Here is a 245,873-nt window from a genome sequence, read left to right as displayed (position 1 = left end):
AATTCATCTTTGTACTCATCTTCATTTATGTTGTACTTTTTTATTGTACTTGTCTTCGTTGTGATTGTAGTCATTGCTCTATGCTTATACTTTTACTCATATTAAACGTTTGCTTATTGAAATGTCTCCATCCTTCAGAAGTCACGACGGAAAACTCATACTCAAACTGAAAAGCCAAGGTTATAGTAAGAGTAAAAATCTCAAAATATGACCTGTCCCAAAAACAGCTGAAAATACCTGAAAACCGCATAAAATAGTGTGCCAATACGCCATAACAAAGAATGTTGCAAAAACACCATAATATGGCATATCGGGAAAAAAAGACTAAAAATACCATAGTATAGTATGGCAAAAAATGTCCAAAAAAACCAGCAGAAAAACACATAAAATAAGATTAGATTATTGCATGTTGAAAAAAATCATCTAAAAAGTTAACATTACGAAGTGAAAAAAAGTCAAACTATACGCCAAGGTATACCGTGATGTTTTTTCATCATTTTTGATGACATGCAATACTATGACATTATTTCACAACACGCTATACCATCAGGTTTGTTCAGGAAATGCTATACTATGACTATTTCATCAATTTTTATGGCGTTTTGATGTTTTTTTTTGAAAATGATTTTTCAATACGCGTTCTACTATTCCATTTTTTCATTAAATTTGACAACATTTTGTCATGATTTCAGATTATATACTATTGTTACGGTTGGGACCGAGGACCCGAAAGCAGATGGACAAAAAGGATTTAAGAAAAAATAGATTTCTTACAAAGTGGAATGTGCAGAAAAAAGATGGATGGACAGCTGGTTGAAGGTGAGGAGTGATCCAGGTCTCGTGATGTTTTTCGGCTGGTGGAGTGGACAGAGTGACAGGCTGAATCCTGGCAGAGATAAAGAAAAACAAAAAGGCTTTAGCAAAAAGGCAGATGAGCAAAACTGTAGAAACAAGTTACTGAGTTGAATTCGGACTAACCTTGTTGGGCAACAATCCGGCAGCGAATGGCTGTAGAAGCAAGATTAGTGCCTTAGCGAGGTCTGTTGAGTGTAAAGCCAGGGTTTCCTGTACTACGAAGGTGGCTTTCTTTTGACCTGGCTGGATCACCATGGTAACTTATGGGTCAAACCTAACCTGGTCGGGAGCAGGTTACGTTCCGAGTTTCAGCTTGAAATCAGCTGAAAAGCTTCTTTCACAAAACTCCACACTCGTAGGCAAATATATGCAAAGAAGTTCACAATATCAACTTCAAAGATTATGATATATCAGTTTTTTCGTCACAGGTTTTTTCAGCTGTCAGTCCTTAAATCTACACTTACTGATTTTTTGGCCACATACTTACTATTGGCCCTGGATAAGGGGACACAAATCAAGGAAATCATGGAAAAGTGATGCTGTGGCAACATGGCTACTGACAAGTTCACAATATCATTTAGGCTTTAATTAGTCCACAATAGTGCAAGTGGCAAAACTCATACTCAGAACCATTATCACTGCCACTCCATTATGGTCCTGGTCTACGTCATTGCTACCATCACTGCAGCTGACCTCATCAAAGCTGGACGACCCGTGCTGACCTCATCAACACTGCGTGACCCCCCGTGACCTCATCAAAGCTGGACGCCCCGTGGAGCCCTGAGGGCCGACAACAGGCCCTAAGAAAACACCCCATCCATTAGGGTGCCAAAAGCACTGTAAATGTGGAGTGTCAGCGCCAGCCATCTTCACTGTCATGCCCAATTCTCCAACCCCCCACCCAAGCTACTCTCCGGACAATGGAGCTGCTGAACCTCCAACCCGCCCAGCCACAATGTCCGCCCACGTTGGCTGGCAGCAGTGACAGAGGGGGGTGCTGGATGGGGAGGCCTGCTGCAGGATGGGACTCTTATTGAGCGTTTGAGCGATGAGCCAGGTCATCACATCTACCCAACTCATCCATCATGCCCCACAAACGGACACAAATAAAGAGGACACATTCCTGCCTCCGCTCCCACTACCACATTCAAGCCCTCTCCAGCCTTTTCTCTCCTTCCCTCTCTCTATGTGAGCCAAAGTCTGGAGAAAAAAAGAGGACCAGAGTTCAGGCTCTCCCTCGCTCTTGGAGGCCATGGGAGCGCCAGAAGAAAGTGCCAGGTGGTTTTCTGACTCATGTCTCTATGTATAAATCTCTGTTTGGGCCAAAATGATGGGCAGCCAGAAGGACTGTATGGAGTGGGGGTTATGTGAGTGAGTTGGGAGACAATGGATGAGTAAAATGTTAAAGGTGAAATAAAGACAGAGTGGAGTACTTGTCAATCCACATTGTAGTCCTTTATTTCTTAGTTGTTCCTCCCACAGTATTGAATTGAAATGCATAACAGTTACATTGTAGAAAGCATTAAAACAAAGTACCTCAACTTGCCGATTACTTTTTAAAATTGATTATAAACAAAACGTCATAAAACAAACAAACGAAAAAATCTGGTCCCTCAAAACGGGAGAATAAATGAAAGTAATCTGTTATTTATCATAAGTTTGGCACAAGGGATTAACATGAACCGAACGTCACACAAGCTTGCAGACAACCGTAGAAAATGTCAGATACAGATCTTACCAGACCAATCATGCGTTTATGAAGAAATTATACCTGGCCTTTTTTTATTTATTCATTCTTTATAATGTTTTTCTTTTTTTTTTTTTTTTTTACAATTGAATCATTAAATTGTCATAGAAAAAAAAAACCCTAAGTAATATCTATTCATCAACCGGTTTCATTAGAAGAATAAGGAGTGAATTGTATGTTTAATACTATCCGGCACTCAAATGTAATCTACAAACCCCATTGAACTGTGGGATAGGCCCAGCGAGGAATCTTCCCTTCACCTGGGCTAAGAGCAGTGCTATTCAGTAAACAAACTACAGTTTGCCAAGAAATAAATACAATTCTCAACATACAACAGCAAATAACAACAACAACACCAACAAAATAAAAAGAAAACAAAATCATGATTGTCTAAAAATGAAAGACACACGAGCATGGAGTAGCTAACAACTAGTATTCAGGCTATTTAGTGGTATTGTTGGCCGACTAGGATGGATTCAAGGGTTTGGAAAAAGACATATGCCCTTTACAGAACAACAGTTAACTTCAGCACTGGCTACTTATCTCAGTAAAAAAACAAAACAAACAAAAAAAAGTGTTTTCTTCTCTTCCACTAAAAAGACAATCTATTTATATCCTTTCACAGATAGCGCAGCCGGGCAGGATGGAGTGCAGTGGAGAACAGTTGGTAGACACTTGTGTACAGTGCTATGATTGTGCAGACACACGCAGCTATGGAAACGCAGATGGTAAACTGGCCTGATTTCAGTTTAACAATTACTTTGTTTAAAATTTGTTCTTCAGTGACTTCAGTGATATTAACGCACGGCTAACACTGTCCTTACATGGAGCGGTTTTCATTAGAACTGAGGCTGCTAACCCCACCCTTCATTTTTATCATCAAGTACATGTATTTATGAGAAACACCTGCGGATCTCTGGGGGTTACAGGGAATTCTTGTGATACATTTTGAAGATAATTTTGTCAGAGGCTCTTATGCTTTTTGCACAGTGAAACATACCAGGCTGAAACTGGCCGTCTTAGAGACACAACCAAACTCACCCTCTCAGCGTACATATATGTTCTCCTTGCTTTCTATGTGCTGGTGAGTAAATCAGCACATCCATCTTCCATGTCCACAAGCTGCCTTTGCTGTGCAAAACATAGAAATTCAGCAGAATAAATACAGCTATTATTACTTATTATTATTTTCACCACAATCATCATCATTGCTATCATCCTGGTTGGTGTTAATGTAAAGAAATCACTTTTAAGGTCTCAGAGGGACATTTTGATCTCTATCTGTTGGAAGGTTTTGGGGGCTGGGGCGGGGCTGGGCTCTGCATGGACAGTGACCCTGCTTTGTGTGTTAGGCGCTCCACTCAGCAGTCAGATGGGCCGTGGTTCTGCTCAGCAGTCACTCTGTGAACGATCGGGGGCCCCTGCACATAGCCCCTGCAGTGGGCTCCCAGTGCCATAGGTCAGATTTGGGGGTTGAAAGGTGAAATGGTAAAGCGCAAAGGGGTTTTATCATACGTGGCTGAGGGACTGGATGGCACTAGATTCAGCAGCAGCCCGTGCCAGGCTGTGCCACATGGTGGCCGGGGTGTGGGAGGCTGGGTGGAGAGAGTCCTTCTCAGCCAGGGACAGCATCATGGCATACGCCTGATGGAGACAGAGATGGATTACATTTAACTAACATGCTTTAAAGCTCATTTTTACATGATTGTGTTGATAAATGTGCATGCATGTGAACTCTCAATGTTTCTTGTTTTTGTTTTTTTCATACAGTGCCTTCATTGATTTTAACATCAGCAGACAAAGACATGCATGTACACATTAATGTATACACAAATACACAGACAAAATTAAATGAAACTAAACTAAACTAAATTAAACTCAACTCAACTAGACTCACATAAATTAAAATAAATTATTATCATTAATATTACTAACATAAGATAAGATGAATGAAATTAAATGAATCAAAAATTATAGATTGAGTGTTACGGTGTCAATGTTTCTTTTACCTGAGACTTAGATTTCCTAAAGAGTGGCTGTTTGACTGAATCAGTCAAAGGGGGGGGAGCCAAACGATCCATCGTCCTCATCTCCGTCTCCTTCACTCAGCTCGCTCTCCTCAAGCTTGCGCATGTCCGAAAAATGACGAATGTGATCCAAGGCTGAGTAGCCACTCTGCTCCTCCTCTTCCTTATACCTGGAGGTCAAGCAGGAAATTACAATACTTAACTTTTGACCGCACATCATCATTCACACAATGTAAAAATCTGTTTCAGTTGTATCGAAGTCACCTCCTCGGAGAGGTTTTGCAGTTGAGGTTTAAGTCGTTCGGTCCACTGAAGTCCATTTCGTCTTGTATGATGCCATCGCTGAGGCTGCTAGGAAGCGCCTCTTCTTCATGTTTCCCAGGGGTGTTGCTGCGCTCCTCCCCTTCTTCTTCATCAGCACCAAGCTCCTCCGCTTCCTCGTCTTCCAGGTCACGTGATCCACGGCTGGCCATCAGTGGCTTCTCCTCTTCAAACGGACCGCCATTTAACCTGCAGACCAGGGATGTCAATTCAATATAGCTTGATAAAACAGTAGACTTTTTTTTTTTTAGATTTTTTTTTGGCATTTTAGCCTTTATTAGATAGGACAGATCAGCGTGAAAAGGGGAGAGAGAGCGGGGACGACATGCAGCAAAAGGCACTGAGTGGGAGTTGAACCCCAGGCTGCTGCAGCATGCCTTTGTTCATGGGGCACCTGCGTTATCCACTCAGCCACCAATACCCTGTACAAAGCCTAATGAAGAGTAGTGACATCTACCTCATTAGCAGTACATATTGTAAACACACTTTTATGTTTACAAAAATAATCAAGATATTAAAAAAGAACTCATCTGGTGCTTGTTAAATGAGTAATTACAAACTACATAGAAAACAAAAGCTGTAGTATATTTACAGTCTTTTGCCTTTAGTTTTAATATCCTGCACGTTCCCGTGAGAATCCTTTCTCCATATACACAAAAACAATGGATCATATGGGACGCTGAGCCAAGAGAGGAGGATCTGAGGCAGAGCATGGCAGCTGGGATCGACAGAGCAGGAATCCCGTTTGTCATCGTGGCTCCGGAGCCCCTTTGGGTGCAGCAGCACTGGGTTGATCGTTGCAGCACTTAACTGGAGTGCTTCGCCTCTCTCCTTGTTTATTTTCTCTCCTATCTCGTATTCATCTAATAGGCAAAATATTTAGCTGACAGCCCCATTTGGTGGGAGAGTTATGAGAGTGTTGCCAACCGGCCCATTCTTCTATCCCTGCGGGGGGAGAGAGAGTGAGCTATCCAAACTGCCTGAGTCTTAATCTGTCCCTCTGTCTCAGCGCCACAGGAAACCACCATTTGGTAAATCATCTGGAACCACATTTAGACTGATTCACTAATTACACTCTGGGACGTCTTTCGTCAGCTCCCAAAAATGCCATTTCTTGTACAAAGAAGACGAGAACTGAGAGCTGGATGTGGATAAGTAGATAGATAGGAAACAAAACACATCAAGCACATCACTACATAATAATAGGATGCCTGTAATCAGGATACCTGCACCGGATTTGAAAGGGACACATTTGCAAGGACTTCAGAAAAAGAGAAAAGAGGGAATTATTGCAGATTAGATTTTTAGAACATACAGTATCTACATCGTCTATTCTCCTCTATCAGCAGCTGATAATACTACACTTTTGACAGAGCTCCCGCTGGGATGGAGACTTTGAGGCTAACAACGTGGTATTTGTGCCATGTTGAGCTCACAGGGCTGAGAGGAGGGACTCGCTCCAAAAAGAGCGAGTTAGAGCACTGTGATTAAGAAAACAGATTCGCTAATTACGCTTTCAAACGTGGTAATTTGCTGGGGATAAAGTATCTATCAGAAGTAGTCAGGAGCACAGCACTTTGAAAGGAAACACGGGGCGACCCTTTGACCCCACCCCCTCTACCCTCTTCCTGTAGGCAGACATGTTGGTTCCAGATGTGGTGGGCTAACTGCTGCACTCCCCCTCCTGCTCCTCTCCCCGTCCCTCTGACGCTCCACCGCCCCGGTCCTGCTCTCACAGGCCTTCTGCACAATCATACACCAGTCTGCGAGATCTCTATCCGCACCCGCAATCTGCCCTGTGATCACACAAACCGAGGCACGTGAAAACAAACTCAGAGACCTGAGCAGACCTCTCAACTGCTATCCGACCCGATCGCAGCTCCAAGAATTTATTTTGCATAATGCTCAGACGCAGTTGCATGCGTACAGATATGTGTTCGTACGTGTGGCCGAAAGGCAACCGATATAAGGAGCTCCTGCACGTTTCCAAAATCTGCAGCTATCTTAAATGTCATCAAAGATGATTGCTCTGTACTCCGGACCTCTGAGCATGATGTCAGAATTAATGAAGGCTGGCTGGGTGGTATGAAAAGACGAAAATAGGCTGATAGCAGCCGACTGATTATTTGTACCTTTTTATGTCCAGAGAGTTCTTTTTAAGTCCAAAAAGCCTAATGTAGTCACAGGCCCTGGCCTCATGTCCCTGCTGCTGAGATGTGTGGGTGGGAAGCCCGGATGATATCGGTCTATAAACATCTTGTTGAGCTCATTCACATAAAAACCATACTTACCCTTCCTCAGAGGGGTCCGGGGATGTCTGGTTCTGGCCTGTGTTGCTGATGAAATTTCTTATTTCATTGAAATAAGAGTCCTCCTTGTCATCCAATATAGCACTGCCACTGTCCAGTTCAGACTGTGGGGACGACATTGCAGTGCCTGCGGGAAGAAAAAAAACAGTCCAGTTCTGATTCTGATATTTCAGTATGATGAATATTCTGAATACATAGTGCGTTGAACCATGATGTCCCAAAACATTTCTGAATGATCACTAAGTGTCCACCTATAAAATACATTTAAAATGCACATTTTATTTTTTGGGGGTGATTTTTTTAATTGAATTGACAGCTGTAGAGAGACAGGAATGTTGCCTGTATGGGGCATGCACAGTCCTGAGTTCGAGGCTGCTCCAAAATGCACATTTTCATTATTCAAAATTGAAGTTAAATGATGTCGACTGATTGTACTGATTGTATTTTTGACACTCCTGTTGCTTGTTCCCCCAAAGTTCCCAGAAGTAACTTTAAATATGTGTCACAGTGTGACATATTCTGTATCTGCTGGTTCCAATGCTTCAATGAAATTACAGCGAGTGAAATATTCAAATCCCTTTTTCCCGACCATTTAATTGTGGATCCATTACATCATTGGGAAAATTGGGTTGTGCATGATGTTCTACACATGGAATCTTCTGTGACATGTTTGGCATCTTTGGAACCCTTGAGATTTTCACTAAAATGTGCAATAACATTATGTGTTTTCAGACAAAATGTATTGTGATAAGTGTGTCTGATGTTTACAAATGTTTATTATTTTATCTATGATGAAACAACTGTTCTGCCAATTTTCAGTATATTATCTTTGTGTTGTATGATACCTTATTGCAAAGGGAACAATGGGCAGATTATGAATTTTGTATTTGAGGGAGTGAACACCATGTCTGATTAACAAGATTAAGAAACCTCCTCTGAGGACTGTTGCTTTCAGCTGCTGGCAGGGTGTCGCTGCTTGCTCTGCTGATTCAGTCAGTCAGAGTGATGCAACCGATCAAACCCAGAAGCCCTGATGCTGATGAAAGCAGCCCATTCAAAAAATATTTTGTGCTGTTGCAGAGGTCGATGACAGATTGATCTCATTTTTCAGCTTCTAAAACAGATTCCAATCATGAGTAAATTATGTGTTAGAAGATTCAGCAGCAGCTTTTATAAACACAATGCATTGCTCTATCACAAATCAGCAGTCTCATTTTCTCTAATGAAATATGAAAAGAGCTCAAAACAGTTAAGAAAACTGATAATTTTATTAACTAATAATTAATTCATCGATGAAAAAAAAGGCTTCTCACCTGACAGGTTGCCATTCTCATGCTTCTTGAGGTGACGGTCGAGGTTGGTCTGCTGACCAAAGCAACGATCACACAAGTGGCACTTGAAGGGCTTTTCCTTGTTGTGGATGTTGCGAATGTGACGTTGCAGGTTGGAGGAGATGCTGAATGAGCGGTCACAGTATTTACACCTGCAGGGAAAGTGGAGGCCTTTCACTTAGAACAATTATGGAATGACAAAAACAGCAAAATGCACAAGCTGCTAGTCATAAGTGCAACCGTAGTGCATAATGAATCAGGAAACCCGCGGTTTGTTCTGTGGGAAACATAATGGGATACATAATGGGGGACACACATACACACACGCATACAGACCATACAGACAGTCCCAGCAGTCCCACAGTCCCAGACATGATGGAGGAGCTTGTTTAAGGTGAAACAGCTCTGCCTCTTATCTCCAGCCAGCGCAATAAAATTGCATTCTTCCCTCACAAAATAAGCACGCAACAGATTTGGTTCTAGCCTTGCAAAATTAGAGCCTCTTGCCAAGTTTCTTCATGCAAAATTATACGAGAAGATTACATCTTTTCTTCTGGTGGAATTAGCTCGCTCGATTGGCTGTCCCTTAGGAACCCCCCGGTTATCTCCACAAAAAAATTACAATAAACAGCGGTGATCTTTAATGGCATGCCAGCGTGTGGAGTGCAGGCTATCAGGCTGGGGCAGTAGAGGCCTGCGTCTGTCTTTCTCTCTCCCCTGTGGTCAGCAGGCCTCCTCCAAGGTTTGGGCCAACATTCCTCTACCTTAGTAACTACAAAGCTGAGCAGCGCTAGCCAGGGCTTACTCATTATCCAAATGTAGTAAATATGCAACATTCATTTTTACATGTGTCCTCAACTGCTGCTGCATTGTAACGTCTACCTCAGCAGCACCTGGAGAGGAAGGGAGGGCGGGCAGGGAGACTTGTATAGCCGACGATTCCCATTAAACAAAATGCTGAGGAACTTTGTGCATCTTTTAGTCAACTAGACCATGATTCAAGAGAAAAAGACCTTAATCTTTGTGATAACCTTTTTTAGCTGGAAAGAAAGCCTCATTTGGTGCGGCAAGTAACCATCGGGCTTGCAGATCACTTTGAGTCTGGCCTCATACGCACAAGAGAAATGACCACAGCTGCCGGGCCTGGACATTTGCCCGCGCTCCTCATCACCCCAATTTTTCACCAAACTTCCTCCCTTGCTCTCAGCTCTGTTCTTTTACCAGCCCAGCTTTAACTCTCCCCACCCTCCCGCTTCCTGTCACCCTGGCGACGGACGCCATTTTTCATCAGGCAAATTATTTAGCAGCAGGATAATTATTCCAGGCTTTTACAGCAGAGGAAAACACACATAAACTTGGTTCTAACTGAAGACAAGAATTCCCTGGGAAAACATCCATGCGCTGTCAAACAATGAGCTGCATCTCTGTCTGCTTGAGAATTCACTGTGTGAAAGTATGTTTGCTGCTCTCACTCATATTTGTGAGAAGAAAAAGGGAGTTACTCACGGGGGAGTTAATGTGCTATTGTGAAAGTCTGATTCTTAACTAGACAAATTTTTTTTTATACTTTGTATGGTGTGTTTTTTTTGGGATGTAAGGAGGATAGATGGAGGGATGCTGGCAGAAGGTGAGAGAAGGAGGATGATATTCAGCTGACATGTTGCTGTTGGACCGTCTCCTCTCTTATACACACCCACAGAAAGACAGCTCCAAGAGACAATGTGAGTCTTTTGATTTGGAGAAATAGTCATACCTATATGGTTGCTCTCCTGTATGAGTCCTGAGGTGGCGGGTCAGGTTGGCAGAGCGTGGAAATATTTTCCCACAATATCTATAAAGAAATAAACACATATTTCAGTTTTTTAAGTGTACCTACATTACTTTAGTAATGTAAAAATCAGCATTATTCTAATATTAAAAATCACAGAATAAGGAACTCTTACTGTGACTTTACTGTAGCAAAAGACTCCAAACCATAGAGGAATGTTGATATATGACCCACATGAGAGTTAAAAATTAAAATAATAAAAAAGACATGCCAGACCAGTTGCTGTAGTTACCTGCACGTGTAGCGCTCCTTGCCCTTGCGCAGCAGCGTCTCTGGAAGTGCAGAGGGTGGGGCTCTGAAGTCAAACATGGAGGGGACGGAGCGCAGCAGGTCACTGGACTCTGGCTTCAAGGAGCCAAACGTCTCCAGCTTCTCTGCCATGTTTTCAATGGCCGACATCTGAGGACACAGAGGAGAGGAAGGACAGATAAGTGTTGTGCTTAAACCATACTACATGCTCATTTAGCATTGCAAGTTCAATATGCAAAGCAAAGAAACTGATGTGTGAGTTGAATCAGTTGTAAAAGCTGCGGCACTTATCATGATCATGTTACAGAAAACATCTATCTCAACAAGCTGTGAGATTTAATGTGTTTTTTATTTTAATTAATTAATTAATTTATTTATCTACATAAAATTGGGATTCTGAGACACAGTGACAGACTCAATGGATATTTTTACAGCCTGAATACTGTAGAGTACCATGCAATTATGCTGTAAGATGTTGTTGAATACTTTTTTTTTGTTTTCTTATTGCAGGATGCAATGAAATGCAAACTGCTAAAAATAATTCAAAGCCAATACACTGGTAGAAGCACAAGTCCTAAACACTGAAAGAATTACAGCAAACATACATTTCTAAATTTGCTGTGGATGTCTTAACATTAAGCCCAAATCCCAAATGTGAGATAGATTTGATTTTTCTCTACTTTTAAAAGCTTCTTACTGAATATATAACTAATACTTTCTACACAGATTTGTCCATATCAATTTGATTGACGAGCCTTGTTTACAGGCAATGTACTGGGTGAAATGAAGTGAAACAGGTATTGGGCGAATTCTTATTATGACGTTCATCAATGATTCATGAATTGCAAGGTCAGATCCCTGGTGTGTGTGTATGACAAGTACATTTGATACTGATTCATACCTTTAAACAAAAAACAGTATTCTCCTGTTCATAGTCAGTGGAGAGCAGGTGTGAAACTTTGAAAGTTAAATTTTCTTAACTCTCTAACAAATACACATTTACTACATGTACAGTACATACAAAGAGACACACAGACACACACACACACACGCAGACACACATAGGATTAAGGACTGCAGCCAATCTACTAATGAAGCTGAAAATTTACTTTCATCAGGTACTCTCCGAGGAGATATGTGCACTTGTCAGTTGGTCTGTGTGTGTGTGTATGAACAAGAAACTATGTGCTGCATGGTGGCCATAGTTGATTAATTGCCATCAATGTGTGTGAAAGAGAAAATATATGTATGTGTGTGAGAGATGTATTTGTAATGCATTTCTTTGTGTGTGTGCAGAGCGTGTGTGCTCAAAGGCATGTGCGTAGTATGTGAGTGGGATTGTGCGTGCTTAGTGTGTACCTGTGTGTTGTCAGACACATGTCTGTGTGTGTGTGTGTGTGTGTGTGTGTGTGTGTGTGTGTGTGTGTGTGTGTGTGTGTGTGTGTGTGTGTGGCAGAGGAGTGATTCATGTCCACTGCTGGGCTGTAAACTATTCTGTGCACAATGCGGGCAGACAGCACATTCGTCAATATGAAAGATGTTGACATTACTGATCAAGGGCCAGACACGGGTAATAATGATATCGCTGTGCTGAGAGGGGCGGGTTGGGGGAGGAGCGGGGGGCTGGAGGGGGAGTGAAGGGAGAACCAGAGGGAGGGGCGGGGGTGAGGGGGTCCCAGTAGGCCGCAGGGCCTGTCAGCCCATCTCACACACACAAGCAGGAGTTTTTTTCCCCTTTTTAAAGGGGGCCACACAAATTTGCATTATTTTGCGTGTATTGAATTTTCAGCCTGTTTCTTATTCTTATTTCAATAAGGCAACAAATCAATGGTGATTCGGGTCCTCCACCAGAGCCCTGCTCCGACTCTGACATTTCATCTCCTGCTTTCACCCCCTGTCACTCTCAGGCTTCACGCCAAGATGGAGCAGACCGAAGGGAGAGAAACAGAGGAAGAGAATCGGAGAAGAGGCATGATGAAGGACTAGACGATAGGGGAGAAGAGTGGGGAGGAGGAAAGAAAAAAAGGGAAGGAAGAAAGAAGAAAAAGAAAGAAAGAAGGCAGGCAAGCAAGACAGAAAGAGCGAACAGAGCCCAGAGAGAGAAGGGCTGATGGATGATGGTGGAGCCTGGTGTTGGGAGCGGCTGATTAGGAGTGACGGCCGAGTGTAAAGTTCCTGCCGCAGCCGTCGACGTTCCCACTGAGGGAGGATGTGGAGTGTCAGGTCCGTTTGATTATGAATATGCCAATGCTGCATGCCATGAATCAAAGGCAAGGGAGAGAAGTGAGCGAGAGAGAGAGCGAGAAAAAGAAAGGAAAGGAGGGCGATGGATTGAAAGACAGGCAAAGGGGTTGTGGGGAAGAGGGAGGTAAAACGCTTTCATATTTCTTTTGAATGTGCGCTGTGTATTTCATCCGGCTCTTTTCAGGCACTGAAGTGAATGCTCAGTTTGTCTGCTTTGCTCAACGAGAATTCATAACTCAAGGGAACATTAGAGCCCCTAAAGCTGTCGGCAGTATCAAGCCTGATAAGACACTTTTTAAAGCTCAAACTGCTCCATCCCAGCTCCATCTACTGGTGAATTTTGATTACCAACTCCACCCACTCATGCTGCTGCACTATATTAGGAGTTTAATCTCACACCTTCAGTCAAACTTTATCCATGGATCCTTTGAATTAAAGGCATAGTTCTTGTTTTAATATGGCATTTGGCTGTATGCAGCTAATTGAAATTGTCATTGGATACTGGGCACTTGTCACTGGAATAGTGCTTTAGAAAATCCAACAGTTACTGCTTTTTCTGCCAATAAATCCTAAACACTAGACTTTTAATTTATTTAATAATTGAGCTTTGTACATAATATGAAATTAATCATAGTTGTTTAAATATTTCTATTATTTTCCAGTTCAGAACTGATTTTGAAACCATCATTGCATTGCCCAGGTTGGTGGAAAAAAAACAAAATAATCTTTTTAGTCTTTAGTGCTTTGTCGAACTAGTCCAATACATTGTTTGCAGTTGAGCTGTGAATGATTCACATAGCCAATCCGATGGATTAGATGTATTAATGATTGAAACTAGTAACCATCAGTCTACTGCAGATTACACTTCAAAAACTCTCCGCCACTGAGCTGTGTTTATGGATGGTGAGCCAGGTTCATTAGGCCACTGTTTGACAATGTTGTGTGTGTGAAATGCTTGACTTAAAGGACAAGGGGATAAACGGCACCACATTTTGCTCTAAAGTGATTTTTCAAAGGTTTTATAACCCCCCCTACTCTTTTGTATAAGACGCCCCCCTCCAACCCACATACACACACCTCCCAAAACCCCCTCGTCCGTCCCCCCCCAGGCGGTATGTGTGTGTCTGTGAACTTGCTTGTTGCTGTAGCGTCGCTCTGGGACCAGCAGTTGATTGGCTATCTTCAGATGTCAGTGATGCTGTGAGGGCCTTAATTAGCGAGATGCATTCTCAATTGTTGATCTTTATCAGGAACCAGATGTTTGGAGGGAAGAACTAACCCCCCTGTCCCCCCCCCCGTGTCCCAAAGAGACTGTTACCCCTTCGCTGATGGTAAACCCCCCCCTAAACACCGCTCACCATCCCCACTCGCCCCCCCCTTTTATGCCCATTTGCAAGAGCCCTGCTTCATTCTCCAAATAAGCAAACATATTCAGAGCTGCTGGATGGACAGGGTGTAGCTCTGCTGGAAATCCCCACTTAAACCCTTTCATGTGATTTAGAAAGGGGATATATCGAGATGTAAAGATGTAAGCATAAAAAAGCAAGGCTCAAAGATTGAAGGTGAATTACAAAATAAACTAATGCACAATCTAAACTTTCAGATGACATTTCTTTTTATCAAAAAGTGATGCTTGCTAAAGCAGAGTTTGCATTGACAGTAACGTGTTTTAATGTAGCGGCCTGGCTTAGTCTGTGTAACTGGAGGAGCCGACATAAGTCGGACTTTACAGAGTGGCTTAAACTCATGACAGAGACTGTTGCCTTTGAAAGCATAATAGCCATGGTTAATAATGCCCCAAGCAAGACTAGCCCAATATGGCAGATTTTTCTGGCTCACATTAGAGGAGCAGCACCTTAAAGGTGGTAGAGGGTACAAGAGACGAGACGTTTATGTATGTATTTGTATACTGTATTGTGTATGCGTAAGTATATATATATATACTATATGTATGTCTAAGAGCGTTTGGGGTGCCAGGGTGGATTCTGTGTCGCTGCCTTTTAAGTTGGATGTTTTTTTCCTTTAATTTTGGTTCAGTTTGTCTAATTTGCTTTGCTTTTTTTAAACTTATTTTTGACAGTGGAGCCCCTAATATGTATATAATTTGTATTTTTGTATAAAGTCTAAATAGTCAGTTTGTGTAAATTAATGTTAAACTGAATTAAAACTGAAGGACAAAAAGAACAAAAGGGAGCTCTGTGGCCAGGAAAATACACAAATCCAGTCAGTGCGTGATGGTGATTGGCTAAAGCCATGCGAATGCTGTGTGATGTCACTGTACGCTAATATGCAGCCCATGCATTAATCAGGGGATGGGGTCTGTTTGGTAGAGGTACAGACACATGGCAGTACTGTAGGTTGAAAAGGAACTTACCCAAGTTCTCTGATCTGGCAAACGAAACTGAAGGGCGGGACAGAAGGAAAAGAGAAAGCAGTCAGAACCAGGAAGTGGCGCATGAATCAACAGCTTTTGATTGGACACATATGGGTACAGAGGGAATGATGGGTCCCAAAGTGATTAACTTTGAATGAGCTGCCTATCTGCAGAGTTACAGCGCTGGAATTATAGGAGGCTCTAATAGTTCCCAACACTTCCTGGTGTTCAATAAGCTCATTATAGCAGGCTACAAATACAATGCCAGTATGTAATCTAAGCCAGTATTGCTTTGCAGTAAAATTTCCTGCCAGGAAATAAAAAGCTGAATCACTAAAGGTTGGAAAAAAAAAGTTCCAGTCCCCTCAGCTTTGCAACCTCTTTTTTGGATATATGGCTCAAGAGCGAGTCAGGTGACTGAAAACAAACCCCCTCAAAAGTATACAAAAGGGCCCCTTGCCTGGTCTGGGTTAGACCTACCCGGGTCTGGTGTTTCTGGGAATGATTTGTGTGTCCAGACATCATAAAGTCATAAAGATGGCCTAAGCACTCTGTTAGTGTTTCTACTGATAGGACACCTCATTAAGGCGTGTGGGACGGCCATGTGGCTGCTGCAGGCTGGGCCCATGCAGCAGTCTGGACAGGGGACATAAATCAGACAAATGAAACAGCCTGTAAAAGCCAGACCTGAAACGGCCAGAAAAGAGGAAAAAAAAATCATATGCCTGAGAAAGTGGTGTTTTCACTTTCCGACCGACCGTTCTCACCCGCGGGGGAAGATTGAACAAATGAACGTCAATGCAACACGTCATAGACACACATACACATACAGCCGCGCGCACACACATATAGAGTCTCACACTGGAAATACTGGCACAGAGAACCCAGGGGCAGAAATCGTTGCTTTAATAGCATATCATTTTTTATATTGTAATCAAAGACATGTTATGGGAAGACGTGTCAGAGTGTGCCCTTTCTCTCTCCCACATCTGTTTCAGATAGCCAACAATGGGACTTTAACAGGCGGTAGTTTGGATAAGGCTGGAGCCACACACTAATCCATATTAATCCCGTTTGGTCAGTCTGGGACAATCTTTCTATATTAGTGCTCCTTATAGAAAGAGTCATAATAATATCTTAACTGTTTTAGCACCATGCTGCTGTCACATCTGTAGATATGGCAACCTAACATTGAACTTGTACTAGCGATGTTGCCATGGTTGCATGACAAAAGTCATCACATCCCAACTATCGGGAATTTAAATGGGCACGCCTGATGTAGAGCTACCCAGCATAATAAGGCCATAGCTGTTTATTTAATCAATCTAAGCTCAATAAAGCCATCAAAGACCAACTTTACAAAACCAAATGAGCAGAATAACAGCATAAATAAAAGTGGATATGTGAAAATGTAATGTTTGACTTGTGAGAATGTGCGATATACTCCAAACAAGATATGTGACATCCTGTTATATTCCTTCTAAATACCCCAAGTTGTCCCAGTTCCCATTGACGCTACAGTCAGAACCTACCTGTGGGTGGAAGAGGAAGCCTGGAGCTGGCCGCATGTACTTGTCTTTCAGAGTCTCAAACGGATCGCTCATTCTCCTCTTCTCAACCCTGCTAATAGTAGATTTCTCTTAATGCATGTATAGCAGCAAATATTGGTACACTTATATTCATTATTATTACGAAAGAAATTACAATAAGCAATTACATGACAGTAAATGACAGCAGTAGTAGTACTAGTATGAAAACTTCTTCAGACAGCAATTTTGGTATGTTCTGATATTGAATTGCAGTAAAGATTTGAGTTAGCTACAGGGAGTAACAATACCTGTAGATGGGGTCCATGAAGAAAGGAGTGGGCCTGGCATGCTGTAAAGAGGTGTCAGCTTTTGGGATCTCCACTACTGCTTTCTCTTCCTCGTGGTTATTCTTTGTCTCCTCCTCTCTGGGATTGCCTCCACGGCCCCTGGTCCCCAGGCTCAGGTCCAGTGGCTGATCCTGACCAATAGAGTGGGAGGCCCCTGGTTTAGAGGGGGCAAACGTGGCAGACTTCTCCTCCTTTCGCTTAGTAGTGAGGTCAAACGGTGACTCGGATGAGGATTTTCCCTGCGCCTTCTTGCAGTCATCTGCTGGAGACTGTGGCTCACCCTTCAAGCCTGGAGGTCTGAGGTCCCTGTCTGGAAAAGGGTAAACTGGAGGAGAGAAAGCTGGGAAGAAAGGCAGTGGGAACATGGAGGGATAGGGCAGAGACCCGACCTTCTTGTCTTGCAGGCTAGCTAGCCCTGTGGAGCCAAAGTACTTCTCAGCAATGGAGGCAATGGCCTTAATAGAGTCATTCACAGCCCCTGTTACGGCTGTGTGCTCGTCCAGCGAGGATGGGATGAGGGAAGGGCCCGGAAAGTCTTTAGCAGCACTGCTGCCAGTCAGGCTGGGGCTCTGGGGGCCTCCTTCACTGGCCTTCCTCTTGGGGCCTTTGCCATTTTCTCGAGCAGCCCCCCTTTCCCTCTCACTGTCCATGTCGCTCTCCAGCTCAGAGCCCGATGTGCTCTCCAGATCACTCCCGCTGGGCGTGCTGACGTCATCCAGGTCGCTGCTCTCGGACTGGTCACTCTGCTTGTTCCGCTGCTTTGTGGAGGACGAGGAGCTCTGGGTGTGCAGCTCTGAACCTGGCATCTGGTTGCCAGGTGCGCTGCCATCTTTACGCAGAGCCTTGAGGAGCTCTCGGGACTCCTGAAGTCCGGGGCTCGGAGGCAGCAGTGGACTCTTACTCAGCTCTGCACCAGGCCCAGCGAGAGGTGCATGGGCTGGTTGTCTGACAGGAGAGGTGGCTGGAATGAGCGGTGGCCGGTGGTAGAGTCCAGAGGAGAAGAGGCCAGGGAAGCTGAAGGGGAAAGCTGGGGCAGCAGGAAAGGTCAGCCCGCCATGGTGACGACTGGCCCCAAAGTAGTCAGCCAGCCCAGCACTGCTGTGGCCCATCGCCAGAGCTGATTTGTCCAAGCCAGGGGCACCAGGGAGTGGCATACCCTGGGCAAACAACCCCCCTGCTGTGAAATGGTTTTTACCCTCACAGAAGCGCCGGTGCTTGTTGAGGGACGATGTGGTGCTGAACATCTGCCCACAGTCCTTGCACTTGATCTGTGTGCGACAGTCAGCGTGCATGCGTTTGTGACGGCACAGGTTAGAGAACTGGGTGTAGGACTTGTGGCATACCTCGCCTACAGGGACACAGAGACAGATACAGAGTGTATCAGTACCGAGCCCCCCCCTCCGCACAAACACACACAAAACAACATCACATGATATGACATCTCTAGTTAACAAGCTTCAGGCTGGCTGAGGCTGAAGCAGAGGAAGTGCAGTATAAATGATATGCTCGTGTTCCCATCAATACTCTGACGGCAGTTTTCCAGCAAAATAAGGAGGAGAGGTGTGTCCAGATCCTGGCATTGTAAAGGGAATCTATTTGGTTGATGGTGTGAGTCAGATGCTGCCACTCATCACCTGCACATCAAACCAAATTCCCAGGCATCTCCTGCCCCATTGTCCTCTTAGGGACGCTCCCAGGGAGTCCATAAACAATCACACACACACACGGACATGCAGGCACATTCACAAAATATTCACATAACACAGACATACAGATACACACACACATTCTCAGCCGCATGCAGTACAATGGCTCTATTTTAAGTTTGTGAAGGAAGCGGAGTTGAATGAATCCTATCCTGCAGTCCAGTTCCCAGGGACAGGTCTCACGTCCTCTACTGCCCCTCTTCCCTCTTCCCCCTCCGGGCCTCTCCCGTCCGTCACCCACTCAGCCCCCTCACCTTATCCCCATAGCTGGGTCCCTGTCGTCCTGGGCTAAGTGACCTTCCCACAGTCCCCCACTTTGTGCCTGTCTGTTGCTCTGTCTGACCCTGGATGACATACAGTGGCGCTGAGACAAAACCGCAGCATCAGACATTATCTGTCGCCATTATTATTCTGTCAACATTATCTACCACCAATGGATGATTTGTTCAAATTCACAAAAGGGGGATAGTTGCAATGTACTTATTGTTTTCCCATGCTCTCTTCCATTGCTATTAAATAAAAGTCAAGAATACAGTTTATGAAAGAGGGAGGATGTTCCTCATTGCTGGCCTCCCCCTAAACTTTTTGATATTTTGCAGATCAGCTACAATACAGCTGACGCCTCAATAAGACTTTGATCATCCTACAATACCAGAGAGCATTTAGGAGCAGCTCTGGATGATTGATTTTGCGCACATTGTTATGAGATCTTCAAAACGAGGATAAGGAAGTGGTTAGGCTCACACTGTGATTAAACTTCTGCATACTTTGGATGCCTTCCAGCCACAAGGTGCACAAGAGGCAATTTAAGGAGATGGAGAGGAAGAGCGGGAAAAAAAGTATTGTGGAAACAGATTTGAATAAACACCCCTGAGCAGTGCCAAATGGGACTGTTCGAGCCAAGAGTGAACGTAATCTTATTGTAAAAAAAAAAAAAAAAAAAAAAAAAAGAGAGGCTTTTTTAATGAACAGAACCAGAAAAATGAATTGAAATGAAGTGTATTTTTGGGTTGGTGTACACAATCAGGGTAGAGAGGTAGTTGAAAATATTTTGAAAACATCTGGGGGAAACAAAAGGAAGAGTGTCTGGTTCCTTTGATTTTGGACATGCCGTTTCCTGTCTGGAAGCTGTGCATGTGTCTTGCAATACAGATTAAGACATTTGGAAACTGTATCTGGATCAGTTGCTTGAAATTATTTTGCTTGAGCTTATGCTGCGGACATTTAGTTAAACACTTTGTGTAAAATAAAACGTGTCATCAACACAATGGATTAATAATTTCTAATAGTTATTAAATCTGTCTCCTCAGTGTCTGTATGGGGTAGCTGCTTCTGTTGCTCTCTCTTTTACAAGTATAGCCACATGGCCTGAGCAAACTACAAGAAAAAGGCCCGCACCATAAATCATGTCGTTGTGACATTTACAGACTAACAACACACACACATGACACAGTGAGTGTGAGATCCGATTCACTCCACGCGTGTATTCGTCAGCTCTTAATAAACTGAAACAAAATATTATAAACACATTCCTGAGGAGGAGAGCAGTGGCTAAGTAGTGGCTAGCTGAGTGTCGAAATTAATAACCCTGCAGGCCTGAGTGCTTCACTTTCATAGAGCAGCTCTGAGAGACACACACATCCTTGACACATTCACATGCACAAACATACAAACAGAATCACGCATGCCTACAGTAACACTGTCCAAAACACGTACATGCCCTTCAAGAGAACTCGCACAAACAAACACTCAGGACACACACATGGTCTCTCCCAGGCGGACGTCATGTTCGAGGTTGCTCGGTCTTTTTTTTTTTTTTTAACACAGCCATTAGTTGTTTTTAAACCTGCATATTTTCTGCTGATTACAGCAAATGGACTCCTATTCGGAGGGAGCACAGAGAAGAAGGCTGTACATGTGGTTGCTATTTGTGAGGAATGGTGCATGTGGTGGAGGGAGAGAGGAGGAGAGAGGGGAGTCAGAGGTCTGCAGTGAAGACTACATCTCCACTTTAGACCTATCTATATATCTATAGATAGATTGACAGATAGACAGATATCCAGATGCATTGATGTGTGTTTGAGCTTGTATATGTGTGTGTGCTTATTTGGTGTTAGGGGTCAGGGAAAGAGAGACGGGACAAAGGGTGAAGGTCATAATGCTTTAGGGGAAGGAGATCAGATCTGCAGTGTGAGGTGGGGAAAATGTGAAAGGTCAAAATGTGTTTTGGTCTTGCAGGAGTTAGTGTTTACTGAGAAGCAGGGACAAAAAGTGTGTGTGTGTGTGTGAGAGAGAGAGAGAGAATGAGAGAGAAGAGAGATTGTGCAGTCAGTCAGTTAGCTGCAAAATATGTTGCTCATAAATGTTGCTATGTAACTGAAACAGTATATATATATATATAATGTGTCTCCAATATATCTCTGTAGTGTATTTAATAATTTAAGAATCTGTTATTTTGCTTTGGCAACAATGTGACAAACATTCATGCCAATAAAGTTGATTTGAATTTGAGAGGAGAGAGAGAGAGAGAGAGAGAGAGAGAGAGAGAGAGAGAGAGAGAGAGCACATCAGCTGTAGCAGGTGAGGCTGGGTCACTGTGAGAGGCAACGCTCAGGTTAGACCAAAGGGGACTGACTCAAATTACATGCTAGTTTAAATGCTGTTATCACCATATCAGCACTGTGTTAGAGTGCTGATGCAGATAAATCTGCGTGACTCTTGTCTTAACAAAAATAGCACTGCCACTCTAAACAACTACATAATCCCAGGTGTATCTCCTGTAGAACATTACATGATTAACTCTTGAGTAGAAGCTGAGGAAGGATAAATATGTATTTTTGCAATAACATCACAGTTTTTCTATTAAAGGCAAGTCACAAGCATATTGTTATTATTATTATTATTATTATAACGTACTGAGGAGACTTACATAGGTAGGGTCTTAGTGACTTACACATGAAGGGCTTGACACTGCTGTGGATGTGCTTATGCTGCTTGAGGCCTGAAGACGTTGCAAACGTCTTGCCGCAGTCGGAGCAGGCATGGGCCCGTGCCCCGACGTGCTGTGAGCGGATGTGCCTCTGCAGGTTACTGGGGTCTGTGAACACCTGCTGGGGGAAGAAACCACACAGACACACGGGGGAGTTACTATCTGCTTCTACTAACAGGAGAGTTATTAAAAAAAAAGCAGATACTTGGACAAACTCTGCTCTTTATTTCAATATCCCCTCCAAAAGTCATCACTTTACCTTTGAGCAGTTTTCACATTCATAGTGCTTGCCACTGTCATGCGACATCTGATGTCGGATCAGATTTGATTTCCAGTTGAAGGCCTTGGGACACTGGTCACATTTGTATTCCCTCTCCTCAGAGTGGGACAGAGTGTGGGCCTCCAGACTGCAGGAAACACAACACAAAAATGAGGATTTAGAAGTTTGCTTTGTGTCAGATGGCAGGCTGACAGCTCCACATGTGTTCTACATGTGTACTGATGAAGATGCAAATCAGACAAAACTTTCTCGAAATGAATTATGTGTTTGAGTGCGTCAACTATTCATTTACCTCTGGACATCAGGGAAGACCTGGTCACATTCTTTACACTCGTGTAGACCATGGGACATGTGGAGGGGTCGCAAGTCTTGAGGTTCCTGGGCCTGCAGGTCACTTTCACCTCCTAGATACATCGGCAAAATAAAATTAAGCAGATGTATGATGTAAAAAATATAAAGTTATGGTATTTGTGTGTACTGATCATTTTTATATCAGGAGTATTTTTAAAATTCAAAGAGCCTACGGGCACTGCAAGATAACTTAAAATGGAAATCATGTGCAGTCTTGAGGTATGTTTTTGGTATTTAAGAGCCACCTCTTCTATTACATAGGTCGTATGGGGAAAATACAATGATTTTCATTGCTGCAGGCCCTAGTCAATTTCTGAGTCTGGGGTCTGGAAATGAAACTAAATCTCTTGTTATTACATATAACGTCATGCAATATCATGGTCTAATGTAGGGTGAATATATTCTTCACCGCATTAAGTGGTATCATTTTGGCCATTATCATTTTCAGTGGTCTCAGGTGAAAATAATGTTCTAAATAAATCAACTGATGCCAGTTTGTAGACTCTTCTTTCCACAGTGTCTTTGTTGCATGATGTCCTTTTCAGAGGCTCCGGTGGGAAACAGAGCCCTTACATCATTAGTGTCATATTCTCTCAGTTAAGCTACACATCCTTCTTATCACTCTTCAGTGCCCCCTGTTTACAATGGCATGAAAATAGCCATTTAAAAATAAAGGTCAAACCTGGGTTGAGGAAGGAGGAGGGAGGCATCCCACACGGCTGCTTCTGGTGGTCCAGCAGCTGGTTGCGGGACTCAAAATGCTGGTCGCAGTCCTCACAGCGGTACTGCCTCTCCTCTGCAGAGTGGGGGAAAGAAACATAGAAACATGCATTTAAGTGAGGCTTACGTGTTGTTTTTAAGTGAAAAATGACAGAAATGTGTTTTTTTTGTGTGGTGCGGACCATGAATGTCAGGAGCCATGGTGTCACATGAATACTCTTCAGCCTTCATGAAAAGTAGCAGCTCTTCACCGGGAAAAATCTCACTGGTGACTTTGTAGAAGATCTGCAACACACACAGAGGTATAAAGATTAAACTTGTTTTTTTAAATATCACAGTAAAATTTTCAAAGGTCAAACAACACTGTACAGATCAACATAATTTTGCTGTGCTGAAATTGCCTGTCATTGTTGCTCTGTAAAGACATTGCAGCTGTTTTTGTTTTGACTGCCTTTTTTCCTCACATTGCCCATAACTGCATTGCAATGTGGGCTAAGCTACCCAATTTTAAAACCAGCAGAAGTCAATGGGAGTAGCTCTAAAATCGCCTGCACTATGTGTACATGCTTGTCATATTTGTACCACCACCGCCACCACACACAGAGGAGACATAAACATGAAAACACACACTCATTAGCTTGTAATTAACCATCATTGTCAACATTGTCATGAAAACAAAATTAAAGCATAAACAACTATACTGTAGAACAAATACTCTGTCTCATATATACTGTATACAACCACATAAACTGGATTCTCGAGTAATGCTTGTAGTCGACCAGAAGGGGCAGATAAAAGTGTTGAGAGCAAGCTCCTAAATGTATAGTGATAAACTGTATGAACAAGCAAGCTGTTACAAAATGCATTCTGTTAATTGAGTATGTGGGTGATGGATGAAACATCCAAACAGTGATATCAATTAGAACTGGTACAATCCACCTATATCTGCTTATTTTTAACACTTCAGCATTTCTATAGAAAAAGCCACAAAAAAAAGAAAAAGACACATATTTCACTGCAGTTACAATACACACAGATTGATTGTGAAACAGCAAGTAATCGGAGGGGGTCAGTCGTTTTAAAGAATCAGCTGAGAGACCCTGGGACTATGGTGCTTCCCATGGACACACAATAGCCTTTCTCTGTGAAACAATCAGACATTGCGTTATTTTTGGCACGCTTTGGAGGTTTAACATATTACCTTCCTCCGCTGCGTCGACATGACAATGATGATGAGGGGATTTATTAGAAATGCAAAAGGAAAGCGGGGGGGGCTTCTGGGAAGGCATGGGTCACAGGTACACTGCTTATGGACTGAATTCCTGGCGAGCACTACTTGCAGACTAGAGCCACATTGGCTTCGCAGAGAGTTATAATAAATATCTTGGTCACAATCAAGATCATGATGTATTCTTGTTGACTATAATTTGTGTCATTGTTCTAACTTCTGGCAAGATATACTGTAATAGTGAATATTACGGTACATTTTTCTGTGACTCACTGAGGCACAGGAAGTTCTTAGACTGAGAGTCACTAGAGTAAAAGGAGCTCAAGTAAGTAAAAAAAGCAGCGTCTGACCAAAGCTCTTGCATGCCAATAACTGAGGAGTGATTGGTGCATTGTAACCAAATTGTGTGGTAGCATGAAAGTACAATTTAAATTCAGGCATTAAAAAGTCTGACTCCCATTACTGGGCTCAACCAGAGTCATTACAGTTATCAAGACCAGGAGAGACACATTACAAATTAACCACCAAATTTAATGCAAAAAAAAAAAAAAAAAAAATTCTTGTTTTCATTTTTGCAGCATTCAGTTTTAAATCTTCTCATTTGCGTTCATTTAAACGCTCCACGGAGAACAAGTCTGCCAATTTTTTTTTTTGCAGTTTTGAAGCTGCAACACCATTGTTTCTAAGAAATAATAAAGGGAACTGAACTGTGAGGCTCTCGACAGGCGCTTTAATCCCTGGCATAGACTATACACTAACCTCAGTCTACACCATAAACATACACATTCATGGATTGGACTTCATACATGCACATATAGACAAGCGGACACACTTCTTCCTGTGCCCGTCACAGGCCACAAAAATATTGTGATTTAGAAACAATCAAGCAGCAGTTCAAATAGACATGTGAGTCTGCAGGGATTCTGCTCAGAGAGACTGATACTGAGAGCAAGGAGGGAGGCTCTTTGGAAAGCTACCAGAGCGCCGAACGAGGCCTTGGAACATAAAAATTAATGGACACTGTCAAAACCACTTTGTCCATAAATACAAGAGTGCCAGTTCATGGTTAAGTGCATCTAGAAGTATATAATTTGAGTATGTTTTACAAATAAGAGGAAATAATTAAGAAACACGTGGTGTGGATGACAGACAGGTGAGTTTTTCAAACCAGAAGAAAACATCCAAAAGTGTTAGTGACCTCTGACCTCCCTCTTTTAGGGACAAATAAACATTTCTGTTGCTCCGTTTCTCTGTGCTTGCTTCGCAACATGATGTGTTTTGGGGTAAGTGCACACACAAGCAGGCACAGGAGGGCGATTCCGAATATGAGGGGAATTCCCCCAACAGCTCCACCCCTTCCCTGAGGGCCGCCTCAGATAAACAGTGAACACACACAAACAAAAAAAAAGGCAGCAACAGAACAGAGGACTCTGTGTTTAACTCAAGGGGGGTCATCCTCAGCATGTCATGGACACACTAACACGCACACAGCAGTTGACCGGTGGCTTAAAATAACAGGTTATTCTGTAGATAAGATAGCCAGGGTGTCAAATTCACACTGAGAAGCAAGCAGCCTTAGCATGAAGGCCATTTCTTACTCGTGCTGCAAACAAAAATAACACATAAGAAATGATTGTAGAAAACATTCAAACCATTTCTTGTTTGGGAATACTCACAACTCTGCACATTTTCACATAAATAACAAAAAACTATCTCACTCACAAACTGAATTTTATTGTCTAGGACACCCTGATCAATTATGTTCTATCTGTCTACATCATTTCTCCATAGGTGTGTGAATTTATTGAGCCACTACTTATCTTTATCTCTCTCACTCTCCCTGTCAAAGGTTACAACCACGAGAGGATCAAAGGCTACAATCGGACTACCTCGTTACCTTGACACTATTAGTCATTAGCTGAGTAAACACAGTCACATTTTCCCTGGTCACACCCTGTTGGCCGGCTCCTCGCTCACACAGAGCTCATTCGACAGGTATGCCATTCACTGACACCACTGTGAAACTCTAACTCTGGGTGCTGCTCTCTAAAAACTTAATATCTCAAGTGACTTTAATATCTAAAAGCTATGGAAAATAGGAAGATGCCCCTGACCCACAACCAAGATTTATACTGCAATGATTAAAAACAGATTAAACAGCATCTTTATAAAGCTCCCAACGTTCTTTATTTCTATCCAAATAAATCACAAAGTATCAATAAATTTAATAAGTATGCCCACTACATTGTTTACCTGCTTGCTCAACAGCAGCACTTGCGCACGTGTGTTGCATCCTCTCTGAAGCTATCAGGGTCATGCAGCACGTACAATGCATCTGGCAGTCACCATCACTTGGCTTCTAAACAAAACCATCTTGTGACTTAGATAGCAATAAAGGGTACGAGCTCACAATGTGCAGCTGTTTCCAGCAAATTGGATGAACATGTAAGGAAGCCAATGTGGCTATATTCATGTTAGATTGAGTGAGCTGTGGGAAAGTGACCTTATGAGGAAGCAGAGACTTGCTGGTATCTCATGAGCGTCACATTGTCAATGTCATGTGGAATTTCCGTGTCTCCAAAATGACTTTTTAGGTGTTTTAGTCCTCCAAGATCTCGGTCAGGGGCATCTTATGTAAATGATCAGTGTTGGATTTACAAGGGATAGTTTTTGCATGTGCAATATTACATTTTTTTAATGCAAGTCAAATCTCTTTTTACAACCAATTCATGTGTGTTTTTCATAAGTGAATAAGCTCCAAGCTGTTATCTCAGTGAATTACAATCACTTCATGATTTCACTTCCATTGTATTTACATAGTCAATGACTGTCAGTGTCTCACTAATATGCCCCTCATGCTCCCCTTCATCCCACTCAATGCTGAGTGAGAATCAATAGAGCGGATGAGATTAACGCTCATATCCCTCTGCACTGTCTTATGAAAGGCTCTTCGGGGCCTCGTTGGATGATGTTAATTACACTTTTAATCCATTTTCCTTTCAGTTGAATCGGTAGAATGAGGAGCTCGGTGGAGGGTTTTTCAGCACTAATTTACCTAATTATCTTAATGACAAAACATACTGATCATGGAAGGATCTCTGCGAGGAGTGCTCGGGCTGCGTTGTTCAGTTCAGTGCATCGGCAAACAAACGAGGACATCAGGGGAGCTTGAGCGTCAAGGCTAAAGTTGTACACAAACAGCAGGTCAAAGGCCAAAGTTATAAGATTGCAAGTTAGCCAAGTTTCTTTAACATTAATTATTTTCTCTGAGTACTGAGGGAAAGTTTAGTGGAAGTTTTTATTCAAAACTAAAATTAAAAACAAACGTTACACTACTTTTACATTATAATCAATTGGATATATTGAGAGAGCTGTTTTTATTTATAAAGGACTGAATTCAAACCTCCGAGTTATAGCACACTGACTTAATTACTGATTTCAGTGACTCACAAACTGCAACAACTGCCATCTCCTCCCTCTAGTCCACTTTCTTTCCACTCTGCAGTGTCAAATATATACAGCAATAAAAAAGAAAGGTCACATGAATAAAGGCTGTCCTTGTCAATTTTGTTAAAATACTAAATGCGCAGCTAATCATAGTATTAGAGAAAAAAATAACATCATCTGTAATTTTAGTTTTAAATTCACATCTGGACCTCTACAGTGATGTTATGTTTTAGAGATATTTAAGTCACTCTCCAAATACCTGTTTGTTAAATTTCCCATCGGAACAAGAAAATCTTTTACATTAAATGTAAGATATATGAAAAATTAAAACTATAGAGAACATTCAGTTGTAATGACTGTAGAGAACAGATTTTGCACGCTAATACTACAAATACTGTCTAGATTATTTTGTTAATATTTGCATATCAAATTTGCTGTGAGAGGGAAAGAGAAGAAAAGGAGAATAGGGATTCAGAACAGTTTTCTTCCACTAAGACAAAACAGGTTTTTTCCTCACTCACTCCCTTACCCTCCTGAGATTGGTCATAAAGTTTTATGATAAACAGAACCGGTTCAGAAATAAGAGGAGGGAGGCCAGTTTTACTCTCATGATGGCAGGGCTAAATTGGTGCTTGAAAAGAACCAGGACCAAATAACGACTACCACACCTGGAAATTGCTGTCGTTGTTTGACATTGTCTTAAAATAAATCATGGAACAAGTCATCTCAGCTGATGGCACGGAGTTGTTTGAATTTGGTTCTGAGGGGAGATTTGACAGAACAAATGATATGTAAGCCCTGGGTAGCTCGGTCTGTGGAAATCTGGTGATGGTACATGTTGTGCAGCGGGTGTGTAATATGTGGTTTCAGGCTGGGTTTAGACTCAGCACTTCTCTGTGGCAGTAAAAACCTGTTGGAATCAGGTACTGTGTGTTTTAACATTTCCAGCTCGGAATGAGGAGCATGGGGAGTCATCTGAACCGCAATGAACAATTCACAGTCCTGCAGAGCGTGTGCACACAAACACACACACTAAAGTTCACACACGCATACATGTAGGCAGTTACAGGTGTGTGCGCACACACTCAAGACACAATAAAACACTTCACGCACTCACAAGTCAATGCACATAAAAGCCATTGTGAGTGTGCGCGCACATGCATGCACACACTATCAAAAACTGACAGCAGCTTTACAAGACCACCCTCTTCAGTCTATTCATTTTAAGCGTTCAGACAGGCATTGTGAGACACTACAGTGTGTTTTCAAAAACACCAATGTTGGCCGGAAGGCTTAAAGACGGCACATTGTGCTGTGTTGTGACAGTGTGCAATACTTAACAATCACCTCATCATAGCCATGTCCGTGACCTGTCGGAGCCTTACACAGGCACCGGAGCAGAACCACAGTGTTGACAGCGAGTCACACCTCGCGGAGAGGGCAGCTCAGGAAAGTTCTCTCTGCTTGTTTGTCTCTTTTAAAAGAGAGTGGGTAAGTACTTCTGGAAAGCTTCTCTTCTTCTCTTTTCCTCATTTCCTATTCTGTTCATGAAAAGCCTCCCTTAGTCTCTCAACCTCTTCCTTCTTTACTGGGGAAGGGTGAAGATGACACTGACAAGTAAGAAGAGCAGATCTGTTCCTCAGAAGCTCTGTGTTTTTCACTTTAAATATTTCCAAATGATTTCAGGGCCAATTGTACTAAATGCAGCTTTTATATGTATGAAACTGTTTATTTAATTACTCTACTACTTTGCTGTCATGTACTTTTTGCTGAAAATTCAACGGGTGACACTCAGCAAGTAACCTCGGTGGACCACCTGTGAGAAGTGATGACAAACGTGCAGGCTACATTATGTTTTTTATTCGGGTCAAGCTATGGTATGCTCAATACACATGTCAAATAAAGTTAAGCCTCTTGTCTTCCTGCTTTGCTGCGTGTTTCTGTGCAGAAGAGGTCTCTGGCCGTGGGATTACTGAGGTGAACAGGCCCCCATGTGTGCAGCACGCACCTCTCTGTGCAGCCAGGTGAGCAGCAAAAGGACTGTGACATTCCTGGCATATCTAAGAGTTTATATCGCAAGCGTGACTGGGAAGTGTGCGGAACTATCATCTCAGTGCGCAGCCTCTGATCCTGCCCTGTGGTCCTCGCACGGCAGAAGCCAGAGCACAATTACAGAAAGAAAACACACACAGATAGCGAGGAGTCTCTGCGGTGCAGCGTGGGGGAGAGCTGCGTGTGTGAGTGTGTGTGTGAGAACAGAAGGCAGGGTGGGCCAGCCGCTCATGGGACTATCTGACTTGGATCACAATAACACCTTTTAACACAACAGCACGCAGACAGGACAGCCATTGGAAAATACAGGGAAGCCTTCTGGCATCAGAGCTATGTTTGGGGAAGAGAGCAGTTTCAAAGATCTGAATGACTCTCAGTTGCACTTGATTCATCCAGCCAGACTGCAAGATTCAGACACATCACCATGTGGGAGTTCGAAATCAAGTCATCCACATGTTTCTCTTTCACTTTTTTTCCCCTTTTCTTCAGATCATATTCATCTTTTATTTTGTTGAGGTTGTTCAGTCAGGCAGGCTGCGAGTGTCTCCACGTACCTGATCATCTATCTGGCACGCTGTCAGGTTATGCTGCTTGGCTGCAGGGGCAAACTGGATGTACTTCAGCCAGCTCCCGATATCTGGCTTGCTGGCATCCACGCAGAATTTTACATGGCCTGACCCGTCCAAGATCTGCAGAGAGAGAGAGGGAGAGAGAGAGGGGGAGAGATCAGACTTTGATCAGTATCAGTCCAGGTTACTGTGTCCAAACACTGACTAACCACATACCTCCCACAGAGAAATAAGACTCAAATGTTAGGAGCTGGTCTGTGGTGCAAAATATATACACACACACACACACACACACACACACACACACACACACAAAAAAAAGTTCTGGTAGAGTATGAGCAAAGTCTATCTTAATCATCTAAAACTCCTTTGTAATTTAAAAAAGCTTGTTTCCATATATTATTTTTATTTATCATTATCATTATTGTTCCAACAGTAATCTATAAGTAAATTCTCGTAACATTGTTTTATTGTTAATTTTAAAAAGCTTATGTCCATATATTATTTTTATTTATCATCATCATTATTATTTCAACAGTAATCTGAAAGAAAGTTATCATAATATTGTTTTATTGCTACAAAATAGGCTAACAATTAATTATATAAAACAAAATTATGCTTTTTTCTAACATATCTGTGGCATTTTTTTTGTTGTTTACCCTTGAGAAAGCTCTCAAGGAATTATGTCACTTCCTTTGCAGTAATAAAAAAGTCAATTATATTAACATGTTTTTCAACAATAAATCAGTCCAAGTACAAGACTATAAACCCCACAATATATAGGGTATAATAAATCAATTAACGAATAAGATTAAAACAAACAGACAAAAAAGAAAAACAAAAAACAAGACTGTAAAAAATATTCAATGTAACGAATTCTGACTGCTCAGTCTGATAATATTTTTGTCAATACAAATTAACTTTTAAATATGCTGCTATCTTATTTTGGATTTAAATTTACTTTGGCTGGCGTTTGAATTCGTTTCTGAAAATGCAGTTTCATCGAATTAATATGCAAAAGTTTGAGAGTTTTTTTTTTTATAAATAGGAATTTAAAATATTAATTATACCATAGAAAATAACAACAATAGTAATACTGCTTGTAATCAACGAATGAAATCAGCTGTTTTACTCTCCTACACAACATCAACTCTCTCCAAGCATCTAAAAACCAAAATAACAATAAATACAATGAAGTGGATTATTATGCAAATCTTAAGATCACTGCACTTCTATCGTTTGCGAAACATTTATGCAGTATTTTTCCAAATGGAATGTAAATGATATAATGTTGTTTTAATGTGTTAATATTTATTACACAGCAGCTGTAAACTGGGAAACAAATCAATTGCAGGAAACCGCGAATGATAAGAGTTACGGAGACGCAGCCGATTGTTGGGATGCAAAACGGAATTACCATCAGGGTCACAAATCTGTCTCTCTGCCTTTGTATAACCTGCCACTGAATAAATATTTAGTTTGCATAAAACCCTTTGTCTGGACTAACGCTGGATCTACCCATTCATCATGCGAAACTATTCCTCGGGAATTTTTTATTTATCTGTTAAACTAAGTTGAGAACGATATCAATGTTTTTTGCGCTTTGTAAAAGTCGTTTCATTAAAACAAATTATAGTTTTTATCCATAAAGTCTTTTTTTCCTCTTACCGTTAAAACCCTTTCGCACCGGCGTGCGATAGTTAAAAACCTCTTGGGAGAAAAATAGCGCTGATGAAACTGACGAAAACTCCGGTTAAAAAAAAAACGACCAGAAACTCGAGTGTTAAATAAACAATAAAACTATAAATTGTCTCTGCTGTTTGTTCTCCTCCTTGTTGGCATAGTGGGGGAAAAAACACCAGTGTTCTCTGTTGTGTTTTCGGTAGCGGTGTCTCCTCAGGTCTCCAAGCCGCAGGACGAGTCGACTCCTCTCCGGCGCGCCTGTCCCTCAGACACCGCGCGCTCGGTTAAAGTAAATCCTCTCTCACTATATTGTCTCTCAGACACCGCTGACTTGGTAAATCTCCCCTCACTGTCCTACAGACACAGCGGGGTCGGAACTAAATCACCTCCGGTCCATCAACTTGCTCCCAACTTTTCACTGTGTGCGCTTCGCTTGGCTCGTCCGCTCCTCTCTTGTCACCCCTCCTGTCCTGACGCACCCAGGTGTCCTCTAGTAGCCATTCAACTTTTCATTTTTCTCTTCCTCTCCCCCCTCCTCAGCCAGTCGGGATGTGTCGTCTGTATGATAGCAGAGAGATTCAAGGAAGGGGGGCTGGTTTTTCAAGCATCGCCCCCTACTTTGCGCGTCCCGGACAGTTTGTGTGATGTTTCTCTTCTGTGCATTGTCTCATGAGGAAGGATCCAGCGCGTCCATCCCCGCAGCCCACAGAGAGGCGACTCAGAAACACGGGACTGTCTTCGCCTCTGTCCCCCGGTCGGAAGCGACTCCTCTCCGCAGTAAATTTTAAAGTGACAGGGGCCCGGGGTTGGAGAGGGTGAGCGGGGTCAGGGAGAGGTCGGGATGGGGCTTCTGAAGGGATGAACTACACACACAGGCAGCACACTTTAATGAACCAACAGAAGCATCAAAGCGCGTATTATTATCCACGTGTTCCCAAACTTTTTTCACAACAGGCGCGCCAGTTCATGAACCATTTTACGACATTATTAGCCTGAACAGAAAATACTTTTTATTTATTTATTTATTTTTTACCTCATTTTTTAAATTTACATTTGGGCAGCAGTTATGTTAGAGCAACAAAAATGAGAAAAAATATAAAATAATAAATCTGCCAATAAAAAAATAAAATAAAACAGCCATCTTAGTCGGTAAGTGTGCTTGCGTTTCGGGAGCAATGTAACCGCTACATTTAAGTGCTCCTTTTGGGGGACTTTCAGGAAGCTCCATAAGGACCATTGTAAGTCCTTGTGCCACAATTTGGGAAACACTGACCTAATCACCTGCTTTTTGTGACTTGAAAAAAAATGCTGTAAGTTGTTGCACTTGTACGTTTTCCTCCCCAAATACGCACATACGCAATAACCTATGTATGAAAGATTTTTAAAAATGAGAATAAATAATTTTATATCAAAGGAAGAGGTGATTAAACACAACAAGAGCTCAACATGAATCAACCTTACCATTTAAAAAGAAATGTTCAGGCTATATATATATATAGTCTTAGTTATTAACTTTTCTCACTGCTCCAGCGTCTGTGCACCTGCTTCAAAACACATGAAAAGCAGAAAGTAAATGTTTTATTATTTCTTTAGGTTTAATCTAGATGTAGAAGCTGAGTCCGATACTGCGATTAAACGGACAAGGGTATAGAATAATAAAGAAACGTCCTCGTTGTCAGTGAGCGCAGTTTATTAGGCAGCTCATAAAGCTGGAGAGGACAGGGCTTTGGCTGATGAGAGCAGATGATGATGGATAACGCCTCGCACTGTGACATTGACCTTCCATCCCAGATAATGCCTATTGTTTTACGAAATTGCGGAGCAAATGTGCAGGAAGGACAGGAAAAATCATGTGTAAATAAGGCAGGACCCCGCCACCGATTCCCATCGTCTTGCGCTCCTTGAGAACCGAGGAGAGACCCCGGTCCGCCCGGTCATTGATTTCCTGCCTCTCCTCGACTTGTCCATTGTTGGAACCCTTTTTAATTTAGCCATAAATTGGGAAAGCTCAAGTCGAATGAGCTGTTCTATTTTCTTCCTGTCAGGATGAGGGATTTGTTTTATGATGCATTGTGTATTAAATACAAGTAATCTGGGAAAGTGATTGCTCCACGGCCTCTCCGGGTCCGATCGAGGATCCTGATAGAGAGTAGGGGTCTGAACTCCTTTTCTGAAAGGGAGGAAATGTCTGAAAAAAGGAGGATAAACACGCGGGGTTTGTGGTATCACCGGGGGTAAACAGGGGTAATAATGACAGGACCCCTTGAGCCTGGCAACATGAAGAAATGCTGTACTTCCTCCCCCTGTCAGGAGATGGCGTGCTCAACTGGACTGAACTTTTGAAACATTTCTGAAAATATAGTTGAACATTTATGACAGTATGGCAGTTACACGTAATTAAGGCTTTGCAGTTGTTGTAAAGTAGGTTTTTCCATACCTTGACTATTTTTTTTTCATCGGTAAATACCGCATAAAATAATCACTCAAAAAAACAAAAGGAAAACAAAAACAAAAACAACTGTGAAATGTAATTTGGAAACTTTAATTGCTATTAATGACACTGGTCAGACATCGTATTGTCGTTTTTAAATGTTTTTTTCATCATTATCATCATCATTATTATTATTATTATTTTAATTATTATTAATATTATTATTATTATTATCATTATCACCACCAGTTGCGCTATTCTTCGCTGAAAATGTCATCTAGATGCGCTCCTTTTTCCCCCTTTTTCCTTTTTTTAAGTTTTGGGGGTCAAACATTAGGGTTGATACAGTTGACTGCCACATTAAATAAATAAATAAAACACTAAACTGAACTAACTAAAATGAAATAAAATGAAATAAATCCTACTCTCTTTTTCCGATCATGTGTTGGCCCTTATTTCTGAATTTTAATGCAAGTTAAAAGCACCAATATCTCAGTTTGTAACAGATCTGCTCTGTAAGTCAGCTTTCTGACTTATTATAAGACGGGGGGTCATTTCTTTCTCGTCCGTGTGAATTGCGGCACAAAACATCCACATTAAGGCGTCAAATTGCTAGATGGCACATGAAAGATTCAGCTGTATGGGCTTGAATATATAATCACCTGAACGAGCAGCTATAAAGCTCCTAAATCTACACCGAAAAGACCGATTGGGGTGAATTTTAAACGCTTGTTCATTGTGTTAATAAACCACGAGAATGATTTGCAAAGGCGCAGCTCTAATTTATATTTATTCCACCGATCCGCCATAAGCGCTGTTCTGATGTGCCGAGATGAAATAGATCTGTTTTATCTGAATTATGCCATGCCTTTGTCATAATAGTTTTGACATCGCTACTAAATAGCGGTGTGGAAAAGCTGTTTATCAACAAATTACAAACCAAACACATACAGGCTTCAGGGTATGTTAGTTCCGACTATATCATGCCACACAGCATTTCATACTTATTTAAAGGGACTCTTAAAAACATACAGCATCCGCGTAATGTTTAGTGCCGAGGCTTTAAAGTGCTGTGAAATCCTTGAAAGGAGGTTAAATTGCTTAAATGGGGCCTGTGCTTATTTTGCTTGCGGCTTTCTTGTTTGTTTTAAGGAGTTCAGTCACGCAAAAAGCAATTCATACATGAATGTGGAGAATTTTTATGATCAAATAGCTTCATATTTGATCTGAGGTTCAGCTTCATGGTTTTAACACGGGCCTGTTCTTTTTTTCACGCTTTGGATAACTTTGCAGTAATATTCTCGGGTATTAGAAAAAAGTGTTTTCTGCTCCATCTATGTGAAGTCAGATGGGACAGTCTGGAGAAGAGGGGGATTCCCGTGTGGGTTGCAAACTGACTCCAGCCAGCCAGCGAGCTGCAGAGCCTGCCGCTGCAGCCGAGGGGCCACATGGAAACACTGTGTAGGCCTGTGTGGTGCATTCCAGCACATCCTCCAGGAGAGCGGAAAGAAAAAAAACGAGAGAGAGAGAGAGCAAGCGAGAGGAGAGAAAGAAAATATCGCAGCCAAATCCACATGAAATAGTTCTACCATTCACGGCGAGACCTCCCATTGACACCCAGCGAAAAGCTGCATTAAGCCTCCATCATGACTCTGTATACACGAGGCCCCCCTGCGCATTTTATTTTACTTAAATGCGGGGCGATTCAATCAAGTGGTAAAAACTCATTTAAAGCTCAAACGGACGGTTTGCACAACACTCGGCAACTTTTTCTTTAATTAACGCGTCCATCAGCCGAGATTAGTGCACAATGCATGTGAAGCTCTAAGTCCCTGAAGCACAGAACCTGGTGTCCATATAGCCCAATCGTGTCCAAACTCCAGGCAGGGGGCAAACTGTGGCCCTAAAACCAATTTTATATTGCCCTCTGCTTGTCTTTCAAAATATGCTTTTTGATCAACACAATATTGGTTAGTTAAACAACATCCACAGGGGTCTGTACTAATTCCTAAATTGCTCTATATATGAACAGCATACATAAAGTATCAAAAATATTGAAATGTGTTTTGTTCGCAGACAACACCAATGTCATGACAAGATAATCATTCGGTTTGTAGATGTGCATCAAGTATGTAAGTGAAACTAATATGTTTTCATAATCAGACAATAAAGACGCAGACAAATAGTTACATAACACCAGATATTCCCCAATGTAGCAGACATGGCCACAGCAAGGACGCATAAAGTCTAAGCAAAAGGAGTCGTGGAAATTTGAATACTATTGCACTTAAAGGTGATACATTTGCATTTTTGTCATTTGTATGGGATTTTTTTAAATAACGCATTTAATGTCAGAAGCAGGTATTTTCACATTATCTAATCTGGCCCCCTCATTCAAAAAAGTTTTGACACTCCTGATAAAGCCCAATTACCATTAAAACAGAGCCGAGGAAATGAAAGGGGAAAATGTAAATAAAAAAAATTTCCTTGGGTCTGGAGGTAGGCCCGTTGTGAGCAGCGTGTTAATCTCCACCTCAGTAATTTGGTTCTGCGGGAGAAGACAGAAGCCCTGCTGCTGTGCCCTGCACTTCATAAATCACTGCTTTATGTGGACAAGGTCAGCACCCCCCTCCCCCTCCTCCCCTTCCACTGGCCCCTCCGCCATGTTTACCCGGCCGCCCGGGGGCTCTCAGGACCAGACTAGCTCACTTCTAATTACTTTGGATTATTTTCATTTGCCGGGGGTTAGCCAGGCATTCCGACAGAGAGAGAAAGAGAGAGGGATGATTTCTTGACAAATTCTGTGGCCAGTGAGGGAATAGGCCCGGCGTGTTTGCTGAATTAGCACCCGGTCATTTTGTTTTGGCACTGTCTGTTCTGGGCTCTGACAGCTCCTCACAGTGACAGGTCGGCCACAGCACCGAATGCATGTCTATACTGACAAATCCTTTATTAAAAACCTAAAAAGTGTGAAATAATCCCATTTGTTTCATCAGCTTTATAGAGATAAGTGTCAATATTTAAACAGGGCAGGGCAACACAGGACATGATGCTTCATTGAGAGGATTTATAAGGAGACATGAATGATCTCATCTCATTTAACAGTTGCGACAAGGACATGTGAGAGAGATGTCTTGCAAACTGCTTTTTTTTCTCCATCATTTAAAATGCATTTGCTACCCTAAGCTGCAGTCTAATTAAGAGAGAGAGAAACAAACTTAAGTGATTTACATTACATTAAAACAATAAAATACCAGAATGCCCACAAAATATATTACTAACCAGAATCTGGACTGTGATCTGTGTTGCAGAAGAAGAGCTGGATTAAAAGGTGCATGTGAAAACATAGGAGTAGATTTTGGGGGAGATGCAGGGGACACTAAAGTAGAAGAGGCCAAATATGCCATAAACTGATGCAGAAACTGCACAAATTGGTGCTTAAACATTCACCAGAATGCATGAAAATTATGTGTTTGACGCTAAAAAATTTCTGGCATTTCCTCCTGTTTCATATGTGTCCCCCCCCCAATGCTGAAACACAAGCTATGCCCTTGTATGCAGGGCCGATAAATGCACTAAAACTCCACCACATAAATGTGAGCGTGAATGATCTATATTTTTTCTTGTATTAAAATCGACACTGACAGCAGGAAGGGCACAATGTGACCGAGCGCTGCAGCGAGACGTGCTCACTGGATCATAGGGGCAGCCCAAGCCACCACTAAAAATGATCCGAGCATCAGGAGGAGGAGGTAAATGTAAAACTGGGAGGTGGATATTATGCAACATTTAAAAGTTAATTTGAATGTAATTGTTTTTAAACAACCTTTAAAGTGGCTGCAGCGGGGTGGGGGACATTGAGATGGTGGAAGAGGGAGAGAGGGGTGAGGCATGGGGGGTGGCAACGATCTACAGAAAGTAGTACAGGCAGTGGTAATCACAGACACTTCCTCCACAGAGCCTCAGCATACAGGGCCACACTGTATGTGGGCTACGGGGTGCGATAAAGCTGCACAAGAGTCAAAGGTCACGTTTTTCAAGCATAAATTCAGTGGGCACACAGCTCCTTTACGCAAGGGACAGGCTGGAAACTTAAACAACCCACTCCACCCCAATCCAGCCGGAGAAAGGGGGGAGGTAATTAGAGCATGTTGCCGGTCGCCGCAGGGTGAACAAATCGGCTCTAAAACGCTCATAGATATCATCTTTAAAGGAGCTTTTTATGTACAAGAGGTAGAGCGGTGTGGAACTGAGCACAGGCACTTCAGATGTTCAAGTGTCACACATCCATTACATTTATTGAGCTCTCTTCTCACGTTTAAAGTCAGCACGCTGCTGCGACACTAAGACAATCTGCTTTTCATATACCGTGTCCAATTGGAAGGCTAATATTTTAATGCTGGAGGATATCGGACAGACGTAACACTTGTTCAGTGTGACAGGAGAGGATGCTGCCATGACAGTTAAATATTGTGCAGCCATAAGAGAAAGAAAGAACAAGCTACTAGTGGTGGGAATCACCAGAGGACCCATGATACGATATTATCACAACACTTAGGTCTCGATACAATATTGCTGAGATATAAAGTGTTTTGCGTATAACGCTGAATAATGTGATAAAATATATTGCAATTTATTACCTTCTCCCAACTGCAAATTAAGGAAAAACTTTGTCAACTTCTAATGAGATAGAGTTTTACTACAGCAAAATATATATAGTGGAGTAAAAAAAACAATCAATTTCTATCATTCTAGTAGGCTAACAATTTTTTTTGTATTTGCAATATGAATAAGTTGGTACCAGTGTTTTGATATAGTAGTATCACACAAAATATTATGACACTATGCTGTATTGATTTTTCTCCCATCCCCAAAGGCTACTTTTATCATATTAATGAATGATGAAAGCATATCAGAGTTGCATAAATGCTGACTGGAGACAATAAATCAATAATAGGTTATAGGGCTGGGCAACATATCAATATTGTGATGTGAGACTAGATATCATCTTAGAGTCTGGATGTCATAATTTAACAAGCTGTTTCTTTGTTTTAAAGGCTGAATTACAGTAAAGTGATGTAATTTTCTGAAATTACCAAACTGTACTGTTTTGCAAAAGAACCTACGGTTAATAATATAATACAACTGAAATATAAATATTGAGGTATTTGGCCAAAAATATTGTGATACCTGTTTTTTTTCTTTATTACCCAGCCTTAGGTTATCTTTACAATAAACTTAAGCAAAAAAGCAAGTTAGTGAATTTCCCCAAGTGTAGGATTAATCAAGTTTATCTTTTCTTATTCATTAGACAGAGCACTGACTTTAGAGAAAAAGACCATTTTCCCTTCGGCCACACAGGTGCAGAAACAGACACCCAACAGTTTATGGCTCACAGATACACAGCTCCTTTTGTGTGTGTACTTTTAGTGAGTGTTTCCCGTTTTTCTGAAACAAAGAAAAAGGCTTACATTCTTGTACTGAGGAGAAAAACATGACAAGTGGGACTGATGGGTATTTCTTATACAAAATTTACAAGTGGTCAAACTGCAATGTGAGAAAGTGAGAAAATGTACTTGAGTAAGTGCAAAGCGTAAGCAGATTGTAGAAGCTTGTTCAGTCTGTCCGTCATGCACACACACAAAAACCCCTAAAACACACACACACACACACACACACACACACACACACACACACACACACACACACACACACACACAAGAATTTGTTACCCAGAGCAGGTCAGCTCAGTGTTTGTGGGCATGATTAAAGTCAGAATTAACTCAGAAAACAACAAATCAGTTGCAACAACCCTAAAATGAAGGAAAGCTGAGCGGCTCACACATAACACAGGGACACAGAGTGGCTCCCATTAAAGGCTTCACTGGCTTTCAGTAGCATCAAAGAGGCCCCTGAGTTAGGCTGGGATTATATTTAACCCGGGAGCTTGTTGCACTGCTGAGTGCAGGGCACATGCTGGTGCTGCTGCCAGTACACCATGCTTCTGGCATTTAGACCAACGCTCTCATTAAAATGTGGCTTGGGCACTACTTCCTACAGGAACACACACATGGTGTAATGCACGGACACACACGAAAACACATAAACACTCAACAACAAAACAGAAAAACAAAAAATGACATGTCGACAAAATGAATTCACGGTCATAGTTTAAAGCAGTTTAACTATAATATACATAGGAGCTGCGTTAAACTCCTACTTGTATGTTAAACTCTATCAAATATTTATCCCTCTTTAATTCATACTTCACGTGTTAAGCAGGCGATGTGGGCGAAAACATTGTCACTAAATGTAGAAAAAGCAGTCTTTCTTATCAATTGAGGTTTTGTAGAAGTGTTTTTTTATACAGTAAGCTAAACAGACATTTATGTCTGTGTTTATTTGTTTTCCCCTCATATTCACACATTCAGTACATGGTTCACCCTGGAAATAACCTTAAAAAAAAGGTTTATTTTCTGTGATATTGTTATCTACTGTGAATTTGGACTGTGTGATGCTTCGTACTGATGCCCCAGTGTTTTTACCAGTTAATGTCTCCCAGTTCTAGTCATCTACACCATCTTTTTTAAAGAAAATATTTAGGCCAACATGAAAAAAAACATTTTGTTCCTGTGTGTTTAGGCTGATATAACTCAATAAAAGAGGCACTTACAGTGATTCTGACTGTTTTGAGGAAAAAAAGGAGCTTCATCTTTCAAATCAGCCCATACGAGTGCTTAAAAGGGAACAAGGACTGCAGTCAGTTTACTTTGGGTGAGCCTTGGATAGGCATTTTAGGTAAATTTAGTGAATTTTACATGGCTTCATTAGGTTAAGGATATATACTGTATAATGATAAATATTGAATAACAATGCAAAATCCTGCAAAAAGTTATCAATAATTTTGTATGCGATTTCACATATACAGTATTTGCCATAGGAAAAGAACTGTGTTCTACAGTATGCATTATATCAAACCAAAATCCTCATATATGTTAAACTAGTAGTTTGATGGTTATTATTCATTTTTAATGACCTCCTACACAAAAATGAATCTGGCTAGTGGAAATTTCAAGATGATTTAATGACAATGATAACGTGGTGCATGCAGGCTTGTAAATACAAGAGCAGACACAATCACCCCAACAAAAGTTCTCCATGAATGTGTGTGTGTCTGCAGAAGGCCCTATCCTGAGATAATGCAATCTCACTTGGCACATTTCTGCAGTCAGACTTGATATGAACCATCAGACATGCGCGTCAATACTCCCGAGGTTTATTCAATTCCAAACCAATCATTCTGGTGTCATACACTTTTGGGTTAATATTCTAACTGTGAGGCCCAGGGCGAGGTGAAGATAAATCAGCTTTTATGATGGGTTGTTATGGTTTTTACGGCACTGGGGTTGTGAGGAACTGATTTGGGGATCAATCACCTGCAGGTGTCTGCTGGGAGCTGGGGTGCTGCGAGGATCGATTGAGGATCTAGAGCTGCGGTGATGGAATAGAGGTGTTTGTGTGTTTGTGTGTATTGAGATTGGGTGCAGTCGTAGAAGTGTGTGTATGAGTTTGTGTGATAGAGAGACAAAGTGATGAAGGTGTGTGTGCTTCGGAGACAGAAAGGAGATATATCTGGGGCTGCAGCAGTGATGAAGGGCCGCTGGACTATGACCAGACCATCTTATCGGAGTCCCTCCCCTCCTCCTGCTCCCTCTCTCTCAATCCACTTCTTTATCTAGATGGCACTTTGGAAAATCTCATTGTCACACAACATTTAACAAAGACAAAAGTCTCAGGCGGGCAGCTGGAGATGACTGGCCTGACAGAGCACGGAGCCAGTGTGCAGAGTATCCCTCACACAACCTCTCTCACTCACATCTTGCGTGTTTTCCAGTGGGAGAGGCCGGCAGTGTGGGTGCATAACATCGCCAAGACACACAAACAAGCGTGTGCATCTATGCGCACAGATGGCACGAGCGCACATCAACGCGCGAACACATTAGTCGCACTGAAGTTTGTCAGTTTCTTTCTGTGTGTTTATGCACATTTAACATCTCCCCTGAGTGTCGGACGGCTGCTTCCTCTGTGCTGTCAGCGGAGCCCAGCTAAAACAAAAGAGGCGGAGAGCGAGGCCTACGGGTTCTCAATCAGAGGAAGTTGGTGCTGATTACGCTGCCCCTAAAGAAGCATTCCGATCCTGTTAACCCGCAAGCTGGCTGCCAACTCCAAACCATGTGGCAAAGCACTGAGAAGAGTAAACCTCACACAGCCCCACCCTGAGTGTCCTCTCCCTGCCCAGGACAAGCATCTGCCCTGTCTTCCTTTACTCTACTTTCTTTTCCTTCCTTGTCTCGTCTCCTCTTTCCTCTCTCTTCTTTATTTATCCCTTTTGTTTTTCTCTCCTGCTGCTGTTGCTTCTTCACTCCTGGAGCCCTTCTCCTCTCTAGGGTTGGGTATTGTTTGGGTTTTTTGCAATACTAGTACTAAACCTATAATATTAAAATGGTACCTAAACTGGTACTTTTTAAAAATTAAAGTTCAGAACAGTTAATGACACTCAAAAGTTGATATTTTTTTCATTGCAAAGGCAAATATAAACTTCAAATTGTTACAGTATAGTTAACAATTTAAAGTATACTTAAAAATACAGTATCAATAGGGATACATACAAAGCATTTAAAAAAACAACCCAACTACAATAATTTAACACTTAATAACAGTTGCGGGACTACTAACAGCAAAATAATTTTTATTTGGGTTCTGTAATTGCCTCACTTAGGAGTGGCTACGACGGTCACTACAATGAGAACAGGTCGTCCTCCTTAACTGTGCACCTTAAGGGAGTCTGAGAGGCCAACTTAGCTCGCTAACTTTGGAGCAAACCCCCTTCATTTTAATCAGCAGGTGACAAACAAGAAAGACACGGGAGCTTAGCTTGAGACTTTTGTAGTTGTAGCATTTATTCACTGACAAACAGCCTAAACTGTTCCCATATTGCACTGCCACTTAACGTCTCTGCTCTGCTCGCCGCAGCCTCATTGTCACCGTACACACACGCTTGCGCTTTATCTCTCACTCATGCTCACTCTCTGTCTTGTTATTCAACACAATGTGGCACAGAATAGAGGCACCAAAATCTGCATTATGATTTGGTCCAGTGGGCACTGGTTGTATGGCACTGAGGTTTGGTACCCAACCCTATTCCTCAAGTTTCCTCTAACCTCTCATCCACCTTCTGTTTAGGCTTTACTCCTTCTTGTCCCCTCTTCTCCTCTCCTCCATCCGACAGCAGGCTCTCGTTGGAGGAGAGAACATTCCACCTTCTTCACACCCTTACCTCTCTATCCCTGATGAATGCCTTCACTCCACTTGTTTATAAGATAGAGCGGGTTATTCATAATCAAGCCTAAGAGAGTATGTACACACTGTGGACATCCTGATAGAAGGCAACGTATTAAATTTCTGTTTGTTTGACAGGAGCGCTGTCTCTCTCCTTCTCCTTGACAGGAAGACCCCCATCCATCCAGGCAGGGGGCGCGACCCCAGCAGCACTCCCCTCTTTTTCTCTCTCTCAAGTGCTAACACATATTAAGTAAATGAAGAGTCTCTTCAGGCCGGCAGGAGACAAACGAGCTTCTTAAACATCGGAGGAGTGGCGGTTTGATCTGGTGTCGGCGGGTGTTTACGACGTAACTGCAGCAGAGTTGTGTTTGTGATGTTACCCATCTAAGTGTGTTTATACTGTGGTGGAGATGACCCCGGTCTCTTAGCCAGGTGCTGAAGCTCTACGTCTTCCCTCTGTTTGAGAGGGAGAGTATGGCTCTGGTTTGTGTGTGTGTGTTCATTCCCTGCATGCCTCCGTGTGGCAGTGCTTGTAGGCCAAATGCTGTCCAGGCAGGCAGACAGCCAGCATGTCCACATCCAACCAGGAACAGGTTAGAGTGTCTGCTCTCATTTTCCTCCAAGGTTTTCCTCCTGTCTTTCTTTTTCATTCTCTTTTTCTTAGTGATTATTGTCATTCTGGCTGCAGAAAAAAACCCAACACTTCGAGTGGGAAGTGTAAGAAAACAGGAGAAAGGAGGGGAAGCATGACGGAGCTGTTGTGGGCTGGCGGCGGCGGTAGGGGGCTATAAGGCCCCTAGGGTGGGTATAGGGTTTTGGTGAGGGCTCGGGGGTTGGTGGTGAGGTGTGCTAGGCGAGAGGGCCCTGGTGTAATCTCAGTGCTGAATAGACGGAGTTCTTAATAGAATCCCGTCGTCCGGCTGCCACCGAGAGAAACAAGAGCTGTAATGGATGGGCTCAGCTCTGGCTCCCACTTTCCCCCCCGTGACCCCTGCGTTGGTCAGAAGTAAGAGCTAAAGAAGCATTGTAGCCTCGGGCCTGATTGAATGGGGAGGGAGGGAGGTGGCGGTGTTGGCAGTGGGGTGTGTGGAGGGGGTGAGGGGGTAGTAGGCAGCCGCACTGATAGACCAATTTCCCACTACTGCGAGCAGCAGGGCTTGATTGATGAGGGCTGGTGCTGGTGAGAGGAGGCCCATCACATGCGATCACATAAATACTTATTCAGCTCGAATTGGGCCTGACAAGCCTTACGACAGCTTTGTGCTGTCACAGATATCATTGGAAGGAAAACGCTCCATTAATCATGCGTAATTAACTTTTCCAAACGGAGGTTCTGCTTGGAACCAGTGCTAACCCACTCAGTACCCAGATAAAAAATTCCAGCATCTTAACTGGGATTGGAGAGGGCCTTATTAAAAGCTTGAGCCAGTTTCCCCTGAGCCGCTCCGTTTGTACAGGAAACGGCTTCATTAGTAGCGGTTTAGGGCTCTAATGGGCTCAATACAAAGCCTCCTCTCTCTAACCCAGTCGTGTTCAGTGGCCTTACAGTGCAATATCCTGCGAGCGCGCACGGCCATAATGTTCTCTGTTTGAAGTCGGAGCAGAACCCATCTGAACGCCTGCCACTAGTTAACTACCTTGACCCTCCCATAAAGCAGTGTGTGGAGGAGTGAGCAGTGGAGAGCCCCACAAGCTACGTGGTTTCATTCTCTCTCTCTCTCTCCTGGCCAAAGGTAGCCTCCCCATGGGAGTAAACTGGACCAGAGCCCCTTTGTTTTAAAGCAGCAGACCAAATGATCTGCCTCACATTAGAAATAACACAACACACTTACACACCAATGCATGCACAGACCTACTACCATATCTCATCTTATCAGCATTCCACCTTCAGCGCTCCAATGCTGCCCACCTGCATAGGTCCTGGTGGATACAATGTAAGCAGTTGAAATGGAAGAAAACAGAAAGAAATGAAGGCAAAACAACTGTAAGGTGGAACTTAAATATTATCTTAAAGATTACAACAACAAAAGAACTACAAGACTGCCTGGCAGTTGTAAGCCTATGAGTCCAGTTGCTCTTACAGTTTAATTATGATATCACAGCAAAGTTGTCATTTTGGAAATAAATTGTCATCAATGCCTTTTGACATTTTTGTGAAATGTTGCCATAATCACCATATGAATTCACAAGTTATGGACAAAAAGGTTGCTTGCGAGGTCACAGTAATTTTGACCTTTGACTACCAAATTCTAATGAGTTCATTCTTGAGTCCAAGTGAATGTTTGTGCCAAATTTAAATAATCCCTTCAAGGCCTTATTGAGATATTGTTTTCATGAGAATGAGATAGGCGCAAGGTCACAATGAGCACGGATCACCAAACTCTAATCAGTCCATTGTTGAATCCAAGTGGCCGATTTTGCCAAATCTGAAGAAATTCCCTCAAAGTGTTATTGAGATATCGTGATAACAAGAATGATAGATCACAGCGACCTTGATCTTGGAGCTATCTTGGACCTATGACAACCAAAATTTAATCACTTCATCACTGAATCCAAGTGGACTTTTGTGCCAACTTTGAAGAAATTCCCTCAAGGCATGAGATTTTGCGTTCACCAGAATGTGAAGGGCAGACGAACAACCTGGAAACATAATACTTCCAGCTACAGCTATCGCAGACATGGAGGCCTAAATACATGTTCTACTACTCAGAAAAAAACACAAAGCCTAGACACAGGCAAGTAAGACATTTCATTTCAAAATCCCGCCAAGTGCAAATGTCTGTGTAGCAAATACAATGCATAACTTTTCTACACTTGATTTAACAATGCTGAATACAGGTGAAAAGACATCTCTTAAAGTCTTTTTTTTAAAAATGCAGTTCCAGAGGTGCAGTACTCAAGATGCAGGTATTGTGGGTGGTTCTTGTGGGCATTGCATATTTCTCTGACTCACTTCACACTCATGGCATGCTTCAGCATATGCATGAAATTATATTGTATTTCTGAAGGGAGCAGGCTCCACAGCAACATTTCCATTTTGCCATACAAGGATTGCAATTGACACAGTGGATTACAAAACACGCACACATTCCCAGGTTCAGTCATCCCTCTTTTTCGGTTGGTCATCTACGGTCATTTCCTCTAAACATCATCCTCACTGCAATGGGGACTTGACTCATTTCCTGCCAGCTAATTAGCTCTGTCTGGCCCTCAGAGAAAAAGAAGACAACACACTTAAACATGATGGTCATACTCCGCATATAGACACCGAGACACGTCTGAGTTGAGCCTTCTACAAGCAATAAACACACGCAGAATGTAACTTCGTCATACTACACAAAGACAGCCTTTTTAGCAACACTGCTGTGTTAGCTGAGGTGGGCGAGATCAAATCTTCATGGCAAAATGACAGCTCTGTTTTATTTGAGTAGTTACTGTGCTGCAGCCTGGCTTAGCAACACACAGTACATAAAAATAGTAAGACACAGTGAGGAGCTCAGAGAACACAGTTTGTATGGTAACTTGAACAAGCAGCGTGCAGCGTGCAGCTGATTGAAATCTTTGTCAGACATGGTGAGAGCTGCCGCTATTACTGGCCGCTCTGGTTACCCCTCCACAGAACAATTAAAGCTGAAGTCCTTAAGGTGCCACTTGAGAGTGTCGAGCCAAAGAGTAAAATAACCAGTGATTGATTCATTTATCATTATGTACTTTACACTGATGAGAGATTCGTTTTTTCAGCTGACTCCCGCTTTGGGCTTATCAAATGCCATTTTTGTGATGCTTGACTGCATGGGTAGTTTTTCTATAACATGTTGATTTGTTTTATGTTTTTAATCCCTACTGTAAAAACTCAATTAAAATATGAACTGTGCTTGGCCGGCTGAATTCAGCTAAAGAGAATATAGTTATGCAGGACAGATTTAAATGAATTATACTGATCCAATTAAATAACATTTAATCATGCTGAATAGCTTGTTTGTAATCACGTGACACTCAACATTTCGAAGGAGGGTAAGACGTAATCACTTTATATACTGCATTAATGGGAAATCGAGGAATGTGACTACATTAAAGGGCTGGATGAACCTGCAGGCAGCAGGTATTGTTAAATGGCCGTTTTGTCTAGTGTCATTACAAATTTTGTAATTTTTAACTATAATAACATTTCATGAGAAGCCAATGAAAACATATTTTTTTGAGTGCAGTTGAGTCCACGACTGAAACAACTGCCCTTTTGCTTTTGCCCAGGTGAGTAAATGTGCTTGAGTATAACATTTTTTTTTTAATTTATTTATTTTTTTTTAAATTTAAACTCCATAACATTACATGGAAGCACCCCTGTCAGGCCAACATTGCTAGCGATCATTCACAAACTTTAGGTGCAATTTTCTTCCTACGGGAGGTGTGCTAAAACACTACTAAACACCTAGATCATGGCTAAAAACATGGAGAAGTTGTCACAGCACAATGTAAATAAAGACAGAGATTTTTGTACAGCATCTGCTGCTGTATGTCCGTGAGTGTTTTTTTAACTTTTCCCCTTTAGGTCAATTGAAGAAGCCGAAAACAGTGCAAATCATTTGTGCAGTGCTGGTAATCTTTGCTTTTAGTTCCCTGCCCTCCATCTGTAAAGCGCACCAATGTATTTTGTTATATGCAAAGAAGCTATTGAATTGAATAGCAGAAGTCAAATTTTATTAGTGTTTCATTTTGAGATGCCCCCTCTCATTCAGAACCCCATCAAGGTTTTTATTCCGTTTCTCACAGTAACTATGTAAAGGAATAGGTATATACTTTGTCCTAACCAGCATCTGGTTTCCTAGAGCAACACCCCTCAATTACATCTCTTTTAGGATGAGCAGCCAGCAGAGTGATGGCCCACACCAAGTGTTGCGTCATGATCAGATGAAGAGCTTCAAGAAGACACGCCTAAATAACAGCAAAATTAATTCTGGAGTCCTTGGGGAGAAACACACTTGAGTTGGTTCAAGTATGTGAAACCACATTCAATTATATGTTAGTCTAGTTATGGGACAATCCAACAGCGATGGAGACAGGTGGTTAAAGTGAGACCACACGCAGAGGAGGAGAGAAGAGGAAGAGTGGAGGAGTGCGAGAAAAAAGAGGAGTGGGTGAGGGGTCAAGTACATTCAGTCAGCTTAGTTTGACTTATATGGAGAGGGGAGACAACAATAAGTGCTTGTGTGTCAGGGCCTCGAAGGGAGCACAGCTCTTCGGCTCCCTCAATGGCCTGTTTCCCTCTCCAGGGGCCTGAGCTCACTTACTAATATCAGTGAGGTTTCTCCCAAAACTACATTTTATTGATGCTCTTCATGATTTGTCTGCTACAAGAACAATTTATAAGCTGGTCAAAAGATTCAAATAGCCAAATAACACTGTCTATTTCTCATTTTAAACATCTGCACTTGGCTTTGGTTCTTGTAAGCCTTACTTGGCGCAGTTGTGGGAAAGTGACTGTTGTGAAAGCCCTTAAAAATACGCTTTCTGCTTTAAGCTCAGCTCAGTTGCTCAGGATAGATTAGCTGACAGCCCTGGCCATTTTTTTCATGGACAGAATATTGAAGTTTGTTTGTAAGAGAACAGCCCACTGACAAAGCTCAGGTAAAAACCTTACTGCAGCAGTGTTGAAACTGGTGTAAAATTTTATGTGTGTGGCTCAAAATCAGAGCTTTTGCTCAAAGGGATTCATAGATTTTACAGCATATATCACACCCTCTATCCTTAGATGCTCCACTGGCATAAAAAACGGTTAGGATTAAACAAAAAAAGAAAGAAAAAAAGGGAAAAAAAGGCAAGATCTTTTCACTTGTCTATATGAGGGATAGTTCAGATTTTTTGAAGTGGGCTTGTATGTGATACTTATTCATAGTCAGTGTATTACATAAAGAGGATGTCTGGTGGCACACCCCCAGTTTGGAGAAGCTGCAGAAGTGCTGACACAAAGCTAAGCAAAAAATTGTCTAGCCACTTAAAAATATTCCAACCTAAAATAAATATGCAACAGTTTAACTGTATGCTTTATTAAGAGTATTTTCACAGCCTTAACTTTCCATCCAAAGAGCTGTGCTCCCTTTATGCCCTTATCAAAGCTGCCAGACTTTATTGACAGAAAACTGTAATTTTGGTTCAATGAACACAGGAGCTACCGGATCGGTTAGTTAGTGTTTTTGTGTGACTTTGGTAAATTCAAATAAACCCTTTAAACACAAAAGTCACACAATAACACAAACAGAATGAGCGGTAGACAAGCAACTCCTGCGTTCAGTGATACTGAAACACAGTTTTTCTCAATGGAGTCTGGCTTTGAAGATACAGGTATAATGGCTTCAGTCCTCCTTTGGAAGTCTCTGTCTAGCAGGAAGGTAAGTAAGTTAAAATATTCTGAATATAGCATATACTTAAACAGATACTGATATTTTTAGGTGAGACTTTTCTACGTGGCTAAAATACTTTTTGTTGCTGACCCCTCCACAGCAATTCATTGCTTAGCTTCATGTGGGACTCTGTCTTGTTTCTCCAAACTGGGGGTGTGCTGACTGGCATCTACTGACTATGGATAAGTATCTCATGCAAACCCACTTCAAAAGATCCAAACTATCCCTTTAAGTACAAGAAGAATGAAAAATCATGTAGGCATATCAACATAACCAGTCCAGTACTGACATTTATTACATTTTGCAGCCAGAATGTTTTTAACCACAACCTCTCAATCTCTAAATGCTGCGGATGTCCTTTGAATTACCTAAATTTGCTTCTATATTCCAACCCTTAAATCTTTAGACTGGGTTGAAGCCATATCATGGGGACGGACACGGAAATGGTATTCATGAGGCCTGCTGAATGTGGATAATGTGTATCATCACCACCAATTTTGGTACAACAGAAGGTCTGTCTCTTACATACCTCTTAAGCCAAGCAGAGCACCCTCCAGAGGTCTGACTGATGCTTGCTAAACCTCAGGAGCGTGTTGAATGCTAGAAAGAGGAGAAAAGAGGAAAGGGAGGGAAAAGAGACGGCCTTCTTGGTAAAAAAAAGGCCTCAGTGTTAATCAGAGATTTCCCAGAAGAGCCGGAGTCATCGCCTCAGGGCAGAGAGAGCGAGAGAACGGAGGGTAGGCATAGAGGTGAGGAAACGAGAGAAGGCTTGAATGAGAGATAGACGGGTGAGACGGAGAGGAGAGGAAGGAGGCGAGGAAGGCAGGCTGCATTCCTGTGGCCACAGCTGCGGGAGCTGCAATCACTAAAATGTAGCGCTGTCTCAATGCCGGCGATTTCTGGACACGTTACAAACGAAATAAAACAGCACGACATGTCTGTTTTTTGAATCAAAGAAGAGACTAGCAATCAACATGCTGGGGTTTACACTACCTCCCTCCCTTCTTCGCTCTCTTCCTCCCTCCATCCTTCGCTCTGGTTGACTGTCATTCCCACCATGGCAGGGATGACCCCTTCTCTGTCTCTATATTTGCCCCTCTTTGTTCACCACTGGCCAGTTGGGGCAGGCATCTGAGACTCAGACCATCGATCATTGGCCTGACAGCGGGCCCCAGGCGGGGACGGCCCTGTTATTTGGACTCTGTGATGACTTCCTCAAAAAGGGGCCCCTCCTTCCCTCATAGGCCTGGCATGGCTGAGGTTTGGTTTGGAGCCTCCATACCTTCCCTGCATGTCCATAGAAAACGCATTGGATTCACTGGCCGCATGTTTGGGTCACGCTAGGGTGAGCAAGACAGATAGAGTGTGGAGTGGGAGTAAAAAAGGTCGAGGGAGCGCAAGTTGTGGTCCTGGAAGCTTCTCGGTAGCTTCTCGAGTCCCAAGGAGCACCACGATGAAGACTTTGGCAGCGATAATAATAGAAGTAGAGGTTAACAGAGTACATTTGAAATAAGAAAACAAAAAGCAACAGCTGGAGTGCTTAATTTATCGGCCTGATCTGTCCAAGTTCTGTCTAGCAAGACATAGCAGCAGTACATTATAAATACTTCAAGCTATCATTTGGACCCGTGTGTTTATTTTATCTTGGTCTGCGCCCCTGCGTCTTCCCACATGACAGTGTCCAATATCCTTGGAAGAGATGAGCCTAAAAATACCCTAAAAGTTCTTGCCCTCCAGTTCACTGTCATTGTTTCCTGCTTTTACTCTGGCAGTTCATATCTGCCCCTCATCCTGTCCCCTCTTTCTGTCTTCAGCTCATCACCTCCTCCCCTCTTTTCGCCCTATCTCATGCACAAGACTGAGACGCGCAGTTGCGCTATTGTCTTGCTGCTCACATCGTGTTATCATTACAGCTGGCTATAATTGGAAACAGGAGTCTTTTTTATTAGGATGCATGGTGACAGGGGTATCTGTCTCTTCTGATATTCCCACACTGGCTAATTTCCTCCCTCATCTGCATTCAACAGAGCGGAGACAAGACAGCGTGACAGTGGATAAGGACTCCGATAGTTTTACGTAGACATGCTCCTCTGATGTACACGCACGAAAGATGACACTTGCACATAAATAATGTTAACTCAGAAAAGTGCATGAAAAGAGGGAGAATTATGTAAGATTGTCTTTGAAAACCTGCAGTCGTACAAGGTTAAGTGGTTGTTTGTGAGCTAAAAAAAAGGCTCACATCACAGGATCAAATGTGACCCATGACATGCACTGTGGTTTATCTCTTTTTTCTCTTTGTACAATAATCAGCAAGACCTAAAATCAAGTTTTAAATAATATTTTAAAGTAGATAATAATAGAGTCGGGAAGTCTTGGTTTAATAATGACGGTGATTTGCGTCTTAATTGTAAAATATATAAAGATTATTTTAGCATGAACAGATACTTCCTAAAATCAGATATTTCAACAAACTGGCATGCTTTCAGTGCAGTAACTGCTTGCTGTTACCCCGAGGACACTAAAAATACATTGCAAAGATGTTTTTGAGAATACAGTCATGTCTGGAGTGTCTGTAAGAGTGCTTGGCTCTGCGTGAGGAGCCTGTCTAACAAAGGGTGCACACACTTCATTAGCACTGTCCGTGAGAAGGAAGGAATCTTACACATGGAATCACTCCTGATCTCTCTCGTCTCAGGCTACTGCTGTGCAGCGCCTGGACTCGCTGGCTTCCTTCCTTCAAAATCCTCCTGGCCCCTGCCTAAACACAATGCTCAATTTGTTCACATCCAGCGGCAAAGAAAAGGGAGACACACAAAGCATAGGAGATAAGGTTACAAACTGTCCTTGCACCCACAGGTGTGGAACTCTCAAAGCCTTCAAAACATCACCTAGTTCCCCGCCCCATGCCACCACCACAACCACTGCCACCTCCTCTTCCTTTGCTTTCTGGGAAAAAAGAAAGAATGGGCTTAAAGGATGAACAGATGATGATGATGAGGAGGAGATTGAGGGATGAGTGAGAGCTAATAATGGAGAAAGTTTGAGCGGTTGGTGCGATTAGAGGGAATTTAGTCATTTCTCCACACACACATACACACACACACACAGAGCACTCACTCAGCTGCTATCTCACATTGCATCACGCTGCTCTGCACCTTCACACTAGCGTTCGCCTTTGCTCTCTCAATCTCTCTGCCTTGCTCTGTTTCAATGGCATCAAATGGTTGGAGTTGACAAAAGGAGAGAGGGAGTGTTGCCAGCTGCCCCAGTGAGGTCATTCCCACACAGGCTCTTGCTTTCACACCACTTCTATGAACATGGCCTTGACCCCATCCCCTTCATGACAATTACTTTATTCTACTAATTTACACAAAGTAACTCCACTTGTCTTTCTACAATTGCCCACTAGACACGTCCAAAGACATGCATTTCATCAGCATTTATCCTGTGAAGCACCATGGGGTTTTGTGCCATCGAAATCTATTTTGGGGCACGGCAAGCATCTTCTGTTCTCACCAGAACTGACAGTCTGATGATAAAACCAGTATACTGAATTCTTAAACAATTTATGTCATCACAGAAACTTCGTCTTTGTGGTGTCTGTGGTATTGCAATTTTAAAGTTTAAAAAATATTTTCATATGAGAAAATTGTGGTGGAGAAGTGTTTTATCTGGCTATAGAGCTATTCCCTATGTAGTTCCACAGGGATCAGTCATTGGGTTCTTAATTTTACCTATTCATGTATTATTGCTTGACTTTGGCAAAAGCTTCTTTTTTTTGCTGATGCTGAGTACCTAACATGATTCTGGGATTTTAGTAGGGGAGATAAACACTAACTAGTTTTCATTCATTTTCTTTGTATGTTCCTTGTTTTTGTGTTATGTTTTTGTAATTCCAAATAAAAACGATACATCTAAAACAACGAAACGAGTTATTTCATCTTTCTTATATCTGACAGTTACTTGTAAATCTGTATTATTCTCATCTTCCTTCATTTAGTTGGATTTCAACAAAGCAGCTGTTCTTTATAATAGATTAACAGCAGAGCTCACAGTGGACATTGTAATCAGTGAACAATTTTCTCTAACACTATGATGCTCCTTCCCCTTCTTCCATCCATCAATCCATCCATCCATCCATCCATCCATACTCCCTCAACAACATGAAGAGGGCTTTAATATGATGAGTCCTTGGAGTCTCAGCTGGACTCTGTCATTCGCTGTCTCTCTCTCCATTACTCTTAGCTATTGGTCCCCTGGGCTGTCACAGTGACTGCAGAGAGACTCAAATTGGCCAGTTGGGATGATTTTTTCCTCCTTGTGAATAACTTGCTGTCAGTGGCGTGTGGAAAGTGGGCTGTTGTTTCTGTTTTTTTTCCTCTGCTTTTGTCATGTTAGCCTTTTACATGTACATTTTGCACTCAAATTGCACGCGCAAGGTAAGTGTGTTGGAATTATCAAAAACTGCATAAGCTCTCTTTATCTCTCTCTGATACACATGCGCAAACTCATAATTTGGCGGACACTCATACCTGCTTTCCCCTGACTCAGTCACTAAGTCCATATCTTGACTTGGTGGTGTGAACTGTAGGTGAATCACTGTTAAATATTGTCTTAGGATTTTCTCCTTTTCTTTCCTCATCTTTTTGTGTCTCTTTCACTGAAAGCCTCTTTATCACTCTGCCATGAAGGCCTTTTCTTCCCTCCCTCATATCCGAGGGACAAGAAGAAAAAAGAGCGCACAGTGCCTTTCAACAGACAGAACAATGACACTTCATCGAGATCTTTGGCCTGTGTACATTCCACAAAACTTGCACAATAACTTATCAGAGGTGAAAGGAGGAAGGGCAAAGAGAAAGATAGCTCATATGAAAGAAAGGATAAAAGGCAGAAATGTGGGGAGATAGGGGCAGGGAGGTGAAGAGGTGATCTCTGTGTATAAGAGATCTCCTGAGTTTGCTTCCTCAAACCCTATCAGTCTCTGAGGTCATGGTGAGGTTGCCTGAATGGTGGGTGGGATGCACAGGCTTGGCCTATGTGTCGCGTTAACATCACATACTTTTACACATATGAAAGCATGCGTGTGCTCATTTTTACAAAAATGAGAAGCCATTGCGCGTAGACAAATGTGTGAGAGCCACCTCAAGTCTTTCTCGCCATCTTGTTCAACTAAAGCAAAGAGCTATAAATTTACAAAACCTACATGCAACTTAATCTGAAAGTAGAGCTTGTCAGCAAACTTGATATTACAATTTAAAGCTGCTTCTTTTGGGTTGCAGTTCAAAAGAGATTAGGTATGCACCATTTAGTCATGCAGCTCTTGAGCCGGAATCAGTGGTGAGGGAGATCATTCCAAAGGAAACAGGATCTCATCTGAGCTGATCCAGATCTGAGACCAGCTCGTAAAACTGTCCCCCCTAATGGATCACCTCATTGGAACATATACACTTCCACAGCACGTTCATGTACAATCGTCCACGCAAAGATGTAGACCCCTACTCACACAGATGTAAATGTTAATACGTGTTAACTCAGGTACATGCACATAACCAAAGGCCAACACACTCCCTCTTTCGTCCTAACCAACGCGCACACTTTAAGACTCTTTCATCAACACAGCTGTCCTTTCTAGGAGACAACTTGAGATTTAAGCTCATGAATCCATAATACACAAATTCATGTAAATTGTTTGCTGAACCGTGTCATATTTGCATGTGTGTTTCAGGGCAAACAGAGCAGTGTGCTCTGCTCCTAAGATGTGGACTGGCTCTCTCAGGAGAGCACACACACACATTCACACCCCCCCGCACACACCAATAACATTCCCTCTTGCCCCCTCCGGCCAAGCCCAGAGCTTGACCTCTCCGTGTCACTCAATCCACCAGGCAATATTTGCTTTCGTCATCATAAATATTAAATATGTGCAGGGGCAAATATTTGGTTTTGGCGACCTCGAAGTGGTAAATGAATTAATGTATTCACACAAGGAGAGCAGGGTGTTCTCGCACACACACACACGTCCTTTCAGCTTCTCCAGCTCTTTACCGTAAAGGCCTGTCAGTGGTCACGCAGGGGAAGACTAACAACTCCGGAGGAATGGCATGAAAAAAAAAGAGGCAGGCGGGTGGCAAACTTTTGCTGAGGTGATACAATGTGACAGCTTACATTGCGTGCAAACATTAAATTAATTTAAGAAATAAAATAAGGTTAAACAGAACCCCATGTTTCCATGGGACCATTTGAGTTTTTTTTGTGCAATAATGTTGCGCAAAAATAAGGAGAGATTGCCCAGGAAGAAACGTCATCCATAGTGCATGTTTAACAATTGAACTTTCCCAAATATTACAAGGAACTGTGATTTTTCTTCCTTACTCTACCCTCAGCTGCATTTACTTTGCCATGTTTGCTAAACTCCATCAATTGCTTCTTGTGATGAACATCAATTTTGCAGGCAGTTTTGAAAGTATGACATTTCTGCTTGAATTGTGCATTTATATATCCAGTAAACAAAACAATACGGATGTTGATAGACATGGAGCAGGGACAGGTGATTTTTGTCAACTGTCATGACCTGTGGTGCGCTTTCATCACATCTCCATGTTGTTATGTATTCCTGGGCTGTTTTTAGGATTCTTGTGGCCTTAAATGCCTGATTTAACAGCAGCTATAAAGCAGCTTTAAAAAATATGTAATAAATGTTACAATGTTTATGGGCATTTTTTTAGGCAATCGAACTGACAAGGGCAAGTGAAAATGACAAAAAAAGAACCGTCCCTGTCAGCTGCTCTGCTCCGGCTCTCCGCCCAGTTGGCATAAGCTAGAACAGCAGCAGCAGCTGCTAAGCCGTTGAATTGTCCCAACAATCATACACCTTTAACCAAGACGTCTCGACTGTGGTTAAGCCCATTAATGACCGCTGGGCAACATTAGCTGTGTGATGCTAACAGTTAGCCCTGACACTGTGGGTATGACTCTTACAAAAGCATAGAGCTCCAGTCCTTAAGCAGCAGAAGTCTCAAAATAAACAGAGAGACCAAGAGGAAAGGAGGGCGCTTGAAAGAATTATATGCTGCACTCTACGAGGAAATGAGATACCCGCATAAATAATAATTATTCAAATTTGCTGTAAAGTTGCTGTGACTGACCAAGAGAAATTGCAAGATCGCACAGAATTCACAGGGATTGCTGAATTTGCATTAATTGTTGTGATCCCAACATAACAACTTCTTACAGAGGGACTGGTATATTGTTCATATGACATGCCTTGTCTTTAGGAGACAACTAAAGCTCATCAGAAAACTAACACCACATGCACTATAAAAATGTTAATTTGTTTGCTGTTCTAAATACAATTGGTTAAAAATGACTATTTGAGAGTACATTTCTTAAAAATATAACAATGTTGCAAATATCAGATTATCACAATGGTCAATGGTACTCTGATGTGGATTTTGTGCTTCAGATGATAGGGTGGGGGCCTGGCGTCATGGGTAAACTGAGAAGAGCTGGCAGAAAGGCAATCCATTGCTGACCCTGGCCTCTGTGTATAATTGTGCCCTCTGACCCAGTGAACATCCTAAATCACCAATCCAAACAGTCAGATCCCCCCAGTAAATACCCAGGGAGCAGCCCTGCACAGCACACCGCTCTGCTCCTGCCCCGGTTCTCAGGCCTGCACGGTCCCTCTGAAACCTCAACACACACACACACACACACACACACACACACACACACACACACACACACACACACACACACACACACACACACACACACACACACACACACACACTCACGGCCTCAGGCTTACAAACTGCTCTTAAGTAGCTGCCCTGTTCAGAACACATTTGATGCTATTATTTAGAAATGCTTGAGTGCTGAATTGCAAAGTGATGCCCCAGTCTGTTTATATATTTTTGTCTGTCCATTGTTTTCATGTTACAGATGTCAGAGCGAAACTGAAAGCACTCATGGAGGAATCTAAGATATATTTATTCTGGTTACAATTAAATCTCTGTAAGAATGAAACTGGCAAGATTTAAGAGGCCTTTATGATCTTTGTTCCTCTGTAACTCTCTTTCTCTTTGAATTGGATATCCACTGTAACTGGTCAAGTTCAGTGACTGGATCAGTAGAAAGTACTAGACCACCACTCTCCCCGAGTGTCTGCTCTGCTATGGCTGAATATGAGAAGGCATGCTAATCAGGGTTGGGCAATTGGACTAATATATTGGCTATCTTCTACTGGTGGAGTACATTGCTGGTAGCTGTTGGTTTTTTCTTCTCATTTTGTTTTGCTAATTTAATTGTCTGCCTCTGAAGAACAGGTGGGAGCCACTGCTGAATGGGCAACTCGCACATCCCCAATAAAAAGGGAGGACACAGGTTTGGCTATGTAAGACTACTCAGCCACAGCCTCTCGTTCAGCAAGCTAACCCAGTAGCACAGAGAGGCCAGCAGCAGCTGAGAGAGACAGCAGGGGACAACGGCATACTTTCAAATCTAACTTGGTGAATCAAAGGTTCAGTTTATAGGATTTAATGACACATAGTCATGAAGTTGCAGATCTGTGACTCCAAGAACAACATGACAGACTCCCTGAAAGAGGATTCACTCCCTATGTAGATATACATGGCTCTTCCTAAGGTACCAAAAACACAAAGATTCTTATTTTGAGGTGATTATAAACAAATTTAAACTTATGAATATTATATACCATTTCTGCCAATGGTTGCCCCTAAATCCTACACACTGGACCTTTAAGGATTTGTTTTGACCAAACTAGAGCTTGTGATTGTTGGAACAAGTGGAACAACTAATCAAGATGGTTTTAGTGAGTTTGTTTGTTTACAGAGAAACACTTGAAATCAGTTCAGGCAGCGCACACGCCTACGTACACACACACACACACACACACACACACACACACACACACACACACACACACACACACACACACACACACACCCCTGTGCAAGTACATCAGCAATAGCTGTTTGTTGGGCTGACGGTGGCCAATTGGAAAACTTTAACCTATTGCCAAGCTCCGATCCCAGTTGTCTCTGATAACAAACAGAAGACACTTTGGGACACTCAGTGCCCCTGTTTCTCTACCAAAGAAGACAGGATAGCAACACTCAGAGGATGAGGGGATTTTAAGGAGGGTGGGAGGCTCAAAGATTGTCGTTGGAGGGGTCTGAAGTAATGGACCTCCTGGAGTGCCTGACAAAGACACTCAACAAGAGAGAGATGCACTGCATCAAACCAGGAGGACAAGAGGGGTTCAAAAAGCGTTCTCCCCTGGGGCCTTTCAGCCTGGCATCTCTGCACCCTAGCCCAGCAGGGAAACAAGCTTCTTCACACAAACACAGTGGGAGGATGAGAGGATGGGACAGGGGAGCGCTACAATAGAGGGAAGCTCTGAAGGACAGTGTGAGAATGAGAAAACATGAGACACTGAATACTTCAGTCATTGTGGCAAGGGAGCGTCCATTGTCACAAACTGATAATGGTCAGGGCAGCTGCTGTACTTGAGTTCGCCGATTGTGATGCACCTTTAACAATAGCGTGTTCATCAAATTTTATGTGTTTATTTTATGTTCTTTTTCTTCATCTCTGAATCAGCATCAAACTATGAGCAGTTTTTACTGTGGACTTTTTCATCTGCTGAAAGATCATCATCACTGCAGCCACTGATGAGCACTGCTCATGTAGCTGCCATTCATTAAAATTCAGTATTGATGGAGACGCCAATCCCGGTGGTGCCAAGCCAAGCTGCGCTCTGCCAAGCCAAAAACTGCCCGCGTTGTAACCCTTCCTGGCACGCCAGAGGAGAGTATAATGTGAGTCAGGTCCAACCTCTCTTTTGGGTGCCAAGAAGAACTCCATGTAACCCAAAACACTGACAGGGAGCCAGTCCGAATGTGAATGTCCTCAAAGAAAACCAATAAAACAAGACTGTCATTGTGGCATCCCAGAGACCAGACAGCTCAGGAAGGACTTTTAAAATCCACTTTGTAGTGAATACATCTATCCTTGACTGAATTAGATGGTTTACAGTACATGCAAAGATAATCCAAAAATACCCTCGACGGGCAACCGGGTAGAAACCCAACACATTTGGTCTGTCTGTATATTTATCTTGTTTATCTGTAGTGTAAATGTCTTTCCTGTCATTTTGTCTATTTATGTGTCTGCTTGTCTGACCAGCTGCCTTTCTCTCTCTGTACCTGTCTGTCAGCATGCAGCGCTGGAAGAAAAAACTGTAAAATCATTTAATCAAAAGCCATACTGAGGTCCTTCAGTGTTCCTCTAATAAACGAGAAAGTAACTCTCACTGGTGGCTGTTTGTGTCTGTTGATCTGGACATGTTGTCATTGAGTTTACTGCAAAGTGGAAAAGTCTCTATATAAAACCAAACACACACACATATCTCAGTCTCATGTGGGCAATGGGCCTCATCTGGATCAGCTAGTTTTATAACATTTACTCATCTACGAGAAAGGGAGGGCAGAGGAGGTAAAGAGACACACAGTGAGATAGAGAGAGAAAGAAATGAGTAGTTAAGTGTGAGTGTTTCTGCTTTAGCCTTTTAAATAACAGCGCTCAGAGGAAACATAATCTGCTTTTTGTTTTAATAGAAACATTTAATTAAGCAAAATGATCCTAACAGGTTACAGCTGTGTTTCCCACTCTCGCTTTTGCCTTTATTGCGTGTGGGAAATCCATTTCCACTTTATTCGGGCTGTCTCAGATTTATAGATTTTACAATTGTCTCCTCATACACTCAGCACTTCCTATGACTTCTGTCTTCTGCCAGTAGTCTGGCTGACAGCTGCAATGTTAAAACTCTGACTTGTAACTTTGAATCAACTGGTTAGATTTATTGTAGGCTGAAAAATGAGAAAAATATATGGTAGGCTCTGAAAAATGCTAAGAAAAATATGTTTTCAAAATAATCATGATAAGCCAAACTGGGAGTAAATTGCCTTTGGAAATATTGTATAGAAAATGTTTCATTAAGATCTTGCCTCTCCTGCTTGACAATTTATATAAACAACAACTGCTATTACTTCAAGAGAATATTAAAAAATACGGCATCGCATTTTTTAAAAGCATTTTGGATGAACTGAACCACCAAACATGGCCCGTATTTACAGTGCACCACAAACACTGTAAAGCAGAATTTAATATGCTTGCTACGTCTGCGCGTATTCAGCCACGATTTAACACCAAGCCAGGCAGTATGTTCTCCATCACAATGCACTTGTGTGCTTCTAACTGTCCCTACACACACACACACAGACACACACAGACACACACAGACACACACAGACACACACACACACACACACAGACACACAGACACACACACACACACACACACACACACACACACACACACACACACACACACAGAGTGCCCAGCCTCATGGCTGTAATTGAGAGTTAATGACGCAGTTGGATCTGTTCTTTACTTCATATTAAACAGAGCCTGCTGCTGCTGCCCGGCTGTAAAAGCAGCCCGCCTCCCCTCCTCTTCCTCCATCTTCTTCCTCCTCAGCCCCCTTTATAACCTGGCCTGCAGCCGTCCACACTCCTCCTTGTTCCCCAATAGATGTATTTAAGTGTTTGATTTAACAAGATTGTTGTTGGTCTCCAGCTTCAGAGCTACTGTGCATGCATCCGCTCGTCCGCCCACATCTTCCATCAAAAACACCCATCTACTGTAACCACACACACCCTGCTGACACATCTCTGAACAAAGACCCCAATGTACAGCGGACGACAGGAGCTCTGGCAGGACCCACGCCACAGCTACCTGATAACACATCAACCCCTCTTTTAAGGTTTTTCCTCTCCCCTCTGTACAAGACACTGGCGAAAGAGAAGCAGCAGAAGCACGCCACCCCTCCCAAATCTCCAGCGAAGGGGGGATCCTGCGACTGGCTGGCGCCAAAAACGGTGTGCTGCCCACAGTGAGCAGGTCGCTCTGGGCCCTTCCTCTATCGCTGACCAGAGCAGAGAGAGAGAGAAGGAGAGAAGGGGGAGAGGGAGCAATTGCGGAGATGTTAGAAAGAGAGAAGGAGAGGGAGAGAGAGCCAGGCAGAGAAAACAAACAGGACAGAGGCTGTAGTGTGTGTCAGGTCAGCGGGGAGTTTCAGAATGTTCTCCACCGCTGTTCTCCAGAGCGAAAACTCCTGGAGGGTTATCTGCTGCTGGGCGCTGTCATTTATCATCAGTCAGGAGGAGCCGGGCCACCTCTCTGACCAACACGGTCGACACATAAAGACCCAGACACACACACACACGCACACGCACAGGAACAGATGTATGAGGAGAACACACATACAGATGTGCAAGGACAATGCAAACACAACCGCCCCTGTGCACAACCAAAAACAACACATGCATACTCGCATACATCCAAAAACACACATGGCTGACAGTAGCATAAAAAACACACAGATGTGAGGGTATAAAGTACATGTGGTGGATCTATGAATGTCATTAAAAGAGACACAGAGAGAAGTCATAAAACCCACGTGGAATGAAATATAGGCTTGTGAGCGCACGCAAACAAAGTTGTGATCGTCAGGACCTCCCCGTGTTGGCCCAACAGCCCAGCAGTGTCTTAACGGGTTCCCCTGTTCCCTGAAGTACGCTGTATCCATAAAACTATAAGTTGTGTTTTTGGATGTTTGGTATGTGTGTCTGTGTGTGTGTAAACCTAAACCAGTGCCTGCACCCCACTGCCAATGCAGTGCATGCTGTTTCAGCCAATTAACCTTGGAGATTTAGAAATGTGCAGATTTTCAGACACAACTCACACACAAATTACTGCATAAGACAGCATGCTGAGGAGCATTTATTTGCACTTTTTGTATATTTGTATATATTAGAGTCTATCTTAGTAAGACACAGACTAACTCAGCAACTAAAACCAACAACTGTCACTGGAATTCAAAAGACACCCCTGAAGAAAAAGCCTCCTCTTCAAGCTGTCTTTTTCACCCTTTGCTTAAAAAAAATGTCAATGGGTGCTTTCTCCTTCCTCCCTTGTTGTTTTTTCAGGGAGGCAGAGGGCTGTGGAGTATTGCTCTTGTCAGCCACCGTGAAGGCATCCCCGAGGTGTCGGTAGGGCCGCTGATTTGTGTGCTCCACTGTCCTAATAGCCTCTGTCTCTTGTTCTCTCTTTATCTGTCTCCTTCACTCTCTCTATCCCTTCTCTCAGCAGGCTGCTCTTGCATAACCATTTATTTTACAGATTTTTTTTTCTCTTAAGCGCCTGAAGGGTTTAATTTTGTACATAGACAACCCCTATAAACTTCTATTCTGAGGACTTTTTATTGACTTTTGAGCCAGGCTACCCTCCGGCATTTCAATTAACCATTTATAAGAGACGAAACTACAATTAAATTAAAAGTTTCTATAAAGAGGCTGTCACATCATTTCCATTCTTTTTTAGAAGATGGCAGAGTTTATCTAAATGAGATGGTGTGGATATGTGAAACAGCTGGAGCGGGGTGCCTCATTTAAGGAAGGGAGGGGAGGACGGAGAAAAAGATCCGACAGAAAGAGGCATGGAGAGAGGAGAAGAAGTGGGGGAAAAAAATAGACGTAATTAAAAAGTGAATGGAAATGAAAGATTGAGGGAGAGAGATAGCTGCTGCAGGGCAGGGCAGGAGGGGTGAGAGGGCCGGCCGCAGGGCCAGGCAGCACTGACCTTGCTACTTAGGCCCTAATTACATGTTGTGAAACTTTAGTCGGCTCACAGTCATCTGGCTGCACTGGGCCTCCCGGAGCACAGACAGACAGAGAAATTACAACACCATTACACACACTTTAAAAGAGACAGAAAGCGAGAGAGAAAGAGGGTGAGAGGGAGAAGGAAAAGTGTGGGGAGGGGGGAACTGAAAGAGAGAGTGAGGGAGAGAGAGAAGGAAGAGAGGCTGATGTCACTTGGCGTTTTTTTGAGAGAGAGTAACAAAGCGCGAGGGCTCTCCTTTGTACGCTGCTGCTGAGTGGAGCACTGGTATTTTTACAGGCCTAAAGATCTGTGCACTCATAACAATGTGGGTACACAGCACTCAGCAGGGGTGCCTCTGTGAAATATGCCCCTCTGCACCCTCCCCTCTTTCTCTTAATATCCTCCATCCACAATCTGGTAAAGTCCCCCCCTTAACACACACACACACACACACACACACACACACACACACACACACACACACACACACACACACACACACACACACACACACACACACACTCTGAGCTTCTGTAGCCATGAGGCTGCATTAAACAAGGCCTACAACCCTGAATGTTTAAAACACACACTCGCCCCACACACACACAGTACATGCACGTGCAGCTCTTTTACACACGACACTTCATAGTTCTTGACTCACTCTGCGGGTTTGGAGATTGTATGTGATCGTGTGTGTGTGTGTGTGTGTGTGTGTGTTGGACTGGTGGTTGGAAAGGTGACATCTGGGAGTCACATTTGCCCAAACTGCCCCCCGCCTCCTCGATCCTCCTCACCCGCACACTTACTGCCCAGTTCGGTGTGCGCGCCCTGCGACCTACAGTCCGGTGGAACGTGAGCTGTGCCAACACCTTCTAAATCTCTCTCGCCTCCATCTCATCATCTGTGCCTCTGTTCACCTCCTATACTCCATCTTTTACTCCTGACGTCTTTTGTCCTTTGCATCTCTCTCTCTTTTACCGTGTCAGGGGGGATATGGCCCCCGAGCAATGCATTATGGGAAATCTCGATGGGCCCTGGGGTGCAGAGGTGGGAATTCCAGCACGCAGCAGAAAACCGTGGGGGGTGTAACCAGAGAAGGAAAGTGTTTTACTCCACAGATTTTCAGTTTTATTGGTTCAGTGTGCAGTGGGCCAGTCTCACACATACACATTCAAAAGGCACACACACGTGCACACACACACTCACATTTCAGATTAACTAACTGTAACAAACAAATGAAATGTTTCAATGATGTGGACTTGCCTAGAAATGTATTTTTTGTGTTTATCAGTGCCTAGCACGACTGCCCTTTCCTTCTTTCGTTCCCATCTTCATCAACACTAGCGCACCTGAGTGTGTGTGGTATCCATGTTAACAGATGTTTTCATAAATGCTGTGATTGTGTTGATGGTTTTTATGACGCATTATATGCCGCAACATGTGGTTTGTAGGTACTGCGGCTGCTGAGGTACCAGCGCACTAACCTGATCTTTCACATTCACATTAGATTTTTTTCATTCACGCAAATCCAATGCAGTGACATAGAGATGAAATGGTATGAAAACTTCATATCACGATTTTAGTGACCAGATCTATCATTGATACAAACAGTGAAATCACTTTACCAAGTTTTCTATAAAAAACACTAATAAAATTTGTGGTACTGGATACTGGACAGTATTTACTGTGAGTATTTCAAAGTGCGGTAATCAAACACAGTTTTAATGATAATTACAATATAAAACAGTAACACTACTGTTGGGAATTTGATTGTGATTTATCGTGAGCCAGTAACTGTTTCATCCCTGGTGTACACAGATACACTCATAAGCTATTAAATACTGTGTTAAAATTGGCAAAGGACGCTTCAGATAAAAGAATTGAGATTAACCCATATTATTCCACTATATGTGCACATCCATAACCGATATTGGAGAAATTCTCATACATGGGTCATGATTTCCAACTTTTATCTGAGCAGTTCAGCAGCTAAAACCTTTTTCAGAACTAAATATAAATTAATTAGTTTAATGTTTAATCTTTGTGTGAACAAATTAGCATGGAAACAATATCAACGAAGAGATAATCAATCATTTTTAGCTGATATTTTACAGCAGCCACTGTTTTAACAAATGCATCCTAAAGCACTGTGAGATCAAGATGCTGTACAGCACAAAGACAATATAAAGCACTGTTTCCTCGAATGAATGAGCAACAGAGTAACTTTGTGTGTTCATGAGTGTGCATTGATTAGTGCTTTACTGCCTGCACTCATTTCCTGATATTAATTGGTGGGGTGAGGTCTTATCTCTGGCTGATCGCCTGTCTGAAGGCAAAGTGAAGCGGAGACACGAGCGACAGGGTGAGAGACAGAGGAGTCGGTGGAGTGGGCAGGATTGCTATCTGTAATCTGTGATCAATCTTGACCAAAGTGGCTGGTATGAGAGGGAAGTGGGGTCAACCCCTGTGCCCCCACCCCATCCGCCCCCTCCACTCCACCTCCTTCCTTGTCTCAGCACCCCCCCTTCATCCCAGGGGTGGTTTGGTCAGCCCTGAGGGGAGAACATGCTGCAGAGCAGGCAGACAATTTTCAGGCTGACTGCTTTTACTTTCGGCCCGACCAGGGCCTCATGAAAACAAACTGACAAAACAAAGGACAGCAAATTAATGACCCGTGCCCCCCCCTCCAACCCCAACCCTCAACGATTGACTCCTGGCTTGGCACGTCCCTACCCTTCCTCCCCTCCTCTCCTCCCTCCTTCTCCTGACTTTTGATCCCCTCCAAATCACACATGCACAGACACACATATCTGGACATTGACACACACATACACACACTACCACCATCACCCTCTCCCTTAACTCCATGACCCGTGGCATCTGGTTTAGATTGTCACAGGAAGAGAGAGACAGAGACATACAGAGGAAAGGGGTGAGTGTGAGTGAGAGAGAGAAGGCCTCTCTGTCTGTGTCTGGACCTTCATTATCATGTGTTAATATTAATGCAATTTGAAAAAGAAACAGACATGGAGACACACTGAGTGAAGAGGGGCTTGTCTGTGCTGAGTGAAACAGCATGCTCACGGTCCAAACATGCTTCCAACCCGCAAGTCTCGTGCAAGGCTGCACTCCCTGAGGCAGGCGCTCTTCATACATTGTCATTTCACCACAAGGTCTCAAGCTGTCATTAATACACAGGATATGATTTCGCATGGGTCTGGCATTACAGTTGCATTTGTTTTACAATGCAATTAAATATATTCTTTGCAAGCCACAATCAGAGTGTTTTGTGTGACTTGTTGCAACTGTTCTGTGTGCTTTTATTGAATCTGAAATGTTTGCATGCTACTTTTTACACCAAGCAACTTATATTTATGGTTGCACAGCACATTTTACACTTGGCTTCTAATGCTTTGTTCACATGGAATCAGGGAGACAGTGGATGCTAAACAGGATATCATGGCAGTGGACAAGTAAAGCAAGGTGAGACCGGCAGAGAATACAAGCAATGGTTGATGACACTGCTCTTCAAAGTTAAAATATTTTAACTTTTGCTGTCCTAAGCAACAGAATTCACATCTGAATGATACATAGCTCCTTCACACAAGGTGAAAACACAGGCAATCTTGACATACTACATAAAATAATATGCTAAAAAATTGCTTCATTTATTGTTTTTTATTCTGCTCCTCATAAACAATACCACATCATCATTACTTCATATCATCATGCATGCTTCATTGTTACTGTCCTCCCATGCCATCCAGGTGTTTCTGCTGTGTACGGTCTGCCTGATTCCTTGTAAATGCAGCATAATGGGTCCTAAGGTAAGAGTTGCAAAAAGTGTCAAAAGCACTACAAGTTTAGACTAAAACAGAATTTGGTCTATTTCTGTGGGGGGGCAGTAGCTAAGTGGCTTGTGAACTGGAGGGTTGTTGGGTCGTGGGTCCTTGAATGGACCAAACACTGAGTGTGGACTGGTAGCTGGAGAGGTGCCAGTTCTTGCACTTAGTCAATGCCAATCCTGGCATCAACATACTGTTAATGCAGTAAATAATGCAAGATACACACACGAAAACACATGTGCTCACTAAGTATGAGCAGAATAATCAGTAAAACAGTGTAGTATACACGCAGATCTGATTAACTTGCAGATTAAGGCAGATTCCAGGGCTGTCTTTGACATGTGCTGAGCACTTTGTGGGAGCAGCTTCAGGCCATTCTCTGGGCTCACCAGAGCAAAGCCAGTGTCAGAGTGCCAAGGTCAAACTGTCTGTTCTTACCTCTCATCCCTACCTCCCTTCTGTCAACAGAAAACAAATCTATAATGAAAGCGCCAAGAGCAAAATATCATGAGCACTACTGACTAAAAGTTGCTGCAATATATTGCGTATTTTGCACGTACCTGCACGTTCTTAAGAATTTGCAGAGCTACTTAGGAAAACTTCCACATGGGTCAATCCACAATTGCACATAATTTGAATGCTGGCCCTTTCTGTGTGGAGTTTGGACGTGCTCCCTGTGTTCACAGGGGTTTTCCTCTGGGTGCTCTACTTTCCTACCACAGTCCAAAGATGTGTCACTCACTTAATATTTAAAATCTTGCATTGTAATGAAGGTGATAATGGTTCAGAGGATATGGCTATTGATAAATCCATCAAATATTTTTGATTGATTGACTTTTCCCAATAAAATGTTGTTAAACCAGCAGCAGCACGTTACTATAGCAATTGACACTTACTGACAGAAAAACAACAACAAAAAAAAACAAACCCCAAAGGTGTCTAATATATAATGACATTAAAATAAGAAAAATTGAAGAGGCTGTGATCGGCAAAAAATGTGGCATTTTTACTTAATAAAAGACATAAAGCGATTATAAAAACGGCAAACTTAGTAGTTAATTACTTTCATTTATTTATTTATTTATTTAGTTTTAAGAGAAATGCATACAGGGTGTCCACAGGTATGAGACACTTTAATCTAATGCTTTTTAAGACCCTTTTTTTATGAAGTGCAGTTATCAAGTAAAAAGACAGCATGGGGTTCAGTGGAAAGTTTAAAGATTTATAACTTTCACATACAAGAGCTTGATTCATTTTGAAAAAATAAATCAAACAGTGGATCACTGAAATTAGCCCTGGAGAAAATGTTCAAGTTTTCTAATAAAAAGGATTTTAAAGCTTTTTAAGTACCTGCAGACACCTTGTGTTTATCCGCTTAGACAATAATCAGTGTCTTACTACATATTTAAAATCAACCCCTTTATTAATAGTCTGTCCAAATTTTTATGACAAATTCTAAGTAAGTATCTATGTAAAATGACCTTATGGTTGCATAGTCTTGTGAACTAACTGTGCACATATACATAGCCTAAGTGTTTGGGGTGGAAGAAAAAACTCAATACAGTATAGTATCTCAGTATTTTGTATGTATGTTGCGTTGTATCGATACGTAGACACAAATATGAATTTTTGAAATATAAATGATTCAACATTTGAAGTGAGATGAAAGGAAAAATCACAACACTCAGCATGTGGAAAAACACTTAATGATGATATCTTATCAGGGGCCCCGGGTGATTCCCACTGCTACTTAGTGTAGATACTTAAGTTTCACTGAAGTGCAGAGTGAACGTGTGTAAATCACATAATTCAGTTCACGTCCAGTAATAGTAAATGTTTACTGCACTATCTTCTTGATCAGATTAGTGTTAATTTGTGTGTTAACCTTGGTGTGGACTAAAAACAATACGCTAGACTTAGTGATGTTGACAGGTCTGATTCAGTGAGAGCAAGTGACAAAGAGAGAGCACACACACACACACACACACACACACACACACACACACACACACACACACACACACACACACACACACACACACACACACACAAACGGACACACACATACACATTCCTGTGGGATTAGTCAAAAGACTATGAGTATTTCATCAAGTGTTTCCCATTCAAACAGGCTTGAGAGCAGATCCTTGGAAAAGCTCAGGTCACCGCCCTGGCTTTTGGTTATGGCTTAATATTTAAACTGGGAGCTAGATGGATTGAAAGTGAGCACTATCAGTCATCGCTGTATTAATGAGGCCTGGTAAGCCAGACAGCGTGTGGATATCGGTATCCACACACAGGCTAACACAAATACACTCGCTCACTCAGCCTCCTCTCGTGTCTGTCTTTCTGTCTGTCTGACCCCTATGACGTAAGTGGTCACTGTGGCCAGATTTATAGCTAATCAGTCTGTATCGGCAGCAGTCTGCCATGGACCGGGCCAACTTTAGAACATTACACATCACCACACAGGGAGGGAGTGATGTCACTATGAAGAGAGAGAGAAGAAAGAAGGCATCATGGGGGAGGCAAGGAGGAAAGGCAGGACAGAAATGAGTGAGGCAACGATGGAATACAGATAAAAAGCAAAAAGGGGTGTGTGTGATTGAGTGGTGGAAGGACAGAAAAAAGGAGGAATAGAAGGAGGTGGGGAAAAGGTATAGGTGATAGGGCTGGGAACACACTCTGCCCCCCTCTTTCTTTGCCATTAGACCTCTCGCTCATTAGTCAGTCCTTGTCGCTACGGCATTGACATCTGCCGCCATTCCGTATAGAGCTATTGATCTCTCACAGTACTCACATACGCAATTCAAATCACAACAAATATATTCCTTTAGCACTACTTATCTTACTCAGTGTTTGTGTGCGTTTACATGTGCGCAGGAGTGAGACAGGCAGAGAGGGGGGCAGATGTATTTGTTCATGCTCTCATTTGTGCAGCAGTGTCTGTGCACGTGCGTACTTGCATTTGAATGTGGGACTGAGTTAAGAGTCTCCTCTCAGTGTTGGTGTATCTTTATGTCCGAACTGTAATGTTTCTGTTAAAGGTATTGACAGGTGCTGATACATCTGTCAATACTATTGGCCATTAGTCTGAGAATGAGGTCAAAGCTTTTGTCAAGGCGAGGTCACTGACCTCACAGTTCATTTAATGAAAACATGACCACGAGGGGACCACGGCAAACTCCATCAATACATGGGCATTAAATTTCAAACAAGTGAAGCATTTGTCACAAGTTTTACTTTTACTCTTATTTTAATATATTTTATAATATATTTTATTTCAGTTTTAACGTGCAGTTGAATACTATTTCATTCAGCAACAGGTGCAAAGACTACATTCTAATATAAAACAGGTGGACTGGAAGTGTGCAGAGGGTGACCACTTATTCATCATTTTTAACTTGAAACAACTGTGATCAAGCTTCTAATTCATCATCTCGTCAATTCTACTCTGATTGGTGACCCTGTTGTTGGTAAAGGGATACTTTGCCATTTTTTAACCAGCATTGTATCATAATAATGTGGTGAGCTCTTTCATAGTTAAAATGCTCTTCAAATGCCGGATGCGTGGAACATGTTGTCTGATTATGTCCCCCTCCAAAGGGAGCGCTTATTGGTCCAGTGGGGTGCAGTGCATCCCAACAGTTGTAGGTTTTCCACCTCTTGATAAAAGGCAAATGCTACAGCCATTTTTTTCTGTTTTCAGTGGACATATTGCTCCAGTTTCAAAAGTATTTGCATCTCTTTGCATAGACAACCCAGTTTTACAAAAAAAACACCTATTCAGCAATGAAATACTTCTTTACAAATTACAGTAACCCACGATTTGTTCCTCTTTAGTCATTATTTCCAGATTTTTTTTATCATTTCAGTTGTCTAGAGTGACTTCTGATGAAATCTCCTCAAGCAGGGCTAACCTTATATCTTAATCAATACCACGTAATTTCTAGGAAAGCCCTCCTGCACATGAAGTTACCGCAGAATCACAGTCGCAATCAAGATCTAGACTGATGTCTTGCGATGACCCTGTCCCCTGTTTTCATTTCAGCTACCACTCTGTAACACCACCGCAGCGGGCCGGTCTGCACCGTCTGACCAAACCACAAGCGCACGGTCACAGATGGATTCCTCCAAGGCCCCTACAGAACAGCCACCAACCGCCAGCCAGCCATCAAAATCCATCACCACATAACCACAAGCTAACCGCTGAAAGTGAAAGTGAAACTTGAAAGGAGGAAAGGAAGGAAGGACGAGATAGAGGACTAAGAATAAGAAGTGGCGAAACGATTGCAACGGAACAAAAGTAGATGAGAGAAACAAAGAGGCTTATAAAAATGGAAATATGGCAAGAGACAAGTGCAGCATTAAAATGTGTCTTTTTTTAAAAAAATCATCTCTTTCTCTCCATCTCTATCTTTGTAATGCACTCTCTCCATTCAGTTTGACACAGCCACAGCCACACTGCCATGGTAAAAAAGACAGAAAAGACAGAGCGAAAGAACAGCACCATCCTCGCCATCCAAACAGCCAAACACCCAGGCAATATGCTAATGAGCTTCCTAATGACTGTCGCCACTTAGGAGCTGCTAATTAAAACCCATTTGATTCAAAGACACTTATCAGGCTCTAAGAGAAAAAAAAAACAGCTAAAATTTCCCAGGAAGGCAAGTAGAGTTATGGCCACCTTTGGTATTTGTCAAAGCCCCCACCCGTCCACCCCCTTTTTCTGCCCTCCTGTCTGTCTCTGTCTCTCTGTCCCCCGGCTCGATTGCCTCTAATGGACGTGCTTTATCTAGGCTGACCTAACCATTGTCACAGGGAGCAGAATTTGTGAGCTTTTAGAGTGGGTACACTCATCGATGTGCTGGGGGTGGGGGGCAGCAGTGACTGGGAGTAAGCGGTGGGTGCATAAGGAGGGGGCTGCTTGGCAAGTGTCCATCCATGCACTCTCCAGGCCACTTCGTTAGCCACCACACACACATCTCCCTGTCCCCTCCTCTGTTCTCAGCTATGCAAATAGGATGCCAGTTAAATGCTGAATGAGGAGTGAGATATGAGCTATCCACTCATCTGTGGAATGGACAGAGTTGCAAATGCAACGCTTTGGGGTCTTTTCAATTGCTCAAAGAGGCAATTTCTGATTGGAAAACCATGTTTGTGTCAAAATCTTGGACCTTAAATTCTCTTAACTGTTTCATAATTTTAATTACTCACATATTCAGGAACAAAGAGGCAAGGGAGTGGGCTTCAATTGACCAAAAGAAAAAAAAATCTGGGAGAAAGTTAGAGATAGAAAGAGGCAGTGAGAGTTTGCCCCCTCAGCCCGGAGGAGAAACCGGATAGGTCCACTTTAAAAATCGCTTAACACACTCGACACAAAAGACAGCTGAGAAACTTGAGCCGTGTTTGATTTGAGTGTCAGGGTGGGAGGCACTAATCTGTGGACATGGCGGGCACAGGTGGTGAAACAATCAAACAGCCTAGCACTTATATCACACACACACATACACAAACACAGACACACACTGGCTCAAACACACACACACACACACACACAAAAAACACTTAGGTATGAAAACAAAAATGGCAACAAGCAGAACTGTTTTACACAGCCATACGTTCATGCCCATAAATACATACAGTGAAATATACAGATGGGAAAACACATACACACACTCACTGCAAAGAACACACAGAAGCACACACGTGCATGTCTGCGGCAGGCTGAATTGCTATGGAGCGTGGTGTTGTTTTACTGGGGCAGATAAAGACAAGGTGGATCAGATTCCCAGCTCCTGTTTCCCTCTCCTGCCTTTCACCTTCCTTTTTATGTGTCAGTGGCACACGCCCTGCCTTGGTGATGGAGCGCTGACTGAAAAAAAGCACAGAGTAATGTAACTAAAGGGGAAAAGGGGTATCGTGGTGTCTTAAACAGCCATGTCACATGTTTTAACACATCATGACTGGCCTCTCGCTATCAGCTTTCTTGTTTATCTGATATCTACCAGGGGTATATGAAATTAGTCCATTTGAGTATCAGGATACTATTTTTTGTGATTAATAGTTGACATGCACTGATTTGTGTTTTTTTGTTTTCATTTTGTTTAAACCTGCAACTGCAAGATAGCAGTGCTGTAATTTTTCCTCAGCCATTTGATTGTTCCACCCCAAAGTAACAGCATACTGCTGGTACAATCACAAAGAACACAAACAAACAGGCAGAGCCATAAAGGGCGCCAAACTAGCTCTTAAAATTAGGTTTAATTTTTTTTTTTTTATTTAAAAAATCACAATATATTTACCTTTCATACAGAATCACTATCAGTATTGGGCAGTAACACCACTGCTCGACAGGTGAATCAAAACACTAAAATTTCAATGATAATATTACATTCACCGCCAAAACAAAAAATTCGTTAAAACTTGAATTTTGTTGTCACCCCTCTACTGATGTTAAATCCAACAATTAATCACATCCCAAGTTTCATTTTCGTAATCGCCACGCATGCATGTCCCAAAATGGCAACCTAGCTTGGAGGAGGGAAACACTCACATTCAGCAGTTGGAAATATTCCCATTACTTTTTTTTTTATTGGGAGGAAAAGATCACAAGAACGTTGTTGTTTCATCGTATTTAAAATCTTTCCATTGTGAAAAACACAACCTCAAAGCTCCTGAAACACCTAATAATGACAACGTTAAGTTTATGGAAATACACCTCACTGTAGGTAAGCCTTCCTCAGCTGCGGAAAATGGCTGTAGCCCTGCACTGGCTAAACAACCAAAACTGGATTTAAATCACAAACAGCAGGCTACAGAAACAAAGACATGATGAAGCTTTTGACTGGATATGCAGTGGATGAAATGCTGCTTATCTCCACAACTGACTCTTTGTCTTTCAGACTGATCCTTGGGAAAATACCGATCACAGGCAGTAGGAGAGTACAGGTGAAAAAAAAATTGCATGCTATTTAGCCATAGATGCTCTAACTGGTGATTACTGCACCCTGACATTCACACAGAGGTGCACATGTGTAGCCTTAATTTTGAGGACAAAGGACGCAATTACCAATTTTGTGGGTTGTAACGGAAATGCAAAATATAACAAGTAACAAATTATTGTTTGCAGGGAGTAATTAGTAAAGTCATAATTTATTCATCCACAGTGTAAAAAGTAATGAATGAAAAAATACATTTTTGGGGCAATGAGTCCATCATTGACTGCAGTAGTTTGCAATATACTAAATTGAAACCCCTGCATTATGATACACACTAGATTCTTACTAACACACAGCCCAATTATCCACTAAAGCAGAAATGAATTGAAACTTCTTCATAATAATAAAGTCACTTTAAACATAGATCTCCAAACCTGAAACATACACTAAACTAATAAACTAATGTGATAATGTAGTATCAGCATTGGGCAATCTGAATAAAGTATGACCCACAAATGTAAAAAAATTAATGGAACAACATGTGCTTACGGGCAAAAAAATATTTGCTGAAGTATAATATCAGATTTTTGGATTTGGACACTAAAAATAAAACTATCAGGGACATCGTCCTAATGCCACAGCTCCTTGTTTAATGCACATCTCAATTGTCTCTCTGAGCATACTCATACACATACATACACATACACACACACACACACACACACACACACACACACACACACACACACACACACACACGTCTATGTCCACAGATACTTATCCCTATATCAACATAATATGACATTTATTGGCATCACCCTCACCTCTGAGCAGACACAGAGAACAAGCACAAGCAAATGCACAGCCAGCTTATGAATCTCAGCCAGGCTGTAATACAGTCCACGCCTTCGCTATTCACACAACACGAAACCTATCATACACTGTCAGGTGGAGTAACTTGAACGCCAGGTATTATTTGCTAATCTTATTTACACCCTGAAAGTGAGCACTGGAGTGTAAATCTTTAGTTGCATCTGGGCAGGCCTCCACTTCACACACTAAAATGTCGCTGCTAACTTCGCTCAATGAAAGAGAGCCAACGATTTGCATTTTCTGTTTGCTTTTATTAAGTGAGATGAGCTTGTTGTATTGGAAATGTTGGCTGTTCTGCAATGACCACACAAATTTCAATACATGATGCTTAATTTAGGAAAAAATTGATTGACTTAAAATTTTTGATTGATTACAGTTTTATTGTTATTTCTCACAGCACGCCATTGAGAGAGATTGGGTGTTACACAAGAAGAGAAGCGGGTCTTCCCCAGAGGACCTCCCCCCAACTCATACATTTACACACACTACACTCACACTCACACTCACACTCACACTCACACTCACACACACACACACACACACACACACACACACACACACACACAGACACAGACACACACAGACGCACACTCACACGTTTTGCCCTGAGGCAGGTTTCTGTAATGGGATCCTTACTGTTATTTCTGCTGAATAAAATAAATCCCACTAATTAACATGTTAACATGATTGATGGGCCTTGATTCTGCAGGGAGCAGGGAACGTCTGTCTGCACTCAAGCTGCCCTGCTGCTGCCGGCACAAAGACTGACACACAAAGAAAGATTCAGGGAAAGAGACATCCAGAGGAGGAAATGGAAATATGAAACATTTGAGATTTTCACAGGAATCTAAAAAAGTAGACCTGAGTCCATATGAGTTAGTGACTGAATATCATTTCTGACTAAAGACCTGTTCACTCCTGTTTTACAAACTTTATGAATACTGAAGAAGACATCATGCATGACGCGAAAAAATCAAATTGCCATTTCCTGCAACAACAGAAGTTGTCAAAGCTGTTATTGGAGAAGCATGAGAAAAGGCATTAACTAAGAGCAAAGTGAACTGATACGGGCATAAGATTGCCTCCTGTTCACATGTTTGACAACCTAACAAGGAAGTAAGGTGCAACATTGTTCAGGAAAGGGGACGTGACGCGGGGAGCAATCAGAATCTAATCTGTCTTGCAAGAGAACTCAAAGACCAAGGATACATACAAATGACCTGATAAAAACCCTCAAACAGACATTCAACATTCAAAGTCACCTTAAGAGAAAGGCGGTAATGGAAATGCTTGAATGTTAAATAACTGTGGGTCACACCACACACCAGGCAGCATGGGAAAGCTGTAAAAATGCAAGAGGGTTCTTTGTAATAGCTATTGTTTTCTGATCATATTACAAAAATGATGATGTGAGATTCTGATCCTGATTCAATGTTTGTTTTGGAATCTTCATCATCCAATCACCAAGTCGATTTATTACCTCTGCATATAATTAGGCTCCTGGTAGAAAACCCTCCTGAACAGTAAACACTGAAGGAATCCTGACTGGGAGTTCACACTTGGCACATGGGAGAAGTTTGAGCTGGTTGCAAGCTGCATTCCTCACCACGAGATTCCACAAAATCCTACACACTGTTACACCTTTAAATATGACTTCAAACTCATACCATCTGGGCATCTTTGCCAAACACATCTTTGACCTATTAGGCTCTATATCCATTGTCAGTTTCTTGGCCTCACTGAGTAGGTGAGTAAAGCACTGTATTGACAGTTGAATACAGTACAATGTACCTGTCTGTCTGCCTCTGTTTCCCGCCAGCCTCCTTTTCTTTGAGCAGTTTCTGGGTACATTGTGAAGTGGAGGGGCTGTCAGGGGGCTACACCCGCTGTGCCCGCCCATTCTTTATGAATGAATTAATCAATAGTGACACTGCACTACATGCTTTTTCCTTCCTCATTATTTTAATTAGCCGTTTATATGGATGCCCCCCCTCCTCTTTTGCATTTCATTAATACATTAACATGCACTTGACAAAAAGAGCAAGGACGTAGACACAGTGGCGGTCGCTTGGCTGGTCACTTTGTAGTCTCCCGCTTGCCCACTTCGCCTGCCCCACCGACAATCTTCCTCCCTCTGTCCTCCCCTAAGCTCTGCAGAGCAACTTCTAGGAAAGTCATCAGTAATTACTGTTGTAATATGCTAATGAGCATGGGTTGAGGTTTGCACGATATGACACTGTACTTTGAGAGTATTTTAAACAACAGATGCTCGTGTGCAAAACTGTCAAACAAAATGAATACAGTCTCCTATTTCCCCTTTTCCCTACCGCGCTGAGTAACCTAATAATTCTCAGACAAAGAGGAAAAATAACACCATTTTCACACATACAGTGGGTCAGTATCATTAACGTCCATTAAGACTCCTTCACACATTTCCTGTCTGCTGCAGTATGGGAAAAATGTAAAAAGTAAACAAATTTCCATCCTTTCCAGTGGTTGCAGGGGGAAAGGGGGCACTGCGGGTGTTTGTGGGCAACTGAATGTGTGTGTTGTGAGCGTGCGGCAGCTGTACGTATGAATGACAGGGTATGCATGTGTAGAGCGGCAAGCGCGGACGTGTGAGGGGTTTATGTTTGAGTGCGGGTATGTGTGGGTGTGTGCTGAGGCGTGTGCAGTCGCTCCAGTGATGAGGTGAGAATGATGAAGCCCATTCCTCAAATAGGGCACCATGTGCAGCTCATATGTTGGGTCTTTGTTAAAGAGTTGCTCATCAGAGCCCCTAAACTAAACACACACATGCACACACACTCTGCAAACTTACCCCCCTCTCAGCAGACACACACGTACACAAGCCCCCACTTTGGCCTGCTAACGCCTGCAGGCATAGAGTGATTGACAGTATCCAGATTGCCAGATTGTTCTCAGGAGCGTGGAGAAATGACATCACACTCATTACAACTTCTAAATATAAACAGTCACTGCTTGACTGACAAGTCTGTATACATGCATGTGTGCCAGTGTGTGTGTTTGTGGTTCTCTTGCAACCTGGTTAGTGTGCGAACTTGTGTGTTTGTGTGTGTGTGTGGGTGTTTGTGTGTGTGTGTAGGTATGTGTTCAGTGCCAATGGGCATGTCACACTGGGTTAAGGTTAACTTTAAGATTGTTTTCAATAATTGTTCTTTAGCTGCTGGGGATTGCTTTAATTAATCCTGTAACATGTTTATTTTCTGTTACTCTCTTCTATTAATAATTCTCTCTGCTCCTGTTATTTTCTTGTAACTTTTAACAGGTCATTGTGTCTTTAAAAAAAACACATATGCTTAGCAGCCTGTCCTCGGAAGTTGTGCACGTAAAACATAACACAAAGCTGCTTAGCTAATCATAAAGTATCGCAATTACACTGCAATTCAAATCAACAAGTGGGTGTTGACAAAGGTCTGAAATGGGAGGGGCAGCAGGGAGAAGTGGGTGGGGTCATTTGGTGACGCTGCTAAGAGAGGTTTAACTGAAGAGTGGACTGGTGGTTTAGGAACGAGGGTAGGAAGGGCTTAATGATTGCAATAACTCCAGCTGCTATTTAAGTAACTTTTTACAACCATATCAAAAAGAAAGAGACATGGATACTAATGATTGAAAAAGAGCACTTGCAAAAGTAAGAGCAGACAACTGCGTGCACAGAAAAGCAGGAGGACACACACACAAACACGCATACCATGTGTTTGTGGGGCCGCTGCTGAGATGAAGGCTCCTCTAGCTTGTCTGGCCAGCACATTGTAATTTACAAGCGCTCAATGTCACGTTGAGATCTCAATTAAGCAGCTCGGCTACACACTCGGGGCCCTCAGGGCTGGGCTGAGCTGGGCCCACATTTCTGCTTCTCTGGCCGAGGCACACTGCAGTGTGTGCTCCTCCAGCCCTCCACCCGCCCGCTCCCTCACCCAGCCGCCAGCAGACAACGCCAACAGTAAATATTTGAGGTTAGAGACAAAGAGGGGAGAAGGGATTCATTTAGCTCATTTTGAAAACATGACATTGTGATTAAAAGTCAGGCGGTCTGGAAAGCGAGACGATTTCATTCTTTGCTTCTTTATAGATAAATCTCCACGAAGCTCCAGATGTACTTGCGAGCATTAAACACAAGTATGCAAGCATTATTAAAGTTTTGTTTCATAAGCGGAATTGACAAAATGACATTGTGGCATAATTATTAAATTAAAAGCTGGAGGTAAAATAACTACAAAGATTGGATCTATAACATGTAGAGAGGGAGGATGAAAAACAGAGACAGATGTATGCAAAAACAGTGAGAGTTAACAGAAAAGCGAGACAAAAAGACACATCCACACATGCACAGAAACAGAGCTACTGACTGAAGGAACTAGAGAGACACCATGTGCTGGAATAAAGCAACAAAACCCCATAAGCTGCCACTACTGTTCTGTGATCAGATCCATATGGACCTTGGCCTTGGCCCTCCACCACCTGCCTCAAACATTCCCAGCACCTAACAAGCCAGCCAGCCTCCAACTGGTCCCAGACACATTTTTACAAGCGGCCATATTGATGGCTATTGAGCTAGGGTGCTATTTAGCTCACCAGAAATCTTAAATTATACACTAGCCATGGGCACCCCCACGCAGGGACAGAGGCCACATCAGAGCCTCCACTTCCAGGCCTGGCTAAACCTGGCTCTGACTCAAACTCCCAAACATGACACACTGGGTAAAACAATGCCAGCGCTGAATGCAAATTTTATTTGAAAATAAATGAGGAAGCAATTTTCGTCAATTTTTAGAGCTGAAGATATTTAAATCTATCAGAGAATGTGGTCTTTCACCACATTTAGCATCCGTGTGAATGAAAAATGTGCTTTTTATTTGGTTGTAACTGTTAAATAAAGCAAACTGATATCAAATCAAATCAAGACAAATATACTAAATCTCCTCTTTGACTGTTTAAGAGTTAATATAAATTGAGGTATTTTTCTAAGTGGGCAACAACTGGGAACAAAAACAGCAAGTGAAAATATTATAAAATATTACTAAAACCTCAAAAAATGACTCTGATGAAGCCCACATGACGGAAGGAAATCAAAACATCATGCTGGATAAAATGTGTCTACTGTATGCTGCTGCCGTACTACAGAGGGCCGACGTGAAGGCCTCCAGGAGCTCAGGGCCACAGTGAACGCACATGGACGTTGAGCTGGGCCAAAGCTTCTGATTGGCATTATCCTAACGAGCTGCAATTACAGCCCTGAAATGCACTCTTACTGCAGTGGCTTTAACGAGCAAGCCATCACGCAGCCCACAATTATCATCACCAGAACTATTAAACGCGACGGCTACAGCCTTGTTAAATGCTCTCATATGTGGAGGCCGCACATTCTTCTCAGGACACTGGCTGACAGACGGACACAAACACAGGCACACAAACAGGGGCAAGAGACAGACAGTGAGCCTGGCAAACACATGCACACCAGTAAACTGCTATTGTACAGAGCTTCTTATGTCCACCTCATTCTTCCTCTCTGTTTTTCAAAAAGGCTTCCTCTGTATGCTGCTCGACATAGAGCGGAGATCAGGATCCCTACTGTGAGTGACCACAGCAGCTCCGCGGTCTGCTGAAGTTTAACAGCTTAGCTGCTGCGGCACTACTCCAGCGGCAGGCTGCTCCCTGGTGGGCATATCTCAGTTGGGGCTTACCCACTCTGGGCTCACGGTTACATTCTGTGATCTCAAAGGATGACAGGAAGGAGGGAGGAAGAAAGATGTAAAGGGGGGCACTTCAAAAATAACATGACTGTGCTGGAGTGGCTGAATTTGGTGGAACATACCTGAGATGCAGGATTAGATTTCTGACCAGCCAAACTAAAATGAAAGAGACACAGTAACGACTGTCCCGTATATTTGCGTTTCTAACGGAATACTTCACGCCCCAAAAAATGACGATTTGTAACTCAACCTGTGTCATTTTGAATTTCTGAGAGAAACTCTGTTTTTCTTGCACGCTTCAGTGACTAATAAAGATTCCAAAACTGGCGAATATTCTTGATTAAAGGGATGTAAAGGGGGACGACCTTTAACAAAAGCAAAATAATCTCTCACACAACTCCTGCATTATGATCCAGGTCTCATTAACCAGTTGTATGATCAGTACCTCTCCATGGAACCATTTCCTTTTATTCAATACCACAAGTTGAGTGGCCCTGGTGCACTAATCATCCTTGTGTAAGACTTTTTTTTTTTTAAATAGCCTTAATCACTGGCCAACATTCTGGTCTTTAAGAGGCTGTACCTGGCTGAGTTTTAAAGCTAAAATGATGATACTGGTATCATATGAAACCAAAGATTTGAGGAATACAGTGGTACTCAGCGGCTCATCATTAAGGGGGCTGAATGACGCTCCAAAGCTAGGATACATTTTGGTGATGAAAAAACTCTTTGGTCATTTCACAGGAGTCCCTTAACCTGTAACCTCAAGATTTCTGATTAAAAATGTGTTCTATGGGTACTCATGAGTCTCCCCTTTACAGACGAGCCCAATTTATAGTAGTCCCATGCATGTGTTTGCTGTCATTTGATTCCTAATCAAGACAATCTGGTAAGAATTGCTTTACCTTGTCAATATGGACTACAAAAAATGTTTTAAAATGCAAAACAATTAAATAGAAAACATGATTAATCGTGATTGACTACTGAAATTCTGTGATTAATGACAATTTAAAAAAAACAACCGTTTGACAGCCCTAGTAAAACAGTGACTTACTTACATACTACTTAACAGAAACAAAATCTTTGATATAGTTTTGCTGTTGTTCCACACAGCTCCCATTTACTTAATTTCATCAATCATTTTTGGATTCTTTATTCACTGTGGAGGCCAGCAAGAAAAACAAATTTTTCTAACAAATTCATTCATAAGTCTTTCTGCAACTTCTATCCTAAAAAAGCTGACAGACAGTGGGAAGGAGATTGCAAAAGAGACTGCATTACACACACAGCAGTCACAAACTAAACAGGCCTTATATGAATGTGTCTCATATGAATATTCAAAAATGATTTGGCTACTTTTACCAAAACATAGTGAAACATCGCCAAGCAATGACAACAGATTCATTCTGAACGAGAGGGGAATAAACAGTATTTTTCATCGTTCGTTCAGATGTAACTTTGTTTCTGAAGAGAAGGAGAGAAAAAAAAGGAAAACGAAATATGGGAAAGGTGGGACCTTTGCTTCAGCTGGGATACAAGCAAATGAAAGAGTTCTCTTCACTCACTGGGGCACTCAAAAAAAAAAAAAGGGTTGTTAATGAGGAGTGTAAGAGAGTTCGCTATGACAACATGCAACACAACATTAAGTCATTTGTTCTGTTATTGGCACAAGTGCATATAAAAGGGCTGCCAGTGTCAAATGACTTTGGATTGGATGAGTGTGTGAAATAGTGTCAGAAACAGAAACACAGAGAGATAAATAAAAAAAATATGAGCATCAGGCCTTGAAATGTAGGATGAAAAAGAAGGTCACAGGAGGAGGTAGAGTTGTGTTTGGGGTTAGCCTCTGCTCACAGTCAGGGCAGTGTGCCTGTCAGGTCATGCCTGGATTTGGTTGGGCAGCTGGAGTGTGTACTTGGCAGAGCACAGCAGAGTGGCGCAGATCAGAGATGCAGTGATGCTCCTAGGGGATGTGGTGGAGGTTTGGCAGGGTCGGGGACAAGCAGGCCCAGACCGAGGCCAGACTGAGGCCAGAGGGAAGGACCAGGGCCAAGAGCCAACTCAGAGAGTGGAGCCTCTGTGTAGGATACCGGCTCTGTAGGCCAACAGCTCTTAGCTCCTGGCTGCCAAGTCCATATCATAGCAAGCTACTTAGACCTCCCTTACAGCAATTTGATTTAGTAAAGAATTTTATGTAGCTTGTTACTCCGCATAGGTGAGGTGTTGCAGGGCAGAAGTATAAAGAAAATGCTTTGACATTTTTGTTAAAAAAACAAACAAACTAGAAAATAAATCAGAATGAGCTACAGTTTGGGCCTTTTCCAGCAGCTCTTTGCATTAACTCCACAGCAATCACTACTCTAGCCCATAGGAGATGAGAAGTATGACTGTGAGCAGGGCAGGTGAGTTAGAGAGGAATACAAACGTGCACACACATACACACACATTTTGTGTGAGTTTGGTGCTTTTTTGTCCTTGTATATAATGTGTGTGTGTGTGTGTGAGTGTGAGCATGTGTGTGTGTACACTTGGCTGCCAAGTGTGTGATTCTTGGTCACTGTGTATTTTGTCAGGATTGTGATTAATGACTCACCATCATGATAACATTGGAGGGTGAGATGCATTCATTCACACAAAGGCCCTCCTCGGGCCCTCTCTCTCTCTCTCTCTCTGCCACCTCATCTACTGAGAGGGCCAACAACTGGCCCTCACACCGGCCCTTTGTGCCTGTTAACCTCCACATTTATTTACCCTCCCACTTGTCCCTCTTGCATTTTCTCTAGATCCTTATTTCTAAACACTTGATTTCTCCTTTTTTCCCCCTCTCACTTCTTAGATTCTATTCTGCTCTGTCAACTCTACTCTGTTCTATTGTATTACGCACATTATAATACGCAAGCCTTGAAGGTGAAACTAAAGAGGTAACAACCCTGTTGGCCAATATCTATAGCAAGATCTGTAAGGTGTGTGTGTCTGTGTATGTTTGCGTTTCTTCCTTGCACAAATACCCAGAAAGGCACATGCTCTGTATTCACCTCTATCCTCATTTTTTTACCACTCACACACACACACAGTCACACACACTCACACACATGCACACACACAGGGCGGACTTTCTGGCTGCTGATTAATGACAGTCATTTGTCAGGCAGAGGTGGATAAAACAGTGAATATTATCTTTGTGCTAAGGGCCAGAGCACATCGCACTCTCCCCCTCGTGTCTTTCATAAGTGGTTGAACACAGCGGCACGCCGGGACACGCAGACAGCCAGGCAGCCAGCAGATCTATTCTCATTACTTCTCTATTAGGACATCAGCTTCCACTGATCAGGCCCTACATCTTTATACCGACATCAGAGAGAGAAGGAGCGGTGGATGAAGGGTAGAGAGGAGAGGAAGAATGACAGAGAAGGGAGAGCGAGAAGAACTTTATAAAGGAGGGGGAAACTGGACATTTCTGAATTTGATTAATATAAGTTTAAATTGTCCTATTTGGAGAGTCATAGTCTACTACTCCCATGGTAAATGGCATTTATCTGCCCTTATGCTGTCCTTCAGGGAAGAGATTACCAGATTTGCTTTGCTTTGACCTCCTGAATCAGAGGCAGTAATGAGAAAAGGACGAAATGTAAACAGTCCAAGTTTTCCTGGTAATTTTTTAAATTTATTTTCTGAGAAGTAAACGTGCTGTCTGAAAAAATATGCAGAAAAAATATGATGGAGATTTTTCACTGAAATGATAAGATGCCATTTCTGCAATCCTCAATCCCTGAGAGTCTAGAAATATTGTTAGTATCTGGCTCTCATACTGTAAACTTTTTTGGGGGATGAAAAAAACACAATGAGACACCAACACTAATAAATGCATTCAGTAGAAATGCATTGCTGATAAGGAGAAAATGTTTGTCAACCATATCTGTATGGTTCAGCACGATACTGAGAGCTACGGACAGGCAATTGTTCCAACTTTTTGAGACATGTTCAACGCAAATCAAAACAAACTCATTTCAATGACAGCATTATCAGAACTCCTTTGTGGCTGAGATTACGATGATACACACTGCACTTTCTATCGGAGGTCCCTGCCTTGGTCTTTCCTGTGTGAATGTTTGAACAGGACAAACACAACGCTGAGTAAGTCAGCACCCTATCACTGACAGAAAGGCATGGAAGAATCTGGACACAAATATTTAATGTTCCCCATCTTAAGTGGCTCGGCAGCAAAAACCTCAAGGTGAGAGAGTGTGACTTGTTATTTCATTGGAAAATAACAAGGTGAAGTGACTACAGCAAAGTCAGAGTAAAGACAGAAAGGGAGATTAGCATGTTTGTATGACATGCACAGAAAGGTATCATTGTAATGGTGATATGTTGAGAAAATAAGTTTTCAAGAGTGAGTTATTAGCCAGATATTAAGTATCTTATCCAGTGATTTCCCAGCAAGGATGCATCATAATTTAAATGTATTTTATTACCAGAAATGTTCAGTACCAAAAGTTAGTAAGATAGATGTCTCAAATGTTTTCTCAAAGCATAACAGGCAGGTTAAGGTTGGTCAACCAGCTTCAAAGTGCAAAGTTCAATCTCATGCTTTGACCTCTGACTCTCCTTTAACCCTTTGTGCCCTCAACTGACTCTTCATCAGGGTGAAACACATCCACCTGGAACCAAAACTGCCCATAATAAAACATGGACTTAGGTGTGATTCCTTGCTTGTCCTCAGACTTAAACAAAAAGAAACAAGGGTTGAAAAAAAAACACCACTTTTTCTCTCGTTCCAGTCCTTTCTCTCTTCTAACTGTCCCCATTTCTTTCTCTGTGTCTCCCAACTATGCAGCCAATAAATAGCGCAGCATGCTTAGTTATTTCCTCATTGGGACAGACAGAGAATGAGAGGTGGGGCTGAGTGCCACTGCCCCTATATGCACCTGACTGCCGTAAATCACCGCCACAGCGGTCCCATCTTCATGCTGGAGATTTAATGAACTACCGCGGGCTTTTTATGCCTCTTAAGGCTCGCTGAGTGACCACTTTGTAGTTGTTCAGAAGAGAGGCGACGCTGCCTCTGCCCACTAAATCTTCCCTGTGCCACCGAGGATAAAATCTCCCTTTATTCATGGGCTATTTACCAGATCCAGATTTATTATGGGGGGTACTCTAACAAAAGGGGGGTGAGAGACAAAACTCCTACTCCCCTCCTCCCCCCAAGGCAGGCTGTGATAGAGACCTGGGAGCCCAACGACTCATCCTCGTTGGGCTTGTTTGGTGGTGAGGGGTGGGGGTGCCTGTTTTTTGTTTTTTTTATAGGGTAAAAGTGCAGTAGGGAACTCGGTGTGCCTTTTCTTAATGAGTGCACAAATGAGGGCCTCAGGTATGTAGCAGGCACGCATACACACATATTTATGCATGCAGATGTATCTGGGCACTCAAACAGGATTATATAAGTTTAAAAATGCATACACAACATACATCCCATCTGTCCCCTTACTGACCTACGGGTACCATGTTGCCATGGTAACGACTCTTTAAGCCTCTCGCTGTGTTGGCTAGCTGAAGGGTCATGGGTGACAGGTCAAAGAGAAACTTATAGATACATGACCTTAGTGCTGGCTTTGTCAAAAGACCTTAACAAACTCCCTTGAATGTCTTCACTCCAAAAACTCACTGCCTTAAGTATTCACGTGCAAATGCACACGTGCACACCGTCAAGAGCGTTTAACTCTAAACCGTACGCTGACGAAGATGTGTCTACACATTTGCTCCCTCAAGGCTGAGCATGAAAACACCTTTCTGCATTTCATCCCTGTGGCATTAATAAGGCTAACGGCTAATGCTAGCAGCTCACCTGTCTTTGTTCTGCAGTCTCACTGCTGCCTGCTGCCACTTGTTCCGTGCAGTTCATGGACTTTGCTGACCCAGCATTGACCCTGTTGCATTGTGTCTCCTTGTCCCTCTTGAATAGACCCTACACCCTCCTCCTCCTCCCCTGGAAGGGAGGTGCCCTCCACTGCTCCCAACTCCTCCTTGGGTCTTTTTGTGTTTCTCTGCTATTTCAGCCCTGTGCCAGGCTGCTATCTGCCTCAGGTGCATCACTGCCTTCAGCCTACTGACTCCTGAACTATCCTTATCATAATCATGCCGCTTGATCTCTATCATTTTGAGCCTCTGTCATTTTCTTCCTCTGAACTCATTAAGCTCAATTTCTTCCCCCTTCCAATAAAACTCGAATACAAACAGTTTGAAAGTGACGGGCAATCTGTTTTTTTGATCTAGTCCTCAGGCCCAAAAGGGGAAAAAAGACAACTGTGAACAGCACTGAGACCTATTACAACAAACACACAAATCACTGTATACTTCCTCACGGCTCATCCAAGAATAACCACACAACTCAAGTGTTTCTGAGCAAAACAAGTCCTTACGGACTTCAGCAGACTTTTCCAGGCTTCTCTGCCACTTTCTCATTAGTAGCATGAAAGACGCCTGCCGGAAACACCACTGGTGCATGGACACAGCTGTGAGCTTTTGAGTTCTAGCAAAAGTTTTGCTCAATAATAATTCATAAAAAGGAGCGAGCAGATTAATTACTGAATTTGATCTCGCTGGAGAAACTCTCTGAGAATTTAAAGTTAGCAGAGATAAGGGGGACATCAAACAGCCACATGTGTTTGCTTATTTTTAAAAAGCTGGGACTTGTTATCAGGGCTGGGCAGGACTTTAGGCTCCACACATCTTGTTGTTGTGGAGCCTTTCTAGTCTTGAGTGTGCTGAGGAGATGGGGGGGTAGTGGTTAATGGCAGTAGTGGTGTGTGTATGTGTGTATGATGGGGCTTGAACCCTGCTGTTACCCTCCCACCCTCCCCTGCACAGGCAGGGGCCGGTGTCTGGATGGGTGCCAGAAGTTCTGAACTAATATTCACAATAATGTTCCTGCTCCGAGGGGCCAGCGACAGAAAACACTGTGGAGTCGTGCCAGCTTTAACTCCCCTCCTGTTCTCCTCTTTCCACTGCCCCACCGCACCTCCCTCAGCTTTGGGAGTCTCTCTTTCTGTAGTTCTAGCCTTCTTGTTTTCTCTCTCTCTTAACCATTTTTAAAGCTTATGGCAGAGTGAAGTATGTTCACTGATGTACTGTATTTGTGTGTTTGCTGTGTCCCAACATTGTTATTACGGCATCATGCAAAGTCTACTGTACGTATGCACACAGCTGCTGCTCCATCTGTGTTTCTCTGTGGTCTGTTGCCAGTGTGAACATTTTTCTGTGATTAATAACTGAAATGGCAACCATTGTCAAGTGATCATATTTTTTAATTGCATCAAGAATACTTCACTATATACGTCAGTGAATATTGTTGCCATTAAGGATGGGCATGACTACTTGAGTTACTTTGGACATCAGTATTTCTTCAACATATAGAGTAATCTCCTGCATGTGAACATGACTTTTATATATTTTTTAATTTATGATTTGAAATGGATAAAACCTTATTTCATTGTAGCACTGCATGCAGTATATTGCTTCACTCAGTGCTTCCTTGCCTTGCTGTTGATTTCTCTCTGTGTTTATCATGAGACCACTGCTGCAAGACTTCAGCTCAGTGTCACACACAGTGAAGGGGCTAACTGTTGGCATTACACGACTAAATACTACCTTATAGTCATTACCGGGACAGAGTCAAGCCATTTGGATGTTGGTTTGAGTTTGTTGGCACCGTAATCGTGTCGGATGTAAGCTACTGCTGCTGTCTTAGCTCATACTAAACAAGGCAAGCATTGATCTGACTGAAAGAATAGCGGTCGCTCAGCGCTGTGTCTAATGGCAGTGACAGTAAGTTTGCTTATTTGTCTTGTGTTAGCTTTGAATTTATGGTTTAATAGGTCATTTAAAACCTGTCTGCTAAATTAATTTAAAATTGAACCTGTTTTTTCATTGTTGGCCAATTGCTAGTTCTGAGGTAAGAATTCATTTTATTTGAGTACTTGAGTACTATATACTAATTAAATGTGAAAACTCAAATATAGAAGTACCCTAAAATGCCTATCCCTTGTTGCCATAATAAATTATATTTTAAATTCTGTTGATTCATGGCAAAAGACATACAGTGCTTTGAATTACATATTAATTATCATTGTATAAAAATATATTGCAGTGTAGAATTACTACACACAACAAAAATAAAAAGTGACAAAATGATCACAACACTCATACAGCTGCTGTAAAGAGACAGGACATGGCAATCAGTGTTTTGTGTATCATAACAGTTTGTGTTTACCATACGGTGTCATCAGAGAGAATACATAAACCAGCATTTTAAGCACATGATTTGGCACCGTGTGGAGATCTGTCATGTTGCAAGTATCTCAGTGCTGAATGCCAGATCGCTGTAATCAGTGACCAATAGCTGCATTTGTGATGAAGCTACCCTCAGCGTTCTTTTTCCAAGACGCCTTCCCATTATTTCTCCTCCCTCTACAGTATGTATGACATCAAGTCAAATCCCAAGGTGCACTTTAGCCATATCTCACAGTTCCTAAATTCTCATCTAACACAATGGAGGTTCATGTACTTATGTGACCCAACCAGTGATCCCTGAATGGTAATTCTGTCTCAGACTCGTATTGAATATGGCCTTTGGCTCACTTCACAGCACACCAGTGGAGAACCAGTGTTTTATTGCACTCTCTATATTTGTACGTTGGTGTATGTGGAGCAGGGAGACAGAGATGTACTGTATCTCCTCTGAGCCATCTCCTCTCACTCCTCTTTATGGACCCTAATCACACCAGAGGCATTTATCTTAGCATTGTGTGTGTGTCTGTATGCATGCAGAATGTTTGCGTGTGCAGGATGGGTTGTCTATGTCCATATATGTCTGTATGTGCGGGTCCATGAGTCTGAATGTGCATGTGTATGTTTGTATGTGTATGTCAGAGGCATGCTGCACCTAACCTCCCTCAACCACCCTACTGATTGTTCCACTGATGACAGAATGCATCACACCCCCCCGCACCCCAAAAAAACTGATGATGCTGTCGCCCTGAAATCCCTTTTGTAGCCTTACCATCGCGAATCACCATAAATAACCATGACATCATCCCATTCTTATCTATGGGACGTCCCATGCTGATCGATAGCAAGGCTCCTACAGTGTAAATAGCTTCTAATGCCCCATCTTCCCCTTCAAATAGGTCTACATTATTTATGATGGCTGTTAGGTTACCAGTCCAGGACACAATTTATTTCACCCCACCCCTGCTCCCATTATACCACTGCTTTTGACTCTTGACGGGGAGACTGGGGCATGGGGTGGGAGATTGAGGGGGGGGGGATTCATTGGAAAAAAAGGAGAAAAAAAAAAAATTCCTACCTGTGTTTTCAGAAAGCATCTTAAAAATCCACATCCACCTTAAACTCCAAGTGAGGTCCAATAGGCTCATCACTGGGATAGGTTGTGAGAAGAGGAGGGAGGAGGAAAAATGAGGAGGAGCGAAAGTGGACCTGAGTGCTGCCTGGTCCCACCCTGTGGTAACGATGGGGCATCTGTTACTCAGATGACAGTGAGAGTGGCAGGCCTATTTGCGCGGCCGCCGGCGCGTTGTGACGGATTGGACAGACAGAGCGGTTGGAGGCTGCGTGGAAATGACAGGCTGCATTTCCATTTGGGTGAAAAATCTGGCTAACGTGGCTAACGTGGGTGGGTGGGGGGGGTGGGTGGGGAGAAAAGGGGGACACATGGGCTGGCCGGGGCCCAGACTGTCTGCTGTTCTCTTGTTGGTTGATCAGTCTAAATTTCCTTGTCAGACATACACATGAAAGCATGACCAAAAGATTTGGCAAAAAATACTTCCACACCTGATACTTGTGTTGAAAAGAATTTTCATTTGCAGTACTTCGTGACAGCAGTATTCCCAGAAAATGTACTAGCACTTATGAAAATTGATGTAAAGATTTAGTTGCATAGGTGCAAAATATATAACTGCCCCACACATAGCCCCACACATGGGAGTAATATGATGTCTATAGTGCATGTGCAATGATATGTGTGTAAGTGAGTTGGTCTGCTTATACTTGCGGAGCTGTGCCAGCTCCATGCTGTTGGATTGAGACAGACATGGCAGAGAGGATTATGGGAATAAAGTATATCAACAAAGACAGTTTGTAACTGCTTCTCATAGACACTAGAATAATACAGCATTTCATATTCATCATTTAACACAAACACAAGACCATACACTAAGCAAGCAGCCTTCCCGTGAAAACTTTTATGGCCAAAAGGTTGGGGTGCGAAGACTTATTTCACAAGGGGTGGAAAGACAGATTTTTTGCTGAGGTGGACAGCTCACTAGTCAGAGAAGAGGGGCAGCGAAGTATTATTCTCCGAGCAAAACCCGTGGGTTTGTGTGTGAGAGCGGCCTGAGGAATGTTCATCCTCACGCCTCATTGGTGTTCTCATTGCTGCGCGCAGATCGAGCAGTGGAGATGGGACACCCTAGATTTACGGGACGTGTCAGAAGCTTCACATCCTCGGGCCCCCTGGGGCCAATCTCCTGTCTTGATCTGGCCTGCAAGGAAAACAGCCGTCCCTCACAGGCTGACAGTGAGGTGGAGCCATCCAAACACACGGGGAGGACGGAGACTGGTGGAAATGAGGAATGTAAAGGAGGGAGGGAGTGATGGAGGGAGGCCACCTTTGGCGAGGCCCGCCGCAGCTCTGGCAGTCCGATTCTTCACACATCACTACACAGTGATGAAATCGCCAAGTTGGGCTCCTGCAGAACTGAAGGCTGATGACTTTATCTTAGCGGAGCAACGTCAATGGGATGTTTCCATGGTGACGTGTACAAACAAACAGTGGCAGATATGATCAAGAACTGCTGTTTAACAGGTGTTCGCATTCAGTAGCTCTTAGCTGTAGTTTAGTCATAGCCTTATTAAACTTACTTAATAAGCAAGAAAAAAAGACTGTGTGCGTGTGTGTATACACTCTTTCTCTTTCCCCCACAATCTCTCTCAGCATCGCTCATAAACCTCAGAATCCTCAAAGAGAGGAGAAGCTCTGTCTGCCTAAAGCCCACAAAGGCCTTTTTGTCCCCTGCAGGAACTGGTAGCTGTTCAGGAAGTGAAGCCCGGTGCCAGCAGGATGATTTATGGCTCTGTGTCCTGGGTGGTGGTTGGACCTGGTCCCACTGTCACTCAGGGCCAGAGAGAAGCACTGCATGGCCCAATCGGAGGCTGCCCAGAACTCTAAAGACATTACAATGCATGTCATAAAGTGGCTCGGAGGAAAGGGAAGCAGCCATAAAACAGCTTGGAGTAAGAGAACAATTGGAGGAGAGAATACGGATGACACGAACCCTGCTCTCAGAGACTATGGCCTGGCCTTTCTTGGCATCCTCTCCTCTTTTGGGTTGATGACAAAGCATAATTCGACTGAGAAATTGATTTTGCAATTTTTTCTCATCTGTGCAGAAGACGCTAACTCGTTAGGACTTCACAGGGCTTGCCAGGACTGGAGACAACAATTAGTTTGTTGGAGATGTCAGAAATGGCCACTGAGTTTTGCAGGAAGAAATCCTTTGTGACGGATTGGTGCTGACAGCGCAGGCCGACGAGGAGGGAGCGACAGACTCCCAGAGCGCCCTGTGCAGCAAAGGAACCTTTGGGCTGCATTAACCCTTATCTGTGAGCACCGGCGAACAAAGTTCCCTCACAGACTACCTGCTGTAGCCTGGAAAATCCTATTACAGACTGCAGGGGGACACTTGGGAACACTCCACCGGGAAATCTGTCTCCCTCGGCACGTACCAGAGACAGGACATCGAGTTCTCTCTCCAGCTCCTCGGCTCATTCTGCCTCTCTTTCATTCACTCTGACTGATTTAGTCTCTCTCTCTTGTACTCTTCTCTCTCCTTTATCCGTCTTTGTCTCTCTTCTGCCTCATCTATCACTCTTGTTTTCACCCTGTCTAGTTGTCTCATTTTGCCTATCCTATCTTCTCACAGACTACCCTCTCAGTTGCTATGCATAAGCAGGTTTTAAGTCCCTTTTTCATCCCAAGTCACCCCTCCACTCTCTCCCAGGAGGAGAAACACTATCTATTCCCCACCATCTTCGCATGAGTGACCTGCATTTATCTGTGGATTTAAGGGTGACCGCCATTTGTAGAGCTCAATTCCCTGCTCCCTGCTAAAGTTTAAAAAACTATAATGCAAAACACATGAGCGTACAGTATGCAGGATGTCTAATCCAATATATCCCATAAGCATTCCCTTTTTATTGCTCAATTTACATCTTCAAACAATGAACAATGCTGGGTATGAAAAAGATACCCTGCAAAAGCTGCTGTAACGTAATAAGAATAACATTCCTGGAGTCACTGTGAGTGTAAACAAGAAATGTAACTCTGCAGAACACAAATGAAGTCTGATTTGCAGCACATGTAGTCTGAAGTGCCGCATCGAGAGTTCACTTTAGAGAGAACACTTGCAGAAGTGTGGTGATTATTTTGTTTCGTAGCATCCTACACCATTACTATAATAATCTCTCCCATGAATTCTCCAAAAAACATTTTTACGTTTGAAATTATTTTGGTCTTTCCTCTATAATTGTTGGAGCAGGTACAGTAATTCTTAACTTGCTTCAGAAGACAGTATCCACCTACTGAGTTCTCATTATTTAAAAGGAGTACATGTTTATTCTGAACATAATTAAACATCCCTTATTGTAATTATGCAATGACAGAAATTGATGGACTGTGTCATTATTATGCAACCTGAAAGCAATTACAAAACAATTATTGACCAGGAAGTGATCCTGGGCTATTACCATGGTAATTAACCCCATTAAATACAAGAGCCACACTAATTTATAATGTGACCTTCAAACACTGTACAAACTATTAACAAATATGCTTTTAGTTAATTGGCCCTCAGTGCAACAGTCGGCCAAAAAAACTGCTTTTTTGAGTGCAGAGTGATGCCACCGTGACGAGCTGGTCTCAGGTGTGCGGCCATTAGAGCAGTGATGTGTAACTCGCAATAGGGAAAGACATTCAGATCTAAAGCAAATAAAGTAAAAATATTACACTCCAATTAAAGGCCTTGTATTTAAAATTTCACCTGATGTGCAAAAGTACAGCAGTATTACATATTTTAAGTTTGAACACAAAAAGTGAGTATTATGCTGACTGGCCACATAAAGCGCATTATATTATCATATATTTTGTTATTTTATTATAATTGCTGGTACATTACAGCAAAAGGAGGGTTTACAGGTTGTAGATTTTTAACGTGGAGCTATATTTAGCCACTTCTGTGGGGCAGCTATATCTATAACAAAGTATCATATTTTATAAACCTAACATGTTTTTATATGTGAAATTATAAAAGCATCCTGTAACTATGGCTGTCAGATAAATATAGAATATAGAATAAAAATATCAGTTAAGGTGAGGTGAGGGACTGCACTTTCTTTCTTTCAACCGTGGTAAAGAAAAAGATTTTAAAAAAAGGCAAAATATCGCTGTGGTTTGGCAGTTACCCACCAATGCCAACGCCAACCACCAATACTGCCATAAGTAGGATATTGAGGCTACAGAGTGGTGACTGCAACTGCATCAGAGTCAAAGTAGCTTTTTTTTAATGGATTATTAAATTAGCTCAAAAAAAGGGAAAAATTGGGGTGATGACCTCAAACCATGGTGGTGTCATATGGCCATGGTATTGTGGTGATGTGGTTATTGTCACAGCCCTATGTAAAGGTTAAATCCAACATTAGTCGGGATCAGTTGAATGAGCTGTGTGTTACTTTACATGAGGTACTCTCGCCACGAAATTGAACTTGTACTGCTGCTGTTTGTAATAATATTGCTGATACTGGCAGCACAAAGGAGCTAGGTTTACTACCTTTCCATTGACTACTACATCTGCAACGCAGTGATTTAATGGCTGAAGTAACCATCAGCCAGTGTAGACGTGAAATACTTATTTATCTCATCATTTAATAATGCCTATCAGTAAACTGGATGCCATCAACCCCACATGCAACACCCTTCCCAAGCAACCTGATGTGGTCCTACCATCTGTCAATCATTCACTCCTCTGCAATCTTGAGCTCTTTGCACTCAATCCCAGGCCACATCTAAGGGGAACAGACAGGGCCAGCTCACAAATATTGACTTTCCAATAACATAAGAGTGCACAGCAGCCTATCATATGGCTCGAATTAAAGCATTATGACATAATAGAGCAAAGTCGGGGTTAAGACCTCATTACTGCCACCCGGGGCCTCTGCTTTCTCTCTCTCTAAACCTGGCAGCTCTCAGTTCTGGTTTTGGACCTGCTCCACTCTAATTGGAGCGGCAATATGGAGTAATTGGAAGAGGGGTACGGTGTTACTGTGCTGAATGTGGCCCGGCCTGCGTTTTTTAGCGCTTAACCCAGTAATAAGCTCTCAAAACCAGACCACACCGTCACATTACCCTTTGAACTGCAGCGCCGAGACAGAGGGGAAATTTTAACATGTGAGTGAATACACACACACACACACACGCGCACACACACACACGCACGCACGCACGCACACCACAAGGCAGCACGGTCCATATGGGATACATGGATACATAAGTATATTGAGACTGTGACTGTGTGTAGGTTATAATAGCCGTGAGAGAGTGCGGGAGAGTCTGGCAGAGGCTAAGAGGACAGAGGGCCTTGGCTTGTGCCTGTTTGCGCAGCTCTGACCACAGACACAGAGAAAGTGGTTTCGTAGAGGAGTATTAGCTCTTGATTATTTGCGTTAACCGGTACTTAGATTTACTGCCTGGGTAATGCGATCTGACTGGTAGTTAAGCACTAGCAGCAACTCGGGGCAGAAAAGCCAGGACAGAGTTGCTGTTCCCTCTCCGTTTCCCCGGACTGGACCAATAAAAAGCCTGCAAGCTCTGCCCCTGAGTCGCTGTTTCTCCTTCTCTCGAACCCTCCCCATTGGGAAGACATTTGGAAACAATCAGTAGTGTGTTTTAAGGGAAGGCCCTTCCCCTATCAATCCCCCTAGATAAGGTATCTATGAGCCTGGCTCTGTGGCCCCGCACACGGAATTCATCACCTCTGTTTCCTGTACGCTGTTTAGGGGTCCCCTCATTTTCACTCCTATCTGCGCAGAGTGCAGGGGGCACATTGTGTGTGTGTGTGTGTGTGTGTGTGTGAACCTAGGGGGTTTAGCGTGTTGGTGTATGCATACACATTCCAAACACGCTGATTTGTGTGTGTGTAAATGAATAACAGCTCTTTTTTTTAGTCCTGAGGGGCTCTGCAGACAGCTGACGAGGTGCGTTTGATTCGAGTACTCCTATCCTAGGTGGAGTCAGTGCAGTACTCTTGCACACTCCCCTTACTCCTTTCCTACTGTTAACTTAGTATTTTCACTACATTTACTGCCTACATTTACTAATTGTAAATTGAAGAGGCTGTTTTACAATTTTACTGAAAGGTATGGCTTTGAGGCTCTTTGGTAGGCAACATAAAAATTCAAATTTTTGTATTACAATTAATTCAATCTGGTAAATTTTGCTACATGCCACCCTCTCTTCTGTCATTTCTCCTTTTACAGGGTTCCAAGACAGTGGGATTTCAGACTTTTTAAGACTTTTTGTTTAAGTCATTTGGAATTACATTTAAGATCAATTTTACAGACGCCAAAACTAACGGAAAAAAAGCAGGAAACAACATCAGATATTAGATAAGGGCGATTGTTCTGAAAATATTTATTATAAAATAAAACATGACTTTTTGGTGGTATTAATGTGAAAGGCATTTTTTTTTAATCATTTTGAGATTTTACAATGCAACATCAAAGAAACAATAATCCAGAAAAATCACCCTTCCCATGTCTTATCATTTTGAAGGATCTATTTAAGAGGTTTTAACTTATTTTAAATTGATGGATTCAAGGCCTGTAAAGACTTTAAGGATCTGCGGGAACTATTTTTTACTTCCCCTCTGTAAATTATCTAATAACACAGAAATGTCCTAGAAATAATGGCAACTCTAAAACTTCTATTTGTCGTCAAGTTATGAAGTGTACATCTTTCTCTGCAGAGTGCTATAACAGCTGAGGATAAATGATGTAAATGTGTGTTACAAGGCAGTGGCATTTATATCCCGCCGATGAGTCAATGCACCTGCATATAAATTCGATTATATCTGTGTCTGTCTAGACGTTTGTCATTGTGTTATTGAGTTTGCCCTGCATGTGTTTCCGATCAGATCAGCCTCCTTTTTTTTCAGCTCAGTGTGTTATGTGTGTGTTTTGACTCCTGCTGTGAGCTATCAGCTAGTTAGATTTTTGTCGGCATCCCGACAGGTCGGATATAATGGGGGGAGAAACACGCCCCCCTCTGAGTTTTTCAAACAGGTGAACTCCTCATCCCTCCCTTTCTCGACCTCCTTCCTCAATCAAACAAGTCCTTCCATTCACTTCGGATCTAATAAGACCCATGACCTTTGCCCTGCTTGGATGGACCCCTGACGGGAGCCTCCTTCACCTGGTATTGTGCTGCTGGCTACACCTTCCTACTGGCATAGCCCCCACTCATGCCTGCCTTTGTCCTTCTGCAATTCGCTCTGACTTTGTTCAGTTAGTTAACCTAGCTTCCCCTCCCTGCTGGGAACTCAGACAGAGAGAGGGAGGAGGAGGGGGTGAGGGGGGGCAGCACTAAGGAGTGAGGAGAAATTAGAAATTTGTATCCTTTCTTTCCCCGTCATCACAGAAGAGTAGCCTCAGGACAAAGTGGAGGATTTGACTTACCCTGCACTTTTATAGGGATCTCCTCTCACATTTTACGTGACACTGTCTCTATGAATGTGTCTCATCTTCTCTCTCACATGAGAATAGAACATCAGTAACCCCCCCACACACACACACACAAGCCTCATCCAGCACCAACAAACAACAGATTAACCCAAAGAAAGGGATTACCAATCAACTGAGAAGCAGGGAGACGGACTCCCAGCTTGTTTTGTCTTTGGGATTTCTGAATGGACATCACTCCCGTCCAAGACAATCAAGCTCCAGTTACACTGAATGGGGAGCTCATCTCCCTTGCAGACACCAGGAGACACAAAAGCAGACAGACACACGTGGCTGAAGGCATTATGGGGCCGCACACTCTGCACCATGTCAAGAATTCAGAGGCCATGGGTGTTTTGGCAACTTGGCAGGTTAAGACACTTGATATTTACTTGCCATGACTGTGGCTGATTCAATTCAGTCAATTCTTCAAATGATTAAATAAAAAACTATAAACAACTAAAATGTTGCATATGACGGTTATTTTTGGGAAGAGCTTACTGGCTTCAGCTTTTGAAAGACTTAAGCTTGACTTATGCCTGACTCGTCCCCAACAGTTGTGAGTGTCCATGCGGCCAAAGTGACATCACACCATCAGATACGACCCTTTGCGCTGGTCCCTTGTGGAGGGTTTCTTTGCCTGTCCATGCACGTCTGGCATTTTCAAACTACGCAGATGCAGATGGGCACAGATCCATGCTGTAGAGGTGAGTTCTCGATACACTACAGTTTGGGAGCATATTGGTTTTCTACGAGAAAAAATAAACTGAGCCTTTACTGTGATGGTTGTTGTGACATACATTGTTTCAGACACCTGGGGTGACTCTGTTAATCATAGTAAGTTAAAGCAGGGAAGATATGGTAGAGACAGTTTGAAGCTTTTTATACAACCCAAATGAGTGACAAAGATGTCGATATAAGGTCATTCTGGAAAACCCCAAATTACATTCAATGCCAGCAATTGCTTTGACAGCAAATGGTACCGTATTCACTTTCTACAATATATGCCAATTGCAACTACAGTATGGACTAAGGTTATGAAAAGATCATGGTGCAAATAACTATGATCACGATGTAATTAGTTAAATCATCAGAGATTTCTCTAATGTGAACACAATTCTTGGGTTGAGACTGTCCTCTTAAAAACAAACTTATATGTCCTTTTTTACAAGCCGAAACTACAACCCATATTTTTGATTATTGTTAGGTGGCGACCTCTAGTGTACATAGTAAATATTATGAAGCAAAGGAGGAAGTCAGGTGACGTAGCATAAAGAGTGGGAGGGAGGTGAGTTAAATAAGTAAAACAAACGTAGGACTTTCACCCAGGAGACTGGCGTTTGTGTTCCATGTAAAACCAAAAGTCAAGTTATTTTAACAACCTAAGGTAGTATGTTGTAGTATGCCTTAGCATATCACGTGACTTTACCTTAGTAAGAAGTGTACTAATTTTAAGCCAAACCTTTAATTAAATGTTAATTTTGTTGCCTAAATATGTAATTTTGGTGCAACTGCAGCCATTTCACCACATTAACCACTTGGTTAGGGCTGTACAATTAATCAAATTTCAATGACCATTTTAGCTTCCCTTGATTTTCAAAACAAGATCATCTAGATTAAACTCCCGTTTTGTCGTTATCGTTACATAATCGTGATTTCAATATCAATCAAAAATAATCGCGATAATTATTTTTCCCCATAATCAAGCAGCCCTACACTTAGTATGACTTAAACTAGTTCTGTTTTTGTTGTGACTGTCCGCAGTTCAGCTTCTAAGCATGCCAATGATATGGCACCCCTGAATACTCACTGCTAAAGACTTCAGTAGAAACCTGGATCTAATAATATGAGTGAAAACCCAACAACTATAACTCCAATCTACACCCTCATATCTCTTAGTCCAAGTTAATATTATATACTATGCCTTGGTCTTGGCCTGAATCCAGCAAAACCTTGTGCCTATGACCACATTTGCTTTGCGCTCACATCGCCAACAGTTATCTTACTCCAACTATGTGTCCCAACTAATAGTCTTACACAGCTCAGCAGTGTAGCTGCAGTTAACGAAGGTATAATTAAAGAATATGCGCTTCCGCTCCGGCGCAACTCAACAGTCTCTTAGTCCAGAACATTCTGTCTACATGGTGAGACATTTCCCTCCTCGCACTATCCGGTTGCAAACAACAGGTTTTAATGGTCTTTATTGTCTTCGTTACAATTCATCAAGTGCAAATGAGACCCAAGTGTATGCTGTGAATGGCTCCTTCATAATTACACACAGTGTCTCAGCAGCCAGTCCGTGCTCTTCTCATGAGAGAGAACAGGTCCCACAATGATGTCAGCGCAGTCGTTGTGTTCATGCAGCACAATGCATTGACAACACCATTCACATCGCCTTTGCAGACGCAGGACTTTTTCACTTTGAATTTCTAAAAAACGATATGTGTGTGTACGTGTGTGTGAAAATGCGAAGATGTGTGTCCATTGAGGGGTGCGTGAGTGACAGAGAGGTTCATCCCTTGCGCCGGCCTTTCTAAGCACTGCTGTGGGCAGGGCCATCTCCGCTGACAGTGGATGGGATGTGGCAGGGGCTCAGGGATTAAGAGGCTTTTGGGAGGACCGAGAGTGGCTCTTTCTCCCTGTGACAGAGAGAGGTGACAGGCCGTCAGCGCACAGGGGACAGGCGGACAGCCAGCCAGAGACATCTGCATTCATTCAGGACAGCGGCTTATCCATGGACAAAAAACACGCCCTCTTGAAACGCCCTCCATCCACGCTCTCCATCCACGCTCTCACACTCTGTCTTGCGCACACATAAACACTAAACCCTGATTCCAGGATCTCTCCTGGAGTTCACACTGTATGTACATGTAAAAGGCAAAATAGCAAATAAAGTTACTATAGTTGATCTACAGTTGAAAGACTGCCTGAAAAGTCTTGTTTTTTCTGCTCTTTGTAAATATGACAAATCACCCACTGCTAACCATTGGCTACTGGCTGAAGTTTTATGTAAAATTTATGTAAAAATTAAAGTTTCCAATCTCACACTTGTGTTATATGTGTTATATGTCTTTTTCTCGACAAATCATTCACAATGCATGGTTTTTAGCCTGCAACAGTTAAAATGATGGGTCTACTCCTGGCCTGACAGCTGCCTCTCCTCCTTCCATCCTTCCATCGTCTCATGACCATGAGGTTGAGAAGACAGGCAGACCCAGGAAAGGCCCTGCCCAGCCACCTAATCCTCTACTCCCATTCACCATCACTGCTAATCTCCTTCACCACCTCCCCACCACCACCACTACCACCAACTATCGCCTCCACCTTCACCTCCGCCTCTCACTCAAGAGGTGCACAAAGGCCCTAAAGCGCCCCTGTCCCGCCCCACTCTCCATCCCAACCCCTTTCGCACCCCTAACCTGCTCCGCCCATCACTCCTACAGCAGGAGGCACCCAATATTCTAAGCCCAGGACGCATAATCCCGTGGGGCTGTGAGTTTGGGTGAGCCCAAAGGCTCATTGAGTGCTGGATAACTCTCTCCCGCACTCTAACTCTCTGTCTTATTGTTGCCGCTGCTGAGAAGAGGACAGACACAAATGGAGTTTGAATTTCAATGTGCCTAACGACTCAGAGAGAGAGACAGCAGAATATGGACTGGTGGGCATCCAGGCGTTAAGAGTATTTTCAAGGAAGCCCTGGAGAAATACATGCAAATACTGTGGCCAAGTGCAGGCCCCTTCATCCCCATTCTGTTACATGAGAGATTTTTATTTCTATTTTCATTATGTAAGGGATATTATTCAGAACATTCTGGGATAACAAACTCAGTACCTAACCATCTGTAATTTGATTTTTTTCAGCTGTTGCACATGTTAAAGCCAAGACCAAAATAATAAGATGTAATAGAAAATATGATAATGATAATTGTAAAGAAATTAGTCATCAGCTATATCCTGTTGGATTTTTACCAAGGTTGAGGTTGGGGTGGGGGGAAAAAAATCAATATTTTTGCATGGCAATACCGTATTAATACACAGACACGTGTATCAGTGTCAGTTTTTTTGTAATATAAATGATTAACATTACAAATACAAATTCAACTTTTGGTAGCCTGCTATAATAATATCATTAACTGCTTTTTCAGTTCACTGGACATAATTTGGCAATAAAAGTGATTGAAGTGAAATGAACAGAAAATGTTATCTTATAAGACATGTTGAGAAGGTTTTGCCCTACGGACATTATTTGCAATAGAACAAGTTTTATAATAAGTGATAATAAGTAATTAAATCATAATATATATCGCAATACATGTTTTCCCAATACTAAGAATACCGTAACACATTTAAAATCGCAATAATATTAATTTGTGACTTAAATATTGTAATAATATAATTTTGTGGGGCCTCTGGTGATTTCCCCAGTTGAGGAGTCACTTCACTTTCCAATTAGATATTCAAAGCTATTTGGATTTATTTTAAACTTGTAAACCTTTTATATTATGTGTTTTTTAATTTAAATACAAATTTAATAAAATAAGTTTAGATTTGAATTTTTTGAAAAAAGTGGTTGAACTGTTGTAGGAAATTAAAGAAATTGTTTTTATTGACACTAATAATATTCAGCTTAGATGATTAAGTTCATAAATGAACTTTAATTCAAACACATTTCAGTCTTATAAAACAATAAACTTTCTAAAAGCAATCACTTATAGATTCATCTCAGCTCACAAACACACAAACATATGCATACACACTTACACACACACACCAGTGAACATCTGACTACTGGCTCAGTCAGCACTCCAGCTCTGCATACGATAGTGTAGGTGAGCGTCTCAGCCTGACAGACCCCTCACTGCTGCCTCTCTGCCTCTTATTTACTGAAGCTATCTTTCCCATAAGTCACCATTCCTGTATTCATAAAGCATCATGAACGCCATAACTCACTCTTCCCCTTTATGAATAAAGCCCCCAAATTTATGGTGATGGCTCTGAGGAACGGTGGCCTCCCTAGTGACAAACTTCCCCCAGTCTGTCACCACTGGCCTGGGCCGCTCAGGGCCCTCCATCAAACGCTCCAGATGGGAGCGCCACTTTAGCGTTCCCCGGTCGGTGACATCACCTCGCCGCGCCGCACGGAATTGATGATGAAAGCAAACATATCTATCTTCACTCACATTTACCAAATCAATTTTATTTTTACAGACCCTCCGCAGGCTTATTGGCATATTGACGGTTTGCAGGCGGGAGGGAGGGGGGAGCAATGGGCGAGGGATGGTTAACGGGTGGGCGTGGGGGAGACGAGGGGGGGGGGGGTCAGGAGGGCTTAATGGCGTTTACCATATTTAATGCAGAGGGATGTCATCACTGAATATCCATTCTGAATAATGTGGCATTTCATCATAAATTCTTTACAACTTATTTACTTAATGGAAAGAGTTATGGCTCGCTGTCAGGGTGGTAATTAAACATTGTGATACAGTGCTGCCTCGCCAGGATCCCATCTTTCCCCTCCATACTCCCACCCGCCTGCCCCCAGACACACTCACACACATGCACACTCACATCCCAGCTCCTCAGCTTTTTAAATACATATTATTATTCAAGCTCCCCATAAATTACCGCCGGATTAAAATTCATGAAACCTCTTTTTCCTTTATTTCCTTCCCTGGGAAAAAGAATAACCCAGAGAGCTTGTTCAACCGGCTGTAAATCTCATTCGAGAGGGACAGAGACTTTTTATTAAGATTGTGCGTTATGAAAATGGGCAAAAGTGAAGAGTTTTTCCTCACTTCCAATTTAAGAGACATTTATATATTGCGCCTCACCCGGCAGTTGATAATGAGGAAGAAGTTGTTTCTTGGAGCAATGTAGTCCAGAGTGAAAAAAAGAAATTTATTTTGGTTTGGTCCGAGCCAAAACCACTGAGTCAGAGCTGATGGGCTGGAGTAATGCTCTATGATGCAAACCCAAAGAGCACCAGTCCAAATCCAAAACTATTTATATGAGCCGAATGTTGATACTTTACCAACACGTTCTCAGTCAGCTCTAAAGTGAAGCACTGAAACGGAAGAATTAGGGAGTCTCTAGCAAAAGGAGGAATGCTGGATTGAATCATCCATTTATTTAAACATGTGACTTTTCACTTTATGAACTGCATGGTCAGCGATTCTTAATGAGCTTGGTTCTGTCCGACAAAGGGACAAAAGCCTGAATATGAAGGACTAAATCCTCACATCCAAATTAGAGAGGATCTATTTCGAGAGACTTAATGAGGCTGATACTCTGCCAGCCCCTTCCTTCTACTCTATAAAACCAGACCAGCATGACACTGACGGAGACCGCATCTAACCTTTGACCTTGTCCTGTGACCCTACCTTCGATTTTTTGTGCCGGCTGACCAATATGTGATTTGCCAATGGCCGCACTGGGTCCCTAACCAGGATGAAAAAGGGATTTATGGCTTTTCATTTTAATTGAGTTAAGAGCACAACCTCGACTCCCTTTCTTTCAGTGGCACTGAGCTAACATTACATCACTGGGCAGCAAAAGGCAACAACAGCCTTGTGGTCACTGGGCTAAATGTGAGTATGACGACATGGGAGGAAATAAAAAGAGGACTGATGTGAATGCTACAGTGTGTATTGGCCAAGGAAACCCTCCCCCATGTTAGAAAGTGTGCTACTGCTGTTGCAGAAAAACCCTATCTGTGATTTTCGTGTTTATACTTTAACCAAAGCTTAAGCTGCTCTGTTATAAGTAGAGCAAATTAGTTTAAACCATCTTAATCTATCCCAAAAATCAATGGAAAATACAGAGGCCGGTGCAAAAATGCCCATTTTCTGAATTTTTGATGTTCTAACAGCAGTAGAGCACTTGGTAAAACATTAATTTCTATCAACCCTCTTTGAGTATGAGGTTACCAACTCTGCAAAGCAATCATTTTGCATCACAACAACAGTATGCACACATTCATTCATTATTTTCCTACCTCCCAGCCTTGAGTGGGGTCTCGCAGACAAGGCATATGTTCTCCTTCGTATGGTCCAAAGCGCTCCCCAACGTTTACCCTCCTGCGGCTCCAGATGCCAAGGCCGCCGCCTGGAACTGCTGACTCTCGCAGTTCAAAGTCCAGGGGAATGGGCAAATCTTCTTGGGGCAAAAAGATGCTGTGATGTTGGAATGACAAGTGGTCCTGTGGTGAAGCCTCTTCATCAGAGAGTGGAGGGGACGCTGGGTCCTCTGCCAGGGCTGAAGACGGTGTAGGATCACCATCAGAGCCACAGACATCGTCCAAGATGTCAGAGGGATAGAGGGCAAACTCATCGTCCCCGTCACCTGTGAAAGACACAGAGAGAGTCTCTATGTGAGGGCCATGATCAGTGATATCTTTAGAATTGTTGGATTGTTGCAAAATAATGCTGTTAACAGGTTTCCTTTTAGTTAATACGTTTCTGCAACACAAAAAAACTCCAAAGAAGCCTCTAGTCTTTATCTTATTTCACCTACAGAAGACAAATACTTAAAACATACGAAGTGTAAATGTTTAAATGTGTGAATTAAGTTCATCGGTTCATATAAGCAGCAAAGGACAGAAGGTCCTCCAGGTTTGAAACAACAAGTGGGGGTGTCTTTATGTTTTCTTTGAGTGCAGAAATACAGGTTAGGAGAGCATGAAGGGAGCACACTTGGTTCTAATGTCAATGTTTTTCTTTTATCACTGGGTATGTCCCTGGGCTAGGAAACACACAATAGACACATGTGATTTCATATCAAAAAACAAAATAAGTCAAAAACAGGTTTCTCTCATAAAAAGAAAAACTACAGAAGTACCATGGCATGTTTGCCATTTGTTTGAGCTGATGCCAAGGTGGGTAAGCAGGGTCTGCTCAGCATTGTACTGCTCTGATGGTTTTATATTTCCTTTTCCTGAACTCTTTCTCCACAGTGGAGTGAAAACAGAAGGAAGCAAACTGGGGTTAATTGTGAATAGAGTGAAACAGGACATAGAAGTACAACCCTTGAACCCACACTGGGCTTCTTCTGAGTGGCACACGTGGCTGGTGGAGCTTAATGGTGGGAGAGGGATTGAATCATTCAGAGCACTGACAGTGTGCAGGTGGAGCAAAGTGACACTGTTCCAAGGTCACCAGAATAGATGCAAACAAGTAACCCATCGCCCGAAAAGACACTAGCATTCTACATTTTTGCAAACCACTGACATTTTACATTTGTATGTTAATGTGTAACATGACTGTTGAAACTTTAATGGGCAACAATGTTGTGGGTAAGGTGTGGTTAGGTTTAGGTACAACAAACCACTTGGTTTTGGTTAGGGAAAGATCATGCTTTCTCTTAAAATACCCAGTTTGGGGGGGGCACCATCATAGCGGGAAAAGTAGCAGTGTCGCTGCAAAAAAAAAAAGAAAAACAACCACTCTTTATGCCCTCAAAAGCCACTGGAAACACAGCAATGAGTCTCTAAAAACACCCAAGTTTGATGCTTAAAAAGCAAATGGAAACAAAGCAATGACTCACTAAATCACAACTATCTTTGTTGTTTGTTGGTTTTGTATAACAGTCTGCCACTCAGTTTGGCAGGCGTCTTTTGTAGGTGACTTACCATCCAGCATTCGCTCCGATTCCTGATTACAAAATCAGCTTTTATTTTATGTCACCTTAAAAATGTATATGATACAAATCTAACAAGTTTGTGGATTGCAGAAATGTACAATGCCAATATTTTCTTCTGCAACTGGGTTGAAACACAAAAACCAGAAAACATATCAGTTTACACGCAGACAGACGGACAGGCAGATAGACAAGTTGACATACAGACGATCTGACATGTCACCACACAAACAAACACACAAATTAAGAGCTATTGAAGAAGCCATTTAGGAAGACAAACCGCCAGTCAGGTGTCACACAGAGAGACAGAGAGACACGTCAAAGCCGGAAATGATTCACAGGAAGCTGCTGCTTCCCCAGCGTGCATCAGTGATGGGCAACACCTAACGCAGGCTGACAGGCCACGGGGAGAGGGGGCTCTGCTAATGAGGCTCCACAACCCATCCCTGGGCTGAGCAACATTCCTGGAGGGCTGCCTGTGTGACACTGTACTGCTGCGCTGTCAGCCATGGAACCTTTGATCCACACAGATACACACACACACTTCTTGTTCACTGGCCATGAAGTAACCGTGCTTCTGATTGACTGAACGGGTCACTGTGATTGGCCACAGGCGGTCATAAACTAACCTGAGAGATTAACTCAAGGCCTGGACAAAGTCATGGAACTTTTTCATGTGCTGTCACCTTTAAAAGTGCAACAAACTCCTAACAAATTACTTGAAGAACAAAATAAGCCAAGTGCATAAATATCCTTAAAATATGTGCAACTTCCACTTTGGCAAGGTCAAAACACAATGTGCGGTGAAAAGGAACACAAAAGTGTCAACTACCGCATAAGTAGCACATGAGCTGTTTTCCTCTGCCAGTTAAGAATCATAATTCCTGTCAAAATGTGTGCTTGCCGTGGAAAAAAGTCTCATGCATGAACACACTGTGCTGAATCAGCTGTCTATTACAGAGATCTGGTTGTGTTATGCAGTATGTTAGTGTATTTGTCGAACCAGATCTACAACTTGAGTATTTCTCATAGCCACTCCCTGCAGCAATACCTGATCACAGTGTATGTGCAACTATTGTGTTTGACACACACACTGTGTGGGCCCAGCGTGTTTAAGGGGAAAGTCTTTAAAAGGCTCTGCTGAGCTGGGCCGGGCATGAAACCCAATGTGTCTCTGGGAGTCAACGTAATGATTTTCAGCACAGAGTAACGCGGTTATAGTCCTGGATGTGAAACTTGCCATATGGTGGAGGGACAAGAGCTTTTAAAGGTAACTGTATCCCTCCATTGCTGTTTCTCCTCTGACATTTCCCCCCCTCACACTGGTCTCGAAGTTTATATTTGATTTAGACCAGAAATTCCTCCGGTCTAGTGGACTCAGCGAGAGCATTTCAGCTCATAAACATATATGTTTCTGTAAGGTAAACGTTAGCCGAAAGCAAATATGCTATGTTCAGAGTTTTAAAAATTGTGGTTTCATGTGCAGATGATTGATAAGTCAAAGACCGTAGCTGTGCTTAGACATGTGGGGCTGTAGAGACACTGAGCACAGATGATCTGATTGATATGTATGTATGTGTGTACATGTGCATTTCTGTGTGTCTGAGCCTACTTAAAGCAAATAGTCCTGTTTGTTTGTTCAGTAATGGACATTACTTCATCTTTGCAAGCTGACGCCCTTCATCAAAGAGGGAGCGTTAAAAGAATTCTGGGTAGAGAAGGGGAACTCCAGCTAGAAGCAGCACCATGACTTCAACTGCGTTATCAGCAGAGATGGCCCATCATGATAGCACAAGAAATCAAGTGTCAAAATAAAAAGAGCAACACTTTGATGTATCTGAAAAACAACACAGAAGATTTAATGCAAAATAATGAGCAAAACAATGTTATCTCCTCATCAAAATGACTCATGAACAACAAATGGCACCTTGCATGTGCACACACACGTGTGTACACACACACACACACACACACACACACAAACTTGTATCTCATGTATTTAAATGCTCGCGCTTGACGCCAAATTCATTAATTTTTATTAAGAGGGAAAACATTTGTTCCTGGGCCTGCTATCTGCATGGGTGGAATGATTTTCACCTCTGCCATGAGGTGTTGGGCGGACTCATACATCACACGATTACCCCGAGCAGCAAGCAGAGCCGCCATCATCAGGGAGTGAATTAAAGATGATAGAAAGAGCTATTAATCACTGTGACAAAGCCCCTAATGGAGGTGTGACCCAGCCACTGCTGACGGGACGCCGAGGGGACGCACCCACGGGACAAATGGATACATATGTTTACAGAGAGAAATAACCTACCTGTGGACATAGTCAACCCCCCCCCCCTTTTTCCGCACCACTGTCTTTTGTGCTCCTGCTTCATTGCTGTCTTTTTAACAACTCGGTGTCCTTTGCTATTTTTACCTAATTTACTCCATGTCACCTTTTATGTTTAAATCAAGTAAACTCTAATGTGTGCTGCTTGTTTTAAGTCATTTTTCATTTTTAGGTGTAATGATCTCTCAAATCTATTATATCACATAAGAGGCACTAATGTCAGAAGTTTTGCTATTTTTTAATGATATATATGATGAATCATAAACTGTGTGTATAATAGGAATTTAAACAAGAATTTATTACAAAAATATTAATTGAAAGCTAAAAAAGCAAGCTATTTTTCATCAACAAGTTTGGTAATCCATAATGAAGTTTTTTTTAATGTCCTACTTACTCCACTGCAGTGGTGGAGGAAATATTCAAGTCCTTTCCAAGTAAAAGTACTATTACAGCACTGTAAAAACACTCAGATTCAAGTACAAGTCCTGTATTGAACATGTTCAAGTATGTAACAATAAAAAATATTAATAATTAATTAATACACCTAAACGTACTCAACTTAGAAAAAAATCAACCAGTTTAATAAATCACAATATTTTAAAAAACGAAAAATAACTATTATTAAGATAGTTGCCATTTAATGCTCTAATCTACTGACTAATTGTTTGAGCTGAACTTGCATAATTTCAAATAGTTTGTGTGCAAAAATCTTAATTTGTCAAGTAACTAGTAACCTAAGTTTTCAAATAATAGTAGTAATAAAAGTAGAATATTTCCATTTGAAGTGTAGTGGGGTGGAAGTAGAGAGTGGCATACGATTAAAATACTCGAGTAAAAGCAACTCAAATTTGTACTGTAGTACTTAAGATAATGCAGTTACATGCCACCACTGCTTCAACGCATCTCTGCCTACAGCGTACAATATTAGACAGGCTAGAACACCATACTGTGTGAGGTGGGAACATTATTCATTTACTTAGCCCCAGACCCAATTCACGGATCACTTCATGTGGCCAGACAGAGCGGTCACACAGCTGACTGATGGGGTCTTTGATCATGAAATATGGAAATGAACTCCTCACCTTATGAGGACCGGCCCTCATGCTTATCTGTAGACATCATTTGTTGCCTGTGATAACAGACAAATGGGACGGGGGGCTTACTCTTGTACTGCAGGTCAAACATAATCACACATGATCCCCTCCATTAGTCATCACATCCAAATTCTTTAACTTAACTCTTCATGATTCCTCTGCTTTCTGTTGATGTCTCTACACCAGAACAATTATGAATACGTGTTTGTGCTGTTGTGCCAAAAGTAAAACACAAGAACCAGAACCACAGTATAAGTCTAACTTTTTATCGTGGTTATTTCTTTGCTGCTAAACCAATTTAGAAACTGGTTGGTGGGATTCAAAATACGTGGGAGGGGTTGAGGGGGCTATAGCATGACTGCTGTTATTGCATATTGATTCATTTGCCTGAAAAATGAGGATACCCTGATGGAGATGTCGACATCTGGGAGAGACAACTCATTGTGACTGGATTCAAAAGAAAATAAGAAATAATTATCTTAATTTGGTTAATTTTTACGCTCTCACAATTACTGCCAAACAGAAAATGGCTGCTGTTGATTTGCTAAGCGCAGTTAATTACAGTGCATCAGTTTGTGCCTAGATTCCCTCAGCAGGGTGTATAGGAGAGCGTTTGGAGCCCCATGCCCTCGGGAGAGGCAATAAGCTTCCTAATTAACTCTGTCTTTGTGCTTAATGGAGGCCTTAGCGCTGCTTTTGGGGAGTCTTTTGGTTGGCGAGTCCATTGGGGTGACTGTGGTACTGAGTGATACAAACCACAAACACTTATAGCCTTAGGTAGCAGTATACGTGCAGTCCTGGCCCATTGTCCATAATTTATCTCTGTGTTTGTTTCTTCAACCAAAAACAAATTGCAAAAAATGAATTATCTAAAAAAAAACCAGGACATTTGTCAAAGTTTCTGCTTTCCCATTTTGTCTTTCTTAAATGGTAAAAAATATAAAAACAATATGTTTCAATCTACCGTCATGCTAGTATTTGCATGTTGTTAACTGAACCCTGGAAAATCTTTAACTTTATCCCTTGATGTAATTGGGGAGTGCTAAGAAATTGCACCAAATACTCATAATATGAGAGACAAAAACAGGTATTGCTGCAAGTATATATGCAGCAATATGCTGACAAACAGGTACTTGAATTGTACAAACTGGTTAAGCACACACAGAGACAGACACACACACCAGAGTAACAAGAGCAAAGCTCTTTACACAGTCTTAATTAATGAGAGCATTGTCTATGTTTCTTCACCCCTGTGTTAGTCAACTGCTCCCCCTTCCAAATGGAAAACACTCCATTAAGGGCCCTGGGCCGAGTTACCAATTAACATCGCACAACAAACTGAAACTTAGAGCTGGTCCCTCTGTGCACACACACAGACACCTAATTAATTAGCATTAGTTGTGATTAATAATGAGGGTCCTTTAATGGTAAATCTGCAGCTCCGATGGCAGGCTGACACAACAAAGGCGTCTGTGTGCGCGGCAGGATTTATCTGGGGAGCTGCTCGGGGATTTTAACATGTTTCTCACAGGCCTGACAAATGGCCTATTAATTATCTAATGTTGTCTGACAACAGCCGCTTGATAAAGATGTATGTTTGGATAGGGTGAGGAGGGGAAGATACAGTGGAGGAAAAGAGAGAGATGTGTGCGTGAGAGTGTGTGTGGGTGGGGGTGGATTTGCATATAGGAAGAAAAAATAAAGTATCTGAGTGTGAGGGGAGTCTTGTGGAAACTCAGACGCAGGCAAACACAGTATGTTCTCAAAAAACTCTTCCTTTGTATTGAGACAAATGGCTGTGCTTCTACTTCTGTGGTTGTTTGGGATAATCAATATGAAGGATTAACAAAGCACATTTATTTTTAATGAAATGCAAATGAATGAAGTCCTGATGAACACAGAGATGGATGTGCAACACACACACACACACATAAACACACACACACACACTTTATGTCCTAAAACTGCAATCAATATCATCAGCGAGGAAGCCTCCACATCAACCGGACCACTTCATATCATTAACTCTCTAACAACATGGAGCATATGGGCATCTCACTCCCTCTCCCTGATTCAATCTCAGTCGTGACTCTAATTTGTTGAGTTTATCTTCCGCCTGTATGTTGACAGGTGTTCCTAAGTGGGATGCCAGTTGCCAAACGATTTTTATGATTGTTTTAGCCCCGCATTTGGCCTAATGAGATAGGATCCCAGTCGGACGCTAACTCAAGCCTGTCAAATGTAAAGCAAACAGAATAACAACCCAGCGCTCACATTGTTTCCACAAGCCATACATCAGCCAGGGCGTAGAGGGAGGGCCCTCTGAATCACACCCTGACCCCGGGATAGAGATGATGAGAGGAAGGAGTGGGAGAAAAGGAAGGAGGAGTAAAAGAGGAGAGTGGGCGTGAAATCTAGGTTATAAGGGTGCTGTAATGCCATAAGAAACTAAAATAAGGGGAAAGAAGTACTCCTGAACAACTCTGTGTGGCCTCCCTGAGCATGGAGTTTGTGCCTCTTCATATTAAGTCTGTGCTTCAAGCAGAAAAAAATTAAAATTATTCTGAATGTTAGAGTGACTGAGGTATGAGTGTGTATCATCTGCAAACACACACATTTTTAAAAGTACTGATCAGTCTGTTTTTTCCTCTGAAGTGACATGTAGAGAGAATGTGTTGACAAAGGTAATTAATCTCATCATCTCCTCTGTCTTTGCCTGTTTCAATCCCAAATCAGCACCCCTTCAACATGTCACATATCCTAAGCTTTTGATTTGTTTGTTCTGGTCTCCTGCGCCATTCCTTTCACCTGTCTCCCTGTTCGTCCATAGTAATTCTTCTATCCTTTTAGACAACAAAAAACGATATCTCCCTCTTAAGAACAAAGAAAACCACAAGTCTACACCAAGTACCACTGAAAGGTGACACAAGAATCTTGGACATAAACATGTCAACGATCTGAAAAAAACACTATGTGGAAAGCCACATATGTTACCTAATCCAAAAGTAAAACCAAATGTTAATCTCAAACTTATACTAGTAACAATACATGTCAATGCAAACATGCTTAGATGCATTCTCTCTCCCCCTCTCTTCTCTCCCTCCTTTACTTTCATGTCATGGCTAACTGCCATTGGGCCCTAATATAATTATGGCTCACAGTTGTGCACATTTGAGAAATTGATTCCTTTGATGAAATGTGAGTGAGGCAGGTCTGAGCAGAGCAGAGAGAGACGTATATCCAGAGTGGTTGCTGCCAGCCCCCCCAGCCCTGTGGAAGGCCCCCTGGGTACCAAACCGCCAGCTCAACCAGGCCCAGGCTGTCCCAGTCGTTAAAAGAAATGATAGCACATGTGCTTTGTTTAAGTTTGATGTCTTCATAATGCATTACACAATTAGATTGATTTGACAATTTCCATTATACTTGATAAAATATTTATGTAGGCCTGAGGATGGTAGTTCTTATCAAAGGGGGCGGATCTACAGTGCAGATGGGAGCTCTGTTCTGCAGCAGGAGGGCTATCAGTCAGTTAAAACTGGGCAAAATTGTAGGCAAATACAACCAGACTACTTGAAGTTTTGTATTTATAGCATAAAAAATGTTAGTTTCGAAGTCATGCAAGCGAGCTTGAGCACATTCATGTGTTTGACATGGATAATCAGGCACACCTGATTGAGATCAGATGCATGAAGCTGCACTGTTTATCAGTGAATCAATAACCTTGTCCCCATATGTTTGCACTGTGCGCTATACAAACACTGAGCGCTACAGAAAAGAAAAGCCTGGTGGGCACTGAGTGCGTTATGCCATTGGCCCCTCTCCCAACAGAACATTTTCCACCGAAGACAATTTTTGGCTACATAAATTTCCGGCTATACGGCACATTAGCTTTAGATTTGCCTCAGTTGAAACCTGGAAAGCCAGTGTCAACTGTGTATTGGCATCAGACTGAAACACATACTGCTGTTTGTTGTTAGCCCTGTAGCTTAATTTGTCCAGTCAGGAGGTCGGATCACTATCGGATACAATATCTACCTCATATGACCTACATAACTCATGTGTGTCCAATGTACTCGCAACATATCATCCTGCATTAAAGTCCAGCAAACTTTTTTTACGCACTTTTCTCTCCCAACTTTCTGGATCAGTTTTGTACATTAAAAAGGTAAGGCAGAAATGCCGGTACAGTAAATAAATCGATTTAAGCAATAAATTCAAACCGCTCATGCTCAGAGGTGAGTCTCCTTCTCCCTTCTTTTCTCCCTAATTCTCTTTTCTTTTGTACCTCGGATGCCTCCCTCTTGCTCCCTTTTCTCACCTGTCTCCCTCCTCTCTCCCCCGTTCCCTTCACACCCTTTCTACGAACCTCTCACTGTGCGCAGCCACCCCACATCCATCACAGCCCAGAAATTTAAGGAGCCAAATTGGCCTCATCTGTCTCAATGTTGGATGCAGATGGAGTTTCTTCTGCTGAGGGAGGTGCAGTTAGTCACCCCTGCTGCCCCCACCCCTTCAATCTACTGCCTTAAAGCCAAGCCAGCCTGCACTGCTCTCAACACTATAGAGCCACGTTATGAGGCCGGCTGCTGGGATAAAGAGGGCAGAGCGGTGAAGTGACCACTACAATGACCACACACACTCTCTGCTTCATTCACTTTTCTCTCAATCACATTTTTCTTTCTTTTTTTTATTTTTATTTTCCATCTAGCCTTCATTCGTGCTCACTCTATTCCGTTCACTCACTCCCGCACTCGTGCTTACTCATAATGCCAGCACACACACGTACCAACAAAAACACAAGCGGCTATGCGGTGGCCGTAGCGAACGCAGCCTGCAGTATAGTCTCAAGCAGCCTGGTCAGACCTGGCTCGTTAATAAAGGCCCTAAATGAGGCAGCATGCATAAAACATGAAGCGCCGCGTGCTGCCGTAATGAACTGCTGCTCCATAATTGCATCTCAGAGCCGTAAAATGAAGACAAAATATTTGAAGAGGGATTCTGTCACCTCTCTGCAGACGCAACACTAATCACAGGCGTTCTGCGGGGCCCTTGGGGTCTCCCCTTGACAGAGAGCAGGGGCTAAACGCCCAGGGCGGCGACATTGGCAACACCCTCCAAGTAATGGGACATAATTGAATAATTGCTGATTAGAAAATAGGGGAAGAGGAAATAGTATAACAGTGTCCAGTGTGTTATCTGAAATGATCCCATTGGGAAGGAGAATATGATAATATGGCACAGAGAGGGATAACAAAATATATATCTACTATACCCACCACCTACTGGGAAATTATTTCATTAATTTGGGGGTCATTTTATGTGCTTGAAATTATTGTTATGGGATAATAGATGAGATGGTGCAAAAGCTGGAATAGTTAAGTGTTGTTTGTACCTGTTTGGGGACCAGATGGGTGAATATATTAGGAGAATTCAGCCAAACAATCTGGTCACAGGAAACTAAACTGAAGTGACCCAACAAAGCAATCAAAGTGTCCAAAATTACATATTGATTTATTGAGAAATAGTAACATAAAAAAAATCCCCCACAAACCAAACACCATAGTCTAAACACACACACATACACACACACATACACACACACACACACACACACACACACACACACACACAGAGAAGCTGACAAGCTCAGAGACAGGCAGGCCTCCAGATGAGAGATTGGAGTCCCACCCAGGGGTGTCACCCAGACAGTTAGAGAGTTGCTGTAGTGACAGGGTGGCTGCAGTGACATAATGAAGGTGCCGTGGTTGTCACAGGGGGTCAGTGGTGATCACACTGCCCAGCTGGGGGGGTTAGGGACACGTATAATGAATCCCACAAATGACAAATGGCTCTCAACTCAGGACTGAGGCATCTGACAAACTCAAACTCATCACTTGGACACCTTAAACACACACACACACACACACACACACACACACACACACACACACACACACACACACACACACAGAGGCAACAACGGACACAACACTTACACAGATACCCTGCGAAGCAACAGAGAACTGTACACATCCTGTCAACATATGGAATCTCTGCATGTGACAGTTTAAACAGTGAGTATATAATCATGATGCTACTAAAGCTGCAAAGCTCATTCATCTCCATTAACAAGCATCACTTGTGAAGAACCTTTAGACATTTTAAAAAGCCTCGGCTCCCATTTATTTGCTCAGCTTTATTTAATCAATCCTTTCTCTCACCTCTGGCTGCTACTTGAAACTGTTAAAAAGGGACCCTAATTTTGCTGTTGTGGCACTACGGTGGCAGGTCAGAGGTTATCAATACGGGCATTGTTTAACATGCACAATGGGACAAGAACATTCAGAAAATCCCCTTTTTGCACTATTCGGAAGCATGAGTATATACAGACCACAGAAAAAAAAAAAAAAAGTCTGATACAGATTTGACACAGCAGGCCAGACACTCTAAGAAACTGAATTCAATCAGAAACGAGGTCTGTGTTTGGTAAAGAAAGAAAAACTAACTATTGGAAAAGAGGGGTATTTTTAATGTGACAAGTTGACCACCTACTACCAACCTGACATCCTCCATTTAATATTTTTGGATATGAATAGACTTTGTCTGAGGGTTGCTTTTCCACTCTCAGGGTGTGCTTGCCTAGAGCACTACCACAGCAGCAGGCCAATTCCACCTTAACTTTGTTACAGAACTTGTTACATACAATAATGTCCGCTGCTCCAGACGCTTTCCAAACCACAGTGCGACATGTGGAATAGACCCGGGCATGGAAAGGTCCTGGAGAGGATGTTTGTTTAATGATTGTTGGAAGACTAACATTCAGCCCAGCGCCCCGAGCAACAAAATCCCCCTCGGAGCACTGAAGCTGTTTATGTTATTTGTTATGGATGTCAATTTCCCTCTATTTAGGAGGTGATTTAACTGGGCAATACAGTAGGATTGTGCTATTGTATGGGGATTGTTGTCTCTCCGTGTAATACATCACACAGCTCCGTATGGGAATCCGGACATAAACAGAGTGAGTCATTGTCAAGACAAAGGAGCATCCAGCTTGACTGCAGAAAAACCTGCAGCTTAAGAGTCTTATACCCTTTTTTCCACCAAAATGAGCACATGAATGTTTTTAATTCCAAAATTTTGTAATAATTTAAATGTTATATGTGATAAGATATGAAATCCATGTCCTGAAATTTCTGAGAGATGGTAAAAATATTGTATTTAGACTGGGTCACTTTATGCATTAACCTGCCTGGATGACAAATGTGCATTACAAAACTCTTCCTTGCATTATGTTTCTCATTTTTTTCACAATTCACATCCATATTTAGAACAGGATACACTTCAAAACTGGCAGGCTATTATATTCTTACCTGCATTTTATGCCTGTAAGAGAATGTGAGTGTGTGTTATTGTGTGTGTGTGCGTGTGTGAGTGGTGGAGACTAGAAGGAGGATATAAATGGAGAGTGACAGCTGCCAAATGACAGTGAGATTGAGGTGGGAATGCAGCAGGACAATGTGGGATGGAGAGGAGCATGACAGTAACAGCAACTCAGATTAGACTGAGATCACACACACACACACACAATCCAAAACACATCACCAATCCAAATCCTTGCTCAGGGGGGTGGATGGGAAATGAGGTCCTGTAACAAGTGCTCAGTGTGTCATTCAGACAGATGAGAGGGATCACAGAAATCCCCTGTTTCTTCTTCCTAATTCAAACAAACAGGGACTCTAAGCAGAGCCACATGGCCTCCCTTAATGACTGACATTTTGTTTAAGAACCATCCATAATGACCTGGTTTGAATTTAAATACTTGGTGTTTATTTCACAATGAGCTGCCAATATTCACCAATGAAAAATTCCAAAGTGCTTGAGTGACTTGAGACTGTTGACTTCATGCTTTTTCTCTCTCTTTGGTTTTCCTGTTTTGGATGTATTTGGAGTGGCATGACTGTGGAATTAATGACAGACTGCCTGAACATGAACATGTTAAAGTAAAACAGATTATCAGGAGATCTCTTACACTAATGCATTTGATATGGCATTATTTCTGCGAGTGGGTTATAATCTTTGGTATGATGGACTTTAATTTTACCAAAATATAGTTCTCATATTTCTCAAACTGCATTTCTTTATATTTGATAGCTCTATTAACTGAGCAAATTTGATTCATTATAGCCTGTTATAGTTTTACTATGGCCTATCAACTATGTGTAACATGTCATTAGATCTGTGTAAAGCAATGCTGACTTAATGCCAGAACAATGATGTATAAAAATGCATAAAGTTTTAACACAAATGAATGCATTATAAAAACACGAAAAAAACCCCACCAAATCTTAAAGAGGCAATATGCAAATGGATAAGTGCAATGTAGGCCTTTCAATAAAAAAATAAATAAAAATAAAAGAAATATATCGACGAGGGAAATAAAGCAATTACAAATCACAACAGCACAAACACTAAACTTCTTTTGAACGACTTGATACATTGACAATGCAATAAAAAAGGGCCAGGATGGAAAGCATCCCCCAAAGACATTACAAGTGTTGCAGCCAATTAATAATCACCTCATTTGAACCTGCTGCATGCACTTGTGCAGCCAAAAATCAATCAAGGTCTACTTTTTTCCTCCTTCATATTGATAGACCGCGTTGAGTGAAAGAATGCTAACTCTAAACTAACAATGCCGCAGCCATGTACATAGATGGAAATCAATTGTAATTAAAACAGAACAAGTGTTCCGCTTTATACACTCAAAGAGTGCATTGGTCATTAAATACATTTTCATCAGTTATCAGTTAAAGGTTTTAAACAAAGTCCATGGCTTCTGCCTCCTTTGGGATAGCGCTCAATGCTTCCATGCTTGCGTCGCAAATTTACCCGTGCTTGCTTTGCAATCAAAAGGCAGCTAAATTAAGTATCAAACAATTTAATGTTATGTGTCACTCTCCAAAACGATCTGTATTAGAAGCACTTAATTAAACTTTCAAATTCAAATGTACTAATCAGTTTGCGGCAGAGTGGGCGCTTGTTTTTCCCACATGAAACGCCACGGCTGGCCAGCCCGGCCCGTTGCCTGCTCATTAACATGAAGGTGCGATTTGCATTTCCTGATGGACTGTTCCAGTTTTTAATATCCCTCTTTCTGCTCTTACATCAATCATGGAAGAGGGAGGCCACCATAGGCCACTATTAACCCTCCAAATCTGCCACAAAACAAATATTACAAGAGTTCACTAATTTGGAGATCAAAAAGCCACTTGTCCATTATATAATTGAAATGAAGGTGGAGTGTTGCACTTCTGAAGAGCTCTATAATTACCAGCTGTTAATTGCACACTTGTGGTGTCTCACTTTTAATTAAAAAGAGCGGCTCGTTGCTGAACGATAAGCAACGGTGGAGAGGCAGTGGTTTAATCAACAAAGCGAGAGGAATTTGTTTCTGCTGTGGCCAGCAGCGGGTTGGAGAAATCTTCAAATAACCCAGGGAGATTAAAACGTGTCCATTAGGACCAGTCAGGTTTTATTTGGGGTGGCAGGAGCGAGGTGCATTTGAAGTCGTCCCGCTGCAGAGTCCTCGGCGAAGCGCGGCTGGGGGTGTGGGTCTAATCAGCCCGCTGCTGGCCCTGAGCGCTCAAGTGGAGGAATTGGACCCTGCTGGTGGTGAGAGAGAAGGGAGGAAAGGAGGAAGAGGAGGATGGAGGGAGGGAGCAGGGAAAAGCACCTCCATCACTCTCCTTTTCTTCTTCTCTCACTTTCTCTTTTCCTGCCTGTGCCTGTTACTTGACTTTGTTTTGTGACCGGTGTGACGATGAGCCAAAAGAAGTCTTTAAGCTATGTCTTGCTTCTCGACTTGGCTGTTTGCTTCACACATTAGTCACCGAACGACAGCCTGGAAAACTGTACAAGTATGAGATATCTCTGCAGGATGTGTCAGCGCCCTTAGACAATACACAAACAACCTCAGGTCCCTTTTGGACATACCGGAGAAAGCCCTTCCACCTATTTCATGACCTATTGAACCATGGCAGCACAGTATAAACCAAGGAGAAAAAAAAACAAACTTCTGTACTTGATAGTCCCAACATGTGGCTATAACTCACACAATGTTTATATGAAAGAGACAGTTACCTTGGTCAGCAACTCTGGGCTGCTGCCAGGCCTCTGAAGGCTCTCGCTGCATTAGTCGCATACAGCACACAACTACCAGAGAGCGATAACCTCATCCACCCTTTCTCTGACCCCTCCGCTCCCTCACTGATAAAACTGTCTGCCAGGAAGTGTCCTTCACTACGCTTCCTCCCTCTCATGCTCAATCAACACCTGTCACCACAATCATTAGTACCGTTATGTGAACGTACAGCTTTAAGAGGCACTCACTGCATATCCAACTCACACAAATCCCTCATTGCTTCTAGAATAAAGATTAAATTAATTCATACATTAAATTCCAGCCAGGTGTGGATTAAATGCATATAACGTAGATCCAAGAAGTAATAACAGAATCACTAGGGGCTTCCCAGACCCCCTGAGTGTCGCAACTCTTTTAGATAAAGGGCTCTGGGTTTATCTAAGGAAACAGTCGCTGGGGCGAGGATGGTCTGGCCTCACTGACAGATTAGTCCAGCCCAGGCCCACTTCCTGCCTGCTGAGGACACTAATTAGAAGGAAGGACTGACACCACAATAAGAGCTGACAGTTGAGTGCACTTAGTACAGCTTCACACAATCCACCGCTGTATTAGTACAGCAGCCACGCCAAGACATAAATTTCATCACATTAGCCGGTGCTTATCTGATGAGACAAAGTTAACCTGGATGTTGTTTGGACAGAAAAGAACAAGGGCAGTTCCGAGAAAACTGTGAGGGTGCTGATTTATCAGTGGAAGTATGCGGAGTGTTTTATTTGAAATTTTATCAACCTCACCCCTCCACCCTCTCGTTCTCTCTCTCTCTCTCTCTGTCTCTCTCTCTCTCTCCGGCCCCCACCCTCACTCCACCACCCTCTCTAGACACACCAAAGGAGACAAAAGTCATTGTGAGCCCAGTTCCCAGTTCCCAGTGTTAATGACATCCTGTTTACAAACACGTTGAACAGTGTCGCAGGGGTCATGGTCACTCACACTCCGTCTGTCTGAGTCTCGTATCTTATCCTTCTATTCAAATGACCTTTGACTTAATGAAGCATTCACTGTGGCTACTGCAGGGGAAAAATGTACACTCAAGGAGGATGTTGTGCACTTGGCAACACTCTGCTTAAACAACTGGAACCAGAAGCGTGTACGTGCATAAAACGCAGTGTACGAATAAGTGTGAAAAACGCTTGCACACACACCTGAGCCAACCGCAGACATTGCTATTATTATAATCCCAAACTCACCAAATGAAGGAAAAATGTGCTATTACCCAAAGGGCAAATTTACAGTATACTAACACGTACGTGTATGTAATAGGCTGAGCTGTTTTACAACACCAGCATGAGCTGAGCTATTGTTTTATTTTGAGAGGTGCTGGCTGTTATTAGATTGTTTTACACTAGCTGGGAGAATTTTATTCCAGAGGAGCTCTGTGTGGTGTGGACTGAGTTTGACTGAGTCAGACAGAGAGAGGGAAAGAGAGGGAGAGACGGACAGGGAGATGTGTGTATGCACATGTGTGGCACTCTTGTGTAACGGCACTAGGAACGTGTGTTGTGGCTGCTGAGCTTCTGTTGGTGTTTATTCATCAAGAAGCTAATGTCTCCCCCACTGTGGGCCAGCAGGGGTCCTCAGGTACAGGTGGTCGCTCTGCATGCTGACCCAAAGCTACAACAGTGACGTTTACGCTACAATATTCAACATTAGCCTTAAAAACGTGACAAGAATTAAAGCAACTTGTCAAAATTCATCAAGACAACATGTCAACACTGTAATTTTCTTGAAAATTACCTCACGTGATGGAGCAATGTTGCATTTGTGCCTCTTTTTACACACAAACTGTAATGTAACAAGTAAAGTTTGCACAAGAGTGCCTGCTTGTACACACTTGCATATGCTTCTACATTTCTCCATCTCCGCATCTGTGCGTGAGGTGAAACATGCTGAATGTGAAAGTGGTAAAGCGGGCATTTTCTGGGGCTCTCTGTGGCTGTGCCAGCAGGCGGAGCGGTACGTCAGCACGGGTCGAGCGCCACAATGTGCCTGTCAGTCCATGGGATGTCCCAAAGGAGAAGGGCAAGAGGCAGCCCCCACCAACCTTGCCCATCCATCATCGTGACACCGCAAGCTGCAGTCATGGGAAACCCACCGCTGGCCAGTCGCTCTGGACCAGAGCTGGGAGGGAAAGGGGGGGGGGGGGGCGAGACTCGCCATCCATTAAAAACACATTGTTTTGTTTATTATAACTAGTTAATGATGTTGAAGTGAGCTTTGCTTTGTTTTTCAAACACTTCCAGAGGGGATTTGGAGGCAGACAGGCCCCGTTGCTGGGTTCAAGCGAAACAACTCATAAGGACTTGGGTGTTTTATAATGGATGTCTATAGATTTTATGAGAGTGGAGTTGGCCATGTTAGTAGTGAGATCCTTGGTTCTTGTAAAATGAATAGTTTTTAGGGCTTTTCTCCATATGCTGAGCTCAGACTCCGAAAACCTTTTTCCTTCAGCTTGCCATCCCTTCTTCCTTTCCTCCAAACCACTCCACTATATTTTCGGCCCGCAGTTCATGAATCCAACAGAAGTCTTGTTTTTGACTCTAATGCCAACATCAACAACGGACATAACTGTTTTACAAGGGTGGCCAGCAACTGTGTACCCCCTTGTTAATCTTTCAAACCAGTCAAACAGTAAGAGATAAAATAAAATACATGTTTAAAAAGAAAAGAAAAAGAAAAATGTGGCATCTTTTGTCAGTGGGGTCTGGCACTCCTGATCCATGGACGATGTATTTTTACAAAGCAAAAAAAAAAGGGAGGGAAAAGTTAGAAGAGTGTTTCTGTGAAAGTAAGGAATGAAAAGTAGCGTGCGTTAGCAGCATCAGCGGTTTGTGGAGCCAGAGGCCCCCCTGTCTCCCTGTCTGGTGGAGATATGAGAGAAGGCCCACTCCCTGTCCGGCCGCAGCAGGAGCTTGTGCTGCCCGCTGACATGCCTACTTTAATTGTTAGTATTAAATCACTTGCACTTTAACTCAAGATGCTATCTGCCAGGCGTTAAGATCTTTTACAGTAGCGAGTGTGCGCTGCTTATATGTGAAACACCCTAGAATGACACACAGATATTCACTGTGTGCCAGAGAGTGAGGTGTGAGCATGTACGCAGACATGAAGTCAGATTAAACAAACGCACACGTGCAGACACAATGGAGTCCTGTATTGGACTGATTGTCGGCGGAGTGGACAGACAGGCAATCGGACTGCACCCCGCCCTGACAGCAGGCCACCCGTCAGTCACCAAGCACACCGCACCACCAGCTACACCATCAGCTGTTTGCTTTAGGAAGGCGGCTCAAAGCCAATTAAAATACACTTAGAGCCGTGTCCGACTTGTGTTTGGAAAGATAATATATGTCCAGGAGTCCAGTCAACATGGTGTGAGCAAGCAGGCGAGAGGGAAGCCCTCTGCATCACTGTCTCAGAATGCACCACGTACAGACAAGATACTTATCTTTGACTCCTTTCTACAGCACAAAAACAGGCTTGATTCCAATTTTTTCTGTCCTTCTGAAAGAATAATATTGTCTTTGATTTCATAGTTCACCAGAAAAATCTGCCTGTGCATTAGGCAATGTATAGATATCACTTTTAACTACCGAAACAAGATCGCTGGCGCACAGTAGATGTTATTTCTTCGGAAATCAGTTTAAAAAAAGTGTCTGATAACGTGACTGAAAACATTCATTTTTGAAAATTAGTAGCCTAATACACAAATGTGAAACACATGGGCTCATTATATCTGAAAATACACACAGAGATGGACGGTACACAGGCAGTGAGAGAGTAACACACACACACACACACACACACACACACACACACACATATATATGAAGAGAGAGGGCAGAGGGGTGCTGATATGAGTGGTGGTGAGTGGTGAGCAGAGACGGGAGCTCCATGTCTGTTCAGTGTGTTTTAAGAGTGTTTAAATGAGTGAAAAGTCAGTTATGGCTTCCAGATGGGGGCCGGTTTGATCCGGATCATTCTGACAGGCCTGGACTTTGATGTGCTGCTGCCTATTACTGACATTACAGGGAGACAAGCATATTTCTCCCTAATCACTTCCAACTCATACAGCCTGCACTGGCTGGACACACCAGAACCGTGTGTATGTGTCTGTGCTTTTGTTATTTGTTGTGCTATATAAAAAGGCTGCATGGCCAAATGACATCCACATATGTTTATGTGTGTGTGTGCGCGCGTGCAGATCTGGTCTTGTGAAAAATAAGTGGTAAAATTGGCAGTATTGATGTACAAATTCATACCAGAGCCTGTGGTGACTCAGCATGTCTGCGTTTGCACTCAGGTTGTATTTTAACCTGATTTTGAATGTCCTCCTGACATTTCATCATAAACCCTCAGTTTTAATGAAAAGCAAAGGAGAGGACACGAGAGGAGAATATAATGGCTTCATTTATGCTGAGGGGAGAACTCCCTTGGAAACATCCATCTTGTCAGGCAGGTTAAATATAGTCCAGACAGACAGACAGAAGGGAATAATTCCTCCACTTCCCTCTCCACCCACACTCCCCAGTAAGCCCAGTGGAAGTCATTTCTCAGTGACCACAGAGGAGGAGGACCAAAGGGGAAAAGGAGCGCCACTCTGCTCCTCACTAATCACTCTGTGACCCTGAGACCACCCCTCCACTACCCCCTTGCAAGCCTCCTCCTCACCTCCTGAATTTTTTGGGGGGGACTGTGAAGAGGGATGAAGAGTGGAGGAGTGAATCAGGCCGAAGTTCCCCTCTTTATCTCCCAAAGGCAGGGGAATGCCAAGGGGCCGCCGCTTTGGAATCCGCTGTTTTGTCTGTCTCTTGGGGAGAGCTGGGCTGAGTCCACTTGGAGGAGCACAGGGAGGTATTCAGAGCAAAGTCTGAAGGGCCCTTGAGCAGACAATGGTGCAGCGTGGGGACAAAGTGAGTCCTTGATGAGGGATCTGTGGAGAGGTGCAGGTGTCTGAGGTGAAGAACAGTCTCTCAGGCCTGACCCACTTATCTCCAGCAGCTCCTCTGCTCTTCTCTTTCACCGTTACCATCCCTGATCACATTCGCTCCAACAAGAGCTTCTTCACATTCTTAAACTGTACATGTAAAACGAGCATACACCTCGCTTTGCTATGCTTAGAAATGCCACAAATGCCTCTCTATCCTACACATGGATTTGGGCAAAGAGACGGAAAAGGCCTTTGACCCAAGGGCTTCACTCTGCATGTCTGGTAATTGCACTCCATCATACTTTGCGCCGGAAAAAGCAAACATCTAAATAAACCCTGTCAAACCATGTTGTCCATGTGCCGGCAGATAAGATGAGGAAAACAAGCCATGTTCCATAAACACAAACACAGGGGATCACAAATCAGTGGTCACAGTCACCACAACCATAAATTAGCCTCGGAACCATTTTTAGCATTCAAGTCCAACGGGGAGAGGACAGTGAAAGGAGACGACAACCCGCTCTTTAAAATCTCATCACTGCTGTCAATGTGGGCTCCGCACCATGAAACAACACTGGGATAACATCTACATGAGCCTGAGAGAGAAAACAACAAAGATGTGACCGCTAAAATGCCGTATGGCCAAGGATGGCAGGGCTGGCTCACCCGGCAGAGACTTGAGTGAAGCAGGAGAGAGGGGAAAAGCCTCAGCCCCCTAGTGGAAATGTTTCAACTACTTCTCTGCCTGTCACATCTAAGGAAGGGAGATTTCCACATATTTTAAAGACTTTTCTTATCAAGAGTATTTCAAAAGTGTTCAGGGGGGGAATTAGTCTTTGTTCCTTGACAGAATGTAGGCTGATTTGCAGCAATGGACTTGTTATTTTAGGTTTGCTCATCAAAAAGTTCAAAAAGGAAAATAAATAACTGTGTTTTGTTTACAATCTCTAAATTCTAACTGTCCTGACATAGTGCAGAATATATCATGCAGGATAATAAATGAATCCCTCAGACATTCATTCTACAATGCTTTCCCTTTATATTACATGGGTAAGAGCCTCTGGGAAGACATTACCTTTGTACAGGAGCTTTTGCAACATGAAATGACAAATCGACAATAGCATCGGCTCTCAGGAGCCGGCTGTGTGTATTATGCTGCTCTAACTCTCCTGGTTGGAACATGCAGGGGCCTCTGAAATTTCACAACCAGATTTATCTTATTTTCCCCAACTTATTTTCATATCTATTTCCTTTTCTTTGTGAATTAGGGTGGTAAATAAAGCCACCGGGTCTTGTGCATAGTGAAATCAGCTGGAATTGCCACATTAAAGAATGCAGGCGAGGTGTAGCCGGAGCCATCCTCCTGGATTTGGGCAAATTCAGCTGATGCAAAACAAGGAATTAATTTGAGGGGAGCGGCTTGCGTGCTGAGCTTGGCGCTGTGACAAAGATGAATGGCATCATTCCAAGCGAATGGTAATTTCACTTTTTGTGACAGTGCTTTAGAGCAAAAGCGACTCGGGACGCACAAAGCATTTGCAATCCCATTGAGGGCCCTTGGTACCTGCCTATCAGACACTGCACATTGTTTACCAATCATCTGATATTGATTGGTTTCAGACTAAAGTTTGAAGATGAATTAGAGTGGGAGAAGGTTAAGTCCTAACCTTGAAAGATTTAGTGTCTATTCAGCCCGCGTGTAGGACTCTCCTCAGCTCACTCAGAGAATAGAGAACTTTTAAATTCAATAGGGGGTGGGAGACACAAAACGTGTCACATTCACCAAGTGAATCCACTGGAAGAAACGCAGAAGAACACCCAAAAAGCATAATCTTTCTCCCCAGTTGATAGAAATGGTAATTGCATGTGTGGGATAATACTTTGAAGCCAAGGCCTCGGTCGGACAGACCGCCTATTTAGGTTAAAAAAGGGGCAACAAAACAGCTCCTTCTTAACGCTTTTGTTCACTTCTCCACTCTTTTAAATGTTTACTGAAAAAGAACCTTCAAATCCACTCTCCATCTCCTGCACAATGTGGCACCTATCACTCTTGGGTGCATGGACACATTGTATTGTGTGAATCATTGATATGTAGCGATCATTCCCATGAATCATTTTCTATTTAACATTCAAATTCTCAGGAATCCGATTTTCATCCTCTTGAGAAGGACAAAAACATTTTGTGAGATAAAGGACATTATCTGAATACTGTTACTTTGTTACACAACATAAATACAAGGGAATATCGGCAACATAGTCGGCACTATAGTCAAATTTGAACCACTCTTTAAATGTAAACCCCTGCTACTTAGTTATCCTTCCACCACTGTAGAAGGTTCTCTGAAGCTCTACAAGCCACAAACAGATGACAGAGCACCACAGGACACCCGGAGCTTCCATTTTAACATGCTGCAGAAGTGATGTTCCCACAATTTGACATTCATATTTTGACATTTTGACAGAGCCAAGAGCACGCTGGTACCCGCACTGGGTCCCTTCAGCTTGTTGGGATGTACCATCTCCCAGCGTGGGGTTGGAGCTCTAAATGGACCACTGGGCCACCCCTCACAGCTGGGCCACACCACTTAACACCCTCCTCCCATCCCCTTCCAGCCGACAAGCCCTCTGGTCTACTCCGAGGCTCTCCAGCCCACTCGACCTCCCAACTCAGCACAGAAGAGGCGCAGGCAGCGTTAACCCCACAAGATGCCCAGGTCAGAGATCGCATTAAGAGAGTGTATGCGTGGCTCGTGGTCTGACGTGAAGAAGAGCGAGCAAACACCATCCATGTGCTCATAAAGTGAATCATTCTGTCATGTTTTAAACATTCCTTTACCAATACAGACAGCAATAAAATGATATAAGCCTGTGCAGGCCAAACAAACATTAAAATAGCCCCATATAGAAAAGTAGATAGACTACAGACACTGAACACAATTTTCAACTTCATTCAAGGACACTTCTTCCTACTGAAAAGCCAGGAGCCCAGCTGTGGGACATAGGCCCTGTGTCAGTGAAGCAGCGCTATAGCAGACAGGAAGGGGACAGAGCTTACGGGTTAGAGGGGGCCACTGAGGATACAGGTGTGTCCGTCATGACACCAAGACAGACGAGCAGAGCTGCGGAGGGCAAACAGAACAGGACAGCAGGGCTCAGGGTCTGATGGCTTCTGTAAATCATCCAGAAACTAATATATGGACCCCGTGGGGGAAACCCACACGTGCCATGCCACAGCAGTGGCAGAGATCAAGGCAGATGTTCCAAAGCTCAACAAGTGTAGCATGGTGGTAACATTTACAGGGGTACATTGAGCAGAATCAGCAAAAAAACCAAATGGACTGTAAGGCAGAGAGCTTTGAAGAAACTAAACAAAGAGCATTGCTCAATTAATTATGCTATAAAGCATGACTTGAATACATACAATAATTTTATTTTTTTCTTTGTTAAGAATAAAAAAAACAACTTTTTCTTATAGTGGCCTTTGACTTTTATTCCAGGTTCAAATACAGCAGCTGTACCCATATGTCACATCATGCAATGACAAGAAATTGTACATTGTTATACTCATGATGCTGACCAAGGAACCTGCATTTTTTTTCTTATAGAGGCTAAGATAATGTAAGCACACACACATACACACAGAGAGGCCTCAGGGCTTAGCTAACCCTCCCAGCCTGGCTGGCCCTCAGCCCTGAATGCGTGCAGCACTTAAACTTTCCCCTTTTCAAACAGTGGAGCACAAAGAGAGGACCACATCAGTGGCCTGCTGATCATCCCCACAGACGGCTGAGCGCGGACAACAGGCAGGTCCCTAGGCACGTCCTCTTATAATGTCCCCATGTCCCCCCATCATGCTAGCAATGGTCTCTGGCCCGTATGCCGCGCATTCAGCGCTCCCTCTCATGTGAGACTAGATAAATGACAATTCTTTCGAGACAGGCAGTTAGAAGGGGTGCGAGCTGCTGGGGCGAGGGGTGGGTAGTGGGAGGACTGGTGCTGCAGCTGTCCCACTGGCCACGTCCACCCCCTGAATCCCCTAACCACCCACCACCACCACCACCAACCCCCAGCAGCAGGTTTCTCCCTACAGAGTAAAAAAAAAAAAAACACGCTTCATTACGTCCTCTCTCCCCAGAGCAGCCAGGGGCCTTTCAGTGCAGATAAGCCTCTTAGACATGAAGTAGCGCTCAGAGCAGCGTTTGAGTGACAGCAGGAAGGTTTAGCCATTCAGTGGACAATGCTCACATTCTCTAGCTTTAATCTAGGAGGCGGACAATGATCTGTTTTTTAAGGCCTCATCTCCTCTGCTTTTCCCACAGCAGTAGGTGACTGGCACAAGGAAGAGAAAAAGAGACAGAGCAGGCCGAGGGCCGGCCGGGAGAGCACGCTGCTATCTCCCAAGGCCTCATGTTTCCTTGACAGTCCAGACTGAGGTGGGACAAGAGGGAGCGAGCTTGGAGGGGGGGTGGCAGGAGAAAAGTCGACGGAAGGCAAAGCGCATCAATCACACACGCACACACACATGCATGGGTACAAACAATTACTCGGTGATGGTTGAGTGAGTCTGTGTGACAGACAGGCAGGTGAGAGGCCTGGTGGTGACGTGGCTTAGTGTAGAGCTTTGTCATTCTTATCTGCTCTGACCACTGACATCCATCCCTCCTCTGCCATTGTGCGCGTTTCTATGATGTATTTATACAAACGCTAATGCACGGGCGACCGGGGAAAAAGAGGCAAGACAGTGTGAAAAGATATCCAAACAAAATCATTTGTTTTGAATTCATGATACAATGTAACCTCTGCGACCCTCTAGACATGAATGTGCTTTGATGACACAAGGCATTATATAATCAATGTCAACCTTTAGAGATCTGAGATGATCTGATTCTAAATTATACGTGAAAACCAGGATGATTAAATGACACATATGAGGGTTTCCCCTCACATCTATTCATTTGTGGTGGCCCACCATGACCAAAACATCTGCCGCCAAAAAAATGATTTTATATTTTTGAAGCTGGACTGTTCATTAGGAGCGCTATTGTTATATATACCCTTGGGTAATGCATTACACCTCACTCTTGGAGCGTAAAGTGGATTCTGGGCACAGACAGAGCAGCAGAACGCCGGATGCGGTGAAAGTGAAATTAATCATTAAAAGCACTGGGTCTAAAGGTTTGCATTCACTCCCCTCTGCAGCAGCTTCCCCTCTCATCCATAAATCTGATCTGATCAGCTCTGACTAGATTGACAGAGAAATTATCCACAACGCAACTCAAACCTCCCAAACTGCTGTTTTTGTTTGTTTGTTTAATTTTTAACTTCATGGACTGCTGGAAGGGCAAAAAAGAACTTATGACAAGTTCCACTAGCACTGACGTCTTCCAAAAATGTCTCAATTTAGAGAGGGGAAAAATGTTTTTTTTTTTTAATTAATAAATAAAAGACATACAGAAACAATAAAAATTATTTGATTAATTAGGTATTATGCATGTCAGCTGCCATGGCCGTTCAAGAAAGATCTGTGCATTTCATGTGACAATTTGTGTACATGTTAAGATAATTTAGAGAATTTAGAGATACAATAGGCATCGGGCACTAACATTATTATCCAGGTGTGTACATAACTTGATTTTTTAACCTTTTATCTAAGAGAAAAGAGGATCTATCAAAAAAATAAAGTGAAGGTAGAGTGCATTTTCAGGGCCAACATGAACAAATAACACAAGCAGGGACTACACGGTGTCAATTTGCCAAAGAGCTAAAGTGGATTATTTTAGAATCACCTCACACTTCAGGCTGGTTTGTTTTGCTCCATAGCGAGTATAAACATCCACACCTCATCTACAATAAACAGACACCGCGTACTACTGAGAGCGAGAGAGGAGCTGAGCTGAAACCATTCAAGTAAACGTGTGTGCGTGCGTGTGTGTGTGTGTGTGTGTGTGTGTGTGTGTGTGTGTGTGTGTATGTGTGTCTGTGTGTGTGTGTGTGTGAGTGAGTGAACAGGAAGCCAACATACGGAAACATGTCCTTCAAGAAACATGCCCCGTAAAAACCCCTTCAGTGTTTGACTGAAGTGTCAATCACTGGGCTACTTATTACTCTAATTGGATTATTACTACAGTTTAGCCCTCTGTATGCCTCTCTGTTTCTAAACATGGCAGTGCCAGTAACTCTAGCTGGTAACTGTGTGAAGAAAGAAAATAAAAAGGAGGGAGAAAAATGAGTCTCGGTAAGAGTGTATGAGCTGCTGAAATAGCTCTTGGAAGTATTTTTTTAATGCACATAAACTTTGCTGTATAAATTTTGTAAGTGTTGTGGTCACTTTTTATATTATTTGTCTAAAACTGCAAATCGTGAGTGCCTCATGTGCTTTATATATGCATTTATCAAAGTACAGCGAGCTTAATAATTTAAATAATGAAAAACAAAAAACTTGACTATCTACGTAATAGGAGTATTTAGCTGACAAAAGAAAAAAGTGCTAGCTGCTGTGTGCTGAAAAGGAGAGTGGCAGCGAGCACATGAAACAGCCAAGAGATGTGGATGAACTTTGGCCTTCTTTAACCACCTCCATATTTGCCTGTAAAACCCTCAAATCTGACATCCTAACATGTTCTGTCTCTCCGTCTTCCTCTTTCATACACATGTTTCTGCTGCTGAATTAAATCTTACTGCCGAATGCATAAAACAGCCCAGTATGGATTTGACACCCGTACATATTTCACCTCACACAGTAGGATTTAAAGTTGATGTTAAAGGACGTCGGGTTAAGGATCTCAAGTCTGAATTCAGCTGAGAACATCACTTAAAATTTGAAACACAACTGTCTTCCATGCAGGCTTATTACTCAGAAACTCAAACCTACATGGACACAAATCTTCAACACCCATCCGCCATGTCTTCAGCACCTCGCCCTTAACTTGCCTCCCCTCTCTTACAAGTTCACTCCCATTAATCTCACACACCTCATCACAGTCCCCGGCACCTTGACTCCAAAGATCTCATATCCTCCACACACCTTTACCTCCTTTCTGGGCTTAGACGCAGCTCTGAAATCCCACAACTAATAACTCCCTTGCATGTTCTGTACCACTTTGTTAAAAATTCCACCTGCTGCTAAAAACGGTACTTCTCGTAATGTGAAATTCAAATTTTTGTCCTTTTTAAGACACAGAAGGCCAGTAAATGCCAACTGTGTTTTTGTTTTTTCGTGTGTGTGTGTGTATGTGTGTGTGTGTCTTATTCTCTTTTAATTTGATATGTGCTGAAACTCCTGGTGTGTGATTGTGCTTTTTAAACATGACTTGACTTTACAAAGACATGTAAAAAAACACATTACAAGCACACATATACAAGACACAACCATCCAGAAATCGGCACATCATCCAGTAGACATTTAGGATAAGCTTCTGCTTCATGCCTAAGTTCAAATATAGACAGAAAAGAAGGGAAAGAAAGACACAGTCAAGCAGTGAGATAGACATATCAGAAGACAGACGGACACAGAGACAGATTGGGCAATTAGACAAACATACAGAGACAGATCGTTCCATTACACAGAGACTGACGTGGCAGCGATTGAGACAATGGGCCCCTTCACTATACTACTGAGTGTTTATGTCCCATGTCAGTCTGCATCACCAATGTCCCCCTGACTGCTCCCAGCTGACGCCCCGACCCCCACACACACACACACACACACACACACACACACACACACACACACACACACACACACACACACACACCCCTCTCTGACCTCCAAGGCTGAACTTCAACATGCACATGCACACACACTCCTGCTTTGCTTTCTGTCACATGTCAGCATATCATGTCGCAGGCAGGCATGCAGTCTCAACACTGTATGTGTGTGTGTGTGTTTGAGTGGGAGAAAAAGAGAGAGTGTGTGTGAATTGGGAGAAGAGGATGAATGAATGAATGGGCTTCTGTTGGACTGCTCCTAATGACTTTATTTAAAGATGTTGTGTTTAACGTCAGGAAACACTAGTCATGTATGCCGCCCAGCAGCTCGGTTCAACCCCTCAAAGCCTCCACCTAACCACAATTTCCCATCTCCTGACTGGGCTTTACTGATCTGGTTTGCAGATCAAGCACAGATAAAGAGACACTTCACACTCTTTATCACTCATTCTCCTCTCTAATTTCATCCCAAAATCACACCAGTCTTCTTCAGTATCTTGCTTCATTCTGCACCCCTTGTCTCCCCTCTTCCTCTCATTATTTCCCTCCCCCTGCTTTCTGATACCAGTGCATAAAACACACCAAAAGTTTTCACTGGAGCTGGGTAATGAGGCAGACCTTTGACCTCGCCTTGATGACTTCCATACCTGTGCATGTGCAAGAATACGTGTGATTGTGTGTATATGTGTGTCTGTGTGTGTGTGTCTGCAGCTGGCAGCTGACAGCGACATGACTAATGAGGGCTTGGGACAGAAATAATAGGTGGGAATTATAACACAAAAAGGGTACAAGCGCAAAGGAAAAGGAAGAACAAATGACAGAGCAATGGGAAGGAGGGAAAGAGGATAAAGGAAAAAAACAAAGGAGGAAAGAAAGGCTAAGGTTTAGAGAAGGGTTTAAATAATTAGAAAACTATAGCCCAGGCAACAAAGGGGCCACAGATAGGAAGTTTGCAGAAACACATCAACAAATAGAGAAAAAGTTGCACTGAGGAGCAGGGTTTCACGCCACTGTCACCGCTCTGTATGAAAGGGTGAGCACAGGTTATGGTGGGTTCACTATTGACTCATTAAAAAGTTACTGTAGTTCAGCTATATTTACTGTAACCTGATAGGAAATACCGCAACATGTCTCTGTTGTACAGAAGCTTGAACTTCACTTAATATTTTTGCAATTCAAAATGACATGGAAAAAAACATTTCATTGTCATATGTTCATTTCCCAAAAAAAAGGAGTAGAGCTCCAAAGATTAATCAATTAATTTTCAGATATTACAATCTGTTTGTGTAAATTAAAAAAAAAAAAGTCAACTTTCTCTGATTCCAGCTTCTGGTTTCTTTACTCCTCTGTGAAAGTAAACTGAATATTTTAGGGTTCTGGACAAAATAAGAAATCTGAGGAAGTCATCTTGACACTGAACAACATCTTTCACCTTTTAATCATATCTAACAACCAAAATTTTGGAGGTCCAGGAATCGAAATCTTTTCTATTAAGGGGGCCTTGACACAAAAAAAAGATTGAAAACAACTCGTCTAAATGACACATCTTCTCAGTAGAAAAAAAAAAATCACAGAGAAGTTTCAAAAGGCTCAGAAAGAAAGTCGATCTAAGACACTTGATCCTACAGCGGAAACCAGACTTTGTAGAGCAGCACGACCTGGACAGCACATTTGGGCGTCTGGCAACACCAGCCTACAACTGTCACACTCAGGGTCAAAGGTCATCATGTGTAGACAGAGCAGAACTTCCTAATTATACATGATAAATGTAATCACATGCAGGAAGCTATTCTCGACAAAATTTGCAGGCTTAACCTTGTCAGATGTGCCAAGCCGGCGAGAAAATGGGAGGCAAAAAGGTGTCTGAATGTCATATCTGAAACATTAGTGCATTTGTTACAGCATGTAGAAAAAAATACAGGCAAGAATTAATAATAATTCCACAATCACCATATATAGTTTTTTGTATGGAGCTTTGTGAGCTTAATAAGTCAGGACCGCCATTAATAAGGACCAGAGAAACCAGTGAAAACTTTTCCATCAGGCTATGTGTTATGATAATGATACTATCTGGCCGAGACAGATCTCCTCAGTGAACTCTGCACTCCTGCTGGATCAGATCAGTGCCCATAATGGCTGACTGCAGCCAGAGGGTCTCGACTGACTGACACAAAACACGGCGCCAACACAGCAGCGAGACAGATGGACAAATAGACAGATAGACATTCAGACAAACATCCTGTCTCGAACCACAAATAGATACAACAATTTTGTCAGGTCTGGTCATTTTCATTTCGCTGACCTTCGCCCCTCACCTCCTACACATGTAAGGAGACAAATTACTACTGCAGTTGGGTTTGACCAACAACTCCAGTGCAGGAGAACATGCAGTGTGAAGGCTGAGACAGCGGACATAAATCATACCTGTATTTGATCTGTGGGGCTCAGGGCTGGGACGTTGTGACAGCTAGCATGCACCCTATGTCTCTGAACCCTTAAGGGGCTGAAAAGGGTCACTTGTTTTGCAGGGCCAGTCGTATTTTCAGTGGTGTATAAATCTGGGGACAACTGTGGTGAGTTTTGGCTTTAATGTGAGTTGGAACAATTACAAAATAAACTAAGTTTGAATGAATGCTACGAGAGGCATTCAAATTGAAACAGTGCTCTTATCAACAAAGTCTTATTGATTTTCTTGTTATAGTGTGTTATAGGGTGTTTCATGTAGAAGGTATACAATGCATATGTAAGTGGCTGTGCAGATGTACCACTTTACCATAAGCATGCACTGCACACACATACAACAATGCTTATTCCACAAAAACATTACCAAAATTATACAGCATCACTCTCTGGTGTCCCACGGGAGATTACTATGTTACATCAGGAAGTGCCCTTCAAAGTTTCACCATTGTAATTGTACGGTTTGGATCCAGATTTTGTTTTCTGCCTTTCAGAGGCAGTTTGAAAACCCCAGAGGTGGCTAGTCTCCGGGCTACGCGAAATCACAATTGCATTAACACCCAAAGAGCATTTCATCAGAGCCAGCAGGGCCCCGTGGTCCAGGACACCTGTAATAGAGTTTCCCCCTCTCGGAGACGCAAAAACATTTCAACACCTGTCGTATGAAAGGTTTACCTGCTTCTGCCTGCATGAGACTATGCTGCTGCAGCTGATCAAATCAGGCCATAACAAATTGCATTTGTTGAGAGAAGGATCAAATGCTAGCGCCCACAAAAAACATATTAGCAGCAGGATCTACACACAGAATACCCTTGGCATAGCGGTAGTATTGAATTAACAAAGTAACATAAAAAAAGAGAGGAGGATGTAGAGAAATCCAAACTGACTCCTTTCCTCTGCTTTTCCTCGCTGCTCTGCTCCTCTGCGCACTGAGGAATTACCACGAACGTATGCAAGTGAGGGAATAGATGGAGGGAAAACACTTACATGCAAAATGATGTATTGGATTACTGTGAATGGAGCTACAGTGATGCTGCATGCCAATCCCAACATTGAGGAACATGGTAGGTTAGGACGAACAGATATAATTAATCTTCTAAACTACCCCGCCCTTGGATAACAGACGACTTTTGAAGCCTTTCTCTAGTTCATCTAAAAATGATCTGAACAAATCATCACTTATGTCCATTTTTCCTCACTATGGAATACATGAAAACTATCAAATTCAAACATTTGGTAATGGGAAAGGGAGATATTTTTCCTGTTTGTTATTAAAATAAACAGAGACAGAGATGTCTGGGATGAACTGGTGTGTGAAACTCAGGGGAGAGAGAGAAAGTATGGGAGAGAGAGAAAGAGAGAGACTAAGGGGCCTGACTGTCTGACAGACAGGCAGGCAGATGGACAGAAACTTGGCATTAGGGAATATGATTCTGCCAGAGAGTGATCCATAAAGACTGGAGGAGGTCGAAGGGCACACTCTCTATAATGACTCATCATCACTCACTGGTGTCCACGCTGGGATGGCCTCTGTGTGTGTGTGTGTGTGTGTGTGTGTGTGTGTGTGTGTGTGTGTGTGTTGTGTGTTTCTGGGAGAGAAGGCCAGTGGATCTGCTGAGAGATAGTGCAGGATAAACGACCAGTCCTGCTATTCTAGGCCTCTAGGGAGAAAAGAGAGATCTCACTGTTGTTTTATCAGAGCTCTGGCCAAATACTGTCACCCACAACATCAATTAATCGCCTCATCAACTTTTTTTTTTTTTTTTTAAAAGAGAAAACATGGGTGAGACGGTGAAAGTGACATTCCCTGGGTTATGAAATATGATAAATGTTGTAAAGCGCAAGGAATTCCTTCTGTTACAGGGAGACTGTGTTTGACTTTTGGGGCTGGGTAAACACCACTGGACGGACTTCACCATGGCAGCTGTTCCCGTGGTAACGTGGTGGGCAGTGGAGGCGGGGCCACAGGGGAGTTGTGGCATTTTCATGAACTGATTTTTTTTAATTCACAGCCAGTCATTACTTTTACTACAGCGCAGCCCAAACTGACCACTAAAAGGGCAGCGCAGACTGCCAACACCTTGTATATGGAATTCATAAAACAATGGCTCACACTAAATTCCCCTGCTGCATTCTCAATCAAGCTGCAATGGCGATGACTGCGTCTGTGTGCATTTATGTGCGTGCACGTGCAACGGGCCATATTTTTTAGTTGTGCAGCATCGGATGAATATCTCCATTTCTTGGCAGTTGACAGCCTGTTTGTCATCCACTCCACAACCAAGAACTGACCTTCAGCAGCATAACTACCTTTATCCTGCCATACCTCTCCTTTCCCCTCCCTTCATCCCTACATCTCCATTGCCTCTCACACCCTCTGTCTTTCTCAACCCTCTACTTCTCCCTCACTTTTTTCACCCCCCCCCCCCCCCACAGCCTTTGTCATTGATCGCTGATGCGATTGGCTGCCTCCATGCTCAGTAATGACCTGCCCTGGTAACCAGCCGGCTGTTCTGCTCGGCCCCTCGTAGATTGAACTGTCAGATGGCAGCGATTAATGGCAGGGCAGAGAGACACAGACTCACACCTGCAATGTCCCACCCTGTACTGCTCTGCCAATGCGCTGTCCCATCCCAGCACAGCAAGTACATGTCCATGTATGTATGTGTGTGGGTGCTGTGTCCAAATTTCTTTTAAGAATGAATAAATATTCATGTGTAGGTGCATGTGTTTATGGGTGCATATAAATCTTTGCTTTCATACTTGTATTACTGCCCCTGAGGGTATGCATGTATTCTGCCCCTCTGCAGTGGCTGACGGGAAGATATGGAGAGAGAGGGGCTCACGAGACAGAGAGGACACGAAAATAGTCAACCGATACGAATGTGGAATCTTACACAAAATACCTCTAAAAGTTTCTAGAACAGAAAACACAATTTACTTTAAGGACCTTGAAAAGTAGAAAAAGTTGTCAATTCTGCCAAATCAGAAAATAAGTGAACTAACCACAGTTTGCTCCACTACTTAAATGACAGCATGTAATCATTATTTGTCTGCGGTGCTATACTTTGTTGCCCCCTGCTCTTCTTTATTACTATATTAGTTATGATTGCACCAGTAATCATTCACTTATTCTACTGTTCGCACTTGAGGCACTCGGCGCAAGAGAATCAGAATAAAATGCGTAAAATGCTAACATATGTTATTTCCTCGAACAGAGATGAGTGGGGTGTTTGGTCTGGTCTCGCTCCGTCTGTCTGTTGAGCCGAGCGCTGCAGGCCCACGCGGCTGTCCCGTGTTGTACTTGGCTGGCCGTCTGCTAACTGTCAGCGCGGTATCTCCTTACACTGATGAATGGGTAGTTTCCAGACCTTTCTCAAAGCTTTCATTCCCTTGTTCCAACGCTTCATCCAGAGGAATGGCCGAGAAAACAAGGGCTCCTCTGCCTGCCCACCAGCTTCCCTCAAGGGGAGCTCCAACCCTGAGACGGGCATGGAGGCTAAATTTAAAATGCTCCCTTCAAGGGAGGGGGGGTGAGATGGAGCGAGGGAGAGAGATAAAGAATGAAAGAGATGTAGACAAAACACAGTAGAGAAACACAAGAAACATGGTGGGAGAGTATGAGAAAGAAAGAGAGACAGACGATGGAGGGAGCATAATCTTCTGAACAGTGAACATGTAAATATCAGGCCAGCAGAGGTTTGGCGTGGTGTGTGAAACGGAGATAAAATCGATTAGCTTGTCCGCTGACCCAGTGAGCAGCGGGGCCCCTCGCTGCCCCAGTCCTGCCACAGCCCTGACAGAGACGTCCAGGCCCAGAGGCCCCTAGGGGTCCTCTCTGGACACTGAGGTGAACAAAGTGGTGCCCTCCTGTCAAACTAAAGCCCTCAAGCACCAGCAAAACAACAAACCATGCTGCAATGCTTCACTGCTCTCTGATTCCACAGGAGACAGAAAAGATGTGGTGTTGGCTGCTGAAAGAGGACACTGTGTGTTAGAGCTGCTGCTCAAAACACACAACTAAGGTACATTCTTAAAGGAAAATATCATCAGTTAGGCCCATTTCACACAGCGCGCATTAGGAGCGCTTGAGCAGCGCCGAGCATGTTGCTTTTTATTTCGGCGCCCATGTTATCAAGTTAGAGCGTGCACACTGTCCGTTTGAGCAGCACTTGTCAGGCGCATCTCAGCTGCCTGCCATAGACAGTGAAAATGGTGCTTTGATGAATATATTGACTCTATACCACTTTTTACTGCAGTTTAAAAGTCTCTCTCTGTCACAGGGATGAGGAAACAGCCTACAAAGACAGCTGTTTTACTCCAACCTCCCTGCTTCCCTTTAAAAACAAAAGCCCTCAGACAGTGTCTCTGTGGACAGAATCCCATCAGTTACTGATACAATGCATTTTATTTTGAAATATTTACAGGACCGTGATGACGGCTACGCAGGATCTTGGACGACTTCATAAATGAGTGAACTTTGTACTTATGAATATGAAAGTACAGTACTAATATCTGCAGGCAGCGACATTGCAACAATGCTTCATGTGTGAACACCACAAGCATGAAACACACTGCAGTTCGACAAGGCTGAAGTCGCGCACTTCTAATGTGTACTGTGTGAAACGGGCCTTAAATTACGAATTTCAGCCAACTGAAATCATCTCCGTTTTATCAGCATAAAAGCTATTTTAGTTGTTTGACTGTTTTTGTGTTATAAACCTTAGTTCTCTCACCATAAAATACTAATTAAATAACAGCTTGAGTTGAAGGGGGGGCACCACCTAAATTAAGAATTCCAGTATGTTATTTCCAAGTCCAGAGAAATATCAATATTGTGAACCTCTCTCTCTCTCAAAGCCAGAAACCAGAGAAGTAAATCTCAAACTTGTGTTGTCATTGAGTGTAAAGTCTGAACGAGAGCCTGATTTTGGATCCACAGGTTGTGTATCTTTTTACACTTAAATGAGCTTTATTCTATTGCAGAGTTCCCAGTTCTGAAACCAAATGTACCCATATACTCAGCATTCCTCAGGCTGCTCTCAATAGGTGCGTTTCTAGCTACCTGTCTATATGCACATTTTCAATTTGCACATTAAAAAATCTAAGTGTAAATGCCAACAATTCAGAAAAACAACGGAGAACTGAAAAAAGGTCTTTACACTTGGGGTAGATGAAAAAGTTTATATTGTTATAAGGTAAATGCAAACACATGCAAGGGAAACAGATTTAGGGATAAATGATGATGTACAGTCATGGCGTAGGCCACTGTAAGCTCTCTATATGTTGACACTATATGCTTTAAACATGCTTATGCACACAGAACTGTAACCAGAACTCTCTCAAAAGCACATAACTATAATTCTAGTTGTCAAAACTTTTTATTTCCATTCTTCAGTGTGTTCTCTGTTGTTACACATATATCCATTGTTTTAGGTTTGACTTGCGCTCTTTTAATTACGCCATGTCGTCGCGCTCTCTAGCTCTCTGACTGAAAAATGAACACTACATACTGCTTATCTCAATGAACAAACTCCCAATATTTGCATAACACTAGTGAATGGAAATGCACAGAAATTCTATTATTATTGGTGTCAATTTTCTATAAATCTTGTTAAAAATTCGTGCTACATTTGGATGTTATCTATTAAATCTTTCCCAAATTATTGTCCGTGCAGCAGCTTGGGACTTTATAACTGATTATATCACAGATTTGAGTTTTAGCACTCAAGTTTAAGGATTTAGAAGAGAGTTGTTTATGTTTACTAAAATTATTGGACTATATATAACATGCATGAATTTTGAAAAATGATGTAATTCCCCTTTAATAGTACAAGCTGTTAGCTGTTGGTGGTAGCTATTAAGGTGTGACAAAGGGCTTCACGTGGCAGTAAAATTTGATTCCCAACTTAAAAGCACATAAATCAGTGTTTACCCACTGTGATTTCTTTTTTTTTTTTTGCTGAAAATTCTCATAGAAACCGACAGTCTCCTCTGATCTGAGGAGGAAAATGTGCTCAGTCTGGCATGGGAAAGGATTTCTGAAAACCACCTACGCCATTTCCTGTCATTCAACAAAAAGTTAAAATATTGATATAATAATTCCAGCAATGGTCAGATATTTCTTCTAAAGAACTAGCATGACATACTCCCACCTGTTGACAGGCCCCGAAAGCTCTCCCTATCGTTTTATCGCCTTGTTTTCCCTCACATGATTTCCTCAGTCAGATCACTGGGTGAGGAGCACCTCTTTGATTCCTGGCTCATTGTAGTGTATCTGACCCTGGAGGTCGAAGAGTGGAAAGAAGTGGATGTGTCACCACTAAGCTCTTCTCCGTGTTAGAATAATATTTCTATGGTGCATTTAGGATGCTAACGCTAATCAAAACAGGACATCCTGAGGAGGGCCGTGCTCTCTCTTCCCTGGCCCCGCTCACCGACCGCTTTATGTTTTTGTGTTTGTGGAGGAGCGACAATCCCAGGAAGCCGCGAGAAGGGTTCATCAAAGCTCCGAGCGGGGGGCCCTGACTGCAGGATCGCTGGAATGCGGCGTGGAAAGGAATCTCTACTGTCCTATTGTTCCCTTGTTTCCTCGGTCTCATCACACGCCGGCACGTCCAGTTCACTTACAGGTAAAAAGCGCTAATCAGCCCTGCATTCCTTTCCACGGCCGCATTCTTTCCTCTACGACGACCCTGGCTGACCAACAACATTTGTGTGCACGCAGAAGGTGCACCGCTTATGCAGACACACACAGAGGGGAAGTCATCAAGACAGATCTCTGAGGACAAGGACGTGGTGTTTCCTTTTCTCAGACAAGGGATTGGAGGTGGAACAGTGTTGAACATTGATGAGGCATGCCTCACTACCAGTAGAAAGATAATCATGTCCCAAAAACTTGATCTGGGTAACTTAGAGATCCATCCAGAAAAAATAGCAACACTGAAAAACAACAGAATGAGAAAATTTTGCTCACCTACCATTAAACACTTTTCTCATTTGAGTGTCCTCTATGTAAAAACAGGAGCGCTGTGATAACTACCACCCATTTTTCTTAAAATCTTAAAGTTTATCAGCTTGCTGTCCCTACCTACTTTACCTTTAATAATGAATTAACAGCTTGTCATGACTTTTCCTCTTTGTGTCTCCCACTGTAACCACTTGCAGCGCTGCAACACAGGCGAGACAGCTGCTATCAGATTCAATCAGGTGAATGTGGTGCAGCGCAAACTTCATCAGGAAGGCCACAGCTTTGATCATGTCTCCTACCCTCATCTCTCCCGTCCTGCGGGGGTGAGAGGTCACTGCTTAATGAGCTTCAGCATGGAGAGTGGGGGGCTTGTTGTGGCAGAGATGAAAGGTGTACAGGAATCACACACACATAGCGCACAAACACATAAACGTACACACCTGACTTCTCCGCAGTGTCCTATCCTCTCTATTCAGCCACAGACGGGCACGACCTGACGCCCTGTTTGGCCCCTGTTAATCAAGAATGACTTTCCTCCTCTCCCTCCCTCACTCCTTCCATCCCTAAGGCCAGCCTGCTCCACCCAGGGAGATCCCCGAGCAGTGCTGGAACACGCTGTTATCGCCACATTCACAAAGCGATTGTTGGGTAATTCCTGTTTATAGCTATGTGCTCTCTCCAGTGTGTAAGAGTGAGAAGAAAAAAACACTGGTCTCTCTGTCAACACACTCTGACAGTGATTAACAAAAATGTCCACAAGCAAACACTTAAGCATACCTGCCAGTGCAAAGATACTGAACTTTGGTGATATTCAAAATAAGTTAACAGGATATATGAACAATATCAGTATCAGTTTAAATGTATGCTATACTGAGAGTATTTTCATCGCTTTACCTTTCCTTAAGATGGCCCGTTTTGATGAGAAAGCCATTAAGGCTTCAGTTCCTCATCTATACTCTAATTAAAGCCACTAAACTCCTTTGACAAAAACAGTAATTTAGCTCACTGAACACAGGAGGTGCCAGTCTGCCGCTGCTTCTGTCAGTCAGTTAGTTTGTGTTATTGCACAACCTTGGTGACTCCGAAAAAACTCTTTTAAATGCCAAAGTCACACATAACACAAACAAAGTAACTGATGGAGGCAGCGGTAGACCAGCAGCTCCTGTGTTCAGGGATGCTAAATCACAGTTTTTCCTCAGTGGAGTCTGGCTTTGAATAGAGAGTTATAATGGCATAATTTTGTCATTGAAAATCACTGTCTGACAAAGAGGAAAAGCAGTGAAAATATTCTAAATATAGCATACAATTGAAATGATGATGACATTTTTTTTAAGGTGGGATGTTTTTTACATGGGGCTAAAATGCATTTTGTTGCTGGCCCCCACAGCAGTACATTACTTAGATTTCGTGTCAAACTGCAGCCTGCTTCTCCAAACTGGGTGGGTGCAGACTGCCATTTACCACATGTAATACACTGACTATGGATAAGTACCTTATACCACATAAAAAAATCTGAACTATCCTTTAAAGGGTCATAAAAAATCAGGACGTGGGATGAAATTGATACATATACGTATATTTACTGTGCCTGCTTATTCTTATTTGGGATTGCTGGGGGAGATATTAAAAAGAAAGAGTAAAATGATCACACTGCAGCCCGTAAAATACACACAAACATAAAATCATGTCTGCAGTCTTGATTTAAGTGTGGCGTACAAAGATTGGCAGCTAGAATAAAGTCATATCAAGCCTCTTGTTTGGTCTTTCTCCTCATAAAAGCACTCAACAATGTAGTAAAGTGACTTCAGGTAGTTAGCTGATGTGAGACATGAGGCCAGAGTGTCGGGCCCTGTTCCTACCACCTGCTTCAGGTAATTGATTGGAGTATAAAATGATTGAGTTTCTTTAATTAGCTAACAGACATCTCTATCTCAAAGCACGCCAAGGAGTGCTAACTTCACACCGCCTCATTAATAGCCCGGGCAAGGCGCACCATCAGCAATCTGTTTACATTATAACTCCTCAGACATCATAACGACACAAATCAGTTTGATGTCTGAGTAAACTTTTCAACTCAGCAAAATGCCATTTATCTCAGACCAATTTGTGATGAGAAAATGGCGGCGAGTCGCACATTTGACGACTTTGCTTTACACTCCACAGACCGCCTTTGTTTTGTGCATCACACTAAAACTTGCACATACACACTCAGCTCTTCCAAATAAGCACATACACACATGCTCGCCTCCCCTCAAAACACACACACAAGCACAATCTATAAAAATATGCTTAGCTTGGGACTGCTCTGTTGATAATGACCTCAGCCTTGGCACCGTACTGGGCCAGACCAGACTGCCGACAGACTGGAGGCTTTTGTGTGGACTCCCTATCTCTAACTCCATGACCTTTAGGGGGGGAGAAGAAAGCAGAAATGCCTTTTTTTATTTAGAAGGGGTAAGGCGTGCTCATTGTTCTGTGTTGGTACGGTTTCCCTGTGGTAAACACACAGCGGTTCCCAGGCTTGACATGTTGCTGCACAACACCCTCTCACCCTCCCTCCCTCCATGCATCCCTTGGTGTTCCCACACTGCCCTGTCTGGGTCGCTGCACCGTACCACCCCCCAACAACAACAACACACCACCATCAACAAACACTAGTGCCTCACCCATACGACACACTTTTTTCACCTGCTACCAGGGCAGCATTCATAAAAAAATGCTTGTCTGTGAGCTTTAATGCATTATAAAATTCCCCACATACATGATGGACTGAGACAGAGGAGTGCAGCTGGAAAAGAGGGAGTAGAGACGGGACAGAAGCCCTTGGGGCAAGGCCACTGTGTCAGGGCCCTGAGAGGGGACCCGTGACGAGGCCTGGAAGCTCCCTAGTTGCTCAGGACAGGGGCCATCCTTCAAGTGGGTGACAACAGTGCATAAACAAACCACTAACCTCATCAGCTCTCTGTTTACAGCCCTGCGACCGAGTCCTGGACGACTCATTAACATCAGAGACCTTCCAAAAAGAGCCATGTTCTGAGAGGGGTGGGGGAGGCTTCTCCCATCGTAAGAGAGGAGGAAAGTGGACGACATGTCAGACGAATGGGGGCGTTGATAGATGAGAGAGCCTGGGTCATAGTCAACCTGCCCGCCGCCACCCCACACTCATCAACACACACAGACACACTTGTACCTCAAAACACAACGAATACACTCGCAAAGGCGGCATCTGCGTGTGAGCATATGTGATATGCTTTACACCTGACAAGTATTCAGCAGCTAAAGCAATGTGGATACTTGGTCATAAATGTGCTTTTACCCCTCTGTAGACTGATCACATAATTGTTACACATCAACAACTTTTAAGCAGAAAACCATCACCTTTCCAAAGCAACTGACAGAACGCTTTAGCACCTTTTCACACAAGGACTTCAAGTTTGCAAGGGCATTTTACACACAAATTTTGGTCTAAAACAAACACGAACTCAAAAAAAACGAGTGAATATTACATTAAGGCCTTAAAAATAAATGACTGAAATCTTTTATATAGTGAACTGGATGATGGTGTAAAATAATTTATTTTTTACTCTCTATAAACCAACAAATTTTTAGATTATTCCCTTAGTACTTCACTGAAGTGATAAGTCCTATTTGAGTTTTAAGATGAGCCTCACACCACGGACTGATTTGAAAATATATGCTTGACATGAATTTACTCGGTGGAACTTGAAAAAAATAAACCTGATTAGATAAATTGGCTAAACGGTAATTTATTTGCATAAGAAAACAAGTTCAAAGCAAAGATTAACAAGGAGTAACCTCTGCCGTGGGCCCCAATGATTCCTGACCCAGTCCATTACTAAAGGAGATATGGGACATTTGTATACGGAGCTTTGGCACCAAGCGGAGCGCAGGCAAAGAGCACCGCTCCGGGACAACAAGGGCTGTTTAATGGGGTCTCTATTTCACTTTCCTCGCGCCGGCCCGCTCCCTCTCACCTTTTAAATGGGCCGATCTATTAACCGTTTTAATGAGCTCCGCCAGACAAACGCGAGATGCATGGCCCATTGCACAATGTGAGGAGGACGACGCACTTCTCAGCTCCGGAGAGGAGAGGCGCTGACAGACAGCGAGACACCGAGGCGCGCGAGGCCTCTCTCTCTCCCTCTCTCTCTCCCTCTCTCTCTCTGTTGCACGCACGCACATCTTCTCGCGTGCCAATCAGGGGAGGCAATGTGTAAAATTTCCATCTAAAAAAATGATTTGTGCCACATTTTGGTGGGAGCGGGCGCATCAATGAGTGATGACTGACTAAATATTGTGGTAAATGTGAAAAATGATTATCAAGTGCACAAGTCTGTGCCTTGGGACACAAACTGGATTTCAATGCTCCATTGACACTTGTTAAGCCTCCAAATAATTTTCATGGAACTTTTCCTTTCGGTCAATATTTTTTTTCACTGCGTTAAAAAATGGAATTAAGTTTTACATAGAGGTCTGTAAATCACAATATTACTATAAGTGGATTATATGTGATTAATCGTGATTGTAATTATTCCTAACAAATTATCAAGGACCTCTAAACACATAATAATCAAGAGGTTTTTTATTGGGACACAAATATGCTAAGTGGACCTTTAATTAGGCCTGCACCGGGCTAGTTTGGATCATCAAAGCCCCCCTCCTTCAGCTTTCTGTATAGCCCACAATTCACCACGGGGTGCGGCCTGCACGCCTTGGCTATACTTAGTTGGGAAGCAAAAGCGAGTTTTTGTGGCGCACCGCATTACATCTGGACGTGCGGACTAATCAGTCAACCTCCATCAATCACTCTTACGTTTACCACCTCTCCATCACCTCCTCTATTACATCCACCCCCTTTTTTATCACACGACTGTTCTGCAGGGAGGCCCCCGTACATGCCCGTTTTAACACGACTTCTCCGGACAGGCGGGAGGCACACACTGAACGCATTTACCAGCAGAGCTCTTATGAGGGGTCTGGGAATTTAAATATTCACTGTTGACACTGTGCAGACCTGGCTGGGGGCCAGAGCGGGCCCGCTCCTCCGGGGACCCTGAACATTCCCCCCACTCTGACTGAAGAGGTAGACATCTTCGTCTTCCATCTCCATAATAATAATCGTTTAATAAACAAGGAACTATCCTTACTATATTAGAGAGCATGGCTTTAATTGTTTGCAAGTATGCAGACACGGTGATGCGGCTGTTGCTTGCTGTGTGTGTATGTGCAGAATAATAAAAAATTCCAAAACAAAAGTTTTGTTTTGCACAGTCAAGAGAGACCCAGAGGGCCGCTGCAAAGAAAACCAAGTGTTTTCTTTCCTGTTGTTGATGATGATGATGATGATGACGATGTTTGTGTGTGTGCCTGTTTTTGTGCGCGCACACCTTTTCCCTAAAGCGTATCACAATATTTTCTAAACATTCAATAGAAACACGACACATGAATCCACGATTCCCATGTTTATTCACTTTTTTTCAGTTTTTCTCTTTTATATTGTTCTGTAAAGTAATTAAATAAAGTAATTTAAAATCGATTTAAACTGACCGCATGCAACAACTTCACCATAACTTGGCGTTAACTGTCCAAATAATTTTAGACATGTGGTGCAGCTGCTAAACCAGTGTTTTATTTAGTTTATTTTAGTTTCAATAGCATGCAAAAAAAAAAAATTAAATTATTGTCTGCAAAAATGGGATACAAACCCTGCTCACTGAACTGACTGAAACTCTCATGAAAATCACAACGTCCTTTTTTAAAACTTGCTGTAAACACTACAGAATATTTCAGGCCTGGGCCATTACACTGTTGCCTTTCCGTTTACCTCCCTGTCTAATTTCCTCCTAAAATCTGCAATTCAATTCTCGATTAATGGTGTGTCTTTTACAATGAGAACCTCAGCAATTAAAAGTCAGTCAAAACTCAAATAAAAGGCAGCAGACACATATTTACGGAAAACACTAATGAAAAATATCAAAACATGTGGACTGGAGCTTGACTGACAAAGCTTTAGAAAAAAAAGAATGCAATTCTTGATAATTTATTGTAGCAAATCAATGCATGAATAGCCATATCAATCATCTCCTTGCATTAATTCTTATAGCTGATTGGGTCCAAGTAATTAAATCGATTTAATGACAAGAGTGCTTCGAGATTACACTTAATTTAATCAGACTCATTGAATATTTTAAGTTAATATTTCATCCAAAATGAATTTTGTTAACAGCCTGCCTCCTGCAATAATCAAATTACAGTGTTAATTCTGCAAACTATAACATTCCTGCATCAAATGAATTAAAACATCAAAGTGTTATTTTTTTCCCAGAGTACCATATAATTTAACAATCAACGCAGATTACGCATTAATACGAGCTCGAATATGACACACACAGAGTTACTAACAATTCCCCCTTCCCCGAGACATTTACCATGCCTGTCTAAATCCTCGTTTTCTCCTTATTTCTCTCCAGCAACCTGCCTTTTCCAAGTTGCTCCCCGCAAAACTGAAGTGACCAGCAGCCCACAGCAGCAGTGTGCAGTGATTGCAATACAACCGCCGCTGCACGGGACATGAGATTTTAACCTACAATACACAACATTACGCTACAGCGCCCACTACATGCAACGAGCAATTCCAATAGTGAAGCGGACGCCCTGCAGAAAGTTCCTCCATCGCTCCCGAAACTTTAAACTCTACTTCTGACACCGTTTATTTTTTTTCTTTCGCGACAATGTCATCGTTCTGTCACTTTTAACAGGTGAGCGCGAGATTTTGCTTTTCTGGCAGAAATGAAATCGTTACCGAAACTATTGATAAACGCAGTGATAACAGCGACAGTCTATAGGTATATAAGATGGCATGTTTCAAAAGGAAAAAAGAAAGGGATGTTGCACCTACTCGTGGCCAGTTTCCGTGCCCTGCCTTTGGACCTCATGGTGCCAGTCTCTCGGCGTGGGTTTGTTTGGATTTTTTCTTGGATCTTTTTTTCCTCCTTTTTGTTTTTTCTCGGTCCTTTTTCTCTGGGTTTCTCAATCCAAACGCGCTATCTCTCCAGCATTGTCAGTCTGGACACCTTCGCACATGCGCACAGCCCGAGATCTGTCGGCAGCAAGTGCCAGAAAAAGTTTGGGACGATTTATCACTTTGATATTAACCTGATCTGGTCAAGATGTGTGGATCGTGGACATCTCCTTTCGTGTCAGAGTTTCAAACGATCACGGAGGGAGAATGCGGGGCACACTGCAAAAAATGTCCAAGGTTGTGGAAGCCTCAGATTCAATCGTGTTGTTTATCTAACACGTGAGGAAACTTTGTAATTGGGATGCGTGCGGCGGAGTTTTGACTTGTTTTGGAGCATATCTCGAAACAAGACCCGTTTATCCAATAAAGTGTTAGAAAAGGCAACTAAATAAGATTAAAGAAAACTCTTTTAAGTTAAAAAAACAAGTTCAATCAAACTGCAATAAAACGATGCATTAAACACACGTCAATTTTTTTTAAAAAGAAAAAAGTTAGAGAATGAGCACTACAAGAAATGCTTTCATAAAATGGATATTTTTTGCAGTGCAGTCAGCACCCCGGATCTACAGAGTACCGGGGACATTAATTATAACGAGCCTTATTCTCAATCCTTACTGCGCACCTTTTCTCTTTAAATGAAGTCACATTAATCAATGTTCACTTAAATTACCAATGTTGGATATAGTCATTAAAGATTTTATATATTTTAATTGTGTTTTGACCATTATACCGAGTACTGGAAAATGAATGAAAAACTTCCCCCCGCCCTCTCCCGCTTGGGCACCCGACTGACAGCTCTAATATGAGAGTGCCCAGGTTTTCTCTCCCTCTCTCTCTTTGTGCTGACAATTATTAATATGTTAAGTGCTCAGTATTAATTCCTCTTTGAGACGTTTCTGTTGCAGTGCGTAAATTTCATCACTTGGTAATTGCTAAAGGCTCGAAAAGGATGTTTTCACTTGATTTAACTTGGAAGGAGAACGGCTTTATCAAGAAAGAAAGGAAAGAAAGAAAAAAAGACTTTCGTCCAAACCTTCATCTCAGTGGGTGGAATAATGTTTGGATCAACTTCTTTTTTCGCTCTGGATTTAAAGAAAAAGGCCACACTCATAAATGCATGCCATCCAGGCACTAAAAGTCAATAAAATCACTGCATGTCTGCTGTTATCACATAAACATTTTATAGAGGCATATTTAGATACTGACTCATATATCAGCAAAATAGAGTACCAGCCAGATACAAAAACAGCAAATCTTGATTTGTTACCATTCTATGTATTTTATAGCTTCAAAATGAATGGGGAAAAATGCAGTAAAATTGTATCCACACATCAGAGCGCGCATTGATATAATAAAGGTGAAGCCTATTTGTTCCCATGTGGAGACAGCGTATAATTAAAGTAATTGGCAATTAATTAGATCCGCATGAGCTCATGCTGACCTTGTAGATGAACTCTTAAATGGGTTGTGAACTCGAGCTATCGATTCTTAAGTGTGTTGAAACGGATTAAAGTCCTGACATCTTGACATGACAAAAAAAATAAATAAATAACCAGACCATGCCATATGGTAATATCAACGCAGACAAACTCTCAAACTGCACAGTTAGCAATTAAGAAAATCTAACCACACTTATGTGATACATGCACAATAGGGGAAAATAACACTGCAGAAAGTGTTTCACTCATTAAAGGATTGTTCTCATCAGATTCAGATTTTTTTTAACGATGTAGTTCCACGTCCAAAAACTAAAGTTGGGCATCTTTGGATTAATATCCCTCATTTAAATGGCTGACTTAAGAGAGGTTAATGCTGATACTTTATTGTGGTTGTACCTCGCTCTGCCTCTACTGTAATGACATAAATGATGCTATTAAGTGGGTTGCGCCTACACACCGTGCCTGAAAAGGTGGCGGGAGAGAGAGGGGGAGGGAAGGAGAGGGAGGGAAGGAGGGAGGGAGGGAGAGAGAGAGAGAGAGCGAGCTCCAGGCGGCGCGCTCAATTAGCCTAAATGGAAACAGTTTTCATTCACCGCAATAACTCACTCTTCTCTCCCCTCGTCTCCTCTCCCTCTCTGAAGCACTCTTTCAATACATATTTTATTATGATACGCTGAACCCGGTGGCAGGGCGGAGCGGCGCAGAGATCCCCACAGCCCCGTGGACTGTAATTATTAGAAATTAATTGGGTTCGAGACCCCCCGCGGTTGCAAGTATAAGCTAAAAGATTGCTTTCACTTTGCGCTAAATTCACACACAAATACCAATAACAAACGAGTCTAATTTAATATTGGTTGAGTCGAAGGGAACCCTCATTCAAACAATCAGATTTTGGTTAATTTTTACTGTTTTACAGTAGTTGCGTAATCAGCTATGGGGGTTAAAAAAATAGCATGATGGGGGCTGTCGAGGCAGACTAAAAGTGAAAAGGGAGCCTGCGGCACAAGGAAATTACCAGCGCCCGCGTGACCTTTGAGCAAGGTAATCAATCAAGTGATCAACAGGGATATTTATCACTGCTTTGTGCATCCAAACCCTAAACCTGTGTGTAGAAACAAAATAAAAAGATGTAAAATGAGAATGTTGATCTTCTGGGATGTGGTATTGGATTCTTGAATTAGTTATTGTTTTAATCTAATCTTTCTTTTAAAGGACACAACTATAATAGGCCCAATAGCCAAATAAAATCTGGTCTAAATAAGCGAAAACATACAGACATATAATTATTATTAGAAATAGGAAAAAAGGCCACATTTCAACACTGTAGGCCCACAATTTGTCTTGGCCATTTCTGCTTTGTATATCATGGGCCTGCCGACTTTCTTTTAATCAGGGCTCAATGTGTTATTTATTTTAACTTTTTACTAAAACATCTCTCTGGTGAACATAATATCGCAATGACTTCGTTCACGTCTTGCTTTTTGTAACATTGTACTGTAAAATGTAAAAACCTGCAACGATTTATTTGGCCCAGTGCGTGCTGCCCCTGTGTGGAGAACTGTCGACCCAATCAAACGCATTAAAAGCTTCCAACGTGCTGCTAATGTAGTAAAATAATACCGTGATGAGGACCCCCCCCACCAAAGTAAAACAAAAAGGTCGTTCTAACAACCGATTTGAGTCGACATTTACATTTTTTTTTCATTAGATGTACTTTTATGTTGTATTTCTGGCATGCATATAAATGAAAAATGAGGATGAAAACTGTATAAAATAAGGCTTTATACGCCTGGTCAGTTTAATTGGGGAAGTCCTAAAAAAACAAATGAGAAAAAAAAGACATCGGTATAAGTTGCAGGTTTAATACGGATACAACTTATATGTGATTTCATATTAAAACGTGCAAAAAGCGTGACGCAATTTACATAAAAAGGCCCACCCTGATAAATATATTATTTAATAAAATGTTTTGGTATAATTTCACGTCGTCCAATCCAAAATCGATTCTGGACGAGCACACTGTGTGTAATCTTATATTTCGGTTGTATACATACAACGGATACTTTAATTCAAAAAGATATACATATATATAATTATTCCACTAAAAAACACCAATGCATTTGTTTAGCAGAAATATGGCCGTTGCATATGAGGATGAAAACAGAGAAAATGCATTTTTCTTCAAAACACTGACTGTATATAGAGGGTTTGTTCATGGGCGATTGAATAAAAACACGCAAATTAACAATGACTTAACATAAATAAAGTCAAAAATCAATTTTATCTAAATTCAATTTCATGTTCCAAAATAATTAAAATCGTAAAGGTTCCTAAACATGAAGCATCAAGACCACAAACTGCGATATGGTTTTGTATCAGCGCTAGATCTCCTGCTTATTGCATGAAGCTGAGTCGATGTGAAGAGACGACCTGATTGTTGAAAATCCTTAATACTATACCGCCATCTAGTGGATACAAGCATGTAGCGCTCGAGACATAGGAATGAGTTACTGATGGTGTGTAGACATGCAGCATTCAAACGTCAGTCCAAGCAGTCCCATTTTGACAATAAATAAACAAATAGACCACAATGGATAGATCCCTATATCACGACTGTATAGGAAAATAGGTCTAACTGATGGGTTTCATCATTTACAGACTTGTTATGGATCAAGTGCAGAAACTTAAAAGCAGTAGTTAACTGATAAATGAGCTGGCCAGGCTTATTCTGAAGTAAAGTGCATTTTAACAACCGCTTCTTAACTCAGTATCCGGCACGGGAGACAGATTACGATGCGCTCCTGAGACAATTTGTGGAAGTAGCATTGATAGGGCTGGTGTTGGCCATGGACATATTTACCCCCACCCCCTCCACACACACACACACACACACACACACACACACCTAAAGATACAGACTCATCCCCATCAGTTTCAACTGACGTCTCCCTTGCACATGTCCCGTCAACAGAGAGATGTGACAAGTAATCAATGAGACAGTCGATCAGGTTTATTTATCTCCGTTTCCAGTAACAGCGGACAGAGGAATCCTTGTCAAGTTCCCGGTTGCAAGGCAATTAAAGGAACATACAGATGGATGGGATGCTTAGAGGATAAGAGAGTAAACCTGTCGATAATCTCGACAGTTTCTGCAGTTGACTGCTTATAGCACAGTTCCCTTTGAACTTGAAACAGCCGGATAGATATCAAAACTGCTTTGTATGTGCATTTTCAGTAAAGCTATTGACCTCAGAGCACCATCAAATAGCCAGTAATCACTATGCCTTTGTCACATAAGACATTTTGACATATCACAACATAAAAGCACAGGTGTAAATACCTAAATTAATCATGGTTACATTCCTTTCAGTGGCTTCAGCATCAAGGTCCTGATACTTTGTGATATCAGGCTTTAGAAATAAAACTAGACTATTCTCCTCTCTTCTCAATTTGTACGTCCTTGATTCCTTTCCTCACTTCCACTCACAACTTGGTCCCAGGCAAAAGGAGACATCTGTGCTTTGAGATGATATTTTAAAGCAGCGTCAATTAAATATATGTGGCGCAGCTGCATTATCAGCTATGTGTCAGCCTTCCTTTATACATTACATATACAGGAAACACTTCCACAAAGATGTGAACATCCTCTCTCACAACTCCTCTAGGGAGCCTACTCTCTCCTTGAAATGCATTTTAGGAATTGAGCCATCTTTCAAGATTCTCTGAGATCGATTTACAGATCACAGGCAGGAGGACAGATGAGACAGGGAGGCACAAAATAGAGATATGAGAAGAACTGACTGCCAAGTCTTAAACAGAACAGAGCATAGTTAATGTTAACTGTAACACCTGTACCTTTCCTACTATGACAAGCTCACAGTGACAAATGTCAGCTGTGAAAAAGGACTTCATCTGGTATTAAATGTAAGTATTTACTGCTTCTCTCTGTTTCATGTCATTTGTAAATGAAATGGCTATTGGTTTTAAACTATTGGACAGGAAAAACAAGCAAATTAAAAACAAATTTGCCCTGTCCTGCCCGTTTTTCTTTTATTTGTGGCAACCATGCCTCCAGCCATTATTTGAGAAAATATTAGAACACTATGAGAGCGTGGTAGTTTGGTGGTTCAAACTGCAAGAGCACAATGTTTCAGATGCAGTTTGAATGATAAAAATCCATTCAGCCACCGTGTACATATCAACATCAAAGACAAACTTAAGTGTGAAGGTTTCAAGGAGTATAACCTCAGTGCATTGTTCACCCAGGGAAACATTCATTGAACATTTGCCCTGGGGTGAAAAAAAAACATTCATGAGGATATAAAACCCTTTGAAAGGTCTCCTCGATGAGTCACATTAACAGGATACTTAGCAGGAGAGCATAAGACCCTGGAAAACATAGATACACTCCAATCTGCAATCCAATAAGTCTGTTACTCCTGATATTTCTACACTACAGGGACTACACCGCAAAAAAACTGAGAAGAAGCCTAAAGTGAAACACCAAGCACAAACTCTGACTATCATGACCTCCAACAAGTTTATCCCTGAGTAAAAGCTGAGTCGAGCACAATAAAATGTTCCCCAGAAACCCAGCTGAGTGGTCAGCAGTTACTTCTGAAGTGACAAGCTCAGGCAGCTTAAGTTGTTTCACACTGGCATAAAGTGCTGGGCGTGGTGTTTTGTGAACATAGAAATTCATAAATAACATACTAAAACATTTTTCTTTTTGATGAGAATATATCCAGACCCCTTCGAAAGGGATTGATACACAAACTTTATGAAATTTGTTTTACTTACCAATCTGTAGAAACCCCGATAGGATAACAGAGGCAGAAGGGTCTGCAGTAGGAAATGCAGAGGAGAGCACCAAACTCTTCAGAGGCCAGTGATGCTGTATTTTCACAAGAACACAGACAAAGGGGGGAAAATAAATACAAATTTTAAAAAAATAGCGAGTTTTTATATTGATGTCATATGGTAAGATCCTTTGATTCATGCGATGATTCATAAAAAGCAGAAACACTGCACACTGTGTAGCTATTTAACAGATTGCTATAATACATTAATACAATATATTACATTGTATAGGAACACCATACACATGACAAATCCATTTGTCAGTCCTCGAACCGCACTTTCTTTGGTAAAAGTGCTTTTTTTTGATCCCTCATCTTGGAGTGAATGGCAGAGTCAGCTTTAACTAGACTTGATTATAAGCCTGAGAGACTTTCAAAACAGGATTAAGGACCTTTTGAACACTGGATGCCCATGTCCGGTTTCTGAATGCTGCTGATTGGCTGTTTTTGTAAGTTTGTTGCTTGCACTTGAATTTTATGCTGTTTTTTGTTTTGTTTTGTTTTTTTTTTTTTACTTTTGCTGTTGTGTTTTTAGTCTGCTTGTTCTTTTATGTGAAATTCTTCATGATGCTATCTTGGCCAAACTCCCTCCCTTTGTATCTCAGTGGGACTATTTCTGGGAGTAAATGAAATCATGAGCAATGGCTGAATTACTTTTAGCTGCTTTAGTTTCAGGGTCCTCATACTAAGTGTAATGTCACACCGCCATGATTGACTGGGACATTTGAGAAAAACAGAGCCACTGTCAGCAACACCTGTGGTTTTACTACTCTTTGAGCAAACATTAGTTAGAAAGTGATAACCAAGATAAGTATTTCACATATCGATGTGTGACAGGTAAACAACACTACTTAAATAATTTGCAGGGTATTTACGGTGAGCATATATAATGTCAGATAAAATGCATATTTTTCCAAAATGTGTTAGGTGTGTACAGGAATAGGCCTCAAGGGAGAAAAAAAACAAAGGAGGGAAAAGCCCAAGCATCATAGATCACTGTCTGCGTTTTCAAACAGTCAGTACATTATATTGCTGTGTCAGCCTGTCATTTTAATCAATAACCCACCATTACCAAACATAATTAGAAAAGCCTGTATCTATTACCAAAAAGTCAGTTTGTTTAATCAAATTAAGAAAACACATGCAATTAGAAACAGCACAAGCAAATGACGAAACGCTTCACCAATTCCTAAATGAGCAGCATTTAGAAAAAGTGCAGCAAATAGAGAAAAACACTGCAAGAACCTAATAACACAACAGTAACTGTTTCTCAGGGAAACTAAAAAAAAATGATGCACAAAGTTGGGACATGCGAGTTGTTGACATGGTTTGGGGCTTGTAAGGTTACTTGAGTCAGTTAATCATCAGGGGTTTTGGAAATTCACCTTGAGAGTTTTTGTTTTTGTTGTGGTTGTTTTGTTTAGTTGCTTGTTTTAACATTGTGATGACATGATTCAGATATTATTGCAGATATCTGCTGTCAACCTAGCCTTAGCCTTGTGTTTATTATGATAGTATCCTAATGATGCCATTACAAGATTAAGAAAGCAAAAAACAAACCACAAAACATGCATTCTAGCATTTTTCTAACTTTGCTCAACACCACTGACTGATGGGCAGTCAAAAATTTTATAAGCCACAAACAAACAAGCATCTCTCAGCCGCAGCTTCTTGCAGAGCTATCTCTAAATGCTGCACGTCTCATGAACTGGACCTGTCTCACAGCGGACATTTTTTTGACTTGTCATCGTCGGAAAAGCACAGGAGAAAATGATAACATAAACGGTGGCTCAGTTCCATTAAGTGCCCCAGTAAGTTATTACAATGAGTCCGGGTGGACAATATCAAGCCCTCCACTACGCTGAATGCAGCTACAAATAATCTTATTTAAAACGCGCTTTTCCTACCGTGACATGTAAAAATGTCTGCTGTGAAAACGGTCTACGGCGACGCTGTGCTACACATACAGTAGTTCAATCGACAAAGACGTTTGTAAATGCTTAATATGTGTTGCCAAATTCCAGTTGTTGTTTTTTCTTTAAATTCGCAGTGCACAGACCTCACAGGGCCACGATAACAAGCCCACATTTACAACATAAAATATAAGATACAAAACTGTACCGCACATGCATGTTAGCTAACTAGCCAAAAGACCACATTCATTTCACCCGCAGCATACATACCGGTACACGTCTCCTTTGTAGCAGAAAAAAACCGTTTGAAGAATTTCCAGTTAGCGCTGAAAGTTTAAACAAAATGTGTTACTTTTTAAAAAATTTCCTTTCCTCCTTTTCGTTACTTTTGCTAATGTTGACAGCTAGCCAACAGAAGGCGCACGCACGGCACCGCACGAGCCAAAGCGTGTTTTAGCTAGCTTAATGAGTTACGATAAAATCTTTAAAACAAACAAAATTACAAAAAAAATCTTGTAAAATAACTTTAAAGGAAGCTACAGTGTTAAACTAACCGCAAAAATAGTCCTAGCGGTTGTCGTCGGTGCAATGACAGTTCAAACTTCCTCCTGTTCCCGCCCCCATCTATCCGGTTTCAAGTTAAAGGGTATAGAAAACTAATAAAACAATGCAATTCATAAGTGACTGGCTGCATAGCGAATCTAGCCAGTTTGTATTTCTCGCCCCCCGCTGCAGTTTATCGCCGGTGTGTAAAATATTGCACATACTTCGGTTACATGTTACGTGTCCCACTCCCTCCAATTTTGTTCAACTTCCTGTTTATTGTATATCCGGCCATAGTATGGTGGCCTCGTAGGCAAAATCGATTTATTAGAATTAGAATATACCTTCATTGTCCACCAGGGTAGAAATTTGTCTTCTGTCCATCAAACACAGAAGACAGCACAATAAATAATTTAAAGCAATTGCAAAAAAAAAAATAATAATAAAATAAAATAAAAAAATAAAAATCGGGTGGTAACAGCACTTCTCTTTCAACTGTCTCTTTTTTTTTGTCAATACGGTTCACCTTTTGTCAAATATAAACCACTAAGATTACCGGTTTCGTAAAGGCGGGGACGTGTTTAGGCAGCCTGTATCTGTACATGGCAATACAAATCAATTTTATGATATTTGTGGAAGGCCATGGGAAGTTTGTGCAGCATCAATGGACAAACTCCCTGTGAGCAGAAAACCACCATGGCGCACTGCTATAATACCTCCTCTAGATGGCTGTATGGAGCCATCTTAAAAAAAACAAAAACATGCTGACTTGAAAATTGATTTTAAAAAAAAGTTTACTACCTGGACATTGTTAGATGCCCTATCATCTCATCCATTGACTGACTTAAAATCAGTGCAATAATCTAATCAGGGTAAGTTATCGATTTCTATCATCTCACTAAACGTCCTTAGTACCATATTATAATATGTTTTTGAATAGGAACGAGCAAAAGCAAACATGAGATAATCTACTTGGAGATCACGATGAACACATTAATAATATTAATATGTTAGCTTATTTTATCTTTAAGTTTTATTGAGCATTTTGCCATAAAGTTGCAAGTGGAAATGCTTGTGCTGGTCTTGCTTGATGTAAGTGATGTGAGTGAATAGGATGGTAGAATAAACATAACCACTACAAACCAGAGTAGAGCACTTTGAAAATCTGATATTTGCACTAGTATACCACAATTAATATATAAGTATTGGCACTCAATGTCACCGTAACTCCTGTCTGGACTTTTAAAGTTGTGTGTGGTAAGATATGTAATACATATATATATATATATATATGTATGTATGTGTGTGTGTATATATATATATTTGGTTCATTGACCAAGAAGGAATATTGTGGTGCAAATACTTATAAGTACTCAACACGATACAAAACAATACACTTTATTGTCCCTGTCTATCAGATAAGGATGAAGTAAAGGAGCATTCTATAAAGTTGGATAAAGACACAATGAAACACAACAGGGCTGTGGGAATTTCAAACAACATTTTATTTCAGGTATGTATTTTTTTAACAAGTCAAAAGTTTGAGGTGCATAGTCATGAAGGGAGCATGAGCAATATGGTCATAAACACAGACAAACAGCTGAACATTCGGAGGAAAGTTGGCCCAGGAAACCTGGGGTTGCAGAGTTGTGTGTATGTGCTGAATAGACTGTGCTGATGGACGCAAAATATATCAATTTCCTGCAAGATGCTGACTCGCTACAAAATACTATAATTTGTATAACATCAGTGGCTTTAGATAGCTTAAGATAAAATGTGTAAATATGACTTTGTTATTTTGATTAAGATAGAATAACATTGAAAGCTGCTATAGATGTGTAGAAAACATTGTTGAAACTGTTCAAAATGCAGGACTGCAGTGGGAAAATGTGGAGCGGTCAGTGTCAGCCTGTGCTTATAATTCAAATCTCTAGCTAGCAAGCCTTGGTCTGTAAGATAACCTCTATCAAGAGTCATAGAGGCAGTTTGCTAGGCGTGTATTAAGATGTAGACACACAATAGTTCACAATAGGCATCATAGTTTGGCATCACTAACAATAATTTGAAGTTCTCTTTCTCAAAATTGTGCCAAAATAACATATTGATCCTATTTACTCTCATTTAATTCTTTAGGATTGTAATTTTTCTGCTGAATTACACCGACACTAGATCAGTAGGTTGATTTTTTGATCTGTGTGGAATGTGGGAAGCAGACGTCAGACTCTTGGCTTGGCAGTGTGAGTTTCAGCCGCTAGAGATACAGAAGTAGTATAGAGCAATATCACCTACAATTTAGTTCTGAAATGCCATTGATACAGCGGCAGACGGTAATACAACATGTCCTATCGATGCACTAAGTGAGTTGTGTGTCACTGGAATAGTGTGGTAACAACAGCAGACGTGAGACTCTTGGATTGGCAGTATGAGTTTCAGCCGCTCTGGCAGTAAGAGCAATACTAACTCAAAGGAGTCATAGTGGTCAATCAGAACTCTGTTCTTTTAGTAAATAATGTGATAGTAAAATTGAAACTATTTAATGCTCACTAAGGGAGCGGTTTGATAAAGGATTCATGTTTGTACAAATTGTTGTATGTATCCTTTTCCTAATAGATCTAGTGTAAACTTATACAGACACATCACCCCTTTATAGATGTAGATAAAAATGCCCAACGGACATAGGGATTAAAATGATGTATTCATGTAAACAATCTAACTAGTAGCATTTTCTAAAGCAACTGGCAATTATTTTTAGATGTTATTTATGTTATGTTGATATTGTTTTAACTATGAAAATTGTAGCAATGATTTTATCACATGAAATTACAATCTCAACTTTAGTTGACACTGGTTTCCTTTTTCATTATGCAGTCATTTTCATCTAAATGCAATAACTGTGCATCTAAATGGTAAGTCTCATCAGCTTCCACTAGAGGGATGATTAGTTGGTGTGTTGGGCATTTACCACTGGGTGGCAGTCACACAGTATTCACTGTGCTGTATTGCACCACTGCAGAGAAGCATCCCACACTGTACAGGGCAGATTCAGTACTGCAGCAATCACTACAAGCGATAGGCTGACCTCAGGACTCATGTAAGGTTAGGACAGATATTTGTCAGAGGAAGACAAGGCAGGTCTGAGTGTACAAAGGGGCTCATGTGAGAAAACCAAAACATATTTTAAAACAACCAATGCTTTTGGTGGTTCCACAACTAGCTCATATGCATTTAAATCAAATAGCATTGTTTCATGTGTTACACATATACCTGGCTTCCATCAAAATAGAACACCACTCTTACTTCCTTCAATTATACCTTTGTCTGGTCATGGGCATATTTTCATATGGAGGTCCTTCCTCCTTGTCAGTTTTAGGGCTGGGTATAGGTACTTGATACCTTTAAGGTATTGACCGAAATAACAATACCGAGTAGAATCTAAACTTTTCCAATTAAACAATACCTGGATTGGACTGTTTTGGAGCCTAGATTTAGAAGAAAAAGACCTTTTGTATGGTTTTGCTCAAAGCCAATCACCACAAGCATTCTTCAATTTAATGTGACGTGATTGGTGCATACTGCAGCAGCTACAACCCATACAGTCTGTGGTGTGATGAAGACGAGGACTGTGCATTTGATGGAGTTTTCAGTTCAGCGTGCTAAAGTGCCACCAAAATGTTTGAAAGAATGGCTAAACACCTTTGGCGTCTGGTGGTATTTTACACAACTGAATGCTTCCATTCACATTACGGGTTACGAATGATGTAGAAAACAAAGATATCTAATGAATGACTCTTTTGGTTTTGGTATCACTCTAAGGGTACTGGTATTGGTACTGGTATTGTAATTTTTTTAAATGATACCCAGCCCTAGTCGGTAGGTTTACTGCTGAAAAACAAATTTTGGCAGAAGAAGTCACTAAGTCGATAAGAAAGAATCTCCTGAAACTGTTAATGAGCTTCACTTCAGAAACCATAACAATAAAGTAAGGGATCACAGGAAAAATGGGAATGAAACAATGGGAACTGTATCCACAAATATACATGTTATGCATCACAATCCCTACATGAAACCACCTGTTTGTTATTCTATGTTAAAGGTATGGGTTAAGAAAAGTACTGTAACAGACAGATCAACACCACAATATTGCTTTTCCCTACAGGAAGACTTTGGATGTACCCTCCTTCCAGAGGACACACGTTAGACAAGGAAGCAAGTATGTGTTGTTTGTATGTGTGTGTTTGTGTGTGTAGTGCTTTCATATATCCAGAAAATTCACAGTTTTACAACACAACGAGGATGCTGTATAACTCCTAACAGTGCACATTCACATCGTTAGTAGCTATTACAGTTCTCCAAAGCAGATAGATCTGTCTAATGTAGATATATGAATCTAATGTTGATACATTAGTCCAACTGAAATACATTAGTACAGTGTAGATACATACATTGGTACAATGAATAGTGCCCTGGACAGACAGAGTTACCATCACAGCCAGTCCAGACACATCTATAAAGTGCCTTATAACAGGTTATTGCATAATCTGATGTCTGTCTTATTGCTTCCACTGAAAGCAAGAAGGGAAATGCACTCCAGTTTTAGAGGGCAGCAGGCTGACATAGGTGAAGAACTAGAAAAGTAAAATAAAATCTTGCCAAAGAGCTCTGTTCCAGTGAGACCACAAGTAGTCGGACAATGCTAAAACCGTTCTGACACAATGCTTTTGTCAGGTAAATACAATGTGATAATGTTGGATTTAGTTAAACTCTTGAAATGTACTACAAAAGAACAAGAAGTCACTTTCCTGTTTTGTGCACCCACTCTGAACTGTGGTAAAGTGCTGTACTGTTTGTATGCAAGGCCAGTGGAATACACTCTGGTATCAAAGTGGCTCTTAGTATGTGAGTGCACATGTAGGCGTGTATGTTCATGTGTATGTTTGTGTGTTGCTTTCAGCTGTTCAAGTTATGCATGAGGGTGTGTCAGGTCATGTCTGCCAGCTTCACAGAAAATGCTGTGACGTCTCGCACTGAGAGTCACATAGGGATGGGTTCCCGTTTCCAGTTGGCATCACGCCACTAAGTCCATGCATGTCGGCTCATCACAAGAGGAAGTACAAGTGATATAATGAAAACTTTGTGGACTTTTCCTTTTTTTCTTTTTTTGATTTAAATAAAATGTGACTTCTAAAATGTTACAAGCTGTTTCATTTTCTACCATTTGAATATTTCGATAACATTATATACTATATCTTATTATGGTATTTCATTCTGTTTATTTACTAGCAACAACTCTCAGCACTTTTCAAACTCGTGATCATTTGCTAAACTGTATTCACCAATAAACTTGCAAGTGCTAAAATACCAGTGCTATTTAGAAAACCAACACACACTTCTTAGCATCTTCAGTGCCCACAATCCCTAGATACAGTCACAGCAAGTAATTGTTGGCTAATTTGAACACTGAACTGGGCAAAACACTGAAAGTATAAGAATAAGACAGTTGCCAAAGAAAAATGAACCACTGGCCTATTGGAGTATACATAGACATTCATTTGATAGTAACATTACAGAATATCATTTTTATTATAAATTAAAATATACTATATTTGGATAAAATTTACGATCTATTCTCTAACAATCCTTACATTCTTATGCAGTGATCGGTCCCAATGCTGCGCTACCTGCATTACTGATGCAGCATCATGGGATATTTGGACTATTTTAATAAAAATACATGTATGTGATAAAGTGTTTTCTTATGTTTATCAGAGCAAATTTGTATTGGAAGGTAGCCTGTTAGAGTCTTAGTGTGGAAATTAATTGGAAGTAAATTGGTATCCGGAGAATTGCAATATGTTGCTCTCCCCACTTACAGTATTTCCTGCTGATGTGCCATTGAGCAGAGTGCCAACTTTTCAAACTTCTATGGCCAAATTGTTCAATCATATGATTCAAATTTAACGATATTGAACTGGTTTTGAATAAATGTAAAATTCCTTACTCGCAAAAACATATTACTCAAAAAGAAGAGTGTCCTTTCGATCACCCTGACCTGGTTAAAGGGGGCTGTAGCAGTGTTGTGAGGTGCTTATCAAGCACTGACAGAGCTTCAGTCAGTTGAGGTCAATGTGAAGGGTTAAATGGAACCATTCAGAAACACACAGAAATGTTCCTGTACTGTGGTGCTAGACAACATATACTAATATGAAGTTATATAAAATGCGCACATGCTAAAAATGCATTGGTTATTAGTCAGAAGCAGCATGATTAATTTCATTCCTTTCTACGGGGAGCTGGGTGGTCTGGGGATTGTCTTTGATGAGGGTTAGGGTTGGTTGTCTCTTTAATTTTTTTTATGCATTTTCTGTGTTTTTTTATCCTCCCACCAGCAGAGGGAGCAGAAGCAGAACAGGCACCTGTGTTTTATCTAAAGCAAAACAATAAAACCTGTGCAGAACAGGATCCTTCAGTCACCTAAGAAAGCCCATTTGTCACCCTTAGCTAGCCAGTGGCTGAACATCTGCCATCGGCATTCATGAACCAAACACCCCAACAGTGTGTCAAACCTGGACCCAGCTGTAAACATGCATGCTGAAGTTGGCAGTAGTTAAGGTTGATCAAGAAAACAAATAGCTTCATTGATCTCCTCTAGCAATCCTATAAATGGGTACTCACAAAAACAGTGAAACATATGAAACATGTTCAATGGATAATTCAGTATTATTACCTGATCCTTAAATGTTAAAATGCCATTTTACAGGCAGTGTTAAAATGATGAGTGTTTTAAAGGGGCTTTCACACAGCCGCTCGGTAACCGCCCTGACAACCGAGTTTTTCCTCCAGAAGTTTTTTAAAGCGTCTGCTCCAATCTGTCGAAGCTGGATTTAACACTGACCAAAAAAGAGAGTGCTATTAGCTGGACAACGAAAAAATTGGTTGCAATATGCTGGATGCCACGCCACTCCGTCTTTTTTTGAGTGTGGGTTTTGACGTACTTGGATATTGGGTACTTAGAGTTGTCGAAAGCCTGGGTACGTGTGGCAAAGGAGACAACAGTGGAGATGTGGAGCTCGGTCTCAGTGAACCTTAAAGGCTCTTGAAATGAATGTTTTGTCCAAAGTTGATGGAAACACCATAGGCGGTGCAGCGTGTGTTGGTGGTTCAAATGGAACAATTGTTTTATTTTGTTTTTTTATTTTGTCTTATTTCTGCAGTTCAAGAATGACCTGTTCACTGATATGTGCTGTACAATGAATGTCATAAAGAACAAATTTGATCCCAAAGCTCACTAGCAGAAACGAAAGCTAGCTTGTAGTTGCATACTGTAGCAGGCCAATTGAAAGCGCTGAAATCACCAAAGATTTCTACATGTTGTGACAATTTACTAATTAAGAAGTTTGGAAATGTTAGCCCACGCCCAGTTTTCCTTTTAATTTGCCATAATTCCAGGTATTTAGACACAAACTGTCAGCTACTCCATCCTGTCTTCGTTCTTGTGAACCTGATGCCCGCTAATTGATTGGCATTGCAGGCTGCAACACGGTGAACTCAGCACGGCAGAGCAAAACCTATTCGTGTGCAAACGCTTCATATCCCTACTGTCGTGTTGAAAAACGCTTCCCCTCTGCCCCGTTCTCTTCACTGAAATGGCTGGAGGCACCTAGTTAGCTTGCAGAGGTGTGAAAGCCCCTTTAACTGGAACGCTGTATTTAATTTTGACGGAAAAATGTTGGCTTGCATTTATGGACAAAACTGGTCGGGTTTTCCTATGGATTTTGTGGATTCTGTGCTGTTCTTCAGTTGACATCATGGCAGTTCATAGATTGTGGCAATTCAGCATGGCATCAAAGTGTGTTTGTTCCCACTGGTAAGGTTTGTTTGGGTCCAAGTTTGACTCAGAGTTGTGGAAATAAGAATCAAACATACTCGTAGCTTGTCAGCTGGTAAACTGTATCCTGGAGTGTGGCAGTTGATTCTACAAAAAGTCTACCAAAAAAAAGAACTTAAGACAGAGGATCTGCTTTGTGCAAAGTTATTCCTCTGAGATGATGGAAAGAAGGTATGGAAACCACATAATTGGAGAGAGAGACAGTATAGTTAAGGCTCTACTGTAGAGAAAGTGTTAGGTTTCAGTAAGATGCAGGGCAGATTCAATAACAGAGGCTGCACTCCGTGTAACAAATGGGCTGTCGTGTAGGTGAGAGAGCGATCCAGAAATATGCACATTTCACATCTCCCAAATCTCAAGCATGATTTAAAATAGACATTTACATGTTGTATAAGTTAGCCGCTAGTAAGATAAAACAGTCCACTGATTTTCTCTGAGCGTGTACATCTCTCTAACATATATACAAACACAGACATACTTTGCATTTTGCTCATGCCTTTGGTGTCCCTTTGTTGTCTGCTTTGGCTCCTGAAAGTCCATTTTCTGTGTTGTCATTCCCTGAGGAGCTCACCAGGCACTCTTTGCTGCAGGGGAGAGAGAAAGCAAAGGTTAAGATGTACACCCATAGAGAGAGGAACATGAGCGTGATAAGAGCTATATACTGCAAGGATTTTACATGGCTTAATCCTCATAGCCTCAAATAATAATCTTGTGTTGGACACAAATTGGAAATATGCAATTAAGACTTTGCTGAAATGGATATCAAAGAAGTTAAATGAAAGCTCCAAGGACCTAATTTAAAACCTAAGAATGTGACACCTGTAACATTTTGTATATACATATCAGTCATGATTCATAAATAGATATCTGCTTTGCATCTTAGTACTGATGTAACAATTGTGGTAGAAGAGAAAAGGCAAAGTAGAAAGGTCATTTCACTTTCTTCGTCTGCAACATAAGCAGGCCTCTTTGTTGTTTATTAGCTGCAGTTGCATTAAGTAGCCAAACATAATTTTTATGATGTGTCCGCACCTGTGCAAGTTACAAATCGTCACATTTAATGATAAGTGGTAGCAAACGTCTCATTAACATTGATAAAAATAGCCTTATTTTTTTAATTCAGTCAGTGATCTACTCACTTCTTCTCATCATCCTTCAGTAGGAAGTGAACAACCAAGGCCTTTATCACCATGACAATGATAACTAAGCCAATGACTCCACCCAGCACTGACACAATGATGACTGTCAAAGTATTGTCAACCTCCTTCACTGAAAAGAGAGAAGGAAAGACACTGTGAGGGAGAAAGAGTGATTTAAGACACTAGCAGCGAGACTCTAAGCATTTTTATCTGTCTGAAGGTACAAGCACTTATAAGCAGAAAATAAATTTGGGTGCCAGTTGTGTACGCAGCTGCATGCAGATGTCACATACTTTGGTCCACCACGATAAGAGTAAAGGTAGCACTGTGATTGCGGTTCTTCTCTTTTGGGTTCTTGGCAAAACAGATGTAGTCTCCCTCGTCTTCAAAGGTGATGTTCCACAACAGGATGGAGATGTTGTTGCTCTTTGAGGAGCCGACAAACTCAACACGCTCATGGCTCACATGGACCCTGGGCTCCACACCCTCAATGGGAATCACTGCTTCACATAACTAGACAAACACACACACACACACATGCACTTAGATAAAAGAAATGGGTAGTTTGTATTTCCATACGTGCACATATTTGCATGAGCATTTTCATTATGGCGTTTGGTTTTCAGGTTGTCCGTCTGTCCCATTCTTGTGAACATGATATCTAAAGAACACCTTTATGGAATTTCTTAAATTTAGCACAAATATCTACTTGGACTCAGTGATGACCTGATTAGATTTTGTCTTTTGTCTTTTTTGTCTCATTGTTTAGAATACAATACCTCAAGAGCGCTTGGAGAATTTTTTAAAAATTATTTTTATTTGGCACAAACACTCACTTAGACTGAACAATGAATTGATAGATTTTGGTGACTGTGACCTTGCATCTTTTTCACTGTCATTAATGTGATGTCTCGAGAGGGCCTTGAGAGTGTTTCCTCAAATTCGGCACAAATGTCTGCTAGGGCTCAAGAATGAATTGATATGAATTTGGTAGCAAAGGTTAAAAGTCAAAGGTTATGGTCACTGTTACCTCACAAAATATGTTTCTGGCCATATCTCAAGAATTCATATGCTAATTATAACAAAACTTCACACAAATGTCTAATATGATGAAATGATAACATTTCATATCACAAAGGCCAATGTTCAGCTTCGCTGTGACATCATAACGTTCTGTGAAAACACCCGTCTGGTCATGACTCAACGTCATATCTCATATTTATGTCAGAGGGGGAGACATTTGGTCAGACACTGAATTTGTGGCCCTAAATTCGGGTGTCCACATTGAAACTGTGCTGATTGTATAGATCTTCTGTGTTTCTGGGGAGAAGATGTGTATGAAGCACCCACATTTTCAGTGTTGTACAGTATGTCCATATTGCTCTTGCTTGAGTGTGTTTATATGAGTGTGTGTGTGTTTGTGTGTGTGTTGTGTACCTTGATCATGGTTCCATTGTCATTATAGTGCCAGTTGAAGTAGAGGTTTTTGATGCCAATACAGGAGGAGTAGGTGCAGGGCAGCAGGACTGTGGAGCCATTCATTGCTTCGATTGAGGACACTTTACCTGTCGAGACTTCCAGTCCACCAACACTCCATACACCTGAACCAAGAGATAAAAGCAAAAATGAAAGGAAACTTTTAATAAACAAAAACAAATTAAACAGAAAAAGAACATTAAAATGTAGTATGGTGCCACAGTACAGAACACAGTTCGAAAAGGAGATCAATTATAGTTCAGGTCATTCTGCTGAAAACCATTTTTTTAGACCAAAAATAACAAGGGATGAGGAAATGTTTGTATGCTGGCTCACAGGGCTGGGTTAGGATTACTGTAAAAGATGAGTGCGAATGATGAGTAATGGCATTACAAAGCTAAGTAGCTTACTTACTGTAAGTGCAGCTTATGAGATGACAGTTTTCTTTTGCTCCTTAAACCGTTTTTACAATTCTTTGTTAGTGTGTTTGAATTTCTTGAGTGGAAACTCAACTAATGGCTGATGCTGATGTAGCCAAAATCAATGCTGCAGCCTTTTGAAAGGAACTCCAAAACAAAGCAAAATGTGCAAAGTGATTAAACAGGTTTGCCTGCTCTGGTGGTTAAGTTTCTTCCACTTTGGGCTTGGGGAAAGCATACAGTCTCTCTAATCATAAAGTCATAATAGTAGTACTTTATAAAGTAGTGACATTATCTTTTACCCTATTTCCAGTGAAGCCTCTTATTCAAGGCCAAACAACAGTTTTATCAAACCAGTTAACTCCCACTTTGCCACCTCATGGCCTTTTGCACAGTCCCATTATAACCACACAGTGCCAGTGATTGCACTGTAGAGAGGTGCCAAGCAGTGGGGAAATGTGGACAACATGTTGTCGAGGACAGAACTTCCGTGGATTTTAGGGAGAATTGAAGATTATTACCCCCAGACCCTGACTGAGTCATTGTCCTGTGATGGCTGACGTGATCAGAGTTTTAAATGTGTTGCACATTCATGAATTCTGTTGAACATGGACGTTAATATATTCTGCTGTGCTATTTGCGGCATATCATGACTCCTCTTTGTGAATGTGATTCAATAGCTTAATGTTGTGATTGATTAAAAAATTACATAGCTCACCGACGACAAACACTTGTGCCTTGCCCTTCAACTTCTTAGTGAGTTTACATTTCTAAAGTGGAAACTCAAATTCATGTAGCCATAATAAGGGCTGCAGTATTCTGAAAGGAGCTCTCTTTTGTGAGACTGTGATGAGTGGACCTTAGACGCTCTAGGTGCATGCTCCCTAGTAAGAAAATTAAGTACATTTCAACGTTAATACATGAATCTGATGCACTTGAAAGCAAAATTAAGAGGGTTGGTATATGAATAAATTTGTGTTCTTGTAAACAATGTTTAGCTCTAGTTACAAATTTAATCTGGAACCAGGGACCAATAATAAAGTTTTTTGCCACTGGCTCAATTGAGCAACTGGCTGGTTGTATTTGCTGGCACGGAATAACTTTTTACTGACCCCAGGCTAGACCAGGCCCCATGCTTTGTCACACCTACAAAGCATGGGGCTGACTGACTGACATCAAAAACTAACAGTGACGAAAGTCCCCTGCTGCTGCCTCAGGTCACTGTGTCTCAGCCAAAATATTGCACATGAACAAACCAAACCGAAGGTCTACCAGCATGTATGTTCTGGGCCTGCATGAGAAGAAATGCCCTTCCACATCTGCAGACAGTGGATGTCTGCAATTGTCATTCAAAAAGGTCGGAATTCAAAAAAGGAAACCGAAAGACCATCTTGACGCTAGTTAGCCAGTTTGCACATAAACAACATAATCGAATTTTGAAAAAAAAAAAACAGCGCATATATATCACGCAGCAGGGAACCATAACACAAACCAGCAGGAAATGTTTCTGCTAAAGAGCTCAATGGCAAAGAAAAACAATCTTCCCTTAGGCTGTAAAACAAGATTGTTTTGACCGGACTCCCTCTTGACTTTAGCCCTTTGTCTACTTTCCTCACTACTGTTTCTCCTCTTGTGCACTAAACTGAACTGCCAATCAGTGATTTTATTTGCCGACGGGCTCTGTCGTCACCGATTCAGCATGTTGAATCAGCGTCAAAATGGATGGTGAGGGTCGACAATGGCTAACAGTGTGGGATCACCGCAGAGACTGAGGCGACAGAGGCTCACTGATGGCCCAACACTGACAAATGGCAGACTGTTGGCTGGGTTTGTCAGGGCCTGAAGAGATGCTTCGCTGACACAACGGCGCAAAACACAATGTCAGAGATCTTTAATATTATTATGAGGAGTAAAATATTTTCTGTCATTATGAAACTGACAGGCGCCTCAGTTGAAGTATTTATTGGGAAGCACTACAGTCACTGTGCTGTAGAGAGGGATCAAACAGAGGGTGAATGTGGAAAAGACGTTGAAGACAGAATGTCAACAGATTTTGGGGTGATCTGAAGACTATAACCCTCAGGACCTGAATGAGTAAGTGTCCTCTGATGGCTAATGGCATATTATGATATCAATATTTACAAAACTTAAAAGTTCAATTCAATTCAAACAACTTTATTAATCCCCCTATGGGCAATTCATGAATTACCTGCTGCAAACAGCAGTGCCCAGCCCTCTACTGGTCTTGACTCAAGCGCCTTCTGAATAGCGATACTGATTCAGGACACATGGGTCAACCAAGACATTTTATCCACATCTATCAGTGCATTCATGGTCAGTGACACTCAAATGCTCCTAAATCAAAACCAGCAAACAAAAATATCATTGGTGTCATATGACATTGTTGTGCAAAGCAAAAAACAAATGGTAACTCTTCAATTTCAAAAAGGGACAGCTTATCTTGTTTTGGTATTTGGGTCTAGTGGAGTCGGGTATGTTGGTGTTGCAGTGACAGCTGGTGTAATTCTCAGATTGTTGCTCCGGTATCTCTCACACGCTTGGGGACTATTTATAAACACTCTTCCCCACACTGACCTGCTCAGGATCACATTGCACTTGGACATGGTGAACAGTGTTAGAGTACATGTATGCCTATTTGTTGTGAAGGACTTACATCTATGTTAAGAATGTCACACTGCACACTTTTCAGCTTTGTGAGGGCATTAAACACAACATCGAAACACTAAAATCACTTTGGTCATTGGATGAGATAATTGTTTACTTTGGCACATTGGGTGTTAAATGCACTCGACACACTGTAATCAGCTGGGGTCACTCACTTTAAATCGGAGACAAATTGCCATTTTTGGCACTGACATTCTACAAAGGGCAGTTTGAAGTTCAATATTATGTGCAACTGTGAACATTAACAATGTATATGATAATGAAAACAATATTCACAGCGTCAGCATTACAAGGAAAGTGTTGGATGAAAAGAATTCATCTATTAAAAAGATACATGCATTTTGTAAAATTTAGGAACAAAATGTTTGTGGTGCTATCGTCACATTGCACCTACATATTTTAATTAAAATTATTATTCTCTCTGTCTAATATACAGATTTGGCACACAGTGTCAACCAGAGAACAAAACTAAGAGCAATCACTTATGGCTCAAAAATGAACCAATCACTAGTTATTTATAATTTGCATTAATGTGGCTTATTGTGTTGTACAATCAACAAAAATGTCTTAATCAGTTAATGGATGAGGATGATAAACTTGACCACAGTGAAACAAGCAGATGTGTAATTATTATTTTCCCTCCATCTTATTCTTTTTCTCTCTTGATATCCATTAGGCTAAGTATTGCTGAGCTGCATGCAACACAGCAGTTTTGTCTATTTTCAGTGTTTATGACAGTAATATGTGTGTGTTTCAAATATACAAACATACTCAAAAATCTTGTAAATGCAGATATGTCCATGCCACCATGCCGGACTTGGTCACCAAAGTGGGTGCTAATTCAGCACTTGAGAATTTAAATATCAATAGGGAAATTATCACAGATCTCAGCAATTAACTGCGCTGTGCATGAATTTAATTCAGCTTTGAAATAACTGCTGGGTCTATAAAGCATCATAAAACCCTTTAATAGTGCCTGTTCAAGGCGAAAATATCATGCTGTTATGCCGCCTTGCTTTTCTGAATTAAAGTTACAATATGGGAATGTGGGGATAAAGTTGTCTCGGCTTTGAGCCGGCACTGAAGGTAGCAACAGCACCAAAATGGTATCTGTATGAAAGGGACAGCTGTCAGGGCTGGACTGTGGGAAGCATAAGTTAAGTTCTGATGGCGTGCTTTATCTGTAACCCACCGCGTTAGTGGTAAAAAGCAGCTAACAGCAGTTAGTCACGAGCTCAAAGAAGAACAGCAGCCATAATTGTCTGCAAATTTGAAAAAAACAATGAGGGTCAGAGAGCTCCTTACCCTCCGAGCAGAAGACAAAAACGGCCATGTAACAGGGACAATTAATGATTGTTAAGCCGCTGTCAATGTGAATAATATCTGTTACACTAGAGGCTTACGCTATTGTGTAAAAAAACATCACACCCCCGCTCCTCTTTTATTCAGTGATGCCGGCATGCTATCTTAAATCACACAGTGGAGCAGTATTATGTCACTGTTGTTAGATTCTGTGTAAAAATACAAAGGTGGCATAAAGAAGGGACTTCACTGTGGCCCTATTGTACAATCCCTGGGCTATAGTTCAAGAGAAAAACAAACTGGATAGATTTCATCATCACATTTATGATGACCACATATAAAGAATATAGATTCTTTATTAATCCTAGGAAGTATTTTTCCTATGTTTTTCTCAGGCAAAGGGTAAAACAAATTTCTAGTAACTGGTGGGTCGATTTGGCAGTTAAGTGTTAAATCTCTGAAAGTTGCATTAAAAAAAGGACATGATTATACACTAAGAGTATTTCAGTACGTATGGTTTGTTTTTTCTTTGTTCGGTTTTCTGAATTTGCTCTTTTGTCTTCTCACCTCTTCCTTCTTGTCTTCTAACGCGATATTTTTACCTGTCCTCTGTAGTCATCTTGACTTGTCTCTTCTACTTTCAGTAGCAGCTCAGGCCATTTGGGTTCTCCTTGTTCTTTTTCTGGTTTCTGGTTTTGCTCTCTTTTAATGGGCTCTTCTTTTTTCACAGCAGTGGGCACTTTCTCTTTCACTCTCTTTTTTATCCCTCAATATTTCTGTCTTACTTGCTCTCAGAACTTTTTCCTCAGGGACGCTGGAACTAAATAAGAGGACGTAGAGACATAGGGATGGGTCTGTGTATGTTTGCGTGCTTCCTGGTGTGGGACAGTGGTGGAATCAATGGCAGTTTGAAGGTTTTAAATATTTATAGAATAATACTCGTGCAGTAATACTTTTGAGTTCCACAGCGATCCTATTTTGATGTGTTATGCATCCATCTAAACATCTAAACAAAACAATCCCTGGCTCACTAGGTAGAGTGTGTGTCTCATATAGGCTGAGTCCTTTACAGCGGCCCGGGTTTGATTCTGACCTGTGGCCCTTTGCTGCATGTCACCTTTCTATCCAACACATTCCCATCCCAAGTCATCACATATCGCTGCTTTGTCAGTGGACTTTTGCCTCTACATATTACACTCCAGGTATCCCTTTGCATCTACCGTTGCCGCCCGGTACGCCACAATCAGCCCTAGGATTTCAACAGAAGCACATGGTTAGCATTAGGTAACAAAAGCATGTGGTTATGTTTAGGCAACAAAACATGGCAACCAACGGCAAGAGGTCAACGAAAGCACATGCTTAGGATTAAAGGCACGGCTAGCTGGGTTCAGGCAACAAAAGCATGTGGTTAGGTTTAGGAGAAAACATCATGGTTTGGTCTAACCGCATTATCAACGGATGGCACCTGTCCATGGATCATGCCATGACAGGTGGCTTTTGGTGTGTGTACCTGACACTAAAATAACTGACACAGCGGTGGTGTTTGACAACATTGGAATGAGAATAGACTGATCTATTTTTGGTTGTAATATAATTTAAGGCATAAAAGCCCAAAAAACTAACTAAAAAAACAAACAAACAAACAAAAAAAGCCTAAATTTTGAGTGTTCTTTATTCTTTCTCCTGAATAGCGAAGCTGCAATGGTTGGTTCAAATGGATGCCCTTGGTCGTCTACTTTTACAAGATACCATTACCTACAGGCTAGCTTGAAAATTAGCGCCCCACAGCTCTGAAAAACAGTGATATTGGCCTCCAGCTATTTTTGCCAGGGGGCGGGGCAACAATTGTATGGAGGGAGGGGGGGGGCATAGCCCTTCCTTTGGGGCAGAACTGCTTGTCTAAATCCTTGGCCTACCTTTTAAACTCTGTTAAGTGGATTAATGAATAATCTTTTACCATCTATCAATAAGTACTGGCACAATACCACTGAGCAGTGTTTGTAACCAAGTACTCTGGGGGGAGTAATGATGCACAGCAAAACAAGTGAGAATACAAGGGAGAATCTCCCTCCTAAATGACTGACGCAGTGTCTCTTTTTCACACTGAAAGCATGATCTGTCCCCCCTCGTGCCTAGAAATAGATTTCACACCTCCCTTACACCTCTGATCTCTACTACCCTCTTTCTCGTCTCCCCCTTTCTCTTCTTTTCAGTTTGCCCTGACAACACTTCAGATTCACACACTGTAGTAAGGTACTGTTATGTTATGTTGCGTATGCGTTTGGCATATGTCTGTCAACTCATGCGTGCGTGTGTGTGTGTGTGTGTGTGTGTTTGTACATGAGTAATGGAATGTGTGATATTTTTAGTTCCACTATCAAATTTCTCTTTGTCCCAGTTGGGAAACATCAATATCTGAATCACTGATGGGAGGAAAATCAACGGACAGTGTGTATGTGTGTGTGTCCTTGGCTGACTGTCAAGGTGAGTTTTTTTTCTCTCTCTCTCTTTTTTTTTAAGTAGGCCACAGATTAAAGGGTTAATGCATTTCCAAGTGAACCCATAGAGAACCGACCGAGGACGCTATTACCTCTCTGAGAGAAAGAAAGGGAGAGAGAAGTGATGGGTGAGGGAGAAAGGAGGGAGTGAACAGGGAGGAGGAGAAGAGAGGAGAGAATGGGGTAATGAAGGCGGTACAGGATGTAGGAAGTGATGGAAGGGGTCACGAGGGATGGATGCGTAGCGAGATGTCCTCCCCAAGGTGAATGAGTGACAGCAGGGCAGAGAATTACAACAGCAGCTAAGTAACGAAATCAACAGCAGTCAGGCGGGGTCACGTTTACGCCACACACACTTGTGTGATGTGATAGACACGCAAACAAGAAATGACATATGGAACAATTATCACATTTACATGCCAACTTTCTGCGTAATAACGTGGGCTGCTCTGCATCTGTTTGCCTCGTCGCTTGTTTTACCACAACTCTTTCTGCTGTTTGTTGTCTATTCTCTGCAACAAAAAGGTGTTGCATAATCCCTTATGTTAACATATGGCGCCACAGACTGAGGCTTGTGAAAGTGAAGAGGATGAAAGTGGTGTAAGACCAGGGTCGAAGTGACAGTTGTTCTGTGTGTTTGCATTGCTTGGAACTTTTTGGATTACACATCTATGTCCTTTGAGGAGTATATTTAGTCCATGAAGCAGTCTGTCTTGTCTGTTATAATGCGGCATTGTAACATTACTGGCATCTCTACGTGAATAATGAGTAATACTTTTAGGATGAATATTATAGATCTAAGGGCACAATCTCTGTCTTTGGATGGAACAGACCTGACATCAAGTTACTGTCATGTTGCATGTACCACATCTCTGATTATTTTATCAGAAGTGTAAATTATTACAATGGAGAGTCAAGTACTTTAAAGGACTTTTAGAAATAATTAATTATCCTCAGATTTTCAGCTTTCCCTCATTCCACATCTGGCTTTAATTGGGGTTTTGTTTCATTTGCGTTTTCCCTGGCTTCATTTTCTGCTGCCAAAGGGTTTGTTGCGAGAGATATGCTGCAACATTTTGGCAAAGATTATAGGAATCTAGGAAAAGGAATTAAAGAAGAGAAACAGTTGTGCATTTCTATGCAGGTACGACATATTAGCAGATGTGTAATGTGTGTATTTAGATGAATAACCATATGCTGTATGAAACAGAATAAAAAACATTGCATAATAGAGATGAAAAGCAGACAGTGATGTTAAGTACTGTCATGTTGAGGAACAAAGACGGACACTGCTGCCACAAATGAGATTGACGACAGGGATAAATTGGATGTCTGAAATTGTAATGGGATTTTATTATGATAACATCACATAGTAGACATATTAATTAAGGGTCAAACTAAGGAACTGCAAATCAGAATTTACGAAATATGTAACTGACACCCCCAGATGGCTGCACAAAATGCACTTGGTCCAAGGGCTTTACAAGGTCAAAACGAAAAACTGAGGGGATGATGGTGATTGATTGACAGCAGGGAAGAGATCACAGTGGCCTCCACTAAGATCAGGATTGTTTTTAGATCGGGATTGTTTTTAGATCAAAAGATTTAGGATGTAGAGCTCTGCACAGGAGTGTGTTTCTGTCAAACACTGTTAGCACACTAGAGATTGTTAATTATAGATTGACAAATGTCTATGTTACTTTACAGAGTGAGGACATCATTTAAAGGTCTAGTGTGTAGGATTTAGAGGCATCCGGTGGTCAGGTTGCAGATTGCGACCAACAGGAATTTTTCCCATGTGCCATGCTTGCAGGAGGACTATGTTTGCTGACACAAAAACAAAAACAGCCCCATCTAGAGGCAGTATTTGATTTATTTGGACTACAGTAGAAGAAATATGGTGCGTGGGGGAGGACCCGCTTTGTATGACGATATTAAATGGCTCTTTCTACAGTAACGAAAACACAACAATTCTTAGTGTCAGGTTACCATATAATAATAAAACATAGATGAGAATTTTTAATTCCTTTTATGTCAATATATCCCCCTAAATTCTACACAACTTTGAATTTCTGTTGGCAATCCTACTACCTTACATTGTCTCAAATGCATCACATTTACCAGACCTCGTGGCAATGAAAAACAAAATATAAGATGGTGACCTACTAATTACAACAGCAAATACCCCAGGAGTGAAGCAACAAAAACTAAAAATATAGACAGGCAACTTCTCACTAACTCATACAACCAAAGAAACCCTATTTGATAAAGCTAAGCTGATGTGCCAGATGGTTTGTTATGCAGGACCATCTGAGGAGCCATAATTGGAAACCGTTTGGAAAAGGACAAGCGCTTTCAAAAAATACTTGGCAGGTTATTGGATGAATCATCTGTCGATCAAACTCTAGCCGGAGCCAGTCAGGAGAAGAGTGAAGACATCTTTTTCCAGCTAGAAGAGCTTTCAGTGCCATTCTTTGCTCTACTTTCAGTAAAGAAATACTCGCCAGATATGATAAAGCTGATGCTATTGCAGCATCTACATTAAACTTTTTAGGAGCCACGATAGTTATTCTGAACAAACAGTCGCCTCTTCGTATCGTAACACAGCTAAACCATATCTGTAGCTGCCGGTAGCTCTTCACAGGAAGCTGATTGGTCTAAACTACACGAATGCAGTACTTTTGTTTGATCTTGTGATTTATCGTGTAAGGTCGTGATGAAGCAGGATAACTACGTTTTGGACAAATCTGCCTAAACAACAACAACAAAACAGAATAATGTAGGCCTTATGGTGGCTCAGTTATCTGTTATGTCGGACTTCTCTTGACCAACACTTTTCTCTAAAAGTCTTGAGTGGACAACATAGGGTGTGAATTTTACAGCAAAAATATAACTACAGACCATTTGTGGATTTTTGGGTGTAGAATGGGCTTAAATATCAGCATACAATGAAATATCATTAATTTTTATAGCTAACCTAAGGATGGCACTGAAATTAAGTTCTTCACATGTGGCTCGACTGTAAACGGTGCTGAGTTTTAAAACAACTGAGAGCGAGAAGGAAATTTTGGGATGTGGGGGCACTATTGGACGCTACAATAAAATCAGGGAGTGTATGAGCAAAAGCACAGATCACCACTGCACCACTACGTCACTACCACTACAACCACACACACACACACACACACACACACACACACACACACACACACACACACACACACACACATACTGAAGCCATAACAAATGTTTTTCCAAGACCCTTGAGTTCTGAGTCTGTATTTTTTTTCTTTTTCTTGTATTCATTTTCCCTTGAAAATGGCCCCACGTTAAGTACATGAAGAATCATTTAGTCAGTCTCTCATCTGGTTACATGTCCAAGTTCAGATCAACCAATGGTTGGATGTTATTGACCTTGATGCCCTCAGCACAGCAACAAGTAAACATCGCATTTGACATCACCATATGTTTCAGCCTTCAGGTGTGGATAGAAAATGATGAGACAGGAGAGCTTAAGCGGAGGCGATACAACAGCAAATGTTTATAAAACATAAAGTAATAAAAAAGAAGGTACAGATTTACTGTGACAGCTGCGAACCACCCACCCAGAGCGGCACAGAAAATACTGAAGCAAAAGGAGCAAAAAAGGAATGTGTAGAGGGCATAGAAACAAGTTTTAATGTCTAGACAATTAGAGGGTTTCAGCCAATCACAAGCTGGCATGAAAGCATTGTTAGAGGTGCAATGTTGTGGTGTTATGTAGAGTGGAGGAGTGAGGAATGACATGGCAGCTGAAGGTATATGGAAGTATAACTCACCGAGCAGCAGTGCAACTACCAGACCAGCATGAAGTAGATCCCCCGATTTCAGCCGACCAGAGGCGCTCGAACCGGTGCTGTCCACTGACGCCATGACACCACCTGTCTGTCTGTCTGTCTGTGTTTTTGTCTATGTGTCTGTCAGTCTGTCACCGTCTGCCAGTCTGGTCAACCCCAACTGTGTCCAATCTATGCAAATATGTTTGTGTCTGTATGTTTGTCTTATGTGTCTCTAGAGCAAGGTGGGACACTGAGCTGTGCAGCTGAAGTCCTGCTCTCAGTCCCTCCCTCTTCTCTCCTCCTCTGCACTCTGTCCCAGGAATGAACAGAGGGAGGAAGCGCAAAGAGAGGAGGAGAATTCCTTCAGGGAGTTTTCTCCCGACCAGTTGTTCCTTGTGCTGCACTCCAGCAGGCCAGAAAAGCAGAGCAAAAAAGACAAACTGAAGGATGCAGCAGTTGAATGAAGAGTGCAGGTTCTCTTGTCTCTCGCCCTCCCTTCCCCGTCCTCTGTCGCGGTCTCTTGCAGACTCAGTGGTGATTATCCAGCAAAGGAGAGTGTGAGGCGAAAGGCAGAGAGGAGAAGCGAGGCAGAGCGGTAGCGGCGTAGCAGTGTTGTGTCAGACAGCTTCACTGCTCCAGCAGCGGCAGCAGCCAGGGAAGCAAGCTGGCTGACAAACCCCACTGGGGGAGACATAGGCTGGAGGGGGGGAGGAGAACACACGAGAGGCACGGAGGGATGCTGGAGCAGAGCCAGCAGCCAGGCGGAAAAGCGGAAAGCGCGTGTCTCCCCAGCCAGCACAGGGAGGAATGAGCGAGAGAGGTACTGCAGAGGTAGAAGCGAAAAGAGAGTGAGAGAGAGAGAGAAGGAGGGGATAGAGTGAAATGGCGAGGGGGGAGGCGGTGGGTGATAACTGCTGCCACATGCACGCACATACACATATGCACCCAGTGCAGTAAGGCTGAGTCAGCCTCATGCAAGAGGGTCTCTGAGTCGGACATGGGCTGGGTGCTTCACCCATACCACATACCCCTGTCCTCACTGCATCCTTTACTCCTGTCTCCACTTTCATGTGTCTCACATTTCATGTTCTTACTACAGTCTTACTACTCTGATCATTTCCACTGACAAGTTTTCTACCGAGTGACTCATGTCTTATCTTTCTCTTGCCCTCTTCAGTTCTACACCATATTTGGAAGAGCTTGTTTTGAATTAAAAAAAAATAGCGGTTGTGACTGAAGTGTGATCACTAGCCAGATTTATTTTATTTTAATTTGTTTAATTTAGTAAGTGCGGTTCTACGGCACCACGTATGCTATTTATTGTGCACACAACAGCGCAGGCCTGTGTATTTTAACACATTTTGACTGTAATTTATGCAACACAAGACTTTTGTAGATGTTTTTGAATTGATTTGCTTGTTACATTTGAATACAAAGCAACACCTGCCAAAATGAGTGCAGGTGCAAGCCAAACCAGGCACAAGGCCCAGACAACATTCTTTAAAGGCCCAGGCACACCGAACTGACATCAAAGAACTTGCAGTAACAAAAGCCGCCGGTTGCATTGCCTCACGTTGCCTGTGTCTCAGCCAAAAAGGTGCACAAGAACACACCGCAATGACGAAAGCCGACGGCCAACCAGCATGTCTGTTCTACGCCTGTGTAAAAGGAAATAACTCTCCAAACCAGCATACAGCAGCTGTCTGTAGCAGTCATTCAAAAAGGGAAACTGGAAGAAGGGGTTAAAGTCGATACCTCGGAGACCCGTCGGTTGACTGAGATTGCATCATGTCAAGCAGTTGTTTTTTTGCTTATGTTTTTTTGCTAGTCTGTGTGCTGTGCAGTGGGCTTCTGAGGACGTTTTGGTCTCCAGACTTTGCTGCAGAGTGAGTGCTCTTAACATTCATGCTACTCTTTGGTAGAAGCTGCAGCTGACGCGATACAGCGGCACAGAGGAAGACAGATTTTGCACTGTAAGGCTATGAATTAATCTTCTCTATTCTTCTTAGAAGTGGTGAATTTACAGCTCACAGCAACTTTATACAATACAGTCTCTGGCTTTTGTTAGATTTTTAGATTTTTAGATTAGATTTTTTTATTGTCAGCAAAAAAAAATGCTGTTGCACATTGCTGGTTTATTATTAGTTCTGTTAGCTTGTTTACTATATTAAACATCCCGCTGAGCCCCGTCCACACATTTAATCTTTACATGGAAAAAATAAACAAATCATCAAATATTCGTATTAAACAGCTGAATCTGATTTGACTGACATGATCCTGAGTCAGGTACAGCCCAAACTGGAAGACTGTCATGAGGCTAGTTAGCACATTAACAACACAACGCAATGTTAAAAGAACAAAACATACTTACTGCGCACCAGTGAACAATAACATAAACCATCAGGAAACATTTCTGCATTCAACATGCTGATCTGGCTGAAAAACAGCCAACAAGGGCTGAGAAAGGCCAATGGTGAGTGACAAACCACAGTGATTAGGGTGACACCCACTCACCGATGGCCAAAAACTGACCAACAGCTGATTGTTGGCTTGATGTGTCACAGCCTTAAGGTCTGTGGACCAGAGCTCATCCTCCATTATCTGTTCATAAAACCTATCAATAAACCAATATAAACCAATCAGCAAACATGACTGTACTGAAGAAGACATCTTGTGCTTAAGACCCATGGCCTTTACATATGATCTGTGGCTTTTAAACAGATTGTCAAAAAACTACCTTCTGGAAGTGGTCTTAGTTGTACATGGCTTACAATGTGTCTGCAAGGCACACAGGGGCAGTAAAGTGTCAGTCACAATGCATTACAAATCATGGAACCACCAGGACTTCAGGCAATCATAGCATAGCTTTCATCAATCACAGCTCAGCCTTCAACACAACGCAGTGGCAGTGAAGGATCACTAAAGTCCACAACTTTAATGTGCAGTCTGACCTCATTCACAGGATTCATGACTTCCTCACCCATCGAGCGACGCATTAAAAGTGTCATCACTGCCATCACAGGGCCACAGCCAAGGCCCATTCCTCTACATCCAATATAGTTTCACTTGATGGTGCACAGGTACAGAAGAAAACTTAACATTAGCAAGCAAGGGATTTTGCATCCACCTAACCTTGCCCTATCACCTTTACTGGGGAAGGTGCTAAGAGAAGTAAGAGTACAGAGACTTTGTCAGATCTTGTTGAAAGATCTGACTTTTGATCAACATGCTGTAGACTTGCATAGACGTGCCAAAGGGGACCTTTCATCTTCTGCAAACTGCTAGGACTCGATGTACAAGCCCATCATCACCTACTGTACTGTGGAACAGAATCGACCCCTTGGTCAATTCTGCATATCACAGAAAATTATTCATGCATCCGATTAGTCATACACAAAGTCACCACTATCACCTCAGACTCAGCACACCCACTACACCGCCACTTTGCTTGTCTGGCTGCAGCGACAGAATAACGAGATGCTGGGAAATATAAAAAAAATTGAATTCCATTGCTTACAGGAACCCCCACAAGGTTTCAGACGCTCATAGCCTGCCACCCAACATACATTGTATCTGTGTATACCTTTGTGCTACTGCCAGTGAGAACTGACATTCCCTCTCTAGAATACATGCCAAAGTATAAATGGTGTTATACATTTTTTCTTCAAAGGAAAAAACAACACTGTTTCTTCTTACTACAACACCTAATTGCCTTTCCAAATTGAGACAACACGTTCCTGTGATGACTTGGCATTACACAACACATTTTTTATGATTTCTGTGATGTCTTGGCATCACAGATATGTGTGATGTTTTGGCATCATTTCCTGCTCACTGGAGTTATGGCACATTGTGGGTTGTAGCGTATTCTGTGATTGTCTCATTGCCTGAGTTGTCATCATTTTTGCAATGTAATGATCATTAGAGTTACTGTGCATCTCAGCTTTGACAGAAATTACATAATGTATTGCATTTAAAAAAAAATAATACCAAGGGAAAAAATGGTGATGACAATCGTGGGCTATGTTATGTACTGTTTTGGATTTTTTTAAGCTCTTTATGCTTCTGCTGGCCAGTTCTCATTTCCTGCATTTTCCCTTAACTACCCAAGCTGCTGTGATGGATGCTTGACCTCCCCAACATTCACACATGCAGACATGTTCTCTCTCTCTCACACACACACACACACACACACACACACGTCAGGTGATCCGTCTCTTGGCATTTGATGTCCTTTCCAGGTCCGTGTGTGAGTGTGTGTATGGGGTGAGGGTGGGGTGGGGGGGGCAACAATAGATGATCAAGATACATACCTACAAGCTACATGTAGATAAATACGTCAATAGATACAAGAGGTGAGAGGGACAATAAAATGCAAACACGCAGCTCTACATGCACACAGGCGTCTTTGCATATGCACGTCGATACATATTGTCACATGTGTGCACACGCACACACACCTGCCTCTGGACAGGGTGACCTTGGATGCCGTGTATAGAGGGAAGGCGGAGCAAAAGAGGACATTACCCTGATGAAAGTGTTAGGGATCAAGAGGGGTGAGAGGAAAAGGAAGTTCAAGGGGGAGGAAAGACAGGGAAGAGCGGACAGGGGAGAAGGAGAGAAGGTGAGGGGGGGTGGCGACAGGAGCGAGGGGAGGAGAGATGACAGGAGGCAAAGGAGGGAGGGAGTGGAGGATCTGTTTCTGGGACGGCCAAGGCAGTGAAATGCTGCAGTGAAGCCACACAGCTGAGCTGGTCTGAACACAGCTACAAGAGACACTGAGATCTCCTTCCTTCTCTCTCTCCCTCTCTCCATACTTTCATTTTCTCCCACCCACCACTTTCACCTCCCACTCTGATTAACCTTCCTCTCACCCCTCACTTCGACCTGCTCTATCCCCCCTCCCCCCCTTTCTCCTTCCTCTCCCTCCCTCTCTCTCTCTCTCTCTCTCTCTTTGCACCAGCCGGTGAGTGAGCAGATTTCAGAAAGCATCCTGAGTGGAGGGAGACTAGTGGGGTGGGCCTCTCTCTACCTCTGCTTTTCATGTCCTTCCTCTTTTTTCCTCACTTTTTTCCTCATCAGCTTTCCTCATCAGTTTTGTTGCTTTTTAAATAGTGCTGCATGCAACTCTCTGTTTCTCTCCTCTGTTCTTGTCTTTGCATCCCTTTCGACCCTTTTTCCTATCTGTTTGTCCTTGCGGTCTGTGATCCCGTTTCTGTGTCTGTCCGCCCATCCATCTGTCGGTGGGAAACTGGGACCATCAAAAGGTGAGTCCCGTCTAAAGTTAAGAGAGGGTCTGCAGTATGTACCTGTGCAGAACATGCAGCCGGCCTCTTGGTGGAGATTTTGTGTTGGAGGCTCGCAGCCTCACAGTTTTTTGTGCAGCCTTATATGGTCTCATGGTTTGGTGTTAGAAGTCAGTTTGAAACTGGCTGTGATTTGCTTGACGTTGACTAGACGTTGACTTTGTGTGGAAAAGGTTTAAGTACAAAAAAAGACTGCAAAGTCTGCGTGCTGGTATGTGTGCAGTGGAAGTGCAACTAGAATGATTGAATACAAGTATTTGGTTCTCTTTCATATCGTATTCGAGTCCTACTACTACTTGCTGTTTCACTGGCTTTGTATACATATACAATGTACACATTTGTATGTGTCAAAAGTTTCATATAATCTTTTTATCTGATAGAATATTCTGTATTTAAGTGTGTGAAATGTGTCATAGTCCTGTTGCGGCCATTTTTGACAACACACTTTGTATTTAATTATTTGCTTTTTGGTTTAATAACTACATTTAGGGTTGTTCATTGAATATGATATTTAATATGATGAAAACTTCGTTAGTTATAGGAGTAATATGTAGTTAATTACTTTAAAAAAATATTCGCAATTTTAACTTATATAATTCAAATGATTAAAAAAATAGACGGGTTACATTTATTTCCTCACTCCGTGCCTAAAATTGAAATTGAATTGTTTAAACTGTAGGTCATTTCACTGTGGCACTTTCTTTAAAGTGACTCATGTTGTCTTTAAACTAAGATGATTATCGATTAAACATTTTTTGCGCTGTGTTCGGGCAACAGCAGGGCACAAAGAAAACTGCAGACCCTTTTATTTGAACGAACTGGGTTGACGCAGTGAGGCTGAAAATGAGCTCTGGTGAAAAAAACAAACAAACAAAAAAACCCATCAGTTGAACCACGCTCAGCTTTTACCGCAATGCATTGCCGGAATGATACTGCACTGGCCAATCAGATACATGGAAACGCACAGCTGGTAGACTGAATATCACCTTGTGACGGCTGCAATAAACAACAAACGTTTGTGACCATAATACCCTTTCAAGATTTGTAAGATCCTGTTAAATTTTTTTCAAAATCTGCCTTGCACTGTTTTGGTGTCTGATCAGCCTTCAAACCTATCGATCAATTGCTCTGAAGCACACAGGGATTTTTTTGATCTGGGCTAAAGTTCAGAACCAAAATAAATCCTGTTTGTCTGCAAAAGCTGAAAATACATACTCTACATTCACAAAGTCACCTCTGGCTGAATCTCAGTGGAGCAGCTCCAGGTCGTCCTCTCTGATGAAATCAGAGTACAGCTTGCCTTCATGGGTTTGAGAGCGGTTAGTGCTCACATGCAGACAATACCTGAGTTGTAGTTGTTTCAAAGATAAAGCACATGTGCATGCTGTGGGGCAGTCAGGACTCTGAGATCAAACACTGAGCAGGTGATATGGCCACTTGGTATTGCCACAAAGACGGGGCTGATGCATCAGAGGACATTTTGTTAAAGTAAATAAAACACGGTGGGAGCTGAAAGATACGAGGAGGTGGGAAGTCACCTCAAAGAAAGAAGGGTTTGAACTATGGCTATCAGCGTTAACTTGTTAATCGCAACACGATTAACTGTGTTAATCCCCAGCAGACATTTCTGTCTTTAAGAGGCTGTATTGGGCTGAGGTTTAAAGCTACAGTGGTGATGCTGGATACTCATATGAACCTAAAACATGCTAAGTTCTCAGTAAGAGGGCTGAATAATGCTTCAATGTTAGGCTAAATTTTGGCAATAAGATATCTAAATGAAAATGGGTTCTATGGGTACCCATCCGTCTCCACTTTATAGACATGCTCACTTTAAGCTAGTCCCATTCAGTCTTTTACTTTCATTTGACTCCTTATCAAGACAATCTGGTAAGAATTGCTTTACCGTGTCAATATGAATTACAAAACTGTTTTAAAATGCAAAATAATGAAATTGTGAACATGTGCTTAAAAAATGCAATTAGTTGCAATTAACTATTGAAATTCTGTGATAAATCGCAATTTTGAAAAAAATGATTCAGTTGACAGCCCTAGTTTGAATCCACCAGCAGGCTGGGCCCCTGCTGAGGACTCTGGATTTGAATGTCTCCGTATGACTTTGTCGGTCGGTCTAACCCATATGAGCCCTGTGACTCGTTGTATTTCAATCAGAGGAGAAGTTATATTAAAAGTGATCAGATAGATTTATCGACATGGTCCACAGTAAGGTTTAGAAATGTGAGGAGTCTTTGGTGATATTATCTTCTGATGCCATGAGTGATGCAGAAATATTACCTTGATGGGGTCAATGGTGGTGGTAGACATGAAGAGAGTTGGCTGTACATCTGGATGGATGAGATGGGGAGCACGGCTCCGTATGAGCTCAGTGGAAGGAACCTTGGCAACGGATGTGATGAGAACTGGAGGTGAATGAGGTGGAGGTGGGTAGCATCGATTTTGCACTGAAATGACAACTGGCAGCAGCAGAGAAGTGAACAGTTTTGAAGTTTGATAACAACAATATGGTTTGCGCAGGGAGAGAAAGGCAAAATCTGATTTGTTTAACTGAAAGCGTGAACATAGTCAGCTGACTGAGTGGAAATGCCAGAGAGAGACAGAGAGAGTGAGAACAAATGAGAGCATGGAGAGTGTTCCCGACTGAACGTCCGGTTCCAGCCCCAGGCCAGCGTTTAACGGGATCAGTAGTAAAAGATAACAGACAGGTGGACAAAACCGAGAGCACAGAAAAATGCTGACATTTTCCTAAATCATCTTTATTTAAAATACATAATGTAATGACAGCTGCTTTTTCACAGGCGGCACAGTGCAAGCATTAGTTTGGTGTTCACTATCATTTCAAGTGATACAAGAGCAACTATTCAGGGCAAACTCATAGCCAGAGATGCAAAACAGTGATGCACAATGATAAATCAGTCCAGTACATGATACAGCGTTTATGTTTCTGTTTGAGAAATACAGTATATACAATATACATTATGTAAATGACTTTGTATTGCCAACAAAACCTTCCTGGTTAAAAACTGCTCCTAATATTGCCCCAAATGTTAACCTGTCATCACCATGTGGGTCAACCACACAAACCCTGCAACGTAAACATGCATGATCACACACAGACAGCAGCGTCCCAGAGAATGCTCTCCAAACCTGCAGTTAGAAGCATTTAGCCAACTATTTTAACAAATCAGTGAGTCACCTTTTTATTATTGTTCTTCACAGCATGATTGTGTTCAATGACCATATTGATGTTTCAGGAAATCACATGATGTATCACTTATAATATTGGAAAACATAATCATACATTTTAAAAACAACAACAAAAAAAGACCCTAATTAATTAAGTAATAGGCCTCAACATAGACTTGTATACACCTTTTCATTTATATATATATATATCTGTAAAAAATGCCAGAAACCAGGACTGGCCAACAACCAGGACTGGCCAAGCCATTAGATTTGGAAGAACTCTCCAGAACCCAGATGACACAGCTAACCAGCTTGAGCCATTACAGGTATAATGGAGACATCACTCTGTGACAGCTGACCTGTCATCATAACATAGTTAAAACACTCAGAGATTATCAAAGCTCACATGCTGCAACGTGTAAAAGTGGACATTGAATAGTGATCTCATTAAGACAATATATATATTTAACATTTAAATTTTTCTCCACCCAAAGAAATGATCAAATAAATACAATACTGATACATTTCCCATTTATCGATACAATCACCATGCCATGTTTCTTTTACAGCAGCCCCAAATTCTGACATATACCATCTTATTATAATGAGCTTATATGCTTTTCTCATTTCAGTTATATTCACATGCTCTTCACTAAGATTATATTAGAAGTGGGTTAAATGTGTTAATGTGCAAAACAATATCTACAGTTTTAAACACCACTATTGAAGTAAAGGCATTACGTCGCTGACAGAGCTAGATGTGAGTTTTTAAACGTTTATAACTCTATAATATATGTTTATCTGCTTTAAAATACACACTAAATTGTGTTTATATTGAGGTTCAATGGCTCAGTTTAAAGTTCTTGTTTCTTTTAAAATCTCTATAAAACAGGGCTCCGGTTGGAGTTAGGATAAAAAGACAGATTATTTGTATGGAAGCTTTTTCCCCTCATAATCTGAAATGTTAAAATTATTTCCTGATATTTTACAGGAGGCAGATAAAAGTCACAAACCGAATACCTCTGAGACTTTATAAATCAAAAATCCACACAAAACATGTATGCATGTATCAAAATGAAATTCAAATAAAATGTAGGTATTTATTGAAATAATTGATAAATAGTGCCACCTGATTGCTACATAATGTGGAAGCTTAAACATGCTTTGCCTGACTTACATTGTTATGGTTTTTCTGAGAGACTTAACAGAGCAGGACCGATTTTCTAAATCTATTAGAATCATTTTCATATTGATATTTTGATATGCACCGTTTGACGTGCAGTCATGGCAGTATAGTACACTGTACATGCTTTCAGTTGCCAAAATAACAAATTAAACCTGTTTTTTTTGTGAGTAAGCTCTTCTTTGTTTGGTTTGGATCATTTGGTATTATTTCCTGCATTACTGTCTGTAAACTGCACTCAACTCTCTGTGTGATATGGTAATGGTAAGGGTGTGTTGTCCTTTATTTGGGCAACCTTTAATAATGTAAAAATGTAAACATGTAATAACAGTTGGCACCTACATGAATTATATGATTGTGGCGGCAATGTGTGCGTTTCTGTTTTTTACTTTAAATTGTCTGATACGTTTTTGACTTTGACAAAAACTCTGTCATGTAGTCAACAATAATTCATCCAAATCTATCTCAAATGACACACTTCTCATCCAGTGTTAGCTTTATTTGTATTGTAGGGAAGATTTCTGAGAAGAAAGCTCGGCACTGTCAGTTTTCCCTATGCAGTGTGTATAGTCACAGATATTTAAAGCCTTGTATGGTGTAATATTAAGACTCATTTTAACCCTTTAAAAAAAAAGACTGAACTGAAATCTGTGCTTGGCACTGTACCTCAGTATTCAGGCATACTTGCAGACCCTTTGTCAAGACAAGGCTGAGATGGATGTTTCTGTAGGGGTGGACGGTATAACCAATAATGACATGCAGTAGAAATATAAAGTTTTGGATACATTGTTCATGTTGGTGCAGAATGAAGTACTCTGAAATCACTGAGACATCACTGCACTCCCTGCATGTTTATCCGTGCAGTTGTTCTTTTAGGCAATGACACTAAAGGGGCGGTGGCAGATGTTGCAAACATTCGGGCTCAGCCCAAACCTAAAGGGATTCAGAGGCACGCTCATTCGCTGAGATATATTTTCTGCTTACGGCAGCTTTATGCACTATTTCCCAACCCATTTAAGACAACAGAATGCTTAAAACATGATAGTTAATAAGAACAAAAATCATCCTGTAGAGCCAGCATCCTATGTTGTATCTAATTGTTCCTAATTTGTCTCTAGCATTCTGAATCAATAACACAAAAAATGTTGAGGATGACTAATGTGCAATCTGCTCTAATTGCAAATTAAGGATTCCCAACTATGCTCTGTGTAAATGATGTGTTCAATACTCTAAACTGAACAGGAGGCCAACAAAAGAACATTTACTTATTCCCTGAAAAAAATTAATGTAATTAAGTATGATAAGATAAACAACATGGGCAAAGATTATTGACAAAAAGATGACGGTATTTTTAAAACTTAGAAGATTTGGGGCTTTTGAGAAAACATTTAGGGCTGAAATCGATCCATTGTTCCTTAATTACGCCCTATATAATGGATATTCACCTGTTTATTCTTATAAAATCTTAAACTTATAAATCCAAATTTTGTGTTAACACAGACAGAGGTAATGCCAATGGATGGACAAATTTCTTCATGTTAAATAATATAATGGTGGAGGGTAAATATAGTGTACTATATAGCAAATAGGGAGTGATTTAGGAGACAACTTCTGTCATGAGTTATGGGGGCACTTGAAAAAAACAGAGCCATCATTAATGTTTTTAGTAACATCTGTACTTTCTCTGCTTAGTCATCACTATTGACTATGCAGGGCAATGGTTTTTGCAAGAAAAACCCCGCCAGGTATGAGGAATGTTTAAGAATACTCTCTGGATTACACATGCACAAACTGTGCATCTATTTTAAGACACGGTGCCCATACAGGCAGAGGAGAGACATGGCTTTAAAGAAGTATTATTCTGCTGGAAAGATGGTTTCTTTTATAAAGCTGGGCTGTCTATGCAGTAGAGAGACAAAAAATACTTTTGAAATTGGTGCTACATGATCACAGAAAAATTATGATAAAGGGCCGTGGCATCTACTTTTGCTCAAGAGGTAGAAAACCTACAACAGAACCGCAGTGAACCAGTGAGCGCTCCAGCTGGTGGATGAAGTAGCAAATGATCTCGCATTATAGTAAGTTAAAGTATATTTCTGAAAAAATTTTAGGCAAGTAGCAGGCAGTGCGGTAACAGATTCTTTGTTTGTTGGGGCTTCAGTGGGTCTTTGTTCTTGCTCCAGCAGCCCTGGAGCAAGAAAAAAATCGCTGCATGATGCAAAAAAAACTTCATCCAGGGGATTTTTGCTGGGAGATGAGCAGAAGATCTTGGCACTAATAAAAGAAAGCTACCGTAATTCATTTACACATACTACCCACATTAATATGATACAAAGTGGGCTGACAGTCAGCAAATTATCCCTTTAAGGCAATGTTAAAAGACACTGGATTCACAATACGTCAAACCAAACCTCAAAAAGTCTCAAAATTGGACTGCAGCTATTGTGAGATAGTGGAGCAAACTGCCCAATTTACCAGCACACAACAGATTTGCTCTGCAATGTGCAGCTTTTAACATCCATCATCATTGAAGCTCTGCCTCCACAGCCACTGTTAACATTATTAGTAGTTAATGAATAATAGATTCAGGCAACAGAATTAAGTATTGTGATGTTGTGCTGTTGTTACTGTTCCATCTTAAAACCATACTGTGGTATACATTTTTTCGGTCATACCGCCCAGCCCTAAACTGTCCTAATGTGTGCAATGAAAATGCCATTCCTGATAATGAGACAGACTTCTAATGTTAACTTGTAGCTGTGAATAAATTAATATGTGTTTAGCAGTTAAGTTGCAGAAAAGTCTTCCCTGGCTTATTTTAAAGAAAAAGACACATCTCACACAGACATACAGAAATATACACACATACATAGACACATTCAGTACACACACACACACACACACGGAAGCACACTTGTGTGCACTGGCACACACACACGCACATGCAGAAAGGATGGAAATATCAGTGGACAATGATTCAAGCAGTGGTAACTATAGATCTTCAGGAAAGGGGTGTCTGAAAGAAAAGAGAGGAAGAGAGAATGAATATTATATTGACATACGTTTATAATATTCTTGGTAGATTACCCAATAAATAAAACCTCTCTAGAGATAAAGGCAGAAAGTATGAAGATCTGGGGCAAAACGCACACAAAAAAAACATGTTAACTTGCACACATGCTCAGGCACGTTGTATAAACTTCTTTTTAAATCTTCTTTTCTTATGACTTTTGAGGACACCACACATCTACAGTCCCCTTTTTGACTGAGAGAGGACTTCCAAGTTAATTATCTACAGTATAGTCATCTATTGACTAGTAAGTACAAGTTCTGGTTCTTTACAGTGTAATTTGTTTTACTGTCGCTAAGCGCAATTCTTGAAGCAGCATGTGACATGCAAAGATAGCAATGTCCTGCCAGTTTGGTTTGACTGTAGCGGGTACTTTGACTTTGAAATGAATAGTATTTCACTTTTTTTTCCCGCCATACTGCGGGAGTCAAGTTCTATAGCTGACATGTTGTTCAAGACAGACAACATCAACAGTCCAGACCGGCTGACAGGAGAAGGTTTTTACCAGAGAAGGTGTTGGGGGTGAATGCTCCACAGGCCGCTGGCTCAGTCAGATGATCCTGCTATGGTTGTCTATAGACAGAAGTGAAGAGATGCCCGACACAGGTTAGCTTTCAGTCAATAGCGGCAGAATGTTTGAGGTTTGTAATCTAATAATAGGACACAAACAGTTATGGGCGGGTTAGGGTGTTAAAGTGCTTCAGCCATATGTCTGAACTTTTTACTTTTGTAAAAAAACTAATTTTTTGAGAGAAACTGTTGTATTACAAGGACGTGGATAGATAAACTTGCATTATAACACACTTTTATTACACTTCATCCCAGCATACTTTGATTTGGGGAATATTTATTTGTGTTTTTAGATTCTGAGGTATGTACAGTACGACTGATAAGCCCATACTGAAGAATGTATGACATTGAGCCCCATGACTCATGGTCTGGGTTGCAGAATTTAGGTTTAAGAATACAAGGATGTGGGTGTGAGCAAGCAAACATTGGAGCTAGAAGCACAAAGTACCTCCTGGTATATAACCCTTAATTTAGTGGAATGTGTCACTAATGACTGTTGGTATGTTGCTGCTGTTATACTGACATATGCAATTTAAAATGACTAGAGACTCTTTCCATTGACAGAACCCACCTACGAAGCATTTCTTACCACACACAGTATGCCATGCCGACTATGCATCTACTCATGGACAAGTGGCATGTGATCCTGAAAGTGTGAGATGTAAATGTTAAGGGCGTCCTCCTCGGCTGAGCTGTGATGTTAGCTAGCAGTAGACAAACGCTTCCTTCTGTGCAGTGATACTGTTGGCGTTTGCAGTCTGGTAGAAAGAAAACAGCTCCGACATGAAACTGCTCACAACAAGGTCTGCGGATTATCTTTTGTAAGATCGTCATGATTTCTGGTGGGATACATTGATTGATACGTTGATTTATTTAATGTTTAAACTTTTATTTTTGGTGTTTTGGGCACCACAAGTGCCATCTAGTTCCGTTGTAATGGAGAGAAGACAGACATCTCTACGGGTGATATCTCCAACACTCGGAAACTCACAACAAAATAATCTAGATTTAAAACATAGCACTAAAGGTAAGAGGGCAAATATGTATTTTTGAATTTTGGGGTTATGTGTCCTTTTAATGTAAGAAGTAGTATTTGTAAGTGGGACATCAGTGATGTGTCCTTTGAATAGCACATGCCAGTTAGGCATCACATTAATAAAGCAGTGACATATCTTAGTAAGATTCATCTGTTTATACACTGTGAAGACATATCATAATCAGCAGTGGAATGTACCAGTGAAACTCTGCTGGAGGAGAAAGATATCTGCCTAAACTAAAATTATACATTGTTTATTTGTAGCCTGACTTATGCCTGTAGAACAAAAGCTGCAAACTAACAGATGTATCGCGAACACAAGAGAACCTTACTGTTACGTGTTGTTTAATCTTGGTGTTAGTTGTATTTCCTGCTTGTGATTTTAAGGATGTTATGGTGAGACGTCTTACTTGGTTCCCTCCTCCGCAACACCTTCAGCCTCCAGTTTTCCCTCCTCCTCCATCTTCTCCTCTGAAATCAGTTCCTGTTTCCGGTGTCGACGGAGACATTTCACTACTACCATGGACAGGATCAGCAGAGCTAACGCTCCACCCACTGAAGCCCCAATCGCAACTGCAATGGTTGAATCCCTTGGAGGGGGAACTGAGGAGAGGAGAGGGTTAAATAGTTTGTAGACAAAGAATGGAGACAAGTGCAATGCTGGCTAAAAGCTCTACTGGGCTGATTAAACAGAGTGGAAAGAAAGTGCTGCTGAGTTAGCCTGTGTCATGAGTGTGTGTGTGTGTGTGTGTGTGTGTGTGTGTGTGTGCGTGGGTGCGAAAGAGATGCTGAGGGACTAAATTCAACGTCTAGTTGGTCATTAATAAGTAAAAAGCTGACTCATCACCAGTAGGTCCTCACACTCCAAGAAACACACACACAGTCACACACATAGTGTATTATGTATGATTACTGTTTATTTTTTCTAACAGTGGCAGAGAGAGCTAAGTGCACCGAAAAAACACAAGCAATGATGATAACTTTTACACCATTTTTACCAACACATACAGTATTTCACATTTAGAAGAAAAGCCGTTAATAAATCTATATTCTGCAGAATATACTAATACATATTAAATGTGATGCTATATATCAATATTTGTTTTTTTAGGTGGTTTGTGCTTTTTCATAGATATAGTTTGTGCAAATAATGAATAAGATGAGTGAAATAATCAAAAGTACCTTTTTCATGCCCTTGCAGCTCTAGGTGAAATCTCTGAGAATAAAATCTAGGCAACACTTTAAACAATAACTGCTTTTTATATTAGCATTTACCCTTGAAAATTCACTTTCTTATTTTGGTTTAGCGCTAAATAGCTCGTGTAGGTGAGAAAGCTCAGGATAAAGTTTAAGGTTTGAGGGATGCAATAAAATCTATGTCAAAGTAATACATAACTAAATAAATGTATGAATCTGGAAAAAAACATCAGACTCAACGTAATTAATAAATAAATCTGAACCTTAACATCAACTGTAAGTAACTAGGAGGGAGTAATTATTATTATTATTATTATTATTAATATTATTGTTTTTCTTTAGCTATTATTTTTCCTCACAGTCAACCTGAGATTCTCAGGTATAAAATGGCATTACCTCGATTTCGTGTTTGGAGCCTTCATGCAAATTGGTGACCAGAGAAACATAAATACACTTTTAAATTACGTTAAAGTATTTTGTAATTGGTTAAAAAAAAAGTAATTTGAAACAAAATATTTCAGAGTGGAGGAACTGCATATTTCTAAAATACTCAAAATGCTTTCTCAATAAATCGTATAAGCCAAAGACTGTGTATGAAACACCAGAGGGCTTTTATTTTGAAAAAGGAAGTGGTGGCATCAGTCAGGGACTCAGAGACTTCAACGCTCCTGCTGGTAATGCTACATCACTGAACCAGCTGCAGAGGTTAAGTGAAAACTCACGTTAACATGTTCAAATTAAGAAAAGCACACTTAAACGAAGATACGCTGCCAAGTTCAGCTGATAACGATAGTTAGTAAAACTTCCTATTGACACCGATTAATCTGCCCAACAGATAAATTGGATCTCTAATGGGCAATTAGATTTTTGTATCTTCAGAAGGTAAGGTTAGTATCTTACGTTTGGTGACAACATTGAGCTGTATGACACCGTGTCCCTGGATGCGGTCTGGAGGGTTTTTCACATAGCAGTTGTAAATACCCTCATCCTCGAGCTGAACATCTGACAGGGTTATTGACAGGTCGTTCTTATCCAGGTTCCCAGCAAACGTGACCCTCTCTCCAAACTTCTCCGAACGCAGAGGCACCATTCCTTTTTTCTTATGGAATGTCATAAACTATGGAGAGAGAAACAGACAGAGAGAGAGAGAGACAGAAAGAAAGACAGAGAGAGAGTACAAAATGAGCTTGGACATCGAAGATGTCGGCACCGTAGCTGTTAAGCATGAAGACGAGCCACCTCACCATCTCCTCTGTGTCATTAAGTGTTTCTTGGTAGGTCCAGTTCATTGCAAACTTTGTAGCATCCATCCTATAGCAGGAAGTAAATGTGCAGGGGATTTTGATGGTTGTTCCATTCAGTGCATTAATGTTACTGGGCATGAGCACATCCATGCATGAGCAACCTGTGAATAAAAACAACAGCAGTGTTATGCTTGCACCAACAACAATAAAACACGTGGGCAATAAGGATGGAGTTGATTCAACTTATATTTGCTGAGATATTGAACAAATATGGACAGAATTATTGAGAGTTGTCGCTTTTGATGAAATAAAACCGTGCTAAATGTAACAATGATAATGCTATGTAATGTTATGCAAATGTTGCTCTTGGAAAACGTTAAAAATTTCTGTTGTGTTTTGGCCTTTTGAGGTAATATCTGTATGTTGACAGAAAATCTGATATAAGTGGATCAACTGAGGTCTCATGTCAAAATACAAAAGCCCAATCATCATCTGTTTGTTTGTGATGACATACATAATTATCATAAATGGTGTGTAATCTCACACCTAACCAGGATATTAACAAACAAAGAGCATTTTCACAGAACTAAAAAGTGCATCTCCTCAGCAGTTTCAACTTGCCAGTATGTAGTGAGGATCGTTTTTTCCCTGTAACTGCTGACTCGTCTTTTGCACTCCATCCGGAGAGTGCCGTCTTTTAGGGTGACAGTCATTTGATGTGAATCCCTCAACTCACAGAACAGATTTAAATGTGTGGAAAGTCCTGCAAAAGTGATTGTAGATCATTCAATGTGCCTGCTATACACTCAAGAATCCCACTGAAGTCTGCTCGAATTACAGAAAGTGGAGTCACGCAGCGTGTTTGTTTAATCCATTTAAATCTACAGCATAAGCCTGTGTATCATAGATGTATATGCATATTGGATTTTTGTAACAATGGCTCTGTCTAGGGAATAAAGAAAACTGGCTTCCACACAAATTTCCACATCTTCACTTTTTTGTTAAGTGTGTATGTAATATTTAAACTATATTACCACTGGAAAGGTTGGTAACACCAGGTGGTAACACAAGGAACTCAGCCTGAGCGTTATTAGGAATATTCAAGTATTGAGTTTGACTGCAGGTAGTGATGGAATTGCATTTTTTCACTTTGAATAAGGTTACGCTGTTATCTTTCCAAATTATGTCAAACCTCACATGTGAAATAATATGGATTATCAGTGAAGCAGAAGCCATAACATATTGTTTTTGGCATTACCTCACTGTAAATCAAGTGAAGTGAAGTCAGTTTATTTAGAAGCTATATCATGTTTAAAAACAACAGGTGTTGACCCGAAGTGCTTTCCACTGGGGGGAAGATCTACTTCAATACAGGTGCACATGATTTTAAAATAACGGTGCATAAAAGGAAATAATACATAATGCAATACAATAAAACAATAACAGAGAACAAGTAATAATATAAGTAGAATATTTAGCTATATCATTTTGTAAGCATCATTTTTAGGTTGAAATATAACATTTTCACTTCTTATTCCCATTATCATCACTTCTGCTGTCATGTAGGGGTGACGAATGTGTCGTAATGATAGATGTGTCCTAATGCTAATGAAACAGTCAAATATGAAAGACTAATGGCAGACAGATGTGATATTTTAGTTATCACTGGTATGACTGTGATGAAACTGGGAGGTGATGATTTTTATGTAATCTAGCCTGAACATCTGGCCGAATTTGGTGAATAGAATTAAGTGGCTACAATAACGCTTATGTATTATAAACATCCGATTTTTAAATGTGTAAAGTGTATTCAGAGTAATTACAATCATTGCAGTTGATTACGTTATCAGAACATAGAACACTTATAGATGACAACAACCCTTTTTTGGATCTCATAGCTCCAGTACTTATACATAATGGTTAGAAAGTACATGCTAAATAAATGCTTAGACTGCTCCACTAAGACACATTAGGAAGTATCTTCAATTTAATATTCTAAAATGAAAGTCAAAACTGCATATAATGTAACTTAAAATGAAATTGAAGTATTGTTTAATGTCCTCAAGTTTCCTCCTCGCTTCAAACATTACGTCTCAGCACGGCCTTACACTCCCCAGACAGAATCTGTGCCTCTCTCTCAGTGTGTGTGTGTGTGTGTGTGTGTGTGTGTGTGTGTGTGTTTGTGCGTGCGTGTTTGATGGGACTCTGCACCATTCTCTCCTCTGCAGTCGGGTGTTTCTGGCTCCCTTCCCACTGCTGCTGCTGCACCACTCCACAGGCCTGCCTCTCTGCACCACACACTCACACACACATGCACTTTCTTCATCTCCACCCATCGTCTGTATGTATAATTTATACACACACACACACACACACACACACACACATTGACACACACACGCCATTTTCCATGCGTACACTTCACCACAGTCAGGTGTCTTGCAATGCAGCACAGCACCTGCTCTCCCTCACATAACACACGCATGCATACACACCCTCCCGCAAGGTGTGCATTGTCAGCAGTGAGCTAAGGATGCTAGCAGTGCTATGTCAATGTCATCCCAGCATACTGACCTATCTGTACACAGCTACCAGCCATCACATTCAAGCAGACACCGCTGTCACAAACACACACACACACACACACACACACACACACGTAAGCGCTGTACACATGTATGTGCCTTTACGACCAGACACGCAGTGTGAGAAACAGTTGGATACAGGCTGCTGCTGACTCAGCAGTCCCGTGGATAGTGAGAAAGAGAGGCAGATGCAGAGACGGAGAGAGACAGAGACTTGCCAACAGATGAAATACTGCAGTGAAGCAGCCTCATGCGACTCCTCCCTTCCTCTGCCCCTCCTTCCTTCCTCTCCCATCTTTGTCCACCTTTCTAACCTTGCCTTTTTCCTACTACCTCTCTAGTGCGACCCCCTCTACTACCCTTAAATCGCAGTTTGTCTGTGGCTCACCATCTTCACTTTCCAGGACTCCCTGCTTTTCTCTCTGTTGCTCCTTTCTGTCTCCCTCCATTGTTACCTTCTCTCACAAGGTCAATGCAGAAAAAAAAGGTAAAACGTAGGTGGGTCTGTTACATCATGATTTCCTGTGCACTCTGCAGTCCTCTTATCTGTGACCGCTGATTCATTAGGTTGTGTGTATGCATATAATCTTATTTACTGAAAAGAAGAGTTTTAATTAAATAGAGGGGAAAGCCTGCCTGCCTGCCTCAATGATGAATCAAAGAATGCAATACAAACTGACAGATGGTGATGCCATTTGTTACGTGTTTGTGGTATAAAGACCTTTTCAAGAATGTATAGCTTAGATTTTCAAGAGAATAGAAATGGCAATCACTAAGTGTTCTAATTTGTATTTAAGAAAAAAAGGAAAAAAGCTTTGAATAAGTAAGATTCAGAGAGACACCACAACTAATCTAGGAAAAATTGTGGAAAGTGAAAGTGCATTTTCCATTAGAGAATATTTACAGTTTTTCTTTTTCCATTTTTAACAGGCAGATTGGCTCCTAAAACTGCAATCCTTGGATTAGCCAGGAAAGTTTGAAAAAATATGACAGTGATTTTTGTCAGTAGCCTGGACTAGCCTAAATTCTCCCGCCTCCAGATCTCAATCCAATTAGGCATCTGTGGGATGGCATGGACAAAGCTTTTCAGAGCAGGAATCAGCTGAAGACCAACCACAGACATCCTTTGAAAGGTCTCCTCTAAAAGTGATTTAAAGCTGCTTTAAGGGCACAAAGAGCTGCAGCTCAGTATTTAGAGTCTCTATTTTCATCATTATCATTAACAAGGACTGAGTTGTGCAATCCCTAAAAGTATCACCAATCACTTGTTTTAGTGTTGTGGATGGATTTGACTGGATTTGAGGTGTGAGAGGTACTGGTCTTGAGTAGTTTGATGGAGTTAATGCTGGTCTTGAGTATGCTGACACTGCGGGGTTATCACATAGGCAGCCTTCTTCTTAAAAGTTTTTTAAGGAGCCAATAGAGAGCTATGCAACACTTCTGATTTTGTTCCCAGGTTGGGTCTAAAGCCAATGGATGCTGCTTTCAGTAGCTTCAGTGAGGGCTGATGCCTTTTGGGGGTCTGGCTTCTGAACCCTAACTCCTTAAAGTCCACCGCAAAACCACTAAAATTCATTTAAACTGGGAGCACTTGTACATATCTTATATGTCCCTGTGGCAATATTAACTTAAAGGGAAACTTTGCCCATTTAAAAAAATTCATAGACATTACTCCGATGGTCCAAAACAGCAGGTTTCAAACTTTTTCCCTAAGGGACTCTTCTATTATTGAGTAAACTGATGACACCTAGGTGACATATTTTATTTATTTCCTACACAGCAATTTGATTGGTCAACTTTAAACTCTGCATGTTTCACTCCGCTTCACGACTGCTCAAAATTATCTTCGAAACAACCAAATCACAGCCGTGATGATATACGAGCAGAACATCATTCCTACTCGTGTGATATTGCTTAATTATTTTTAATGCATAACTATTACAGTATGGAACAACTGATTAACTGTACAATTAACCCAAACAGTGAATGTAAAACTGCAAATTTTGTGTCATACCATGTTAGTACAATATTTTATGTATTTGTTTAGTCGTGTGGTTTTAATATCTTGAGTAATAATCTAGACTTAATGAAAAATATTTCATTTTCTTCAAGGAAATGAATAAAATGCTGAGATATAGACTTATTGTATTTTTAAAAAGTTTTCTTATACCCCTTTTAATGAAGAAATAGTTCATTCAAGTTTTGGCAACACCTAATGGGGGTCTGGACCCCCCAAAAGGGAACCAGTGGTCTAAGACTGTCCACAAATATCCAGAAACATAACGAACTCTCTGAAATCAAAAACCAGAGTGCTAAAACTTTGCTGAGAATCGTGAAGTTATAGGGTATGAAGTCTGGAGATGCAGCACAAACAGTGAATGGTAAAAAATGTTGTAGATGACAGTGAGAGCCCCTGTTTTGAGTGTATGGGTGCATTTTCTGTTTCAGAACCGAGGACACTACATGAGCATAAACCTCATCGGCATATTAAAAAGAAAAATAATTTGAACAGTTGTGAAGCGGAGTGACACATGCAGAGTTAAAAGTTATCAGTCCCAGTGATGTTTTACTCCTATATCAGCACCCATGGAATTCCTCTCGACCAATCAAATTGCTTGGTGGGAACTAACTGTTGTATGATACGAAATATCCATAAAATATATGTTATCAGTTGTCTCAATAATAGAAGAGTCCCTCAGGGAAAAAGTTTGAAACCTCCTCTCTTGAACAATAGGAATAATGTCTTTGAATTTTTAAAATGGGCGAAGTACCCCTTAAAACAAAATCACGGTGCAATTCATTGTCTATGCAGCAGCTCTAGACTTTATATCATGAAATGACAATATTGAGACTTACTTCTCTGGTTTCTGGCTTTGACAGAAAGTTATGTTCACAAGTATTTATTAAACTTTCCTAGGCCATGGAAATAACATACAGGAGTTCTTAATTTAGGATGTGTTTCCATTAATTAGAGATGGCATCACAGGGAGTCAGAGCATGCACGCCTGATCCCAGATACATTACTCACTAGTAAAAACAATTATTCAGTTCCAAGCTGCTTTTGTGGGACCAGACATTATTTGCTACTTGCTTAGCTTCCACCTCTTCTGCTGCTTTGCGTCTGAACACTTGCTTGTGTGAGATAAGTGTTACAACTGAACATTAAATATTTTTTGACAGCAGTAGGCGGTAGGTCAGTATCACTCAGCCAGCACAAAGCAGTTTTTGGGTCAAGTGTTACCATTGTTTAAACTTTTGCCACCTAACACCAGAGGGACATTGGTGTAAAATTGAATCATGAGTTATTTTTTGCATCTTAACCACTGCTCTAAAAAGCCTGTAAAGTCTGCAAACATTTTGTGGATGATATATTGACCCCAGCATGCTGCCTTTGAATTGTTATAAGTCTGATATTGTCAAGTCTGGATTCAGTAGATTTCTGTACTGCAGGGTTTAGCTCTAGCGCCCCCTGCTTTGGAGAAACTCACATTGCATTCTGCACACTGCAGCATTCTACACGCAGGTGCCAAAAGAGGGGGCGCAGTCAGCAGTCAATACAGCTCTCGACAAAAATACGACATCTGTCAGTAATTCCTGGAGGAGACGCAGGAATCCAGCAAGCTTTTCTCTGATTATGTCATGACTAGACAGGGATATGAATCAGTCTCAGAACCCTGCAAAGTAATAAACAAAAACAATGCGAGCCTGTAACATCTTTGTGTGATGTGTTACTGTAATATTAACACAAACAGGGACACATTATCCAGTGTGTTGACCTTATTTTCACTGCAGTGTTGCAGCAATAATAACTGCACAGGCCCATACTCTTTTATGATCACTATTAAATAGCACGCAACATGGAAAATATTGATTGATTGCGCAAGAGATGAAAGGTACTTCCTATTCCTTGTCCCCCTCTCTCTTCCACTCTTTCATTGTTATGCATTATTGACAGTCATGTCTACTTATAATAAAGTCACACAGTCTGGCTGCTTTAAGAGGTAGTAATGAAACATTCACAAAGCACTTACAGGGTTTGAGTCGACAGAAGATAGACACACACACACACACAGATAACAACACAGAAACATGCAAGTGCACAGAAGGGCATGTAAGTATACAAAGGTTTGGGAAGTGGTAGCATTAAAAAATTAATAGTGCTTTTAATTCTTTGTTGTAAAGATGCCAAGGAATAAATTCTTATACTGCTGAAAACAATACTAAAATATACAGGAAAATGATAAAAAAATAAAGGTAAATAAAAGGTTTACTGTCAAGTAAAGTAAATGCCACATTTGAGAAGGGCATTAAATTATTTGTAACTTTATACTTTTATCTGCAATTTAAGATTTGCTACATTGTCAAGTCTTTGGCAACACTTGGTGGACAACATCATAGTGCAAAATCAGGACATTTCCTTTTGTAAAATAGTATGTTTTGTGATGCTACTTGCTCCACTGTTGGGAAGGGCACCAGAAGAATATTAATTCATATTTAATTGTAGACTAAGATAAATGTCCCCTGGATAACACACTGTGTCTGAATGACAAATCAACTGTGTCATAACGACAAAAAACAAAAAACAGCGTCATATAACTAATGTATGTTGAAATGTGTCATGCAAAGAAAAAAAATCTCTGAAACAGAACAAAGACAATATTTACTTATTTATTATTGGAAACGTTAAGTGAAAATATGACCTCTTAAATGCAGAAACATATATTGTGGCAGCTTTGTTAGTCTGTTTGTTTCCTTTTTTTTAAGACTGCTGAGATATAAACTCTGGATTTCCTGTTTACTTCTGCAGACAGGTACTTTAACCAGCTAAGCCACAGTGTAAGTCACTCCCCTTTATCTCCCACCCACGCCATGACGTGCTGGTCAAACAAAGGAGTACATTCAGTGCAAGACTCATTCCTCTTAAATGCACTGTGCACGGAGCGCCACAGGAAGTCATACCCGCCTGTAGCCATCAAACTTTTCATCTCTTCCCTCAGACTGTCAGACACTCTGAATCAACAGTCTGGACTTTGGACTTAATTCACTTGTCAGCAGCTTTAACACCATAATCATTCATATTTCCAGCTGTCCAAAACTGACTTAACTGGACAATTATCTGTGCAATAATTCAACTGTGCTATACTCTGGCATTATTGCTGTATTTATACCGTTGCTTCAACTGCTATTCTTATTAAAATCTTATGTATACTATTTTTGTATTTACATTTAAAATCACTTATAGATCCCATTTCCCAGCTTTTTTAGTGACAGTGGTTCTATGTCGAGCAGTTTACACATATCTAATTTCCTTTTCATATTTTCACTCATGGAATTTTCTTTACATATATTGTGTTATAATGTACATATTTTTACATACTTACTCACAAAATACTCATTTTTGAGTTCTTAAATTTTTTTTCTTGTCATTTCCTCATGCATATTTACATGAGCAAAAGTAATGTGACCACATTTCCCTTGTGGGATCAATAAAGTGACTCTGATACAAATTCTACCCCTTTTCAGAAATATCTCCCTGCTGGTACTCACAAGGACACTGCTTGTAGCTGTTATTATTTAGGAACAGTTTTGCTTTTTTTGTTTTTTTTAAAGGAAACCAAATACTATTACTTTAAAGTATAGACTGAATTTGATCAGTCTGTACTTCAAAATGCCAGCATGCTGCTGCCCTCTAGTGCCTCTCTGTGGGAACTGTAACTGCAGAGTTGCTGAGTTAAGTTACAATACTAGTGGGCAAAAAGAGTATTGGAGGGAAACTGCAGCACTTTGAGAAGTCTGCACAACTCTACACGAATACTGACAAACTTGTTGTTAGCCTAGACTACAGTCAGTGTTCTTCTGAAAGGGAGCACACACCAAATATCAAAACTGCAGCTGTATTACTGAGTGCTTTCCAAGCTGCATTAAATGCCCAGCAAGGAGTAACAATGTGCATCTTTATGGAAAAGTAGTCAACATAAACACTACTCGATCAGTAGGTAAAGCTTTTTTTCTTGCAACACTATCTTTACTGACTGAGGTTGTTTTCATGGGTGAGCTTAGGGTGTGGCAGTACATCTGATACTCAGCACATGAAGCAAACAGATATCTCCTGGGCTCAACCACCAAATGTGTCAAAACTTTATTAACATATTAGATAAAAGTAAGTCAAAGTTGGCTGGTAAGTTCAGATCTCATAATATAATATAATGTTATTTTTGATTTGTGGGCTGTCTCAACGTGATAGGCTTATGTGAGATGTATTTCATGCAATGTCCCTTTGGTATAGCCCTCTGTTGTAAAGAGAAAGAAAGGAGCAACTGTAGCTTAGTAGCATCTCCGTGCAACAAGCTCCCCAGCAACAGTAAACTTCTGGGTTTCTATTTTAAGTTGGCATACGCGAAAAAGCTAAGGCTGCTGACACTATCCAAAAATACACGGGTGAGAGTTACCCTTTGTAATTTCTAAACCACTGAACCGCAAAATTTAATGAGACAGGAGGACAGTTTAGAGACCAAATTCAACTCTGTTGTCCTCTTAGCGCTCAATATTCACTTACTCTCTCACTCAAACATTTCTGGATGATTTAAAGTGACAATTAAATGATAAAACTGGATGAAAATGGGATTTTCCATGAAACCTTTAAAAAAAACCCAAAGAAAACCATGAAAACCACTTTGCTTTCTTTAGCTTTACTATGTTGAAAACTAGTTTGTGGTGATAAACTTACTGTGTAAATATCATTCAACAAATATTTTATCATTGAGATACCAACATTTCCCAATACCATCAAAGAAAAATTGAATGACATTGAATGATCCCTCCCTGTACAATGACCCAGCCTCACACTCCGTGTCCTGCTCGGGACTGTAAACCTCACCTCTGCTTGGTTTGTTGAGTTTTACTTATGTAGCCAACTGCACATACACAACGTACATCTGTCACTGACAAGAAAGCAGCTTTGTAGCATTTAATATTGCAACTACAGCAGGCAGCAGGAAGGGGACGTTTGTTATAGAAGCTCAACGCTGATAAACCTCAACACTGGCTTGTGTAATGCAGGATGAATTTGTTCGCTTTACATTTGAGCCTGCTGTGATCACTTGGAGTAATGCTGCTGAGGGTGTGATCAGATGTGGGTCACAGTGTGGGAGCCTGTTTTGATCTGGTAGCTACCTTTTTATCTGCAAATTACCACAAACCAGATTATCATACTGGTCACATCTGCTCTCACCTGTTCATTCAAATCTATAGATCTATTATCATGCAGATATATGCCTGCTACTGAATACAAGGCCTACTGTATAAATATCAGCAGCACGCTGTTAGCACCTCATTATAGGCCTATTCCTGTCCATCATTCACAACACTGAGTCACAGGGAGCTACTGTACACTATCATTCTGTGTGCACATTGACTGAGCCAATATTTATTTTTATATAGTGCATCATAATCCTGTTTAAAGGCTGTGATGCAGCAGGGCACTCATTTAGCTGTCAACAGAGGCCAAATAGGGGGGGGGGGGGGGGGGGGAGTCATCACAGACCTATAGCATACCACAACTGAAAATCAAAAATCAGTTTAGCTAAAAGCGGTCGAGGAAAGCCGCAAATAACTAGTTTTAATGGATGGCTTTCGTCAAATTGGGATAATGGTGGGATGACAATTAACCGACATTATCTCATATTACACCCATTAGCCCCCCCCCCCCCCCTGTCTCTGCACACACAAACACACGCTCACACAGTCGGATATGAGGGGAAAGGCCCTGATGGAGCGGTTTGCGGGCGCTATCATCTGATCGAACTGTTGATCTGCGTATCAATGTATCAGAGCATCGATCGGTTTGGTTGTTTTTTTGTTTCTTACCGGAAAGCGAGAGCAGCAGCAGCAGCAGCGCCGCGCTCAGCAGCTGAACGCCAGATCTCCTCTCCTGCGCGGGGGAAGACATTTTCTCTCCTCCTTATTAAAAAAACACGCTTTTAGCTCTAGAAAAAAAAAAAAAACATTAAAAAAGAGCAGCGAGTTTGCTCTTGGTCAGTGCGTTAAAATGCTAAAAAAATCGTATTTTTTGTTTTAGAGGCAGGACATGGCTGGCAGTGCCTGTAGCCTTATGACGGTTGATCTCATGGTTGTCGGTTCGTTGGTGGAGGAGGAGGAGGAGGAGGCAGGGCAGGAAGCGCACTAAAATAAAATGGAGGGAATTTGCTTCACATAAGGGATGTAAACAAATGGCTTATACAAGGGCGTAGCTTTTGTTTCAGTATCGGCGGGGGCACATACCTGGGTCTCATCATATGAAGGGGGGGGGTGGTCCCTGACATAAAACTTGGATTTTTTTTTTTAGCAAATTGTGTATTTTCTTTATCAATATGGTGTAAATCAGAATAAAAGTCATTTGTTACTTTTTTTATTTTTAATGGTTGTGGGGCACATGTAGCGTTAAACAGTATTGAAAGGAACGTGTCTATAGACTGAATAAGTAATGGACACAGCTACCATGACATTACCCTGCTGCTTTGAAGCCTCCAGTTTGGCATTTTGGTCATTGCCATCTTGTTTTTTTGTTTTGTTTTTGGAGCAAGAAGTGACAATATTTGCGCGCGAAGCTGGCGTTGTGGATGAGCAATTGGTGGATCTGTCTGGAAGCTGAGAACATACGCACACAGCCTCTCACTTAAGCAACCCGTTTTTAAATATGCGTAACTTTCAACCTTCCAATTTCCAACCAAATTTTTATAACGTGTGAGTTATAAAAAAACAAAACAAAAAAAAATCACCTTATCATTGTCATCCTATCTGGGTAAACCCACCCATGTGGGAAAAGGCCATATACTAACGCACATAATGTTGGCTGGGACATGGGTATTTGGAATACCCCGTCTCTTTTTCTGGCCATATTATATAAATACTTATCGGTCAGAAAGCCATTGTTATATAGAGTATACCCAGTTCCTCCTTGGAAAGCCATACCACGCCACCTCATTCACCATCACTACACTACTGTCTAGTTCTACGTGCCATGCCCATTACAGTCATCAAATCTCACAAAAGCTGAGCACTAAGAGAGATTTTGGAATAATGTGTTAGACAGCACTCTCCTGCACCATCACCAAAGGAATAAATGAGGGATTACATTTTGGATCGATGGTTATCCGTCACACACAGCTACTCAGTAGGCTTAAGATGGCCCAACTCACACACTTTATGTTGATTTTTCCTATAATTTGTCACTCATGTGTATGCACTGTACATGTAAATCAAAATGACGGCCACTTTTGGAAGGGAGCAGCGGCTACTGTATGTTGGACTTTATTTGACTGACAATACCAAAGCTCAACATCTGTAACTATGTGTGCATATCAGCATCTGTAAAAATAATGTCTGTATAGGGTCACAGGGATGAGAAGGCCCTACTTAAACAAACCAGGCTGCCGTGCACACAAACAAAAAATTAAGTCAAGACCATCCCAACCTCCTTCCTTTAATCCATTCCTCCATCCTTTCTTGATGGGTGGGAGGCAGAATGTGGGGGGATGCTGGGAAATAAAAGAGGCAAACACAAACTGGTAGTCACATGTTTCTTACTATCCATCTTTTCACATGTAAGGAATTCCTCAGGAAAACGAGAAGAGAGGGAGCAAGGTGGCAGTTATGCTAAGACAGGAGGAGAGGAGAAGTAAGAGGTGCTTAGAAGAGTGGTTTGAAAACATTAAGCCATTAGGAGTAGAAAGGAAGCAGACGAAGAGGCTGATTGCCAGTGTGGGGTTAGCATAAAACACTGCTGAGAACAATCAGAGAGAGCTTTCAAATTCACTGTCAAAGCACTTCAAGCTTTCAACATCAAGTAGCCATAACACGAGTCCACTTATTGTATGTGCTAGGCCTACATACTTGTTCATACTGTGGCTTAAAGCCCCCCTCCACTAAAAAGATGCATTTTTCTTCTGTTTATTTCCCTTAAAATGCCTGATCTTGACTGTACTTGTATCTGTGCAAATTTTGGCACTTGAGAGATGTTTTCGCATTTCTACCGAGTTGGGCAATAGGGAGCTTTTCCTAAAATCTGAGATTCAAACACACCCCAGGCAAGCAAGATTAGGTACACCACTGATTAAATAGCCAAAAGAGAACCCCAGTAATGAGTACGAAAGCATTTCAGCACCTCTGGTTCACTCGTCTCTAAGTCAATTTTTTGTTTTGAATGGGTGTTTGGTTGGAAGCCTTGAATAAGGTCTGTGTTTAAAATTAGCTTAAGGGATTTTTATTTTACAGCATAAAATAAGTCAGTATATACCACACTGGCAAACTTTGAAGCTTTTTGTGTCTTAAAAAAGACAGTTGCTAACAAGTGACTAAATGAGACCTCAGAATGTCATTAAGCCAAACTGCCCCGAACATGGTTTTACAGCCTCGTAGTGGCGGCGACACGATTGCAGTGTTGTTTGTTTGTAGCCTAGCAATAGCTTTTTACTTCTGACGATTACATTTATTTTGCTGAAGAAAACATTTGTTTACCAAAGAGGTTATTTTCTGCAATGACCCAAAATCCAATGGAAAAATCCCATAGGTGTTTTGACGAGGGAAGCAGGGCAACGTTAGCTTCGGCCTACAAAAAACATAGTCACTGGGGCACACTATACAATAGTCAATCGCTGTCTAATATGGGAAATACATCACAACATTGGCAAAGAAACCTGAGACCTCCAATGCAGAGCGGACTTGTCAGTGCAGAGAGCACTTAGCATTAGCACGGTGAAAGTTTTGACAGCAAACATGGTAGAGTGTGCAGTTTTCAATTGTAAACTGGACCAACGTAAACACATTGTAACATTGTTCAGTAGCAGATACTATTGTAGGTTTCACAGCCACTAAGGCCGAGTCAGCCACTGCCAATTACAAGCTAACAAGGAATGTCGACAAATTTAGAGATGCTAACTACCCTAACCCGATACAACTGCTCGCCGCTAATTTTGGTACACAACAGACTTCTTATATGAAACCTAGCACAGGCAGCAGTGGCAGGCAGAGGCCAGAAATCCAGAATATCTCAATGAGGGAGATAGAGTTGAGTTGTTTGCAGATCCCTTTTAGAGCTTAACCCTTTGAAACCTGAGAAAATTGGCTAGATTTATTTCAAAAACACGGGAAGAAGACACTCCGGAACTTCAGGGATATGGCCCAAACTTTATCAAGAAACTAGTAAAAAAGTAAAAGAAAATTTGCATTTGAAACATTTTAAATAAATAAATGGAAAGTAATTAAAAAATAAAAATAGAATCAAAGAAATGACATAAAAATGCTTAAAAATAACACATTTTTGTAACATAATTTTAAATATTTAATTATGATTATAAATATAGTTCTCTGGATAGAGATATAGTCATAGTTAGTTAATATAGCTCTCCTTTTTAAAGGTTTTAAAAAAATAATAATTTTCTAAATCTACACTCTCTTTCTAAATCAAGTTCTTGCAACATAAGCCAGATGTGTTTGTATTACAGTAATTCTAAAATAACAGCATATATGATATGCAGTTAACACCATATATGATATAGGAAAATTATAAAATATTTTTTAAATGCAATGCATATTTTAGGCCTACACAAAATTAAACATTTGTTGTAGTCATTGTAGGCTACATTCATTATGCTATTGGATACTTATAGAAATTATACAACAAACTGTCACCCACACACACATTATCACCTAGCTTATTGGGACTGCACCAGCTGCCCTATGATTCTGCTGCTGTGTGTCAAACTTGTGTGTTTGTGTGTGTGTGTGTGTGTGTGTGCGTGTGTGCATGAGAGGTTGACACTTCTGCACGTTAGCCCCAGTTATTTCTGTGTTGTCAGTTTGCTTTTTCACTTACTCTAAAAGGTTATGAAAACCTATGTTCTCTGCCAGCTTGTCAATCTGAACAAGGTCCTACATGAACACAACATTTTTTACATTTTGTTAACATAATTATTTTGGGTCCATCCATAATGCATTAATATGAGTTTGATCACACAGGCTAAGCACTCATCTACCATACTGTTGCTTTCTTGCACAGTAGAGACTGACATTCTTTCGTTGACCTCAGTGTTAAAAATAACTTTGGATGCTAGTACAGTATGTAACTTCGATCTATATATCCCAGAGTTCACATTTGTGTTTTGATGGTACTGAGATTCGTGTAATGGTGCATAAAAATAGCAACACATTATTGGCAGTTTGCCATGAATTGTGCACAGTCATGCTCCACAGTCTGTTGATCCTTTACATGTTGGATACATTATGAGCTCCCATGTAGCACCTGCCTCTGGCCAAAATACCAATTTTGCACACAATCTTTCCTCCAACATGTTTGTCTGATGGGTTGTAACAATCTGTAGTAGCATCTAGTGGCCGTTTTGCAACAAAATGTTTCGTCATTTTTAGCATAATTTGAACTGTTAAGGGCATCTTTGGTAAAATAGTAACAGTGTGCAACAGTTACTGCATCAACATAAATATTAACCTCATTCGAATACACCTTATGGTGACTTTTAAGGCTGCAGTTAGTGGTGTGAGGATGCATTGTTTTGTAAAACGGTTGCTGTCCTTGGTGTTGAATGCCTCTGAGGAGTGTGTCTCTGTCCCTGGTGCTGAACTTCACCACAGAGAGCCCAGTCACTGAATACTGTTGAACGTGAAAAAACTCTAACTCCACATACAAGTATTCAAACGTCAGTATTGATTGATTACAATTTGTTTACAGAGCCACACAATGCAATCAGTAAAGATTTTTTGATATCAAATAAACCACAACTAGGACTTACTAGAGCAAAGCAAATCAATAAAATAACACAAGAAATGCTCTCTCTCTCTCTCTCTCTCTTTCTCTATCTCCCCTGTCTTTCTGCAGAGAGAAGAAATGTTGCTATAAAGAGTGCTCCTTTGTTGCTAGGCAGCAGGGCCATTGTACACGAGTGAATCACTGTTGTACCGACTGTTGCTGATTTAATAAAGACAATCAGAGGTAAGAGGAGTGTTAACGTGATCATCGGAAAAGGTCTAAGATATAGCTGTGGGATAAAGGGTATCTAGCTGTAAACATTTTTTTTTTTTCTAAAAAAAAGCACCATTCAAAAACCTTTCTGTAAAAATAGACCTTTGAATTGATTTTGTTTGAAAGAAAGATATATGATTTTATATATATGTAACTTTTATATATTTTATATATATGTTACTGCTACTGTTACTTTTGCTAATTGTTTTTATTGTAATATTCATATTTTTCCCTTCTTTTTAGAATCTACAGAGCATTTGCCAACACCAGACTTATCAGATCGCGTTTGTTTTTGCAGTTGATGGAAGTTGTCTATTTTTTTCTAGTGAGCCAAGATATTCAGCTATAAGTCTTATGTTAATCTCCAAAATGCTTAAAACTTTGATAAAGACATCACACAACTTCAGTTAAGGTTAGGTTTATGGAGTGTTTGAGGTTAAATTAGTGTCTTACTACTTAACACACAAATGACTATGTAGGTGCCCAAAATATTGAAATCATCGTTCCCGTCAAGCCAATTGACCGTTAGTCCACTGATTATTAACTTTAACCAGAGAAGATTCATTTGCTATGTAACAGACTGCACACTAAAGTCCATCAATCATTAATTTATGAACAGCATGCCAAAAAATCAACCTTTTTTGGTCTGACTTTAAAGGACATGACCATTGAGTTCTTTGCAGTTGTATAACTAATTTCATCCGTTTAATATGCTAATTGCCAATGCTGTCCTTTCCAAACGTCAGAACTTGTACAGTAAAATCAAGAATCACAAAATTGATCCTAGTTTATTACCAGCTCTATTTGTAGTTTGGCAGCTGTTTGAAAGAAATTTAAACTCAGAAATGTTCTGATATAGAAGTTCAAAAAGAAGAGCCCAAAATGTGAGCGTTACTTCTGGTCTCAGTGAGGCTAGACTGTCTGGTTTGGGAGGATGAGTAGGCTCAGCTTTGCATTCATCTCTATTGAAGGACCAACCTTGGATGGCATTCTTCAATCAGTCCAGCTACTGACTAGGGACACAGTAAGTATATGATGTAAGCCACAATACACTGTTAAGTCTCTGAACCTGCTTTTTTTGCATAGGCACCTGAAAGAAAAAAACATCTATTTTCTGAAAAGGTAATGTGTTATTACTTTTTGTACCAGTTTTTACAGTGTTAAATTTAAATATAATTTTCAGAAAAAGTTGTACATTGTTGCCATTTATTCTAGCCTTTTAGACTGATTGTGGAGAGATCAACCCTTCAGTATTGTTTCTTGGAAAACACTGAAAAGCTTAAGATTTTAGTCCAGTAAAAGATGAGAGCTGGCAATACAATACCAATAACATTGTTCTGCTTTTATCCCTCATACCTAAAAAACCGGCTCATCTGCGTCTATTCCTTAACCTCCTCCTCACATATGTCCTGTGGCTTGTGAGGAGGAAGAGGTCTATTAAAGTCTAGTTGGGTTGTATCTAGTTTCCCAGCAGTTAGCATAATACATTGTAATATCATGGTGGACACATATGATATACCTAATTATAACTGAGAAAGTCGTTTATAACAGGAATGTCCCTCATAATTGTCAAGCTGTTAAGTCATAGTGTTATTGAAATTATTATTTTTTTAATGTCCCTGGTGATTCTGCCGAAAAGAACAAGTGAAATATTACATTTAAATGTAGATTTTCTACAATAGATCAATTTCAGAGGGACTACACAGTCAAGTGCTCTTGTCATGCTGAAGAGTTTCCTGTTCAATTACACCCGAAATCAGGGGGCATGTAAATGGTGGGATTGGTCACTTACAGATAATGCCTGCGGAGATCACAGAGAGACCGAGAAAGAGGAACACAGATGCTGAAGAGTTGGAAAGAAAGTAAGAGCAGCATTTTAATTTAGCGCTCTATGTAAATGGAAAATAACAGCTGCCACTTCTTTGTTAAAGATTACTTTTGGGGGGGCATTTTCCTTTTATTTTATGGGACAGTTTGAGAGAGACAGGAAAGGTGGGACAGAGAAGGGGGAACCACACGCAGCAAAGGGCCCCAGGCTGGACTTGATCCGGGCCACAGCAGGAGCCTGAGGCATGTGGTGCGCACACTCTATCCAGTGTGCTAGAGGTCACCCCACAACCGCCATTTCTTGATTATGTTTGTTAGGCCTTGGGTACTGCACAAGAAAAATTATATTTTTACCAGGATTAAATCTACAGGTCTGAAATGATGATTTAAATACACTTCATCTTCAAATAAGGCATGATTGTCTCATTTTGTTATGTATATGTAGGTTAGAAAAACACACACACACACACACACACACACACACACACAATATATATAAAACAGTTTTTAAAAAAAACTTTAACATACTTCTCTGTGAATCCAGCAGAGGGTGCTGTGACTCCACGCTACACACAAAAAATGCTCTGGAATAAATCTGTCATCATTTAAACATTATTTATGTGGCTTCTTTCTGAACAAACTTACTCTACAAGTTTTCTTGAGCTTATTAAGCATCGGTATCAGCATTCAAGCCAAAGATAAAAATGCTCTTTGAAAAAAGGGTGTGAAAAAAAGGGTTTAAAGAGTGAGTTAATGGTGGTATTATATTTGGTCTGGGGAAGTTTTCCTAATGAATGCTTTTCCAGTTTTCAGTGCAACCTCTTTTTTAAAAAAAATATTAATATTTTATTTGAAATTATTCCTATTAGAATTGTCTTAAATATATTCTATTGTAACAACAATATGGTATGACTCGGTGCCATTTGGTTACTGTGGAAGACCAACAGTTTGTCACAGTTTTAATATTAATGCACATGCCCATTTAACTTTTTTTTAAATGAATGAATAAGAAAATGGAAAAATGTCTCTCATCATGCTCCAGATTACTGTTGCAATTATCAGTTTCTACCACAATCACCATCTATTATTCCTACATTTTTAATTGACATTAATTAAAAAATAGAGCTTGCAAAGTGTCATTTTATAGAGGAACCACGATGATACTTCTTCCAAATTCTGCATCAGAAAATCCTCTGAATTTCAACATAGGGAAAGCTGGGAGTGACGACAAAGCAGCAGGTGTGATAGCACACTGATGGTCCTCCAGGTAAGCTCAGAAGTCCACGTATGTGCCACTGGGATACAAGCTCCACTGAGTTTGATAGAATATTTGATTGACAGCTCTGTTCTCCTACCTCCCTTTCTCATCTCGTCTTCCACACACGTCCGTCTTGTCCCTCGCTTCTGACACCCCAGACTCTTTGATCACTCTGCATGTTTGTACTGCACTGCAGAGAACTACTGAGCACTACAGCGAGAGGAGGGGAGAAAGAGAAGGAAAGGGGAGGATAGAGAGAAAACATTCCATCTCTTTGTTTTTCTCTCTGTGGCATCTTGCCTTGTGGGAGTGAAGCTCTTTGTGGGGAATTTGAGAGCTTAACACTGGTGTGTGAATGAATTTGTGTGTGTATGTGTGCAGGAACCCGGGAGACCACGACTGTCTCTCTCTTGTTGACTTCTAAAAGTCCTCCAGTGGCCTGAGACATGACGCTATACCACGTCCTCAAATAACCAAAGGATGAGAGGACAAAAACGGAGAGAAAAAAGCAAGAGAGGAAAAAATATAGTGGGAGGAAGTGAAAGAAAGAAAAAGGCAGTTGGGAAGAAAAAGTTACAAAAAGTACAAGAAGAAAGAATCCATTAGAGCTGGATAAAGAATACAAGTGAGATGCGGAGCAAGAGACGGAGATAAAAACAAATGAGAACAGAGGTAAGGGGAATAAGACAGGTAGAGGAATGATAAAAGTATAGATGTTCAATGGGATAACAAGGAGACGTGTCATTCATCTGTCAAGGTGACAAGAAGTACAGCTGCCAGTCTCCTTTACTGAAGATGCCACTGCTGATTTATTGACTTTGTGCTTCCCTGAGTTCAAATTGCGGTTAACTGGTGGGTATGGAGCATCGCCTTCCTTCCTGGGTGAGAGGCTATCAATAACAACACACCATCACAAATCACACATTCATTCAAAGGCCCTGCTGGACCACTTTATAGTGCTCATTCCTTCTGTGTAGATGGCTAGCATGATGCTGCGACTCCTTAGGCATGACAATAACCCAGCGCACACTGCTAAATTGAGGGCAAGCAAGGCGCAATACATTTACCTAATATAACACAGCATAGAGATAAACTCTCACTGCCATGGCAGCAGCAGAAAAGCCACAGAGCGAGCTGAGAGAGACAAAAAGAGAAAAGGGGAGAATTTTGAATTGTGACGGTTTCAGATCCTGTCCTTCACGGAGGTGAAATGGTCATTTACCTTGTCATTAATTCCTGTTGCACTTAGTGCTGTAATGACAATTTATGTTGTTTTTTCACCAAAATCTTGAGACCTCTACCCTCCACAGATGGTGGTTAAGTAGTCTAGCAAAAACACAGAAACTGTTATCATTAATAATACTGGAAAACTGCCTAACTTTACTTTTTTCCTACTAAAATACCACTGCTAAATTGCCCTAGATGCAAGTCTGGGTAAACTCTGTTTACGTCCAGCGGGTAGCCATAATGCACGTTTGATAACTGCCAAAAACTATGGAAGAAGAATAACTTTAAAGTTTGGTTAACAGTTAGGTTATCCAGCTAAACACTATTCATCAAATCTATTAATCTGCTCTTATTTGCAGTCAGCGACTGTTCTGGTAGCACCATAGCGGCTGCATCTACCTCTCTCCTCTCTTGTCTCGTTACCAGTATACTGATACTAGAAAGGTATCGCAATGTGCGGCTGTTTAAAACTGCACAGTACATACTTTTATTAGTAGTGGTCCTTTAAGAATTGCAGTGTTTTAATAACAGCCATTATTCTTATGATCTGTGTCCATGTGCAACAGCAGCTTACTGCATACACAGCACACATCCACCAAAATGTAGGGATTGAAGGGTTTGACATTCAAAAGTTATTGTGGGAGGACCCCCAGACTCCCCGCTTTATATGTTTCCTTCCTTCCAATATATTATAATTACACTATAATACTTCTTATATACGATTTTATGTGTTGTCAGCTTCATTTATTGATTAACATAATTGTGAAACCCCCCCCGGCACAGTTACTGTCACAACACCTGTCATTTCTGAAGCCTGTATCTTTAAAGAAATCCTAAAATAATATTGTCTGTTAATTCATATTAGGTCTCTGTAATGGGCTGTGCCATTGCAAGGCATAAATATGTGTGACTTTTCGTCTTTTTTTTCGATTTATAGAATTAAACCCTTATAAACAAATGGGATTTGTTGTGGCAAGAGGGCATGTTAAAGGAAAGCCTGCCTTTTTCCAGCTGTAATCATGTGAGTTAGTTTAAGTATCATATTATATCATCTGATGTCTGTATTAAGAGCTTTTTTACACAAGCATATGCAAGCATAACACTACTACATTACACCGAAGCTCTGAAGATCAGATCCAGCACAGGTGTGGAAACAATGCTGAGGGATGATAACAGCTGCCCACACCGTGCACAGTATAAAACTTCCTTACACCAAATCTAAAGCTGCACATGACATAACAAGTATCTAAAAATTGAATTTAAACCTCAGTGGCTCCTTTGATTTTTCCACCATCATCTTTGGTGACTCCATTGTCATTTCTTTCCACCTTGTGCATACTGCCTAATTTCATGACTCCTCTAATGGCTATATTTCTTTCCCTAATTAACTGAGCTGGTTCTCTTCTTTTCTCTATGATGCTGGGCAGAACAGAGGATAGAGGCTGTAATCAAATATGCAGCTCACCCTGTTTGTCCTCCATTCTTTTAAATCTGGCCCCAAAGTAGAGGGATCTAATTACTTCTCTCTCATGCAGGGAGAGTAAAACCAGGACTCCCCAGCTTTGTCAGTTTAGCAGAGGAACTGTACAATCTCACATTTTCTGCACTTTTTAATAGTGAAAAAGGAAGGCTTAATCTTATTAGTGGTGGGATTCCAGTAAGCCTAATTTGCAGTATTGTACAACATCAAGGTAATCTAATGGCTCTTTAAAGGATGCAAGACAGATTACACAATGAGGACACCAGCATTCAGATAATGAGGACTACCCAAAATAAGCAAATGAAAGAAAGAACAAAACTGTTATCTCTTTCAGATGCACGCCGGGTACAAAGAAAGCTCTGCACTTGCCTGATGTGTGCACATACTGTATGCATACAGTATATGCACAATGACAGAAAAAAATAGACTCATACAGTCACATACAAATAGACACACAAAATGCCCACAGCCCGTGCGGAGAGATTTGCAAATGAACCAAACTCCCTCTTTGAAAAACTCTGCATCTATCAAAGAGGTCTCAGCAGGAGTTGGCCAGCGCTCGTCTCTTCATCTCTTTCTTTGCCTGCATCGTCCTTCTTTATTCTTCTCCAGGGATTTTTTTCCAACAAAATTCAAAGTGAAAGGATTTTAGAGGCTAACATTCACAGCTTTGTTTGGAGATTAGTCAAAGAGAAGAAAGACGACGAGTGTGTGTGTATGTGTGCGTGAACAAGCATGCATATTCCGTGGCCCTTTGTTGACAGCTGATGCAGAGTTAATGTGATAATGACAAGCAGAGATGCAATTTGTTTCCCAGGGAGCCGCGTCATTCAGCAGTTGTGGGGGGTTAAAAGGTCCGCGGCAAAGCAACATCAGCAAACTGTTCAAGCATTTTATATTTACAGCCAATCAAACTGAAATCACCATGGATTTTAGACTCGCGCAACATCGCTTTCCTCTGCCACGAATGTCAGCCTCCCCCTTTACTCTTTCGTTTTGGCCTGTCCATCAGTCATGCCATTTTTGATTGCAGAAATCTGGCTTTCCTAAAGGACCTTCCCACCAAAAATTGATCATTTGAGGATCAAATACTCAATGCCTGTAGGTTTGGAGGGGTGCTCTGAACACAGCTGACGGCCTGGATTAACAGCAGCTACAATGGGATAAGATGGTGACCCAAGCCACTTTCACACATGCATTGCAAACCTGAAATTATCTAGACATTATCAGGAGGAGCTGTATGTAAAGGTTGATAAGATCTCGGTCATGCCGCTCATGCAAAACCGCAAGAAAACAAACATCCGAGGGTAAAGAGGGAAGGTCATTTACAAAAAGATAGCAACAAAAATGATGATGATGAGCTTCGAGAACCTCTGTTTATGTGGGCTGAAGCTGAAATCATCAGACGAATTCAAGGAAAGATGAGAGACTGTTGTTTATGACCAAATTATCAAGCGGTCACATGACTATGGTGTAATATTTGACATGTCCTCCCTCCTGCACACGCTACCCAGGCCTCCACCCCTTACCTCAACCAAGTATTGTCCTGAGTTCAGATGAGAAAAGAGACTTGTCAATAATACTAAAATGTCCTGCAGCATAAATCACTCCTGTTTCCTGCTCAAAATAACCATTGCTTGTCAACTAAATGGTTAAATATGCTAACTCTGGTGGGCCCTTGAAACTTTATTGGAGGCTATGATGACGGCAAGGCTATATAATTGTCAAATTCAGTTATTTGATTGGAACACACCGTGATTTATTTGGCAGATGAACAGTTCTTTTCCAGTGCATGAGTGCCAAAGGTCACTATGAAACACAGCAAACTAAAACCAAATAACTCTCCAAACTTTAAATAAATAGGGGAGTGAATGCAGCCCTTGCATGGCATATTTGTTACAATGCAGATGTTGCAATAAAAGTTTTTCTTGCCAAGGTTCTTCAATTGTTTCCTCCCCTGACATGAAAGTAAAAAAATAAGGCTTAGTAATCTGCATAATGATGACTTTTGGTTTACTTTGGCTGGGGAACTTTGTTAAATACAACATGAATTCAAATTTGATGAATATTTAAAGATATATGTATTTCTAAAAAAATCATTAAAAAACCCTTCCAGGCAGATGTACACACATTGACAAAAGCACATTTATATATCTGGAGTCAGAATTGGCTTCATCCGCTGTATTTTGAGATACACTAAGAATTAGCGAATTAGCTCCCAATAAACTTAAAGAGGCTATGAGGTGTAGTCATAACCACACAACACAAATGTGTGGAAAAACACATTCCTGCGCTCACACGTGCACACACACACACACAGACACACACACATGCACGCATGCCCACACACCAGCATGGGTCAGAAGGTAATTAAAAAAGGGCTCTGTTCTTGGAATCACAAGGTTGCACTTGTCTGCGACCCTGAAAAATGCATAATGAGAAGCAAAGATAGTCAAAGAGCAGCAGTGTAACCTTCACTTGTCTTCTGTATTTTAACATTCTGTAAAACACCTCATCGGCCTTCATCATACTTACAAATTCCACTCAAAATGCCCCTCAACAGCGCTCATTGTTTTACATTCTTCTATTCATTTTCTACTTTTTTTCTCACCAGGAGAACCATTCAGAGTAAGACGATCTATCTAATTTGTCTAGTGTTCAGGAATTACACTCAGACTCTTAAGATAGAAATAAACATCATGTCAGCAGTGATCAGTGATAATTATAAGGGTAATGACAACAATGATAGGGGACCATAAATGTAGATGTACATTGTAGGTGAGGGGGGTAAATGAGCCTTCCTCACCCTCAGATGTTCAACAATCAGCATCAACACGTCTACGCTCTTGCTGTAAAATCTTCAATTACCTGCTCAATCAGACATTACAATGACTCTATACTAGGGAGCTAGAAGTGCTCATTCTGTTAAATGAAAAATCCAAATGAACTAATTTGGATATTTGCATTCTCACATTTAGCTTTCTTCAGGTTATGTGTCAATGATTTCATATTTGCAGTGCATGTGTGAGACGGGTTTGTGTTTGGCTAAATTCTTAAAGTTAACTGGATTTTTAAAAAAATATATTTATGCATTCAGATTTGGTATTATTGTAATGTTTTATTGTACAGCATCTTGTAAATTACAAATGTATGTGTCATATATAAATATATGCACTCTGGTTTTGCCTTCTGGAATGATCCATAATATTGCTACAGCTTCTGTAACTGTCACTACTACTTCTATCTCTGGTACCTTACAGTTGGTCCTCTCATTTTCTCAAGTTTTCTATTTTTTGTGTCTTTTTCCTCTCACCAAGCTAACAAGACCAGTGCTTATGACTGGATCTTTGGCTGCAGATCTGATAAACAGAGATTCTCCAGCGTGTTTGTGTTCTCGCCTTTCTATAACAGCACTGATAACATGATTCAGGATGGATAGCAAGTGGGAAGGGACACACTGCAACACTCCTGGGAACAGTGCTGGGCAAGTGTGGTCCACTTAGTGTTCTGCCAGAACAACTCTGACAGCATGTTAATGCTAGTGAGGCGATGGGTGCCAATACTCTATCCCGTATTAAGGTTTTCCACTAGAGCAGATGCCATATGTTCCTTTCTGCCACAGCCACATGTCCCCTTCCCTTTCAGCTTTGCCTTAAAGGGACCGAGTGTAAATGAGGGAGAAATCAACAGATTTTTCCTCAGCCCTCTGTTGCTAATGTGTTTCTGTGTTCAAAAGCCAGCACAGTTGGGAAAAGAACAGTCTTAACATAAATAAATAAATAATAGGGAACATCACCATTCTTTTTTTTTTTTTTTTTTTACTTCACAGTAAAAACACCCTGTTTTACATTTATACCAGCCTCCTAGTTTTCTCAAGGAATGGATTTCCATAACATGATCTTTGGCATATATCTCGAACCTTACTCATACTGAAGGGATGAAACGACTTCTGCTCGAATGTTTGCATACCGGATCAAGGGCAGAGCACAAGTGTGAAAAAGTGTATGTGCGAGTAAATGAGAAAGAGATTATATAAGATGGAGAGAGGCAAATCAAACACAAAATAAGTAAAAAAAAAATAGTGTGCTCTGAAACAAAAATAAAAATAATGCACAGATCAAAGCAGTGTCTATCGTCCTCATTCACGTGTCTTCCCTTGCTTTTGCCTGTTTTTCCTTGGATGGAAGTGGGCTTGTGAGTGTGAGTGCAACAGAGGAGGTGAATTTAGTGATTTGTTTTTTTTTTTCAGGAGGAGCTTGACTCCTGTTGTTGTTTTTCCTTTTTAAGACTAACTTCAGCACCATTCACCAACTTACATCAACCTCTCAGTGACAGAGAGTGAATGCGTATCTATTTCCATGCTCCACAGTCAGACCATTGGCTAACATTTTCAGAGCAGAAAGAGAAAACACACAGACACAATTCAGTGGATGGCTTGGTTTGTGTGTGTGTGTGTTTGTGTGCACATGTGTGTGTACTCTAAACAAAAATTGTGCTAAGCAGTCCTAAAAAGTGTTAATTTTTTTGGCTCATTATTATAGGGGAATCTGTTTTGATGCTACATGGCATCCGTCTTTTAAGGGTGCTACACAGCGCCTCTGTCAAACAGTGCTATATAGAACCATTAGAGGCGCCATATGGCCCCATATTGTTTTTTTAATTTCTTAGCCTGGGGTGCCTTAAATGATGCCAGATAACACCATGGAGGAGTCAATATGCTTCTAAATAACACTTTTATATAATATATGAATGACAGTTAATAATTTCTTATTAAATATAGGATTAAATATGAGAGGTAGAAGTAGGAAAAATGAATGAATAAAAATTGAGGTGATAAAAATGCATGTGAATTGAAATAGAACAGTAATCATGGATGGGAAATTAAAAGTAGAATGAAAACGTATCAGGTGATTTGAATAATTCAAAGCCAATGTGATTAAAACTGTTGTGATATGTTAAAAACAGAGCCATGTTTGATCATATAACTAGGGCTGCACCTAACGATAATTTTTTCATTGATTTATCAATTGTTTTTTCGATTAACTGATTAATCTATTGATTTTTTTTAATGATTTAACTTTTTTTTTTCTTCTTACTCGATTAATATAAATAATTTTAGTTTAGTAGATTTAGTTTAGTAGATTAATAAACTTGTCATATACTGCAGGGCATTATTCCCCAACAAAAAGTAGTCCAGTCTTAACTGGTAATCTGTGTTTTACAGTCTGATATAAAGTCTCTCAAAAATAAAATTAATGCAAGAGCTTGTTCCACTCAAGTAAAAGAAATGTAGTGCAATCTACATTTAGCAATCCAACAGAAAAATAAATAAAACAATGTAAAATACAAGTCACTTTCAGGAGGAGTAACAAAACAGTTACTCTTTGTTACACTAACAAACCTCAAATCTAACAGTCCAACAAAACATCTTACAGTAAAATTAGTGCAATTTGAATAAAACTATAACTTTTCTCTAACAGAAATAATTATAACTGGTACATTCTTTCTGCATCAAAATACTCCAGTCTTAACTGGGCCTTAAGGCATATTGCTGCCTGCTGATATGAGAGTGTATTTTCATATTTATAAGTACATATTCCATTCATTTATGAAGTTGTACAAGCTCCTGCACAGCTGACAACCCTGTCCTGTAAATGTTTTAAAATAAAATGCATTGTATCAGCAACTGCTGGCATTCTGTCCACAAAGACACAGTCAGAGGGCTTTTGTTTTAAAAGGGAAGCAAGGAAGTTGAGATAAAACAAACATCTTTGTATTTCCTCATCTCTGTGACAGAGAGACTTTAAACTTCAGTATAAAGTGGTATAGAGTCAACAAACGCGAGCGTCACGCCTAAAAAAACGGCGAGGTACCGTTTCTCTAAATGTGCTGCAGCTGACACACAGCTCAGACGCGCCCGACGAGCGCTGCTCAGGCGAGCAGTGTGCACGCTCTAACTTGATACACGAGCGCCAAAACAAAACACAACACAATTGACGCTGTTCACGCTCTCATTATGCGCGCTGCGTGAAACGGGGTGACGTGTCGACGCACACATAAATCAACGTAGTCACGAAATCGATTATGTCGATTACGTTGACGCGTTGCCCCAACACTACATATAACCCAGCTTATATTCAACATTTATCATTCACAACTCAAAGCTGCCATTTAAAGGGGGGGTACTGTAACTTTAAACTAAACCAAACAAAGCTGAAGAACCAGTGGAGAACCTCTGAAGAACAACTCAGTAGCAAAGTTCAAAGGGCAGCAGATGCACTGTACCTCTACCCGCACCAAAGAAACACTGGGGGACCAACATTTTTCTGTGTGTAGGCCACATGTATTATGCTGCTAGTCCCATTTGTAACCTCAGCCATTATACTTTACTCAATTTACAATTCAATTTATAGGCTTTATTGGCATGACATTTGACAACTCCTGGATTAGGCCACATCACATTATCTTTGGAAATCTTATGGATGATACACACACACACACACACACACACACACACACATATAAAAGACTGTCTTCAAAGGTATTTTTGTGATCACACAGATGTTGTCTGTCAGCAGGGAATAATAAAATATTTGTCACAGGCACGCCAAATAACTCAAGCCAAGTCATGCAGTGTTGTTCTATGTTCATCTTTGTGAGAAGGTTTGCAAGAGGAAGCAACCAGTTGCGTGTCCCGGTCTGCAGTCACCCCTCCCGACTGAAAACTGGTTTTTAACTCTAACCAGCTTCACAGATAGCCCTGCTGGCCTCCTCTAGTCTCACTGACAGGGTGAAATAACACAGCGCCAGTATAAGGAGGCTCCATTACCTGCAATTTTAGATTAGCATCACCAGCCGCTGTTTACTGCCTAACTGGGGCCAGAGCTTCCAACACAGAGGCTAATCTGAGGGTGCTGACTTCATGTAGGGAGAATCAGGGAACCCAGACACACATCGCCACAAGCTTTAGCAACACCGTAATCCATGTCAGCACCAATGAAGGAAGGCTGAAACAGGCAAGAAAGTGTAGCCAGAATATTGAATTTTGCTAGAAAAATGAGTTGGCATCGATTCATATTCTCTGGTTTCTTACCCGTGAGAGGTCGGTGATGACATGGAGCGGGCTTTTTTCACTGAACTGTTGTTTGGCTCATTATTGTCTTTTGCCAAGATGTGTTTTTGCTGACAACTGGCCGTCTTTCTTTTTCTTATTATATGAATCACAAAAACCAAGTTGTCCAGTATCCCACAAAGCACCTGATAAAGTCCTACAAGACAAAATGTCTGAGGTAATTACAATAAAAGCCCTTCATCATTGTGTGAACAGGCCACCAACGATGTATACTAATAAAAGAAAAAAGTTTTTAAAAGAAAACTAAAAACATATCTCTTCATTCTTCATTCTCTTCTTTTAGCCTTTAACTAGCTCTGACTCTACTGCTTTGCATTTTTGCTTTGCACTTACGGACTGCTGCACCTCTTTAAAATGTTTTATTTGACTTAACTTTATGCCTTTAATACAGTTTTTAGCTTTATTTTTATTAATATTATCTTTATGGGTTTTATTTTCCATCTTATGTTTAGCATCCTGATTACTTTATTTTTACCCTTATTTTTTTATCTTACTTTTACGAGTATTATCAAGTGGGTTTTATCCATCTGAAGATGCATTCTATGCATTCTATCCTGATCTTATCTAATTTTTACATATTTATTAGGGATTTTACGATTCATTCAACTCACGATTCAACACGATTCTTCTTTCCATCACATCTCTATCCCTTTTTCTCTCTCCAGCATATTATCTGATGTGAACAAAACACTTTAGGTTTGTTTTTGTTGTCTACCAGTGTGTCAAATTGACTTGGGATCATCATTTATTGTGTAGATCTCTTGTTGTATGTTTCCCTTCCTGTCCTTGCTCCTTCTCTCTGCAGCTCATGTTTATCCAACATTAGCCCCATCTGAACCAAACCGACTTGTTTTGAATTTCATTTGTATGACAAGATATTTCCCGGCACCTCATAATGAAGAAAGGGATGAGTTTGTTTACTCAATTTACCAACATATCCATCAGACTCAGTTTGGATTAGTCTTTATTTTTGGGATGGATTTACTTTTCCTATCAATCTTTGATTTGCACCCTCGGCCTCATACCTCCTGGTCTCTCTCCGTCTGTCTCAGTTTTCAGTGTTAATAACTTGATTAGGAAGGATGCTAGCAAATAATTTTGCCAAAACATGGACATAAATTCTACCTGTACACTGAATCCCCTGACCTCTATCGTGTGTATTCTGTCAAAATACAGTATACATGTGTTAGTGAGTGAGAGAGTGACCTTGTTTTTGCTGTAAGACCTGAACTGAAGTCCTTCCTCATTTCAGGACTATCCTATCCAATCAATCTTTCTCTGATTTTTAATGTTGCAATCAACTTGTATCATGTGGCCAAGTCACTAGTTAGGTATTTGTGTGGAAATACACTGAATGACCTGGACAAAGTTTCACATATAACAGCCTGTTTTTCATTCCAAAGTCGTCAAACGCTGCCACTTTTACAGTGCTTTCTGCTGAAGATCCCGACGGCAAAAGCCACCCTTCGTTTCCGCATGAAATGCTGCTGGATGGTGTCAGCTGAGAACGCAGCTGAGCAGAGCCGTTTATGGTGTTTTCATACACTGGCGGATGGCCAGACAGCACCTGCTGCAGCAGCTTGATATGCAGACGGTTGGCTTCATTTGATAATGACTCTGGACGAAGCCTGTTGTGTCCGAATGATACGCCATTGGACGGTGTTAGGTTGAAATAATACTACTAATGACGTAATATAATGAGCCCAGTGTTGGTTTTTTTTTCTGAATGTTTTGGGTTTTTATCTACACCTAACCATGTTACCCAATCCTAACCGTATGTGCTGGTATGTGCTGTTGCTGACTACCTTTTGCTAATATATAAAATAATTCGATGAGCCATCACTTTTTAAAATTGTTGTAAAATTCAAAAAGTATGGATTAAAAATGTGAACATTTATTTCAGATAAATACTTGGCCACACTTGGTATTATTCACAACACCAGTTTCAATTATTTATTAAGGGCATTAATAGGCCTACAGTAACTTTCTTCTTTTTATAACAGAAAAGTCCTGAAAGTTTTGGAAATCCACAACAATCCACTTGCCTCACTCAATCGCACTCTTCAACTGTATCATTACATTAACGTTGCCTCCTACATCATCCAGTGGGTATTACCATGTTTAAATTTATGACTGTTTATTTTTGTTGTCTCCCTCTCTGCTTGGGCAAGCCCAGACTGTAAACCTTATCAAACATTCTGTCTGATCAAAACCTATGAATTATGAATAGAGGAACAAACAAATGTATGTGTTACTGTGTGAGAGAAAGAGAGTGAGAGAGAGATGGGGAGAAGGGAAAAACAGACAGTGAAAAAGATAGGGGGATTGAGTCTGATCAGGATTAATGAGTTATGATAATGAGAACAAACAATTGTTTGATAGTGGAAGAGGAAGCCCTGCAGATATTTTCAGTTGAGTGCATGAGAGCGAGAGAAACAGAGGGGAAGTGTTTTGTGTACTTTATTTGCTCTGAGCAAGTTGCATGATCCTGCTGTGCTGCATGTGTATGTGTGTATGTATTTGTGTTAGAAGTACTAGCATTGTAAGTATGTTTGTATTTACATATCCAAAATTTTTAACTTTTCAAATTATGTTTATTTACCCAATAGATCATGAGAGAGTGTGTGTGTGTGTAGCTCCCTGAACAATAACTACATAACTTTCTGACAGAAAACAGACAATATGGCTATTGTATTATTTAGTAAGGCGATTTATGGCAAGCTTAGCTTGCATAATAAGAGGCAGCACCATATGATTATGTAGTACCATTTTACTCTAAAATACTCATATATTCTTTGCATATGTTTTAAATGTTCTTCACCAGCAACATGAGCATTTGTATAACAATGACCCACCCCAAGTTGTTTGAATTTGTGAAGAAAACTGTTGTCTAGCATGCCTCCATGGTAATCGGAGACACCAAATAAGGTAAACATTTTTCATAAATTGAAGTACACGCTAAAACATTATGATTTAAAACACTTCCGCCTATAAGCAGCATATATGGGCATCTGAAAACTATTTTTTTATTTTTCTGTATTTCCTGACTATTAAAATTATAGGTATTCAAATGTCTGGCATTATGATTTAAGATTTATATTTTCCCCATGAGGCAGCAAAAGGACAAACACACTGATCAAAAGTGCAACGTGTAGTATATTTTTGAGAGCTGCTGTTTTTCATACAGCTGGTAGCCGTCAGAGACTCGGCTCTTCATGGCTGTGCTCTGTCTCTTTTTCATCCTCAAAAGTAGTCAAATGCTTTTGCCTCACAAGAAAGACCATGACTGTACTGTAGTTCAGGTGACCCTTAAAAGACTCCACTGATAAACTGACAATGGTTAGAGAAGCTACTGCGATATCGTGTGCATGTGTTTGTGTTTCTGTGTCCTCTTTGAAAACTGTGCCCATCGTATCTGTCTGCCAAGGATTACTTCCTCCCACACACCTGGATGGCCACCTGGTCCATCCACCAGGAGCATTACAGAGCATTACACACACACACACACACACACACACACACACCAGCTAAAAACTCTCCTTGACAGTTTGATGTGTGTGCAACATCATGAACTGTGCTGTTCTCTAAGAAGAGAAACAGGCTAGCCTTCTGTTCAGCCTCCAGGTTAAGTATTGATCCCCCCCTCTCTGCCTCTCTTTCTGAATCTCTCTTTCAATCACACCTTCCAAAAAGTTTGTAATATCACTTGTTTTTTTTTTGTTTTTTTTTTACTACAAAAACAATAATGGAAGTAAAGCAAAACAACTGACAGACAGTAGTCCTATTCTATCGCTTGTCAGTCAGTAAAAAGACAGCTATAGATCAGAGGTGCAGCCATGCAGCAACATCACACTGACCAGCAGGCTTCCAGCTCAGTCATGCAAGGACTTAAACAAGCTCTGTGGCCAAAAACAAAAAGTTGGTCTCCATAAATGAAGCCCTAAGGGAGACGATTGGCAACAAGCAAAGAGTTCAATCAGGGGTATGAATGATAGAAACTTGGAACTGAAAATGACAGTCTCCAGTGAACATTGGCTAAACAAAATGTCAAAAACTTAGAAAAGGCTTTAGAGAACAAAGAATGCAAACAAGACTGATTTAATATCAAAGACAGGTAGAAGGAGGAGATAAATCAAGACAAATGAAAGGAAATCTCCTCCCTTTGGGAAACTCTTCTTACTCAGAAGGAGATAAATGACGCTGCTTGAAGCTGCCTGGAAAGAGGACAGCGACAAGATCAGAGCTGCATCTGAAAACAACCAGATAGCAATCGAGGAAGACTGCGTGAACCGGTGGATTGTGTGAGAGGGGGCTAAAGACATGAATTTGACAGAGATTGAGGAAAAATGGTAGACAAAGGTGAGTTAGATGGGAGAAGTGGTGAAAGAGAGGGACAACTTCATCAGCGGGGTCATGTAAAGAGCAAGGCTCGCATGAAAGCACACCTCCAGAGAAGGAGCTGAACCAGAGCAAGATGGGGCAAAAAATCAAATACAATGCTCTGGAGGAGAGCCAGGAAAGACAAGGGAGGAAGGACAAAAAAGCCTGTAAGAAGGATGCAACTTGCAAAAGAAAAAAAAAAAAGCAAGAAATACAAAAGACAGATAAGTGTAACTGGTTCAGTGATAAAGAAGGTCCTGGCAAGTTAATTTGTTCTCCTCCCACACTCCAGACATGCACATGGCCGCTCAACAGAAGATAAAAATGAAATGAGGATATTTAGCCAATGTCTGGTTGAAAATATGTCATTTTGGAACATATTGAGAAAAATGGCCTGTAAATTGTAAAGTCTTCTCACTGGATTTAGTTTCAGATTCAAGGCCCTACGCCAAAAAAAAACTGACACCAACACTTTCTAAATAAATAAATAAATAAATAAATAAATGACGTAGCTTTAATTAACCCCAGAGCTTACTGGGCATGTTGACAGTTTTGTCAGTGTATATTACACATCAAGTAAAGAGAGCGGTTCACTTAGTCTTTTTGTTAAAGTATATTTTGCAACTGTAAACATTTTGTAATGCTCTTTTCTTTTAACTAACTGCACAAATTAGAACAAATGTGACTCTTTACTCATTGTTTTGGAAACCTGTTGGTTATAGACTTAACAGGCATACAACTGTGCTGACAGATAAGAGCCATAACAGTACAGTACTTCCTCACTGGGTTGTGGGCTATGCTGTATTGCATATTGATCTATAATGCATGCGGCTGGCAGGGGGAGAGCAGAATTGGATTCCACCGAAAGAGGGATGATGATAGAATTGGCAGTTCCTGATCCTCCTGTTTTGCATACACAACCTCAATCCCCGAGAGAACATACCTGATCATGATAAATTGAGTTAAATCTGAGCACTCTGACAGAGCTGCGTAATGGTGCAGAGGTTGCTTAAATGAATTCCTTGAAATATTGATAGGTAATAAAAGCCCTGTTGCTGTGGTGGGACCACTGAGGAAGGGGAATTGAGGTCTTACCCTCACTGGTGCATACAACTCACATCATGGTTTGCCTACACAGGCGTGTCTACATACTACATATAATCCTAACAAATATCCTGCATAGTTTATGTCACAAAGACTTCGCCCTTTAAATATTGATTGTGCTGTCTCACAGTGACAAGTCACTCTGTTTGTTTTGTTTATTTTTAAGGTTAGTCCTTTGGAGGAATAAAAGCGTCAAACTTCAGTACTTAAAGGATATATAAATGCACTGAGAACTTTACTCGCCTCATAAAATTAACAATGTAACGGGGACAGAGATCTTTAATTTTTGATTCCGCTGAGGCAACTAAACACTGTTGGGATGATCTAACTTTACCATCGCTTGTGATCGAGTTTAAATCATGCAGCAAAGTCTGGGGCTGAAAAAATTAAGCCAACATGGAGTGCCAAAAACTGCAGTTTGTCTGAAGGCCACCTGAGGCTGGCTCCAGAGGCCAGTCAATCCCCCTAAACTCCCATGTTAAAATGCCCAATTTAACAGCATAAATAAACAAGTTTACAGCCTGGTGCAGAAATGGTTTTGGTCTCTATAGCTTCTTCAAAATAAATGACAACAGTATTTTTTTTTTTATAACATATCCATTTACATGCTATCATGGCTTACAATTGCACATAATTAAGGGTGGGACACTGAGTGACACAGTGTCCTTGAATTCTCAGTCAGATCCACCACTCACTCCTCCACAGCTCCCGCCTCACCAAAACATGGTGACTTCCTGCTCCAAACACCCAACGATGGCAACGACCTAAATGCAAAACTCAAGGCTTCAAAACAGGAGTCGAACCATCAATGGCTGATGTCATGGCTACATTCATTACTCTCACAGTCTATGGTTTACTAAAGAAAGGAGAATTTGCCGTGCATCAGTGTAATGTGTTTTAAACCAGCATACCCACTTCATCAGAGTTATTATCCTACATCATCTGTGTAGGGAGACATAGCCAACCTCACCAAGAGAGTTGCCACTGCAATTAGCTGTTTCATGATTTGGTCCACATGACTAGACATATTTGGAGTCTAGCCAAGGCTGGCAAGATAAAGAGGTTGTGCGCTTTCCTCATAGGGGTTGTTTGGATCTTTTATCGCAATCCTGATGCAACATTTCCAGTTGCCAAAGAACAAACTCAACTCTGGTGGTATCCTCCTCCTGCACGAAGACTCTCCCATCGGAGCCTGAAAGTGCAAAGAAGGGGTCTCCCTTTTGCTTCTGCATCGCAGAAATACTGGCTATATTTTGTTTGGGGTCTTCTGCAATGATGTGTACTGCACTTTAGCCTGACTCATTTTTCTAGAACTGTTTATGTCTGTTGTAGGCCATATCTTGCAAATGTGCAGGCAAAAAAACTGGATGCACTAAAGCAAAACAATAATCTGTCACACACAGGAGTTGTGGGTTTGAAACTGAATCAGAATTTGATCTCATAGGAAGCCACATTTGTGGCTACTGTGAATGGCGTCTTTAACATTTGTGCCTGTTTAAACAGAATCACATAGCTGAGCTCAGGCATTATGATGTTTTGAGTCGCTTTATCAAACTAGTAATGCAAGAACAGTGGAGCAAGCAAGTTTTGAAAGGATTGAAGTGGAGACGTGTGGGACTGGGGGAGATGTAGGAAGAAAAAGAGTAAAAGAAAGTGCTTTAGACAGAGAGCAGTAGGGGCTACACAAGCTAAAAGAAAGATTTTTTTAAGTCAGGAAAAATATAGGACTGAGAGTCAAATTCAAGCGGTCTGTTTTGTAGTGCTGCAAAGGCATAAATCTGATGCAAGGCCTTGTAACGTGGGCACACACACACACAAACACACATTAATACACATGCGCATGCAGCTGCACAAAAACCACACTTAAATTATTTATTTAGGACCATATCTTCAGCAAAACATCAAGCTTAAAGACCACAGAAGGAAATGTCTACAAAACTCAGCAGCTTTGTGTGGGCCAATGGCACATGTGTCGATACTAGTTCAATGCATCGTACTGCAACACACCACACTGGTACTGCCTCAGGAGAAGGGCTGAGTATCAGTAATCAATACCTTTAAAGTATAAACCAGAAAAATCCAGTACAAAGTAGTTTTAAAACTTCTCCAGTCAAACAGTACCTGGATTTGGTCCTTTTTGTACCCAGATCAAGACAGAGAATGACTATTTGCACTGTTTTGCGTCATCACAAGTGTTCTTTGATTGAGACTGGCCCACTACTGCAGCTGCTACAATTAATACAGTCTGTGATATGGTGAAGTTGAGTGCAGTGTATTTGAAATTGTTGGCAGTTCTGTGTGCTACAATGCCACCAAATCGTTCAAGGGTACGGCTATACTGCACGCCTGCAATGCACGTGATTCACATGAGTACTCACAATTAAGTACTCTATTGGAACTGGTTTTACTTTAAGGTTATAGGATATAGAATTTAAAAAAATGTATTCAGAGGTTCAATCTAAGTCTTTTTCCCCATTTTAAACAAATGCTGATAAAAACTAGTAACAAAAAGTGTGTTGCCAGATGTTCAGGTCAGACTCACCCTCTGGAGGCTCCATGTCATTTTGCAGGGAATGTAGTTCGAGTCACTTGTAATGGGTGGTTCATGGTTCAACCTTTCTTCTTGTTGTACTGTATCTTTTTATCTATCCATCTGTGTCGAAAAAAAAGCAGACAAAAATATAAAAAGCGTAAGAGGAGCTTTCTGAACCAATACTTCACTGTCATCCTTGACTGTGAGAAATTTTAAACCTTCCCCACAAAAAGCCTATTTTGGAAACATGCCTGCATTCAACTTGGCTCAAAAGACCTTTTAAACCATGCACACTCAGTTCCCATAAAACATCCCATAAAAATCCATGCAATTTGAGAAATCAAAAGGTTGCACTGAGAAATGTTGAATCCTACAGTCCAAATCAATAGCACATCTTTTTTTTTCTATCTTAAGATACATAAAAAGGTTCAGAAGAGGTTATGCAAGCCATATGGTGTATATAGAGTGTGGAATAACAAAACATAAAACTAAGGAGAAAAGGTCAAACTGTGGGTGTTTTCTGTTTACTAGAAGCGCCAATTAAGATACCGCTTTATGAGGTGATCATATCAAAACCGAGGAGAAGGAACCATGAAGGCAAATGTCACATGCAATCTAGGAAAAATCTACTCAAGATAGAGATGAGGTGTAATAAACTCCACAAAGATATCCAAATACCATGCTCTAATTATGTTATCAATGTATGCCTCTAACATCAAAGCAAGCTTTTCATTAAAGAAAGCACAACCATGCCCTTTTCCCTGTCTCTTATTCAAGCATAGACTAATCAAAGACCTGTTATGAATACATCACTCCTTTGAAAAGTTAGGATGTGCCTAGAAACTGTGGATGGGCAATCTGGTCAAAAAATTATTCCACAATCTTTTTAATCGAAATCACAATCCAAGACCTAAACTGGGACCTTTTTTCTCAATTTTGTAATGGTATGTAGATTAAAGGCAGACATGAAAATAGCATACAAATTTCTCAATTTGCAGCATCAAAACACACCATGAGAGGTAACACACACAGGATTCGAAATGGTGACTTGCAATTTTTGAAAGTCTGTAACTGGAAAATAAGTCATAAAAATAAACAGGTATTCTCATTTCTGACTGTTTCACAATTATAATTTCACAGCACTGCTGTACAATAAATAGCCTATAATTTCAAAATGATGATAAATCAGCAGTCAACCTTATTTTGAATATTCAACAAATGATCAGTAACCATAATCAGTAACCATTTCCAAAAGATTAAAAAAAAAACATAAAATGACACATTTTTTAAGTACTTACAAGTGGTATGACTAGACCATAAATCACTTCTCACTGCAAAAAATCTGCTTGCTGAATTTGAAAAGCAGTCCTCTGTTGGTATTTGGCATGGATGGTTGTGTTGGAAAAAAATTTGTGGCTTGGTAAGAAAATACCAGGTTACCAAGGTAGAAGGTACAAGGTAGGTGTATTGTTCATTTTTTAAACAAATTTTTAAAAATGAAATTACAATTTTTCTTGATCCTGCTACATCCTTTGAGTTGAAGGTTGAGTTAAAGTTACTTAGTACTTAAAGTTACTTAAATTACATACAAGACAGTGATTACCCACTTTGAAAATGCTACTTCTGTTACAACCAACGACATTTAGTTTACATTGTGCTGTCACGTTGGTATTTGCTATAGTATGTAATTGACTTATTTCTCTTTGTCTTTGAGTTACCTGAGTTAAGCTGTCCTCACTTCCTGGTTGAAGTTGGGGGGGGTAACTGGAGCTCTGACATCATGGGGAAGGATTAGGGTTTCTCTGTGCTACTTGTACTTATTGTTTACGGGCTTCTCCCCTGTGAGCTACTATATATGTTTGCTCTGCGTCTCATTCTGTTAAGAACAGTTTTTTTTTTAGTTAATGTCTGGTTTTGTTCGCATTATTTTTCAGTAGAATTATATTTTGTTGAGCTCTTTTAAGGGCCCTATAACTCAAATGATGTCGCCTTAAGTTATTTAATTTGTTAAATCTATTTTTTTCTTTTTATGTGAAAAATAAATTGACCTTTTTTGAACTTAACTTGTGTTTGCATTTGTGCTTTGTTTTATGGTTGCTAGATAGGTGTGTAATATTACATCCAGAAGAGCACCATTTCTCAACAAACATACAGACCAATGTGGCTTGGGCAATATCTGACACTGCATAGATGAACCAGTCTTATACCACTGATGCTGAGTTCTTTTTTTTTTTTTTGGTACAAGCTCCTCATCCGCCATGCTGCTAATTAAAAGTCATGTTGCATTGTTTATAGTACGTCACCCAAGGAAGAGCCATGTTAAGTGATTAGTCCAATCAGCATAGCTATCTAGTTGGCTACATCACTGTTTTGGTTTGTTCATGCAGTGCAAATCTGTTAGTCAATGAGGTTACATGAAGTTTGGAAACAGAAGTAAGAAGACATTAAATACAGCCATCTCTAAGATTAATCTGAAAAGTATAACATGGGAGCCTTCAAGATCAACCATCTAAAATCGTCACATAGCCCGCCCCTGCCGGAAACTTCACTTGTGCTGTTCCTGAACATTTGCAGGTAAAACAAGATTAAGAGTTCTGCTCGTCATGGATGGATTACTCAGCAAGCCTTCTGGGCACAGGCCCAGGGGCCAAAAGTGTCAGGGCCCTCTGGCACTTGCAAAATTTAGAAAGTCAAATTAGCACCTGCTGACCAGGAAGACACTCAAAATGACCCTAAAGTGACACAACACAACCACAGGGAGACACAAAATGACCACAAAGAGACACAAACCACAAAGAAACATGCACAACAACTACAAAGAGGAGCAAAACCACAACAACTGTGTCCTGTGCCAATGTCAGAGGAGGTGAGGCCCTTTGCCCATGCTGCTTTCCATTTGGTAAGACATTAATCACACCAAACAATACCAGCGTATTAGATAAAGCAAAAAACTATAAACTGGGATTTTTTTGCATATTAATGGGATTCCTTCTTCTACTTCTGCACTGTAACACAGAAAAAAATATTACTGCAGCAATTTCAGTCTGAAGTGTAAAGACCCTGCACCATTTTTTTTTCTGATTCTGAGTTACAAATGTAGTCTCTCTAGCTTTACCATCATTTTTAATAACCAGCTATTATGCTTACTGCATCAATAACGGCAGTGGTTTTCTATACTTTCCTGCTTGTGACATCTTAACTTGCGTCACCTCATCACAGGTTGGTTGTGAGCAGTTGAAGCGTCATTTTCCTTCACAAAGATCGTTTCATTTGAAAAATATTTTAAAATATTGAAGTAACAACTTGCCCTGTAAAAAAAAGCCTAAAAAAAATTAACATCACAACATATTTTGTGAGCAGAAATATATATTTTTTCATCTTCCTATCTGAGAAATAATTTTGCCATCCCTCCAATTTATCTTGCAACCTCTAAGAAGTGTCTTAACCCCCCCTGTTTGGAACAAGTGCTTTGTAAAACTGGAACCACAAGCAGGTGTCACACAAACAGATGGAAAAGGCTTGTTTCCCCCCCCACACTTATTCCACTGCTTTGAGGGGGAAAAAAAAGGCAAGTTCTCTAATATCGACATAAGTGCTATTGATCATCATGTGGCCCGGCGGGGTACTTTTCAAGTACTTTGACTTTGGCGTGGAAGTATGTCTGTTTGTTTCAGATTAATAGGTCATTGATTGATCTTAGATGCAACAAACAAAACTCACCAAAATGTCTGAACACAACAATCATTGATTGATTTCCCTTCTCTGCAAGGTTAGACCTTTGATATTCAATTGTATTTGCACTGTGGGCAAATGTTTACTGCATGTTTGTGTTTATGAACGAGAGGCGTGCATCAGTGTATGCATGTGTGTTTGCAGGAGCCCATGAGACAGTGAGGAGCTGTTTGACAGACGGAGAGAAGCAGTGACAGTGACTGAGTGGAATGCCTTTAAGCGTTCAGCCTTCAATCTAACGTCAGCGTGTGAGAGGGTCTGTTCTGCATGTGGCCTGTAGAGGTCCCTGTTGTACTATGACAGTGGTCAGGTGAGTGAGGCAGTGGGTGGGTGCAGTGGCCGGGGCTGCTGTGACAGTCACTGTGTGGGTCTGACTTCTAGCTTCTCTGGCTAAAGGTCATATTCTACAAATGTGTAAATATTAAAAAGGTGAATTGGGTGCATATAGTGAGGCAGTTTTTAATCATATATTTTTTTTAAAAAACTGATTCACTGCAGAGGGAGCATATATTACAGGTGAAAAGTGCCCATGCTTCAGCTTGACTGTTTATGTAAGTGTATGTGTATTTTGTCTTTTGGATGATGGGCTTTCAAACATAGTTAGATGGCAATGAGCAACTTATGACGAAATGACCAAGAAATTAGCAAGAAATTAGTAAAAACATAAGAGTACAGAAAAGTTACTGATAATTAGCCCCCCAAAAAACAAACAAAAAAAAAACAACCCAGCAACCTGGGAATAAAAAAAAAAAAATAAATAAATGTAAAAACAAGGCAATGACTTGAAAAGTCAGCTAAAACTTTTTATAATTCTGTAAAAATAACAATAAAGGTATAATTAGAATTACAGCTCTTTTGACATTTTCCGCAGCTTTAAAAAAATAATCTTAGTAAACAAATTTCTTGAAATTTGCAAACTATTTCTTGCCAAGTTGCTCGTTGCCTTTCTTCCCAAGTTTGTAAAATGAATCAATTTAATTTGCTCAAGGTTTAAAAGTGTAAATACTTGTAAAAAGGCAGCTAAAGCTCAAGAAATATGATGTTGAGCCAGGCCTCAAAGGGTGCATTAGGCTGGAAACTGTGTGAGTGTGAGAAAAAGAGAGTGAGAGAGAGAAAGCATCTCCAGACGATGTTGATATTAGACATTTTTGCAATCCCCCTGATATTGTTCAATGTCAACATTTTTTTAAACTGATTTATCCCTCCTTCATGCCTGCAGGAACTTAAGCTGAGGTTAAGGACGTGGTTAAGGAGACAACATTAATTCAGTCAGAGTCTCGCATGAACTGGATTCATTATGTCGGTGTTGAACATGTACAACTTTCAGGTTGGGTTTCTTGAATCTGACCTCAGCTCTCCCCACAAGGAGGAAGCACCACGCGCTGCACAGCAGGGAGAGCCATGTGCTAATAATAACAGCCACCCCTGGGGAAAGGTACTGCAGACCCAATGGGTGGATGCTGAAGTGAAGGTGGCATATGACTGTGTGAGCAGCAGCAATGGTGGCAGCAGTAGCAGCAAGTGTGAACACATACAAACACTGACCACCGTTCTCTTTCACTTCCCCACATTTCTTCCAGCGCTGACAAAGGTCATATATCGGGTACTGTGGAATTATCTAATATCAATGTAATTCCTTGTGTTATAGGAATGTGTTTAATTTTACAGTAAAAGGGGATGGCAGGTATCCCATTGCATGAGGGGGTGTCAAAAGCATGAGCTTGCTCTATGAACAGTGACAGTCCGTGACCCCGTGAAAGCACTCTCTTTGACAGAGTGCATGATGTTTCAAAGATAAATAAATTAGAGTATAACAGCTCCTCTCACGCTTCCACTCTGATGACTTCTGTTGGTTTGCTCTCAATATACTGGCGACTGTGCTTTTTATGTGTGAGACCCAGTACTGGTGAAATGTGCGACCTGTTCCAACCCGAGTCACAGTTCGACTAAATCAACTCAAATGACAGACAAGAAGACAGAAGAAAGAGAGACATTAGAAGGACAGTGAGTAACGGAGAGATGCTGGTAGATTCAAGCGAGGAACAGATGAGTGTGTTGGATGCAGCTGAAGACGGAAAGAGAGAGATTGGGGACATGGTGACAGAGAGATGGAAATGACAGAGAGAGGAGCGCTGCAGAGTGGATGCTCGGGATGGCCGATGTGGAAATGTCTATCTGGTGACATGTGCATTAGCATCTCGTCAGGGGGAGAAGGCCAAGACATTGAGTGAAGGTGACACAGTAAGATGTGAAGTGGCCAAGTAAACCACCATCAGCTCCTCTCTACTCTCTTTGCCCCCCTACCTCTGTCATTGGGTCTGCTGGTGCTCCTCTCTCTGTGACCCTTTAGTTCTTGTCTGTATCTGTCAGTCATAATCTTATTTCTCCCTCTCTCTCTCAGAGGAAGAAGCACTAATACATTAGTCCAGAGCCACAATCTCTAGCAAAGAGTATTCTTGTGATCTGCAAAAACAGATCCAAAGTGTCTGCTTCTGTTGCTTAACCTGTGTTTAATCCACATCAATGTGTGCAACATCTGATGTCCACCACACTCTGGAAGACGTGTGCGTCATTGTGTCACATTTATGGTAATTTGTTGTTGGACCTGATGGCATCAGTGAAGCATGTAATACGAGTATTTGAACTGTGAATATTATATAAAGGTGTTATTTATGCACAATTAGGAAAGATATCTAGGAATGCAGTTTTCTCTGTAAATGTATTGATGCTACACAGCACTTACACAGCAGTTTACTTTTGGAAAACTAAACTACAAATATTATACAAATTTCTCAGTGGATGTGGTGCTTGCTTACAGTAGTGTGCTGTATAGGGTACTGATTAGTGTTATAGGATACTATAACACTAATCCCATTGGAATTATCATCATTATTATGGCAAAAAAAGGTAAAAAAAATATGTAAATAATAATAATTGATAGGAGAGTGCTCTCAGTAAAGTGAAGATCTCCATTAGGTGGCCTTTTGGGATGATCCCGGCCACAGTCAACTAATTCCAGCATGTTTTAGACGCATCCCAGAAATGAAATGTGTGGCACAGAGCAGATCGAGAATGTATTTTTAATAACTAAACACAGCCAATAATCTTTGATCCATGTTGTTCATAACTTTGAATGTTATTAACAAAGTAGGAAATAACAATAATTAACACATTTAAAGCAGACAAAAAAAGAAAACCATGCAAACTTGTACATGGTAGAGGCTCAACTATCAACAAAAAATAACCAAATGAACAAAATCTGTATCATACCCAGTGTGGTATGATGCCGTGTGCCCGACCTTCTTGGTCAAGGTAGCAGCACAAATACTGGGATTAATTTCTCTTGTATCGTTTCTACTTTTAGCTGACCATAACATATTGGTTGTAGATTTAATCTGCAAATGATCCGGAACAAAATGACACCAAACTTTTCTATGGATTTCAGTATTTGAGCCACAGCAAAGGTCAAAATGTAAGCTGGTATCTGGAAAACTTAACCAACCCTCACCGGCTGGTTAAAAGGAGTGATGAGTCAGCAGTAAATGATGGTATAAAACTGTCAATATATAATGATTTCAACAATTACGAATCACCGCATCCACAACAAATCCTTGAGCATACAGTCAAACACATGCACAGAAGATATGAGGCTGATTGGTCTAGTAGTTTGTGAAATTAGTGGCAGAGAAACAAACCAATTTTCATTTCCAATTTATTTGTTTCTCTACAAATGTAAAATTATTTGAATGAAGCCAAAACCACACACAAATAAAAAGCAATTTAGTCCCTTGGAATGTGCTCTGTTATAGCTGTGCGTCGTAAACAAAGCAGCAGTGATTCTGTTTGTTTATTTAATGCTGATTGAATCTATCCAAACACATATTTTGTTAGATTGAAGGAGGAATTTTTGCTTTCACAGCTATATTGGCAGGAAAATCATTATTTGAATGAAACAAAATCCTAAACTTATTTTAGACTTACACAGCAATTATCCACATTGATTTCTCCTCCTACAACAGCCAAGTAAATATAGAGAACAAAAAGACAGAAAACCCATTCAAAATCCAGCTGATGCAAAAGATAAACAGTGGTCACCACAGCCGAAGCGGCTGAATAAGAGCTGTCTCACTGCTGAACCGCCTTCAGTGGACTTAAGGAGTAAAAATGTGGGTTTGTGTATGGTTGAATGTGTGTCTCAAGTGTTATTTACAGGATGGAGAAGGCTCCAGCACAGACAGAGCAGCAGATGCCTGGGCAGCCCGACTTGGCCTCTCTGCTCGCCCACAAACAGACACCATATTGACAGTCTAAATTCAATGCATCAATAGTCATAAAGTATGATTTACAAGCTGCACTTCACAGAACAATGCACATCTTTGATGCACAGGCTGCTTTAAATGGCTGAAAAAGATATAAAGAAAGAGAGAGAGAGAGGGAGAGAGAAAGCTGTAATTTTTTTGCTTCGAAAACATGAACTCTAAATCACTTGTGCTAAGCGCTGTATTTTTGCAACACAGAGAATACATAAAAGGTCATTAAGAGCTCAGAGAGAAATTAAGACACACATGCACACTGAGAGAGATAAATACACAGAAGAAGTGAGCTGGTATGGAGATCATGGATGGATTGCATTCATTTTTTTCCCTCCCATTTCCCTTATTCCCTCCACCACAGCTGGAGAAGCAAATGTCAGTGAGGTGTTAATTGCTGCCGCCTCGTCTCTCAAGCCCCGATGCACTAAAATCACCAGAGCATGTCAATATGTGATGTGTGTGCACGTGTGTGTACCGGATGTGCTTGTCTTTGTGTGTGCGTGAGACAGAGATGAGTAACTGAGTCTCCCATAAATTAAGTTAAGGCAACATGTTTTAGTGAAGTAATAACAATTAAAAATCCAGTGTGTAAGATTAGGTGGCATCTAGCCATGAGGTTGCAGAACTAAAACTTCCCCCGTGAGCCAAGTGTGAAGGCAAACAATGTATTATCATACAACAATTCGTATGAAATCTTACAAGAATGCACATATGATGGTTCATATGATATCAAACAAATTGGCGCCCCAGGAATGACACTGCATACTCCCTGCAAAGTTACAAACTTAAGCATTAAGTTTGTAGGTTAAGTTTATACAAGTAAAGTTACTTTGGTTAGATTTAGGAAAAGAAACATGGGTGGACGTTTAAGTTAAGGAATATTAAGCTTCTTTTCAAATGAAAAGAAACATGGTGACGACGTACGTTATGACTGGAGCTTTCCTGATTAGGTGGGATATGCACACATTGTGGTGCATTGCTCATTCCGAACTTACAAAATACCACAGCTCTGACAGCGTTCTTGGCAGAATACTGCAATGTCAAAAACCACCTTTTGCTTCCACATGAAATGTCACTGGATGGCGTCGGATATGAACACGGCCGGACAGAACCGGTCACGGTGTGATGATAAGCTGGCAGATAGCACCTGCTGCATCTGCATGATATGCATACGGGCAGCGTCCCTTTCTAGAAACTGTGTTGGGTTTGTCCGTTCTGAGCCACAGTGGAAACAACATGGCAAACTATAAAACAGGACCTGCTCTGTACATTAATATGAACAGCTCAATCTAGGGTAACGACAGACAGATTCTTGTTTTCAGGTGATTATACACTACAGAAAACATCAGTTTCAGTATCATCTACTATTTCTACCATTAGATACCTTAAAATCCTACAAAGTAGGCCTTTAATAAAGAGTGATGTACACGGTCAAAGCTTGTAAAAACAGATTGTATTATCCTACTCTCATGTTCATCTCCTTTTCCTTGAATGTATTTTTTTCCAGTTTCATTTCTTCCCCTATACTTCGTACTCTCCGTCTCTTTTACATAGACAAATAGCTCTCTTTCCACCTGACCCCACGCGACATCAGCATAACACTGTTAGGTGATTACTCGCAGAGGGAGCGAGATGTAACCGGCTACAGAATATCATGCAGCGCCGCCTGATTAACAATCTGTCTGAGACGTGTTGTGCGGCGGCTGCTTTCCTCCAGCGGTTTTGGCTGCTGCCTCAGAGGACAGTAAAGGGACAATGACTGGGGTCCAAGAGCACTAATGGAATCAGGCGCAGTCACCAGCGTGTATGTGTGCGTGCGAGAGAAGGAGAGTTGTGGGAAAAGAGCATCACTCATTGTTGAGCCCCATGACTGACACTGAATGAGGAAAAGGCTGGAAAATTCAAGTCAATAAACAAGACACTCAAACAGATACGCACACATTTTTTCTCGCCATTTCTCTTTCTCTTTGTGCTTCACAGCCTACTGACTTAAACACTCTCCTTTCTACGTGGCTCACTCTCAACCTCCTCCACTATTCACCTCCCTGTGCAGACATGATATGAGTGATGGTGAGCTGGGCCTGATGTGCTTCAGTCACACCTACGCTAAAAGGCATACAGTGACAAGATCCAGCCCAGTTTGAAATGCAGCACATTTTCACAAAGACATTCTCCCTTAAAAGAAAACTTTCGAAAGGTTTGTGACTCTCAGAGAGGACAGAAGAGGAAAAAGGAAGATGTGCTTTGGGGAAATATTGGTTGTGAAAGCTTTGCTTCTGCCTTGGAGTTCAGGACTGGGAGAGAGAAAGAAACAGCAACAGAGGTGGAGGGAGACAGAGACAAAAAGCAGACAAATAGAGGCAAACGCAGAGAGACAAGGTAGAGGCAGAGAATGAGCATGACGGAGCATCTGTGTCTGCTCATACACCCCCACAAGTGAGAGCGATAACGAAAGACAGAGAGACGCAGAAAGAGAAACAGAAAGAGGCCAAAAGACAATGCATTCTTCTTCCTCTCAATTAAGTGGCATACTTTATCTATGGTTACTCCTCACTGCCTGGATCCTCAAGCTCTCAGTCTACTGGGGGGCGTTTTTTTAACAACTTGTCCCGATGACTGGGTGAAAACGATCTTATTTGTAGCTGAAGTGCTATTTTCATGTCAACTCTTCTTGTTCTGTTTTCTCAGGGTCTGTGTTGTTTTTGTTTTCTTGACACTAAGAGATGGGGAACTTTGCCCCCTCCGGAACTGTTCCAATTCCATGTTCCCAGTTTGCTCATCAGCGTGTGTGTTTGTGTGTGTGTGTGTGTGTGCGCGTGTGCATAATGCGTTTGTGAGATATACATTTCAAAATGGACAGACAAAAACACAGAGCTCGGAGAAGGAAAACAGAGAAACAACAGCAAGAAATCTTCAAAGCAAGTTCAAGAATTATTTTCTGCAGGCAGTAAAGCCTTGCTCAGGTTGCCAGCCAAAATCCATTTTCCCGCAAATGCGGACTGTATACAGATTGATTTTAGAAGTCTGGACAGCGAAAAACAAATGAAATGCAATTTTTGCTAATCAGATGTGATTGGAATGCAACTCTAATTGTATTTCTACAGATGTCTCTCAGTCCTGAAGCTTTGGTCGTTAAAATAGGATTTCAAAGTGTCTTTTGTATCACTAGCAATGCGCCACGACAGCAGCTAATGGTTCTGCTGGTAGAAGCAGAATATTACGGAGGACAACTTTACAGTGTAATTATTTAGAAGACTAACAATGAACCTCCATTTCTCATGCTTTTGCTTTGGAAAGCAGCGTCACCAGCCTAGCCAGTTACTGACGCCTACGTCTGATTTGAGCAACCAACAAATCTGATTTGCCTGCTTTCTAAACGTAGCCTAAATAACCCAAAATCGACACTTAAGACTGGAATCTGTGGGTTACCATGAGGCCAAGGTGGTACCATCAGTGGCATGTCCAGACAGACATTTAAATAGCATTAATTTTCCATTTCAGTCTCCACTACTCGTATCTACTTTAATCACTAACATTACAGTATCTCACTTTTTTCATTCCTTTGTTTGAAATCTTAGACCTACCATTCACAAAATTAAAGAGTGGCCATACAAATGTAATATAAAGTTATTAAATCCTCAAAAGACACTGAACCTCTTAAAATAACCTGTATACACATTAGAATGCGTGCAATATTTTTGAATGCAAATTGTTGTGCATTCAAAAATATTGTCACAGTATAAATTATCAATTGAATTTCCAAAGGTCCGGCCTCCCACTGTTCAAACAGCCAATGGTAACTCAGGATAATAAGGCACACCCTGCTGCCTCCTGGATATGCCCGTGGGTACTTTCTTTAACAATGGGCCCTTATCATGATAGGTGGAGATAAACACTGAACAATCAGGGATGTCATTATGTAAACACAGCTCAGTTTTATCCCTCTATATATTTTACTCACTTTCTGTATCATACTGTAAACACAATGATGTGCACTATACACACACACACACATGCTTATAAATATCCTATGGCATATATCAACCTGTTGCATCTTTCACCAATAGGGGCATGTGTGTTCACTCATTTATTGCTCCAAGAGATTGTATACACACTCTCATATTATAGAATTGGATATTCATATATTGTGCTTCACTTCCTGTATTTAAGTATACAGTCTTTCATCTTCTATTTGATCAGTAGGGAAAAAAAACAACATAAAGTTCTGTTTTCCAGTTGCTCTCTAACACACATAAAATCAGGGCTTAGCTTCCCAAAAGCATCTTCAGATATGGGTCATCCAGGGGCCTTTTTTGCATGTAACAAAACAACATAAACTGGCTAGTTGCTGTTTGACTGCAGGAAACATAAATCCTTGTAGGATTTTTTTCTTTACTGTACTGGTTTGAAAGAGTTCTTTGATTGCATAACAGAAAAGCAAAAGAAAAACAGAGGAAAAAAAATAATCTAAGTACAATCTTTATTTATTTTTGTCAGATTTAGCCTCAGTCTGGATTGTGTCTGGTGTCACAAGCATGTGTATATCACAGTCTTGTTCCTCCAAAACATTGGCAGAAGAAGGCAGAAGTTTTAAAAAGAGACAACTTTGAAGATACACACACACACACACACACACACACACACACGCATAAACACCCACACCCACAAACTTAGTCATCATGGTTATGTAAAAACATAACAAATATGATGTAATGGGAACAACAAAACTGGTAAAGTTAACAATGTGGAGATGGAGGGAATGACTATGACTGATGCAACTGTGAA

General features: G+C 41.3%; 3 protein-coding genes across 4 annotated transcripts; all 3 read right to left on the bottom strand.

Annotated features, from left to right (window-relative positions):
• Window positions 1-2,288: 2,288 nt before the first annotated feature.
• mecom (MDS1 and EVI1 complex locus) lies at window positions 2,289-149,703 on the bottom strand. Its single transcript, XM_042487042.1, is given in 19 exon segments — window positions 2,289-4,246; window positions 4,612-4,695; window positions 4,697-4,799; window positions 4,894-5,139; window positions 7,242-7,386; window positions 8,573-8,742; window positions 10,344-10,421; window positions 10,651-10,817; window positions 15,286-15,312; window positions 16,818-16,905; window positions 17,123-18,509; window positions 21,821-21,974; window positions 22,116-22,263; window positions 22,429-22,540; window positions 23,170-23,283; window positions 23,390-23,492; window positions 30,489-30,623; window positions 105,323-105,669; window positions 149,579-149,703. Coding segments are annotated over 19 exon segments (3,780 nt in total). The 5' UTR covers window positions 149,616-149,703; the 3' UTR covers window positions 2,289-4,111.
• A 16,290-nt stretch (window positions 149,704-165,993) lies between these two features.
• On the bottom strand, window positions 165,994-180,500 carry scn4ba (sodium channel, voltage-gated, type IV, beta a). The gene is made up of 5 exons (XM_042486511.1): window positions 179,678-180,500; window positions 168,917-169,080; window positions 167,773-167,992; window positions 167,480-167,609; window positions 165,994-166,924 (listed from the first exon to the last, which is right to left on the bottom strand). The coding sequence occupies exons 1-5, from the start codon at window positions 179,769-179,771 to the stop codon at window positions 166,831-166,833; spliced, it is 702 nt and encodes a 233-aa protein (XP_042342445.1). The 5' UTR covers window positions 179,772-180,500; the 3' UTR covers window positions 165,994-166,830.
• Window positions 180,501-192,241: 11,741 nt separating this feature from the next.
• scn2b (sodium channel, voltage-gated, type II, beta) lies at window positions 192,242-233,134 on the bottom strand. 2 transcript variants are annotated; one of them, XM_042487189.1, is made up of 6 exons: window positions 233,053-233,134; window positions 196,485-196,645; window positions 196,141-196,357; window positions 194,454-194,646; window positions 192,943-193,010; window positions 192,242-192,383 (listed from the first exon to the last, which is right to left on the bottom strand). In XM_042487189.1, the coding sequence occupies exons 1-5, from the start codon at window positions 233,066-233,068 to the stop codon at window positions 193,001-193,003; spliced, it is 597 nt and encodes a 198-aa protein (XP_042343123.1). In that variant the 5' UTR covers window positions 233,069-233,134; the 3' UTR covers window positions 192,242-192,383; window positions 192,943-193,000. The 2 variants fall into 2 exon arrangements, with proteins under 2 accessions (XP_042343123.1, XP_042343122.1); XM_042487188.1 differs by lacking the exon at window positions 233,053-233,134 and adding an exon at window positions 206,936-207,170 and having other exon boundaries at window positions 192,243-192,383.
• Window positions 233,135-245,873: the final 12,739 nt, after the last annotated feature.

Source organism: Plectropomus leopardus, chromosome 5 (genome assembly GCF_008729295.1).
Source record: "Plectropomus leopardus isolate mb chromosome 5, YSFRI_Pleo_2.0, whole genome shotgun sequence".
NCBI classification, from domain to species: domain Eukaryota; kingdom Metazoa; phylum Chordata; class Actinopteri; order Perciformes; family Serranidae; genus Plectropomus; species Plectropomus leopardus.
This window is presented reverse-complemented; position numbering and strand designations above follow the sequence as displayed.

Excerpts from the sequence above, each read along its gene's own strand:
- scn4ba (XM_042486511.1), bottom strand. The coding sequence starts at position 179,771 with ATGGCGTCAGTGGACAGCACCGGTTCGAGCGCCTCTGGTCGGCTGAAA. Across the intron at positions 169,081-179,677 it reads GGTAGTTGCACTGCTGCTCG|GTGTATGGAGTGTTGGTGGA; the intron begins GTGAGTTATACT and ends CTCTTGGTTCAG. Across the intron at positions 167,993-168,916 it reads ACAATGGAACCATGATCAAG|TTATGTGAAGCAGTGATTCC; the intron begins GTACACAACACA and ends GTGTTTGTCTAG.
- scn2b (XM_042487188.1), bottom strand. The coding sequence starts at position 207,017 with ATGTCTTCCCCCGCGCAGGAGAGGAGATCTGGCGTTCAGCTGCTGAGC. Across the intron at positions 196,646-206,935 it reads GCTGCTGCTCTCGCTTTCCG|GTTGCTCATGCATGGATGTG; the intron begins GTAAGAAACAAA and ends TTTTATTCACAG. Across the intron at positions 194,647-196,140 it reads GCTCAATGTTGTCACCAAAC|TTCCCCCTCCAAGGGATTCA; the intron begins GTAAGATACTAA and ends TCCTCTCCTCAG.